This window comes from Bos indicus x Bos taurus, chromosome 18 (assembly GCF_003369695.1).
Source record: "Bos indicus x Bos taurus breed Angus x Brahman F1 hybrid chromosome 18, Bos_hybrid_MaternalHap_v2.0, whole genome shotgun sequence".
In the NCBI taxonomy this organism is placed as follows: Eukaryota; Metazoa; Chordata; class Mammalia; order Artiodactyla; family Bovidae; genus Bos; species Bos indicus x Bos taurus.
In genome coordinates this window covers 50,608,428-50,870,399 of record NC_040093.1, presented here as the reverse complement: position 1 = coordinate 50,870,399, position 261,972 = coordinate 50,608,428, and the positions used below count along the sequence as shown (strand labels likewise).

The 261,972-nt window shown below is 40.2% G+C and overlaps 4 protein-coding genes, 1 long non-coding RNA gene and 3 pseudogenes across 13 annotated transcripts in view; 3 read left to right on the top strand and 5 right to left on the bottom strand.

Annotated features, from left to right (window-relative positions):
* LOC113875390 overlaps positions 1-178 on the top strand; it is a 1,316-nt pseudogene extending 1,138 nt beyond the window's left edge. The window contains exon 1 of the transcript XR_003506235.1: positions 1-178. This exon is cut by the window's left edge and continues 1,138 nt beyond it. The product of XR_003506235.1 is annotated as a kxDL motif-containing protein 1 pseudogene (transcript).
* Positions 179-32,485: 32,307 nt separating this feature from the next.
* Positions 32,486-32,653, bottom strand: LOC113875357 (annotated as a pseudogene).
* Positions 32,654-53,738: 21,085 nt separating this feature from the next.
* Positions 53,739-81,392, bottom strand: VPS35 (VPS35, retromer complex component). The gene is made up of 17 exons (XM_027513709.1): positions 81,305-81,392; positions 71,805-71,903; positions 70,431-70,527; positions 69,586-69,709; positions 68,946-69,128; positions 67,168-67,381; positions 66,103-66,186; positions 65,548-65,657; positions 64,564-64,660; positions 64,310-64,458; positions 62,381-62,588; positions 61,818-61,973; positions 59,618-59,740; positions 57,770-57,949; positions 56,837-57,076; positions 56,237-56,380; positions 53,739-54,703 (listed from the first exon to the last, which is right to left on the bottom strand). Exons 1-17 carry the CDS (start codon positions 81,305-81,307, stop codon positions 54,524-54,526), a joined length of 2,391 nt encoding a protein of 796 aa, XP_027369510.1. The 5' UTR covers positions 81,308-81,392; the 3' UTR covers positions 53,739-54,523.
* Positions 72,447-81,182, bottom strand: LOC113875777 (annotated as a pseudogene).
* A 22-nt stretch (positions 81,393-81,414) lies between the features above and the next one.
* ORC6 (origin recognition complex subunit 6) lies at positions 81,415-90,151 on the top strand. Of its 3 annotated transcripts, none has more exons than XM_027513710.1 (7): positions 81,415-81,926; positions 83,155-83,284; positions 84,867-85,030; positions 85,249-85,338; positions 86,591-86,703; positions 87,160-87,228; positions 89,591-90,151. In XM_027513710.1, the coding sequence occupies exons 1-7, from the start codon at positions 81,862-81,864 to the stop codon at positions 89,716-89,718; spliced, it is 759 nt and encodes a 252-aa protein (XP_027369511.1). In that variant the 5' UTR covers positions 81,415-81,861; the 3' UTR covers positions 89,719-90,151. The 3 variants fall into 3 exon arrangements, with proteins under 3 accessions (XP_027369511.1, XP_027369514.1, XP_027369513.1); XM_027513713.1 differs by having other exon boundaries at positions 81,561-81,926; positions 83,014-83,284; XM_027513712.1 differs by having other exon boundaries at positions 81,561-81,926; positions 82,861-83,284.
* An 11,036-nt stretch (positions 90,152-101,187) lies between these two features.
* Positions 101,188-158,336, bottom strand: MYLK3 (myosin light chain kinase 3). 6 transcript variants are annotated; one of them, XM_027513704.1, is made up of 15 exons: positions 152,278-152,345; positions 146,178-146,987; positions 140,250-140,340; positions 139,187-139,535; positions 131,241-131,686; positions 129,763-129,868; positions 129,103-129,196; positions 128,573-128,682; positions 127,493-127,634; positions 119,271-119,327; positions 118,345-118,415; positions 108,003-108,131; positions 106,560-106,712; positions 105,499-105,631; positions 101,188-104,360 (listed from the first exon to the last, which is right to left on the bottom strand). In XM_027513704.1, exons 2-15 carry the CDS (start codon positions 146,652-146,654, stop codon positions 104,301-104,303), a joined length of 2,418 nt encoding a protein of 805 aa, XP_027369505.1. In that variant the 5' UTR covers positions 146,655-146,987; positions 152,278-152,345; the 3' UTR covers positions 101,188-104,300. The 6 variants fall into 6 exon arrangements, with proteins under 6 accessions (XP_027369505.1, XP_027369509.1, XP_027369507.1 ...); XM_027513708.1 differs by lacking the exons at positions 146,178-146,987; positions 152,278-152,345 and adding an exon at positions 157,925-158,336; XM_027513706.1 differs by lacking the exon at positions 146,178-146,987 and having other exon boundaries at positions 152,278-153,297.
* A 39,753-nt stretch (positions 158,337-198,089) lies between these two features.
* C18H16orf87 (chromosome 18 C16orf87 homolog) lies at positions 198,090-232,171 on the bottom strand. Its single transcript, XM_027513702.1, has 4 exons — positions 231,910-232,171; positions 226,891-226,987; positions 207,662-207,844; positions 198,090-199,855 (listed from the first exon to the last, which is right to left on the bottom strand). The coding sequence occupies exons 1-4, from the start codon at positions 231,973-231,975 to the stop codon at positions 199,737-199,739; spliced, it is 465 nt and encodes a 154-aa protein (XP_027369503.1). The 5' UTR covers positions 231,976-232,171; the 3' UTR covers positions 198,090-199,736.
* LOC113875385 lies at positions 232,171-261,031 on the top strand. The gene is made up of 2 exons (XR_003506234.1): positions 232,171-232,452; positions 259,071-261,031. It is a non-coding gene; the product is annotated as an uncharacterized LOC113875385 (long non-coding RNA).
* Positions 261,032-261,972: the final 941 nt, after the last annotated feature.

Sequence of the window (261,972 nt, the reverse complement as noted above, 5' to 3'; positions counted from 1 at the left end):
AAGCCTGTTTCTCTGACCAGAGGTGTAGACCTCTAGAGCCTAACAAGCCTCTCCTAGGGCCTTTGTGGAGCAAGCCGAGCAACGTTGGAGAACAGAGTTAAGTGGAATATTTTTGTACCCGATGTTTACAGATGCTGTTGGGAAGTTATCAATAAAGAGACTCTGTTACTAAAAAGGGGAAAAAAAAAAAGAAAGAAAGAAAATCCCATGGACGGAGGAGCCTGGTGGGCTGCAGTCCATGCGGTTGTGAAGAGTCAGACACGACTGAGCAACTTCACTTTCACTTTTCACTTTCATGCATTGGAGAAGGAAATGGCAACCCACTCCAGTGTTCTTGCCTGGAGAATCCCAGGGACGGGGGAGCCTGGTGGGCTTCCATCTATGGGGTCACACAGAGTCGGACACGACTGAAGCGACTTAGTATTAGCATATTTTCATTTCTCTTGAGTACATACTTAAGAGTGGAATTGCTTGATCATATTGTGATTGAGGAACTGGTAAACTGTTTTCAAGGTGACTGCACTAGTTTCCATTCCTACCAGCAGTGTATTAGGGTTTCATTTTCTACCAGTCCCCGTCAACCCATATTATCGTCCATCTTTTTATTATAGCTGCTCTGGTGAGTGTAGAGTGGTATATCTCATTGTGGTTTTGATTGGCATTTCCCTGACGGCTCCTGCTGTTGAGGATCTTTCTGTGTGCTTAGGGCTATACGTATATCTTTCTTGTAGAAGTGGTTATTCAAATCCTTTATCAATTTTTAAAATTGAGTAGTCTTTTAATTATTGAGTTGTAATAGTTCTTTATATATCCTACTACAGATACCTAATCAGATATATAATTTGTAAGGATTTCCTCCCCTTCTATGGGTTGCCTTTTTATTTTATTTTTAACTTAGATGATATCCAGATTTTATTTTTTCTTTTGTCAATTTTCCTTTTTGATGTCATAGCTAAGAAATCAAGGTCATGATGATTTACAAACTTGTTTTATTCTAAGAGTTATACATTTTTAACTCTTATGTTTGTATCTTTGATCCACTCTGAGTTAATTTTTGTATATGGTGGGACATAGTAGGGAAAATTCATTCTTTGGTAAGTAGATATTCAGACACCATTGAATTGTCTTGGACCCTTGTCAAAAATCAATTGACCGTAAATGTTGGTGTAAATGTATGGACTTCTAATTCTATTTCATTGATCTATATATCGATCTTTATGCCAGTACTATGCTGTCTTGATTATAGTAACTTGTCATAGGTTTTGAAATCGGGTGGTATAAATTTAACTTTGTTCTTCTTTTTAAGAATGTTATTGCTTATTCTGGGTCCCTTGCATTTCCATATGATTTTAAGATCAGTTTGTCAATTTCTGCAAAGAAGCAGATTTTGATAGGATTTTGATAGGGATTGCATTGAATCCACAGATCAGTTTGAAAAATATTGCCATCTTTAACAATATTAAGTTTTCTGATCTTCTGATATATGAACATGGGCTGGTTTTCCATTTATTTAGGTTACCTTTTTTTTGACAATGTTTTTTAGTTTTCAGAGTATAAGTTTTATACTTCTTTGGTTATATTCATCCTAAGTGTATCATTCTTTCTTATGCTGTTGTTGTTCAGTAGCTAAGTCATGTTCGACTCTTTGCAACCCCACGGGCTGCAGCATACCAGGCTTCCCTGTCCTTCACTATCTCCTGAAGTTTACTCAAACTCATGTCCATTGAGTCGATGATGCCATCTAACCATCTCATCCTTTGTTGCTCCCTTCTCCTCCTTTCCTTAATCTTTCCCAGCATCAAGGTCTTTTCCAGTGAGTCGGTTCTTCACATTAGGTGGCCAAATTATTGGAGCTTCAGCTTCAGTATCATTTCTTCCAATAAATATTCATGGTTGATTTCCTTTAGGATTGACTTGTTTGATCTCCTTGCAGTCCAGGGGACTCTCAAGAGTCTTCTCCAGCACCACAATTTAAAAGCATCAATTCTTCAGCACTCAGCCCTCATTATGGTCCAACTCTCACACCCATACATGACTACTGAAAAAACAAAGGTTTGACTATATTTCTTATGCTACTATAAATAAAATTGATTTCTTAATTTTATTTTCTGTTTTCTCTTTGCTACTGTATAAAAATACAATTGATTTTTTGTTTAGAGATCTTTTATCCTACAATCTTGCTAAACTCCTTTACTCTAATTGCTTTTTAATAGAGTCATTAGAACTTATGTATAAAGTCAGTGAAGTGAAATGAAATTCTCAGTTGAGTCCAGCTCTTTGCAACTCCATGAACTGTAGCCTGTCAAGCTCCTCTGTCAAGTCATCTGCAAATAGAAATAGTTTTGCTTCTTTTTCATTCTGAATGTGTTTTATTTGTTTTTCTTGCCCAATTTCCCTGGCTAGGAGAAATTCCCAAACAATGTTGAATTGACATGGCAAGTGAAGTGAAAGTGAAGTGAAAGTCTGACTCTTTGTGACCCCATGGACTATACTGTCCATGGAATTCTCCAGGCCAGAATACTGGAGTGGGTAGCCTTTCCCTTCTCCAGGGGCTCTTCCCAACCCAGGGATCAAACCTAGGTCTCCTGCATTGCAGGAGATTCTTTACCAACTGAGCCACAAGGGAAGTCCAAGAATGCTGAAGTGGGTAGCCTATCCCCACCCAGGAATCGAACCAGGGTCTCCTGCATTGAAGGCAGATTCTTTACCAACTGAGCTATAAGGGAAGCCCAGAAATGGCAAGAGCTAACATCTATGTTTTATTCCTAATCTTAGAGAGAAAGCATCCATTCTTACACCATTAGGTATAATCTTACCTGTGGATTTTTTATTGACTTTATCAGGCTGAGGAACTTCACTTCTATTCCTATGTTATTGAGTATTTATCATGAAGGGATATTGAACTTTATCAAATGCTTTTCCTCTGTCTCTTGAGATCGTGTAGCTGTTTTTCTTTATTCTATTGATATGGAGTATTACATTAATGATTTTCAAGTATTAAACCAACCTTGCATTCCTGGGATAAATCTCACTTGGCCATGATGTTATATATTGCTGGATTCAATTTGCTTGTATTTTGTGGAGAATTTTTGCATCCATATTTAAAAAACATTTTCTGTAGTTTTCTTGTGATGCCTTTGTTTGGTTTTGATATCAAAGTAATACTGACTTTATAGTCTCCTGCATTTTTCCTATATAAGATTTATCACAATTTACACTTCTCTATTATTCCTGCCTCACTTTTAAACAGTGAGCTCCATGAGGGGAAGAAACATGTTTGCTTTTTTATCAGCAATTCCTAGTGTCTTTCTCAGCATCTGGCACACAATCAGTGCTCCATAAATGTTTGTAGCATTCATCAGTAAGTAAATCAGTACATGAGTATTGTGAATAAAATTCCATATTTTATAGCAAGACAAGAAAAATTTACACATGAAAAAATTTCCCTGCCCTTTGGCCTCCTATTTCCCTCCTACTGTGCATTGTGTATCTGAATTATGCATCGGCCAAACCTCCCCCATAGCGGAAATACCTGCTCAGCCATAAGGAGCGACATTCTCCCAGTATCAACAAAACAGCTCATTTAAAGATAACATTCCTTCTTGATCTTTTAAGGGGCCACATGATGCTTAGATCTGGATTGTGTAAACTGTCAATAATACCTCACTTAATGTACAACTCTGTCTCAAAAACCTTAGATAACTGTATTTTGACTTCTAACAGGTGGAATAGTTTTTAGAGCTTTCTGAGATGCTGCTGAGATGTCCATCAACAGATGAATGGATAAAGAAGCTGTAGTACATATACACAATGGAATATTCAGTTCAATTCAGTCACTCAGTCATGTCCAACTCTTCGCAACCCCATGGACCACAGCATGCCAGGCCTCCCTGTCCATCACCAACTCCCAGAGTCTACTCAAATTCATCTCCATTGAGTCGGTGATGCCATCCAACCATCTCATCTTCTGTCATCCCCTTCTCCTTCTGCCCTCAATCTTTCCCAGCATCAGGGTCTTTTCCAATGAGTCAGCTCTTCACATCAGGTGGCCAAAGTATTGCAGTTTCAGCTTCAGCATCAGTCCTACCAATGAATATTCAGGACTGATTTCCTTTAGGATGGACTGGTTGGATCTCCTTGCAGTCCAAGGGACTCTCAAGAGTCTTCTCCAACACCACAGTTCAAAAGCATCAATTCTTCTGTGCTCAGTTTTCTTTATACTCCAACTCTCACATCCATACATGACTACTGGAAAAACCATGGCCTTGATGAGATGGACCTTTGTTGGCAAAGTAATGTCTCTGCTTTTGAATATGCTGTCTAGGTTGGTCATAACTTTCCTTTCAAGGAGTAAACATCTTTTAATTTTACTCAGTCATAAAAAGGAATGCATTTAAGTCAGTTCTAATGAGATGGATGACCCTAGAACCCATTATACAGAGTGAAGTGAGTCAGAAAGAGAAAGATAAATACTGTATTCTAATGCATATATACAGAATCTAGAAAAGTGGTACTGAAGAATTTATTTACAGGGCAGCAATGGAGAAACAGACAGAGAATAGACTTATGGACATGGGGAGAGGGGAGGACAGGGTGAGATGTATGAAAAGAGTAACATGGAAACTTACATTACCATATGTAAAATAAATAGCCAACGGGAATCTGCTGTATGGCTCAGGAATATCAAACAGAGGCTCTGTATCAACCTAGAGGGGTGGGATGGGGAGGGAGATGGGAGGGAGGTTCAAAAGGGAGGGGATATACATATACCTATGGCTGATTCATGTTGAGGTTTGACAGAAAACAGCAAAATTCTGTAAAGCAATTATCCTTCAATCAAAAATAAATTAAAATAGAAAAAAGCAGTGAGGGAATGCAGAAGCAAAGGAAAAGCAGTCAATTAACAATAGAGCAGCAATAAAGCAGGGTCCTGATTCCTCTTGGTGAGGAGAGGGGGTAGACATAACAATCTGACACATATTTCTAAGTCCTTCTGTAGGAACTAAGGACCCCAACCAGGAGAAGGATGGTAACTTCAGGCAGAGAACCAGCACACGAACCCCAGATTGGCTGGAACCAGAAGGTCGATGATTGAGATTCTGGGAACACCACTCTGTTATCTTGCAACCGATCAATGAGAGGAGAGTTACACCCCCTGCAGGCCTCCCCCCAGATTTTGCCAATAAAAATGCTTCCCCAAATACCATCTGGAGCTTGAGCTTTTTAAGCATGAATTGCCCACTCTCCTTCCACAATCTTTGCAATAAACCTTTCTCTGCTCCAGACTCCCATGTTTCAATTTTTTTGGCCTCACTGTGTGTGAGATACATGGATTTGGGTTCAACAGTAATGGGAGTAATTGGATCCAGGGAGTAGAAGCTAACAGGGGGCACTCAACAACAAAGGCAAGGTGGGAATGGTTGCCACTTATGAGCTGCAGAGTCAAAGCAGCAATCTGAATCGTCTGACTCACACAGACCTACGGTGTTGCCTATTTGATCACAACGTTCCTAGAACTGAAACAGATAGGCAGCCTGCTAAATTCTTACTTATTCTGTATAAACATAAAATTTCTTGGCCAAATGAACAAAAGTCTAAACTGAATAGTAAAGACAGAGTCATGGGCCCTCAAACAATTCCCCGACTTGAGCTAGTTTATAGGCCCGCAGCCCCTTGAATAAAGAGGAGGCTGGTTCCCCTTGAGGAAGGACCTCAGTATACTGTCAAAATTTTATGCCGTTAACCCTTCTCCCAGCTTTGGGTACTTGTGCATTGGGAAAAAGGAAATAAGCAGAACTTTAGAGGACTACTAGATGCAGGCTCTGAATGCTTTCAGCTGGCAAAACCAGCAATATACACATATTGTTCTCCTTCAGGGATACATCAGCACTCCAGCCTTACATCATGGTTTAGTCTGTAGCGTTCTTGCTCACCTTTCTCTTCCACAAGTTATCACGTTGGTTCATTATATAGATTACATTGTGCTGGTTAGACCTACTGAGCAAGAAGTAGCAACTACTCTAGACTTGTTGTTAAGATTTTTGCATGCCAGAGGGTAGAAAATAAATTTTGAAAAAAATTCAGGGAGAAATGCAGATGACCATAAAACACAGGATAAGATGTTCAACATTGCTAACCATCAGGGAAATGCAAATCAGAACCACAATGAGAAATCACCTCATATAAGTCAGAATGGTCAGGATCAAAAAGAGCCCAAATTTTTAAAAGTTGGCGAGGATGTGGAGAAAATGGAACCCTCCTACACTGTTGGTGGGAATGTAAATTGGTGCAGGCACTAAGGGAAACAGTATAGTTTCTCAAGAAATTTAAAATGGAACCACCATATGACCCAGCAATCCCACTGGATATATATCAAAACAAAACAAAACAAAACACTAATAAAAAAAAAAAAGGACATGGGTTTGGGTGGGCTCCGGGAGTTGGTGATGGACAGGGAGGCCTGGTGTGCTGCGGTTCATGGGGTCACAAAGAGTCGGACACAACTGAGTGACTGAACTGAACTGATGTACCCCTATGTTCATAGCAGCATTATTTACAATTGCCAAGATATGGAAGCTACCTAAGTGTTCATCAACAGATGAAAGGATAAATAAAATGTGGTGTGTGTGTGTGTGTGTATGTATGCAGTGGAATACCATCCAGCCATAAAAATAGAATGAAATTTGGCCATTTGCAGCAACATGAATGGACTTGGAGGATCTTATGCTAAGTGAAATGTCAGACAGAGGAAGACAAATACTATACGATATCACTTACCTGTAAAATCTAAAAAAAATACAACAAACTAGTAAATATAACAAAAAACAAGCAGACTTACTCATAGATACAGAGAACAAACTAGTGGTTGCCATGAGGAGAGGGAAGGGGGAGGAGCAATATAAGGGTGGGAGGCTAGGAGAGTCAAACTTTTATGTTTAAAATAAACTACGAGGATATACTGTACAATGTAGAGAATGCAGACAATATTGTATAAAAACTGTAAATGGAATGTGGGCTTCCCTGGTGGCTCAGAGCTAAAGAATCCACCTGCCAATGCAGGAGACATGAGTTCAATCCCTGGGTTGCAAAAATCCCCTGGAGAAGGAAATGGCAACCCACTGCAGTATTCTAGTCTGGGAAATCCCATGGAGAGAGGAGGCTGACGAGCTACAATCATGGAGTCACAAAAGAGTTGGACACAACTTAGTGACTAAACAACAGCAATGACATAAATGAAGTGTACTCTTTTTAAAAAAATATATAAATTTATTTATTTTAATTGGAGGCTAATTACTTTACAATATTGTAGTGGTTTTGCCATACATCAACATGAATCTGCCACGAGTATACACGTTTTCCCCATCTTGAACCCCCCTCCCACCTCCCTCCCCATACCATCCCTCTGGGTCATCCCTGTGCACCAGCCCCGAGCATCCTGTATCATGCATCGAGCCTGGACTGGCGATTCATTTTGCATATGACATTATACATGTTTCAATGCCATTCTCCCAAATCATCCCATCCTCGCCCTCTCCCACAGAATCCAAAGGACTGTTCTATACTGTATTGGTGTTTTTCTTTCTGGCTTACTTCACTCTGTATAATAGGCTCCAGTTTCATCCACCTCATTAGAACTGATTCAAATGTATTCTTTTTAATGGCTGAGCAATACTCCTTTGTGTATATGTACCACAGCTTTCTTATCCATTCGTCTGCTGATGGACATCTAGGTTGCTTCCACGTCCTGGCTATTGTAAACAGTGCTGCCATGAACATTGGGGTACACGTGTCTCTTTCAGTTCTGGTTTCCTCGGTGTGTATGCCCAGCAGTGGGATTACTGGGTCGTGTGGCAGTTCTATTTCCAGTTTTTTAAGGAATCTCCACACTGTTCTTGATAATGGCTGTACTAGTTTGCATTCCCACAAACAGTGTAAGAGGGTTCACTTTTCTCCAAACCCTCTCCAGCATTTATTGCTTATAGACTTTTGGATCGCAGCCATTCTGACTGGCGTGAAATGGTACCTCATAGTGGTTTTGATTTGCATTTCTCTGATAATGAGTGATGTTGAACATCTTTTCATGTGTTTGTTAGCCATCTGTATGTCTTCTTTGGAGAAATGTCTGTTTAGTTCTTTGGCCCATTTTTTGATTGGGTCGTTTATTTGTCTGGAATTGAGCTGCAGGAGTTGCTTATATATTTTTGAGATTAATTCTTTGTCAGTTGCTTCATTTGCCATTATTTTCTCCCATTCTGAAGGCTGTCTTTTCACCTTGCTTATAGTTTCCTTTGTTGTGCAGAAGCTTTTAATTTTAATTAGGTCCCACTTGTTTATTTTTGCTTTTATTTCCAATATTCTGGGAGGTGGGTCATACAGGATCCTGCTGTGATTTATGTTGGAGAGTGTTTTGCCTATGTTCTCCTCTCGGAATTTTATAGTTTCTGGTCTTACATTTAGATCTTTAATCCATTTTGAGTTTATTTTTGTGTATGGTGTTAGAAAGTGTTCTAGTTTCATTCTTTTACAAGTGGTTGACCAGTTTTCCCAGCACCACTTGTTAAAGAGATTGTCTTTTCTCCATTGTATATTCTTGCCTCCTTTGCCAAAGATAAGGTGTCCATAGGTGCGTGGATTTATCTCTGGGCTTTCTATTTTGTTCCATTGATCTATATTTCTGGCTTTGTGCCAGTACCATACTGTCGTGATGACTGTGGCTTTGTAGTAGAGCCTGAAGTCAGGCAGGTTGATTCCTCCAGTTCCATTCTTCTTTCTCAAGATTGTTTTGGCTTGTTTCGAGGATTTTTGTATTTCCATACAAATTGTGAAATTATTCATTCTAGCTCTGTGAAAAATATTGTTGGTAGCTTGATAGGGATTGCATTGAATCTATAGATTGCTTTACCTTTAAAAACTGTGAGTCACTACATTGTGTTCTTATAGTTATATAATATTGTACATAAATCATATTACAATGAAACATTTTTAGGAAACTTCTACTTAGTGAAATCTCTAGGGGTCCAATAGTATAGGGCGTAGCAAGATATTCCTTCTAAGGTAAAGGATAGGTTGTTGTCTCTGGCCACTCCCACAGCCAAAAAGAAGGCACAGTGCCTAGTGGAACTCTCTGGATTTGGGAGGCAACATATTCCTCATTTTGAGTGGTTACTTGGGCCAATTTACCAAGAGACCAGAAAAGCGGTTAGTTTTGTATGGAGCCCAGAACGGGAGACGACTATGCAATAGATACTGAATGCTTAACCATGGACCCCCCAAGTTACTATGCAACCTGAGCTGCCCGTCGTGAACTGGCTTTTATCTGACCCATCAAGCTACAGAGTTTGGCATGGACAGCAGCTCTACATCATCAAGTGGAGACAAGATATATCAGATTGGCCTTGGCAGGCCCTGAAAGTACAAATAAGTTACATGAAGAAGTGGCCCAAATACCCACAGTCCCCCTTCTGTTATGCTGCCTCCTCTCTCCTAGCCTGTATTTATGGCTTCATGGGGAGCTCCCTACTCTCAATGGAAGGGAAGACTTGGGCCTGGTTTACAGATGGTTCTGCATGATATGCAGGCATCACACAACAGCCCCTCTCTTGGGCATTCCTGAAGGATAGTGGTAAAGGGAAACCCTCACAGCAGGCAGGACTTCAAACAATGCATCTCGTGATTACATACTGTTATTACATCTTGTGATTACATCATCACTTTGTGATTACATACTGATTCAGGGCCTATGGCCGTTTGGCTGGATAGTCAGGGGCTTGGAAGAAATATGATTGGAAAATTGGTGACAAGGAAATCTGGGGAAGAGGTATGTGGCTAGGCCTCTCTGAATGGGCAAAATATGTGAAGATATTTGTGTCTCATGTGAAGTTCACCAAAGGATGATCTCAGCAGAGGATTTTAATCATCAAGTGAATAGGGTAATCCATTCTGTGATACCAGTCCATGAACCCTCAACGGGCTCATGAACAAAATGGCCACGGTGGCAGGGATGGAGGTTATGCGTGGGCTTGGCAACACGAGCTTGCACTCACGAGGCTCGCCTGGCTACAGCCACTGCTGGGTGCCCACTCTGTCAGCAGCAGAGACAACACTGACCCCCTGATATAGCGCCATTTCCTGTGGTGAGCAGCCTGCTACCTAGTGGCAGGTTGATTACTCTGGCCTACTTACATCACGAAAGGGGCAACATTTAGTTCTTACTGGAATAGACACTTACTCTGGATACAGATTTGCCTTCTCAGCATGCAACACTTCTGACAAAACCACTACCGATGGACTTACAGAATGCCTCATTCATCATCATGGCATTCCACATGACATTGCTATTTATCGAGGAACTCACTCCAAAAGAAATGCAGCAATAGGCCCATGCCATGCAATTCTTACCACATTCTCCACCACCTGCAAGCAGCTGGATTGATAGAAAATGGCCTTTTGGAGATTCAGCTACAATGCAAGATAGTGCAAGCACAATGCTTTGCAGCGCTGGGGCAGTTCTCAGAAGACTATGTATGCTCTGAATCAGCATCTGGTATATGGTCCTAGCTCTCCCGTAGCCAGGATTCACGAGTCCAGGAATCAAAGTGTAAACGTGAATGTGGCATCACTCACTATTAGCACTAGCAATCTTTGAGCAAAATTTCTGCTTTTTCCTGTTCTAGTGTTATGCTCTACTGACCTGTGCTGTGCTTAGTCGCTCAGTCGTGTTCAACTCTTTGCAACCCCATGGACTGCAGCCCACCAGGCTCCTCTGTCCATGGGGATTCTCCAGGCAGGAATATTGGAGTGGGTTGCATGCCCTCCTCCAGGGGATCTTATCAACCAAGGAATCAAACCGGGGTCTCCTGCATTGCAGGTGGATTCTCTACCAGCAGAGTCACCTGGGAAGCCCTCTACTGGCCTAGAGGTCTTAGTTCCAAAAGGAGAAATATTTCCAACAGGAGACACAAAGGTGATTCCATTGAACTGGAAGTTAAGGCTGCCACCTGGCCATTTTGGGCTCCTCAAGCTTCTGAATCAACAGGCAAAGAAGGAAATAGTGTATTGGCCAGAGTGATTGATCCTAATCACCAAAAAGTCTGGTGTTACTCTACCATCAAAGTAAGAAAGAGTATATCTATATCAATATCTATGCTCAGTCACTCAGTCATGTCCAACTCTTTGTTACCCCATGGACTGTAGCCCACCAGGCTCCTCTGTTCATGGAATTTTCCAGGTAAGAATCTGGAGCAGGTTGCCATTTCCTATTCCAGGGGATCTTCCCCCACCCAGGGATCAAACATGTGTCTCTGTAGTCTCCTGCATTGGTAGGCGGATTCTTTATAACTGCACCACCTGAAGCCTACATCTATATCTATCTGGATCACTTTCCTGAATGCTGAAAGTTAATATTGTAAATCAACTATATTTCAATTAAAAAAAAAAAGTATGTCTGGAATACAGGAGATCCCTTAGAGTGTCTCTTAGATTTACCATGCCCTGTGATTAGGGACAATGGAAAACTACAACTCAATCTGGACAGGACTATTACTGATTCAGATCCTTCAGGAATGAAGGTTTGGGTCCTCCCAGCAGGTAAAGAACTACAACCAGTTGAAGTACTTAAGGCAAAGGGAATATGACATGAAGAATGAAAGAAGGTAGTTATAAATACTAGTGACGACCAGTTATTAGAGAAATGCAAATCAAAATTACAATGAAATTACCTCATACCAACCAGAGTGGCCATCATCAAAATATCCACAAACAATAAATGCTGAAGAGGGTATGGAGAGAAGAGAACCCTCCTATACTGTTGATGGTAATGTAAATTGGTACAGCCACTATGGAGAACAGTATGGAGGTTCTTTAAAAAAACTAAAAATTAGAGCTACCATATGACCCTGAAATCTCACTTCTGGGCACATATTCAGAGAGAAACATGACCTGAAAGTATATATGCACCTCAATGTTCATTGCAGCACTATTTACAATAGCCAAGACAAAGAAGTAACCTAAATTGTCTACTAATAGAGGTATAGATCGGAGAAGGCAATGGCACCCCACTCCAGTACTCTTGCCTGGAAAATCCCATGGACCGAGGGCCTGGTGGTCTGTAGTCCATGGGGTTGCTAAGAGTCGGACACGACTGAGCGACTTCACTTTCACTTTTCACTTTCATGCATTGGAGAAGGAAATGGCAACCCACTCCAGTGTTCTTGCCTGGAGAATCCCAGGGATGGGGGAGCCTTGTGGGCTGCCATCTATGGGGTCTCACAGAGTCAGACATGACTGAAGTGACTTAGCAGCAGCAGCAGCAGAGGTACAGATAAAGAAGATGTGGTACATATATACAATGGAATACTACTCAGCCATTAAAAAGAATGAAATAATGCCATTTGCCACAACATGGATGGACCTAGAGAGTGTCACACTGAGTGAAGGAAGTCAGACAGAGAAGGAGAAATATAGTATGACATCCCTTATAGGTGGAATTTAAAAAGAAATGATACAAATGAACTTACTTACAAAACAAAAAGAAACTCATAGACTTAGAAAATATATTTAAGGTTACTGGGGGGAAGGATGTGGGGAAGGGATATCTAGGGAGCTTGAGATGGACATGTACACATTGCTATATTTAAAATAAATAACCAACCAGGACCTACTGTATAGCACATGAAACTCTGCTCAATGTTATGTGGCAGCCTGGATGGGAGGGGAGTTTGGGGGAGAATGAATACATGTATATGTTTGGCCGAGCCCCTTCACTGTTCACCTGAATCTATCACAACATTGTTAATCAGCTATACTCCAATACAAAAGAAAAAGTTTAAAATAAAAAATAAATACAAAAAATAAAATAAATACCTGCAATGACCAATGGACCAGTTACAGAAACAAGGACTGTAATTACCATGAGTACTTCCCTCTTATTTTGTTATGGCTTCTCCAGTGGCTCAGTGGTAAAGAATCCACCTGTAATGCAGGAGCCACAGGAGATGGGGGTTCGATCCCTGGGTCAGGAAGATCCCCTGGAGGAGGGCGTGGCAACCTACTCCAGTATTCTTGCCAGGAGAATCCCACAGATAGAGGAGCCTGGCAGGCTACAGTCCATAGGGTTGCAAAGAGTTGGACACGACTGAAGTGACTTAGCATGTTTGCATATAGTTACAAAGATAGATATATAGATAAAGAAATAGTTTTCTTTCCTCTCCCATTCCCTGCTGTGCAATGTAAGGTATATTGACTTTGCATCAAAGTATTTTAAATATTGTTATTATCACATCACAGGATTTAAGTTATGGGATATCAAGAAGAGTAAGCATCATTCAGTGACTCTACTTCCTCTTCTGGGTAAGGTTTAGTGTGTTATCAATTGTATATAAGATCGTTGTATCCCATTAGATGAAATTATGAACTAGTTATTGCCTTTATTTGGAGATTAAATATGGCTTAAGAAGATGTGTATGGGTTTTCCATTGAAAAATGGTGGGCATGTGATATGGTTAATTTTATTGTCAGTTTTATATGCTCAGATGTGCAGTTAAACATTATTTCCGGATGTGTTTGTGAGGATGTTTCCAGAATTAGCATTTGAATCATAAGACAGAGTAAAGAGGATTGCCTTTCCCAAAGCAGGCACCATCATTCAACTCACTGAGGACCTGAACAGAACAAAAAGGAGCAGGAAAGGAGGATTTGGATGAAGGGAGATGGAGGAAGGGAAAAGAATGTGGCAGCACTTTCTGTCTGAGTGCTGGGCTGGGATAGTGACCCTCTCCTGCCCTCAGCACTCCTGGTTCTCAGAATCTCTGGCTCTCAGATACAAGACACTATTTCACCTTCCTTTAGCTCAGCACAAGAAATCCTACTGCTCTGTCCAAGTTTGGAGCAGCACCATGTGTCATACACAATCTGATGACCCCAAAGCAAGGCAGACTCTCATGAAGCAACTGATTTGGAGACAGAAGGATTTTTAATTACTTCTTAAATGATGAAATACCTTTTCATTATTTAAGGACCTTGTAACTGAGAGGTATTGATAGTAAAATAAAGCAATTAAAATATTAATTTTATGGCCCCAATTAAAGTGACTCACATACCCCAGGTTTCTGTGTCCTGTCCTGTCCTGATGAGCTTGGAGCCACCTCCTCTATGACACTGACCCTATCTCTTCCACTCAGTATTTATGAGCCATTCTCCTTGCCTTTTGCAAAGCTTACCCATCCTTTAAGGGCAAGTCCACATCCTCCAGGGAGCCTCCTTGCCTGTTCTCCTCTGAACTTTTTGTCGTCATTAATCCTACTTCTAGATCTTATTTGATGAGTTAAAAAAATAGCGCATCTATTACTATATCATACAATTTGATAACTGCATTTCATTATAACTGGCTTCCTTTGTAATTCTACGTATTTTACTTGTGCTCATAAAAATATTATTCTGTAAAGGGGTCTGGAAGCTGCACCCAGTGGGACCATGGCACAGAAGAGATCAAGAATCTCTGCTTCTACCATGTGTAAAACATAAAGCTATAAAATATATAACACAGGGAGCTCAGCTCGGGTCTGTGATGATCTAGAAGGGTAGGATGGTGGGGGGAGGGAGGCTCAAGAGGGAGGAGAAATATGTATACTTATAGCTGATTCACATTGTTGTACAGCAAAAGCTAATGTAACATTGTAAAGCAATTATCCTCCAATTAAAAAATTTTTTTTAATTTTTAAGTAAAAAAAAAAAAAGAATCTCTGCTTATACTCTCCTACTTTTGACTCTCCTGTCAGCTCAACTGAGGAGCCTGAAGTGGCTGGAGCAGTGGCCATCAGGTGGCATGGGGGAAAGCATTTCCCCTTCCAGAAGCCACGCCCTTCTGCCTATGCACGGGAGAACACTTACAAGAAGGGCTTGTGGTTAATCAGACCAGCAAAGAGCCCTCTTTACTGCAGATGGAAGGCTCCAGTTGCTCACCAGGCAACAACACTAGGAGAAGGAGTTGTCAGATGAAAAGGAAGTCTGGGGTTCAGCCAGCTTGGACCCCCAAACAGGTCCAAAGAGATGACACCAGGGCCACAGGGACCGTCACTGCTGCATGTTGGGTTGCAAGGAGGCTGAGATTATAGACTGAATCTGAATGTCCCCTCACAATTCACATGTTGAAACCTAACCCCCAATGTGATGATAATAGGTCATGAGAAGAGAAGCCTCCTGTTCTAGGATTAGTGCCCTTTTAAAAAAAGACAGGAGAGAGGCTCATCACCCCTTCTACCAGCTGGGTCCATGGCCAGAAGACAGCCATCCATGAATGGGGAAGTGGTCCTCATCAGACACGGAGTCTGCCAGCACCCTGATCTTGGACTTCCGGCCTGCAGACTGTGAGTGATACATTTCTGTTGTCTATAAGCCACCCAGTCTTGGCATTCTGCAATAGCAGCCCAAGTAGTCTAAGACAGAGGCAGAGGTTTCTTAAATTCTCCCCTGCATTCAGAGCATACCTGGATCCAAATTCCATGTCTGCCCCTTCTTAGTTATGCAGCCATGGCAGGAGCTGACCCATCTGTGTCCTGTTTCCTCACCTGTATTATCACAGGGATAATAAGAGTAGGGATGAGAGTACCTGCATCGTGGGACTGTCAGGAGGGAGACATGAATTAAGAGGCTGGCATGTAGTAAGCAGGATCTAAGTGCCAGATTTTTTGTTGCTTCTCCTCATGTGATCAGCCACTCATTGAGTGACATGGAGCACATTGCGTCTGCTTCATGGAGGCCTGACACAGAGTGAGCATTCAGTAGTGGCCCACTGTTGTCATTTTGACCATGATTTCTAGCACCAGGCACAGTACTGACTTTAAATGAATTAGTCAAGCCCCAATTTGGGAGAAGATTCCAGTCACAGGGCCTTTGGCTCAACACTCTAGTGCAGGTGTCCTGGGATATCCATCGCCAAGAATGATGACTCTGGGTTCAGGAAACGTGGTTGGACCTGTGACACATTCAAGCTGGAAGAAGATGGAGATGAGTCTGACAAGAATAACCTGCTGATCACTCAACCTTTCCTGACTACCACTGCCTTGCCCATCGTTCCAGGCCCCGCACCACTCCCTCCAGGAAGTCCACTCTGGCTACTCCAGCCTCAGGGATCCCTCCCTGCCGTGAAGTTCTCAGCCCTAGGAATATGCACCCCTCAGCACTAGGCCTTTTGCTGCCCCCTAAATCATTCCCTGAGCACCTCAAGGACAGAACAACAGCTCCCCTGCCCTCTTTGGCTCGTTGATATCTCCCGGCAGAGGGCATGCATAAGGCACTGATTAATAGAATCAGTTTTCTGCCACCTGCAAACAAAGACATCTGTCCTGATTCATACCATACTCTTTTTTTCTAAGCTTCTTTGCAGCCCTTGCAGTCCTCACACCATCACCATAGAGTGAATGAAACATGTTTTACCAAAAGAAAACTAAGGCTCAGAGAGAGGAAGCAATTTGTCCTAACACTACAACAGTGTCATTGCCAGGGTAGACATCAGCACAACCACACTGCCTTGGGCCCCTAATTATATTTCCCATCACTCCATCACTCTGCCGAGAGCCTTGTTGTTGTGGACTGATGAAAGCAGGCAGGAACCACACTCCAAGCTGAATTCACGATGGGCACAGCTTACTCCCATTAATTTCTCCAATGCAGAGACTCTAAGTTCACAGGTACAGTTAGCACAATTCCCTCTCCTGGAATTCAGTCTCTGCTGTTAATCTTTAGGTTACTAACCTTCACTCTGATAACACATTCTTGTTTAATTTAAACAGGTCTCCTCACATTGCAATCAGAACCTTCATCTCTTTCTGAGAATGGTTGAGTGTGGAAGTGGTGCAGGGACAGGAGAGAGGTTCTGGACAGTTCTCTGGCTTCCATAAAATTTTGTTTTGGATTTTGTTTTTTATCTTTGACTGCACTGGGCGTTCATTGCTGCAAGCAGGCTACTTTTCTAGCTGTGGTAAACAGACTTCTCATTGCTTCTCTTGTTGCAGAGCAAGGGCTCTCCAGTGCATGGGTTTCAGTAGCTATGGTTCATGGACTCAGTTGCCCCACAGTATGTGGAGTCTTCCCCAACCAGGGGTCAAACCTGTGTCCCCTGGATTGGCAGGAGGATTCTTTACCACTGGACCACCAGGGATATCCCACTGAGTCTTGTCTGATCTCAAGAAAATAACCCTGCAAGCCTCAGACAAACTATTTTGATGAATTCCTTGGCTCAGTTTCCCCAAATGAAAAATAAAGAGTTTGGACTAAACTCTACCCCAAGATGTCAAAGAAAGTTCCAGGAGTGGGTATGGGGTACAGCACTCTGTTCCTCCTCAACCAGAACTGCTTTCTAAGTTTTGTTTTAATCTAATCAGAAACATATAAATACATTCCCATCATAAATATCTAACCAACAAGGTTAAAAAAACACCAAAATCACAACTAGCTTTTGAACAAACATCAACAGGAGGACACTGAAACCCACCAAAAAAAGATACCCTATGTGCAAGGACAAAGGAGAAGCTGCAATGAAATAGTAGGAGGAGCACAATCATGATAAAATCAAATCCTGTATCTGCCAGATGGGCGACCCACAAGCTGGAAACAATAATACCAAAGAAGTTCTCCCACTGTTGGAAGGTTCTAGACTTCACATTCAGCAAATGGACGGGGAATCCTCAGGGAATATGATTTTGAAGGCCCGCAGGACTTAACTATAAGAATTCCAGGACTGGGGGAAACAGAGACTCCATTATAGAGGGCACAAACAAAGTCCTGTGTGCACCAGGCCCCAGGGGAAAGGAGAAGTGACCCCACAGGAGACTGAGCCAGACCTACCTGTGAGTGTTTGAGAGTCTCCTGCAGAGGCATGGGTTGGCAATGCCTTGTCTCAGGGACAGGGGCACTGGCAGCAGCAGTCCTGGGAGAGGTGTGTTGGCATAAGTCCTCTTGGAGGTTGCCATTAGCCCTACCATAAAGCCTGTAGACCAGGGGTGAGTTGCCTCAGGCCAAACAGCTAACAGGGAGGGAATGCAGCCCTACCCATCAGCAGACAAGTGGATTAAAACTTTACTGAGCATAGCACTGCCCACCAGAGCAAGATTCAGTTTTCCCCACAGCCAGCCCCTCCCATCAGGAAGCTTGCACAAGCTTCTTATCCTTATCCACTAGGGGCAGACAGAAGAAGCAAGAACTACAATCCCACAGCCTCCAGAATGTAAACCACAATCACAGAAAGCTAACCAAAATGAAGAGAAAAAGGATTATGTCCCAAATGAAGGGACAAGATAAATCCTCAGAAAAACAACTAAACAAAGTAGAAATAGGCAACCTTACAGAAAAAGAATTAAGAATAACAATAATGAAGATCATCCAGGATCTTGGAAAAAGAATGGAGGCAAAGATTAAGAAGATGCAAGAAATATTTACCAAAGACCTAGAGGAGCTAAAGAATGAGCAGAGATGAATAATACACTAGAAGGAATCAATAGCAGAATGAATTCTGCTCAGGCAGAAGAATGGATAAGTGACCTGGAAGACAGAATGGTGAAAATCATTGCTGAAAAATAGAATATAGAAAAAAGAGTGAAAAAATTGAAGGTAGCCTAAGAGACTTCTGGGGCAACATTAAATGCACCAATATTTGCATTAAAGGGGTCCCAGAAGGAGAAGAGAGAGAGAAGGGACCCAAGAAAATATTTGAAGACATAATAGCTAAAAACTCCCCTAACATGGGAAAGGAAATATTCATCCAAGTCCGGGAAGCACTGATAAAAATTAAAAACAAGCATAAAATATTAAAAGCAACAAGGGAAAAAAAGACAAATAACATATAAGAAAACTCCCATAACATTATCAGTTGATTTCTCAACTGAAACTCTACAAGCCAGAAGGGAATGGCATGATATATTACAGGTAATGAAAAGGAAAAACCTACAACCAGGACTATCATACCCAGCAAGACTCTTGCTCAGATTTGATGGAGAAATCAAAACCTTTACAGACAAGGAAGAGTTAAGAGAATTTGGCACCACTAAGCCAGTTTTACAACAAATGGTAAAGGCAGGAAACACAAGAGAAGGAAAAGACCTACAAAAACTAAATCCAAAACAATTAAGGAAATAGTAATAAGATCATACCAGTAATTACCTTAAATGTAAATGGATTAAATGCACCAACCAAAGGACATAGACTGGCTGGGTGGATACAAAAACTAGACCCATATATATGTTGTCTACAAGAGACCCACCTCAGACCTAGGGACACTTACAGAGTGAAAGTAAGGGGGAGGAGAAGGTGTGCCACACAAATGGGATTCATAAGAAACCTGGAGTAGTGATACTCATATCAGACAAAATATACTTTATTTATTTTTATTTAATATAAATTAATTTATTTTAATTGGAGGTTAATTACTTTATAATATTGTATTGGTTTTGCCATACGTCAACATGTGGCGGATTCATGTTGATGTATGGCAAAATATACTTTAAAACAAAGACTGCTATAACAGATAAAGAAGGGCACTACATAATGATCAAGGGTTTAATCCAAGAAAAAGATATAAACAATTATTAATACATATGCACCCAACTAAACAATTATTAATACATATGCACCCAACATAGGAGCACTTCAATATGTAAGGCAAATACTAACAACTGTAAAGGGAGAAATCAACAGTAACCCAATAATAGTGGGGGACTTTAATACCCCACTTTCATCAAAAGATAGATCATCAGACAGAAAATTAATGAGAAACCCAGGCCTTAAACGACACTTTAGATAAGTTAGACTTAACTGATATTAGTAAAGCATTCCAACCAACAAGATTAAGTTCCCTTGACCACCTCTCCTAATTCTGGTTCCCCTCATCTCACACCCAGAGGTAACGTATTAGTTTGAGTTTCACAGTTTCCAGACTATTAATAGATATGTGTGTGCACGCTCTGTTGTATCCGACTCTTTGTGACCCCATGGACTTTAGCCCACCAGGCTCCTCTGTCCATGGGATTTCCCAGGCAAGAATACTGGAGTGGGTTGCCATTTCCTACTCCAATTAGTGTGTATATATATATATATACACACACACACACACACACACACATTATTATATATAATGTCCTTAGAAAATGGACAGTATTTGTTTATATGCGTGAGTTCTTTTAGTTTTTTGAAGGAAAATAACTTTGACATCTTACTCTTTAACTTGCTATTAGAGGAAGTCTTGAATATAACCAATCTAGAATATAACCCAATCTAGAATTATCTCATTCTTTTTAATTGCTACCAAGTCACTTCATTATCAAAGCTCAGAAATAAATCAATAAAACATTTCCCACTTTCCTATAGTTGTTCTCTTTTCTTTTGCAGTTTCCAAACCAGAAAATCACAGACTCACATCAAAAGGTTTAACAGATAATAAGAGGAATCATTTGTGAAAGGAAAATGTCATTGTGACATGCATTATTTGAAATAAAAATTTCATCTGACATTACAAATTGCGATGGCAGAGTAGAAGAATGTGTGCTCATCTCCTCCTGCAAGAGCATCAAAATCGCAACTAGCTGTTGAAAAACCAACAGGAGGACACTGGAACTCACCAAAAAATGAAATCCTGCATCCAAAGATGAAAGTGAAAAAGTTTCTTGATGAAAGTGAAAGACGAGAGTGAAAAAGTTGGCTTAAAACTCAACATTCAGAAAACTAAGATCATGGCATCTGGTCCCATCACTTCATGGCAATTAGCTGGGGAAATAATGGAAACCGTGAGAGACTTTATTTGGGGCTCCAAAATCACTGCAGATGGTGATGGCAGCCATGAAATTAAAAGACACTTGCTCCTTGGAAGAAAATCTATGACAAACCTATTAATATGCTAGAGAGCATATTAAAAAGGAGAGACATTACTTTGCCAACAAAGGTCCATATAGTCAAAGCTATGGTTTTTCCAGTAGTCATGTATGAATGTGAGAGTTGGATTATAGAGAAAGTTGAGCACTGAAGAACTGATGCTTTTGAATTGTGGTGTTGGAGAAGACTCTTGAGAGTCCCTTGGCCTGCAAGGAGATCAAACCAGTCAATCCTAAAGGAAATCCATCCTGAATATTCATTGGAAGGACTAATGCTGAAACTCCAATAATTTGGCCACCTGATGAGAAGATCAGACTCTTTGGAAAAGACCCTGATGCTGGGAAGGATTGAAGGCGGGAGGAGAAGGGGACGATGGAGGAGGAGATGGTTGGATGGCATCAGCGACTTGATGGACATGAGTTTGAGCAGGCTTCAGGAGTTGGTGATGGACAAGGAAGCCTGGCATGCTGCAGTCCATGGGGTCACAAAGAGACGGACATGACTGAGCAACTTAACTGAGCATCCAAAGAGCCACAAGATGGAAAGAGGGGTGCAATCATGATAAAATAAAATCCCATACTTGCTGGGTGGGTGACCACAACCTGGAGAATGATAATAACAAAGAAGTTCTCCCACTGTTGGGAGACGTATTTTTGGGCTCCCCAGCCTGAGGATCCAGCAAAAGGGCTAGGAATCCCCAGGGAATATGGCTTTGAAGGCCAGCAGGATTTGATTACAGGACTTCCACAGGACTGGGGGAGACAGAGACTCCACTTTTGGAGTGCACAAACAAAATCTTGCACAAACCAGGACCCTAGGGAAAAGAGCAGTGACGCCACAAGAGACTGAACCAGACCTATCTGGTAGTGTTGGAGGGTCTCCTGTGGAGGCGTGGGTCAGCAGTGGTGCACCACAGGGGCAGAGGCACTGGCAGCAGCAGTCCTGGGAGGTGCCCATTGGCAAGTGAGACCTCTTGGAGGTACGATTAACCTACCATAGAGCCTGGAGACTCCAAGGCTGGATCATCTCAGGCCAAACAACAAACAGGGAGGGAGTGCAGCCCCACCCACCAGCAGATAATTGGATTAAAGTTTGACTGAGCCCAACCCTGCCCACAAGAACAAGACCCAGTTTTCCCCACAGACAGTCCCTCCCATCAGCCTCTACCACCAGAGGGCAGACAGAACAAGAACTACAATCCTGCAGCCTCCAGGAGGAAAACCACAACCACAGAAAGTTAACTGAAATGAAAAGGCAGAGGATTATCTCCCAGATGAAGAAAGTGAAAATGTCAGTCCCTCAGTCTTGTCTGACTCTGCAACCCTGTGGACTCTAGCCCACCAGTTTCCTCTGTCTATGGGGTTTTCCAGGCAAGAATTCTGGCATGGATAGCCATTCCCTTCTCCAGGGGACCTTCCTGGCCTGGGGATTGAACCTGGGTTTCCTACATTGCAGGCATGTTCTTTACCATTGAGCCACCAGGGAAGCCCCAGATGACAAGATAAAATCCCAGAAATACAACTAAATGAAGTAAAGACAGTCAACCAAATCCAGGAAGCACAGAGAGTCCCAGGCAGGATAAACCCAAAGAGGAACACTGATACACATAGTAATCACACTGACAAAAATTAAAGATAAATATAAAACATTAAAAGCAACAAGGGGAAAAATGACAAATATTAATAACATACAAGGGAACTCCCATAAGGTTATCAGCTGATTTTTCAATAGAAACTCTACAAGCCAGAAGGGAATGGTACAATATATTTAAAGTGATGAAAGGGAAGAATCTAACAACCAAGAATATTCTACCCAGTAAGACTCTTGTTCAGATTTGATGGAGAAATCAAAAGCTTTACAAACAAGCAAAAGTTAAGAGAATTCAGCACCACCAAGCCAGCTTTACAACAAATGCTAAAGGAACTTCTTCAGGCAGGAAACACAAGAGAAGGAAGAGAACTACAATGAATAAACCTCAAACAATCGAAAATGGTAGTAGGATCAAACATATGGATAATTCCCTAAAATGTAAGTGGATTAAATGCACCAACCAAAAGACAGACTGGCTGGGTGATTGAAGACATGTGCTTGTGTATATACTTCCACTTACCACATTACTTAACCCCCTAAATTGTAAGTAATTATTTTATGCTGTTAGGTTAATCATGTTTCCCTTATGGCTTGCAATTATAAATATTTTTTATTTTTGTCTGGCTATTAATTGTGAAACTGATTAACATCTTTTACTATTGTGATTGTGCTGTGCTGTGCTTAGTTGCTCAGTCGTGTCCAACTCTTTGTAACCCCACGGACTGTAGCCCGCCAGACTCCTTGGTCCATGGGGATCCTTCAGGCAAGAATATTGGAGTGGGTTGCCATGCACTCCTCCAGGGGATATTCCCAACCCAGGGATCAAACCTAGGTCTCCTGCATTGCAGCCAGATTCTTCACCAATTGAACCACCAGGGAAGCCCACTATCGTGATTACAGAACTATTACTCATTTTGATATCATTGTATCATGATTGGTCAAAAGAAAATAATAGAATTCTGTATCACGAAAACCACCATTTAATAGGAAAATCTGTAACTACTTTTTCAAATCCAGGTACACGTGAGAATTATCTGGAATTTTTTGAAAAATACAAATGCCCAGGTATTGTTTTTTCTCCAGAGTTCCAGACGTGATTCTAATGAGCAGCCAGGTTTAAAAGCAACTGGACTATATGATGATCTTTAGCTTTTATCTAGTTTCACTTTTTCTATTTCATATTCAACACTCCCATTTCTCTTAGTTCATGTTTTCCAATTTCTCCATCTCTTTTTCGTTGTTCTTTCTCAAGCCTTTATCAAGCACAGTAGAAAAGTTTATATGAATATAAATATATATATAATAAGCATAATACATATATTTTAGAAAACTTATGAACTTTTGCTTAGTTAAAAAAATTATGACATTTTGGTCCTACTTGTTTGACTAAGTATGAATAGAATGCTAGATTTCTAATTTATATTCACTCAATGTTTTGATATAGTTCCATTTATTCTGGCATCTAGTATTACTGGAAATAGTGACAGACTTTATTTTCTTGGGTTCCAAAATCACTCCGGATGGTGAGTGCAGCCATGGAATTAAAAGATGCTTGTTGCTTGGAAGAAAAGCTATGACAATGTATTAAAAAATGTGGAGACATTACTCTGCTGACAAAGGTCCATATAGTCGAAGCTATGGTTTTTCCAGTAGTCATGTATGGATGTGAGAGTTGGACCATAAAGGAAGCTGAGTGCCAAAGAACTGATGCTTTTGAACTGTGGTGTTGAAGAAGACTCTTGAGAGTCCCTTGGACTACAGGGAGATCCAACCAGTCCATCCTAAAGGAGATCAGTCCTGGGTGTTCATTGGAAGGACTGATGCTGAAGCCGAAACTCCAATGCTTTGGCCACCTGATGTAAAGGACTGACTCATTGGAAAAGACCCTGATGCTGGGAAAGATTGAAGGCAGGAGAAGGGGACAACAGAGGATGAGATGGTTGGATGGCATCACCGACCCAATGGACATGAACTTGAGCAAGCTCCAGGAGACGATAAAGGACAGGGAGGCCTGGTGTGCTGCAGTTCATGGGGTCACAAAGAGTCAGACATGACTGAGCAACTGAACAACAAAGTATTACTACTAAAAATCTAGCAATCTTATTACTTTAGTGATTTAAAAAAAAATCTTGAATGAGGCTTGAAACTTTTAATTCAATTCTGAAAATATAAAGAAATACTGTGTTTAAGTAAGCCAGAAAGAAAAACACCAATACAGTATACTGACACATATATATGGAATTTAGAAAGATGATAACGATAACCCTATATGTAAGACAGCAAAAGAGACACAGATGTATAGAACAGACTTTCGGACTCTGTGGGAGAAGGTGAGGGTGGGATGATTTGAGACAATAGCATTCAAACATGTATATTATCATATGTGAAACAGATCGCCAGTCCAGGTTCAATGCATGCAGGGCGCTCAGGGCTGGTGCACTGGGATGACCCAGAGGGATGGAATGTGGAGGGAGGTGGGAGGGGGGTTCAGGATGGGGAATACCTGTACACCCATGGCTGATTCATGTCAATGTATGGCAAAACCACTACAATATTGTAAAATAATTAGCCTCCAATTAAAATAAATAAATCAAAAAATAAATAAATAAAAAGTACTTTAAAAACCAAAGTAAATAAATAAATAAAAAATCTTGACTGAGGCTTGAAACTTTTAATCCAATTATGAAAATATAAAGAAATACTGTGTTTAAAAGACAACAAGAAATTAACATGTTATGTAATATTAACTAAAGTAGAGATTTTGTTCAAATTTCACAAAATTTTATGCTGGTGTCCATTATTTGTTTTCATACCTTATTCAAGATTCCACATTGTATTTAGTTTCTTTGAGCAGCCTCAGCTGCATGCAGCAAATTCTGATAAATTATCTTTTCAAATTTGTTTTGTTACAAATATTTTCTAATTTTTCTTGTTATGGCTTCTTAGATACACCCATCATTTAAAAGTGGACACTTAATTTCCAAATACATTGCTTTTTAAAGTATCCTTGAATTTCTCATTTTGGTATTAATTTCTCATTTAAGTGCGTTCTTCTCTGTATTTTTTCCAATCTTCTAACCTTCCTGAGGCTTTCAATGACTAAGTCAAAGATCTCTCTTGGCAAATGTCACATTGTGCTTGAAAATAAGTGGGTTACTTTCAAATATATTTTTATATTGATATCTAACATAATGCCACAGTGATAAGAGACTAGTCTCTGGATGATTTCAATCCTTTTAGGCCATGAAATTTTTGCACCTTGTTTTATGTCCCTGGGTATGCTCCAGTATCTCCTTGTTTATAGTCCATAGGAACTTAAATAGAATTTGTGCCCTGCTTTGTGTGAAAATTGTATAAGTCTTAATTATGTTGAATTAAGGGCTTTTCAGGTCTAGTATATCTTTCTACTTTTCTGTCTATTCATTCTGTTAATTTTTGAGAGTTTTACATTAAAACTTCAACTAAAAAATCTTAATTTATCTACTTAAAAATAATTAATTGTAATATATAGTGGAACTACATGCAATTTTGTTCTGTATTTTCCAATCTACTATAAATCTGTTATTGTACTCTCACAATTAAAAAAAATTTTTTTTTTAAAACTTCATCTGACTTAAAAAAAAATGTGTGTGTCTCAAAAATACCAAAAAGAAAAAGTGGAGTGCTTTAATCATCCCTGGAGAGCAGTGTTGCCTTCAGTGGCTCAGACCCACTAGATTCCCAGCAGTTCCGTAGAGTTGCTCCTGGGGGACCTGAGCTCACTGGTTTCACATTTCTGAATGATGATGTAACTCCCCTACAGGTTTGCAGCTGCCTTGACAGCCTACACCTTAATCTGGCCTTGGTTCAAATTTTTCAAATTAAAAAAGTCAAGAGGAAAGAACACAGAACAAGATCACTCAGTGATTGAACAATAGGGAGCCAAAATCTCAACCTTTGCCTCAGTTTATAAACAAGGCCCATTAAGTCCAAGCTACGAGATCTAGAATGAAGCGAGGAGATGATGTTCGATTCTCCTTTGCGTGTCTGAACCAAGTTGCTGAGACCCTGTATACACAGCCACAGAGTCGGCCTCTGTTGCTACATGGTGGTGAGCAACAGAAACAGACTGGCCAAAGGAAGCAAAACTCAGCAACAAGAGAAATAAAACTTGGAAGCTTCTGGGATAGCTTATGGAATGGAATAAAAAGCAAAAGGATGAGGCTTTAGAAGGATAGGTCCCAGGGAAGATCTGGGTTTCAAGGGAGTGGTCTCTTTGAAGTGCCTTCTCCAGGATGATCTGCTTCCCAGTATCCTATCTTTATGTCATCTGCTCAAGATTCAGATTCCTACTAGACTTCACCGAGCCAAGCTCAGTCACCTCCCATCCTCTGGCTAGGGGAGGGCCAACACCTTGACTGACAGCCTTACCAGCTCCTGTTAAGAAAATTCAGGGTCCCACAGTTACCAGAAAGAGGAAAGATCTACACTGAGGAAGGAAAAACTCAGATGCCCATTCTGTTAGATGACCATTTCACAATTATTGACTGACTTCAGTGCCTGATAGACGTTGGTTAGAGAAGGAGAAAGAAGTGAGTGGAAGAAGAAGAGGACAAAGAAGGAAAGAGGGGGAGGGGAAAGAGGAGGAGGAGGAGAGGGAATCAGGAAAGGTGCTGTGAGCGCCCTGGGGACCTGAGTTGCAGGGTTCAGCCCAGGCTGTAGAGCCTTCCCTTTCTGTTCCCCTAACTAATGACCATCATTCCATCTTAAAATAGTGCTGGTAGTTAGTCCAATCTCTGATCCACCACCTTCTGAAGATCTCATTTCTGGACATTTCTCTGGCTTTGTGTGGGTTTTGTCTGGTCTGAAGAAATTAACACTGCAATAAAATATTCTGATAATACCCATACCCACAGCCTCAGATCTGCACAGAGTTAATAAACTTAAAAAAAAAAAAAAAAACACTTGACAGTATCGAATAATTTTCTTCATGTCTTTTTTGATTGCAAATTTATAAAAATAACATGGCTGAAATTATGTAATATATAAAGTTTATGACATGCTTTTCCTACTTATAAGAAACATTTTCTTATGTCCCTAAAATTCTTATAATTTCAGTGTCTATAGGATATTCTACCTTATAATGACAATATAATTCATTAATGCCAATGGTTAAGGGCACAGAGTCTCTACTAAGAAGGACCTGGGTTCAAATCCTACCATTTTCTTGTTATCACTAGCCATATTGCTTATTCCCCTCTGGTTTCAGTTTCCCCATCTGTACATGAAGATAACAATAATACCTTCCTCCTAGGTTGTCAGGAGGATTAAATAAGAGGACCCATGTAATGCTCTTGGCACAAGGATACCCATGTTACTGACCTCAGGTCTGGTTGATTGCTGCCTGAAAATCAACACTCGAAAAGCAAATGTTGGTAGAAAGAAATGTTGATTTAGTCAGAAAAGCCAGCAATCTGGGGAGAAGGTGGATTCATGTCCCCCAAACCAACTCTGAAGATTCTGCTTGGCCATTAAAGGGAAAGAAGGAAGTAATCTCTTTAATTATTGATCTCAGTTCAGTTCAGTTCAGTTCAATTGCTCAGTCGTGTCTGACTCTTTGCGACCCCATGAATCACAGCATGCCAGGCCTCCCTGTCCATCACCAACTCCCGGAGTTCACTCAGACTCACGTCCATTGAGTCAGTGATGCCATCCAGCCATCTCATCCTCTGGCGTTCCCTTCTCCTCCTGCCCCCAATCCCTCCCAGCATCACAGTCTTTTCCAATGAGTCAACTCTTCTCATGAGGTGGCCAAAGTACTGGAGTTTCAGCTTTAGCATCATTCCTTCCAAAGAAATCCCAGGGCTGATCTCCTTCAGAATGGACTGGTCGGATCTCCTTGCAGTCCAAGGGACTCTCAAGAGTCTTCTCCAACACCACAGTTCAAAAGCATCAATTCTTCGGCTCTCAGCTTTCTTCACAGTCCAACTCTCACATCCACACATGACCACTGGAAAAACCATAGCCTTGAGTAGATGGACCTTTGTTGGCAAAATAATGTCTCTGCTTTTGAATATGCTGTCTAGGTTGGTCATAACTTTCCTTCCAAGGAGTAAGCGTCTTTTAATTTCATGGCTGCAGTCACCATCTGTAGTGATTTTGGAGCCCAGAAAAATAAAGTCTGACACTGTTTCCACTGTTTCCCCATCTATTTCCCATGAAGTGGTGGGACTGGATGCCATGATCTTCGTTTTCTGAATGTTGAGCTTTAAGCCAACTTTTTCACTCTCCACTTTCACTTTCATCAAGAGGCTTTTTAGTTCCTCTTCACTTTCTGCCATAAGGGTGGTGTCATCTGCATATCTGAGGTCATTGATATTTCTCTCAGCAATCTTGATTCCAGCTTGTGTTTCTTCCAGTCCAGCGTTTCTCATAATGTACTCTGTATAGACATTAAATAAACAGGGTGACAATATACAGCCTTGACGTACTCCTTTTCCTACTTGGAACCAGTCTGTTGTTCCATGTCCAGTTCTAACTGTTGCTTCCTGACCTGCATACAGATTTCTCAAGAGGCAGGTCAGGTGGTCTGGTATTCCCATCTCTTGCAGAAGTTTCCACAGCTTATTGTGATCCACACAGTCAAAGGCTTTGGCATAGTCAATAAAGCAGAAATAGATGTTTTTCTGGAACTCTCTTGCTTTTTCGATGATCCAGCAGATGTTGGCAATTTGATCTCTGGTTCCTCTGCCTTTTCTAAAACCAGCTTGAACGTCTGGAAGTTCATGGTTCACATATTGCTGAAGCCTGGCTTGGAGAATTTTGAGCATTACTTTACTAGCATGTGAGATGAGTGCAATTGTGCGGTAGTTTGAGCATTCTTTGGCATTGCCTTTCTTTGGGATTGGAATGAAAACTGACCTTTTCCAGTCCTGTGGCCACTGCTGAGTTTTCTAAATTTGCTGGCATATTGAGTGCAGCACTTTCACAGCATCATCTTTCAGGATTTGAAATAGCTCAACTGGAATTCCATCACCTCCACTAGCTTTGTTTGTAGTGATGCTTCCTAAGGCCCACTTGACTTCACATTCCAGGAGGTCTGGCTCTAGGTCAGTGATCACACCATCGTGATTATCCAGGTCATGAAGATCTTTTTTGTACAGTTCTTCTGTGTATTCTTGCCACTTCTTCTTAATACTGTCTGCTTCTGTTAGGTCCATACCATTTCTGTGCTTTATTGAGCCGATCTTTGCATAAAATATCCCCTTGGTATCTCTAATTTTCTTGAAGACATCTCTAGTCTTTCCCATTCTGTTGTTTTCCTCTATTTCTTTGCATTGATCACTGAGGAAGGCTTTCTTATCTCTTCTTGCTATTCTTTGGAACTCTGCATTCAGATGCTTATATCTTTCCTTTTCTCCTTTGCTTTTTGCTTCTCTTCTTTTCACAGCTATTTGTAAGGCCTCCCCAGACAGCCATTTTGTTATTTTGCATTTCTTTTCCATGGGGATGGTCTTGATTCCTGTCTCCTGTACAATGTCATGAACCTCAGTCCATAGTTCATCAGGCACTCTATCTATCAGATCTAGGCCTTTAAATCTATTTCTCACTTCCACTGTATAATCATAAGGGATTTGATTTAGGTCATATCTGAATGGTCTAGTGGTTTTCCCTACTTTCTTCAATTTAAGTCTGAATTTCGTAACAAGGAGTTCATGATCTGAGCCACAGTCAGCTGCTGGTCTTGTTTTTGCTGACTGTATAGAGCTTCTCCATCTTTAGCTGCAAAGAATATAATCAATCTGATTTCGGTGTTGACCATCTGGTGATGTCCATGTGTAGAGTCTTCTCTTGTGTTGTTGGAAGAGGGTGTTTGCTATGACCAGTGCATTTTCTTGGCAAAACTCTATTAGTCTTTGCCCTGCTTCATTCGAATAATCTGTTAATCATTGAGATGTGGTGGTGGTTTAGTCACTAAGTCGTGTCCAACTCTTGCAACCCAGTGGACTGTAGCCCACCAGGCTCCTCTGCCCATGGGATTTTCCAGGCAAGAATACTGGAATGTGTTGCCATTTCCTTCTCCAGGGGATCTTCCAGACCCAGGAATTGAACCAGGGTCTCCTGCATCACAGGCAGATTCCTGCTTTGCAGGCAGATTCTTTACCAACTGAGCTACAAGGGAAGCCCCTAATCATTGAGATAGGGAATCAGATTCATCACTGTGTCCTACTGTGTGCACATTTGTTGACACCTTCTGATCTTTACATGCTATCTTGTTCACTATTTGTTCACAAGATTAGTGAAGAGGAAGCTAAGGAAGAGATCTGATCATCTGTTAATTATTCCTCATTTTTATTTCTTTGGTCTATGGAAAGAACCAACATGTTAAGCTAAGCACTGTGTGATCGAAAGATTTGAAAGTTGTGTTTGGCTTGAGATGAGTAGAAGATAAGGGCACCTCGTTTAAGATTAATTACAATGTAGCTTTGCTAAAGTTATTGTAAGACAAAAAGGAGTCTCCTGCAGATAGCACTTTCCTGTTAAAGAGCTCTTTCCTGCCAAAAGCTGCGTGTACCCAGAGTAAGTATCTATAAATTTTCATTGGTATCATAAGAGGATTTTTTCCTTCAAGTTTTTGCAAATGTAAATGGCTCTGTATTGAAAATCCCAGTAGAGAGATCCCTGAAATTAGAATTTCTGGCTATGCACTTCTTCAAGGTTCTCACTACAGTTTGTCAGTTCTGCAGTATTATTTATGATAGAGAAAAAGTCTGCCTATATGTGGACCTGCACAATTTAAATCTATGTTGTTCAAGTTACTTACTGTATTGACAATAAGGTCTCAACTTGTCTCTGTCGCCCTCTTTCACTCCCTATCCCACGATGTCATCCAGACTCCTGTTTTGACTATCCCCTATCCCCAGCCCCCAGTATGGCTCACTCATCTACAATCCTACAGGAAACCAGCATCTGGGGTCTTGTCACAGAGAGAAGTCCAAGATTCAAATATTGATTTTGCTTTGCGATTTGGAGACTGCTTTGATCAGCCTGCATTGTGTCAACATTTTACACTACCTGTTACCTCTGTGCTTTCCTCATTTATCCACCCAGATAAAGTAATTTCAGGAGCACTCGTTGCGATTCTGTGCACCATTTAATTTAGCTTTTTTTTTTTGAAAGATGTGTGCCTGCCTGGTCCCATCAGTGTCGTTTTTCAGAGCAGTGGTTTTGTTTCTATGGCAACTGAAAAGTCTATTGTAATCAAATAATTGAGCCCCATTAAATTGCAATCTTCTCAGCCCCACTACAGTTTGCTCTGACTTTTATGCTGTATTATGCTGCTTTTACTGGAGAAGGCAATGGCACCCCACTCCAGTACTCTTGCCTGGAAAATCCCATGGACAGAGGAGCCTGGTAGGCTGCAGTCCATGGGGTCGCTAAGAGTCAGACACGACTGAGCAACTTCACTTTCACTTTTCACTTTCATGCATTGGAGAAGGAAATGGCAACCCACTCCAGTGTTCTTGCCTAGAGAGTCCCAGGGGCGACGGGGGCTGGTGGGCTGCTGTCTATGGGGTTGCACAGAGTCAGACACGACTGAAGCGGCTTAGGAGCAGCAGCAACAGCATGCTGCTTTTCTTCTGTATTCTCAATCAGGCAGTTGCCATTCATTCCACTGTGATGGGCAGAGGCCACTCAAAATAACACTCTAGACGTCTAGAATAGGCATTAAAAAAGAGGATATGCCCCTCAAAAGCCAAAGTCAAAAATGTATATGTGCAATTGCCCTTTTAAAAGAGCAAAAATCAAATATTTGTCTTAACAACATTCTCGTGTCATAATTGACTTTAATTTACATATTTGACTCTAAGTTGGATTAGGCCTTTCTCATCCCACAATAATAATACTAATAAGCTACCATATATTGAATACATACTATGTGCCAGGCCACATGCTAAGTCTTCTTTAAAAGTTTTTAAATTTTCATTTTATATACAAAGAGCTAGCATTGTTTCTGCATAAGGCAGATGTCTTGAATGACCCATTTAAGGAAGTTCATTTAGCCCAACTTAATGAAGCTGGTGTCCTTCAAGGACTGCCGTGAACACTGGCTGCACATATCGAGGCTGTATTTCTGGATTAGACCGTGCTAATTTGAGACCCATCAAGAGCGAAAACCCTGGCCACATTTTCTTGCCCGGCTCTAGTAGAGCTGCTGGTGGCCCATGTTCTACTAGGCTTCAACAAGGCAAAAGTGCTAAGTGTTTTTTTAAATTTTTAGTTGTTATTCAATGAACTACAAGCTTTCAAATTTTAAGTGTGGTGCACTTTCAGGCAAGGAAGCAGAGAGGACATGAGGTCTCACAGAGAAATTGGACAGAGGGTTTTGGGCTTTCGAGGGCTATTGGTTACAGGCTATTTTCCAGGGGCAGATGCTGACACACACAGAGGGAGAGCAGGTAGTTTATTTAGGATAGATCTGGTGTTTCTTGGAAAACAGATCCTAAGAATGAAGAGACAGAGAGAAGTCTGTCCCTCTCCACTCATCTGCTCAATATCCTCTCTAAAGAAATCCCAGCTTCTTCCTTGGAAATGAGCTCTGACTGCCTGATTAAGGATGCCAAAGAAAGCAGCATAATATAGTAAAAAAAAAGTCAGAGCAAGAAAAGCAGTTAGTGAATTAATGTCCTGATTTCCTTTTGGGGAATGATCTTTCCTCCACTGTGTGGTGTCTTGGTGGGACAGTAAATCAAGGATCCTACCCCTCACTATAGAAAGCAAAGTGACCAAGACTGGCCCAGCTGGGAGAGGTTATGTGGCCTAAGTGTGGCTTGGTCAACAGGTCCAGAAGTCCCTCCACAAACGTCCTTTTGCTTAATTTAGCCAGAGTTGGTTTTTGTTGTTTGCAGCCAAAGAAACTAAGGTAAGGACCTTAGAGAAATAGAGGAGCACAGCTTAGAAGGACATAAGTCCATGAGAGAAGAGGGTTCAAAGGCAGATTTTAACCATTCGAGGTATGCCAAGGCCCACCCTGGGAATGAAGAAATAGATAGGACCACTAGCTTCTTGATTTAAATTTCTGTCTCCTAAATATTTATAAATAATTCATCTGACAAAAGACTTAAATCCAAAATATACAAGGAACAAACAACTAAATAAAAAGAATACAAAAGAGTCCAATTTTTAAATGGGCAGAAGATTTAAATATACAATTCAAGAAAGAAAATATGGCTATTAAACACATGACAAAATGCTCAATATCATTAATCCTTCAGTTCAGATCAGTTCAGTCTCTCAGTCGTGTCCGACTCTTTGTGACCCCATGAATCGCAGCATGCCAGGCCTCCCTGTCCATCACCAACTCCCGGAGTCCACCCAAACTCATATCCATCGACATGGTGATGCATCCAGCCATCTCATCCTCTGTCGTCCCCTCCTCCTCCTGCCCCCAATCCCTCCCAGCATCAGGGTCTTTTCCAATGAGTCAACTCTTCGCACGAGATGGCCAAAGTTTGGAGTTTCAGCTTCAGCATCAGTCCTTCCAATGAACACCCAGGACTGATCTCCTTTAGGATGGACTGGTTGGATCTCCTTGCAGTCCAAGGGACTCTCAAGAGTCTTCTCCAACACCACACTTCAAAAGCATCAATTATTTGGCGCTCAGCTTTCTTCACAGTCCAACTCTCACATCCATACATGACCACAGGAAAAACCATAGCCTTGACTAGATGGACCTTTGTTGGCAAAGTAATGTCTCTGCTTTTGAATATGCTACCTAGGTTGGTCATAACTTTCCTTCCAAGGAGTAAGTGTCTTTTAATTTCATGACTGTAGTCACCATCTGCAGTGATTTTGGAGCCCCCCAAAATAAAGTCTGATACCGTTTCCACTGTTTCCCCATCTATTTCCCATGAAGTGATGGGACCAGATGCCATGATCTTCGTTTTCTGAATGTTGAGCTTTAAGCCAACTTTTTCACTCTCCTCTTTCACTTTCTTCAAGAGGCATTTTAGTTCCTCTTCACTTTCTGCCATAAGGGTAGTGTCATCTGCATATCTGAGGTTATTGATATTTCTCCTGGCAATCTTGATTCCAGCTTGTGTTTCTTGCAGCCCAGCATTTCTCATGATGTACTCTTCATAGACGTTAAATAAGCAGGGTGACAATATATAGCCTTGACGTACTTCTTTTCCTATTTGGAACCAGTCTGTTGTTCCATGTCCAGGTCTAACTATTGCTTCCTGACCTGCATACAAATTTCTCAAGAGGCAGGTCAGGTGGTCTGGTATTCCCATCTCTTGCAGAAGTTTCCACAGCTTATTGTGATCCACACAGTCAAAGGCTTTGGCATAGTCAATAAAACAGAAATAGATGTTTTTCTGGAACTCTCTTGCTTTTTCCACGATCCAGCAGATGTTGGCAATTTGATCTCTGGTTCCTATGCCTTTTCTAAAACCAGCTTGAACATGAGGAAGTTCATGGTTCACATATTGCTGAAGCCTGGCTTGGAGAATTTTGAGCATTACTTTACTAGCATGTGAGATGAGTACAATTGTGCGGTAGTTTGAGCATTCTTTGGCATTGCCTTTCTTTGGGATTGGAATGAAAACTGACCTTTTCCAGTCCTGTGGCCACTGCTGAGTTTTCTAAATTTGCTGGCATATTGAGTGCAGCACTTTCACAGCATCATCTTTCAGGATTTGAAAGAGCTCAACTGGAATGCCATCACCTCCACTAGCTTTGTTTGTAGTGATGCTTTCTAAGGCCCACTTGACTTCACATTCCAGGATGTCTGGCTCTAGGTCAGTGATCACACCATCGTGATTATCTGGGTCGTGAAGATCTTTTTTGTACAGTTCTTCTGTGTATTCTTGCCACCTCTTCTTAATATCTTCTGCTTCTGTTAGGTCCATACCATTTCTGTCCTTTATTGAGCTGATTTTTGCATGAAATGTTCCCTTGGTATCTCTAATTTTCTTGAAGACATCTCTAGTCTTTTCCATTCTGTTGTTTTCCTCTATTTCTTTGCATTGATCCTTAGAGATATGCAAATAAAAACCACAACTATGTACTAATACATACCCAATAGAATGTCTACAATCAAAAAACAGATATAGTAAGTGCTGGTGAGGATGTGGAGAAAACAGAACCCTCATGCGTTAATGCTTTTGGTGCAGTCACTTTGGGAAACAGTTTGACCTTTTCTTAAAAAGTTAAACCTAAAACTTCCATATAAACCAACAATTCTACTTCTGGGTATCTACCCAAGAGAAGTGAAAACATATGCTCACACAAAGATCTGTATCCAGATGTTTACAGAAACTTTATTTGTAATAGTCAAACAAATGAAAATACTCCACACATTGATTCTGGTGAATGCTCAGTGATAAGAAAAGAAGGAAGTTATGATACATACTACAAGTCAATGATCCTCAAAACCATGATGTTAAAACGAAGACAGACACAAAGACCACATATTGTGTGATTCAATTTACATGAAATACTCAGAAAAAACAAATCTATAGACAAATATCCAGAGAAGGAAACGGCAACCCATGAAATGGCAATTCACTCCTGAAGAATTTCATGGGCAGAGGAGCCTGGTGGGCTACAGTCCATGGGGTCACAAAGAGTTGGACATGGCTGAGCAACTAACACAGACAAATAGCAGATTAATGATTGCCTTTGGCTAGGGATAGGAATAGGGAATGATTGCCAATGAACATGAAAAATCTTTTGGGGATGACGAAAACATGTTCTAAAAGTGGATTTTACAATTCTGTAAATTTGCGAAAAATCACTGAATTTTATACTTAAAAATGAGTCACTTTTATAGTATGTAAACTGTATATCAAAGGCTATTTTTTAAAACCCCATCTCTCATTTCTGGGAAGAAGGCATAGAGAAGAAGTTGCTTTCTATCCATTGTCAGTTCAGTTCAGTTTAGTCACTCAGTCATGTCCGACTCTTTGCGACCCCATGGACTGCAGCATGCCAGGCCTCCCTGTCCGTTATCAACTCCCAGTGTCTACCCAAACTCATGTCCTTTGAGTCGGTGATGCCATCCAACCATCTCATCCTCTGTCGTCCCCTTCTCCGCCTGCCCTCAATCTTTCCCAGCATCAGAGTCTTTTCAAATGAGTCAGTTCTTCTCATCAGGTGGCCAAAGTATTGGAGTTTCAGCTTCAACATCAGTGCTTCCAATGAACACCCAGGACTGATCTCCTTTAGGATGGACTGGTTGGATCTAGTCCAAGGGACTCTCAAGAGTCTTCAGCATTGTACCCACTGTAGCTTCTACTCATTGTAGCTGACATTAAATGTTATGTCTCTGGTGTGAAGAACATGTAAATTCCTAAAACAATGAAACTAGACGGGCCCTTATAGCAGTTTTAGTTGAATTCTCTTTTTTTTAAAGTGACAAAAATCCAACTTAAAATGGTTTAGTCAAAATAACAAGTGTCAATTATCTTACATAAGTGAAAATTTCAAGGGCATGTTGGTTTCAGACACATCCGCATCCAAGGGCTCAAATGATGTCACCAGTTTTTCTCATCTTCTCTCTTTCTCACTGTCTCTCAATTCAGATTTCCTCCTGTATCAGCTCTTGTATCCATGAGATGGCCCCAGAAAGTTCTTTCAATACATCAATCCTGAAGAAAAGAGATCCTTTTCCTCAATAGCTTCCACAAACCCCCCAAGTTAACTCTTACTAACCCAACAAACCACACTCTAATTTCTGATTCAATTGGCCAATCTGGTACACTGACGTAGTTTGAGAGAAGGAAAAAGTTGATTCCCAAAAGGAAAATCAAATTATAATAATCAGAAGAGGATTGGATGCTTGGCAGGCAAAAATTAGAGAAGTTCAATAGAGAAAGCATTTGGTTACACCCTGAGGCCAGTAGAAAGGTGGAGGCTTGCCTAAGGCAGCAGGGAAGCTCAGAGGAGTGTGGCCATCATGTGCTTCCCCAAGCCCACAGGACAAGCAAGTTTCGGTGTCTAGTGGGCGATGTGGGTCAGCATCATGGAGAGCACACAAGTCTTCCCTCACATCAGGATATTGCACGAGTTGTTCTCTGTGCCAGACTACTGTATCAGAGAGAATCCTGGCAGTAAACAAGTGTTACATTCAAAGAGGGTAACTATCTTAGTCCATTCAGGCTGCTATAATTGAATACCGCAAACCGTGGCTTATAGATGACAGAGATTGATTTCTCACAGTTCTAGAGGCTGCACAGTTCAAGATTAAGGTGCTAGCAGATTCCAGGTCTGGTGAGAGCCTGATTCATAGAAAGCTGCCTTTTTGCTGTGACTTCAAATGGTGGAGAGGCAAAGGATCATCTCTCCGGGATCTCCTTCCCATTCTTGGGGGCTCTGCCCTCATGAAAAAATCACCTCCCAAAGGCCCCATCTCCAAATATCATCACATTGGAGACCAGTTTTTCTTTTCTTTTTAATTTATTTTTTTATTGAAGGATAATTTCTTTAAGAATTTTGTTGTTTTCTGTCAAACCTCAGAATGAATCAGCCATGGGTATACATATATCTCATCCCTTTTGATCCTCCCTCCCATCTCCCTCCCCATCTCACCTCTCTAGGTTGATACAGAGCCCCTGTTTGAGTTTCCTGAGCCATACAGCAAATTCCTGTTGGTTATCTATTTTACATATGGTAGTGTAAGTTTACACGTTACTCTTTCCATACATCTCACCCTCTCCTCCCCTCTCCCCATGTCCATAAGTCTATTCTCTATGTCTGTTGCAGATCAGGTTTTAACACACGAGTTTTGGGGAGATATAGCCAGACATCCTGGAATGTGAAGTCAAGTGGGCCTTAGAAAGCATCACTATGAACAAAGCTAGTGGAGGTGATGGCATTCCAGTTGAGCTCTTTCAAATCCTGAAAGATGATGCTGTGAAAGTGCTGCACTCAATATGCCAGCAAATTTGGAAAACTCAGCAGTGGCCACAGGACTGGAAAAGGTCAGTTTTCATTCCAATCCCAAAGAAAGGCAATGCCAAAGAATGCTCAAACTACCACACAATTGCACTCATCTCACACGCTAATAAAGTAATGCTCAAAATTCTCCAAGCCAGGCTTCAGCAATATGTGAACCGTGAACTTCCTGATGTTCAAGCTGGTTTTAGAAAAGGCATAGGAACCAGAGATCAAATTGCCAACATCTGCTGGATCGTGGAAAAAGCAAGAGAGTTCCAGAAAAACATCTATTTCTGTTTTATTGACTATGCCAAAGCCTTTGACTGTGTGGATCACAATAAACTGTGGAAACTTCTGCAAGAGATGGGAATACCAGACCACCTGACCTGCCTCTTGAGAAATCAGTATGCGGGTCAGGAAGCAACAGTTAGACCTGGACATGGAACAACAGACTGGTTCCAAATAGGAAAAGGAGTTCGTCAAGGCTGTATATTGTCACCCTGCTTATTTAACATCTATGAAGAGTACATCATGAGAAATGCTGGGCTGGAAGAAGCACAAGCTGGAATCAAGATTGCCGGGAGAAATATCAATAACTTTAGATATGCAGATGACACCACCCTTATGGCATAAAGTGAAGAGGAACTAAAAAGCCTCTTGAAGAAAGTGAAAGAGGAGAGTGAAAAAGTTGGCTTAAAGCTCAACATTCAGAAAACGAAGATCATGGCATCTGGTCCCATCACTTCATAGGAAATATATGGGAAAACAGTGGAAACAGTGTCAGACTTTATATTTTTGGGCTCGAAAATCACTGCAGATGGTGACTGCAGCCATGAAATTAAAAGACACTTACTCCTTGTCAGGAAAGTTATGACCAACCTAGATAGCATATTCAAAAGCAGAGACATTACTTTGCCAACAAAGGTCCGTATAGTCAAGGCTATGGTTTTTCCAGTGGTCATGTATGGATGTGAGAGTTGGACTGTGAAGAAGGCTGAACGCCGAAGAATTGATGCTTTTGAAGTGTGGTGTTGGAGAAGACTCTTGAGAGTCCCTTGGACTGCAAGGAGATCCAACCAGTCCATTCTGAAAGAGATCAGCCCTGGGATTTCTTTGGAAGGACTGATGCTAAAGCTGAAACTCCAGTACTTTGGCCACCTCATGCGAAGAGTTGACTCATTGGAAAAGACCCTGATGCTGGGAGGGATTGGGGGCAGGAGGGGACGACAGAGGATGAAATGGCTGGATGGCATCACTGACTCGATGGACATGAGTCTGAGTGAACTCCGGGAGTTGGTGATGGACAGGGAGGCCTGGCGTGCTGCGATTCATGGGGTCGCAAAGCATTGGACACGACTGAGCAACTGAGCTGAACTGAAACATTCAGTCTATAGCAGTAACTTTTCTGAGTTTAATGATGGGACTTCTTGAAAAGTTGCAAACAGGCCTAAGGGAAACACCACCCAGGGAGTAACAACAGCTGAGCTGGAATCACAGCCAGGCCTCAAAGAGGCGAGGAGGGAACAGTTTCTGGGGAAGGGTGAGCTGGCAGTTGAAAATGAAGGGCCTCTCAGCAAAGGCAGGTTCTCCAAGAAACAAACGCCAAGATGAGATTAAACATGCTAGGATCTTATTAGGGAGAACGTTTAAAAGAGAAAATGGGAGGGGACTCAGAAAGTTTGGGAGGAGCATCTGACATGATGATGTAATTCTGACTCCAAGTGAAGAATAGAGGAAGAAGGATGGATTGGACTAAGAACGTTTTGACAACATTGTCAGGAGCCAAAATTGACAGAGGAATCCCAGATCTCTCAGGAATGCCTTAGTATCCCTGCTGCACAGGCTGAACATCTGGGAGCAGCCAATGCAAGACATGGCCTTGGAGCAATGCAGGGATGGACTTCAGAGCACAGCAGCCAGTGTCCTCAGTTAATTATGCTCCCTGCAGTCAGAGACGACTTGTGGTTGACACAGGCTGACACAGCTGTGGCCATCCGTAGAGGAATGCCACCTCAGACAAGGAGGGAGCAGAGGAATAAACACCACCATTCACCTGCTCCCTGCACTCACCTCTTGGGGGTGCCTCCCATTGGCCAAACCCACTCGAGAGCCTGGAGAGACAGTCCCTGGAGGCCATGCCTCTGGGGCACAGAGATGAAAAATGGAAAGTGAATCCTGAGGGGCAAACATGAGAACTCTTTCTCCCCCACTCTCTTCACCTAATCATCTACAAAACTCTTATATTACAGCTCAAATATCCTTTCTCCAGGAAATCTCACCCGGATCCACAGGGAGTGAGATCAGGGAGCACTTTTAAGCATTTTCGAAGCTTTCTGGGCCTTCTGTTGTTTATAGTTATTTATGTTTATAACTTTAATGGTCATAAAAATAAGTTTGAAAACTGGAAACTGATGCCCACAAAAACCTGGAGTAAGAGGCACTACGGAGAAAAGGAATTGTTGAGGGAACGTTCTGCCTGCTCCTCCAGCACTGGCCTGCCTAAGGCTCTCCACCCCTTATCTCCTCTTTACCCTTCCTCCCTCCCTCTCTCCTTCACCTCCTCTGTCCCCCCTTCTTTCTTCCTGTCATTCTCCTTTCTCCTTTTCCTCCTCCTTCTTCTTTCTTCTCTTCTTCTTTCTGTCTCTCCTTCCTCCCTCCCTAGGATTGTCTTTTCCACCAAATAGAAAAGCCAATGGCACCCCACTCCAGTACTCTTGCCTGGAAAATCCCATGGATGGAGGAGCCTGGTAGGCTGCAGTCCGTGGGGTCGCTAGGAGTCGGACACAACTAAGCGACTTCCCTTTCACTTTTCACTTTCAAGCATTGGAGAAGGAAATGGCAACCCACTCCAGTGTTCTTGCCTGGAGAATCCCAGGGACGGGGAAGCCTGGTGGGCTGCCATCTCTGGGGTCACACAGAGTCAGACATGACTGAAGTGACTTAGCAGCAGCAGAAAAGCCAAAAGTCTTTCATTTACAAATTAGGATTCACGAACACCACCAACCTGAATCAGTGAATGAAAAGGGGCATTCAGTCCAGTTCCATCTGTATTTCTAAGTATGGCCAAGCTTTATGTCTTCTATCCACCTCCCCAAATGAGGAGTTTGTCTTCAAGCACGCAACACCCTCATCTCTTGGTACAAAAAGAAAAGGAATTGGGTAAAAATCGGTGTTCAGGAAACGAGGCAGAGGTTGGGCTGACAGCCCCTTTCTTCCTGATTCTGAGACTAATTATAGGTCTTAAAGTTACAGGCCAAGGTCATGACAAGGGACATCAGTGAGCCAAGGCCTGACATAAGTCAACAATGAGTGGTGAAGACTATGGATCTTTCCCTCATTTTAGTGGGCATTTGTTATTTAGGTCCCCTCTTCTAATAAGAGTCAAGACAGAAAATCTGTTGGAAAATGGAGAAAAGCTGTTCTTAATGGTATTACTGGAGTCCATGGATCCAGCTCTGCTAGATATTTATGGCTATTTCAGTCATACAAATAGATACCCTCCTTTTCTGTTCCTGCTGTGCAGAAATGTAGGGGCCTGGACTGACAACCCCAGGTCCAGCACACAGTTTCACCCTCATTAATTTCTCTCACCACCAGAATGTCCCTGAAACTTCCCTATGACACCATCCTCATTTTTGGATAAACAGAACAAACTGGGGCTCAGCAACCCCCGAGGATCCAGTGCCTTCATACCAATGTCTGGATTTCTTATTTTTAATTTTTATTGGAATATAGCTGCTTTACAGTGTTATGTTAGTTTCTGCCATGCAACAAAGTGAATCAGTTACATGTATACATATATCCACTTTTTTAAAAGATGTCCCTCTCATTTAGATCACCACAGAGCACTGAATAGAGTTCTCTGAGCTATACTGTAGGTTTTCATTAGTTATCTATTTTATACATACTAGTGTATATATGTCAATTTCCCAATTTATCCCACGCCCCCTTCCCCTACTTGGTAACCATAAGTTTGTTCTTTACATCTGAGATTCTCTCTTTTGCAAATAAACTTGTCTGTACCATTTTTCCATATTCCACATATAAGCAATATTACATGATATTTGTTTTTCTCTTTCTGACTTACTTCACTCTTTATGACAGTCTCTAGGACCATTCATGTCCCTGTAAATGGCACTATTTCATCCCTTTTTATGGCTGAGTAATATTCCATTGTATACACATACACCACACCTTCTTTATCCGTTCCTCCACTGATAGACATTTAGGTTGCTTTCATGTTCTGGCTATTGTAAATAGTGAACGTCAAGGCGCATGCATGCTTTCAAATTGTGGTTTTCTCTGGATATATGCCTAGCACTGGGATTGCTGGATCATACGATAGCCCTATTCTTAGTTTTTAAAGAAACCTCCATACTGTTCTCCATAGTGGCTGCACCAATTTACATTCCCACCAACAGTGTAGGAGGTTCCCTTTTTTCCGTACCCACTCTAGCATTTATTGTTTGTAGATTTTTCTGAAGATGGCCATTCTGGCTAGTGTGAGGTGATACCTCATTGTAGTTTTGATTTGGACTTCTCTAATAATGAGTGATGTTGAGCATCTTGTCCTGTGTTTGGTGGCCATCGAATATCTTCTTTGGAGAAAGAAGTCTTTAGGTCTTCCACCCATTTTTTGTTCGGGTTGTTCGTTTTTTTGATATTGAGGTGCATGTGCTGCTTGTACATTTCGGAGATTAATCCCTTGTCCGTAGCTTCATTTGCAAATGTTTTCTCCCATTCTGAGGGATGTCTTTAAATTTTGTTTATCATTTCTGTTGCTGTGCAAAAGCTTTTAAATTTAATTAGGTCTCATTTGTTTACTTTTGTTTTTATTTTCATTACTCTGTGTAGTGGGTTGAAATCTTGCTGCAATTTATCAATGTTTTGCATATATTTTCCTCTAAATGTTTTATACTATCTGGCCTTACATTTAATTCTTTAATCCATTTTGAGTTTTTTCTTTTGTGTGTTAAAGAGTGTTCTGTTTTTATTCTTTTACATGTATCTATCCAGTTTTTCCAGCACCACTTATTAAAGAGACTGCTTTTTCTCTGTGGTATATTCTTGCCTCCTTTAGATGGATCGTCTATCCTGTTCCTTTGATGTATATTTCTGTTTTTGTGCTAGTCCTGTTTTTGATCACTGTAGCTTTGTAGTATAGTCTGAGGCTGGGGAGTCTGATTCCTCCTGCTCCATTTTTCTTTCTCAAGATTACTTTTGCTGTTTGGAGTCTTTTGTGTTTCCATACAAAATGTAAAATTTTTTGTTTTAATTCTGTGAAAAATGCCCTTGGTAATTTGACAAAGATTCATTGAATACGTAGATTGCTTTGTATAGTATAGTCATTTTCACAATATTGATTCTTTCAATCCAAGAACATGATATAACTCTCCATTTGTTTGTGTCATCTTTGATTTCTTTCAGAGCCTGAATTTCCAGGACTTCTACCTCCAAGGCCAGTGCTGTGAGTCCTCTTCTCTCCAAGAGAGGATCACTTCTCTTCCAGGGCCCCAAGTACAATCCTTTCATCAAGATAGTTTAAGTAAGTCCAATTTTCTGAAATAGATCACTTTGACCTGAAATGCGCACATTGGACAAAGTAACAATTGTGTGTGTACATAAAGGCTAATGCTGATGGGGAAAGTCAGGGGAATGTTTTTTAAAGCAGAAACTATTTGCTACTTACTTTTATTATAATGGGTTTTGGGGAATGAATTTGACAAGAATAAGACACAGGACACAGCACAATACACAAATCAGAAAGCCTTCCAGCAAAGTGGCAGAGAAACACAGCAGAGTTCATAGAGCTAGTTATCCCAAGAATAAACAAGACAGCATTTCCCAAAGTGTACTGTATGAACCATTACTCTCTAGGGATGTTAAGGCAAGGTGGTGAATGGTGTCCAATTCGTGATCTCTGAAGAAGATTTAACTTCGGGACCAGGGACCAGTCTTGATCACTCGAGAGCTTTTGTATCAGTTCAGTTCAGTTGCTCAGTCATGTCCAACTCTTCACGACCCCATGAATCACAGCACACGAGGCCTCCCTGTCCATCACCAACTCCCGGAGTTCACTCAAACTCATGTCCATCGAGTCGGTGATGCCATCCAGCCATCTCATCCTCTGTCGTCCCCTTCTCCTCCTGCCCGCAATCCCTCCCAGCATCAGAGTCTTTTCCAATGAGTCAACTCTTCGCATGAGGTGGCCAAAGTACTAGAGTTTCAGCTTCAGCATCAGTCCTTCCAATGAACACCCAGGACTGATCTCCTTTAGAATGGACTGGTTGGATCTCCTTGCAGTCCAAGGGACTCTCAAGAGTCTTCTCCAACACCACACTTCAAAAGCATCAATTCTTCGGCGCTCAGCTTTCTTCACGGTCCAACTCTCACATCCGTACATGACCACTGGAAAAACCATAGCCTTGACTAGACGAACCTTTGTTGGCAAAGTAATATCTCTGCTTTTTAATATGCTGTCTAGGTTGGTCATAACTTTCCTTTCAAGGAGTAAGCATCTTTTAATTTCATGGCTGCAATCACCATCTGTGGTGATTTTGGAGCCCCCCAAAAATAAAGTCTGACACTGTTTCCATTGTTTCCCCATGTATTTGCCATGAAGTGATGGGACCAGATGCCATGATCTTCGTTTTCTGAATGTTGAACTTTAAGCAAACTTTTTCACTCTCCACTTTCACTTTTATCAAGAGGCTTTTTAGTTCCTCTTCATTTTCTGCCATAAGGGTGGTGTCATTTGCATATCTGAGGTTATTGATATTTCTCCCGGCAATCTTGATTCCAGCTTGTGCTTCTTCCAGCCCAGCCTTTCTCATGATGTACTCTGCATATAAGTTAAATGTCATGCAAGTGTACATTCCTCGGTTCTTTGTCTTGTTACAACAAAGATTTGGAGCTACGGACATTAAAGCCCTCAGCACATCACAGCTCTCGGGTCTTGGACAAACCGTGTTATAGCTTTTAGGCAAATCAGTTGTTACAGCTCTATTTTCTTTAGAAGATAGTAGGAGAATCCATCCTCGAAGCGTGAGGGCATGCCAACCCAAAGACTCGAAGAGAAGAGAGTGGAGGAGTGTGTGGGGGAGGGGGAGAGAGAGAGTGAGAGATGGAGAGAGAGAGAAAGAGCGTAGGCATGAGGGAGAGAAAGAGAGCAAGAAAGCGCTTTGGCTCCTTTTATGTTTTTTTCCGCCACCTGGGCTGCCGTGTGCAAACTGGGCTTAGCCAGGAGTGCTATTTGTTCTACCTGAAATCTTCACTCTGGTCCTTGGACCTTCCTTTGACCTTCCTTTGTTCTATTTTCGCGGGCTTTTCCCTTCCTTGTCTTTTAGCCACCACAATTTTGGACTTCTTTTCCCTATTCGACCTACCTAACATTAAACAAGCAGGGTGACAATATACAGCCTTGACGTACTCCTTTTCCTATTTGGAACCAGTCTGTTGTTCCATGTCCAGTTCTAACTGTTGCTTCCTGACCTGCATATAAGTTTCTCAAGAGGCAGGTCAGGTGGTCTGGTATTCCCATCTCTTTCAGAATTTTCCACAGTTTATTGTGATCCACGTAGTCAAAGGCTTTGGCATAGTCAATAAAGCAGAAATAGATGTTTTTCTGGAACTCTCTTGCTTTTTCGATGATCCAGCGGACGTTGAGGGACAGAGAAAGCTTCTGATATAGACATCGGAAGGGGGGGTGGAAAGTGTCCCCCTCGCTAGTGTTAGCAAGGGAGTTATATTTATTACAATAAATCAAAAGAATGTTTCAAGGTTGTAAAGATCTTACTAGACCCACTCCCATAATTTACATTTTAAGATAACAGGATTAGCCAGAAGGTTTTCAGGAAGGAGAAACTGTCCTCAAGCAGGATACATTGTTGTTTTATAATCCTTAGTAGAGAGTTTAAACTGAGTTGTTTGTTGTGTAATCATCAGTTCTGGGCTTAAAGAAAAAACATTTTATGTGACTAAGACTAAGGAATGTAGAGAAAAAAAAGATGTTTATCCTTTCCTCCTCCTTGAGAATTCCAGACCCCTATCTCCTCCGGGACTCCACCCAATTCCAGACCCCTATCTCCTCCGGGACTCCCGGACTTCTTATCAACCTGCCTAGGAATTGACTCTCTCAATGGGAAGCGGGTATTAATGTCAAATAACAATAGGGCAGCAGCATACACTACCCGTTCTGAAGGATTCACTGACAATCCTGAAATAAATCTGTTTAACATGGGCATTTCAAAACTTATTTTAACAAGGACATCAATGTATAGAGTTATCTGACTACAATAGAGATCAACAAAGGCTAGCATGCAGAAATGGGGGAAATTGTTAGAGGGCTATAGGTTAGCTTGTAGAATTACACACTTTGTAAATATTAATTTGTGTCAGCAAGCTTTCCATGCACATACCAATATGCATATGTTCCCTTCATTCTTTCAAATTGCTCCAAGATATTTCATTGAATGAATGGGTATCAGTATTTATTACTATGAAACAAACTATCCTAAAACTTAGTGACCTAAAGAGGTCAGCTACACAGTTCTGGTCTGATTCAGTCTGATTCAGTCTGATCGATTGCTGATGAGCTTTCTCATGCATCTGTGGTCAGCAGGCAGGTCAGCTGGAGACAAGATGGTCTAGGATGGCCTAGGATTGTTGTTGTTGTTCAGTCACAAAGTCTTGTTCAGCCACAAAGTCTTGTCCAGTCACTAAATCCTGTCCAGTTGCTAAGTCCTCTTTGCAATCCCATGGATTGCAGCACACCTGTCCTTCATTATCTCCCAGAGACTGTTCATTCATATCCTTTGAGTCAGTAATGCTATGTAACCATCTCATCCTCTGCTGTCCCCTTCTCCTTTTGCCTTCAATCTTTGCCAGAATCAGGGTCTTTTCTAATGAGTCAGCTCTTCGCATCAGGTGACCAAAGTATTGGAGCTTCAGCTTCAGCATCAGTCCTTCCAATGAATATCCAGGGATGATTTCCTTTAGGATGGACTGGTTGGATCTCCTTGCTGTCCAAGGGACCCTCAAGAGTCTTCTCCAGCATCACAGTTGGAAAGTGTCAGTTCTTTGGCAGGAAGTGTCAGTTCTTCCTGGTCTAACTCTGACATCCATACATGAGTACTGGAAAAACCATACTTTGATTATCGGACCTGTGTCGGCAAAGTAATGTCACTGCTTTTTAATATGCTGCCTAGGTTTTTCATAGCTTTTCTTCAAAGAGTAAGCGTCTTTTAATTTCATGGCTGCAGTTACCATGAGCAGTGATTTTGGAGCCCAGGAAAATAAAATGTCACTGCTTCCCCTTTTTTCCCTTCTATTTGCCATGAAGTGATGGGACCAGATGCCATGATCTTGGTTTTTTTGAATGTTGAGTCTTAAGCCAGTTTTTTCACTCTCTTCTCACACCAAGAGGCTCTTATTTCCTCTTCTCTTTCTGCCATTAAAGTAGTACCATCTTCATATTTAAAGTTGTTTTTTTTTTTTTTTAACAGTTTATTTATACATTTTTTTGGCAGCAAAACTTTATTAAACAGAAAATCTGCACTATGAACACACTTCACTGCTTCTGTTGAAGAACCCCAAGCCAAATAAAAAGACCAATATTAAAAGCAGCATAACTGGTTACTGCCTTAAAGATACATCAAATGCTACAGTGTAGGAAGACAATCATCCCCATATCAGAAATCACAACTTCTTCCAAATAAAGAATATGACTGACCCATCTGCCATATTGAATTGATATTTATTTCAGGACATGCCATGTCAAAAGAAAACAAAAGAGTCAACCCTTGCCTTTAACAATAATATTGTATTATAAAAGCACTTTACAACTCCATCCCATCTTTGAGTACAAGTTACTGGGGTATGTGGGCTAATGATTATCTGAAAGCATTTCTCTATTCAGACCCATAATCCAAGTGCTCTCTGAATATTATAAGGTGATATAGTAAGTGGGAAGTGGAGGAGGAAGAGGAAAGAGAGGGGAATAAGGTTCTCCCAGTTAAGGGCTTTGTTGCAATGAGGGGATGAGGAAGTATGAAGATATTTTTGCTGTCTTTTCATCCTTATACTGTGTTAAGTAATGCTTACAACATAAATTCAGCGGGCTTTTCCTGAGCTGTAACTCAGAAATTTACTTCCTGCAAACAATGTATTTACAAATGTGTTTATTAACTTACACAGCAATCTCACAATAACTAGTAAAGATTAAAATGGTGCACTCCTAGTATATTTGTTTGCAGTGTTTTAAGGGAAATACATATTGCCATTGTGATGCTCTAAAGACTGAATAAAACATTTAAAAATTCAAAGTAGTTAAAAAAGGCAAAGAAATAAATATCAAAGAAAAAAGATTAATTGTAGCTTAAATATAAAACCAACTCACTAATTAACCAAACTATACAGATCTAATAAAAAGCAAAACCAGGTTGAGAGAACCAACATAAAAAAAAAAATGCTGAAAAATAAGGCATAAATCTGCATAATGTTAAGTTTTATTTTCACTCTCTCTTTTCCCTCTTCTATGTATGCTTGTTCAGATCTGCCTCTAAGGGCTTATGAGAAAACTTTCCATTTTCAATTTGATCTCAAATGTCCTGGGCTAAGTATTTGTTAATCTGCTGAAGAGTCGATAGTTGGTAAGCTTTAGATATCACTGTTTCCACTTGTTACAGTAGTTTTGATCAAGATGCCAAATTTAAATTCTTGCACTGGTTCTTCTTAAAGGAATTTGATTTCTACAGTGACTTGCCTGCATAGCATTTTTTAAAAAAGAAAGAAAGGAAGAAATAAAGAAACTCAAGAGTAATCTATTGCTTAAAAAAGTCTTCTTTTTCAATCAGAACTCTATTTTGACAATTTTAAAATCTTGGGAGAATTAGCTCTTAGAAGAATTAAATATTTAAAACTTGTTCTGAAGCGCTTTTACTTTTCTCAACAATCAAAGTTGTTGATATTTCTCCCAGCAATCTTGATTCCAGTCTGTGATTCATCCAGCCTGGCATTTCACATAATGTACTCTGCATATAAGTTAAATAAACAGAGTGACAATATATAGACTTGACATACTCCTTTCCCAATCTTGAGCCCGTCAGTTGTTCCATTTAAGGTTTTAACTATTGCTTCTTGACTCATATACAGGTTTCTCTGCAGACAAGTAAGGTGGTCTGGTATTCTCATCTCTTTAAGAATTTTCCACAGTTCATTGTGATCCACACAAAGCTTTGGCATAGTCAATGAAGCAGAAAAAGATGTCTTTCTGGAATTCCCTTGCTTCTCTATGATCCAATGAATGTCGGCAATTTGATCTCTGGTTCCTCTGCTTTTTCTAAATCCAGCTTGTACATCTGAAAGTTCTTGGTTCATGTACTGCTGAAGCCTAACTTGAAGGATTTTGAGCATTAACTTGCTAGCATGTGAAATGAGTGCAACTGTGCAGTAGTTTGAATATTCTTTGGCATTGCCCTTCTTTGTTTGGAATGAAAACTGACCTTTTCTAGTCCTGTGGCCACTGCTGTTTTCCAAATCTTCTGACATATTGAGTGCAGCACTTTCACAGCATCATCTTTTAGGATTTTCAATAGTTCAGCTGGAATTCCATTACCTCTACTAGCTTTGCTTGTAGTAATGCTTCCTAAGGCCCATTTGACTTCACACTCCAGGATGTCTGGTTTTAGGTGAGTGATCACACCATCATGGTTATCCAGTTGATTAAGACTTTTTTGTATAGGATGGCATCATCAACTCGATGGACATGAGTTTGAGTGAACTCCGGGAGTTGGTGATGGACAGTGAGGCCTGGCGTGCTGTGATTCTTGGGGTTGCAAAGAGTCAGACACAACTGAATAACTGAACTGAACTGAGTATTAATTGCTCAGTCATATCTGACTCTCTGCAACCCCATGGATTGCAGCCTGCTGGGCTCCTCTGCCCATGGAATTCTCCAGGTAAGAATACTGGAGTGAGTAGCATTTCCTTCAGGGATCAAACCCACATCTCCTGAATTGCAGGCAGATTCTTTACCATCTGAGCCACCAAGTAAGTCCCTTTTTTGTATAGTTCTGTGTATTCTTGCTCTTCTTAATCTTTTCTGCTTCTGTTAGGTCCTTGCATTTTCTATCCTTTATTGCGCTCATCTTTGCATGAAATGGTCCCTTGATTTCTCCAATTTTCTTGAGGGGATCGCTTCCCATTTTATTATACTCCTCTATTTCTTTGCATTGTTCACTAAGGCTTTCTTATCTCTCCTTGCTACTCTCTGGAACCCTGCATTCAGTTGGGTAAATCTTTTCCTTTCTCCCTTGCCTTTCAGTTCTCTTCTTTTTCTCAGCTATTTGTAAAGCCTCCTCAGACCACCCCTTTGCCTTCTTACATTTTTCTTTGGGGTTGTTTTGGTCACTGCCTCCTGTAAAATATTACACATCTCTGTTCATAGTTCTTCAGACATTCTGTCTACCAGATCTAATCCCTTGAATCTATTTGCTATCTCCACTGCATAACCATAAGGGATTTGATTTCGGTCTTACCTGAATTGCCTGTGGTTTTCCCTGCTTTCTTCAATTTAAGCCTGAATTTTGCAATAGGGAGCTCATGATCTGAGCCACAGTCAGCTCTAGGCTTTGTTTTTGCTGACTGTATACAGCTTCTCCATTTTCAGCTGAAAGAATATAATCAATCTGATTTCGGTATTGACCATCTGGTGATGTCCATTTGCCTTTTCATTCTATTCATAGGGTTCTTGAGGCAAGAATACTGGAGGGGGTCATGATTTTGTTCTCCAATGGACCACGTTGTCAGAACCCTCCACTATGACGTGTCCATCTTGGGTGGCCCTGTATGGCATGGCTTCACTGAGTTCCGCAAGTCCCTTCACCATGAGAAGGCTGTGATCCATGAAGGAGGATATGGTTCAGAATGGAATGCAAATCTCAAGTCCTATTAAGGTGCCTTTATCTTTCCACCCAGTGTTCTCTCTGTATAGGCTCACCCTGAGTTTCTCCAGGCCTCTGTTCAATTGTCATCCCTCCCCAGAGGCCTTCCTTGCGTCACCCATGTCACGGAACAGCCCTGGCCCTGTCCAGCCCCTCTTCCCTGCTATACTCGTGCTTAGCACCACTTGACACTGTATTCTGGATCTGTGTGTGTGTCTCCTCTTAGAAACCAAGTCCTAAGGGGGCAGAGGCCTGTCTTGTTTGATGTATTCCCAGTGTCTGATCTGGACAGCACTAGATCTATTTTCTGGTTAATGTTAACATAACCTCAGCTGGAGATAAGATTCAAATTCCAGCCCAGTGGAAATGTGATGTGGGTGCCAAGTGGTTTCTCGCCTTCCCTAGTAGGAATTCACGGCTGCCTCCCTCAGGACAGTGCTGGGCGGGAAGGGTCTCTGCTTCTGAATAAGGGATTACCTCTGCGTTTCCAGGGCTGACAGCTGCAGGACAGGGTTTTCTTGGGCAATCACTAGTGACCACTCACAGGAGTACCTTGTATGCTGGCTCAGGAGTCAGAAGACCTGGTTCCACTCTTGATTTAGCCACTCATACATTGTGTGAACACAGACCATCACAGCATCTCTGTGAGTCATCAGAAAATTGGGAGGTTGAAAGCCCTATGGACTTTGGCTGTAATAACTACTATGTCACCCTCTCGTAAGATATGTAGAAACTAAGAAATTAATCAGCAGGGTGAGACTATCTTAAATGAGACAGAGGAAAAAAATGGAAGTGAAAAGAGTAACTTTCCTTTGATTCCTTTCATCATGTTTCATCTTTTGTACAAGTAATCTATGTTCAGTTTTGATTAGAAAATAGCAAGGTTTGGCCTCTTCTCAGAAGTAGACTCTGAAGTCCACACAATGTTTTAGTTTCAGCTGCAGTCTGAAACCACTTGGGAAGCTTTTTTTAAAAAAAACAAAAAAGATTTATATTTCATTGGTGTGGAAAGTGGCCTGGGTTTTTTACATCTATTATTATGTTTTTAATGTCTTCAAGTGACTGAAGTGCAGCTAGATAAGATCCACTCCTTTTGTCACTGTTCATCCCTAGTACTGTTTCTTATATTCACAGAGTATTTAACCAAAGTCATTTCCCAAGTACCAGCATGGCCTAAAGTGGCATTTTCTAAATTTCCAGAAGCTCAGAGTATGTATTGCTTGGATCCTCCTTTGGAGATTGTTTCCTTTACCCTGAATTAAGGCTTTGTGTACATTGCAAATAGGGTGAAATCACCGAATTACCAGTATTAAACATTCTGCATTGACCATGTGAAGAGTGGGTGTTCTCTTTCGGTGATTTACTCTGAAAGGGTCTACAGAATGGCAGCCCAGCTGAGGGGAAATATCCATCTCCCAAATCTTCAGAGAACCTTTAATTCTCTAGTTATCTCTCACTATCTCAGAACTTTTTCCAAACGTCAAAGATACAAGGGCAGAAAAGATCAGTAAATTTTATTCCACGCTTTGATACAGATATTTTTATACCCAGTAATAATGATAGCCAACAATCGAGGACTTAAAGTCAGACACTGTTCTCAGAACTTTACAGGAGCTTGATGTATTAATACATAGGGTCATGCCACCTCTGTGGTACAAGTGTCCCAGTTTACACATGAAGAAACTGAGGCCACAGAGGTTAAGTTCAGCGCCTAGAACAAAAGCTAGCTAAGTGGTACTGGGTCTTGACTCCAAGCCACCTGACTCCAGACAAAGCCTCTGCTCTTAGCCACTGTGACTCAGTGCCACCTACAGGAACCACAGTGGGGACTGAATTAATAGGTCAAGGGTAAAAATACTGAATGAGCACAGTTACAGTGTGTCCTTAAAAGCCGGAAGAGGAAGTTCAGTGGAGCAGTGCTGTTGCACACATGGATGTTAAGTGACTTATCTGTATGATGTACATATGTCCTGGGAGATGTTCAAGATGTTTGCTTTCATGTATGAAAGAACACCAGTAACGGACCATTAGCTTTCTTCACAGGAGGGTAGCTCTTCACCCATTTCAAGGCGGCTACCTGGAGTGGCATAGTACAGCTGGGGAAGAGGTGACTGATGCAGGAAATGAAACGCACCTGGCACCCACTCACTGGTTAACTTAACAACAATGTACATTAAACTGCAAACGCACTCTGCTAGTTCCTTTTATGAATCAAAATAGCCAATGGGAATTTGCTGTATGTCTCAGGGAACTCAGACAGGGGCTCTGTATCAACCTAGAGGGGAGGGATGGGTAGGGAAGGGACATATGTACACCTATGGCTGATTCATGTCTATGTTTGACAGAAAACAACAAAATTCTGTAAAGCAATTCTCCTTCAGTTAAAAAATAAATAAATTTAAAATAGATAGTATGAAAGGAAAAAGGTCCAAAATTGTTAATAGCAACTTTATTGTTTCACTGGTGAAAAAAAATCATAACTGTATGATGCATTTCCCCCTAAATTTACAACAATGAAGGTTATACATAAATTATATAGATCACAAATTTTCTATTTTATACTATTTAGAACAACATTATTTTGATAAATATGTCCAGAAGACAACATAAGTTCTTAATGGATGGCTGAGTCCAAATATGCAAAATATAGCTTCTGGTTTAGACCATGGTGCTTTAAAATCCTCAAACATGCATTAATATTCTCTAATTTTAGGGAAAATATTACACATGGCCTGATCTTGCAATTTGGAAGAAGCCCAAGCTGAATTTCACATACAGTATTCCTTTCCTCTAAATTAATTTCAGAACAAAGATACTTTCAGGTTAGTACTTCCAAGGAATGAAGGAAATTATACACTCAACAGTGAAACAAAACAGAAAAAACGAAAGGGGCGCTTCATTAGTAACAGAGATAAGTGGGGGTTTTTTGGCTTTTTTGTTTGTTTGTTTCTTTTAAACAGATCACAGGAATTTTAAATAGCAGATCAATCATGCTACTTAGGATGAGCAGACAGACCTGAACACTTATGAAGTGAATAATTTTATTAAGGTCTTGCAGGTGAGTGTCCGGAGGTGCTGGGTAAAACACACCACAGGTAAGAAACGGGAAACCTACCTCAGCATTTCTGAAAGGCACAATCTATGGAAGGGAAGCCTAGTATAATAAAACCCTTACTGGATGTGCATGGAAAGGAGGATGGGAGCCTGACTCCTTTTTAAAGGATGAGACCCTCATAAATTGGCCCTTCAGATTCTGGTGATTCCCGCCTCAAACGCAAGTGCTCCAGTGTGTTATGAAAATGTTTGTTAATCTGCTCTGTTTCTTCACTGGATTCAAGATTTGGGAGGTCTTCTCGAATCTTTTGGATAAGCTGATTCAAAACCTGAATAGTGACCTATAAAAGAATACATACAATTTCACAATCGAGTAGTACCATAAAAGATAATGTCATTTAATACGAATATCTTGAAGAGCTTTTGTTACTCTTAGAAGTTACCAGAATAATTATGAAAAAAAAAAAAAAAAAGAGATGTGAGAACATGATCCCTGGCTTCAGGAAAAACTATTGGCTATTCATCTAAAATATCAACAAACAAACAAAAAATACTTAATGGAAAAAAAGAACTTCATAAACCTGTAAAAGAACAAAAGCAACATTTTATTTAACCTATAAATATTGATCAATCCCTTATTTGGGAATTACTCTATACTTGTGATAAATACTATTCAGCATTTGTAAATTCTTTATTTTTTTAAACAGAGAGTGACTGGTTCCAAATCAGGAAAGGAGTAACTCAAGGCTGTAAATTGTCACCCTGCTTATTTAACTTATATGCAGAGTACATCATGAGAAATGCTGGACTGGAAGAAGCTCAAGCTGGAATCAAGATTGCCAGGAGAGATATCAATAACCTCAGATATGCAGATGACACCACCCTTATGGAAGAAAGTGAAGAGGAACTAAAGAGCCTCTTGATGAAAGTGAAAGAGGAGAGTGAAAAGTTGGCTTAAAGCCCAACATTCAGAAAACGAAGATCATGGCATCTGGTCCCATCACTTCATGGCAAATACATGGGAAAACAGTGACAGACTTTATTTTGGGGGCTCCAAAATCACTGCAGATAGTGACTGCAGCCATGAAATTAAAAGACACTTGCTCCTTGGAAGAAAAGTTATGACCAACCTAGACAGCATATTAAAAAGCAGAGACATTACTTTGCCAACAAAGGTCTGTCTAGTCAAAGCTATGGTTTTTCCAGTAGTCATGTATGGATGTGATGGACTATAAAGAAAGCTGAGTGCCAAAGAATTGATGCTTTTGAACTGTGGTGATGAGAAGACTCTTGAGAGCCCCTTGGACTGCAAGGAGATCCAACCAGTCCACCCTAAAGGAAACTGGTCCTGAATATTCATTGGAAGGACTGATGCTGAAGCTGAAACTCCAATACTTTGGCCACCTCATGCGAAGAACTGACTCATTAGAAAAGACCCTGATGTTGGGAAAGATTGAAGGTGGGAGGAGAAGGGGACGATAGAGGATGAGATGGCTGGATGGCATCACCAACTCAATGGACATGGGTTCTGAGCAAACCCCAGGAGTTGGAGATGGACAGGGAAGCCTGGTGTGCTGCAGTCCATGGGATCGCAAAGAGTCAAACATGACTGAGTGACTGAACTATTTTTATAAAATATTCATAAGCAAAAGAGATAAGAATTTTCTTGCACATAGGGAGCTCTTTTCTTAGATGCCATCCATATAGACAGAGAACTTTAGAGAATGAAAGAGACCAACTAAGTGGACTCTCCAAACTCTGACCCTTGTAAACAAAAAAAGAAAGTATCAGAATGATAAACTTTTATATGCGTCAAACCTAAGAACAGGAAAAGAAAACATTATTTCACTAACAACAATTTACTATTCACTTACCGCATCATTTTCCTTTTCATAAAAATAGATATATCTGTTCAGGATTTCTATAAAAAGTTGCACTTGTAGAGAGGGGTCCATGCACTGATTTGCTATTTTCAGAGCTTTCTTTAGGCATTCCATTACCCTTTTGCCTCCATGCAGCTAGAAAAAAGGCAGTGACGAGTATTAAAGAATATTAAAGAGACCAATGAATTACAAATGTCCCATTTCACACAAAGAAATAAACACACTACTATGGCTCTTTCATATTTTAAAAGGACACAAATTTAAATCCTCTTCACTTTTTAAAGTACACAGCAATATTTTAAAACAAATATATTGTTTTATATATTTATATATTAAGTGTTTTATATTTGTGTATTTTTAAAAGGAAGTGGTCCAAACTTGTTACATTGCAGAATCCTCAAAGTGGAGGCTTCACCACAGGATGTAACTCTCTATACATTACTGTTCATTTTATTTAACAAAACAGATTTCCTCTCAGGTGTCTAAGCACTCTACCTATTTCGCCTCCAAGGCACACCACCACAGCAGTGTTCCCTATCAATGCTCCTCTCTCCTGTAACACTGCTGGGCAGGAACGACCTCCCATCTTACCTCCTCTCCGTTTTTGTCTGTGTTTCTGCCAGACCAGAAGAGATGTGCACAGGTGCTCACAGCTCGGCCCTGATCAGGCTTCTTCAGAAGTTTGGATGCAGCAAGAGCACACTGAGTCCTCAAGGGTTCATGGTTTTCTTCACTGAAGCACTTCATCCTCTCAAAAGTACCAATGATCAAGGTGATGGCAGCCAGTTGTGCTTTGGAATCACTGATTTCATCTTCGTACAGAGAAAACGCCTGGTGCACACAGAGCAGAATAGACCTTTAGAGACTATGTATTAGAGCATTTTCCAGTTATTTCCCATCAAAGCCTCATCCTGTGAGTAGTTCAGATTAGAATATACATGTGCCCTTGGAGAGCTGTAAGACAAAGATGCTGACAAGTTGCAACAAAGAAACTTGCTTTAACTTTTAATCTAGAGATTCCAAACTGAATTATCAAAGGGATTTTTTTTTTTCCTCATGAAAGTTTTACCATGACACACTTGAAAATCCTCAAGCTCATTGAAAGTATGAAAGGATTAGTTACTCAGTCGTGTCCAACTCTTTGTGGCCCCAAAGACTGTAGCCCACCAGTCTCCTCCGTCCATGGGATTCTTCAGGCAAGAATACTGGAGTGGGTTGCCATTTCCTTCTCCAGGGATCAAACCCAGGTCTCCCACACTGCAGGCAGACTCTACCGTGTGAGCCACCAGGGAAGCAGTGTCCAGTAATTCTGATCAATTTTTCTGCTCCAAACCAGTCAATAAAACTACAGTATTAAGAAGCACAGTGTAAGATGTTGGGAAAGGGGTGCTTAATTTTAAGAGTAAATCCATGTGTACCACCACATTAACATAAAACATAACATAACATAACTTAACATCATTAACATAACAAGTGACTGAACAAAGCAAACAGATTCATCCCAGAAAGAGAGCAGATCATCACCTGGGACATAAATTCATATGCTACTGTTTCATGATTTTCAAAACCAATTTCTCCAGCAGCCAGAGCCCCCTGAAGAAAAAGTCTTAAGGGTAATTCTGCCAGCTCTGCTTTGATCAAAGCACTAATAGTCTGGTGAGCAAATGAAAAAATCTTCTGGCATTTCTTTTCCCATTTGTCATCCTAAAAAAAAGAAAAAATAGTTTAAATTACCTTAAATTCAAGATTAACTTGCTTAAGAATATTCATTTTAAATAAAACTTTTATGGAACAAATAGGAAAAGTGGTAAAAGCTGAGTTCACAGTTTTCCTACTATCTTCCGGTCCCTTGTGGAGTCCACAAGTAGATCAAGCAGGATGCCTTCTCAAAACAACCATCTGAGGTCACTGGCTTTGCAATTTTTATATATTTGGTATTTTTTTTCCCTATCAGAAAAAGCAACATATTCCCAAATTGGACAAAATTTGGAAAATACATAAAAGAATTTTTTAAAAATTCTTTAAAACCATTCCTAAATCTACCACCCAGAAATAATCACTAATTACATTCTGATGTTAATGTCTTCCTTTCTTTTTCCTATGTAAATATTACGTAACTGGGATCCTCTGGGTATGGTTTTGTTTTCTGCTTTAAAGTACTTACTGAGAAGAGTTAAATTGGGCTCAGTGTTGCATGTAATTTGTATTCAACTTCTTTTCTTTCACTTATTTTACCATGATTTTCCTCATGATATTAAAATTATTTAAAACCATTTGAATCACTAGAAAATATTCCATAAAAAGGATACAGCATAATTTACTTTCTTTTGGAAATAAATGTAATATAACAAATCGTCTATAAACACAAAGCATTATTGAGTCCCTAATTTTTTCCTTAGTATAAATTTTTAGAAGTGGAAATATTGGGTTTATTAAGGCTGTAGTTACATACTGCCAGAGTTTTCTAGAAAGACTGCAGTAATTCACATTCTCACCATTACTAGATGAGAATGAATTCACATCACACCATTGCCATTGCCGAACATTTTTCTTTTTTCTTTACCAGTTTGATTTTTAAATAAGTTCACTATTATAATTACCAGTGAGGTTAAATATTTTATCCATGTTTGACCATACAAATTTCATGTTAAAGCAATTGATTCTTTTCATCTTTAAGAGAGGGTAACTGTCACAGACTTTTACAAGGAATAAATGCAATAATCCAAGATTATAGTCCTTGGCACAGTGTATGGCAGATAGTAATGTGCTAGTTGGTTTCTTTATCATTACATTTACAAACATGTACCCATAAAATACTGGGAAAAAAGGAATTACATGACAGGCCGGTCTTATAAAAACTGGCCAAAGGCATGCTATGTCATGATTATACCTTGTTTCTCTATTAATTATTGTTTCTCCATTATGAGAATGTTTCTCCAATATTAGATCTTACTTGTTATGTACTGTAACCTCTGAACGAGACTACTGCCTCACTTCAGAACTTGTACTTTATAAAGACTCCAAGAAAATAAAATCATTCTTCAAAAAGTAAAGCATTCTCAGTCACTCTGTGAAAAACTTACCAATGTCTCTCTCACAAGTGATCTTTAGACACAGGAAAAGCTTCAGCATCATTTAAACTGTTCGAATCTTTCATTTCTAAGTGTTTTTTTAATGTGATTCCTTCAACTAGTATGTAATCAACATCACTATTAGTAATATTTAACACAGGACTAGTAATGAATTGAGTTATTGAAACTGGGATTTTACTACACCATTTTGTATTTGTACATGTTTGAAATTTTCTAGCATAATAAAGTAAAATACACACACAGAGGAAAAAATTAGTGACATACTTAAAAGTAAACCCACCACTTTAGAATTCTCTTTGTAGCGAAAAGCCAGCTGGTAAGCTGCAAATACCAAAGGTGGCAGTGTGAAGCGAATCCGTTGATTTCCACCAGCTCCAAAATGTTTTCGTGCTGTGTTTAAAATCTGACCAAAACAAAGAGACAAAACCCATTAATCTTTTCTGTAATTATAGAAACTATAATTATTTATAAAATTAAATGAGAGCTCTAATCATGATGATTGCTACTGTTTTTTGAATACAGTTTTATGGTATACTCTTACATTTCTTTTCTTGCCAAGTCATCACCATCGCCCAAGAGACAGATGCTCGCCAGGCTCCTCTGCCCATGGAATCCTCCAGGCAAGAATACTGGATGGATAGCCATTCCCTACTCCAGGGATCGAATCCGTGTTTCCTGCATTGTAGGCAGATTCTTTACTGTCTGAGCCACCAGGGAAGCCCATCTTACAAATGGGGGAAAGCTTGAGGTTCAGAGAGGTTGTATAACTTGCCCTAACTTACAGAGCTAGTCAGGGGCAGATACAGATTTAAATATATTTTCACACACACATGTAAAAAGCATGCTGTGTTGATAAAGAGCACAGGCTCTGAAGCTGGACACATTTAAATGTACATTCTAACACTATTTGTGTGACCCTGGGAAAATTACCATTTACCTTCTTTTAACTTTAATTTTCACTCTCAGGGTTGTTGGGAAGACCAAATAACAGATGTAAAGTGTTATCAGTACTAACACATTGCATGTACTCAAAATACTGGCTACTATTATAATATAAAAAATATGCATATTGCTGGTATATCATGCCTCTTACTTCAGGAAAATATTAAGACCATTTAAGTCAAGGAATGGCAACCCACTCCAGTACTCTTGCCTGGAGAATCCCATGGATGGAGGAGCCTGGTGGGCTACAGTCCATGGGGTCACAAAGAATCGGACACGACTGAGCGACTTGCCTTTAAGTCAAGGAAAATGGTAATAAACTTTAAAAGAGCCATTAGGAAACAAACATCTGGTTGTTTCAGAAAACCACAAGAATTCATGAAATACTTTTTACTACGTGGAGACACAGTGTGTGACACATTCAAGTTTGTAAATTTCTTTGATGATGGTAGATGGGTAGGAAGAGAATGCATTCCCCCTTGAGAAAGTCAAAGGTAACGATCCTCACCTTAAAGGTGTTTCTTTACATGGTATAACCAACTGGTCACAAGTGGAAAGCACACTTTCTACTTTGGTTTGTAACGAAAAATGAAAACCCACATAGGCCAGGTATGTGCATGACACAGAAACATAAGGGAATCAGTTAAAACATTTGAACAATCAGGCCAGCCACTAGGTCAGATCACACGCAGTGCACAGACTGCTTGACACTAAGCCAAGTCGAAGACTACCGCACTACAGACAGAAATCAGCTTCTTTTTCACAATGGTTATGAAGGAGTACAAGAGTGTCAACTATGACAACGTCAACACAAGAAGTCAGGGCTCATCCTCAAATTAAGGTGTTCTTCATTACAACAGACTCACAGTCCCATGTATCCAAAATGGTTAGACAACTTTGCCCAAACAATAATTAAGCCACTATCTGTGCCACCTTTCATAAATTATCCAGTATCAGTCACCAATATCCTACTCAGGCAACATATTTTTCATTCATTTCACAAAGGTTTATTAAGGACTAATGACAAAGGGAGAATCTCATCTGATTGTTTTTTGCCAGGAAAAGGGGGTTAAGAAAAAGACAATTTTAAAGTCTTCACACATTTTTAATGTGGCCAACAAACACAACCTCTATCTGCAAACCTTGGAAACACAAACACAACTGAATATAAAGGTTGTTGCTCATACTTTAAAAGTTTATTATGAAAAACAACTGAACAATTCTAAAAGCAACAGTTCAGAAAGAAAATAAACATGGAATGATTATTGGATGGATACCCAACTAAAGGAAGATAGACTTTTCTACAATTTCTAAGAAGTCTTCAGAAGAAATTACAGCAACCAACTTGTTCTTCATAAGCTCCAGAAGTTTACAATTAATGCATTTAACCATAAAGTAAAAGTCCAGTTAATCTCTTACTCAGTTTCAATTCTTTTGAAACCTTTTAATACCACAAGCTGGATTAAAGTATTTGAGACACATCTACATATGATTTCACAAGAAGCTGTTGAAGGGGTATAAGAAGAGTTAATTCATACCAAGTACTGTTGATCAGGGTCCTCAGATCGTAGAAGATGAATGAATCTGCCCACAAGGCTCTGCTCATCAGCAAAGTCCTCTGGGTCAGGTTCTTCTACAGGTTGATCTGGCTGATCCTGAATCAGTGTAGATACCAAATTCATTATGGAATCCACCTGTAGTATGGAAGACATGGAAACCGACTAGGGTGAAACAATCAGCATGTAACGCCACTGACAAAAGTGCTTTTAGTTGTGTAAAGTTACAAAACCGTATCAACAACTTAATTCCTTTTTTCTTTAGGAAAGTGCATGCATGTTGGTACACATCTAGATAAAAGTCTAGAAAGAGACAGACCAAATGTTAATTAAGAGCAGTATTCTCTTCCTGTGGGATTATAATTATTTTATATTTTCTTCTTTATACATCTTCCATCTTATTTATATAATGAATAAGCTACTTATAATTATTTTTTAGTAGTAAATGACCTTCCCCTCCCATCTCATGTGTCTGTCTCATTGTCTAAAACCATAACTACATTGTCTCTATTTTCTAAATATATAGCATGTCAGTATTCTCTTACCTGGTCTTGAGAGACAATTTCTGTATTATAATCTAGAACATTACTAAGCACGTAACAACTCATGCTCTTTCTGGACTCATAGTCAAAATACTCAAAGAGTGGGTGGAAATGTTTTAATTTCAAGACTGTTAAAATATTGTTGTAAGTGTCAACAGGAATCTTCAAAAGTCTGGTGAGCTCCTTTGAAACTGCACTACTGGTAGCAATACTGCCAAAAGAAAAACAGCGGTCCTTTAGTGAGTAAATTAACCTCTGACATACACAAACAGCACTTGATTCATAAAAATTTGAAAATGTTCATTTACATATTAAAGGAGATGGGTGAAGTGAATCACACCATCCCAAAATACCCCAGTGACTTCCAAGAGAGGTCTATCAGATGTCCACCTAAACACACACATTTATTCATCTATTCAAGTCCTATAGATACAGTAGGTTATGCTGGTCTACAATTCATGAACAGGTTGTTCATGGAGTTAAAAAGACTGTCTAGAATGTGGTATTTCTAAGGGAAGTATTTTAAGTGGTAGTTAGGTTTCTGCTGCTGCTGCTGCTGCTAAGTCGCTTCAGTTGTGTCCGACTCTGTGCGACCCCATAGACGGCAGCCCACCAGGCCCCACCGTCGCTGGGATTCTCCAGGCAAGAACAGTGGCTGCCAAGTCGCTTCAGTTGTGTCTGACTCTGTGCGACCCCATGGACTGCAGCCTACCAGGCTTCTCCGTCCATGAGATTCTCCAGGCAAGAACACTGGAGTGGGTTGCCATTTCCTTCTCCAATGCATGAAAGTAGAAAGTGAAAGTGAAGTCACTCATCGTGTCTGACTCTTAGCGACCCCACGGACTGCAGCCGACCAGGCTCCTCCATCCATGGGATTTTCCGGGCAACAGTACTGGAGTGGGGTGCCATTGCCTTCTCTGAGTTAGGTTTCTAGGGCAGTCAATAAGTACTGTATATTCAGGACGAAAAATCCACACAAAACTAGCAAGTGAAGAACATAATACATAAGACATAAATTATTTCTTCTGCATCAGATGTTGGTGAATAAGGAAAAGCAGGATAAAATTAGGAACATTCCAGGGTGACTGAGGAATATCCAGGCATTTATAAGACCTTTAGAGGTTGGGACTTCGAATTCTTTATTCTGTCTAATTTTACTTTTAAACTCATTTAGTGGGGAAGATAAAGATACAAAATTTATTTAAGATCTGGAATGTTTTTTTGATTCACACAAAAGATGAGAGTGACAAAAAGAAAAAGAGGTAAAAGAAAAAATAAACCTTCCAGATGCAACTAAACCACTGGAAGAGAGATGGAAAACAAAAAGATTATGTGAGATGAAATGATAATATAGGGCAAGGAGGGGCCTAGCTTGACTCATGTTCAGAAGCAGTGGAGGATGGGACAGTAAAGGGACTACTGGAAAAAGATAATAAAATCACAACTGTGCAAGCGGCCCCTAGAGGATGCAACAGGTCTAGGACAGCATAGTTGAGGAAGATGCAAGTACACAAGAGAATATTCATACCATGCCTGAAATCAAAATCAAAGCTGAAAATAGAAAAAAATTTAAACCAATATAATTTTCACATCTTAAATACATACATGGATCCCTAATTTTTTCATAACTGACTCATCTGTTGGAAACTACTTATGGAAATACTAACTCACCATAAGTAGTTATACAAAGGGGTCTGAATGGAGACACGGGTCTCTAAAGATGCCTATGGTCTGTGAGTGCCACTACCTCATCACTGTACACAACCAAGCAACTGGCTGCCACTTTCTGCCCTGGTTAGTACCAAGCATGTCAATCTAACAGATGCTTAAAAAACAAGATGAACTCTAACATTTAAAAAAATAATTGCAAAAGGAAAACAAATCTGGGACAAAAAAGTTTTACAAAGGTTTTTATAAAAATGTTTGACTTACTGTTCAAGGTTGAGCTTATTAAATATCTCCACTGTTGTTTCTAGAACTTTATCAACATAGTCCACACGATCAGGATAACACTTCATAGCGAGATTAATGAGAGAGACTTGTAAAGATACAACATCCTCCGAAGGCATGTCTTGTCTAGACTGGAATGTTCAGAAAACCATGGAATTTATTTTAAACAATTACTAAAAGACTATCAGCTGAGAATTTTGAAAGTGTTTAGAACTTAGGAAGAAAGTCATACAAACCTGTATTACTGTAGCCACCTGCTGTGAAAATATGTCAAAAAGTTTAATATCTGTTGGGATTCCAGGTCCATCTTCACGGTGAGCAAATAAAGCTAATCTAAAAAAGAAAATACTCTTTATTTGAAAACATATAGGGATTGGGGTAGTGGGATCATGGATGACATTTTACCCTTTCAGCTTTTCTCTCAATTCATTTTTAATGGAACAGTTTTACCGACGATGCCTTTTTCACTGCATTCTTACTTTATACCATATGCACCAGATTTTTAACAGGTCAATTCTGTCAAATTCTTTGAAGTCTAATTAAGTAGTCATGGACAGAACTGTATTAACATGACAAAATGTATTCAACAGCTATGATTATAAAAAGTAATCTCTAAAATGTAAAAAGTACATAGATAATTTTACGACACTGCATTTTTACTACCGTAAAGTTTAAAACACAACTAATTCCAAAAGCAGTCAAGTTAACTTCTATTTACCACATCTTAAACTACTCAAAACAATGCTTGTTCCGTTATCATTACTGTTTATCCTGATTATTTGAAAACTCTTCTTTAAAAAAATGCAGGAACAGAGTGATTACTTGAACATTCTTAATTATCTATATTTATGTCTACTTGATAAAGATTCCAGATCAAATTGTTTCCCTCTGAAAGATAACTTTCATCATTGTAAAACACAAGGTTTGCTCTTTGGTGATAAATGGATTTATAAAATTTAAATGTTGGGACTGTATAATGTCTTTAAACACCAATTAAATGCATAGATTAAAAATATTATCTCCATGCCTTCTGTTCAACTAAGAGCTAAACGTCTCTCATGAATAAGCCAGACAAGTACTTAGTAGATACTCAGACTTACAGAACTAATGTTAACTAAATCAAAATCATTAATAAAGATGTAAAAAAGAATTCACAAAAATGTTTTAAATTCACTATTCAAAAGTCAGAACATCTACCCTTCAATACGGGAAACTCTTACCTATCAATTAAAGCAATGATTATGTTTTTCACATTTACATTTTGGTGTAACTCAGCACAGGCCCGAAGAAAAGGATTCAAAGTTTGAAGGTGGAATTCATCAGGGAAAACCTGAAAATCAAATGATAATCAATTATTACTAAAATCAACTAGCAAAAATCAATTAGTAAAAGCATTTTCTACTATATTCTGGACTTAATATTTAAAGCTCATATTTATGGGGGAAAAAAATTCATCTTAACATTATACAAGAAAGTGCAAATACACCACTTTCAAGCCTCTCTAAACATAACCCCAGAAAGAAATATTCTGTTAACCAAAGTACATCTACAATTAAATTAAAACTAATGATACCTAGACAACTTGGAGGTTACTCTTTGTATATTTTGGGAGGAAAAACCCATCAATACAAAGACCATGTTATTATATTAATAGGAGAAAAGGATTCATTCAGGAAAGCTTAATCTCTCTTCAATCAAGATTTTTCCCCCCAAAACAAAGAAAATTAATGAAATACAAAATGAGTTCTTCAAAAACCTGAAATGTTCTCATCTACCTGAATAATGCACTCCATGAGATATTCCTGAGCCAAAGCATCTCTGCAATTCACCACTTGCTCCAATATGCCGGTCAAAACAATCTGAAAGAAAAAAAAGATTTTAAGAATTAAAGAATTATTTTCAAAATCTTAAATCACTTCTCCAGTAACATATTTGTACTACTAACTTAAAAATCATATTTTAGGTTTTCCTGATCCATACTTAATTTCTAAACTGTAAAATTTTACAAAAGAATGTTTAAATAAAAACATTCTGGGTTTCTATTTTGTAAAAGTCAAAGTCCATTTCATTGGTATTTTTTCTTTTATGATTTGTACTTTCTGTGTCCTAAGAAAGCTTACCTAATCCAAGGTTATAAAGACTTCCTTTGTGTTTTCTTCTAAAAATTCCAGTTGCAAATTTCACACTTATGACTTTGATAAATTTTTTGAGTTCCTCTGCATAGTATGAGAATGGGTCGCAATTCAGAGGCTTGGTTTGCATACAGATGTCCAATTATTCCAGAATCACTTGCTGAAAAGGTTGCCTTTGCACCCTTATCAACAATAATTGACTATATACACGTGAGTCTATTCTGGATCATCTCTTCTAGGGGTCAGCAAATCTAGTTTAATGACCATTTTCGTATATTGTTTTCCACATTATCTTCGGCTGCTTTTGCACTACACTGGCAGAATTTAACAGCTGCAAACTATATGGCTTGTAAAACCAAAAAATAAGTACTATTTGGTCCTTTAAAGAAAAAGTTTGCTAATTCCTGATTTATTCTCCACTGATGTATTTATTTATCCCTTTCACCAATATCACATTACTTTATTGTAGCTTTAGAGTAAATCTATAGTAAAATAAATCTCAATGTAAAGAAAACTGGTATCTTGATAATGATAATACTGAGTCTTCCAATCCACAAACACAGACTCAAATATATCTTTTGGTTTATTTAAATCTTCTTTGATCAACAACTGTCAATGCAATATTATTTTTTAAATATTTTAATTAAAAAAATCAGACTTTATATATCTCATGACATAAGAAAAGATGAGAAGTAAAAAGATATAAACCTGTTTGTAACGTTCCACATTTACACCTTCCAACTGACTAAGGCGCACCAAATTTGTTCCCACTAAAATTCTCAGTTCTTGTCTTTCTCGTTCTCTTTTTTCTCTATCTCGGCTATGTCCCTGATGCTGCATTCGAACCCAGAGCTTGTTCATTTCTGCAAAGTTGAGTAGGACAAAATCCATGGAATCACTGATATCACCAGTTGTTTCTTCACTGCAAAGAAACAGTTGGAAAAATCTTTATACACAGTATTTAAATATAGGAACAATTTCCTACTATTCCTCTTCTTTGTGCATTTCCTTTTTACCTCTTTAATACACCAAACGCTTCATGAAAGACATCTTCAACTACACTGTCTTAATGCTCAATTTCAAGAGGAAGAGAGAAAAGAATATCAGGGAGGGGACGCAGTTCAAGTTTAGAGGGACAAAATGCTCCCCCACTCCTTTTGGGGCTTCCCAGGTGACACTAGTGATAAAGAACCCAAAATCTAAGAGATGTGGGTTCAATCCCTGGGTTGGGAGGATCCCCTGGAGGAGGGCACGGCAACCCATTCCAGTATTTTTGCCTGGAGAATCCCATGGACAGAGGATCCTGGCAGGCTACAGTCCATGGGGTCATGAAAAGTCTGATACAACTGAAGCAACTTAACCACTCCTTTTCCTGGGCCAACTAAACTTGTTCTTAGAATTGTATTCCATTAATTCAAAAAGCCTTAGAAAATGGACACTTGTGTCACTGTTAACTCATTTTATTATTGAGTATTTTATGTTTGCAATTGAACTGTAAACTTTGTAAGTTCTGTAAGGTAAAAGACCAAGTATTTCTTGCTTATTTTTACATTTCCTAAGATGGGGAAATTAGTAGTTTTCAAAACTTTTTGCTGATTACTAAATTAATACTCAAAAACTGAATCATATCATAACACAGCAAATAACCTCACCGTCTTCTCTACACTGTTAAATTTTTATCTTCTCTACACCATTTAAATTTTTGTCATATGCATGGTTAAAGTTTTATTATAGCTTTTCATTTAAAAAGGAAATGATGTAGATATACTAAAAACAACTAAAATATACACATAAGAAATAAATGAATATAGAAACTTTTTAAAAAGGGAAATAAGTTCCTCAATCAAGGGAATTTGTCATGTGACTAGTTCACCCAACTGGATACAGACCATCTGCCATCTTTGTGGGATAAAAGCACAACGGACTCGGATGCTAGAATACTGGTTGCATAAGACACAGCTCTCTCTGAATGGCTTCCCCGCCCCATCCCCACCCATTTTGGAGTTAATATATAATTTGTGTGCACAGATAATTAAAATCACTTATACTCTGGGGTAACTAGAAGTTGCTAAATTATAAAAACTGATTAGACATTCAAGAAACAATATGAAAACTGGCTAGCTCATAAAAAAAGTTAAACATACTTCGTTATTTTATCACAAATACAATTTTCAAAATGTAGCTCATTTAAAAAGTCTTATTTTCAAAGAGTATCTGATGGAATGGAAAAATGCTCTCAATTATGCTAAATTAAAAAAGCAGGTTCTAATAATCTACACATAATTTTTATAAGAGTACGTTTTATATCACATCACATATACTGTGTCTCAAAGGAAATCTATAAACAAAATGCTACCAGTGGCTGACTCTGGGTAGGAGAATTACTGATATTTATTTTCTTCTATATACTTTTCTATACTTTTTATATGTTTTACAACAACAACAATAAAAATACTACACCTAAATCAAGAAAGAAAACCACTTACTCTGTTGGCTCCCCTTCATCAGGTAAGATGTTTCTGGTACACTGAAGTAGATAATTTCGAAGAAACAGACCTCTCAAGGGATGTTGCACACCACGGCACATTTCTACCAAATCTTTCAAAATATCTTTCCTGGACTGAGGAAACGACTTGACGTATACAACTCCAACTGTGATCAACAGGTAACTAGAGGAATGAGGCAACATTTGATTAGAAATAAAATACTCAAGAATTTGACTATATTCAAACACAATATATACAAACATGAAATAAACAAGACAGGAAGCAGGTTTTCTCCTACACAATAAAGAAAATATCATCTAATTTAAAATGTAACTGTTTACGGACACCCTTCCATTTATTTATAATATCACCTTTAAACACATTAGGACTCATAACTGTCACGATATTAACTTTTCTAGTAGTCCGGAAATTAGAATATGTCCATTTTTTTCTATTTTCAAAGTTCTTCAATAATCTATAATAAATAGTTATTTATACTTCACAGCCTTAAAAAATCACTATCAAAATGTTAACCTCAATTCGTTAAGAAATTAAATAACCTTAAACCCACTGATTTTAAAGGATGTAACACAAAGTGGGAAATGCAGACATAAAAGCCCACAGAATCTTAATAACTTACAGCCTTGGGATAATGTTTCCGGCATACTGTACAAGTTCATAGAGATCTGCCACTTTTCTTCCTTTAGCAAATTCATCTGTCAGGTAAACTTCCAAGTAGTGCAGTTCATCAGAAATAGCCATATCTTTTAATTATCATTAAGGATTTAAAGCTAAGTCAACCTAAGAATGTTGACTCTACAACTTGTTGGACTCATTAAATTGGGCAAATTTCTTTTCTTGGTATTGCAGTTTTTTCTTTATTTATTGGGGGCAGGGGGCATGCCCCACAGCTTGTGGGATCTTAACTCCTCAACCAGGGACTGAAACTGGACCATGGCAGTGAAAGCCCAGAATTCTAACCACTCAACCACCAGGGAACTCCTATATTGGGCAAATTTCCTAAATGTTAGTCATGTAAGAAAGCATGTTTACATTAAGTAAAGACAGAACTTCTTCTGGGCTTTCCTGACTTTAAGGGTTTTTAAAGATGTCTGGTAAAGCAAAACAATAAAAATAAGATTGCCTGTGAGACTACTTAAGGGTTTTGAAATGGCAAATCATTGATGTCCTTTACATGTCAGAGACCAGCTTGACAAAATCTTAGCATTAAAAAACCATTTGCTTAATACTTTCAATATCCTTCATGAGTAGTCTGAAAACTGAAATATAACAACAAGCCACATAAAGAAGTGTAAGCACAAAAAAGGTGTTTCTGATACTCTTCTCAGCACATTTGCAGGGAGAAGTACTACTTGATTAAGACAATGAGAAATAATACAACTTCCAAAAAACCTAGGGAACAAGCAAATAAGCCTTATCAAGAAAACAGTATGATCAAAATGTTCTTCAACATTCAAAAGATACAAAGTTCATAGTAGCTCTTTGGTGATAACATAGAAGTCCGCAGTTCACCAAGCATATTAGAAGCATGTTTCAGAGCATCCATAAGCTTGTTTTTGTCCTACAGAAAAACCAAGAGCGTTGGTGAGAATGCTTAAATAAACATTTAACTTGGCTATACAAATTTTAATCAAGGATCTATTACACAGTTTTAAAAGTATACAGCACCTAAATTATTTTAATCACATAAAAATCAAGTTTTAATTTCACCTTGCCTTCACTTTACTGAAAAGAGTAAGATAACGTAATTCCTCACCAGGCTGCAAAGCTTAGCAAATCTCATTTATCTAGGACCACAAGCTTCCTGGCAATAACTCAAATCTTTAGTCCTGGCAACTATTAAACTATAGCTCCATTAATTTATCTTTTACCTGTAAGCAAGAAAACTGGCATACTGATTCTTTTGAAAGAAAGTTACTATTCTGACAATGGCTTGGTCATAGGTTAAACACTCTTCAGAGATGTCTGGAATGACTACTCTTTAAGTATGCTTTTCTCCTCACAATGTCCATATGCCCCACTTAAGACATAAACATAGACAATTCCTTTAGATACAGAAACACTGTTCATACACAGAAAGAGACAGGAGCAAGCAATAGCAAGCTCCATGCCACCCATTCTCTCCACTCCAAGAGTTTTGTTTTTACAAACTGGTTTGCAAGAAAAACAATACAATAGATACAACTGGTTAAAAGAGCATATTATTACTAAGCTTTAGAAACTCTAAGACACTTTACAAAGGCAAGATATTATCATCATCATCAACACAGAAACTTATAATTTAAGTACCAGCCTATTTGGTTCCATTTATTAAATTTTATTCCAGAGAATCTATAGTTTCTACACAGATAATCTACTCTTTCAGAATATGAATAGTTTTTAAGGTAGTTCTTGCAAAAAAATGTATCTGTTCAGGACAGAAATAAAAGCCTTCAAGATAGAGGGGAAAGGCTGAACAATTCAAATTGAAAGCATTTAAAACCAATATTTATTAAGCAACTATTATATGTCAAGTACTCCTCAGGTTTGGAGGATGAGGCCAGTAGTTCAGGTCAGATATGGAGATAATACAGTGATGCATAAATAGAAGGCAGGGTCTCCCACCCTCATGGAGCTTACATTCTGGTAGGGAAGACAGACAATTTCAAACCACAAGTATAAAGGTAAATAAATATTTCAACAGGGCTATCTACCGAAACTGCTCCACACAGCGCCTGAGGGAGCTGAGGCGGAATATTAGATTTACCAGAGCAGTAGTGCCACAGGCTTTAGAAAACACAGCCTAACATTCCCAGGAACACGCAGACTACAACTGTGCCTCTCACACTGTCATCTTACCAGGCATCTCTTCATCTGGAATGACTGGACCTTCACAGCCTGTATGGCTTCATCCAAGAGTTTTTCCTGCTCATCCTGCGGTGACTGCTGTGTTGTAGGCTAAAAAAAAATTTTTTAAATCTCCCATTAATGTGTCATTAGAACTCTCGTCAAGCAAATCTGTTATTTTTATAGGTCCAGCCATAGTTTACATTTACAAAGCTTTCATATAAGGTTCATTCCAGTTCTACATCTCAGACTCATTTATCAATTTTTGACAACTGAACAGAGAGCCATGCCGTTACTGAAGTTAATAGCATAAGACTGCTGAAGGAGAAAACTAACAGATACAGAGAATGTCTTCTCAGAAACTGACTCAACATTCCTGTAGCAGATTGTCTTCAAAGAAATAGAAGGTGGTGGTTTATGGCTGCCTATGCTCTGCTGCTGCTGCTTCTAAGTCGCTTCAGCTGTGTCCGACTCTGTGTGACCCCATAGACGGCAGCCCACCAGGCTCCCCCGTCCCTGGGATTCTCCAGGCAAGAACACTGGAGTGGGTTGCCATTTCCTTCAATGCATGAAAGTGAAAAGTGAAAGTGAAGTCACTTAGTTGTGACCGACTCCTAGCGACTCCACGGGCTGCAGCCTACCAGGCTCCTCCGTCCATGGGATTTTCCAGGCAAGAGTACTGGAGTGGGTGCCATTGCCTTCTCCTAATACACTCTAAATCCACCCAGAACATAACCAATCTGTGGTGGTTAAGTAGTCTAACCCAAATCTCTAAAAGCTTCCTTTTTTCCTAAACTACCTTTCATCTGCATCTTAGTCTATTTTTAGGAAGACCAAGGAACTAGTTTATGAGAACACATATCCTCTTAGGCAATATATAATGAGGGACTAAACAGCTTGGAAATGAAATAGCTAACTGTTGACAGTGACTTGTAGTAGAACACCACAGAGAGTACACTCCCTCAAGGATCTACCATATCATTTCAAATACAGACAGCTACAGTTATAACAGACAAAATACATCCGTACAGTCTTCTTTTTGCCATCAGAAAAATCTGCTTGCAAAATGAATTAGATCTACCTGTGAACAGAATTAACCACTCCATCCTTATGTTGAATAAACACTGTGTTTACACCTCTGCTACGGCAGGCATCACATTATAATTATAAATGATGGCTATTTGCACGTCCTTGGAACCCAACACATTGCCAGACACATAATGGATGCTTCATAAATGTTCACTGTCTGAATGAGTAAGCTGGTTTTAGATTATGTTTTTAATAAAAAGCAACTGAAGAATCAACAGGCAAATGGATAAACAAATTATGTTATATACATATAAGGAATATTACTCAATCATAAGGAGTGAAGTATTGACAGATGCTACGTGAACTACAAAAAGGTTATTTAAGTAAAAGAAATCAGACATGGAAGACCACACATTGTGTGACTCCACTGATATGAAATTAAGGCATAGCTCAGAGATATTGCACGTTCAGTTCCAGACCACAGCAGAAAAGCAATATTGCAATAAACTGAGTCACAGAAATTCTTCAGTTTCATATGTTTACACTGTACTGTAGTCTATTAATTAAGTCTGCAACAGCATTATGTCGAAGTAAATAATATATATACCTTAATTTAAAAATAATTTATTGCTAAAAACTGCTAACCATCATCTGAGCCTTCAGCAAATTTTTGCTGGTGCAGGGTCTCACTTTGATGTTGATGGCTGCTGAGTAATTAGGATGGTGGTTGCTGAAGGTCATGGAGGCTGTGGTAATTTCTTAAAATAAGACAATAATAAAGTCTGCCTCATGGACTGGCTCTCTCTTTCACGAACGATCTCTCTCTCTCTGTAGCATGTGATCGTCTGATACCATTTTACCCATGGTTCAGTTCAGTTCAGTCGCTCAGTCATGTACAACTCTTTGCGACCCCATGAATCGCAGCACGCCAGGCCTCCCTGTCCATCACCAACTCTTGGAGTTCACCTAAACCCACGTCCATTGAGTTGGTGATGCCATCCAGCCACCTCATCCTCTGTTGTCCCCTTCTCCTCCTGCCCCCAATACCTCCCAGCGTCAGACTCTTTTCCAATGAGTCAACTCTTCGCATGAGGTGGCCAAAGTACTGGAGTTTCAGCTTTAGCATCAGTCCTTCCAAAGAGAACTTCCCAAATTGGAGTCAGTTCTCTCAAACCCTGTGTGCTCAGTAGCTCAGTCATGTCCAACTCGTTGGACTGTAGCCTGTCAGGCTCCTCTGTCCATGGGATTCTCCAGGCAAGAATACTGGACTGGGTTGCCATTTCCTCCTCCAGGGGGTCTTCCTGACCCAGGGATCAAACTTGTCTCTCCTGCATCTCCTACACTGGCAGGTGGATTCTTTACCACTGTGCCACCTGGGAAGCCCCTCAAACTGCCCTGCTGTATTCACTAAGTTTACGTAATATTCTGAATCCTGCACTGCCATTTTCAACAGTCTTCACAACATCTTCACTGGAGTGGAGTTCATTTCAAGAAACCACTTTCTTTAGTCATTCATACAAAGCAACTCTTCATCTGTTAAAGTTAGATCAGGAGATTTGGCAATTCAGTCACATCTTTAGGCTCCACATCTGATTCTAGTTCTCTTGTTATTTCCACCACATTTCAAAGTGGTGGAAGACCACTTTGAAGACTTCATCCACTGAAGTCTTCAACCAAACAAGGTCATCCATGAGGACTGGAATCCACTTCTTCCAAACTCCTGTGTATGTTGATTTTTTTGATCTCTTCCCTTGAATCACAAACGTTCTTAATAGCTTCTAGAATAGTGAATCCTTTCCAGAAGGTTTTCAATTTGCCCAGATCCATCAAAGGAATTATTATCTGCGGCAGCTATAGCCTTTTGAAATCTTTTTATTTGGCTACACTGGGTTTTAGTTGCGGCCTGTGGGATCTTCAATCTCTGCTGCAGCATGCGGGATCTTTAGCTGTGGCAATGTGAACTCTTAGTTGTGGCATGTGAGATTTAGGTGAGATTTAGTTCCCTGACCAGGGATGGAACTGGGCCCCCTCATTGGGACGCCAAGTCTTAGCCACTGGACCACCAGAGAAATCCCTGAGATGTATTTCTTAAATAACAAGACTTGAAATTCAAAATAACTCCTTGATCTGTGGGCTACAGAATGGATGTTGTGTTAGCTAGCAGGAAAACAATATTCATCTCACTGTATGTCTCCATCAGAACTCTTGGGTGTTAGGTACGTAATCAATGATTATTAATATTTCGAAAGCAATCCTTTCTTTTCTGAGCAACAGGTCTCAACAGTGAGCTTAAAACATTCAGTGAACGATGTTGGAAACAGATATGCTGTCATCCGGGCTTTGTTTTTCCATTTATGGGCACAGGCCCTACTTCATAAGGACCCTAGGATTTCAGGAATAGTAAATGAATACTGGCTTCAACTTAAAGTCATCAGCTGCACTAGCCCCTAACAAGTCAGCCTGTTCCTGAAGCCAGACATTGACTTTTCTCCAGCTGTGAAAGTCCTAGATGGTATTGTCTTCCAATAGAAGGCTGTTTTGTCTACAAGGAAAATCCTTGTTTAGTGTAGCCACCGTTATTAATTACCTTATCCAGATCTGCTAGGTAACTTGTTACAGCATCTACATCAGCATTTGCAGCTTCACCTTGCATTCTTATGGTATGAAGATGGCTTCTTTACATATACCTTATGAACCAACTTCTGCTAACTTCAAACTTTTCTTATGCAGCTTTCTTACCTCTCTCAGCCTTCACGGAACTGGAGAGGGCCTTGCTCTGAATTAGGCTTTGGCTAAAGGAAATGTGATGGCTGGTTTGATCATCTATCCAGACCGCTACAACTTTCTCCATATCAACCATAAGGCAGTTTCACCTTCCTCTCATTCATGTGTTCACTGGAGTAGCACTTTTAATTTTCTTCAGTAACTTTTCCTTTACATTTACAACCTGGCTAACTGTTTGGTACAAGAGGCTAAGCTTTGGACATGTCTTCCTCACTGAGCTTAATCATTCCTAGCTTTTGATTTCACTTGAACTCTTTCAACTCTTCCTTTCATTTGAACACTTAAGAGACTATTGTAAGGCAATTAATTGGCTTAATTTCAATACTGTTGAATCTCAGGGAATTGGGAGGCTCAAGAAAAGGGAGAGTAATGGAGAAGAGCTGGTCAGGGGGCAGTGAGAATATACACGCTTATCAATTAAGTTTGCAGACTTATGTAAGTACAGTTTGTGTCACTTCAAAACAATCACAACTGATCACCATAACAAACATGATAATGAAAAAGTATGAAATACTGTGAGAATTACCAAAATGTGACACAAAAACACAAAGTGAGCAAATGCTGTTAGAAAAATGGCACCAAAAAGACTTGCTAGATGCAGGATTGCCACAAATTTTCAATTTGGAAAAAAAAAATGCAGTAAAGCAAAGCACAATAAAATGAGGTATATTTGCATCCAGAATAGGAAAATCATCCATAGAAACAGAAAGCAGACTGGTGGTTACCAGGAGGGACAGTGGATGAGTAACTGCTTAAAGAGTACAGGGTTTCCGTTTTGGGTGGTAAAAATGTTTTGAAACTGAGTTTCCCTAGGGCATACTTCTTCATAAGCATAAATAAATATAAAAGAAAAAGTTCAATATCTTTTACACTGAACACTAACTCACACAACAAAACTAATAGTGTAAAATGCTGACAAGGAGCATGTGCATTTAAGGATTCTGACTTAATGAAATTCACTATTCATCATGGGCTAGTTCTCTGAGACCAAGCAACGGTTTGGGTTTTTTGGCTCCTTATCTCTGGATGCAATAGATTTAACAATTATTAGAATCAATGGATTTCACTAGGTTCAGAAGGCCAGCTTTGAGATAAGCAGAAATTTTTATTGTGATAAAACATACACATTAGAAACGTGTATGTTAGAAAATTTTTATTGTGGTAAAACATACACAATGTAAAATTTCCGTTTTAACCATTTTTAAGAGTGCAGTTTGGCAGCATTAAGTACATTCACACTGTTGTACAGCCACTGCCACCATCCATCTCCAGAACTTTTTCACCTTTCCAAAGGGAAACTCTGTGAGCAATAAACAGTAACTTCCCACCCCACTCCCGCCCTAGGCAACTACCACTTTCTATGTCTAAGAGCCTGACTTCTCTAGGACCTCATATAAGGGGAATTTTACAACATCCATTCTTTTGTGTCTGGTTTATTGCACTTGGCATAACATCTTCAAGGTTCATCCATGTTGTAGCATATGTCAAAATGTCCTTTTTAAAAACTTTAATTCATTTATTTATGGCCGCACTTGGTCTTCACTGCTTTCAGTGGGCTTTCTCTAGTTGTGGCAAATGGGGCTACTCTCTGCTTGCGGTGCTTCTCTCTCACTGCGGATACGGGTTCTAGGGCTCTCGGCTTAGCTGCCCAGTGGCATGTGGAAGATGTGGCAATCTTCCCAGACCAGGGATCGAACCTGTGTCCCCTGAATTGGCAGGCAAATTCTTAACCACATTCTTAACCACTAGATCACCAGGGAAATCCAAAATTTCCTTCTTTTTGAGGTTAAATAATATTCCATTGTGTGTATATACCATTTTGTTTATCCATTCATCTGCTGATGGATATCTGAGTATAGTACTACCTTTTGGTAGAAAGTGAAGAGGAACTAAAAAGCCTCTTGATGAAAGTGAAAGTGGAGAGTGAAAAAGTTGGCTTAAAGCTCAACATTCAGAAAACGAAGATCATGGCATCCGGTCCCATCACTTCATGGGAAATAGATGGGGAAACAGTGGAAACAGTGTCAGACTTTATTTTTTTTGGCTCCAAGATCACTGCAGATGGTGACTGCAGCCATGAAATTAAAAAGACGCTTACTCCTTGGAAGGAAAGTTATGTCCAACCTAGATAGCATATTCAAAAGCAGAGACATTACTTTGCCAACAAAGGTCCATCTAGTCAAGGCTATGGTTTTTCCAGTGGTCATGTATGGATGTGAGAGTTGGACTGTGAAGAAGGCTGAGTGCCGAAGAATTGATGGTTTTAAACTGTGGTGTTGGAGAAGACTCTTGAGAGTCCCTTGGACTGCAAGGAGATCCAACCAGTCCATTCTGAAGGAGATCAGCCCTGGAATTTCTTTGGAAGGAATGATGCTAAAGCTGAAACTCCAGTACTTTGGCCACCTCATGCGAAGAGTTGACTCATTGGAAAAGACCCTGATGCTGGGAGGGATTGTGGGCAGGAGGAGAAGGGGACGACAGAGGATGAGATGGCTGGATGGCATCACTGACTTGATGGACGTGAGTCTGAGTGAACTCCGGGAGTTGGTGATGGACAGGGAGGCCTGGCGTGCTGAGATTCACAGGGTCGCAAAGAGTCGGACACGACTGAGCGACTGAACTGAACTGAACTGAACTACCTTTTGGCTACTGTGTATAATTATATGGCAAATAACAGTGTGGTTATAAAAAGGCTGGGTTCATGCTCAGTCTCTAAATCATGTCCAATTCTTTGCAATCCCATGGACTGTAGTCCCCCTGGCTCCTCTGTCCATGGGATTCTCCAGGCAAGAATACTGGAGTGGGTTACTATTTCCTTCTCCAGGGGATCTTCCCAACTCAGGGAGCGAACCCAAACACGGGTTCTGCATTGTGTCTCCTGCATTGGCAGGTGGATTCTTTATCCTGAGCCATCTGGGAAGGCCTATAAACAGATTTCAAACGATTCAAAAATACTTGTATAGAATTGACTACACTCAGTAATCTGTAAGCCAATTAGCAAATTTTTTCTATTTTGTACCAACTGGGTTTAAAATTAATAGAAAAGTATATATACAAAATGTAGAAAATAAAGAGATAAAGCTATAATGAATAAATGTACTTTTACATATTACTTGTAAGACAATGCAGCTGGCTATTCTAAAGGAACACCTAGATGCCCTTCCTGCCAAGTATGGAACTGAACAAGTCAGTTTAACATGAACACGATTTCACTATACACAAATTAGGTAACCAATGACCCCTCACTCATAAAAGTCATTTACAAATGACTCTGTACATAGCAGTTATATATATCAGAGAAAAATGGAAACACTAGAGTCAAGATCAAATTAACATTTGTGATTAGGCCTCTTTTACCCCACACATTCAAGCTAAATAGCCCTCACAAGTCTACAGTTAAAAGGTGCAGAGAAAACAAAGGTCACTATGAACATATCACTTATAAAACTAGTTCCAATTCAAACAATGTGCTTTCATCTCCTCTTGCAGCAAACAAGGATAACAGAAATACTTGTATCATTGTTACGAGTAATAAAGTGAAATGACACCGATAAAGCTTGAAAATTACTTAGCAGTTAGTATAAGCTATCCACCTAAGTGTTCCCATCATTATTATATTCCCCATAGATACCAGCAATTATCTACAACCATCCTAGAGACTTGTTGATCTCTCCACTCACATAGATGTTTTCAAGATAGATGTAATCAAACAATGCAATGTTAATCAACTATAAAATGAAAATAACACATCTCACAAAGATACAGAATTTCATTATGTTAATGAAAACACTATTTTTAAAATGACGGTAAGACACAAAATAGCAACTGAAGTAGGGAGAACTAAGCACGATGAAAGGATGGGAACATCCAAACATGTATTTTAACACCAGCATCTCCAATTTCATTTACCAATAAATTTCCCCAGGAATCCTATGATGGCACACACCACGACCGTTTACTTCCCCCAGCTTTATCTACTAGCAATACACATTCTTCTCCACCTAGAAAATTCCTACTCACTGTCCTCAGAATCTCAGTTCACATGTTACTTCCTGTAATCTTTCCCATACTCCCCAGAACCTTCTCTCCTTTCGTGGCCCCACAGCACTGAACTGACGGACTGTCCTCAGTACTCAAACTGTACTACATTAAGTTCCGTAAACATGTCTTCTGCTAGACTCTTAAGTTCTTTGAAAGCATGGGCTACGTTTTCAGGGTCCAGCACCGTGCATGACATAAGACACACAAGATGCATGATAAATTGAACTGAATCCTAGATTTTAGAATTGGGAAGGGCCAAAAAAAGAACATTTATTTTCAGACGCAAAAAGGAGACTCAAAGAAGAATGAGTGACTTGCCCAAGTCACAGAGACGGTGGTTGTGACAAGACTACTACTGCAGTTTTCTTTCCCAGTCAAATTCGTGAGGACAGTACAGGGTGTCTCCCTCACTGTTCCAAACTGGTTCCTCACGCACAGAACGGGGATATACAAGAGATCCTCAAGTAGCTGCTTTTCTATTACAAACACTATAAATGGAAATCCATAAATGTTGAGAAACAAACGCCAGTTTAATTTTTGCACCATTCTTATATCAATTCCCAAATAAGAATTCAGAGAAATAAGCAGAATCACCTCGTACAGCATCATATTATATGCAAGCAATATATGTCAAACATTTTGCTTTTTGGCATTAGTGCATTTAAACCGAAGCCTGTTTCCAGGCTTACAGGTTTTGACAAGCCTGTCTACACAAACTGAATAGTGAGATAACTAAAACGGATACTGTACACCAACATGCAAAAACATTATTTATACAGTACAGGCTATGTCAAACGCTAATAAAATGCAAGTGACAACTTGCCTTTGGGGAAACGAGACACAAGGATTCACACTTTGAGGAAGTTCAAGTTCACCAGCCAACAGCTACACCACGATTTGCTGCCAGCATGGAGAGGCGCTAAGGAGAATGCCTACTTCCAGTAAGTAAAAGACCTGGATTTTATCAATGGGGAAGTCAGTAAAAGAGCCAGGGCGCCCAAAGAACAAATGTTAAAGGAAACAAGCAGTCTCTTTTTTGTCTCTCAGAATTAATGGATATCAGATAGTATGAGTCCTTCCAGGAAATTCACCTAAGCCAGTCCCTAGAATTCTCTGACACACACTGCAATCTAAGAGGCCTATGAGGCTAAAAAAGGCCCGGGCACTATTAAGGACCCTCCAGAAGGTATTTCTTGCAGAAGAAAGGGACACGAAGGCACTACCAGGCACAAAGGTGGAACCGTCAGCAAGGGAGCAGCCTTTGGGCGGGTCCCAACGCCACCTCTGAGCCTCAGGCCCTCCGTACGCCCCCGTTCCAGCCAGACGCCCAGACCCAGCACTAGAGATCCCCTCAAGGCGGGGCAGAGGCCAACTCCACTCAGAGGGCTCGCAGGCCTTTACTGACTCTCAGAGCTACGGAGCGAATACACCCCCTCAAAGAGCAACGGCCATGGCCAGGCGCCGCCGCGCCCCCGATCCCGTATCGGCCCGCCTGCGGCCTTCCCCGGCCTGTCCCCCAACCCGTAGGCCAAGCATGGCTGGTATTAGCCCCGACCCAGCTGCTGGGCCCCGACTCCGCCTGCACGGTTCCAAACGGTGGGAGCAAGCAGTGGCTGGGAAAAGGGTCAGCCCGGGGCCCGCCGCCCCTCAGCACTCACCATGGCGACTCCCCTAAGCCTGCAGCGAGAAGCACCCACCCCGCGCGGAGCCTCCCGCGGTCAGGTGACTCTGCGGCCCCTCCAAGCCCCGCCCCCTCTAGCTCCGCCTTCGGACCCAGCAGACGGCTCCTCGATTGGTCCCCCAACTCCCGCGTATTTATTGGTCCCTGTCACTTCACGGTGGACTGACGGACCTAGGCGCCAGCCAATCTCTCCACAGTGTGTGAGAGGGCGGGGCAGTGCGGAGTAGCGGGGAAGCTCTCGGCGGCAGGAAGGGGCACCCGGAGAGAAAGGCAGTGTTACAGTCTCTCTAGAAGGGAGAAATGGAATGAGTGGGAACTACCCCCGCACATTCACTTTTTGCCTTGACGTGTGTACTCGCAGCGCGCACGCGCAGAAGGATGGCCAGGATTGGTTTGCGGGGCAGCCGTAACTTCTAGTCCCAACCAATCCAGATGCAGCGGTGGAGGGGGGCAGCCCAGCCGTAACTGGCGAGCGCAGCGTCTGTGCGCGGGTTTCGTTTGGTCTCAGCTGTGGGTGTCGTCCTAGTCCGCGCCATGGAGTCTGGTCTGATTAGGCGTTTAGCCCCGCGCCTGGGCATCGCCGAGCAGGAGGTGCTGAGGTGAGTCAGGCTGCGCACGCCCCAGTAGCCCTGCGCCCTCCTCAAATGGGGCCCCATGCTTTTCCCGCGCAAGGCAGGATTTAGGCTCTACATCAAGAAAATCCTACCGGCAATAGGCTCTGTGAGCGGGCCGGAGGGGCGAGGGGCCCCTGGGACCAGCTAGCACTGTGAGATGCACGGTGGTGGAAAAGGGAGAGAGGCGGAGAACTTGGGTCGTTTCCCTGAAACTTACTGAGAGTGCGTTTACGGCAGAGGCAGATGGGATACAGACCCCAAGGAGGGCAGTATCTGGTGGCCACGACAGGCGGGAAACGAAATAGGATGGGTGTGCGGAGCCGCCGCGGGTGGGGCGGAGCGTGGCCTGTGCCTGCTTTTAATTTAAACAAACAAAAAAACTTTCCAGAAAGCCTCGGAGGGGTTGCTGTTTGCGCTGACTCGATTGATAGAAGCTGCCAGCCACGGCAAGATGTGGGAAGAGGGCCCGACCTGGCGCAGCAAACTGTACAAAAGCCCGGAGATGGGAAGGGCCTTTGCAAGATCCAGGGTTAGAAATAAAGTATTTCTAAATACTTTAAACTGTGGAGTGCAGGACTTAACTCTGGAAGGCAGGGCTAGGCCGGGTGTCTGGGCTATGGATTAGTTGAGGGAAGGGAAGGAGCACTTCTTAAAAGACAGGAAGTATGGCCTTCTGCACTCTTAATCATTTGGAACAGTGGTTCTCAAAGTGTAGTCCCTGGACCAGCAGCATCAATATTTTCTTGTCACTTGGTAGAAATGCACATTCTTGGGCCCCACTCTAGACCTACCGATCAGAAACTTGGGGCTTGTTTTCACACGCTCCAAGGTGACTGTCATGTACAGTAAAGTTTGAGAACCACTGATTTAAAGGAAGGAGGAACCCTGGTCTCACCTGCCTGCCTCTGTCTTGTCGTAGTTCATGCTTGTTCCAGTAATGGAAGGCTGAAAGAAGGGTTGGCATTTTTTGGAGGATTTCAAGAAGTTATTTCTTCCTGAAAGGATTGGAGCACAGTGATGTTTGGAGTCAGGGGGTTTGTTCTGACTTGTAGAACCCTGTCCTCTCTCAAAGGATGTGAGTTCATTCCCAGCCCCAAATCAACGTGCATAAGAGTTAGGGTCAGAATGAAGTCCACCAGGCTGAATTTATTGCTTACCGAAGTACTGGGCAACCTTCTGAAAAAGAAAGAGTTTTAGTGAATGTGTTGCTCAGGAAAGCGGAGGAGTACTTGCGACTGTCCCGTGTGAAGTGTGTTGGCCTGTCTGCACGAACCACAGAAACCAGCAATGCAGTCATGTGCCTGGACCTTGCAGCTTCCTGCATGAAGTGCCCCTTGGACAGGGTAAGTAGGTCCCACTGAATGTCTGAATTATCTGGTGTGGCACTGAAGTTTAATCATATGTTTTCTTTTTTTTTTTTTTTTTAAATTTTATTTTATTTTTAAACTTTAAAATATTGTATTAGTTTTCCCTAATCATATGTTTTCATCTCTGGTTATACTAGCCCCTTTCACAACTCTGTTATAGGATTTTCATCTAGAATATGTTATTCTAGATGAAGTTTAGAACCATTTTGAAAAGTTGGAGAAAAAAACTTTTTTGCAACGATCTCTTTACTACGTACTTTCCCTGAGCACTTCTTTCCTTATACAAACCCATCTATCAAATTGCCACTAGCATCATCCTCCTAAATCACATACTTTAAAACCACTGTATTATTTTTCTTCCAATGTCACAGTGGTTGAGAGCCAAGCTATGACAAGACTCACATGTTGAGACCAGATCTCAGCACCACCAGTTACTAGTTCTATGTCTCTTGTTTCCTCATCTATCAAGTGGGATAAGAGGTATCCATTTCACTGGATAATTGTAAGGAAGAAACACAATGTACTATATGTAGCACTCTTAACACAGTGCCTATCACATAATGCTACACTGATAAAATGGTGGCATTGTAAACACCATTGGCTTCCAGTGGGTTGGCTCCCCATTACCATCAAACTCTCCAGCCTCTCTTGATCCCTGCTAACTTCAAGCTACAGTATTCACTTAACAGACCATGCACCTTAATGACTGACTTTGTAAATGCACTGCTTTTTTTTTTTTTTAAACCTGGGATGCTCTTCTTGCAGGCTCCTGTTTGTTTGTCTTACAATGACCTCACTTTGCTGTCACATTTCATTAAGCTTTTCTTCCCCAGGCAGAGTCAGTGTCCCTCAGTTGTTGTCCCTCCTGTTTCTCTCCCAGTCTCTGTCTCCTGTCCCTTTTGCACACACTCACCCTCCCCACGCCATTCCCACTACTTCCCTCCTTCGTTTTTCCGATGGATTACAAATTGGCACCTTTGTTAAAATAAGTAACCATATATACATCTTCTATGTTTTTTAATTCATGGACTTCCCACATGGCACTAGTGGTAAAGAATCCACCTGCCAATGCAGGGCACACAAGAGACACGGGTTCTCTCCCTGGGTTGGGAAGATTCCCTGGAGTAGAAAATGGTACCCTAGTCTAGTATCCTCGCCTGGAAAATTACATGGGCAGAGGAACCTGGCAGTCCATGGACCTGGTTACAGTCCATGGGACCTCAAAGAGTCAGACACAGCTGAGCGTGCACACATGCATGCATGCGCACACACACACTTTTTAGTTCACAGCTCGGCATTGGTAGCGCTATGTTGTATTTTAAATTATCTGCACACACGTGTGACATGACTGCCTTTCTGTAGGTATGAGCTTATTGCAAGCAGTAGTTAACTTGCCTGACATGCTTACTGATTTTTGAGTAAATGAAGCTAAACCTTTAGGTAGAGTGACTTGCCACAGAAATAGTTAATTTTGAAAAGTTGACTTATTAAACAAGTGTTAAAGGTATTGATATAGAGCACTTATGATTTTTATGATTCATTTCTTTTCCTTTCAAAGGCTTACTTAATTAAACTTTCTGGCTTGAACAAGAAGATGTATCAGAGTTGTCTTAAATCTTTTGAGTGTTTATTGGGCCTGAACTCAAATATTGGAATAAGAGACCTAGCAGTACAGTTTAGCTGCACAGAAGCAGTGAACTTGGCTTCAAAGATACTGCAAAGGTATGAGGCATATAATTAAAACTCAGTACTAATGCATAAAGTGAAAGTATCCAATGTCCTGGTAATTTTCAGTTTAAAAAATAATTAACATGCTGAAGTGACAGAATGTATTTCTTTTACATTTAAAGTGACACATTTATGAGCTCGTATTTGCATTTTCAGTCCCTTTGAAACAATATTTTCTAACAAATAACTCTGTGAACACTGCTTTTACTTAGCTATGAGTCCAGTCTTCCACAAACACAGCAAGTGGATCTTGACTTATCTAGGCCGCTCTTCACCACTGCTGCCCTGCTCTCAGCTTGCAAGTAAGTGTTCCTTTTACCATTCAGGAAAGTCTATAATTTATAAGTAAATTTCTCATTCCCAAAGAATACTTCTAATTAGTTGATTTCAACTCAAAGCATATTTTCCTAAATAACAATAGTGGCCAAGGGACCCGAGTCTCAGTTTATCCCACAACAGATCTGACAGCTAGGAATTAGTGTTGCCCGAAGGCTACTTGCCAATATGTATAAGCTGGGTAATCTGATTTCAGAGTCTGCCTTTTATAAATCATGAAATCTGTCATTAAAATAGCATTTAGTTGTGATTTTTCCAGTCACATTTTTGAAGTATTGATTACAACTCTTTTTCAAGTAATTTATAAAACAATTCAGTAATAAATTCTTAATTTGAATTTTGGGGTTATCTATATGTATACTGACTGTGAAATGTTACCCTGGAAATATTGGTAATTGCTATCTTCATCTAAAGTTGTCTTGTTTTATCTTGCTAGAAAACTCCTCAGAAAACAAAATTAGTTGGCTGGTAGACAATAGGTTTTTTACTGCGGAGAAGGCAGTGGCACCCCACTCCAGTACTCTTGCCTGGAGAATCCCATGGAAGGATGGGTTTGGCTCCATTAGCTACAATTAGTGATTAATTGGCCTTAATAGAAAATGCCCTTTAATTCAATAAAACTATATGGAAGGAACATAGCTATTATAGAAAACAGTATGGACAGCCTTACTTTTGAAACCAGGTTTCACTGAGCAAAAAAAGATTCAAGTAGGTCTGTTATCTGAAATAAGAAGCTTACTTTGTATTTTTCATTAGTGGTTGTTGTGAATTGTTATTAGGGAGGAAGTTTTTGGAGGTGAGAGTGATTTATATTCTTGTAGTAGCATAAACATAAGCATCTTGTGTTAAAGTGAATTAAATATTTTAACATGCTGTAATTGACACTCAGCAAATTAGTTAATATCTGAGATTTACTAGAAAGAGTTCTATGAGGCATGAAGCACTACAGTAGATGTCTTTCATGTGTCCTGTTTGTTACATAACAGATAACGTATATATTTTAATTCTCACAGTACAATGAATAACTAAATAAATAGCTTTAAAAGGTAAGTTTACATGATTTTTAGCTAATGATATGTGTGTGAAGTAAAGGGAAAATTAAACAGTTGGGAGCTCTTCATAAAGCCTGAGTGGAAAGGAAATAAGTTGATAACTGGTTGGCCAAAAAAGATAACAGTACTGATCTTAAGAACAGCAATTTATCAAATTCTTTTGTAGGATTCTAAAGCTAAAGGTGGACAGAAATAAAATGGCAGCCACATCTGGAGTAAAAAAGGCCATATTTGATCGACTCTGTAAACAGTTAGAAAAGATTGGGCAGCAGATCGACAGTGAGTTATTCATTCCATGTTTCAAGAATGTGTCACTTGAAAATGTAAACCTCTGGTAAAAGTTAAATATTTTCAAACTTGTAAACTAGCTCCTTTCTATTTACTATAGATGAGATCAATTTTTAGTAAGAAAATTACTGTTTATTTTCAGTAACAAAACTAGTTTGTTTTCAAATAAATAGCTTAATAATTAAAAACAACAATAAATGCTGTAATTCCATAAATTCATGCTTAGGGAGTAGATTCTCCCTTTTGAAGTCTGACAAGAAAAGCCAAAGAAAAGAGAAGGCAAGATAATTTCCCTTCTCCTTATCCTAGTATTTGGCCATTTGCAATATCTAATTTTTATTTCTGATCCAAAATACACCCCAAAACTGAAATTAAAAATAGGAGAAAAGTGAACTCAGATGATATATATATATATATATATATTTGTTTGTTTTTTTCCCCCTAAAGGAGAAGCTGGAGATTCAGTTACTCCACCACAGAAGAAAAAGAAGACAGTGATTGAACCTTCAGCAAAGGGTGAGGCATGTTAATACTAGATGAAAATTGAAATTTGTACAACAGGATTAGTGTACAGTGGATTTAATGCAGTGAATGGCCCTTTGCTGCTGTAGCAGCTTGCCTTAACAAGAGTCAGATTCTAATTTGCAGCAACATGGATGGACCTAGAAATATCGTACTAAACAAAATAAGCCAGAGAAAGACAAATACCAATGATATCCCGTATAGATGGAGTCTAAAATATGACACAAATGAATTTGTTTATGAAACAGACAGACTCACAGACACAGAGAACAGACTTGTGGTTGCCAAGGGGAAAGGGGTGCAGGAGAGGGTTGGATTGGGAGTTTGTGACTATCAGATGCAAACTATATATAAAGGATGGATAAACAACAAGGTCCTAATGTATAGCAGGTATAGCAGGGAACTATATTCAGTGTCCTGTGATAAACCATAATGGAAAAGAATGTGGAAAAGTGTATATATGTATGTATGTGTGTGTGTGTAACTGAATCACTTCTTTGTACACCAGAAACTGTCCCAACATTGTAAATCAACTATACTTCATTTAAAAATAAAAGAGTCAGATTTTAGCTAAATCCTGTCAGTTAATCATTGATAATACCAGTTTTCCAAGCAGTAGTTTACACAAGTACTGTGTAATTAAGACTATATCTGATGGCCAATAAACACATGAAAAGATGCTCAATGTCACTAATTATTAGAAGAAAGAAAGTGTTAGTTGCTCCGTTGTGTCCAACTCTGTTTGACCCCAGGGACTGTAGCCTACCAGTCTCCTCTGTCCATGGGATTCTCCAGGCAAGAATACTGGAGTGAGTTGCCATTTCCTCCTCCAGGGGATCTTCTCAACCCAGGGATCGAAGCCAGGTCTCCCACTTTGTAGGCAGATTCTTTACCATCTGAGCCACCAGGGAATCAAAACTTCAATGAGGTATCATCTCCTGCTAGTCAGAATGGCTATCATCGAAAAATCTACAAACAATAAATGGTAGAATGGGTGTGGAGAAAAGGGAACCCTTCTACACTGTTGGGGATGTAAACTGATACAACCATTATGGAGAATAGTATGGCGATTCCTTAAAAAGCTAGGAATAAATCTCCCACATGACCCAGCAGCCCCACTACTGGGCATATACCCTGAGAAAACCATAATTGAAAAAGGCACATGTACCCCAGTGTTCATAGCAGCGTTGTTTACCATAGCTAGGACAGGGAAGCAACTTAGATGTCCATCGACAGATGAATAAAGATGTGTTGTAAAAAAAAACAAAAAAACAAAATAAAGAAGATGTGGTGTGTGTGTATATATATATATACACACACACATATATACATACAATGGAATATTACTCAGCCATAAGAAAGAACACATCTGAGTCACTTGTGAGGTGGATGAACCTAGAGCCTGTTATACAGAGTGAAGTAAGTCAGAGAAAAACAAATATAGTATCAGTTCAGTCACTCAGTCATGTCTGACTCTTCGTGACCCCATGGACTGCAGCACGCCAGGCTTCCCTGCCCATCACCAATTCCTGGAGCTTACTCAAACTCAAGTCCATCAAGTTGGTGATGCCATTTTAAAGCATATATGCGGAATCTAGAAATATGATATTGATGAGCCTTGCAGGGAAGGATTGGAGACCCAGATGTAGAGGACACAGTCAGGGAGGGAGAGAGTAGGATGAATGGAGAAAGTAACATCAACATATATACACTATCAGGTGTAAGATGGGTAGCTGGTAAGAAGTTGTGTAGCACAGGAAGCCCGGTCTGGTGTTCTGTGATGACCTGGAGGGATGGGATGCGGGGAGGGGAGGGAGCCTAGGGAAGGGAGGGAATGTATGTATAATTATGACTGATTTGCATTGTTGTATGGCAGAAATCGACACAACACTGTAGAAAGTTTTTTCTTAATATTTAAATTTAAAAAATAGAAGAAAAAGAATACATCTGAAGACAAACTGTTTAGGTTCAAATCCTGCTTTATCACCTACTGGCTGTGCAGTTTTAGGAAAGTGACAATTTCTGTCAATGCCAATTTCCTAGTCTATAAAATATGATTAATGTTAGCACCTGTTTGATAGAATTGTGGTGAAGACTGAATGAGATAATACAATTGAAGTGCTCGGTTCAAGGCTTGATAAATGTTAACTATCATCAAGAAGTCTTGAAGTGCTTGGAGTATAAGGGAGAGTGAAAAACCGACGTGTTAACGTCTGTTTCCATTTTTCATCTTGGTATCTTATTCTCTGTTACCTTAATTAAGATAGACATTTTAAAGTAAATAAGCTCACTTCTTTCTTACTCATTTATAACATAAGGATTTTGAAACATTAAAAAAAATTTTTTTCTCTCGTAGAAATAGAGAATGTAGTAGAGACCCTACCTAAACCGCAAAAAGATGAAGATCTGACACAAGATTATGAAGAATGGAAAAGGAACATTTTGGAAAATGCTGCCAGAGCACAGAAGGCTGCAACACAGTGATTTTAGGCTTCCAGACTAACTTGTTCTGCAAACCAGCAGTGCTTCTGCCACCTCAAGGGAAATGTGAGGACTTTGGAAATTTGTGTAAACTTTTAAAACAAAGATCCTATTCTTAACGGCAAAGAAGCCAGCCTTGGGGCTGAGCAGGATGGCTCTGATAATGGGCAGCAAATTCATTAGATCCGCCACAGTGCCTGGTTGACTCAGCCTTGGCTCCTCACAGGTCTGCACTCTGCAAAATGTAATTGAAGCCATTTTCCTTTTTTGTTGTGTTTTGTTTTAAGCAAAAGACAGTCTTCTGCCCTATCCATAATATGAAATTCAGGCTGAATGGAGTCTAAAGATTTTACTTAAGTTTTTGTGTAAATCTCTTGGTTTGAATAAATCCATATATGGTACAATCTTAAGTTAATAAATATTATTTTTATATGCATTCAAAGTGTACTTATTATCAGTTTGGGAGAATTCTTGTGATGCCAAAAGCTGTCTTCTCTAATGGGAAAAAAGACCCAGGTTGCTGAACTGAACCATACTGCTCCCCAGAGCACAAACTCTTGAATCAGGCTTTCTGGGTTTAAAACCCTGCTTAGCTCTTATCACCTGGGAAACCTTGAACAAGTTAATTAGCTTCTTTATCCTTCATCCAGTTATCCCTATAGCCCAGATGGTAAAGAATCTGCCTGCAATGCAGGTTCGATCCCTGGGTCAGGAAGATCCCCTGGAGAAGGAAATGGTAATCCACTCCAGTATTCTTGCCTGGAGAATCCCACGGACAGAGGAGCCTGGCGGGAGCATTTAGTGCAGCTCCTGGTAAAAGTATTTAGTAAGTATTAAAATATAGAAATACTTGTAGAGGTCTCACATAATTATATATTAACATCATATTAAAAAATTAAGAAACAAACCAGGGTGTGACAACATGGATGGGCCTAGAGAGTGTTAAACTAAGTAAGTCAGAGAAAGAAAAATACCATATGATCTCACATGTGGAATCTAAAAACAAACAGAAACAGACTTGGATAAAGAGAACAAATCGGTGGTTGCCAGAGGGGAGGAGGGTCGAGAGAATGAGTGAAATAGATGAGGGAGATTGAAAGGTACAAACTATGTGTTATAAATAAGTCATGGGGATGTAACGTACAGCATAAGGAGTACGGTCAATAATGTAATCACTGTATGATGACGAATGGTAACTAGACTGGTGTCATTTCATAATGTATAGACATATCGTCACTATATTGTACACCTGAAACATATATATTGTAAGTCAATTATACTTTAAAAAAGAGAGACCAAGATATATTTTCTTTGCTATCTACATACTGAAAAATATAACCTTACTAAATACTACTTATTTTACAACTACGGAAAAGGACTGGGAAGATAAGTTGCTAGCAGTTCTAAGGCATTATGCCAGATGTGATTTTAACTAAAATTAAGAACACATGATCTAAGTAAATATTTCCATGAAGAATGCAATAAAGTGATTGCATCTCAATTGTTTAAAGCTATTTAGGATGGTATCAGTAATAATGGTTGTTGCTTTCTATTTGCTATAAATAAGGTATAATACCTGCTACATAGAACAGAAGTAGCTAAAGGAGTGATTTTTTCCCCAGCCCCTTTTAATTCTAAACACTTAGCAAGCTGTTGTGGTTGAAGGCCATAATCAAATGATCCCAAAACAGGTATAATATCCCACAGCCCTGTGGTAGATGGGAATGAATGTGAGCTTTGGGACCATATGCAGTTATGTTTAAATTCTGACTTTGCCACTGAGAGCCTAAGGAAATTTCACAACCTTACTGAACTTCAGTTTCCTTGTTTAAAAAATAAATATATTATCTACTTTGTGAGAATTGAAGGTAATGTTTGTAAAGTGTGTGATACTTAGAAGGCATTCACTAAATAGTACTTCTGTTATTACTTTGATCTAAAATGGGTGAGTCTTTTCCTCATTTATTTTAAGAAGGTATGCAATCTGGTTTTGGTGCCAAGATTTAAATTCTAGCTTTGCATCCAAATGAAAGCACACTCATTTTAAAATAAATTGTGGTAAAATACATACGTAGTTTACTCTCTTAACAGTTAAGTCAATATAGTCAGCAATGCTGTAGTGCTTCCCCGGTGGCTCAGTGGTGAAGGATCTGCCTGCCAATGCAGGTGATACAGTTTCGATCCCCGGGTGTGGAAGATCCCCTGGAGAAGGAAGGCAGCCCCTTCCAGTATTCTTGCCTGGGAAATCCCATGGACAGAGGAGCATGTTGGACTGCAGTCCACGGGTCACACAAGAGTCAGATGCAATTTAGTGACTAAAAAACAGTAGTGTTTAGTACATTCATGTTATGTGATCTCCAGAACTCTTCACCCCATAAAGCTGACTCTACTCATGAAACCCATTAACAACTCCCATTCCTCCCTCCCTCAGCCTCAGACAACCACCATTCTACCTCTGAATTTGACTGATCTAGCTAGATACTTCATCGAAGTGGAATTATACAGTATTTTTGTGTGTGTTTTTTTCACTGAGCATAATGTCCTTGAGGTTCCTCCATATTGTGGCATATGTCAGAATTTCTTTCCTTTTTGAGGCTGAATAATTTTCCCTTGTGTGGATATACCACACTGTGTTTATCCAATTATCTGTCAATGAACATGTAGGTTGCTTTCATCTCTTGGCTGTTGTGATAGTGCTGCTATAGACGTGTGTGTGTGTGTGTATATATAGTGTTTCTTGGAGACCCTGCTTTCTATTCTTCTGGGCATTTACCCAGAAGTGACATTGCTAGGTCGTATGATAATTCTATTTAAAAATTTTTGAGGAACCACCATACTGTTTTCCATAGCAACTGCATCATATTACATTCCCACCAACAGTGCGCAAGAGTTCCGATTTCTCCACATGCTTGCCAACACTTATTTTCTGCCTTTTTTTCTTTTTTGGTCAGTGGCCATCCTAAATTGGTATGAGTTGGTATCTCACTGTGGTTTTGATTTGCATTCCCCTGATGATTAGTGAGCACTTTTTCATGAGCTTATTGGCCACTTAGAAAAATGTCTGTTGAAATCCTTGTCTATTTTTTACTATGGATTTTTGTTGCTGTTGAGTTGTTCTTTATATAGTGTAAATATTAAGCCTCTATTTAAAAAATGATTGCAAATATTTTCTCCCGTTCCTAAGGTTGCCTTTTCGCTGTTAATTTCATGAGAGTAAATCTTAGTTCTATTTGTGACCTTTCTTATGCCTTAAAAGCAAATAATGGTAATTATTTTGATTATCTGGTAGAATAGGATAATCAAACCAAGAATAAGTTCTTGGTTATTTGTTTTGTTTTCTTTTTTTAATTCATTTTTAATTGAAGGATAATTGCTTTACAACTTTGTGTTGGTTTCTGCCATACATCAAAATGAATCACCTTTCAACTATTAGGTTGGTGCAAAAGTAATTGCGTTTTTTTAATTGTTGAAATTTTGCTGTTTGATATTGGAATACATTCTTAAATAAATGTGGTTATGTACACATTATTTTAATGCACATTTCTTGCTTTTTTTTTTTTTGCTAATGACACTACTTGCTGTTTATTTTATGTTTATTTTCAATTATGGAAATGATGTTAGACAAAAAGCAAATTTGAGCAATTTTCTTACCCGAGTTCAAAATGGGTTTTAAAGCAGTGGAGATAACCTGCAACATCAACAACGCATTTGGCCCAGGAACTGCTAAGGAACATACAGTGCAGTGGTGGTTGAAGAAATTTTGCAAAGGAGACGAGAGCCTTGAAGATGAAGAGCATAGTGGCTGGCCATTGGAAGTTGACAATCACCAGTTGACAGCCATCATTGAAGCTGATCCCCTTAGAACTACACAAGAAGTTGCTGAAGAATTCAACACCGACCATTCTATGGTCATTCAGCATTTAAAGCAAATTGGAAAGGTGAAAAAGCTCAATAGGTGGGTGCCTGATGCGCTAACCACAAATAAAAATCATTATTTTGAACTGTCATTTTCTCTTATTCTGTGCAACAATAATGAACCATTTCTCAATTGGATTGTGGCATGCCACAAAAAGTGGATTTTATATGATATCCAGTGACGATCAGCTCAGTGGTTGGACCAAGAAGGAGCTCCAAAGCCAAACTTGCACCAAAAAATGCTCATGGTCACTGATTGGTGGTCTGCTGCCAGTCTGATCCACTACAACTGTTTGAATCCCAGCAAAACCATTACATCTGAGAAGCAGGTCGATGAGATGCACCAAAAACTGCAACACTGCAGCTGACATTGGTCAACAGAAAGGACCCAATTCTTCTCCACAACAATGGCCCACTGCACATCACACGACCAACACTTCAAAAACTGAACAAGACCGAGAACAAGAGGACAGAGGAGTAGGTGGACATGGAGTACATCTCTCTCCACGGATACATCAGGAGTACACCTTCATACACAGAAGTGCATGCAGACCACCAGCTGAGAGTGGACAGGAGTACCTGACCAGTGGAAAAAAATATATAGAACCACGAAAAACTCAGTAGGATGAAGGAACTAGGGGGAAAATGGAAGTGTTAGTAGGACTGGACCTGCCCTCAGCAGGTGGGGGAACTAAAGCAGGGGTCCAATCCCCACATCAGGGCAATTGTCTGAGTCAGAAGAGAAACATTTAAGGCTGAGAGTGAAACAGTTGATCTGTGGCCGCCTAAATGGAATGAGAATCAGATAGTCCTTGCCCCAGCCATATATACCCCAGACAGGAACGCTAGTCCCCTGGAAGGTGCAGTGGCTGGGAGCTGGAGTTTACGGATTGTGGTACAATCCCAGGCTGAGGGCTGTTGTTGACTGGATAGAGGGATTGAGGGGATGTGATGGAGGAGATTATGGTGGGAAATGCCAGTGGAGGAAAGCCGGCAGCCATGGAAGCAAGGTGATACTGCTGAGTCATGTGTAGGGGGTGGATCCACCACCATAGCCTCTCTCTCCCCACATTCCAGCATTGGTAGCTGAACAATAGAGAGGCTGGCCCATCAAACGCCTGATGCACTGAACTACAGAGTAGGACCCCAGCCAGGGGGACCCCTCTATGTGCCTGACGTGCTGAACAACAGAGAAGGGCCCCAGGTAAGGGAGCTTTCTAAGTGCCTGAATGGGTAGAGCTATGGAAAAAGACTGGCAAAGAGGCCTTCTGATCACCAGCTACAAGAGGCTTGAAAAAAGACTCTGATGGCCATAACTCCTATGCTGGAGGCAGTCCACGTGCCTGCACACTTTGTGCCACCAGGGTTCCTGCAAGCCGAGCAGGCACACCACCTTCATGCTCAACTCTCACTGGGGCAGAGCTGCCAAAGGCAAAAAAAGTCTTGTGTCTATGTACACAGGGTCGCTTTGGGCATGTCCAACTCTTTGCGACCCTGTAGACTGTGGCCTGCCAGCCTTCCACAAACCACTGAACCAACCTTAGGAGGGCAGAAACCAAAAGGAAGAAAGAAAGAAAGGAAGATAGAATTTCCTCAAGGAAAGAATCCAACTTTCCTTGAAGCCTGGGAAAAGGAGACCTCCAACACAGTAAGTTTAAAAAAAAAGAAAGAAAAGGCAGAGAAATACTACACAAATAAAGGAACAAACTATAAACACAGAAGTCCAAATAAATGAAGAGGAAATAGGCAAACTACCTGAAAAAGAATTCAGAATAATAATAGTAAATAGTAAAGATGATCAAAAATCTTGAAAACAAAATGGAGAAAATGTAAGAATCAACGAACAAAGACCTGGAAGAATTAAAGAATAAACATACAGAGACAAGCAACACAATTACTGAAATTAAAAATACTCTAGAAGGAATCAATAGCAGAATATCTGAAGCAGAAGAATGAATCATTGAGCTGGAAGATTAAATGGTGGAAATAACTTCTGCAGGGCAGAATAAAGTAAAAAGAATGAAAAAAACTAAGGATAGCCTCAGAGACCTCTGGGACAATATCAAACGCACCAACATTAGAATTATAGGAGTCCCAGAGGAAGAAGAGAAAAAGAAAGGGTATGAGAAAATTTTGAAGAGATTATAGTTGAAAATTTCCCCAACATGGAAAAGAAAATAGTCGATCAAGAGGCACAAAGAGTCCCATACAGGATAAACCCATGGAGAAGCACACCAAGACACTTACTGTCAAACAAAGACCAAACACAAAGAAAGAATATTAAAAGCAGCAAGAGAGAAGCAAAAAGTAACAGACAAGGAAAATTCTATACGCTTAATAGCTAATCTCTTAGCAGAAAGAGGGAATGCAGGCCAGAAGGGAATGGCAGAATATATTTAAAATACTTAAAGGGAAAAATCTACACCCAAGATTACTGTACCTGGCAAGGATCTCATTCAAAATTGATGGAGAAATAAAAAGCTTTTCAGACAAACAAAAGTTAAGAGAATTCAAACCAAACCAGCTTTACAACAAATGTTAAAGGGACTTATATAGTCAAGAAATACAAGAGAAGAAAAAACATCTACAAAAGTACCCCATACGATTAAGAAAATGGCAACAGGAACATATATATCAATAATTACTTTAAATGTAAATGGATTAAATGTGCTAACCAAAAGACACAGGCTGGCTGAATGGATACAGAAACAAGACCCATTTATATGTGCTGTCTACAAGAAACCCACTTCAGACCTGAAGACACATATAGACTGAAAGTGAGAGGATGGAAAATATATTCCATGCAAATGGAAAGCGAAAGAAAGCTGGAGGAGCAATCTTCATATCAGACAAAATACACCTTAAAGAAGATTACAAGAGATAAGGAAGGACACTACATAATGATCAAGGGATCAATCCGAGAGGAACCCATAACAATTGTAAATATCTATGTGCACCCACCATAGGAGCACCTCAAAATATAAGACAAACACTAACAGACATAAAAGGAGAAATTGACAGTAACACAGTAAGAGTAGAAGACTTTAACACCTTATGCACACCAATGGACAGATCATCAAAACAGAAAATTAATAAGGAAACACAACTTAAATGATACATTAGATGAGCTGGATCTCCTTGATATCTTCAGGACATTCCACCCAAATGCAGAAGAGTACACATTCTTCTCAAGTGCACATGGAACATTCTCCAGGATAGACCACATCTTGGGTCACAAATCAAACCTCAGTAAATTTAAGAAAATTGAAATTGTATCAGGCATCTTCTCCAACCACAATGCTATGAGACTAGCTATCAATTACAAGAAAAAAACTGTAAGAAACACAAATACCTGGAGATTAAACAACACATTTCTAAATAACCAACAGGTTACTGAAGAAAGCAAAAGGGAAATAAAAAAAATTCTAGAAACAAATGACAATGAAAACACAACTCAAAACCTGTGGGATGCAGCAAAAGCAGTTCTAAGAGGGAAGTTTACAGCAATACAACTCTATTTCAAAAAACAAGAAAAACATTGAATAGACAACCTAACTTCACACCTCAAACAACTGGAAAAAGAACAAAAAAGCCCCAAAATTAGTAGAGGGAAAGAAATCATAAAGATCCAAGCAGAAATAGATGAAAAAGAAATGAAAGACACAATAGTAAAGATTAATAAAACTAAAAGATGGTTCTTTGAGAAGATAAACAAAATTGACAAACTTTTAGCCAGACTCATCAAGGAAAAAAAAAGAGAAGAATCAAATCAACAAAATAAGAAATGAAGAAGAGGTTACATTAGACAATGCAGAAATACAAAGGATTATAAGAGACTATTATGAACAACTATATGGCAATGAAATAGATAACCTGGAAGAAATGAACAGATTCTTAGAAAAGTTCAATCTTCCAAGACTGAACCAGGAAGAAATAGAAATTATGGGCAACACAATTACAAGCACTGAAATTGAAGCTGTGATAAAAAATCTCCCAAAAACCAAAAGCCCAGGACCAGATAACTTCACAGGAGAATTCTATCAAACATTTAGAGAAGATCTAATGTCTATCCTTCTAAAACTCTTTCAAAAAACTGCAGAGGAAGGACACTTCCAAATTCATTCTATGAGGCCATCATCACCCTGATACCAAAACCAGACAAAGACAAGACAAAAAAAGAAAACTACAGGCCAATACCACTGATGAACATAGATGTAAAAATCCTCAACGAAATTTTAGCAAACAGAATTCAGCAACACATCAAAGAGCTCATATACCATGATCAAGTTGGGTTTATTCCAGGGATGCAAGGATTCTTCAATATATATAAATCAATCAATGTGATACATCATGTTAACAAATTGAAAGACAAAAATCATATGATAATAGATGCAGAAAAAGTCTTTGACAAAACTCCCAGCACCCATTTATGATTAAAACTCTTCAGAAAAAAAGGGCATAGAAGGAACCTACTTCAACATAGTAAAGGCCATACATGATAAACCTACAGCAAACATTATTCTCAGTGGTGAAAAACTGAAAGCATTCCCCCTAAGATCAGGAACAAGACAAGGATGTCCATGTTCACCACTATTATTCAACCACTTCCACCTCTATAGTTCTGGAAGTCCTAGCTACAGCAATCAGAGAAGAAAAAGAAACAAAAGGACTCCAGATTGGGAAAGAAGTAAAGCTCTCACTGTTTGCAGATGACATGATATTATACATAGAAAACCCTAAAGATAGTATCAGAAAATTATTAGAGCTAATCAGTGAATTTAGCAAAGTTGCAGGATACAAAATCAATACACAGAAATCACTTGCATTTCTATATACTGACAATGAAAAATCAGAGAAATTAAGGAATCAATCCCATTAATCATTGCAACAAAAAGAATTAAATATCTAGGAATAAACTTACCTAAGGAGACAAAAGAACTGTACATAGAAAATTATAAGACACTAATGGAAGAAATCAAAGATGACATAAACAGATGGAGAGATATTCCATGTTCCTGGGTAGGAAGAATCAATATTGTGAAAACTATACTACCAAATGCAATCTACAGATTCAATGCTATCCCTGTCAAATTACCAATTGCATTTTTCACAGAACTAGAACAAAAATTTTCACAATCCATATGGAAACACAAAAGACCCCAAATAGCCAAAGCAGTCTTGGGAAAGAAGAATGGAGCTGGAGGAATCAATCTTCCTGACTTCAGATTATACTACAAAGCTACAGTCATCAAGACAGTATGGTACTGGCACAAAATCAGAAACATAGACCAATAGAACAAGATAGAAAGCCCAGGAATAAACTCATGCACGTATGGGTACCTTATTTTTGATGAAGGAGGCAAGAATATACAATGGGGCAAAGACAGCCTTTTCATAAATGGTGCTGGGAAAACTGGACAGCTACATGTAAAAGAATAAAATTCGAACACTTCCTAACACCATACACAAAGATAAACTCAAAATGGATTAAAGATCTAAATGTAAGACCAGAAACTATAAGACTCCTAGAGGAAAATATAGGCAGAACACTCGATGACATAAATCAAGGCAAGATCCTCTATGACCCACCTCCTAGAATAATGGAAATAAAAAGAAAAGTAAACAAGTGGGACCTGATTAAACTTAAAAGCTTTTGCACAGCAAAGAAAACTCTAAGCAAGGTGAAACGACAACCCTCAGATTGGGAGAAAATAATAGCAAATGAAACAACTGACAAAGGATTAATTTCCAAAATATACAAGCAGCTCATACAACTCAACGCCAGAAAAACAAACAACCCAATCCAAAAGTGGGAAAAAGACCTAAACAGACATTTCTCCAAAGACTTACAGATGGCTAACAAACACATGAAAAGATGCTCAACGTTGCTCATTATTAGAGAATGCAAATCAAAACCACAATGAGATATCACCTCACATGGGTAGAATGGCCATCATCAAAATGTCTACAAACATAAATTCTGGAGAAGGTGTAGAGAAAAGGGAACACTCTTTCACTGTTGGTGGGAATGTAAATTGATACAGCCACCATGGAAGATGGTATGGAGATTCCTTAAAAAAACTAGGAATACAATCACCATATAACCTAGCAATCCCACTCTTAGGCATATACCCTAAGGATACCAAGATTGAAAAAGACGCATGAACCCCATTGTTCATTACAGCACTATTTACAATAGCTAGAACATGGAAGCAACCTAGATGTCCATCAACAGATGAATGGATAAAGAAGTTGTGGTACATATACACAATGGAATATTACTCAGCCATAAAAAGGAATGCATTTGAGTCAGTTCTGATGAGTTGGATGAACCTAGAACCTATTATACAGAGTGAAGTAAATCAGAAAGAGAAAGAGAAATATCATATTCTAATTCATATTTACAGAATCTAGAAAAATGGTACTGAAGAATTTATTTACAGGGCAATAGTGGAGAAACAGACATAGAGAATAGACTTATGGCCATGGGGAGAGGGGAGGAGAGGGTGAGATGTATGAAAAGACATGGAAACTTACATTACCATATGTAAAATAGATCACCAATGGGAATTTGCTGTATGGCTCAGGAAACTCAAACAGGGGCTCTGTACCACCCTAGAGGGGTGGCATGGGCAGGGAGATGGGAGGGAGGTTCAAAAGGGAGGGAATATATGTATACCTATGGCTGATTCATGTTGAGGTCCGGCAGAAAACTACGAAATTCTGTAAAGTGATTATCCTTCAATAAAAAATAAATTAACTAAAAAAAAATTGAATGAATTGGGCTATGAAGTTTTGCCTCATCTGCCATATTTACCTGGTCTCTCGCCAACTGACTACCACTACATCAAGCATCTCAACAATTTTTTGCAGGGAAAACACTTCCACAACCATCAGGAGGCAGAAGATGCTTTCCCGTTGAATCCCGAAGCATGGACTTCTGTGCTCCAGGAATAAACAAACATTTATTTCTTGTTGGCAAAAATGTGTTGCTTGTAATGGTTCCTATTTTGATTAATAAAGATATGTTTGAGTCTAATTAAAATGATTTAAAATTCACGATCTAAGATAGCAATTACGTTTGCACCAACCTAATAGTTGTGGGGTAGGGGAATTGCCTTAACATAGTCTTGTTCAAATGCTCTCCTGGAGCTGGAATCCTTTACAATTTTTCAACACATTCTTTCCCCAGCAATGGAAGCTTTCTACTTAGTGGGTTCATATATTCCAGTGCTGTTATAAAGATTTTTGGAAGCTCATTTCTTTAACAGCTCCTCTTGGCTTATTTAACTGATTAAAAAATGCTTTATCATGAAAGTTTTCAAATGTATACAACAAATGTATGTCCCTTTACTAGAGGAAAATACACTGATAGCCCATACTGACTACCCAAACCCAACAGTTAAGATTTTGCCACACTTGCTTCACTATATCTCCCTTTTTCTTGAAGTCATTTAATCCACATTATAAACACATTACTGTTATCATACCTCACAATATTAATACAAAAAGAAGTTCTGTCATCAAATATACAATTTAGAATTAAATTTCCCTAAATGTCTCTGAAATATCTTTATTGTTTATTTGCTTAAATCAGGGTCAAGACAGGGTCCACACTTGACAAGAGGTGGCTAATTTTTAATTATAAAAGCAATACATGCTCATTGTTAAAAAAATTAGAATAATTCAGAAATAACGTGAAAAGTAGAATTCCCTCTCTCCCCATCACCCAATTTCCACGTTCCACTGTTAAGTTTCTTGCATAACCTAGAAAATTTTAACACATATATAAACATGTCTTCACAAATAGGATAATACCATATATATGTTCCATAATTTTTTCATAATAAAAATCAGTACATCAAGATCTATCTTTAACAGCTACAAGGCAACCTCCTATACGTATGTGGCAAAATTTAAACTCATACTGATAATCACATGTAGGTTGGTTCATTGGGCCATTTTGCTACAGTAAATGTCATTTTGCATACACCTCTGCCCACTGGTTCAAATATTGCTGAGAGATAAATTTTTAGAAATGGAATTGCTGGGTGAAAGTGTGGGCATGACTTTTATTTGGATTGGATACTTGATATTCATCTTGATATTCATCAAGAGTGAAAAATTCTGTTTTGCTCACACTCCCACTAAATCTGATAGATAAAATGTGGGTCATGACTACTTTTCAGATTTCCTCTGCTGGGCAGTTCTCTTTCTTTTTAAAAAATTTTATTTTATATTGGATCTCTCAGCAGTTTTTAAGGACTGTTCGTTCAAATTTAAAAGTCCCATTAGAAATAGTTAATACTAGCAAAGCGTCAGTCTAAAAAAATTTTGAGTTCAGTACATACCAGCAGAGAACTAAAAATATCCAGAAAATTTTTAATAATATATCCAGAAAATTAAAGCTTCATAAAAACTCCCTCACATTTCAAATAAGGGAGGCTAACTTCTGCAGTAACTCTCACTTGTGTGGGTCTGGCCTAAACAAATCCCTCAAAGGGACTTTGGAGAAAAGTTGTTTCTTTAGGTAGAGAATTACAGCATATATGGGAAAATTAAAATTTGATAACTATTAGATTTTCCCTGGATCTGTCCTATCATATAGAAGCCACAAACCATATGTGGCTAAATGCACTTAAAATGTGGTTAATGCAACTGTAAAACTGAATTCCTAATTCCTAATTTTTATTAAATGTAAAAATACTAGAAAATATTTAAGATGCTTTGAATAACTTGAGCATGTGAATATATTTTTCCACAGTAAATTTTATGAAATCTAAATACAAATTATGTCTGATAAAAACCTAGAATCTGAACTGACATGTATTTTAAGTATAAAATACACACCAGATTTTGGAGACTTAGTATGAAAAAGAGAATATAAAATAGCTTATCAATAATTTTTATAATGATTAGATATTTAAATGTTTGATATATTATGCTAAATAAATTATTGAAATTAATTTTAGCAGATTTTTTTTAAGAGAAGCTATCAGACATTTTAAAATTATGTATTTGACTCATATATTTCTGTTAGGCAGTGGTGTTCTAGATTAGAATAACTAACTGGGGAGACTCCATATTTCTGGGGAGAAGATTCATAGCATTCCCCCCACTGTGGAGGGGAAGAATAACCATACTATAGATAGAACTATAGATATCCTCTAGCTCTTTCTGAGGCTGCTTTCAAAACACCTTAAAGCATTTTACTAAGCCACTGTTACTGGTCCATGAAAGAGAGATTTCTAGCAGCCATCTCTTCTGATAGTCATCCACTAGCCAGTCAGCTTGCAGCAGGCCGAGCTGTGCCGGTACTGAAAATCTTAGCTTCCCAACAGGTGTTAGTGTTCCCGAGGAACATTATAACCGAAGAAATGCATCAGGAGGATTAATCTCTCCATCTTCTGCCCTTCTCCCCACACCCACGTCCTCTACTTAAAAAAAAAAAAAAGTATTATGGGACAAAAAAATGTGAAACTGTTGCATGGCTAATTACAAACTAAAAGTAAAAACTGCTGACCCAAGAAGGTCATGGGGAATATAATGAAAATCAAGTTAGCAGTGAGGAAATTAAAAGGAATATTTACTTTTGAATAATAAAGCATTCCTTGTTACTCATTTCATGAAGTTAGTTAAGTGACGGTTCTATCCCCATAAAGCAGGAGAGCAGTTTCATTTGACTTCTCACGATCCATCATTTCTGTGTTTCTCTCAGAAAGCTGAACACCATTGCACTCTCTTTTCACATATTACATATCAGTTCCCAGACTTACTAGACCATAGATTCATAACTGAGAAAGACAGGTTAGGATGGAGACTGCCAGTGTCAGGACAGGGCAGAATTAGGAGAGGCTAGAGGTCTGCATGTTTTGATTCTCGAAAGGGAGTACAAGCTAAAACAAGTTTGAGAATCTCTGCCCTAAATTTACATTGCTTGACACTAGAGCAACAAATGTCGTACAAAATGTCAGCTCAATTTTGAGCAAATCAAAATGCTAGGAATTCTTTGCACTGGAGGAGGTAACACTGACTAACATGCCCTGTGTGATAGTCCACTGGGCTCTTTAATCAAAGTAAGCTGACTTTAAAGTTGACATATGCAAAGTAGGAGCTTTCCTATGCTATGCTAAGTCACTTCAGTCATGTCCGACTCTGTGTGACCCCATAGACGGCAGCCCACCAGGCTCCCCCGTCCCTGGGATTCTCCAGGCAAGAACACTGGAGTGGGTTGCTATTTCCTTCTCCAATGCATGAAAGTGAAAAGTGAAAGTGAAGTCGCTCAGTCGTGTCCGACTCTTAGCGATCCCATGGACTGCAGCCTACCAGGCTCCTCCGTCCATGGGATTTTCCAGGCAAGAGTACTGGAGTGGGGTGTCATTGCCTTCTCTGAGGAGCTTTCCTACCTACGACTTAAAGCATGCCTATACTTATCACCAAAAGTAGGTACACTTGAAAAGTAACCACATCATTTCAACTCAGTGATCTTACAAACCAGAAAAAATTCTTAGGTCACTTTCTTACAGTCACTTTTCATCCACAAGGAAGGCAACAGTCGTAACATTTTTGAAACAAAATAAGTAGAAAGCCACATTATTAAGAATCTTCAGTCATGATTTCACCAGCAGTCCCAGTAATTTCTAGGCCCACAGGAGCAGCAGAGTTGAGGATTAGGGACAAGTTGGAAATTTCCTTAACCTGTTGGCAGCAGTCACCACGTAGAAGTGTTTCTTAAGCGGGGGAGAGAAAAAAAAAGAGGAGGGAAGCATATTTTTAGTCCAATTATTTAAAGAAGAAACAATAAAAGGACTTGCTTAAGTTTAGCCACTTGAGTGTGTTTAAAATTGATAACTAAAGGGGAAAAGAAGATTCTAGGAAAACTATAGTAAAACAGTCACATGACTTTCAGGGGCATATCTGGAGCAAGTTTGAAGTGAGAAAATATGTTCTCCTGCCCTTTTCATGTGAAAAATGGAGCACTCTAGAATGGTATTTTTTAAATTGTAATTCACAACCCACCAGTGAGTCATGAAATCAAATTCATGGAGCATGATTAGAAAATTTTTAATGAAACCAAATATCATAGAGTAGAAAATATCAGAGCTCATCATACTCTGTGGCGCAAAAGTCACAATATTTTTGTTTCACACATGTGTGAGTATACATATACTTGTATGCTGGCTTTATTGAGGGTCTAAGCCAACATCAAAATATTGGAAAGTCACTTCTCTGGGGGACAACTTTTTTTAAGATAAATTTTACATCCATGGTTCCAAAGAGTTCTCAAAATTATAAAGCTTTTAAAGCCTAATAGGTCTTCCCTGATGGCTCAAATGGTAAAGAATCTGCCTGCAATGCAGGAGACTCAAGTTCAGTACCTGGGTTGGGAAGATCCCCTGGAGAAGGGAATGGCTACCCACTCCAATATTCTTGCCTGGAGGATTCTCTGGACAGAGGACCCTGGTGGCCTACAGTCCACGAGGTCACAAATTGTCGGACAAAACTGAGTGGCTAACACTTTCACTTCTAGGCTTTCCTAGGCCCTCTTTCTGAAATGTAGAGGAATCAGCCTCAAACTACAGGCAGTTAGTTCTGATCACTTCACTGCAATGGTCATTGAGAACATATGTTCAAACTTCATGCTGTCACTTCAAGTGTTCACGTAAGTATGAATTAAATGCTACTTTTATGCCAGTTGTTTTTGTTCTGAGGCATTTTTTTAATCAAAGTAATAGGTTTTGACGTGAGGCTTTTTTCTCCCTAAATAATCTATTTAGAATCAAAATGTAAATAAAAAACTTAGTACACTTCTTTCACAGGACATTTAAAGAAGACAAATGCTGCTTTTACTAAAAGAAAAACAGATACCTTCCATTTCCTCTGAGCCATGTATTTCTGCAGCAATAGTTGGGATTTAAGATGAACTTTCGATTTTGAAGCTTTAGCAGGCAAATTATTCAGCCACTCATGTTTCAGGCACTGTGTGGCACTCATTCTGCAGCTGTGAAATCAAACAGCAGGTGAGACTTTTAGCTGGGGTTGCCTTTTCTGGCTGTCCAAAATCTGTTCAATTGGTAGGAAGCTGAGTCAGTGGAAGAGATTAATCATTTGGGCAGATTCATGCCACATAATATAAAAAGACACCCTCCTACCTAAAATTCCCATCCTTAAAAGTACAAGAATGTCATCAGCAAAATGTTCCCAGCCCTCTATGGAAGATGTATTTCCCAGTGATTAATTACCACCTCCCACAGTAGAGCTGGGGAATTGAGGCAGGACAGAAGAGGGGTCAGGTGAGCCTGGAATTGCTCTCAAGAAGTAAAAGAACTTCACAGAGAATAATGTCAACTTGTTCTAAATTAGAAATATTTTTCATCACACATAACTTTTCACAGTCAGGAAGAAACAAAACAGTCACGGCCAGGGAACGAGAGCTACCTCAGAGCCCAGATCTTGGGCCTTACCGCTTGTAGTTATCCCCGTATGTTTGAGTACTGGAAAACTCAGTGCTCCAACCCATGACCTTGATAAACCTACTGAAAAGTAAGTAGGTCTTCATCTCCAAGAAATAAGGTTTTATGTCTTTTATTCTGGGGAATAACAACTGCATATCTCAACTTTTTTCAACATTAGCCTATCAAAAGTGATAACATGGAAATAGGCCTGATTTGTAAATATGGTCCTTTCTAAAACTCTGTCTAGATTTTATGATCCTAGTCACTTGTTTCTTAATTGATTTCCTTTGTCCCTTTCCCTGCTACTTTTTTTCCCAAAGAAGTAGCAGACTAAGAAATCCTGGACAGAACTGGTCTATAGGACAGAAGGACCATTCACTTCAGCAGCCCCGCCCAGTACAGCGTGATTTCCACAGCATCCAGATGGATGGTCACCATCAGAATGGATCACGGATGATAAGCAATAAAGGGTACCTTTTCTCTTTGACCAGCAACCGAGAGACAAAGTCCTTGGCCTCCTCTGACAGCCCTTCAAAGGTATCAGCATCAAAATCCCAGTTACAGTTCACAATGAAATTCATGGTCTCTGCGTCTGTTTCTCCTAGAAATGGGGACAAACCACTGAGTCTACAGAGGAGAGAAAGGACCGTCAGTATGTGGAATCCACACCTGCCAACACACATTGACAAACAGAGAAGACTCTTACAAGGTCAAGCAAAGCTAACCAGAACCAAGAAGTTTCGAAAGAAAAGCACCCGCCGTTGCCTCTCCATAGGAGAAATCCCCAGCACTCAGTAGAGGAAGTGGAAGGACTGGGAAATTGATGGCAGGAAGGGTGTTGGAAAAAGTCCCTTATCATGCTCACTGCATTCCCTCTTGTTTAGTCGCTCAGTTGTGGCCAACTCTTTGCGACTCCATGGACTGTAGCCCACCAGGCTCCTCTATCCATGGGATTTCCCAGGCAAGAATACTGGCATGGGTTTCTATTTTCTTCTCCAACATTCCCTCTTACCCTGAGTAAACTGGGGCCCAACCCAATATGCCCATTTGTCATGTACATTTGACTGAATTTTAAAATAGCTTGGCATGTCTCTGAGACTACCCCGGCCTCAGAGGCCAAAGGAAAACTGGCTTTACTAGGCTCATCTAGAGGAGGGCAAAGAGACAGGACCACCTCACTGGCTGGCCTTGGGCCTCAATATTCCCCCACCTGGTACAGCATACGCTCAAAGTACAGGCAACAGTTAAACCGTAATAATAAGACTGGGAGCAAAGCTTGATTTTGCTGTGCCCCTGAGGAAATAGCTGAGAGAATTGGAGAGAGAGGAGAATGTTAAGTCTGTGGTTGGCTCTCCTCTCAGCCCGTCCTACCTCTACTTCCTCAGCCCAGAGAAAACGGGGAGCAGAGGGACAAGGTTAGAAGACGCGTGAGCTGAGCCCTGCTCTGTCGGCCCCTCTCCTTCCCACTTGAGTGCACTCCAGCCCCATTTGTGCTGCAGCACCTGTATTTCTTCACCAGAGGGCTCTCTCTCTAGTGGAAGCTGATTTATCAACCCGGAGGTTTCAGGGAATTCATAACTCTGGGACCAGCCCACTAGCAGCAACTGATTAGAGCCAGTGTATAAATACTCCAGCTCCCTCCCCCCTCAGCTGAACTAGCTCTGAGCGGGTCCCACAGTGGGTCCCCTGTTCCCCACAGGATTAGACTCCAGTTACCCACAGCTGCAACTGACTCCACAACACACAGCTTGCTAGTTGCCTTCCTTCCCCATTTCACTTCCCCACTTCTCGGTGTTTCTCTTGGGGACACCTCCCCAATAAACTTCTGGCACTCAGATTTTTGCTGCTTCTAAGGATACCCAAACTAAGACAAATGACCTCCATCCCCAGTGGGAAACCAGGCCCCTGGGCACTCACAGCATGTAGGTGATGACTCCCACACTCCACATGTCCGTCGGGAACGAGACAAACTCATAATTGACGACTTCTGGGGCCAGGAACTCAGGAGTACCAAAGTTCACCTTCAGCTTCTCCCGAGGCTTGTATCTGGGGAGGACGGGTGCAGAGCACAATGGGAGTGAGCGCCGAGAGAAGCTGGGGATGCCAGGCTAATTCTCGTTGGGAGCTAAATACTCCTCAACCCTTGGTGTCAGCCATGTTTTCTAGACCTCACATGCCGTGTGGTTCACTGGGAAGTCATCACACCCTCAGGCCCTAAATGCAGACTTTCCTAAGTCACTGGGGAAAATAAGAAAACCACAGTCTTCCTCCTCCAGGTATTTACAATCTGAAATGGAAGGAAGATTAATATATCTTATTTGGCCTCCGGTCACATGAATGAGGGCTTCCCTTGTGGCTCAGCTGGTAAAGAATCCACCTGCAATGCGGGAGACCTGGGTTTGATCCCCTGGAGAAGGGAAAGGCTACCCACTCCAGGATTCTAGCCTGGAGAATTTCATGGACTACAGTCCATGGGGCCGTGGAGTCAGACATGACTGACTGACTTTCAGCCACTCACTCACTCACATGAGTGAGCAAAAACTGGGTAGAAGCTGTGTGGGGAGCAGTGCTCTGTTGTGCAACATGGTTAAAGGGAAGATGGTATGAGTTATAGAAAGAGGCAAAATGCTCAGCATCACTGATTATCAAATCAAAACCACAGGGAAATACAAATCAGAACCACAATGAAATCATACCCACACCATCAGAAAAAAACAGAACATAGCAACTGCTGGCTAGGATGTGATGAAATTAGAATGCTTAATAGTGGAAATGTAAAATGATGCAGTTACTATGGAAAACAGTGTGGCAGTTCTTCAAAATCTTTTTTAAGAACTACCATATGATCCAGGAATCCTGCTTCTGGGTATATATCCAAAAAAAATTAAAAGCAGCGTCTTGAAGTCATATTTATACACCCACATTCGTGGCAGCAGTAGTTAAAACTAGCCAAAAGGTGAAAGCAACCCAAGTGTCCATCAACAGATTAATGGATAAACAAAATTTGGTATATACATACAATAGAATATCATTCAGCCTTAAAAAGAAAGAAAATTCTAACACATGCTGTAATTTGGATGAACCTCAAAGACATTACAGTAAGTGAAATAAGCCAGTCACAAAAAGAGAAATACTGTATGATTCCACTTATATGAGGTTTCCAGAGTAGTTAGTTCAGAGACAGAAGGTAGGATGACGGTTTCCAGGTGCTGGAGGCAGGAGGAAAATGAGGGGTATTTGTTTAATGGGCATAGAGTCTCAGTTTTGCAAGGTAAAAAGAGCTCTGGAAATCGGTTGCACAACAATATGAACATAGCTAAAGATGCTTGCTCCTTGGAAGAAAAGCTATGACAAACCTAGACAGCATATTAAGAAGCAGAAGACATCACTTCGTTGACAAAGTTCTGTATAGTCAAGCTATGGTTTTTCCAGTAGTCATGTATGGATGTGAGAGCTGGACCATAAAGAAGAATGAGCACCAAAGAATTGATGCTTTTGAACTGTGGTGTTGGAGACAACTCTTGAGAGTCCCTTGGACAACAAGGAGATCAAACCAGTCGATTCTAAAGGAAATCAACCTTGAATATTCATTGCACGGGCTGATGCTGAAACTGAAACTCCAATACTTTGGCCACCTGATGCAAAGAGCTAACTCACTGGAAAAGGTCCTGAAGCTGGTAAAGATTGAGGGCAGGAGGAGAAGGGGGCAAGAGTGGATGAGATGGTTGGGTTGCATCATTGACATGAGTTTGAGCAAACTCTGGGAGAGAGTGAGGGAAGCCTGGGGTGCTGCAGTCCATGGGGCCACAAAAAGTCAGATATATCTGAGTGACTGAACAACAACTGTAACTATTCTTAATAATTGCTAACATGGTAAATTTTATGTTACATGTGTTTTATAAAATTACAAAAAAAGATTAGAAAAAGTATTCTGGACATGAAGTTTAAGGGAGACTAGGAAGATAATTGATTGCTGCATGGAGAAATTTGATTTTTGCTGAATGACAAAAGTTGATTTTTAGAATCATTCTTGAAAGAGAAGAAAATCCTTAGCTAAAATTTAATGGGCAGCAACAAAAGTGTCCTTCAGTTGGTGAGTGGATAATATAAAGTATGGTACATCCAAACAATGGAATAGTATTCAACACTAAAAAAAAAAAAAAAAAAAATAGAAAAGAAACAAAGAACCATCAAGCCATGAAAAGACATGTAAGCGTGCTAGGTCACTTTAGTCGTGTTTGACTCTTTGCAACTCTATGGAATGTAGCCCAGCAGGCTCCTCTGTCCATGGAATTCTCCAGGCAAGAATACTGGAGTGGATTGCCATGCCCTTCTACAGGGGATCTTCCCCACCCAGGGATTGAACCCACATCTCCTGCATTGGCAGGTGATTTCTTTACCACTAAAGCCACCTGGGAAGCCCTGAAAAGACATGGAAGAACCTTAAAAGCATATTGCCAAATGAAAGAAGCCTGTCTGAAAAGGTTACATACTGTATGATTCCAAATATATGACATTCTGGTAAGGGCAAAACTATGGAGACAATAAAAAGATCACGATTGCCAGGGTTAGGGAGGAGGAACGATAAATAGGTGAAGCACAGAGGATTTTAAGGGCAGTGAAGATACTCTGTTGATGAATATATGCCATCATACATCATTTGTCCAAACCCATTTGTTGTTGTTCAGTTGCTAAGTTGTGTCAGTCTCTTTGTGACCCCATAGACTGCAGCACCCCAGGCTTCTCTATCCTTCACTATCTCCCAGAGTTTGTTCAGACTCATGTCAATCATGTTGATGATGCAACCCAACTATTTCATCCTCTGTTGCCCCCTTCTCCTGCCCTCAATCTTTCCCAGCATCAGGGTCTTTTCTAATGAGTCAGCTTTTGCCATCAAGTAGCCAAAGTATTGTAGCTTCAGCTTCAGCATCAGTCCTTGCAATGAATATTCAAGGTTGATTTCCTTTAGGATTGACTGGTTTGATCTCCTTGCTGTTCAAGGGACTTTCAAGAGTCTTCTCCAGCACCACAATTTGAAAGCATCAGTTCTTCAGCACTCAGACTTCTTTATGGTCCAACTCTCACATCCATACATGACTACTGGAAAAACCATAGCTTTGACTATATGGACCTTTATTGGCAGAGTGATGTCTCTGTTTTTAAATACACTGTCTAGGTTTGTGATAGCTTTCCTTCCAAAGAGCAAGTGTCTTTTAATTTAATGGCTGCAGTCACCATCTGCAGTGATTTTGGAGTTGCCCAAAATAAAATCTGTCATTGTTTCCACTTTTTTCTCTTTCTATTTGCCATGAAGTGATGAGCCCAGATGCCTTGATCTTAGTTTTTTGATGAGTTTTAAGCCAGATTTTTTTCACTCTCTGAGTCATTCACCCTCATCAAGAAGCTCTTTAGTTCCTCTTCACTTTCAGCCATTAGAGTGGTATCATCTGCCTATCTGAGGTTGTTGATATTTCTCCTGGCAATCTTTATTCCAGCTTGTGATTCATTCATCCTGTCATTTCACATGATGTACTCTTCATGGTGGTGGTGGTTTAGTCGCTAAGTTATGTCTGACTCTTGTGACCCCATGGACTGTGGCCCACCAGGCGCCGCCCCCGCCCCCAGCCACCCCATCCATGGGATTCTCCATGCAAGGATACTGGAGTGGATTGCCATTTCCTTCTCCAATGCTCTTCGTGAGAACATCACTAATCCAAACCCACAGAATGTACAATGTCAAGAGTGTACCTTAATTTAAACTATGGACTTTGGGTGATTATGATGTGTCAAAGTAGGCTTATCATTGTTGATGATGCGGGAGGCTTTGTATATGTGGGAAAGGGGATAAATGGAAAGAGGATAAAATCCCTGTTCCTTCCCCCAATTTTGATATGCACCTAAAACTCTAAAAATTAAATATTTATTTTAAAAAATCAATGAATACTTTCTATTTTGCAGATACCATGCTAAAAGTTTTCTTTATATAAACTTTCATCCCCATAACAGCACCACGAAGTAAGTCTACTGTCCCCATTTTACAGATGGGGAAATTGAGAGAGAAGAATAAAATAAATATTCTGCTGATGTGGCCCAACAGGGATATGAGTTTTCAAAATACAGTCTCCTCTCTTTCAAATTTGCCAAGAGCCGGGCAAATGCAAACCTTGAGCCAACACAGCCCACACCTATCCAGCGAAAGTGCACCAAAGGTCACCTTGGTGGCTGAGTTGTGGCAGGAAGCCAGGGAGGGGAAGAAAGTGAAAGCCTTCCTCCGGCAGCCTGTTCCTCCCCTGCACTGGCACCTGCCTGGAGCCTCAGAGCTAAGCAGCCAAACTGAGAGGAGCAGCCTTCCTCTTGGGGACAGGAAGTCCAGGCTCTCAGCCCCTGGACACCGCTTTCCTAGGATGCATTCTTATTTCTGCTGCTTCATCTGCCCCACATCCACATCTTGTATCACGTGACTTTGTAGTTCCTTCCACTAGAGATGGCATATTTTACCCCATCCCATTGACGCTGAGCTTGGCCACGTGAGTTGCTTTGGCTACTGGTATGTGGGTGGAAGTGATAGTGGGCCAATTCCAAGCTAGGCTGTAGGACTGTGCCCTCCTGCTCCTCAGCCATCACCATGGGAAGAGAATGAGAGACACCTGGAAAAGACCTGTCCTCACTGACCTGCATCCAAGCCCAGTTCAACTCAGCCTAGATCAGAAACTCCCTACCAGTGGTGTGTGGGTAAAAGTTTAACAACCAGCCATCTGATTTTTTTTAAAAAAATCCTGATTTTTAGCATCTGCCAATGGTGTAAATATTGATTTCACCATGCCTGATTTTAATGTTCTATCAGGATGTCACTGAATAGAGTTGAGAAGAGATAGGCCATAGCACACAATAATAACAATAGGCATAAATAACCTCATGAGCATAAATAATAGTGAAATGTAGTAAAATAATTAGAAATTATTAAGGTTTTAGCATGTAATATCTTGGACTTCCCTGGTGGTACAGTGGATAAGAATCTGCCTACCCATGCAGGGGACCCTGCAGTTTGATCCCTGGTCTGGGAAGATTCCACATGCCACACAGCAACTAAGCCCATATGCCACAGCTACTCAGCCCATGCTCTGGGTCCCACAAGCTGCAATCCTGAGCCCACGTGCTGCAGTTACTGAAGCTTCTGCACCCTAGAGCTGGTGCTCTGCAACAAAAGAAGCCAACACAGTGAGAAGCCCAAGCGCCACTAGACCGTGGACCCAACTCTCTGCAACTAGAGGAAGGCCGCATTCAGCCATGAAGACCCAGAACAACCAAAGATGAAAATAAATATTGTGATATCTTTGTTTCAATATAATTTCTTTAATTGTACATTTATACAACTTAATTTTTAATAATGGTCATGTTTAACAACTGGCTTACAAGATTCCTTATCATGAGCTAGTGTAAGTTGGGTCCATCAAACTAATTCCCCAGCTGACTCAAAAATGTGCGGAGGAAAATAATTGTTTTAAGTCACTGTGACTTGTTATACAGCAAGGAGTGTATATGGGTGTGACTCGTTATACAACAATACTGTGGCAATAGTTAACCAATCCATCCACCCCAAAGTTGGGTCAAAGTATCTAAGATTCCCTTTCCAAATTCCCAGAGCAAGGCCCTCTGTAATCATAAGGTCACATATGCAGTCACAGTCCATAAGGTTTGGGACAAGCACCTCCTTGCCCTGACAAAGGATCTGATTAAATGTGCTTAGATTCCAATCTGAGCCCAAGACTGGGAGTCAGGAGGCACATCCCTGCACCCAAAATTCTGGAGACCAAGCTTAAACAAGCTATTTCCCATTTGTCTCCATCCTCAACCCTTTGATATGTCCTTATTTAGACCCACTGATGACTCTTACCACCCAGCCTGCTGTTAAAACTGGTCCCTCTTGCTGGATGTCAGAGCCTCTGAAGATTTGTATGGCCTCTCTCTACTGAGGGCCATACCTCCACTCACAATCTCAGAGCCTTCTCACAGCTCCACCCAGAAATACAACTGTACTTTCTACAGTTCTTGTTGGGGGAAATTTTGTCATTTCCTCCCTCTTTACAAACATTTAAACTATTCTGGAGCATAAGGCATACTCTCTCAACACACGTAGTTCCCCCCCCGCCCGCCCCCAGAGGTCCCTCCTCTTAAAATCACACTGCCCAGTAAGCAGGCCAATTTGCCAAATAATCCTTTGGCTGAGTGACCGGTTTGCCAGACTGCTGAGGATGTTTTTGATGTTTTCCTTTCATCTCACAGCCAGAACCCATGAACCTGTGGGCCCAGCTCCCCTGAGGGCCATTTCCTGAGCACCGTGTTTTCTGACACCTACACTTCTCCAGTGCTCTGCACGTGCCCTCAGCACCCACTGGCCCACCTGCAGCTCCTGCCTTCCCCAGGTCAGCCTGCTCACAAGCACAGCACATCCTATTCTCAGCCCCCGAGTCACACCAGCCCTCTTGCCTCCCCTCCACGCAGAGTCGTGCTGGAGCCAGTTGTCACAAGTGCGTGAAGGCCAGCTGTGCACATCTCTTCTCAGCTCTGTAGTCAGTGATGTCATATTGGCAGCTTGAAATCAGCCAAAGTTAGCAAAGGTTACAGATCAGTCCCATCCCCTCTCCCGCTCCAGCTGCAGCGGGCTGTTAAACGTTTACCAGCACTATCGCCTGCAGGTAACAAAACTTGGTCCATTCCTCTCTCCTGGCTGTTCAGAAAAGCCTTCTCAGACTCCAGGGACCTCAGGTGGTTACTTCTTGCTCTGAATCCACAGTGTGTCACTGTAAATCCTCATTTGGCAATTGGTCATCTGACATTTGGGAGGTCCTGCATACACGCTAGCGTGTGCAGTCTCAGTGAAGAACATATTGTCCCGCAGTGAGGGAACAGTGGTTCTTGTGGAAAAGTGAAACTGAAATTGTTAGTCGCTCAGTTGTGTCCGACTCTTTGTGACCCCATGGACTATAGCCTGTCAGGCTCCCTTGTCATTTCACCAGGCAAAAGTGGGTTGCCATGCCCTTCTCCAGGGAATTGTCCTGACACAAGGATCGAACCTGGGTCTCCCGCATTGCAAGCAGACTATGCTGTCTGAGCCACGAGGGAACACCGGTTCTGGTGGGGGTGGGGCAAAGAAAGTCTTAGCTATTACAATGGCCTGTGGCTCTCCAAAGGGCCACAGTACATAAACAGATACACAGTACACCTGTGGCATCATGAAGATGGAACCTGGGGATTAGGAAAGAAATAGTTAAAAAGGCTCTTTGTGGAGCAGGCAGAGACATGAAAACTAGGTTGAGAAGCATGCCCCAGTGCATAAGATATGCAAGTGTACAGGATGCATCCCAATTTTATACAACATTACTTGGAAAAATATTAAGCGATTTTTTTTTTTACATTATGGGTTGAGTGTGATTTTTAAGGTTTTGGGTTGGGGGGCTTGGTATTGTTAATGAAATACAATACACTGTGTAATGAGGATCCTGAAGGTAGAGTGGGATGATAAGAACTTCCTCTGCTGTTACTCTAACAACCCCACACTTGGCCTCCCATCCGTCATGTGGAGCACTGAAAATGCACCTTTCACACCTACACAGAAATAACATCGACCACTTCAACCAGTGGAGCGGTGACCTAGGAAGACCACCACTGTGGTCTTGAATGCCACCTCTGGGAGGCAGGTGCTGGACACCAGAGGCTGAACTCAGGCAAGCAGCTCTGCCTCCATGGAGATAAGAGTCTCCTTTCTCCCCTTGTGGAGAGAGTGGAAGATGCTGCAAGGCTCATAAAGTGAGAAAACAACTTCTTTGTGGAAAATGATCATTAGAGAAAATTTCAAGATTTGATTATTCAGCTGTGGTGTGAAGACCCATCTAGAAAGTATGCGATTCTCAGAGACATGTCATTTCCTGGTAGAAACAGAATTCTGGAGGAAGCATGGAGGATGAGCACACATTTATTTCCATCTTTATAGACTGTGGAAAGTCACTCAGTCATGTCTGACTCTTTGCAACCCCAATGGACTGTAGCTCAGTCATGTCTGACTCTTTGCAACCCCAATGGACTGTAGCCCACCAGGCTCCTCTGTCCATGGGATTCTCCAGGCAAGAATACTGGAGTGGATTGCCATTCTTTTCTCCAAGGGATCTTCCTGACCCAGGGATTGAACCCAGGTTTCCTGCATTGCAGGCAGATATTTGTGTGTGTGTGTGGCGGGGGGCGGGTTTGAACTTTTCTCTTTTGCTTATTTTTAAATTGAAGGATAATTGCTTTACAAAATTTTGTTGTGCAGGCAGATTTTTTACCATCTGAGCCACCAGGGAAGCACTATAGACGGTGGATGTCCTCCCCAATGCCAAGGGTCTGCTACAGCCACCCCATTGGGTATGCATGCCATGGACAAGAGCCGTGCAGAGGCATGGTGTTTATCACACATGACACAGGACAGGATCCAACAGTAAAGCTGTCTATACTTCACTAGGCTTGCATTCTAAGGGACTTAAAGTTTTCTTTAATTATATATAATGTTCACTGTATGCACTACAACTTGGGGACCTAACCACCCTCACAGGATGGTTCTGCACTGGCGATGTAGTATCTCATTTAAACTTCATAACTGCCCAGATCAACAGTCGCTGCATTATATCACCATTTTACCAAGACTGAGCCCAGTCCTGAGCGCCCAGAACCTCTTATCCATGGCACCATCCTGCACAGTCACACACTTTCCTGTCTAACCTCACCATTTTCTGGAAGGCAGAGTTGCTAATGAATGTATCACACATCCTGGCCCCAGGAGACCTGGGGAGTGAATAGAAATGAGCTGCCCAGCACCCCATTCAGTGACCTCCTTTAACTACCACTCCCCTCTGCTCACACAAGTGGATGGAAGTATAGTTAATTCTTTTCTTAAATTTTATTTTTAGTTGGAGGATAATTACAGTGTTGTGTTGGTTTCTGCCATATAACAACGTAAATCAGCCGTAAGTATACACGTATGTCCTCTCCCTGTTGAATCTCCCTCCCACCACACTATCCCAGCCCTCTGGGTTGTCCCAGAGCACTGGGTTGAGCTCCCTGTGTTCTATAGCAACTTCCCACTAGCTATCTATTTTGTATGTGGTAATATATGTGTTTCGTGCTATTCTCAAATCGTTCCACCTTCTCCTTTCCCTGTTGTGCCCACAAGTCTGTTCTTTATGTCTGTGTCTCTATTACTGCCTTGCAAATCATCACTACCATTTTTCTATATTCCATATATTTGTGTTAATATACAATATTCATTTTTCTCTTTCTGACCTATTTCATTTTGTAGAACAGGCTATCACACTGCTCAGAATGGCCATCATCAAAAAACAATACATGCTGGACAGGATGTGAAGAAAAGGGAACCCTCTTGTACTGCTGATGGGAATGTAAATTGATACAGCCACAATGGAGAACACTATGGAAATTCCTTAAAAAAAACTGGGAATAAAACCACCATATGACCCAGCAATCCCACTACTGGGCATATACCCTGAGAAAACCACAATTCAAAAAGATTCATGTACCCCAATGTTCATTGCAGCACTATTTACACTAGCCAGGACATGGAAGTGACCTAGATGTCCATCGACAGATGAATGGATAAGGAAGCTGTGGTATGTATACACAATGGAATATTTTGTTGTTGTTCAGTTGCTAAGTAATGGAACATTACTCAATCATGCTGCTCCTACTGCTGCTAAGTCACTTCAGACGTGTCCGACTCTGTGCGACCCCATAGACGGCAGCCCACCAGGCTCCCCCGTCCCTGGGATTCTCCAGGCAAGAACACTGGAGTGGGTTGCCATTTCCTTCTCCAATGCATGAAAGTAAAAAGTGAAAGTGAAGTCACTCAGTCGTGTCTGACCATCAGTGACCCCATGGACTGCAGCCTCCCAGGCTCCTCCGTCCATGGCATTTTCCAGGCAAGAGTACTATAAAAAGTAACATTTGAGTCAGTTCTAGTGAGGTGGATGAACCTAGAACTCTATAGCCTTTTAAGGAGAAACGGAGCCTGCAGCATAAAGCTGCCCCCTGTGGTAGTAACAAGGCCTGTCTACACAGTTTTTGTGAAGGCCACCAACCTTATAAGAGAGCTTGCTCATATTAGTCTTCAAAATTCAAAAACTGGCTGAGTTGTGGGTAACCATATCCAAGAGAGCTATCAAGAGTCCCCAAGCAGTTCTGTTAAAGTACCAAAATACAACTCCCTTACCTTCTGGCCAGCCCAAAGTCAATGATCTTAATTTGGTGTCCTGTCTGATTGACACACAGTATGTTCTCAGGCTGGGAAAGAAAAAGAAGTTTGCTTAGCTTAATCAACAACTAGGAAGGTCTGAGCTCCCCCACTTATTTGTCAATAGGCCTCAGTTTCCAAGCCTCCAAGGGAAAGCCCTAGAGGGCAGCCCTTCAGGGATGGATGGATAGTGAAAATAAACGATGCGGGCTAGTGTGAGACAATAAGGAGTGCTGTGAACTATGAGACCCGGAGAACTCCTGCCGTGTATAAAAGGGCAGCCACTGATCAGCTCCAGCCACTGGCCACCACACAGAAATGTAGGTCCAGTCACTAGAGTTCCTCAGCCCTCAAGGGATCCCAGAAATTCAAGTTTAAGTAAAAACTCCATGCTTTTAAATGTTGACAACTGAATCCAATTTAAACACATACTTATCATGTGTGGGAATCAAACACAACATATCTGGGATGTAGACTGGGCCCATGGGCTGCTTGTTTGAGACCATTGACTTGGGGTGGTGGTTCCAAACCTTGGCTGCATACTAGCATCATCAGGGGAGTCCTCGAAAGTCTTAACACCCAGGCCCCAGTCCTGACCAGTTAAATCAGAATCTCAAGTGTGGGACCAAATCTGCAGTAGTCTGGTCAAGTAGATCAGAGCTGCCAAATGCCATCCTGCCATTTTGCGGTGACAGCTGTGACCCACGGAATGGAGATAATGGACTTGACATGCTTCTCTTAAGTCTTTCATATCAGCTTGGAGGCCCTGAGGAAGACTGGAATAATTCTTGCTGCTTGTGGCAGACAAATTCGAAGGTGGGGAGGGGTTGAGGGCAGATGGAAGGCTTATAGAACAAAGGACCTGGAGACCTGAGGTCAGGGCCTGCAGTCCAGGGGTCCATTACCAGGGTCTGTAGCCCTAGATGAGTACTTTCCCATTCCAGAAATCTCGGTGTCTCCATCTGTAAAATGAGAATAATAACCTCTTCCTGCCTTCCTCCTGGGAAGGTGTAAAGATCAAATGATATAATAATGCATTAAAGATTTTACAGCTTGTGAAGCAAATATATCAGGCACTATTTCTCCCAATAGAAGATTTTATTGCTACTTATGTTACAATGGGGTTGTGAAACTCCTCAGATAGGTTCAGAAAATTATGATTAAAAATCTTCAGGCCTTCTTTATAAGATTTAGAATAACACTGTCCAATAGAAATATAATGTGAGCTACATACGTAATTCAAAAAATTCTAATAGCCACATTAAAAAAGTAAAAAGAAATAGGTGAACTTAATTTTCATAAAAGCATTATTGAAATATAAATAATAAAGATATGATCATAAAATTACCATTTTAAAGTATACAATTCAGTGGTTTTTCAGTAGATAGTTTACCACTCTAGTTTTAGAACATTTTCATCACTTCAGGAAAAAAAAAACATACTCATCAGCAGTCATTCTCCATCCTCCTTACTTACAACTCCTATGTATTTTCTATCTCTGTAGATTTGCCTGTTCTAGGAATTTCATATAAATGGAATCATAAATACATATGTGACCTTTTGCATCTGACTTCTTTCACTCAGCATAATTTCTTCAGGGTTCATCCATATATCGATACTTGATTCCTTTTCATGGCTGAATAATAATCCAATTACAAGGACAATATACCTACCACATTTTGTTTACCTGTTAATCAGATAGTAAACATTGGTGTTGTTCCTACTTTTTGGCTATTTATGCATAATGCTGCTAAGGACATTTATGTACAAGTTTTTGTGTTGACTTGTGTTTTCAATTCTTGAGAATATACCTAGAAGTGAAATTGCTGGTCTTATGATAACTCCATGTTTAACATTATAGAAACTACCAAATTGTTTTCTAAAGTGGATGCATAACTTTACAATCCCACCAGCAATGTCTGAGAGTTCCAGTTTCTCTAAATCCTAGCCAACACTTGTCTGCCATTTTTACTTTTTATTTTAGTTAATCCAATGGGTCGGAAATAGTATCTCATTTTAGTTTTGATTTACATTTCTCTCTTGACTAATGATGTTAAAAATCTTTTCATATGCTTACTGGCCATTTAAAAATCCTCATTAGACAAATGTTTATTTAAATTTATCTTTCTCATTGAGTTGTAAGTGTTCTTTATACACCCTAGGTACAAGTCCTTTATCAGATAAATGATTTGAAAATATTTTCTCCCATCTGTGGGCTGTCATTTCATTTTCATGATGGTGTCCTTTGAAGCATAAAGATTTTTTAATTTTGATGAAATCTAAATTTATCAACTTTTCTATCTTGTGCTTTTTGAGTCAGATATAATTTACTCCTACACTATCTTCTAACAATTTTATAGTTTTAGCTCTGACATTTAGGTCTATGACCATGTGAGTTAACTTTTATTTATAGAATGAGGTGGGGCTTCAACTTTTATGTGGATCTCAAGCATGGTGTCCCAGTATCATTTATTGCAAAGACTACTCTTTCCCCACTGAACTGTCATGGCACTGTTCTCAAAAATCTATTGACCACAAATAAAAGGGTTTAAGTCTAGACTCTTAATTGCATCACATTGATATATCTGCCCATCCTTACATCATAACACATTTTTTATTTACGTAGCTTAGTAGTATATTTTTAAGTCAGGAAATGTGTGTCCTCCAACTTTGTTCATCTTCTTCTTTTTTTTTTTTTTTTTTGTTCCTCTTTTTCAAGATTGTTTTTGCTCTCCTGGGTCCCAAAAATTTCCATCTGAATTTTAGATTATTAATTTCTGCAAAAAAGTCAGCTATGAGTCTGACAAGACTACATTGAACATATAGATCATTTTGGAGAGTATTGTCATCTTAATAACATTAAGTTTTCTGACCTATGGGATGTCTTTCCATTTACTTATGTCATCTTTAACTTCTTTCAACAATGTTTCATAGTTTTCAGAATATAAAGTTTATACATCTTTGGTTAAATTCATTTCTAAGTACTTTATTCTTTCCAATGTTACTGTAAGTGAAATGATTTTCTTAATTTTATTTATAGAATGTTGATTGCTAATGTATGGAAATACAATTGATTTTTACATCTTAGATCCTGCAACATTGCTGAACTCATTTATTAGTTCTAATAGTTTCTCTTTACCCTCCTTAGGATTTGCGATATACAAAATCAAGTCATCTGTGAATAGAATCTTACTTCTTCCTCTCCAATCTGGATACCTTTTATTTATTTTCTTGCCCAATTGCCCTGGTTAGAACCACAAGTATAATGTTTAATAGAAATGGCAATAATAAACATCCTTGTCTAGTTCCTGATCTTAAAAGGAAAGCATTCAACCTTTTACCATTAAGTTTATTATTACCTGGGGGATTTTCATAGGTGGCCTTTATCAAGCTAAGGAAGTTCTATATTTAATTTGCTTAGTGTTTTCATCATGAAAAGGTGTTCAATTTTGTGACGTGCTTTTTCTGCAGCTACTAAAATGATCAGGTGATATCATCCTTTATTCTTTTAATATGACATATTACATTGATTGATTTTCTTATGTTAAACCAACTTTGCTTTATTGGAACAAATCCCAGTTTGTGATGTGTATAATCCTTTTTATATGTTGCTATACTCAGTTTAGTAATATTTTATTGAGAATATTTACATCTATATTCATAAGGGATATTGTACTGTAGTTTCATCATAGGAAGTGAGGTCTGCCTGGTTTGGGGATGAGGATAAGTTTGGTCCTCTAAAATGAGTGAGAAAATGTTTCTTTCTCTTCTAATTTTAAACATTTTGTGAAGGATTGGTGTTAACTCTTTAGACATTTGATAGCCATATGGGCCTAGGATTTTTTTATGGGTAGTTTTTATACTAGTTTGACTGTTTTACTTATTATAAGTCTATTCAGATTTTCTGTTCCTTTTTGAGCCAGTTTTCAGATGTTTGTGCCTTTTAGGGAATTTCCATTTTATCTATATTATCTAATCTACTGGCATATAAGTTTTCATAATATTCTCTTATAATCTTTTTTTAATTTTGGTAAGGCTGGTAGTGATGTCCCCTCTTTCATTCCATTTATTTTATTTTATTTTTTCATTTCATTCATTTTAGTAATTGAGTCTTCTCTCTTTCTCTCTAGTTCAAGATAGCTAAGGATTTGTCAACTGATTCATCTTTTCAAAGAACCAACTTCTTTTCACTGATTTTCTCTACTGTTTCTCTGTTTTCTGTTTCAATTACTTCTGCTCTAATCTTTCGTATTTCCCTCTTTCTACTTGCTTTGAGTTTAACTTGCTTTTCTTTTTCTAGCTTCTTAAGGTGGAACGTTAGATTATTAAATCTTTTGAACACATAAGGGTTTGCAGCTACAAGTTTCATTTCTAGTTTAGATGAACCCCGAAAGTTTTAGCATGTTGTGTTCTCATTTTCATTCATCTCAAAGTATTTTCTAAAACTTAATAATAATTTTATTTAGCGAAATATATCAAAATCATTTTCATAGGTTACCCAAATAAAAATATTTATGAGATATTTCCGATTATTTTTATTATATTGCCTTTGAAGTCCAGTGTGCATTTTACATTTATAGCACATCTCAATTCAGACACTAAAGTTTCATCAGAAGTACTTTAGATATATTTAGATCTCATGAATTGGCGGATTCTTTACCACTGAGCCACCTGGGAAACCTTTTATTTGTATTTAGATTGCATGAAATTGATAGTTTTTGAAAAGCAAATTAACATGTTGAAGTTGTTCTAAATATCTAAGTAAGTGAAGTCGCTCAGTTGTGTCTGACTCTTTGCGACCCTATGGACCGTAGCCCGCCAGGCTCCTCTGTCCATGGGATTCTCCAGGCAAGAATACTGGAGTGGGTTGCCATTTCCTTCTCCAGGGAATCTTCCCAACCCAGGAATTGAAGCCGGGTCTCCTGCACTGCAGGCAGATGCTTTAGCCTCTGAGCCACCAGATTCTAAATATACTTTATGGTTTTTAATAATTTAATCATATCAGCTTTTTATTTAATTAAAAACTAACAAAATTTAAACTTTAGTTCCTCGGTCACACTAGTTATGTTTCAAGTGAAATATTTAAATATTTCATATTTTAATTCAACCAACATTCCTAGGAGGTAGATATTATTAATCTCCACTTTTCAATTGATGAGCTTATGCAAGACCAATCAACAAGATCAAGGAACTTATGTAAGATCTCCTGGTCAGGAAGAGGCTGGACTAACACAAGCTCTGCTCCTGGCTGGGAAACAGACCTTGGCAATGACTGTCTCCTGCTGTAGTGTCACAGGTATTGTCCCAAAGGCTGTTCGTTGATCCTGAATCACAGAACAGAATCAGGTTCTGTTTAACTGGTTCCCTTAACTGCTCTTTCTGAGCAGTTCTCTTAACTGCTCAAGCCACAGAAAGCTGGTCCAGAAGCTCTGGAATTAGCTCCAGTGAGCAGGGAAGTTTGAGGCCGATTCCTCACGATCTCTACCATTTTTCACAGTACCACAGTGTTACAGTCTGATGTCAATCCAGAAAGATGGTCAGAAGGAGCAGTGTGCAAACATGTAGGTCCAACCAACCCACTTCCCATCTTCTGTAGAGAGCCACTGAGATTCCCGACAGAGGTTATAGAGAAAAATTCTCCTGTTGCCCCAGTGGAGTGAAAAACCACAGAAATGGCCACCATGCAAATCGAAACCACAATGAGATATCATTTTATTCCTGTTAAGATGAATGCCATCCAAAAAACAAGAGCTAACAAGTGTCACTGAGGGTGTGGAGAAAAGGCAACCTCTGTGTACTGTTGCTGGGAGTGCAAACTGGCGCAGCCACTGTGCAAAACAGTGTGGTGTTGCCTCAAAAAATTAAAAATAGGACTATCATGCAATCTAGCAATTCCACTTCTGGGTATATATCCCAAACCCAAATCACTACCTTGAAGAGATATCTGCACCCCCATATTCACTGCAGCATTATTTACAATAGTCAAGTGTCCATCAACAGATGAATAATTTTTTAATGTGTTATATATACACAACAGAATATTATTCAGCCATAAAAAAGAAAGAAATTCTGCCATTTGCAACAACATGGAATTTGACAATATTATGCAGAGTGAAATAAATCAGACATAGAAAAACACTTACTGTATGATCTCAGTTATAAGTAGAATCTATTAAAAAATCACCCAGAACTCATACGAACAAATGAGTGGTTTGTTTAGAGAACAAATTAGTGGTTGCCAGAGGTGGGGAGGGGGAGGGTTTGGGGAAACTGGTTAAGGTGGTCCAAGGGTACAAACTTCCAGCTATAAAATAAAAGTCCTGAGGATATAATGTACTGCATGCTGACTGTAGTTAACAATGCAGTATTATATATATGAAAGCTGTTAAGTGAGGAGATCTTGAGAGTTCTTATCACAAGAAAAGAAACTGTAACTATGTGAGGTGGTATAATTAACTAAACTTACTGTGGAATCATTTTGCAGTGTGTAATATATCAACAATTATGTTTATACCTTAAACAAAAACAATGTTACCTGTCAATTATATCTTGATAAAACTGGAAACAAACTTTACAGATAAGGTGACTCAGATGGTAAAGAATCTGCATGCAGGAGACCCGGGTTTGATCCCTGGGTTAGGGAGATGTCCTGGAGAAGGGAATGGCTACCCACTCCAGTATTCTTGCCTGGAGAGAGTATTCTTGTCCATGGACAGAGTAGCCAGGTGGGCTACAGTCCATGGGATTGCAAAGAGTCAGACACGACTGAGCAACTAACATTTTCATTTTTCACTTCTCAGACTCACCAAAAAAGAGAGAGAGAAAGAGGAATTTATTGCCAACAAACTGGACAACCTAGAGGAAATGAATTAATTCCTAGAATTGTAACAACTAGATAAGACCAAATCATGAAGAAATAGGAAATCTGAACAGACTAATTACTAGTAATCAAAAATATCCCAAAAAACAAAAGTCAAGAACCAAATGGCTTCACTGGTGAATTTTACCAATCACTAAAAAATTGGTATCAATCTTTCTCAAACTCTACCAAAAAATATAAGAGGAGGGAATACTTCTAAACTCATTTTATAAGTCCTACCCTGATACCAAAATCAGACAAGGATATTACAAGAAAAGGAAATTACAGGCCAATATACCTGATAAGAATAGATGTATAAATCCTCAACAAAATATTAGCAAATCAAGTTCAACAATACATAAAAAGATTATACACCACGATCAAATGATATTCATTCTAGGGATGCAAAGATGGTTTAATGTGTGCAAACCAATCAGTGTGATACAGCACATTAACAAAATGAAAAATAAAAATCATACTATCATCTCAATAGATACAGTAAAAACACCTAAAAAAATTCAATATCCATTTCATGATAAAAACTCTCAACAAACTAGGTACAGAGGGAACATACCTTAACGTAATAAAGATCATATATGACAAGTCCGTAGATAATATTCTCAATGGTAAAAAGCTGGAAGCTTTTCCTCTAAGATCAGGAACAAGACAAGGATGCTCACTCTCACTACTTTTATTCAACAGAGTATTGGAAGTCATAGACAGAGTAATGAGGTGATAAAAAGAAATAAAAAGCATCCAACTCAGAAAGAAGTAAAACTGTCACTATTTGCAGATGATATGATATTAAGTCTTCACCAAAATACTGTTAGAACTTAAAAACAAATTCAGTATATTTTCAGAATACAAAAGCAATATACAAAAAATCAGTTGCATATCTATACACTAAAAAGAAACTATTAGGAAAGAGAAATTAAGAAAACAGTCTTACCTACAGTTGATCAAAAAAATACTTAGGAATAAATTTAACAAGTTAGTGAAAGATCTATATACTAAAAACTGTAAGACGTTGATGAAAGAAATTAAAGAAGACAAATAAATGGAAAGATATCCTGCGCTCTTCGTTGGAAGGATTAATATTAAAATGTCCTTACTATTAAATGTCCTTACTACCCAAAGCAATCTACAAATTTAAGGCAATCCCTATCAAAATTCCAGTGGCAATTTTCACAGAAATATAGGGAACAATCTAAAATCTGTATGGAACTACTGCTGCTAAGTCACTTCAGTCGTGTCCAACTCTGTGTGACCCCATAGACGGCAGCCCACCAGGCTCCCCCGTCCCTGGGACTCTCCAGGCAAGAACACTGGAGTGGGTTCCCATTTCCTTCTCCAATGCATGAAAGTGAAAAGTGAAAGTGAAGTCACTCAGTCGTGTCCGACTCTTAGTGACCCCATGGACTGTAGCCTACCAGGCTCCTCCGTCCATGGGATTTTCCAGGCAAGAGGACTGGAGTGGGGTGCCATTGCCTTCTCCGACTACAAAAGACTCCAAATAGCCAAAGCAGTCAGGGAAGAAAAACAAAATTGGAGGCACCACACTTCCTGATTTCAAACTGTTACAAAGCTATACTAATCAAAATAGTGTGATATCAGCATAAAAATAAACAAACAGATGAATGGAACAGAACAGACAACTGAGAAATAAACTATGTATCAAAAAGAAAGAAAAGAATGGCCACCACATGCTTACTTTTCATCAAGTAGACAAAAGAAGCTGCAATGCATTCATTCAATGGACTATATGATGGCCCTTAAAAAGAATCAGACACGATGTCCACACTATACTTAAAAAGGCAAGTTTAAAAATGGAATGTACAGTAAGCTCCCCTTTGTGAGTGTTTTTCATGCCCATGTGCTAATACAGAATACCTCTCAGCACAGAGGCTGGGTGAGAAGAACTTTCACTGTGCATTTTAAATATTTCTATATTGTCTATATTTGTTACTACATGCATGTGTTTCTATTTTAATTTTTTTAAAACTAATTTTTGAGTTTTTTTATAGGAAAAAAAAAGTTGTTTCATTTGATCTTTAAAGAACACTTAATGAGGTAGCTATTTTCCACATCTCACAGATGGAGAAACTGAGGCTATGAGACTTGGCCTGCCCTAGACTCCAGAACTAGGCCATGGTAGAGCCAGGAAAGGAAGCCAGGACTGTGTGATGACAGAGCTCTCAAAGATGAGAGAGCTGCAGAGGCTCAGGAACACGGGCACCCACCCGCCACATGCCCAGGGCGGAGCCTGACCTTGAGGTCCAAGTGCAGGACGTAATGCTGATGGAGGTAATGGACACCCTCGCAGATCTGCTTGGTGAACAGGACCACATCCAGTTCAGTCAGGTGGTACTTCTCTTCTGTGATCCGGTCAAAGAGCTCACCGCCATCCACGCTGCCAGGGCCAAAGGGGAGGCAGACACTGACTGAGCAAGGCTCTCAGAGGACTGGTCTACTCATCACCAGGTGAGACGAGGGCACCACTCCCATCTGGGGTTTTACGGGCGGGCAGGTGGGGGAACCTTTGCTCTGGTCTATTCCCAGCTCAGAGTGTGGGTGATAAAAAGGAAGTGATGGGCCAAATGGGAGACTGGGGCTTGTCTGCAGTACTGATCACCCAGGCTCACTCTGGATACTCACTGTCAATAGTCCAGACCCAGGTTATAAACTCATTGGCCTACAGGGGCCAATTAGTGCCTACATGGCAAGAATCTAAGTGGACAAACCAGACCAGATGTGAGACAAAAGTTTTCTTGGAATACACAGCCTTTAGTCTAACTTTTGTTTTTCCATTTTTTATAGAGGCATGACATGACAAAGGTTGCCCTCTCCTCAGTTGCACCAGAAGGAAAACAGCAACACAAGCACGCTAATAAATGTCCCCTGAGCCCCTGGCCTCAGCACTACGGGTAGTTGAAACTGGTGGGGACTGTAGCAAATGGGAAATGGGTTGCCCTGTCTACAAAGGTCAGTTACCACAAGCTCCATCATACCATTTCCAACTGAGAATGCAGACCCAGCATTACTAGATCTTTTATATTTGCAAGAAAAATCAGGCACCTAGGTTTTAATGTGAACTTTCCCAGTTTCCAACTGTTAGCACTAAATCAAAATTACTAAAAATTGTGTAGGCCAAAATAATATCTGCAGGTCAAGCAAGGCTCACTGGTCACTGGTTTCTGACAAATGGCCTTGTCCTCTGTGTTTTATGTTGGAGGTCAGGTAGAGGAAGCGATGACATTCCCTGAGTGTCACAGAGAGGGCAAAGGGAGAGTTTTGCTGCAACCTTGGCTCCTAGCCCCACCCTGAGCCCTGGCCCTGCCTCCCACTCACTACTCCATGACGAGGGTAAAGCTGTTCTTGCTCTCAAAGGCGTCGTAGAGCTGGATCAGGTTCACATGGCTGAGCTGGTTCATGATGTTAATCTCATTCTTGACATCCTCCTTGTGAAGCCAACAGGGAGAGGAGTTTCCAAGAAATGGGTTAGGAAGAGCAGTCAGTTGCATCTCCCAAGACACACACACACACACACACACACACACCCTGCATCCTCATTTCCTGCAGCATCACCAGGTTTCCTCAACTCACCACCCACACCAGCTTCTTACAACAGAAGGGACCCACCCATTTCCCAGATAGGATCCCTGAGACCCCGAAAAGAACCCTGGAGATCTGGGAGGACCCTGTTCCCCAGGGTGCAAGGTGACTGCTGACTAGAGAGTAGGAGCCAAGGAAAGATGGCCAGGTTTCCTGCTCAGCGTGGAGGGGCCTGAGGCAGTGCAGGACCCAGAGGGGCCTAGAAGGAAGTGAAGGAGTCCTGAGCTTGGCCCAGGGCACCCGTTGGCCTGGGGCAGACACCTCACCCGGTCCTTGGCGCTCTTCACTTTGATGATCTTGGCCGCCAGTGAGAGGCCTGTGGCCTTCTCCGTGCATCTGTGAACCTGGCCAAACCGGCCCCTGCAGAGAGAGACACGATGACACTGCAGGCTCAGAGCCCCAGAGGCACACCCTGCATGTGAGTGGGGGCCAGCCCTATCTGGGACCCTGGTCTTTCTGGTCCGACCTCAACTCCACATACGCTACAGGGATTACCCTGCCCACCAGAGGTATCATAGTCACCACCCCACACTGCTACCTGAACCTGGAGAAGAGCTTCTTCACCCCATAGGTATGGGCCATTCTGCACCCCAGGGGAGCGCCCCACAGCCACACCACCCAGGCCGTCCTGCACCCTAGAGGTCATTCCTCTTAACCCACCTCATGTCGGCTCTCATTTCACCTGCAGGACATGGGCCCCAGGCCCACCTGTACCCTCCACTTAGCCTCACTCACACCACATGGGCCCTCCTGCTCTCTGCAGCTGTCTCCTCACCCACTCTTTATGAGCTCTCGGCTCATGCTCTCACCTCTCGGGACATCCCACTCTTGGCTGTGGCTCCATCAGTCAGTTCCTGAGAACCAGCAGCAGCGCCCGGTTGTCCAGTTGCCCTCTCCACCCCCCTCAAGGCAGAAGGCCCGCTTACCCTCCCAGGACTTCATGCTGGCACACTGTGTAGCCCGCTGAGGTCGAGGTCTCCCTGACACTCACCACCCGGTGCTCGAAAGGGGCTGGCGGGGCTGGACTGTCGTCTGTTCAGGAGACAGCAGCCCGTGAGTCTTCTTCATGCAGCCCCTACCCCTCAGCTCCCCCCAATCCCCACTGCCACCCCGACCCCCAGACCTAGCCCCTCTTGGTTCAAAAAGGCTTCTGCTGGCTTGTTGGGGGTTTATCAAGGGAGCATTCAGAGTGTTCCCGGGAAGGTTCCATGATTTCTGCAACCCTGGACCCAGAGCAGGGGAAAATACTGCTATTTTCCCTTAGTTTGTCTCACAAGCAGCTTTCTGCTCCCCAAAGTAGAAGGTTGAATGTGCTTTGAGAGCGTTTTTGTGTGTGTCTGCCAAGGTGAGCCTGTGCCCTAGACTACAAGGGGGTAACTTTTGTAGGGGGTTGTGTGGCAGAGACTCCACTTTTAGAATTCCAGTCTGAAGTCTCCTTCACTGCAAAGTAACTGCCTTCTGTTCTCAAGGTTTACACACAAGTTTCAAGAAACCAGTGGTCAGATCCTGGCTCTGTCAGCACAGACCGTGTGGCCTTACAAGTGCTTCTCAGCCTCTCTTGTGTCTCATGTGTCCTCACTCCATCCTGTGAGGGTAAACACACCCACAAACGCTTGAGGCTTGGCTCACAGAGTCCTCAGCTAACATTGGCTTGATCACCATCTCAAGTCTCACAGAAGACTAAAGTCACAGGTTGCTCTCAGCTGTGTTTCTGGAATTAAGGGAGGCCGTGTCCACATCTGGACCAGGTCATACAAGGGGAAAGGAAGCAACCAGAGACATCAGAGTAACTTCAGAGCCTGGAAGAGCCAAGGGGCACCAGGATGACCTGCACAACACTCAGCCCTTCCTCAGGGCCTCCAGAAATTCTGGGACAGGGAATTGGCAAAGGGTGGCCTTCCTGCAGCCACATGGGATGAGGGCTCCCATGAGGGTGTGGCCCTAAGGGCTGAAAGACTCAACGCCTTTTGGGTCACAGGAACACAAGGACACCTACCACCACCACTGTGACAGAAAGCAGATCAGCAGCCCCTTCCTGATCCTGGATGAGTCAGCCCACTGGCTGCAAATGGCTAATAGTAGGTTATAGACATCAGGTAATGGAGGAAGGAGTCTTCCCTATCTCAATCCAGAATGATGCCAGTTCTATTAGGCAGGCAGGTGGCTTTGAGAAATCCACCCAGTTGAGTCCCCCATGTTTCCTTTTCTCCCATGGCTACAGCCAACCTGATGCATCTCTATGCCCTGGTCCCCAGCTCTGGGATGTGCTGGCAGGCTCTTCTGAGTCCTGGTCTCCCAGACATTATCCCCACATTATCTCTACCTGGAAGCTTCAGGGAGGCCCCCCCAGAGAAGGTCTTTCAGACTCACTCACCTTGGGGCACACAGCAACGGCCTCACTTACCTAATACTAGGCTGCTCGCCTCAGCTCCTGGGGGTGTCCTGCTTCCTGCTTCGGCACTGCCCACACCCCCAGCTGTGCAGTCCTTCCCAGGGTCAGGGTTCCCTGCTCCTGGGTTCATGTCCTGCTGTGGGCCTGAGGCCCCGGAATCAGCTCCCTTGTCCCTCCTGGCCCTGCTTGGCGCCATGGTCAGCTCGGACCCAGGTCCTTGCTTCTCTTTGGCCTTTGCTCCCTCGTCGCAGCTCCGCTTCCGCACACTGGCTCCTCTGAGGATAGGTTTTCCTGACTCAGTCCCAGGGGCCTGGGGGCAGCACCTGGGCCCAGGTGGGTCCTGCTCACCTGGAGGCACAGCTGCTGGAGTCTCTGCAGGGGGTGAGGTTCTGAGGCTGCCCCCTCGTGTCACAAGCAGCTCCCCAGGGGTATCTGTCTCCTGCACATGGATGGAGATCCTGGGACAGAGAGAAATGTGGCAAGAACTCAAATCAGAGCATACCTGGGCTCAACTGCCTGCTGCTGCCACTCACTAACCGCGGTCTCTTAGCCTCAGTGTTCTCATCTGTTAAAAGTGTCCTTTGGGTTGTTATAATAGTAAGAGTTAGCTTGTGGTTGAAACCAGCAACCAACCCCTACCCCTCTCCCCAGACACAACACTGGGGAGAGTCTGGTTTCAGTGACACGCGGTGCCACCAGGATTCCACCGGGTCAGCATCTGGGGGAAACTTGAAGAACCTGTGGTGGATGGCGGGTGAGTGGGCACCGGACATCTCTGTGGCCCCTTGAAAACATGATTCTGCCCCATAAGTGTGGTGGCCTGGAGGCAGGAGACTTGGGCTGTTCCCTCCCTTCTCTGGGCCTCAGTTTCCCTTCTCTTAAGTGAAGAGAAGGGTGAACCAAGTCAAACATCACACTAGAAGCCTCAGGTTAGACATATTTTAGTAAAATCAGGGAATTGTTCATAAGACTCTGGACCTTCTGTTTCTCCTGAAGAAACAGTCCTGGCTGTGCTGGGCCTGCATGCTTACACCCCTGAGGAAATTCTCTGCCTCCCTACAAGTCCCCAGGGCCATTGGGCCCATCTCATCCATACTTGTTCCCCAGACCAAGCAGTACTGTGGTTTGGGACCCCAGCTGGAGGTTGGGAAAGTCCTCTAAGCCCCAACATTCAGAGGAAAGGACCCTGACCCTGGGAGCTTCAGACCCTGCTGCTCTGCCACCAGGTTACTAGAGAGGGCTGGGTCTGGGCAAGTCTAGCCTCAGCAATCGCTTCTGTCAAACAAGGATGATAACACCTCATGGATGTGCTGAGAGACAACTAAGAAAAGAAAACACAGAGGTTCTAATAGTGAAGACTAAAATGGTGCAGCCACTGTGGAAATCAGTATGACAGTTCCTCAGAAATGTGAAAATATATTACCATATGATCCAGCAATCCCAATTCTGGAAATAAACCCAAAATAATTAGAAGCAGAACCTCAAAGAGATATTTGTACAGCCTTGTTCATGGCAGTATTATTCTCAACAGTCAAAAGTGGAAGCAACCGAAGTGTCCATTGACAGATGAAAGAATAAATAAAATGTTGCACATACACATAATGGAATGGTATTCATTCTTATGCTAAGTGAAATAAACCAGTGACAGAAAGGCGGATTCTATATACTTGAATGAATGAGTTATATGAAGGACCCGTGCTGCTGTGCTCAGTCACTTAGTCGTGTCTGATTCTTTGCGATCCCATGGACTGTAGCCTGCCAGGCTTCTCTGTCCATGGGATTTTCCAGGCAAGAATACTGGAGTGGGTTGCCATTCCATTCTTCAGGGGATCTTCCCAACCCAGAGATCAAACCCACATCTCCTGCATTGGCAGGCAGATTCTATACCACTGAGCTACCTAGGAAGCCCATAGGAAGGACCCAGAGTAGTAAAATTCATAGAGACAGACAGTAGAATGGTAGTTACGGTAGCAGTTTCAGATTTACAAAATGAAAAAGCTCTGGAGGTCTGTGTCATAACAATATGAATATACTTAACACCACTGAACTATACATTTAAAAATGGTTACAACAATGAACATTATGACACATGTTTTTTAACCAAATTTTTTTTAAATTAGGGCTTCCCCTAGCAGCTGGAGGCCTGGGTCCCTCCTTTGCCTGCTCCTGAATGCACCTGGTTCTGCAGACTGTTCACAGCTAAAGCTTGGATAGGATGTAGCAAAATTCCCCTGACACCCCTCAAGAACAATTACAGGTTGGTGATGATAGGGCAGGATGGGAAAGATGGCATCTAAGCCCAGCTCAGGCATTGCCTTGATCAAGGAACATGGGAAACTGCAGGAAGCCAGTGTCTGGAAGAATATACAGGTAGTCTGGTGGCCGCTGTCATTTAGAGACAACATTTTCCTCAAGATATACCCATGTGCTAGATGAGGGAGGGTAGCTAGTTCTCCCCAGTTCCTAAGCCCAGTTTGATGTGTCTGAAATTCAGCTCAAGGTTGGAACTTACATAGAGACCTTTTGCTCTCACCCAGAATCTTTTCAGGGCCCCTAACAAGTTCATGGAAAGTTCATCCCCACCCTAGATTCTACATTTAGAGCCCTGGCAAGGATCCAGGGATGCTTGCCAGGAAGCCCTCCCTCCAGATGGTTAGGTCTCCTGGGGACTCACATTTCCTTGCAGAACAAAGGCAGACAAAGTATCTGGGCTTCCCTGCCAGTCACCACAGCATACACAGACACCAGCTCCCCTCCCTACAGCAGGCCTCGAGGGGCTTGGTTACAGGTCAGGACAACTGAGGACAGGTGTAGAAGGGTACCAGGCCCTTTAGAGAGAAGCCCAGGAAGCAGAGTGCCCTTTAGTGCACTGCCCTTGGAGAACACTGCTGGATAACACAGAGATCTCACAATTATCAGGTTCTAACTCGTTATTCTCTTGCACCATGTTGGCTGAGGGCAGGTCCTGAGGCTGGGTCCTGAGGGTTAGGACACAACCTCATCTCTAGGACTCCAAGCATAATCCTTTTGAAACTCCCTTGGCTTCATTCAGCCTATACCAACCTCCCACCTCTGAAGACCCATTATTCTTTCCCTACCATAGTGTTTAGGACTTAACAAATGCTGACAAGAAACAGGATGGTGCAGTGATTAGGGGCACAGATATTGGAGTCCAGAAACCTATGTCCATCCTCTTAAATTTTTTGAGACTTGTGTTATGGCCTAGCATGTGATCTAGCCTGGAGAACATTCCACGTGCACTTGAAAAGAATGTGTATTCTTATGTTAAGCCTCTCTTCCAGCCACAGTGGTATGAAGTTGGAAACCAACTGAAGAAAGAAAAATGGGAATAGAGCAAACAAGTGGAGACTAAACAGCATGCTACTAGAAAGACCAATGCGTCAATGATGAAATCAAAGAGGAAATCAGAAAATACCTTGAGACAATGTAAATGGAAACACAATGCTCCAAAACCTATGGATGCATGCATGCTAAGTTGCTACAGTCATGTCCGACTCTGTGCAACCCTATGGACTATAGCCTGCCAGACTCCTCTGGCTGTGGGATTCTCCAGGCAAGAATACTGGAGTCAAGAATACTTGACATGCCCTCCTCCAGGGTGTCTTCCTGACCCAGGGATCAAACTGTGTCTCTTACATCTTCTGCATTGGCAAGCAAGTTCTTTACCACTAGCACCACCTGGGAAACCCCCAAACCTATGGAGTTCAGTCAAAGCAGTTCTAAGAAGGAACGCGATAGTGATACAGATCTTCCTCGATAAACAAGAAAAATCTCAAGCAACCTAATCTACCACCTAAAGGAATTAGAAGATAAGAATAAGTAAAGCCCAAAGTCAGCAGTAGGAAAGGCAAAATAAAAATTAGAGAGGAAATAAGTAAAATAGAGATCAAAACACAATAGAAAAGATTGATGAAACAAAGACCCGGCTTTTTGAAAAGACAAACAAAATGATAAACCTTTAACCACTCCCATCAAGAAGAAAGGAGAGAGGTTCAAATACACAAGAAATGCAAGAGGACAAGTTTCTACTGTATTGCACAGAGAACTATATTCACTATCCTATGATAAACTACAATGGAAAAGAACATTTTAAAAAAGAATACATATATACATATATATACTTGACTCATTTTGCTATAGAGCAGAAGATAACACATTGTAAATCAACTATACTTTAATTAAAAACAAACAAAAGAAATGAAAGAGGAGAAATAACACATAGCACAGAACTACAAAAATATCAGAAGAGAATATATGAACAAATTTGATAACTCAGAACACATCAACAAATTTCCACAAACATACAGCCTGCCAAGACTGAATCAAGAGCAAACAGCCAATCTGAACAAACTGACCCCTAGCAGTAAAATTAAATTTGTAATTTTTTAAAAACCCAGCAAACAAAAGTCCAGGGTTGGACAGCTTCACAGGGTAATTCTCTTTTGTATTCTATAAAAAAAGAGCTAGGGCTTATCCTTCTCAAATTAGTCCAATAACTTGAAGAGGATGGAACATTCCCAAATGTATCCTATGAGGCCACCATTACAATGACATCAAAACCAGAAAAAGATACTCCATAAAAGCAAGTTATAGGGTAGTATCTTTGAATGAATATAGATGTAAACATCCTCAACAAAATACTAGCAAGCTAAATTCAACAATATGTAAAAAAAAAACAAAACAATACACCATGATCAAGTGGGATTTATTCAAAGGACCCAAGGATGGTTCAATATTTGCCAATCAATGTGATACATCATTATGACAAAGGGAAGGATAAAAATCACATGATCATTTCAATAGATGCCTAAAAAGCATTTGACAAAATTCAACATCCATTCATATATTCATGATAAAAACTATCATCAGAGTGGGTACAGAGAGAACACATCTCAACATAATAAAGGCCACTATGACAGTCTCATAGCTAATATCACACTCAGTGGTGAAAAGCTAAAAGCCTTTCCTCTAAATTCAGGAACAAGACAAGGATCTCACTCTTTCCATTTGTATTTAACATAGTATTGGAACTCCTAAACACAGCTATCAGACAAGAAAAGGAAATAGAAGGCATCCAAAATGAAAGAAAAGAATGTCACTATTCAACAAGAAAACTGTCACTTTTTGCAAATGACATGATACTTTAAATATAAAACTTTAAAGTTTCTACCCAACACCTATACAAATCAATAAATGAATTCAATACAGTTGCAAGATACAAGATTAATATACAGAAATCTGTTAATTTTCTATATGCTAATGGTGGACTATCAGAAAGAGAAAGTAAAAAAATCAATCCCTTTTAAAATCACATTTTAAAAATACCTAGGAAGAACTTAACCAAGGAGATAAAACACATTTATTCTGAAAACTATAAAACACTGATGAAGGAAACTGAAGATGATATAAAGGAAGGATATCCCACTTTGGGATTGGAAGAATTAATATTGTTAAAATAGGCATACTACCCAAAGCAATCTACAGAATTAATGCAGTCTCTATTGAAATATCCATGACATTTTTTACAGAATGAGAACAAATAATCCTAAAACTCATATGGAGCCACAGAAGACCTTAAGTTACCAAAACAATCTTGCTTAAAAAGAACAAAGCTGGAGGAATAACCCTCCCAGTCTTCAGGCTCTATTACAAAGCTACAATAATCAAAACAGCATAGTACTGGCACAAAAACAGAATCATAGATCAATGGCACAGAATAGAGTCCAGAAATAAACCCATGCACCCGTGGTCAATTAATCTATGACAAAGGAGGGAAGAACATACAATGGGGAAAAGACAGCCTCTGGAATAAACACTGTTGGGACAACTGGACTGCTACATGCAAGAGAATCAGACTGTTCTACTTTTTCACATTGTATACAGAAATGAATTCAAAGTGTATTAAAGATCTAAATATAAGACCCCACACATAAAACTCCTGGGAAAGAATGGTTAGTCAGAATAGTCTGATGTAAATTATAGTAACTTAAAAAAAAATCTGTATCTTAAGTCAAAAGAAATAAAAGCAAAGCAAACAAACAAACAAACGGGGCCTAATTAAAAGCTTTTGTACAGCAAAGGAAACCATTGAAAAAATGAAGACAAATTACCAAATGGGAGGAAATATTTGCAGATGATATGACCAACAAGGGGTTAATATCCAAAATATACAAACAGCCTATTTGTTTATATAGACTTAATATAAAAAACCAAACAACCCAAGGAAAAAAATGGGCAGAGGGCCTTGATAGACAATTCTCCAAATGAGACATACAGATTACCAAAAAGAACATGAAAAGATGCTTAACAATGCTAATTATTAGAGAAATACAAATCAAAACAACAAGCTATCACATCACACAGTCAGATCACCTATCATAAAAAAACTACAAATAACAGATGTCGGCAAGGATGTGAAGGAAAAGGAACACTTATACACTGTTGCTGAGAATGTAAATGGGGAGGTGATTATGAAAAACAGTATCAAGGTTCTTCAAAAGACTGAAAATAGAACTACCACATAACACAGCCCATTCCAATTTTGGATATACATCCAGAAAAAAACAAAACCATCAATTTGAAAAGATACATATGCCCCCAGTGTTCATAGCAGCACTATTTATAATAACCAAGATATGGAAGCACCCAAGTGTCCATCAAGAGATGAATGGATAAAGAAGATGTGGTAGATATGTACAATGGAATACTACTCTGCCATAAAAAAGAATGGAATTCTGCCTTTTGTAGCAATGTATATCAACTAGAGAACATTATGCTTAATAAAGTAAATCAGACAGAGAAAGAGTTATTGTATGATATAACTTATATATGGAATCTAAAAAAATTATGCAAATTAAGATATATAGCAAAACAGACTCAGAGAACAAACTACTGGTTGGTTACCAGTGAGGAGGGGGAGGGAGGAGGTGCTCATTAGTGGTAGAGGGTTAAGAGGTACAAAGTACTATGTATAAACTGGAAAAACACAAGGATATATTGTATAACACAGGGAATTATAGCCATTATGTTATAGTAACTTTTAATGGGGTGTAAACTATAAAAAATCTGATCACTATGCTGTACGCATGAATGTATGCTCAGTCGCTCAGTCATGTCTGACTCTTTGCAACCCTATGAACTGTAGCCCACTAGGCTCCTCTGTCCATGGGATTCTCCAGGTAAGATTAATGGAGTAAGTTGCCATGCCCTCTTCTAGGGAATCTTCCTGACACAGGGATTGAACCCACATCTCCTGCGGCTCCTGCATTGCAGGAGGGTTCTTTACCACTGAGCCACTGGGGAAGTCCCACATGCTGTATACCTGAAACTAATATAGTATAGTAAATCAACTATACCTCAATAATAAACTAAGAAACACCTGGATTCAGATTCCAACTCTGAACCCCTAGCTGTGTGACCCTGGGCAACCTGACCCTGAATCCTCATCAATAAATTGAGGATACCTCCTGGGGATGTTTTGAGAATAAAATGAGATGATATTTGTGAAATGCTCAGCCAATGACGGTCACCTGGGGTGTGTTCTGTGAACCCCATCTTTTAGGTGGCATTATAGCTATTACTGTTGCTGTCAGAACTGGTAATTCTCAGTCTTGTTCCACGTGGGACTCACCTGGGAAGCTTTAAAAACAAACAAACAATGTTTGAACCTCGTTCCAGACTGAATAAATCAGAATCTTTGTTCATTTGTATCTTAAAAATTCCTTCCAGTAACTCTTATGGGTGCCAGGTAAGAGCCAGTGCTCTAAGCTCCCGAAAGCAGGGCCTTGGCCTTCTCTTATCCTCCTCCTTATGAGACTAGCCAGCACTGCGCACAGTGTACATTCTGCAGGAGCAGCTGTCCCCTTGGCCACGCTCTAGCCTAGGGGCTGCAGTTAATTCCCCGCCCTCCTTTCCCAGCTTGGAGGCACATGCCTTACCTTGGAGGTGTTTCTCCACCACCGTGAGCTGCCTTGGCCTGAGCTGGAGGTGCTGGAGTCAGCCTCATGCCCTCCACCGAGGGCCGAGGGTCAGGCCTACTGGGTGATGTTCCTCGTCCTGCACTCAATGCAGCCTCCTGGCCAGTGGGAGCCTCACTGACCCTTTCAGACACCACAGACAGTTCCAGGCCAATCCCGGGGTTCTTGCTGGATGCTCTAGGAGCTTGGACTTCCACCTCTGGGCGCACCTGAGTTGGGCCAGAAATTCCGTCTCTCTGCTCTGGTGGGGCCTCTGTCTGGGTAGGGAGGTCAGATCCTGTCCCCTCTGGCAGGTCCGCCTTCTGGCTCTCTATAGGAAAATAAGCAGAATAACTCTCTCATTTGGAGGAAACTTTCCAAAGAATATGTAGCAGGCCATTCAGTGAACCACGTTTATAACTCTAGGCTGACTGGAAATAACCCGAGTGACCAGCAAGATGGAGCTATTTGACTAAACCAGGGCCACTCAGGCATAAAAAGGAAGAAAGGACTATCTCCATATGTGGCTATGGAGTGATCTCAGGTTATACAGATGGAGAAAACGAAGTGGAGAAGTGTGTGATGTGTTTCTGTTTGTCTAAAGGGAAGCTGTGTGTGTGTGTAAGCACAGACATACATGTGTATAACCACTTATAATGTGGTCTGAAGAGACTTGACCTCAAAGGAAAGATAAGACAAAAATTGTTTTAAATGGTTACAAATGTGGGGGAGAAAATGAGATGCAGGGAACATGCATAGAAGCTAGACTTAGTATAGCTTGTTTTATCAATTCAGCTTTGGCAGCATGTAAATATTATGCAAAAAGTATAAAAGAAAATTAAACTTAAAAAAATCCTTAAAAATTTAAAGCAAAGTGAAATAAACAGCAATATAGAGTGGGATAAACACGAAAAAAAAACTTCAAAAAAAGAGGAAGAAGACATTTCAGCAGTTTTTCAGTAATCACATTTGTTATGGTGGTGATATTTTTACCCTGAAACTGTTGGGTGTCCATGTGGGATAAAGCAAATGGGGCCCTACTCACCTTCCCACGGGCCCCTGAGCTCAGCTTGTACACCTCTGGTGCTCAGCGTGTGCTTTGGTTTTGCTTCTTTCTCTTCCACTTGCTCTTTGTTCTAAAAGAATGACCATAAAACCTATCACTGTCGTCACTGAGGCCACAAACATTTTGTTGAGTACCTACCTTGGGCTTGAAATAGAAACACTTAGGTTATTTCATGTAGTCTCGCAGTAATACTAGAGGGTACGAATTACTATTGTTATTTTAGAGATAAGGACACTGAGGTTTTCCCAAGGTTACCAAGTCCGTTCAAATGGGTTACTGTATTGCAGGTAAGGTGCAGACCTAGTCTCCTATCTAAGTAGACCAGACCTCAAAATACTAGATCAGGCTTGGAAAATAAATTTGAGTCAATTTAGATTAGTCGGTTATGACTATTCCAGTGTTGGCTTGGATTGGATACTGAATCCACGCTTGTAGGGGGAGTGTCACTGTCAATGAATATCTGCCTGGGAGCTAGGTAGGTGGATCCCATGGTTATCTCTTTATAGTAGAGGACCCTTGAGCTAAACTTGATGGATTTAAACCCAGTTTAACCATTTGACAAGATCCTTAACTTCTCTGCCTTTCACTTTTCTCATCTGTGAAATGGGGAGAATATCTAATCACAGAGCAGTGGGAGGATTGAGGGAGTTCATTTGTAGAATTTCTTGAGGAGTTCTCCCAACACAAGGTGATTAGTTCTGGTGATTTTATGCTGTCTGAGACAGATAGAGTGGATCGTGTAGGATGCTCAGAGCCCACACACACAGGCTCTCAGCAGTTCTTCCTTAACTGAATGGTCCACACCAGACCACACCATGCGCTGTGCTCCTGAAATCATCCAGACCGCTCAGTATTTCTGAGTGCAAATATTTCTAGGTGCCCTGACCCTTGTTGGGTCCCCCTGGTGCTTCTGAGTCTTTGACTTTATAGAATAGGACGCTTGAGCCAGACTGGTTGGGTTTAAACCCCATCTAGATTATGGCCCCTAAGATTCCTCCTGGCACTTGTCACAGACCCAGGTCTGGTCTAAGCCCAGAGACTGAAGGCCCTTTCTCCTACCTTGGCCAGAGAGGCCTCAACTGGGAGCGCAGAGTCCAAAAAGAACTAGAGTTTTATTTGGCTTGCACAGCATTTTACATCAAAATTCTAAGCTCCCTTTTGGGCTTAGAGAATTGTTCTACATTTTGATTGTGGCGGTGCTTATTAGTGTATATACATTTGTTAAACTGTGTACTTAAGATGTACATATTTAGTTGTATATATACAGTTTATTGTATGGAAATTATACATTAATAAGACTGATTAGAAAAAATTCTAGGTTTCCAGCTTCTCTTGAAAAAAAAAAAAAAAATCTGATGACCTGTCAACTCCAAGCCCAAAAGGCAAAAATCAGCTGAAGCAATTCCCTCTAACTGGGGCACCACAATCCTCACCTCTCTTGCATGTCTCCCTGACACTAAGGATGAAGGTTAGGTTTGTTACTGAATCAGGTTCAGCTGCTTGTTGCTCAAAAATCAATACTTGAGAGAGGCAAGTGTTGGTAGAAAGTTGCTTTTAATTAGAATGCCAGCAATCTGGGGAGATGGTAGACTCTGTTCCCCCAAAAACCACCTCCAAAGAATCTGCTCAGCCATGCAAGTTTTTAAAAGGGAAGAAGAAAGTAACCTCAGTTGATCTTTGAGGTAAGGAGTCAGAGTCATCCGCATCCCCGACTGTGTGCAGGCTTGTTGTGTAGGCTTGTGGAGGCTACCTTGCTCACAGCTTGTTTACACAGTTAGTTACATTGCCCGATTACTAAAGAAGAAACTAGGGAAGAGATCTGGTCATCTGTTAATTACTTACTCTTCATTTCTAGTTCTTTGATCTACAGAAAGAACCAACATGTTAGGCAAAGGATTGTGTGATTAAAAGATCTGAAAGTGGTGCTTGGGTCAGAGGTGAGTAGAGCATGGAGGTGCCTGGTTTAAGTTTGGTGACAAGATAAAAGGGCGCTCCTACAGGGAGCTCTTTCTTGCCAAATGTTGCTTACAAATCCCCACTTGTCAAAACATCATTCAATTTCTATGGAATTATGGGGGGAAATCCATCTTCTGTAACTCTTTCATGCGGACACAGGGTGCCATATTCCATTCCTATGGGATTAGGGGTCTGTCTGACTTCTGTAAATTCTTCATGCTGACATAGGACACTGTATTTTCAGAGTGAAAATGTTGACATGGATCTGTACCATCTCTTTGCTGACAATTTTAGTTTCCTGCTTACACATACGGGCAGAGCAAGCTACAATTATTCTAATACCCACAAAGTTATAGATTATTATGAACAACAGTATTAATCCCATTCTCTTGAGGCCAGTTCTTGAAATTGCCCTAGCCATAAATTCAGTACTGCTCAAGATGGAGCAGTTCATGGCATGGCTGCAGTCTGGTCAATATGCAGCTGGCCTTTTCCCTCTGGTGGCAGTTATAGTATCTGTGAAACAACTCAGGAGCGTGCATCAGACACTGGGTCTGTGACTCTAGTGTCCTAATCATTAGCTGCTTGAGTCCGCTCTTTTGTGACTCAGCGAGGCCTGGGAGACTTCAGCTTTTTTACAAACAAAAGGTAGGGAGTGCGGAGGGGCCTTTGTAGTTGGGGTGGGAGCGGAGGGCAGTACACAGGGTTCTGCTTGCTTCCAGGTTGGTTCCACTGATTTTCCTACCCTGTGACCACTTCTCTCGTCTTGTTTCCTGTTCATGTCTTTGTGATTCCAGGACAGCAAGTTTTGCCCTCTTAATGGTAACAGCATAACACATGGGAACACTTAATAAGGTTGGCTGTTGTCATCATGATTATCACCAGCATCATCGTGACCTGGATCCCCTGCTCTACAGAGATCTCTCCCTGGGTCTCTTTCTACAGACTCTGTCCTGCCAGCCCCGTAGTTGGGGAACTGGAAGCATTATCACGGCTGCCTCCTACTTCACCTACCAGTAGAGAAAGAGTCAAACAGACTGATTCAAACAGATTGTCCTTTGGCAGACCTTGTGGGGTTCAGACTATCTTCTCCCTCCCCCTGTGTTTGGTAGAGGGAGGTGCATGCACACACACACACACACGCACACACACACACACAGGCAGAGCTGGATTTTGACTTCAAAGCTCAATCTTTTGGTCCTAGCCTTGTTTTGATGTATTCAGAAGAAGGAGGATAAACCCCAAATACCTAGGCACCTTGAGGACTGATGCATTCTGGGCAGTTTGACTGCGATTCTGTACACCCTGGCTGAGCCTGACTCCATCCATGAGATAGCATATGGCTTCCAGTAATAATCTGATCCATTGCTACTACCAAATGAAGTGTCACTGGGCAATCCAGGCCTGAGGAGAAGCTTCATGAAGTCCTGGCAGCCAGCGCTGCCACAAATTGCAATGCCCATACTCTCCTAGGAAATAGAAGAGGATCTCCAGAAAGTCTCCACAATGCACTATTTTCAGCATCCACAGTGTGTTTAAAAGCTGAGGCTCAGTCTCAGCTATTTAATGGCCCCTTTTCTGACACCCTCTGTGAGAAAGCCCTGCCAGCACACAGAAGGAAGCAGAGGTTTCTCACGGGGGTAAGGTAAGGAGCTGACAGCCTAACTGGGAGACTAGATCTAGCCCTGTAGATAGCTACTGACGTGTATATTAAATACAAAGACCAGAAGAGAGATCAGTCATGTTCCAGATCAATCACAGGCAAGAACTGTGGCAAGAAAACAGAAAGTTCCGTGACTTTGCCTTATCCAGAAATGCCTAAATATCTGCAACACGTGTGACAGCTAACTTCACTTATATATGAAGAATTCTTAAAAATCGAGAAAAAGGCAAAAAAAAGAAATGGAAAAGAGGGAAAATGTATGAATTAAAAAAAAAAAGTTTGTTTTAAAAAGATATAACTGATTGCCTTATTTGGATTTTAACTCAAATAAACAAATTTTAAAAGTAAACAAATAAAACATTAGCTGATCAGGGACATTTGAACACTGGTTGGTAACATCAAATTACTGTTTACCTTTAGATATGAAGGGTATCAGGATAATGTTTTTTAAAAGACCCCTTATGTTTTAGATATATTAGCTGAGTTGCATATGGAAGAAATGATCCAATGTCTCAGATTTTCCTTAGATAATCTGGAAAGAGGGAAGTGGGTGGGAAACAGCCTCTAGTTGTGGGCTGATAAGGTTCATTATACTAATCTATTTTTATTCATTTGACATTTTTTATATTAAAAAATTTTTTTTAAAGAAACACATGCATAATAAGATGTTTTCATTTGCCAGACAATGAATGAAAAACTGGAGAATATGCTTTGTTAGCAAAAATAGGAATGCAACAAGCATTCCCGTATGTTACTTAATTAGAATAACTTCTTTGAAGGTTGGTTTGGCTTTATTTATTGTATAAATTTACCCTTTGGCTTCGCATTGTCACTTCTAGGAGTGTGTCATATAGATAAACTCACTATTCCATGGATAGTCACTGCATCATTATTTATAAAAGCTAAAAATGAGAAATAATGTACACAATGATATGGGACTGATTAACAAATTAAGACACATTCTCAAAAATAGAACTCTCTGCAACTTAAAAAACAAGAACAAGAACGCTTTCTAGATATAAATATGAAACAATGCCCAAAATAATGCCCAAAAAAGTTTTAAAATAGTCAAGCCCAGTACAATGTGAATAATATTTTAGTTAAAACAAAACAAAGAGGGTGGTGTGTATACCAATGTGCTTAGAGATTAACAGTCTCTGTCAGGAAGGTTTCACCGGAAATAGGCTCCTATGATTGTTGGGAGAGGAGGGTTGTCCTGGGGACTGGGGGATGAGTAGGAGGGAGAATGATTTTTGCCATGTGCATAAATTAGATTTCTTTTCTTTTTTAAAGCTGAGGTTGGTTATCAGAGTCAGGAGCAGAAGGTCATATCTTCCCTACAGGCTCGACTCTGAGGAGGTGCAGAAAGCAGAAAGCTGCGCGGGAGGGGCCTGCTGTGGAGAAGCTGCAGGCCAGGAGGGAAAGGGGTCTGCAAAGTGACTTCTGGCCTGGCTGGGGGTGGGGAGGAAGGCAAAGTCCTGCAGCCTTGCTCCGGAAAGCCTCAGTCACTGACACAGAGTCAAGCTCAGATTCCATGAGGGGGAGAGCTGCAAAGATCTGAAAGGGTAGCTCCAGGCCATCATCTGCGAGTTGCTAGGTGGCTGACCCTTAGCTGCTCCCAAACAGAGTGTTGCCTTTACACACCTCATACATATGCATACACAGACACCCTGCACCCCAGCCAAGCGTCCTTTAGCCAGTGGATCTGATTATGCAACCCTTGGGAACAGCCACTCCCAGAAATGCCACACCACCCCCAGGCTCTGGCCCCGGCCTGTGTCCCCCGTGGGCCACTGTCAACACTCATCTCCCCACAGGCAGCTGCATACTCCGCCCACTCAGGGACACAGCACAAGGTTGGGGACAGGAAGGGGGGTCTGTGTTTCCGAAGGAGGGACTCTGTCAGGGTAAACTGAGTGCTCCCCACCTCTCGCCCACCCCAGGTGTAAGGAGAGAAGTCCCTGGGATGTCAGATAAGTGTAACTGCCCTCCTCTCCCTGGTGGCTCATTTGTCCCCCACTTTTAGGCGCCCTGCACTGCCCAGGGCCCCACGGTCTTTGCCAGGGCACAAGGGAGAAACCCAAACGTCCTGCCCTGTCTGGAAATCCACCTATGGCCTTTAAGCTTCCATCTCTCCTTTTTCCCATCAACAAGTCATGCAGGAGACACTAGAGGAGACAACAGCACTCCCGCTCTCCGAAGACTAGCTTCCTGTCTGGGCAACCCACCAGGGCCCTGAACCTCCCTTCCAGCCAGAAGGGCACCGGGGCACAGAAGCAGGAACCAACCTCCTCAGGGACGTCGGCCAGGCTTCCCTTCCTCCAGGGGACACTCCCTTGCATGATGAAATCCACCACCTTCGAGTTCTGGAGCACGGCCCCCACCAAAGCTATGGCCTTGTCCACGGCCATCACCATCCGGAAGAGGGCTTCAAGCCTGGCGCCCTGCTGGGCGGCATCCTGCCTCCCGGCCCGCACCAGCTCCAGGACCTCCGGCCACCCAGCCTGAGCATCAGACGGTGGGGAGCGGTCGGCCCCAGCCGGGCCCAGACCGCGGGAAGCCTCCAGCCGGTGCAGGCCTTGCTCCAGGTGGCCCATGCCTCGGTACACACACTGCAGTTTCTCCGTGACGTCTTCTTGGAAATGTAACAGTTTGTCAACCTTCTCATTCAGCATGTTGAGCTTTTTGTCCATAGTGGTTAAGCAGGCCTTGCCCAGCCCCGGTAGCCCCTGGGGCCCCAAACTCTCCTTAGGGGCTCCTGACATCCTGATGAAGACTCTTCAAGAGTGCAGATTCGGAAGAGCCACAGACCTCTGGCTTTCACTTGGGCAGTGGTGTCTGGAAGTTCATTGTTCTTTAGCTAGGGACTGCCTGGGTTGTTCAGGGAGCCCAGAGGACCAGGCTTTCTACAAGCCGTTGCCTTTGCTTATCTCCCACTCTGCTGTGGCCATGAGTGACAGGCTGGGCTTGGCCCAGGCCCTTCTCCTCGGGGCCCCTTTGACATCATGGCAGCATTTAACATTCCTTTCTGAGAGGCTGCTGATGGGCAAATATTTTAAGAATCTGCCCAGGACAGGCAGGCGTTCATGTAGCTGAAACTAAAGGTTAGAAGAAAAGGAATCCTTTAGGTAACGTCCCAAAAGCTGGACTCTATAAGGAACACCAGGGCAGAGTAAGGACTTAAGAGACCCAAAGCACTGAGAAGTACATGGCTCCCACCCAAACCACATACACACCAAATTCACAATAAGAAGCAAGACCAAAACAGGAAGAAATGCGAGGCCATTCAACAGAGTTCTGATCTTTGCCATGATGAAAAAATTTGATTCTTTTGCAAATTAAAAACAAAATTTTGTTGCCCCTACTTTGCTGATACCGCAAAGGTGTTTAGGCTGCTGTAGAGGTGGGTGTGCATGTCCCTCCCCACATGGGGCCCCCAGACACTAATCACTTGTACCTAAAAATAGAAGTGAGGGGCTAGCAAGGGCCTAAGTTACTCCCCAAGCGTCATCATGCAGGCCATGTTCCTTGCAGAGCCCTCTGGGGACCATTTGCCAGCCACCCCTTTCTCCCGCAAGGATGACTACACAGGCATCAGGCATTCAGTCTGTAAACTGCAAAACTGAAACAGACACAGTAGGGCCTCAGAGAGCAAGGGGCCCGTGTTTCCAGTGGTTTCCAAATGTTTTAGCATCAGAAACCCTTGGTTCAAATGAAACTTTCACAGAAACGTCAATAATACAGTAGACAAAAGGACACGCTCAAGCTGACACTAAGGTGGGGGACAAGGGGGCACCCTAGTGCCTGAGGCTGCCAGGGAGCAGTCCACGTGCACCACTTGCCTCCAGGTCTTCATAGAGAGAAAGCAGGGCCAGAGAGGGACTCTGTCCAAGGTGGCCCCAGGCATACAACCTCCTGAGGACAGCGTATCTCTGGTGAAGGCCAGCAGCAGGGAGGTGAGCATTAGCATTCCCTTAAACCCCCTCCTTCTGAATGAAAGCAATTATGAGAATAAATTCGACCTGGAACTCTGACGTCTAAAAGCACCTTGGGATCATTTAGCTTTCTGAAGCTGCAGATGAGTGGTAAATGCAGTGGGCAGCTTGACCACAAACCCCTCGCCACCCTCCTCTGTCAGGACAACTGCCCTTAGCAGCCCATATAGAAAGCCAGACCCGTTTCTCGGAGCACAGACCAGGTGTCATTGGTGGAATGGCCCAGAGCATGCTCCAAAGAGCACTGGTCTATTACATTTATTGTGATTTAAAACACACAGATAAACTGTCCTTGGAAAAAGAAATTTGAGGCACACTGGGCACACAGCTGGGGACTCACTCTGTACCTCAGCAACAGTCATCTGCCACAGGAAGAAATCAGCATCCGACCGGGGACTCACTCCTTCCCCGCACTTCCTGCTGAACACTTCCCTGTGGAACTGCGGTTCCCTGGACCCAACCTTGGGAAATGTCCACCTAGAGAAAGCTCTGGAAGTCTAACACTCAGCACAATGTCCTTCAGTAGGTCCTGATAATCTTTGTGAAAGGAAGTCCCCACAGTCTAAAGAGACAGATGTCGTCTCTGGGAGACCGTTCCTACCAATGCTTGGCACAGGCTGCTTCACTATGACCGCTGCTCTAGAGATCTCAGAGCAGCCTGCTTCCAGGCAAGTCCTGGGTTAATAAAGTCTGGAAAGATATTTTGAAAGTCTAGATGAACACAATGGTCACAAGTAAGTGTCCCAGACATCTATTTATATCAAAAAGCTAATTATTCGAATTGCAAAAGGATTTGCCCCTGGTCTCCCTTAAGCGACAAGTAATTGCAAGTCAGCGGGTTTACTGTGAATGTGTCTGCTGTGTCATCCACTGTTCCAGAACTACTCTGAAGGCCCCTGAGCCCAGAACAGCACCCCTTTGGCTTGCCATGATCCCCAGCACACCAACATGCCTGGGATGTAGGTATTCAAGGCAACTATATAGAAGGAATGAACTAAGGAGGCGCCAATAGGAGCAGGCGGCTGGGCTGATCCCTGGGAGAAAGTGGAAGGAGGAGGCTGCAGCTGGGGTTTCCCAGAACAATCAGATGAGCAGAGGGCAAGAAGCCCTCACAATTCCCAGAAGTAAACTCTAGGAGCCTCTGGGAGAAAGCTCAGAATATGCCGACAGGACAAGTCCTTAGGCCTCCTTGATGAACACCAACTGTGAAGCCCTTTCATTTCTCAGCCTCCAGAAGAAATGAGTTTATGAGCACATCCGTTTTCTGAGGGTGGGTGCATGGCTTCTCTCCAGCTCCCTCAGTTAGAGGGCACAGCAAGAGCCATGGGCAATTCTTTTGGGGCAATGGTGCCTGCCCAGAGAACAGGGGAGGCATTCCACCCACCAAGTCAAGAGAACACAGGTCAGAGAAGAGGCAACCAAGCTGGATGGTCACAGAGTAGCAAGTTCAGTGACACCTCATCTTTCCTGGGTGATGACTGGCAGCCAGTCCACTCCCAGAAAGGCACAGACCTCTGTTTGCCAGAGGCTGTATCAGTGTGCACTGAACCCCAAGAGTCTTCCAATGTCTTTATGGTGATAGCCAGCTTTTCCTGAAGAACCTTAGAGAGGCTTGTGGACCCTGAGATCCCAGTTGGAGGAAGAGGGGAGCAGAAACTCAAGGCTGAGGAGTCCATTCAAAGCCGTGACTCTTCTCTTGCCCCCCATTCCCTGCAGATCACAGATCTGTTTCTGAAGAGATGCAGCGGTCCACAGTACAACAGTGCTATGCTCTGAGGATCATCTGATCCTCAACAGAGCCAAGCGATCAACAAGCCTCAACCCACCAGCCAGGTTTCAGTGCCTTATTCTGAAATATGCACAGAAAAAAGGGATCACCAGGTATTCAGAGAAAGCTCCCAAGATAAAAAGGGGAGCCCAAACAAATAAACAGAAATATATTGTGGCAGAAACAGGGAACAAAGAAACAAGAAAGTTTCAAAAAAGGCTCTCATTAGTAACCACAGAAAAGTGTGAAAGATTCTTCCATCCATTGAAAAAGAAGAGAGTACTGTGGAAAAAGAACAAGCATAGAATAAAAGGTCTTGGGAATTACAAATATGAATGTTAACATTTAAAAATCCAATACAGGGATAGGAAGATATTATCTTATCTGGAATAAGATAATATTCCAGAAAACAGAACTGAAAGCTGAAGATGTGTACAATAGGAGAAAAAAGAAAGAGAGACAGTGGATTAAGCTGGTCCTACATCTAATTAACTGGAGTTCAGGTGGAGAAAGGAAAGAAAGAGGAAAGGAATTTATCAAAGAAATACTACAGACATTATGAAATATAATAGAGTTAAAGACATGTAAAATGTTACGAGTATGGGGCCTAGGGTCAGATGACCAGGATTTAACTCCTGCCTCTGCCTGTTATTAGGCAGGATCGTGGGCCAGTTTATTTAACCTCTCTCAGTCTGTACTTCCTGGAGTGTAACATAATAGCAATGCACATGCTTCATGGAGTTGTCAGGAGGGTCATTTGAGAATGCTTGGGAGGCGCCTGGAACGAAGCTTGGCACACAGTGAGTGCTCAGATGTTAGCCATCAGTACAATGCCAGCCACGGGGCAAAAGGGGAACAGAAGGAATCAGAGTCTCCAAGAAAATCGGAGTCCAGGAAAGAATGAAATCAAAATACACGATTACAGGGAGACTGGCGTGGAGCTCTGTGATGACCAAGAGGGGTGGGATGGGACCAGGGGAGGGAGGCAAAAGAGGAAAGGGTTATATACATAATGACTGATTTGCGTTGTTGTACAGCAGAAATCAACACAGCATTGTAAAGCAATATCTTCCAACTAAAAAATTAAAAAAAAATTTTTAAGTACATGATTGAATTTTCAATGAATAATATTTATATAGGAGCCTGGATAGCTCAGTTGGTAGAGCATCAGACTTTTGGGTTTCCTTGGTAGTTCAGCTGGTAAGGAATCTTCCTGCAATGCAGGAGACCCTTGTTGGATTTCTGGGTCGGGAAGATCCCCTGGAGAAGAGAATGGCAATTCTCTCCAGTATTCTTGGGTTTCCCTGGTGGCTCAGATAGTAAAGAATCTGCCTGCAATGTGGGAGACCTGGGTTCAACTCCTGGCTTGGGAAGATCCCCTGGAGAGAGCATGACAACCCACTGCAGCATTCTTGCCTGGAGAATCCCCATGGACAGAAGAGCCTGGCGGGCTACAGTCCATGGCGTCACAAAGAGTCAGACAGTGGCTAAGCACAGCACACACATTATAATGTTACATTATATATGTATTATATTATGCCATAATAAAGTAAATACTGTATTAAGTTAAAGCAGTGATATATAATATTATGAGAGTTGTAAAGGGAAAATGGAGAGAGCTAAATCTTCATTTCTCTTAAAAGGAAATCCATACATAATGAACAAAATTGATGAGGAGAGAATTGGAAGCAAACACCAGAAAGAACTGCTCAAAGACTTCATTGTGTTTGCTGCTGGGGAGCAGGATGGGAAGTAGGTTTTGCGGAGCTCACAGGTACAACATCTGGGGGAGGCCAACGTGGTAGAATTTGCATGTTTGTGGACTCATAACAAGTGTGGCAGCACAAGGCAGTGAAGGGTCTTGTTCTAACAAAGTCAAATAAGACAATTTTCTGAGAGATGGAGGCCACGTATCTTGAGGCCACATATATACAAGTAGGTAAGTGCACCTAAGTGCCCGTAAGGGCCAGCTGGAACTTACTTAACCTCCCTGAACACAGTGTTCTTCATTTGTAAAAGGGGCTCATAACAGTGCAATAGCCTCAGGGCTATTTGAGTATTCAGATAAGCAAAACACTCAGCACAGCACTTGGCACACAGTAAGTACATGAAAACAGTAGAGATTGGAACTCACCACCCCTCACCATCCCAGCCCAGACGGACAGCCCACCAGCACGGCAGCCTACTCAGTCACCTCATTGTGGGGTAGGGGCAGGGGACAAGGGTGTGTCTTCCCAAACCTAAATCAGCTCCCCCAGCCACCTGACCTCCCCCAGGCCACCACCCCGCATGCACCACTCATGATGTGCAACCAGAAAGGGCAAACACGTCCTCCACGAAGCTGCACTTACTCCCGAAAGGAAACCAGGGATGAAACAGAACCTCAGAAAGTCTCGCAGGGTTCAACGTGGACAACTTTGGGGTTAGCTGCCCCTTGGCCTTGTCTGCCCACCACATCGGGAAAGGCCTGTGCTGACCACCCCCAGGCTGTACTCATCAACCAAAAGTTTCTGCTGATGGAGTTTCTTGGTCCAAGAGGACTCAGATTCACTGAGGCTCCCTTTGTCCTGTGAACCTAATAGTTGTTACTTGGGTTCCTACTTCAAAGCAGACCGGCCTGCTTACCGCAAATATCTGGGTGTAATTCGACGCCCGCTGCTGGCCTCTGGCGCTGGGACTGAGAAGTGCCGGAGTGAGGCACAGCGTCCTGTCCTGCTGCTGCGGCCGTGCCAGCCCAGTGTTTACTCTGCTTAGAGATGCCCGACTGCCCGGAGCCCAGGGAACGAGGTGGGCTGGCCAGGATGGCTTCTCTAGAACTCGGGCTGCAGCGATAAGCCTGGCATTTCCGCTTATCTCTGAGCCTGCCCCGGGCCCCAGAGGCATCCAGAGGCTTCACTTGGTTATCTGCTTTGCTAGGCGGTATCTGGCTTCCTGGGGGCCTACTTCCTGCATCACTTAGCTGAGTGTCCAGTGTGAAACAAACGCTGTGTGGTCCAACAACAGAAAAAAGAAGGGATTGAGTCCTCAGACAGAGCTGACCTGAGTTCAAAATCCAGAACCTGGGTGCAGGGGCCAGAAGAAGAGCTAAGACTCCTTGCCTTCCAGCAGCCCTCCAGGACAGAGCAAAGCCCTGGACAGCAATAGAACAGGTTGCTTTCTTCATGGGGGCTGCTCACATCCAGGCTGGGAGGGATCAGTAATTGCCTCTTTAAGTAAAACTACTCAAGAAGCAATGAAGATATCTGGAGCCTCAAAGACTGGGACATGCTGCAGTGAAGAGAAGGCCATGAGCGGTGGCTTCTGCTGAATGAGATGCCTGCTCCAACTCAGCTGTTACCCTCAGGGAGGCTCCTTGGACAGATCTACCCAGAGTGCTCTGGGGGAGGCCAAACCCTCCACATGCCCTGGCATGCATCCACAGACAGACAGACATATATGCACACATATCACTCCAGGGCCCAATTCACCTGGCCTGACTGACAGCAATCAGAGTAGGGGGTGCAGGTTTTTGATATTTAGCTTGCTTTCTTGAACCTGACCATGGGCAGATTCTGTACTAAGTACTTTAAATGCAAATGTCTTATTTAGACTTTGCTACAAACCTATAGTGTGGGTTTCCCAGGTGGTTCAGTGGTAAAGAATCTGCCTGCCAATGCAGGAGACTCGGGAGACTTGGGTCCAATCCCTGGACCTGGAAGAGCTCCTGGAGGAGGAAACCCACTCCAGTATTCTTGTCTGGAAAATCCCATGGACAGAGGAGCCTGGTAGACTACAGTCTGCAGGGTTGCAAAGAGTCAGACATGACTGAGGGACTGAGAAGGCATGTACAACCCTATAGGGTAGATTACTATTTATCACCTCATTTTACAGAGGGAGATCAATCTAAAGAACTTAAGGGGCTCCCCCAAGGCCACACAGTCAGAAAACAGTGGAGCCAGAATTCCAACCCAGGTTGATAACTCACACCACTCTGCCACTTTCAGAGACAGGAGGAACTTCAGAGACTGTAAGGGTCAACCACATCATTTTGTAGATGTACAGTCTGAGATCTGGAGAGGAGAAGGGGCTTTTTAAAGGCCACCGAGTAAGTCAAAGGCAAAGACCGGACCAAACTGTTGCCCTCAGAGTGACCATGGAAATCTCCACCCTGCTTGCTGGATTTGAGAATGGTGTGTGTGTCATGAAATTGGCCTCTGCCCACAGGCTCATCCTGGACAGTTGTCTGAGGAGATGGGGCGTGGGGGTGGGGGGACTGGGCACAGGGTTGGGGCCCCTAGATATTATAATAGTTACTTATTCTTTTGTAGAAAATCATCTACTGCTTATCTCATCTGCCTACCCAGAAAGATACCAAAAGTCCTGCCAGGATGAATCCAGGAATTGCACTTAGGAATAAAACCAGAGGCAAGTTGGGAGCTCTGAAGAAGCAGAGACGGAAACGACAGCTTCATGACAGGCCTGGGCCTCAGGGACCCTCCTCGCTAGCTCTCAGGTGGCTGGTGGGGTTGCTCCCAGATCTCACTGTCTTCTGTAGGCAGCATTTCTACCCCTGGTTGAAGCTTTTCACTTTGTAAACTCCTTTCTCACATGCCTAGTCAAAATTGTTCCCAGCCGAGCATGGTCAGATGGAATAAGCCTGAAAATATCAGAGAAGAACAAAAAGGACCCTCATAAATCAAATCCGCACTAGCAGCTATTAATTCATTCAACATGTCCAGAGCAACACTTATTTAGGAAATAAAGGACTATTATTTATCAAGCATTTCTATGTGTCAGGCACTGTGCTACATTGTCACATAAATTACTTTTGCCCCCACAACAATTCTAAGACAAAGAAACTATATCCCCATTTCACAGGTGAGTAAACTGAGGCTTGGGATGACAAAGTCACTTTCCAAAGTCTGTGTTCAGTTCAGTTCAGTTCAGTTGCTCAGTCATGTCCCACTCTTTGCGACCCTATGGACTGTAGCATGCCAAGCTTCCAAGTCCATCACCAACTCCTGGAGCTTACTCAAACTCATGTCCATCGAGTTGGTGATGCCATCCAACCATCTCATCCTCTGTTGTCCCCTTCTCCTCCTGCTTTCAATCTTTCTCAGCAACAGGGTCTTTTCAAGTAAGTCAGTTCTTTGCATCACATGGCCAAAGTATTGGAGTTTCAACTTCAGCATCAGTCCTTCCAATGAATATTCAGGACTGATTTCCTTTAGGATGGACTGGTTGGATCTCCTTGCTGTCCAAGGGACTCTCAAGAGTCTTCTCCAACACCACAGTTCAAAAGCATCAATTCTTCGGTGCTCAGCTTTCTTTATAGTCCAACTCTCCCATCCATACACGACTACTGGAAAAACCATATCTTTGACTAGACAGACTTTTATTGTAAGTGTGTCTATTGTAAGTGTGTAAGACCCTGTATATCAATGCAGGCAGCCAAACTCCCAAGCCTGCTTACAGCCGGAGGAGTCTAATTGGAACATCTTGTCTAGAACCCGATTTTCTCTAGGGGGCTGCATTTTCCAACTGCTAATTTAGAAACACAATTTTATTTGCAAGTTGGAACTAGGCCAATAAGCTTCATGCCAACATATTGTACTGCCTGTCGGCTCATACTGGTAAGGTGTCCCCACCTGCCAAGCGCTTTGATGTGTGCTCACACTTACACTCATCTAAGTTGCATGGATTATGATTCTTATTTTCCTCAAGAAGAGACTGAGGGTCCCAGGGAGAGTCAGTGCAGAGCTGGCCATGGCCCCAGGGCCTGTGTTCACTATAGTAGGTAGGGTTTCTGGCCACACACACACACACACACACACACTCACTTTGAGACCCCTAACACACCTGGCTTGACAGGAATCAGAGAAAGAGTTGCAGGCTTTTTATATTAGCCCTGAGCCTGACCATGGCAGACACTGTGCTAAGCACTTTAACAGCAATATCTTATTTAAACCCTTTGCTGTGCTGATACCTGTGAGCTCAGGGTGGAAAGTCTGGGTGGAAGCAAGGGTAACACACTGGAACAACAGAGAAGACGGGACAGCCACTAACTGCTGGGTGTGAGGGATGTGGGTGGGATAGGGCAAAATCATGTGATGTACCAGTGTTCCCAGGCCTCCCGTATCTGATAAAAAAGCAGCCCACCTTCATCTGCTCAAATTCTCAGTCCTCAATCTGTCCCTATCCTCTGAGGAGAGCTTGGTCTCAGGATTTTTCCTGTCAAATCTAAAGAATGGGTGGAATCTGAGGTCTGCAGGAGAGAATTTGGTGAGCTGGGTAGCAAAGCACCAAGAAGGGGAAGGAAAGAGGGGGCTTCAGACCGGGAGCAGGGTTTGGGGTTGGGGAGCAGCAGACCTGAGGCAGCCCCATGATGCAAGAGAACGGGTGAGAGAAGGAGGGAGGGTTTGGAAAACTGTGCTGCTGACTGTGGAGGGTCACTGGGAATAGTAAGTAGGAATGGCAGAGTGGCCTGCCTTCCATGGGCCCAAGTCTCTGCAGAAACTTGGTTACTTGATGTCAACCAATTCAGAGTGTAAGTGGGAGGTAAAGAAATTGGAAACAAATTTTAGCAAAGTGAAAGGACTTCTTGGTGGGAACCGGACTTGAGCTGAGCCTTGAAGGATGGGTGAGATTCAGGCAGGCCAGGGAAAGGTGAGGGCATGGAGTGAACAGAGCTCCAGATAGTCTGGCAGATGGGAGTGACAGTGCAGATACTAGTCTTGGGCCAGGAGGTGTCAATGGAGGCCCAAATGATCCAGCAGGCAGGACTCTTAAGAAAGTGGACCTGGAAAGTCAAGCAGAGACATTTAGACCCAAGGGGCAAGATAAAGGGACAATAATCCTGTGGAATGTTTTTAGGTGGGAAATAACATAGTAAAATTCGTGTCTAAGACTGAACAGATTGATTACCTAGAGGTAGGAGGGACTGACTCAGAGGGGACACAGAGCCACTTCTGGGATGTTGGAGATGTTTTATATGTGCATACAGGTCTGTAGTATTCAATCCAAAAGGCTATAAGATTTGTGCATTGTTCTGTATGCCTTACCAAGTTCTGTTAGTATGGAAAAAAAGGGAGGAAGGAGGAACCAGTGGATCTGATGGAATGTAAATGGATTGGGAGGGCACAGGATTGTCATCCACACAGAAACTAAAAGCAGCAAGTGTTTACCAGTTCTGGGATGTATGCTGTTGCCAAAACACATTAGCGCTAAGGAAGTGGAATGACATCTGAGAGAACAAGTCTTTGAAACTCCTTTCATAAATGCTGACTGATGCTCTGAGGCCCTCATTCCACCTCCACTTCCCCACCGCCATGCCTGCAACCAAAGCAGGACCCCTCCTCACTGTACAGGGTCAGACACTCTGAGGATCTATGGTGTTCCTCCCAGATCCAATAGGTGAAGGTTTCACCCCAAAAGCAGGTTGCAAAACAGCCAAGTACAGACATTAGAATCCCATTTTTGTTTAAAATATACATATATGCCAATATGGTTAATTCTGCATCAGAGAATTGCAGATGATCTTTCTTTTCTATATTTCATTTATATAATTATTCTAACTTTTAAGTGTATTATTTGTGGGTTTTTTTTTTTTTTTTCTGTAATAGTCATGATTCATCTGGACCCACAGGAATTATTCTAGACAACAATATGCACAAGTGAGAGGTTAATTGACCAAGAACAGACTCCCCCAGGAACCCAGCTGACAGAAAATGACATTTAGTAACCTTATAGAGAGGTCAGACCTCGATTGCTTAACCTTAAATTAACATGATTGCTTAACCTTAAATGAACACAACAAATGTATATGTAACAGATTCAGGACTCCTCAGAAACAGTAAACCCCCAGGGATAGAGAAAGGATTCCTCTTTGCACTGATTTTTAAATAGATTTTTGCCCCCTTCCGACTTGGAAACAAACATTCCAGACTACACATGCAACTCATTAAACTACAGTAGAATTAATTTGGGAATTTTTTTAGAGCAAAGTTGGCAAACATCTGCAAACAATCAACTACAGCATTCTCAAATGATTTGAGCCTTAAGTACGACTAATCACAGCAATGTTTGAAAATAAAATAGTTTTGAAGTCTGAATTACACATGTAATTCCCTGATAGCTGCACAAAACCAAAGACAAATCCATGCACTTAAGATTGTTAGTTTTTACTATTGTCTGCTTTTGGTCAGACTCTAAATGTGTTTTCTGGAGGGTCTACATGCCCTTAAGGCACCTGCTGAAAACACACACACACCACCAGTTTACCATCTGCACTTACATACCACCTTCCATCCATGGATCCCGAGCGGTCTATCAGAAATGCTGTTTTCATAAGTCCCCTGTCAGATGCGTATTGTTCCCTCCATCTTACATGCAGATAAACCTAAACATGCAGGCAGTTAAGTGGCTTGTCAACAGTCAGAACCCAAGACAAAATCCATGCAAGCCACTCTCTGGTCTCCCTTCCTCTGCTGACCGTGCCTTTGAGCCTTCTTGTTGGCCCTGGTTTAAATCATGCACGCAGACCACTGTTTCCCTGGTGATGGAGGTGGCATTCTATGTCCTGCCCTGAATCTGGCCTGGGGCCCTAGCGGCACCGCATTTAGCCACAAGTGCATCAGCCATGCGTGAGTGGGGACAGCTTGGCTCCTTGGAAACCTAAGTGGCATGTGTCAGCTGGCACCAGCCTGCAGAGAGCCACTCCAGGCCACCCTGCTAACTCCTCCATCACTAGCCCAGAGCAACCCATAATGAAGGCAATGACGTCTCTCTGGGAGCTGGATGAACAAATGGGAACAGCTCAAAGGCAAACTCTCTGGCTCGGCTCCTGTCCAGCCCTCAGAGAGAAATAATCCTTACATGCCTGGGAACCAGGCCCCCAGACCAGTCCAGCCCTCCCTCTGTTCATTTCTATGGACAAAGTGTCATGGTCACAGATTACATTCCTGATAGGCAACTGAATTTACACTTCCAGTCTCCAGTTGCAGTGTTTATTTTTACGGTCCATTTATTAACGTGTCCTGGAATGACCATTCAGAATCACCTCTAGAAAAATAAGAAAGTCACTGGGGCATCCACCAGGTAATAAGAGTTATCACCTGAAAAGAGTTTCTCTGATGATTGCAGTCACTCTTAGAAATTAGGGGTGGAGATTTTGTGTGTGTGTGTGTGTGTGTGAACTCTGTCATTTGGCAAAAAAATCAATTAAATCAATTTTAGCTCCTTCATTAACCTTACTGGATGGTCAGGTGCGTTTATGAACCAGAGGCTGGGTTAACCACCCCTCTTTCTTGTGTTCTCCCAAAGCACCACAAATGTCTTCCTATCAGATCCTAAAAGTGGTAACAGTTCTGTCAAGCATTCACCTCGTGCAAGGTAAAAGCCAGCACTGTATATTTTTTAAATTCTAAGTATTACCATTAATATTCTCATTTACATAAGGAAACTGGCCTAGAGAGCTCACAAAGTCACCTGTGATTGCCATAAAAAGTTACCACAAACTTAATGGCTTAAAACAACAGAAACTTATTCTCTCGCAGTTCTGGAGGCCAGAAGTCTGACACTAATATCACTGGGCCAAACCAAGGTGTCAGCAGGGCTATGCTTTCTCCAGAGGCTCCAGGAGAAAATCATTCCTTCCCTTCCTAGCTTCTGGTAGCAGCTGGCGTTTCTTGGTTTCTGGTCAATCACTGCACTCTGTTTCCACGATCACACTGCCTTCCTAATCCTTCTGTGCATGTGTCAGATCCCCTGCCTCCCTTGCATGATGATATATGTGACCGTATTTAGGTCTCACCTGGATAATCCAAGATAATCTTCCCATCTTGAGGTTCTTAATCACATTTTCAAAGTTCTTTTTCACCATAAAAAGTAACATTCACAGGTTCCAGAGATGAGGATGTGAATACCTTTTGGGGGGGCCATCGTCTACCCTCCCAGTGAGGTTTCTCTTCTCACGCAGTCATGAGGGCTCACTGGCTGAGTGGTGAATCTGTGGCACAGAGGCCAGAGCTCAAACTTTGGTGTTAGGCAGACCCAGGTTTGAAGCTTAGCTCTACCACGTACTGTCTGACTTTAAACAAGTACCTTAACCTCTCTAAATCTAATGTGTGGGACTATTTTGAGGATTAAATGAGATAATAAAAATGAAATGCATATAACAGTGCCTAACATAGCTTAGTGCTCAATGAATTTGTTAAAAGCAGAGTGTAAGCTGGAGTTGTGATCCAACCTTACATAGGTGAGCACAGATTTCTACAGATGAAGAAATGTGAAAGCGGGGAGTGGAGGGAGTGGGGGTGTATAGGGGTATCATTCTGCCACAGAGTCAAGGAAAGTGTGTATTTTTGTCATAGATATTCTTATACACTATTATAAAGAGGATTCATCTGAAAATTAACACTGATTTTTTTTTGAGGTTAAATTGATTCCAGTTTCAAGACCTATAACAAAAAGAATAAGGAATAAATCAAGAACTTAAAACATGGTGAATAAACCAGAAAAACAGTCAGGGAATAGCAGGAAAAGAACAGTAGGAAAAAAATAAGGATGTTTTAAGCCTGGACATTTGTTATTAGTACATTTGAGAGATGACATTCAAGCTGATTTGCCTTCTTAGCTGTGAGCAAAATAACTGTTATTTGATTTTGTTCCATTCACTACCCGAGGTAGGATAATATGAATTTTAATAAAGAAGTTTTAGTATCGTACCTCTAAATATTATTACATATTATGATCTGTTCAATTTGCTGTATTTCATCCAGCCACTTTTTTTCAGTTTAATTCACTGGGATTCTTTATAGTTATGACAAGGATTTCTCAGTTTGAGTGGAAAGCATGCTAAGGGTCAAAGAAACAGGAAAGTAATAGATTTTGTCTTTTTGGGAAAAAAAGAACAAAACTGCAGACTCCTTAAATGGCAACCAGTGGAGGAAATAATGACAGCTGTACATCTACTCGGAGAAGGCAATGGCACCCCACTCCAGTACTCTTGCCTGGAAAATCCCATGGACGGAGGAGCCTGGTAGGCTGCAGTCCATGGGGTCACTAGGAGTCAGACATGACTGAGCGACTTCACTTTCACTTTCATGTATTGGAGAAGGAAATGGCAACCCACTCCAGTGTTCTTGCCTGGAGAATCCCAGGGACGGCGGAGCCTGGTGGGCTGCCGTCTATGGGGTCGCACAGAGTCGGACTCGACTGACGCGACTTAGCAGCAGGAGCAGCAGCAGTACATCTACTATCCTGAAAAGCTAGCCAAGACATACGGCCAAGTTAAAATTCACAAAACAACATATGAAACTTGATCCTATCTAAATAAAAAGGACAAACAGCCTGAGAACCAGACACATATAGATATACAAATACATTAGCAATAGTCAAGGATACATAGCCAGTAATTAACAGCAGCTACTTCCTGGGGAAAGAGCAGAACTCTGTTGGGGAAAAATAAGGGAAAAGCCAAATTCTCTTTATAATCCACATGTTTCTGTATTTGCATTTCTATAAGAAGTATGTTTTTATATGTTACTTGTATACTTTTTTAAATTATAAAAAATTATTTGTTTATTTCAATGGACCATTACATTAATTTACAGTTCTTTTGCTAGAAATATTACTTGCAGGATAACAAATAGTAAATGTGTATTGTTTTTTATTAATGAACCAGACATGCTCTCTCTGCCTTGACTCTTTATACAAAAGGAACAAAAGTACACAAAGGAATAAACTTGTATCTAATGGAGAATGGAGTAAGGAGGTATCACTTGGGGATGAGACAGTTGGCATATATCCGGAAGCCAGAGAGTTGATGGAAGAGGCTTACAGGTAAAGGAAGCCTTAGACGGCCAGCCCAGAACAAGCTATGAGGGTTGCAGAGAATGGCTGCCAGTCAGCCCAGGGAACAGGCAAGCTCCGAAGGTGGATCAACCGTACCCACCTGCTTTTCTCCACCACCCACTTCCATCCTCCAGCCCCTCCCTCACATGTAGTAAGTACAGGCAATTGGCCTTTACCCTCAGGCAAAAGTAAACAAGCCCCAGACAGCTCTTCTCTAAACAAATTAGACAGTTCTCCACACTGGAGATCTAAGGATTTTAGTCATCAGCTTTATGTCTCACAGTAAAGTTCTCATTCTGGCCATCAGGTGACCTCAGCCTAAAAATGAACTTCCACTCAACTCTCCCATCTCATGCCCAGAGCACCCAGTCAGAATTACCAGTGGAGAGACGTCACCCTACTTATATGGACCTTCTTTCTTAAATATGAGCAGGTAAGCAAAGATCACCAAGATAATGGCAGATCTAGCAGCTAGAGAGGGAAAGATCAAGATATATAAATGTGAAAAACAAATTCTGGTGGAAACAAAATTATCAGGGAATAGAATAAAAGTTGACTCAAGAGAGTTAAGAAAGATTTTATAAAAACATAAGATTTAAAAAAGAATAATTAGAGAAGCAATTAGAGATTTAAAATGTGATAACAGAAATAAAATGTTCACAAATTATAAAAGGGAGGAAATCTCCTATAGCATAGGATGAAAAGAGAGAAATGTGAAAGAACAGATGAAATCCAAAAGCCCAAGGTTCAGTAAATGGTGTCCCAGGAAAAGAGAATAGAGAAAAGGCTGGGAGTAGGGGTGGGGGAGACCAGTGAACTCCAGCCATTTCCCTATCTTGGCATTACTTATTCCCAGGGGAGCGCTAATGGCAGTTGCTTTAAGACTGGAGGATAATATACTCTGGAAGGGGAGTCGAGGGTGGTCAGAAAATGACAAATGACTAACACTTTCTTAATGTGGCCTGAATAGCACCAAGGAAGCCAGGGCCATAGCCTCTGATCGTGTGGGCACTTGCATTCCAGTGAGAGCTCATCTGAATCACTGAGAGCAATGCCAAAATCAGGTCTGGTTGAGCAGAGCCTTCCAGCTCATCACTAATGACCTGCCTGCAGGGTAGCATCAGTGCACCCTCTTTGCATTTGGTTGTTCAAATACTTACGATTGCACCCAATTCCCCAGGATTCAGTTTATGTTTCTCCATCTTGTTTACAAGGACATCATAAAGTTTTCCTATCCCCTGGTCTACAGAGTGTAGAAGGCACCTCTTTGATGAGTACCTGGCTAGTAAACATTTTGTCTTTTCTAGGGATGCCCCTAACAGAGTCTGTATCAGTAGACTCCCAGCAGCCACGTTTGTAGAATGGGATTCTGGTCCCTACCCAACTGGTCATGACTGACTGATCCAAGAGTAGATTTACGATCAATTTGAAAAAACTAGTTTTTACATTCTAAAAAGTTGAAAATTGGTCTAGTAAGAGAGATTCTAGAAATTTCTTTCTTTAGGCTTTTACCTAAAGAAAAGGGCCACAAATTCAAAACGACAGTGTAGAAAAAAGCCAAAAACAAACAAAAGGAAAACAAAAAAGGTCACAAATGAGGAACTATAAGACAAAAGTCTCAAAAGTATGGATGTCAAGAACCAAAAACTATAATAGAGACAAAGCTATATTAACTGGAGACTTTCAAATGAGCAAACTGAATCCATTAAAGACAGGTTTAGGGAAAGGCTTTGAGTTGAAAGATGGGGGCATGGTAAGAATTAGGAAAGGAGACATTTGAAGTAGCATTTTGTTCAGAAAGAAGTAGTAAGGCCAATGAGGAGGGAATAATAGACAATACAAAAGCCAATCCAAACATAAGCAAAGTATTTTAATCCAAAATTTGAAAATGAAAAGAAAAACTGCAACACACTTAGAGAAGAAATTGGCTTTCCTCATTTTTATGAAACATTTCCAACACAGTTTAAAGAAAAAGTCTATCTACTTAAATCTCCTATTTTCTAGATGACATCCCTTTTGTCTTCAGCCAGTCACAATAATATTAAACTATTTGAAATGTATTTCTTTGTTTTTCCTCCATCCAGCTGTTGTACTTCTGTTATAGAGTCACACTGACCTGATTTTATATCCAGTCTCTGCCATTTATCAAGTATGTGACCTGAGCACTTTTCTTGAATCTTAGAGCTTCATTTTCCTGACTTGTAATCTTTAAACACAATCATACATGGGAAATACCTGGCATGGTGCCTGGGATGTAGTGAGTACTCCATATATGGTAGTTCTTTTCTATTGTTTCTGCTCTTGTTCCTGTTAATTGAACCCACATGTTAGCACTACCATACAAGACATAAAGAAATGTACTCAGATGTGTTCAATTGATTTTTTTTGTTACAAACATGTTTGACACTTTTAAATGTGCTTTATAGTTCTACGGCCTCAAAATCACACATAAAAGTTTTAACCTTGAGCTTCCGGATAAAGGTCAGAAGTTAGTTGCATTTATCAGTATCTCTAGCACCAAATTTATTTAGCTCTTGGGTTGTATCATAGCTTTTAAGTTAGAAGAGCATGTGGCAAACTTGTGTCAGAGCTGCCATTGCTGGAGCAGAAGCAGATTCTCTCAATACTGATACGTGAAATTGAATTTGGATGAATTTCAAATTAGAAAATGAATTTCAATTAGAAAATGAAACTCATTTTCAATCAGAAATGAATTTCTCATTTGTGAGTCAAAGAGTGAAGATGTTTTTGTTTACTGAAATAAAAATTTCAAACTCAAAGAAAAGTGAAGTTTTAACACTGAAGCCTTGGGAGCAACACACAAGTCACTTCAGATCAGTCTGGTCAATAATTCTTTTCTGGAAGTATGCCATACAGAAACAAGAGGAGAACACTGGAAACAGCCCAGGTACACGGGAAGCAACTTGGAATCACTGTCTGCTTCATCTATTACAAAGGAAGATCTGCCACATAAGGGACACCATTGTCATAGAAACACGAAAAAATTTCCTGCGGAGCATTTTCTAGATATGTCAGACATAAAATACCAAGTGAACATCAAAACTCCCAGAAGATCTTTGAAGAACAAATAATTTGGACATATAGGTCTCCCCCTAAACCAACAAACCAATTCAAACATGGGCAAAAGAGGACTTCCCTCGTGGTCCAGTGGCTAAGACTCTGTGCTCCCAATGCAAGGGGCCCAGATTTGAACCCTAGTCAAGGAACTAGATCCCATCTGCCACAACTAAAGATCCCACAAGCTGGAACAAAAAGATCCCCTGTGCCGCAATTAAGATCTAGTGCAGCCAAATAAATCAATTTAAAAAAATAAACAAAATAAACAGATGCACAAAGGATTTGAATAAATATACAACAGACAGTAAGCACATGAAAAAATGTTCAGTATCACTAGTCATTAGGGAAATGAAAATCAAAACCACGTTGATATACAACTTCACCCCCAATAGAATGGGTTCTATTTTTTTCAATGGAAGGAAGAAAGAGAGAAGGAAAAGAAGAAAAACAAGTATTGTGAGGATGTGGAGAAACTGGCACCTTTGTGCATTGTGGGTAGGCGTGTAAAACGGTGCAGCCACTACGTAAAACAGTTCGGTGATTTCTCAAAATTAAACATAAAATTACCATGTGATTCAGCAACTCTACTCCTAGGAACACACCCAAAAGTACTGAAAGTAGATACTTATACACTCATGTTCACAGAATACATAAATATATGAACATATATACTCAGTTCATAGCCAAAAGGTAGAAATAAATGAAGTGTCCATCAACAAATGAATAAACAAAATGTGTTATATACATACAAAGGAATATCATTCAGCCTTTTAAGAAGGAATAAAATTCTAATACACCTACAGTATGGATGAATTGAATATTATTCTAAGCGAAGCAAGCTAGGTACTAAAGGCCAAATGAGGGGCTTCCCATGCAGCACAGTGGTAAACAACCCACCTGCCAATGCCGGAGACGCAAGAGATGTGGGTTAGATCCCTGGGTCCGGAAGATTCCCTAAAGAAGGATATAAGAACCACTCCAGTATCCTTGCCTGGAAACCTCTGTGGACAGAGGAGCTTGACAGGCTATAGTTCATGAGGTTGTAGAGTTGGACGTGACTCAGCAGCTGAGCATACAAAGGACAAATATATTAATATGATTCTACTTACATGAGGTACCAGACGAGGCAAACTCATTAAGAGAGAAAGCAGAATAAAGATTACCAGGAGGTGGGTGGAGGAGAGAATGGGGAGTTATTCTGATGGGTATAGAATTTCTCTGGGGTGATGAAAAAGTTCAGAAATAGTGGTGATTTTTATACATCATTGTGAATGTATTTTATGTCACTGAATTATACACTTAAAAGGGTAAATTTTGTAAATTTCAGTTCAAGATGGCAGAATAGAAGATTGTGCTCATCTCCTCCTGTGATAGCACCAAAATCACAACCATCCACAGGAGGACGCTGGAACCCATCCAAAAAAGGTACGGTGCATCCAAAGACAAAGAAGAAGCCACAGCAAGACAGTAGGAGGGGCACAATCATGATAAAATCAAACCCATACCCGCCAGTAGGGTGACCCATAAACTGGACAACAATAATAAAAAAGAAGTTCTCCCACTGTTGTGAAGGTTCAGAATCCCACATCAGGCTCCCCAGCCTGGGGATCCGACAAAGGGACTGGGAACCCCCAGGGAATCTGACCAGGAAGACCAGTAGGATTTGATTACAAGACTTCCACAGGACTGGGGGAAACAGATTCCAGTTTTGGATGGCACAAACAAAACCTTGCATGCACCAAGACTCAGAGGAAAGGAGCAGTGACTCCACAGGAAGCTGAAGCAAAACCACCTGCTAGTGTTGGAGGGTCTCTTGTGGAGGCGTGGGTCAGCAGGCGTTCACCACAGGGATGGGGGGACTGGCAGTAGCTGTCTGGGAAGGTCCCCTTTGGCATAAAACCTCTTGGAGTTCTCCATTAACCCGACCATAGAGCCTAAAGACCCCAGGGTTGGGTTGTCTCAGGTAAAAAACTACCAGGAAGGGAGGGTAACCCCTCCCTTTAATTGGATTTAAGCTTTACTGAGCAAGTGAAGCAGAGCCCACCAGAGCAACATCCAGTTTTTCCCACCACCAGTCCTTCCCATCAGGAAGCTTACATAAGCCTCTTAGCCTCCTCCATCAGAGGGCAGACAGAAGAAGCAAGAAGAACCACAATCACACAACAAATAAAACAAAACCACATTACAGAAAGTTTATCAGCATGAAAAAGCAGAAAGTTAAGTCCCAGATGAAGGGACAGATAAAATCCCAGAAAAACAACTAAATGAAGTGGAAAGAAGCAACCTTCTAGAAAAGGAATTCAGAATAATGACAGTGAATATGATTCAGGATCTTGGAAAAAGAATGGAGGCAAAGATTGAGAAGATGCAAGAAATGTTTACCAAAGACCTACAAGAACTAAAGAACAAACAAACAGAGATGAATAATACACCAGAAGGAATCCATAGCAGAATAACTGAGGCAGAAGCACAGATAAATGACCTGGAGAACAGAATAGTGGAAATCACTGGGGCAAAACAGAATATAGGAAAAGAAAAGAAATGAAGACAGTCTAGGAGACCTGATGTGAAGAGCCTACTCATTGGAAAAGACCTTGATGCTGGGAAAGATTGAAGGCAGGAGGAGGAGGGGATGACAGAGGATAAGATGGTTGGATGGCATCACCGACTTAATGGACATAAGTTTGAGCAAACTCTGGGAGATGGCCAAGGACAGGGAAGCCTGGCATACTGCAATCCATGGGGTTGCAAAGAGTCAGATACAACTGAGCAACAGTCATGTAGTTATGTCTGAACAACAATAAAGAGATCTCTGAAAGTGAAAGTGTCAGTTGCATGGTCGCGTAGGACTCTGCAAAACCATGGACTGTATCCTGCCAGGTCCTTCTGTCCATGGAATTCTCCAGGCAAGAATACTGGAGAGGGCTGCCATTTCCTTCTCCAGGAGGGCCTTCCTGCCCAAGGATCAAACCCAGGTCTCCTTCATTGCACGCAAATTCTTTGCCTTCTGAGTCACCAGGGAAGTGTTAAAACATGAATATTTGCATTATAGGGGTCCCAGAAGGAGAAGAGAGAAAGGACTTGAAAAATATTTGAAGAGATATTAGCTGAAAACTTCCCTAATGTGGGAAAGGAAATAATCTACCAAGTCCAGGAAGCACAGAGAGTCCCAGGCAGGATGAACCCAAGGAGGAACACACTGAGACACTTGGTAATCAAACTGACAAAAATTAAAGACAAAGATAAAATATTAAAAGCAACAAGGAAAAATGACAATTAACATACAAGGCAACTCCCATCAGGCTATCGGCTGATTTCTCAACAGAAACTCTACAAGACAGAAGGGAATGGGATGATGGTGATAAAAGGGAAGAACCTACAACCAAGAATACTCTGCCCAGCAAGGCTTTCCTTCAGATTTGATGGAGAAATAAAAAGCTTTCCAGACAAGCAAAAGTTAAGATAATTCACCACCACAAAACCAGCTTCATAAGAAATGTTAAAGGAAATTCTCTAGGCAGAAAATAAGAGAAGGAAAAGACCTACTTACAGAAAATAAACCCAAAACAATTAAGAAAATGGTAATAAGATCATACACATCGATAATCACCTTCAATGTAAATGGATTAAAAGCACCAACCAAAAGACACAGACTAGCTGAGCAGATGAAAACATATGCATTATACAGTTCCACTTGCCACAAAACTCTGCTTGACCCCCCAAATTATATGTAATTATTTTATATTGCTAAGTTAATCATGTTCCCATTATGGCTTGAAATTGTAATTATATTTTTTGTCTGGCTATTGATTGTGAAAACTGATAAACATCTTTCACTATAGTGATTATGTGGGGCTTCCCTTGTGGCTCAGCTGGTAAAGAATATGCCTGTAATGTGGGAGAACTGGGTTTGATCCCTGGGTTGGAAAGATCCCCTGGAGAAGGGAAAGGCTACCCATTTTTTGTCTGGCTATTGATTGTGAAAACTGATAAACAACTTTTACTATTGTGATTATGTAACTAATACTCACTTAATCACTTGGATCACAGCCTTGTCTAACTCAATGAAACTATGAACCATGCTGTGTGGGGCCACCTAAGACGGACGGGTCATGGTGGAGAGTTCTGACAAAACGTGGTCCACTGGAGAAGGGAATGGCAAACCACTTCAGTATTCTTGCCTTGAGCAGCCCATGAACAGTATGAAAAGGCAAAAAGATGTAACAGTGAAAGATGAACTCCCCAGGTTGGTAGGTCCCAATATGCTACTGGAGACCAGTGGAGAAACAGCTCCAGCAAGAATGAAGAGGCTGAGTCAAAGTGAAAACAACTCCCAGTTGTGGATATGACTGGTGATGAAAGGAAAGTCTGATGCTTTTGGACAATATTGTGTAAGAATCTAGAATGTTAGGTCCATGAATCAAGGCAAATTGGAAGTGGTCAAACAAGAGATGGCAAGAGTGAACACTGACATTTTAGGAATCAGTGAACTAAATGGACCAGAATGGGCTAATTTAATTCAGATAATTAATTCATTATATCTACTACCGTGGGCAAGAATGGAGAAGGCAATGGCTACCCACTCCAGTACTCTTGCCTGGAAACTCCCATGGACAGAGGAGCCCGGTAGGCTGCAGTCCATGGGGTCGCAAAGAGTCGGACACGGGACACAATTGACCGACTTTACTTTCACTTTTCACTTTTCACTTTCATGCATTGGAGAAGGAAATGGCAACCCGCTCCAGTATTCTTGCCTGGAGAATCCCAGGGACAGGGGAGCCTGGTGGGCTGCTGTCTGTGGGGTCGCACAGAGTGGGACATGACTGAAACGACTTAGCAGCAGCAGCAACAGTGGGCAAGAAGCCCTTAGAAGAAATGGAGTAGCTCTCATAGTCAACAAAAGAGTCTGAAATGCAGTACTTGGGTGCAATCTCAAAAGTGACAGATGATCTCTGTTCATTTCCAAGGCAATTCATTCAATATCACAGTAATCCAAGTTTATGCCCAACCACTAATGCCAAAGAAGTTGAAGTTGAACAGTTCTATGAAGACCTACAAGACCTCCTAGAACTAACACAAAAATAGATGTTCTTTTCATCATAGGGGACTGGAATGCAAAAGTAGGAAGTCAAGAGATACCTGGAGTAACAGGCAAGTTTGGCCTTGGAGTACAAAATGAAGCAGGGCAAAGGCTAATAAAGTTTTGCCAATAGAACACACTGGTCATAGAAAACACCCTCTTCCAACAACACAAGAGACGACTCTATACATGGACATCACCAGATGATCAACACCAAAATCAAACTGATTATATTCTTTGCAACCAAAGATGGAGACGCTCTATACAGTTAGCAAGAACAAGACCAAGAGCTGACTGTGGCTCAGGTCATGAACTCCTTATTGCAAAATTCAAATTTAAATTGAAGAAAATAGGGAAAACCACTAGACCATTCAGATATGACCTAAATCAAACCCCTTACAATTATACAGTAAAGTGACAAATAGATTCAAGGGATTAGATCTGATAGACAGAGAGCCTGAAGAACTACGGACGGATGTTGGTAACATTGTACAGGACGCAGTGATCAAGACCATCCCCAAGGAAAAATGAAAAAGGCAAAATGGTTGTCTGAGGAGGCCTTACAAATAGCTGAGAAAAAAAGAGAAGCAAAAGGCAAAGGAGAAAAGGAAAGCTATGCCCATCTGAATGCAGAGTTCCAAAGAACAGCATAGAGAGATAAAGTGATCAATGCAAAGAAACAGAGGAAAAAAAATAGAATGGGAAAGACTAGAAATCTCTTCAAGAAAATTAGAGACACCAAGGGGATATTTCAAGCAAACATGGGCACAATAAAGGACAGAAATGGTATGGATTTAATAGAAGCAGAAGATATTAAGAGGAAGTGGCAAGAATACACAGAAGAACTATACAAAAAACATCTGAATAACACAGATAACCCATGATGGTGTGATCATTCACCTAGAGCCAGACATCCTGGAGTGCAAAGTCAAGTGGGCCTTAGGAAACGTCACAACGAACAAACTAGTGGAGGTGATGGAATTCCAGTTGAGCTGTTTCAAATCCTAAAAGATGATGCTGTGAAAGTGCTGCACTCAATGTGCCAGCAAATTTGGAAAACTCAGCAGTGGCCACAGGACTGAAAAAGGTCAGCTTTCATTCCAATCCCAAAGAAAGGCAATGCCAAAGAATGTTCCAACTACCCCACAATTACACTCATCTCACATGCTAGCAAAGTAATACTCAAAATTCAAGCTAGGTTTCAACAGTACATGAACTGAGAGCTTCCAGATGTGCAAAGTGGATTTAGAAAAGGCAGAGGAACCAGAAATCAAATTGCCAACATCTGTTGGATCACAGAAAAAGCAAGAGAGTTCCAGAAAAAATCTACTTCTGCTTCATTGACTACGCTAAAGCCTTTGACTGTGTGGATCACAACTAACTGTGGAAAATTCTAAAAGAGATGGGAATACCAGATCACCTTGTCTGCCACCTGAGAAATCTGTATGCAGGTCAAGAAGCAACAGTTAGAACTGGACATAGAACAATGGACTGATTCCATATTGGGAAAAGAATACATCAAAGCTGCATATTGTCACCTTGCTTATTTGACTTATATGCAGAGTACATCATGCAAAATCCTGGGCTGGATTCAACATTGCCAGGAGAAATATCAATAACCTCAGATATGTAGGTATGCAGATGACACCACCCTTATGGCAGAAAGCAAAGAGGAACTAAAGAGCCTCTTGATGAAAGTGAAAGAGGAGAGTAAAAAGCCAGCTTAAAACTCAACATTCAAAAAATGAAGATCATGGCATCCGGTCCCATCACTTCATGGCAAATAGATGGGGAAACAATGGAAACAGTGAGAGACTTTATTTTCCTGGACTCCAAAATCACTGCAGATGGTGACTGCAGCCATGAAATTCAGACGCTTGCTCCTTGGAAGAAAAGCTATGACAAACCTAGACAGCATATGAAAAAGCACAGACATTACTTTACTAACAAAGGTCCATCTAGTCAAAGCTATGGTTTTTCCAGTAGTCATGTATGAATGCGAGTGTTGGACCTTAAAGAAAGCTGAGCTCCAAAGAATTGATGTTTTCAAACTGTGGTGTTGGAGAAGACTCTTGAGAGTCTTTTGGACTGCAAGGAGATCAAACCAGTCAATCCTAAAGGAAATCAACCCTGAATATGCATTGGAAGGACTGATGCTGAAGCTGAAGCTCCAATACTTTGGCCACCTTATGCAAAGAACTGACCCATTGGAAAAGACCCTAATGCTGGGAAAGACTGAAGGCAGGAGGAGAAGGGGATGACAGAGTATGAGACGGTTGGATGGCATCACTGACTTGATGGACATGAGTTCAAGCAAGCTGTGCAAGTTAGTGACGGACAGGGAAGCCTGGTGTGCTGCAGTCTATGGGGTCACAAAGAGTCAGACACGACTGAGTGACTGAACTGACTGACCATTGTATCATGATCGGTCAACAGAAAAATTATAGAATTCTATATCACCAAAACTAGCATTTAACAGAAAAACCTGTAATCACTTTTTAAAATCCAGAGACATAACAGAATTATCTTGGAGTTTTTGAAAAATACAAATACCCAGGTATTTCTTTTTTTTGCCGGAATTTCAGGCATGTTTCTAATGAGCAGCCATGTTTAAACACTGGACTATATGAAGATCTTTTATCTAATTTGTTTCGATTTTTCTATTTCATATTCAGTGCTTCCATTTCATTTAGCTTATATTTTCCAATGTCTCCATTTTTTTATACTCTTTTTCAAACCTTTATCAAGTAGTAGAAAAACTTTTATATAAATATACATAAATAATGGGCATAATATATATATTTTAGCAAACTTATGAACTTTTGCCTAACTAAAAAATTTATCACATTTAGATTCCACTTGTTTGACTCAGTATGAATAGAATGCTAGGTTTCTAGTTAAAAAAATAGATATGCAACAAGCAACAAAGCTTTACTATATAGCACAGGGAACTATATTCAATATCCTGTAATAACCTGTAATGGAAAAGAATTTCAAAAATAACATATGTGTCTATGTATAACTAAATCACACACACAGAAAAGAATTCTACTTTTTGAAATTTAGTAATATTTATCTTTTTGTCAGATTTTCTAAATGTCCTATGGACATCTAATAACAACATATGAGATACAGAATTTTAAATATATTTGTGTAGGATATATTAATATAAATTAATTAAATATAAACCTATTATATTTAAATTATTAAGGACATCATTCAAGATGTTCCTATTCTTATTTTTTCTGCACTTGATAAAATATTCTCAAATGTTAATATGTCTCATTATGATTATATATTTTTTCTTATATTTCTCCTGATTTTGCTTTATGTATCTTTGTTTTTAAGGTGTCTAATGATTTATGATCTTCTTTGTGAATTGTACCTTTTATCATTAAAAATATTCATTCTTGTTTCATTTAAAGTAAATAATTTTTTTTAATGGTAAACTTTGTTATGTAGACTTCAACCAAAACTTAAAAAAAAAACTCATCTTAACCCACATAAAAAAGTAAAATAAGGCTTCTAAAGCCCTTGGCCCATGTATAATGCCATAAAAATGTTTTATAACTACATCTGGCAAGCAGCTGAGCCCAGGAATGTGATACTGTAATAGTATAATAAATACCAAAAGTCTCTGCAACAGATTTCTCTTACTCGTTTAAAACAACAGGATTTTTTTTTAATTAAAAAAAGAAATATTAGAGATTTTTGATGGTTATATTTTTAATAGATTCTGAACAAAGATTAGTTCAGAGACCAAAGAGATGGCATGTGCTTTATCACATATCAGGAAAACACGTACAATCAGACTCTAATGTGTTTTCTACTGATAGCAACTGGTTAAAACCAATAAGAAGCCTTTTTGTCTGTATTTAAGCCTGAGAATAATTATGAGCTAAATAACAGAGGCAGGATACTTCTACTTTCAGCCAAGATGGGGTAAAGACTGGATTTACTGTCTGAAACAACTAAAAATCTGGACAAAAAATATATGAAAGAACAGTTCTCAAGATGTTAGCCATCAAGTAGTAAAGACTGTGATGTGTGAGAGATGGGAACAAAACCAGTGAACCCAGTGATTGCTCCAGGTTCAGACAGCTAGAAAAAAAGTAGAATGTATTGAGTAGAGACATGGAAGATTGTAAAAAGTCTCAAAATGAAATTCTAGAGATTAAAACTTCAACATCTAAGATGATAAATACACTGGATGGGATTAAAGGCAGGTTAAATGTTGCAGAAGAAAAGATTAGTGAACTTGAAGACAAAGCAATGGAAACTGTGTAAAAAGAAATACCAAAAAAAAAAAAAAAAAAACCCCAAAAAATCACTTTTAAAAAAGAAAAGAAAGAAGAGAGCAATAGTGGGATATGAGACTTCAAGTGGCTTGATATAAAGCAGAGTCTCCAAAGGAGAGGGAAAGATGTAATGGTCAAAAAAATGTCCAAATTTGATGAAAACTATAAATCCACATATACAAGAAGTTCAGTGACCCCCAAAGGATTAAAAATAAAAAATCACTCCTTGTCATTCAGGTCTCAGTTGAAATGTCAGAGAAGCCTTCCCTTACTGTCAAACCTTAAAGTAGCATTATGTAATCATCTTGTCTTAAAAACTGTTTACTTTTTTTTACATATCCCTACTTTTCCCCTCAATGTAAGGGCAGGCCCTTGTCTACATGCTTCACTAGAACATACAGGCACTGTGTTCCCAGGACCTAGCAGAGCACCTGACCCTGAGAACATACCCAATACATATTTCATGGGTGACTGAGTAATTTTATCTATTCCTAACCTGTAGGCTTCCCGGGTGGTTCAGTGGTAAAGAATCTACCTCCCCGTGCAGGAGACACAGATTCGATCCCTGGGTCGGGAAGATTCCTTGGAGGAGAAAATGGCAACCCACTCCAGTGTTCTTGCTTGGAGAATTCCATGGACAGAGGAGCTCGGCAGGCTACAGTCAACAGGGTCACAAAGAGTTGGACACATCTGAGTGACTGAGCATGCAACCTTTAGTAATGAATTCCTATTTCAAAATCCCTCTCAAATGATCAAAACGATTCTTTCTGCATTCTGAACGTTTCCTTTTGCTCCAAGATTAATGTTGCCATTGAACAATATGGCATTTCCTAGTACTGTCATTGTCTAAAAGTGAAGTTACCTAACCATTTCTTGAGGGATGACCTATAAGAAAACGCTTCCAGGCCAGACTGACCCCAGGCAAGACTCTGGCAACACTACTGCCAAGCTTGACATCCAGCTTTCCACAGAACATATTCTCAGCTCTCCAGTAGAACACCATTTTCATCAAAACAGCAGTTTACTGGACAGCAATTGTAGGCAAATATTTTACACTTTATATACGTTTTCTATTTAATCTATGATGAGGTTACAGATAAGGCAACTGAGGCCTAGGAAGGTAATGTAATATACATAGTCACGTGGCTAGTAAGTGACAGAATATATATCTAAGTCTATCTGATTCCAAAATGTTGTTCTTTATACAACCCTGAGATCAAATTAAAGTGTTATGAAATTGTGGCTAAGTATCAAGCAGCAAGGACTTCTCTAGTGGCTCAGATGGTAAAGTGTCTGCTTACAATGCAGGAGACCTGGGTTCAATCCCTGGGTCAGGAAGATCCTCTGGAGAAGGAAATGGAAACCCACTCCAGTACTCTTGCCTGGAAAATCCCATGGACGGAGGAGTGTGGTAAGCTACAATCCATGGGGTCGCAAAGAGTAAGACACAACTGAGCGACTTCACTTTTTCACTTTTATCAAGCACAAACATCTCTTGAGGAAGGATATAACTTAGAGTTTGCTTTCCATTTAATAAAATGAAAAAGATCAAATCCTTAATATGTATGTTCACAGAACCTCTACGATTGAGATGAGAATCAACAACATTTGTCTCAGCCAAGGTATTTTCTCTTAAAACTAGGACGATTTAAATACCTGAAGTCTTCGATAGACCTGGAGAAGGAAATGGCAACCCACTCCAGTATTCTTGCCTGGAGAATCCCATGGACGGGGAGCCTGGCGGGCTTCAGTCCATGGGATTGCAAGAGTCGGACACAACTTAGCGACTAAACCACCACCACCACCAATAGAATACCAAGAAAATAAAGTTTCTACATTCTAGAGGACTGGCTGAAGGGAAACAGAATAGCTTTCACTAACTTTCAGATGTACTTTTTCACTCTTCACATTTTAGTATCTCTGAAATTCATGTGCATCTCACAATCAGTAGTGTTTGACCATCACCCAGGCAGCAGTTAGTGATGTGGTGATCAGTCCACATGAGTGAATTCAGCCACAGCCATTCATAGTCATTGATTCTATGTCTAAATAAGTCAAAAATAACTTTTAAAAAAAGTTAAGACATATTTTTCTTTTTTAATGGAGATATAATTGACATATAATACTATACAGTTTAAGTTGTACAATGTGTTGGTTTGACTCATTTATATATTGCCATATAATAACTACAGTAGTGCTAGCTAACAATGGCACATATTTATAATTTCTTCTTTGTAGTGAGAATACGTAAGATTTAGTCTCTTAGCAATTTTAAAATTCGTAATACAGTATTGTTGACTATAACCCCTATGTTGTGCATCAGATTTCCAGAACTTATTTATCTACTATTTGTATTTGGTACCCTTAAATAGTATGTTCTCAACATCCCCACCCCCAGTCCTTGGTGACCAACTAATCTCTATCAAAATAACTTATTTTTTAAACTTCATGCTGTTTTAACTTTACTTTTTTATATAAGAACAACATATACTTTGTGAAGAAAAAAACTACTTCAGAATATACAACAAATTGTAAAGAAGGAAACTGAGACAGCACTGTCGATAGTTAATATTTTCCACAATTTTTGCACAGGTGTATATATATGCGTAAAATATATACATATATATATATATGCATGTGTGTGGACACATAAAACTGGAAAATACATACATTCATCCTATAATATTACATCTATATCATTTAACTAATCTATACTTTTCACAACATGATCCTATCAGATGCAGGTTTGCATCATGCATTTCTAATGTGGCATCAAGTTGTGAACGTTCTCTGCATCAGTAAGCAGGTTTGCCCAGCATGGTATCTAACAAAGACAGATTCACTCAACATGTACTTCATCCCATATAAGCAGTTCCCAGTTGTTGGGCATGTATGGGTTGTTCCATTTCTCTGTCCCTGGCAATGTTGAGATGGGGCATATCTGATGATTGCATGCTGCCAAATTAAGGAAGTGGAGGAGTTGGAATCCTCCTTACCGATCTGGTCTTGTCCTCCAGGTTTGAGGTGGATAGTCATATAGGCTGATTTGCCCTTGTGGATTTACCCTGGTGGGCTTCCCTGGTAGCTCAGCTGGTAAAGAATCCACCTGCAATGTGGGAGACCTGGGTTTGATCCCTAGATTGGGAAGATCCCCTGGAGAAGGGAATGACTACCCAACTCCAGTATTCTGGCCTGGAGAATTCCATGGACTGCATAGTCTATGGGGCCGCCAAGAGTTGGACATGGCTGAGTGACTTTCACAGTAATGTCTGATCAGGGTACGGATGAGGAAAGCACAGGAGCGGATACTACCTACTACTGTCACCATGATGAGAAATACCAGCAAGGATCCTGAGATGGCGAAAACTTTGCCCAGGCACCTGGAGCTGGACTTCCTGATATCTGTATCTGCCCATCTGGTCCCAGGTCAGATTCAGGAGGGTAATTTTTTCTCTGAGGAGTTCAGAAAGGAGCCATTGTGGATCCATTGGATTCTGAACTGGAATAGGAGCTATACTCCATCTCCACTGGAACCAATCTCAGCAGTCAGTTTGCCATTTAGGTTACTAGGCTTACTCCTGATCAGCACACGGGAGGGCCCATAGGTAATTGTCCGAAAGATGACTTCATTTCTCTCAATACTGTGTGGGAGGATTTCCATCCCACACTGAAGTGGTGTGTTGCAGATGCTGACCCTTTGGATGATGAGCGTCTTGCTGTCTGGGTCATAGTTGGATACCTGTGAGTAACTCACATACCATTTGTCGTCAGTGGCACTGGAGTGGCAGATGGCAGCCACGGAATCCACGTTCTCTGCCGTGGAGCTGGTATTGACTGAGATCCCTGGGATTTCCAACTCTTGAATCTCAGGCCAGCCAGTTGCTCTCTAGGTCCTGTTGATGGCTTCTACCCACACAGCGTAGCTCCTGTGTCACTTAATTAAGACTCCCTGATCAGCAGGTCATCTGTCATGGCACACTTTCCCAGCCCTTGAACATGGGCCCATGCCACAGGACCAGTTTCCCTCAGAGGCTGCACCTGGGCCTGGAAAGGTCCATGAGTTGTACGGGTCCTCCTGGTGGAGGGGTCTCTCCAGGGACCAGGCAGCCTCTTGCGTGCTCTCACAGACCTGCATCAAAATAACTTTTAATCAAGTATAAGATAAAAAATTCTGAAGGTTAATTGGTTTACTTCTTTAGCATTACATAAAATAAGGGTGTGCCTCACACTTGATATCTTAGATTTAAGAAGATCAATATTTCATTTGGGAAGACACTTTTATTGGCCTTTTGGTTATAAACAGTTTGGCATTCCATCCCTTCAGGACCCCACCCCTGAAATGGAAGGCATGGCACAGTAAAAACATAGGAACTTTCCATTCTTCAGCATAACACTCAGGCAGCTAAAGGATTAGGGCTCCTGATAGAGAAAGATGATGACACAGAGAAAGGGCTTAGTCGTCAAAGGCTTAGTGTCAGTGAAGAAATAAGCAAGTGCAAGTTTTAAAGCTGAAACAGTCTACAGCAGTAGCAACAGCATAATCACACTACCTTTAAGCACCTAAAACCAGTCAGGCACCAAGTGCTTTACATAAACTCATTTAATCCTCTAACAATTGTATGTTCAGTTCACTTCAGTCCCTCAGTTGTGTCCGACTCTTTGCGACTCCATGAATCGCTGCACACCAGGCCTCCCTGTCCATCACCAACTCCCAGAGCTCACCTAAACCCATGTCCATTGTGGCGGTGATGCCATCCAACCATCTCATCCTCTGTCGTCCCCTTCTCCTCCAGCCCTCAATCTTTCCCAGCATCAGGGTGTTTTCAAATGAGTCAGCTCTCCGCATCAGGTGGCCAAAGTATTGGAGCTTCAGCTTCAACATCAGTCCCTCCAATGAACACCCAGGACTGATTCCTTTAGGATGGACTGGTTGGATCTCCTTGCAGTCCAAGGGACTCTCAAGAGTCTTCTCCAACACCACAGTTCAAAAGCATCAATTCTTCGATGCTCAGCTTTCTTCACAGTCCAACTCTCACATCCATACATGACTACTGGAAAAACCATAGCCTTGACTAGACAGACCTTTGTTGGTAAAGTAATGTCTCTGCTTTTCAATATTCTGTCTCAGTTGGTCATAACTTTCCTTCCAAGGAGCAAGCGTCTTTTAATTTCATGGCTGTAATCATCATCTGCAGTGATTTTGGAGCCCCAAAAAAATAATGTCAGCCACTGTTTTCACTGTTTCCCCATCTATCTGCCATGAAGTCATGGGACCGGATGCCATGATCTTAGTTTTCTGAATGTTGAGCTTTAAGCCAACTTTTTCACTCTCCTCTTTCACTTTCATCAAGAGGCTCTTTAGTTCTTCTTCACTTTCTGTCATAAGGGTGGTGTCATCTGCATATCTGAGGTTATTGATATTTCTCCCGGCAATCTTGATTCCAGCTTGTGCTTCCTCCAGCCCAGCATTTCTCATGATGTACTCTGCATATAAGTTAAATAAGCAGGGTGACAATATACAGCCTTGACGTACTCCTTCTCCTATTTGGAACCAGTCTGTTGTTCCATGTCCAGTTCTAACTGTTGCTTCTGGACCTGCATACAGGTTTCTCAAGGGGCAGGTCAGGTGGTCTGATATTCCCATCTCTTTCAGAATTTTCCAGTTTATTGTGATCCACACAGTCAAAGGCTTTGGCATAGTTAATAAAGCAGAAATAGATATTTTTCTGGAACTCTCTTGCTTTTTCAATGATCCAGCAGATGTTGGCAATTTTATCTCTGGTTCCTCTGCCTTTTCTAAAACCAGCTTGAACATCTGGAAGTTCATGGTTCACGTATTGCTGAAGCCTGGCTTGGAGAATTTTGAGCATTATTTTACTAGCGTGTGAGATGAGTACCATTGTGCGGTAGTTTGAGCATTCTTTGGCATTGCCTTTCTTTGGGATTGGAATAAAAACTGACCTTTTCCAGTCCTGTGTCCATTGCTGAGTTTTCCAAATGTGCTGGCATATTGAGTGTAGCAATTTCACAGCATCATCTTTTAGGATTTGAAATAGCTCAACTGGAATTCCATCACTTCCACCAGCTTTGTTTGTAGTGATGCTTTCTAAGGCCCACCTGACTTCATATTCCAGGATGTCCAGCTCTAGGTGAGTGTGAGTGATCACATCTTCGTGATTATCTTGGTCGTGAAGATCTTTTTTATGAATTAGGTACAATTTTTATGTCCACCTCAGAAGTTCGGAAAGGCTAAGTAACTTGTTCACGTTCACATGACTAATAAGAACAACCTTGGGCAAGTCAGTTGTCTAGTCAGTTCCTTGCAGTAGTGATGTCTAGAAAATTTACAGACCAAGTTATATATGGAGGGCATATTACAGCCAAGTGAAGGGTCTATCAGGTGAACACTCACTGTCAACTACAAAAAATGCGGAGTTGAGTTAGGGACAAACCAAGAGATTATGTCCCCAGGAGAAGATTTAGAGAAGACTCTGAAAAGTGCAGGGGCTTCCCTGGTGGCTCAGCAGTAAAGAATCCACCTGCAATGCAGGAGATGCAGTTTCAATCTCTGGGTCAGGAAGATCCCCTGGAGAAGGAAATGGTGACCCACTTCCAGTATTTTTGCCAGGGAAATCCCATGGCAGAGGAGTTGGTGGGCTACAGCTCATGGGATTGCAAGAGTCAGACACAACTTAGCAACTAAACCACCACCATCACCAGAAACATGTGGATTACATAAAGAGTACAGTCAATTGATAGAGATAATGCCCAAACATAAGTTGGTGATGGACAGGGAGGCCTGGCATGCTGCGGTTCATGGGGTCACAAAGAGCTGGACACGACTGAACTGAAAATGCCCAAACTGGATTATCACTAGGATGGAAGGCTGAATGAAAGTGAAGATATAATCAAGGACATTACCATCCATCTAAGGATATGATCAATTTTTCCCATTGGGATTCAAGTCTGTTCCAATCATCATACTGTTGTCTTAGAGAGATGAGAAAGGAAGAAAAAAGTCAATCCTCAACTACCTCCTATATCCCTGGGGCTTTAATATCAGTGCCTGAAATCTGTAGTCAAAAATTGAGTCCCTCATTTTATGAAGTTCCACCATTCTAAACATTACTGACTTGTCAAAGAACTCAGCAAGGTACAGTGCCAAAGACCTAATAGAAGATAATCCTAGTTACAACCCAAGCTTTCCTTGACCACCCCAATAAGGACAGGGGTTGGGATATTTATACATTAGATGTTCTTTTCTCTGCTTAAAAAGGAATATATCAATACCAGATATAATGAAAGCAGAATGGTAAAAAGATCAATTCCATGACTCTAAAAGCCTGTTTTTGCTCCTCTATTCTAACTTCTTTCATGTAATAATTACTAGGGTTAGTTTTGAACACCTTCCAGGTACTATGCTACATCCCTTGCTTCCCCAAATAAATTCCACTTATGGACAGCAATTTTACCCCATGCCTGAGAGTTCCAACCTGCCCTCATGATTGCCTGTCCTGTGGATTTCAGACTTGTCTAGCCAGCCCCCTCAATCATATAAGCCAATTATTTCCAATAAATCTCTTAATATACATATACTTCTGTTTCTGCTTCTCTAGTTGAACCCAGACTGATATAGATTTTGATACCAGAAGTGATTCTAGAGAAACAGAATCTTAAGGATGAGTTTTTGAAATTGATTCTGGATTTTCTGGAATTCATTCTCTAATCTTATTGATGGCACTAATGAATCTATCTTCAGTAGTAAAAAGGACACTAGTAGTTCATGACATGATGTGGCAAGAGATATGCAAAATATCATCATTCAAATACCTACAGAAAATGAGATTCTATGTGACTGTGTATTTGCTACATAAGAATATTTTACACATACTATGGAATGTGATGCATTAATCACAACTCACATTTATATAAAACCCCACGTTAAAGACCTCTTACCCTCCTGGCCCCACGTGATTAGAAAGACTGGCAAAAACACCTGCAAGCTGTGTGGCCCAGTGGTGCTCAAGCCAATAGAAGGGCAGGCAGAGCAGGTCAGTTTGAGTTAAGACAATAAAGAGCTTTACCAGCTTTACCAGAGCTGCTTCTGCCACTGTGCCTGGATAGGGAAACATTCGTAGCCCTGCTCACAGCTGAATACAGTCTCAAACATGCCTGATCTGGGAATCTGAACAGATGGGAAGCTTCATAGCCTATCCGATAGCCCTGCTTACAGTAACACTTGAACAGAGGCACAGCCTGTAGATTTCTTCATCTGCAGAGCAAAACCAGTGGCGTCATCTGACCAGAGAATTCAGTGCGGCCTCTCACCTAATTCAGGTTCCCAAACAACAAGCCACACAGGCCTGGGTCCCATCCTACAGAGAAGCTAATTCATAGCCCTGTCTACCACTGAGTATAGTACCCAGTCCTGACCATCTAGTAAGCCTGATCAGAGAATCCAGGCAACTACAGAGCCCCTCCCATAGGCTAGCTTTAGGGTAGGGAATCAAGCCAGCACTTTTACCCAACTGTTCTTATCCAGTGGCACATCCCCCCATTCCCAACCTCAGAACTCAAACAGTTATCTCTCAGAAAATGAGATCATAATAATAGGCTCCACTTGCCTAAGGACACTATCAGCAGACATGCCCAGAAACCTAAACTGAGTTGACTGGGGAAAATCTGTCTCTTCGAAAGCAAACTGATAAGACTGTAAGAGAAATCCAAGTACTCAACTGTGCAGACACAAACAAGGAATCAAGGGTCATGAAAAACTAAATATGACACCATCAGAAGAAACAACGCCAAAAATAACTGATGTAAAGAGAGATCTACAAACTGTCAAAGAATTCAGAATAATCCTCTTAAAATTCAGTAAACTACTAAAAAACACAGGCAAATACCTAAAAGACATTAGGAAAACAATGCACAAATAAAAAAGTTTGACAAAGCAACAAAAACTACCAAAGTGAATAATCACACAGAAATCCCAGAGTAGAAGACTACAATAATAGAATTGAAGAGTTCATTAGAGAGTTTCAAAAGCAGACTCAACCATGCAAGAAAGAGAATCAGTGACCTGGAAGATAGGATCCTGGAAATTATCCAGTCAAAGAAAGAAAAAGAATGAAATGGAGTGAAGAAAGTCTATAGACTTATTGTACACAATGAAAAAAAAAGAAAACAAAAAAATTCACATTATGGGAATTCCAGAAGAGAAAGAGAAAAATGATAAGAAAGTATATTTAAAGCAAAACGACTGAAAATTTCTCAAACCTAGGGAGATACATGGATGTCCAGATCCATGAGGCTAAAAGACAGGTTGAACTTGAATAGGGCCACACCAAGACATATTATAATTAAAGTTGTCAAAAGTGAAAGATAAAGAAATAATTTTTAAAACAACAAATGAAAAGAGAGAAAGCATATACAGGGAACCCACATAAGACTAAAGGCAGATTTCTCAACAGAAACATTTCAGGCCAAGAGAGAATGGGATAACACACTCCAAATACTGAAAGAAAAAACTGTTAACCAAGAACACTATACCCAGTGAAGCTGTCCTTCAGAAATAAAGGAGGGATAAAGACTTCCTTGGACAAACAAAAGTGCGAGAGTTACCACTAGACCTACCTTACAAGATATGCTAAAGGGAATTCTACGAGTGGAAGTAAGGGACACTAAATAACATCATTCAAAGGTAGTGTAAAACAAATGGCAAATGTACAAATTTAGGTTCTGTAATTTGGTTATGATGGTTCATAGTTCACTTAAAACTTAAGTTTAGAGGTTAAAAAACTAAATATATTAAAAAGAACCATAACTACAATAATTAGTTATTGGTTACACAACAGAATAATGTGTAAATTAACAGCAATAAACAAGAATGTGAAGGGGAGAAGAAGAAAAAGTGCAAAGTTTAGAAATTATATTGAAGTTATCAGTTTAAAATAGGACGTTATAATTTTAAGATATTTTATGTAAACCTCATGGTAACCACAAGGAGAAAAACCTATAGCAATTATACAAAGGAACATGATAAAGAAGTCAAAATATACTAATACAAAAGACATCAAAACATGAAAAAAGAGGGCAGGATAAAAAACAAGAACAATTCATCTTAACAATCAATTAATTAAGCAACCAGAAAACAATTTTTTAAATGTCATTTAAGGAAAGTCAATGAAGTCCTTACTTTTCAATAATTACTTTAAAAATAAATGGATTAAACTCTCCAATCAGAAGATAATATACCTAAATATCATTTTTTTCTTAAAAAAAAAAAAAAAAGCAGGGCTAATTACACTTATATCTGAAAAAATAGACTTTAGTTTTAAAAGGAGACAAAAAAGGTCATTACATAATAATGGGGTCATTCCATTAAGAATTTATAACAATTTAAAGTATTTATGCAACCAAAATTGGAGCACCTAAATATATAAAGCAAAACAATAGAGCTATGCAGCAACCAGAGAAAGCCCACATTCAGCAATGAAGACCCACCACAGTCAAAAGAATAAAAATAAATCTTTAAAAAAAAAAACTAACAGAGCTAAAAAAAAGAAGTTAAAGTATTACAATAATAGTTGGAGACTTTAATACCCCACCCTCAACAATTCTGAAAATCAGTAAGGAAACAGCAGACTTGAACAACACTATGAACAAATGGACCTAATAGACACATACAGAACATTCTATCCAACAAGAGGAAACACATTCTTCTAAAGTGCACATGGAAATTTCCTAGGAAAGACCATACGTTAGGCTGCAGAATAAGCCTTAGTAAATTCAAGAAGACTGAATTCATACCAAGCATCTTCTTTGATCACAATGGTATTCAACTAGACATCAATAACAAGAGGAAAATGGGAAAATTAATAAACACACAGAAATTACACAACACTCTCCTGAACAATCAAGGGATAAAAGAAGAAACTAAAGGTGAAATTCAAAAGTTTCTTGGGACAAATGAAAGTGAAAACTAAACATATCAGCACTTATGGGATGCAGCAAAAGCAATGGTATGAGGGAAATTCATAACAATCAATGTCTATATTAAGACTCAAGAAAGGTCCCAAATAAATCACTTGCCACTTGTGAAAACATGGATGAACCTATGGAGGTCCATCATTATGTTAAGTGAAGTAAGAGAGAAATATTGCATGATTTCACTTATATGTGAAGTCTAAACAACAAAATGAATAAATATAACAACAGAAACAGTGTTATAACTAGAGAGAACAAATAGATGGTTGCTGAGGGCTAGGGTAGAGTGAGGGGAGAAAAGAAAGAGGTGAAGGAGATAAGGGGTACAAACTCCCAGCTGCAAAATAAATGAGTCACAAGTATTAAATGTGTACTGTGGAGAAAAGTCAGTAATTATGTAATATCTTTACATCGTGACAAATCACAACCACACTTTTTTGTGGTGACCATTTTGATATATATAGAAATATCAAATCACTATGTTGTGTAACAGGAACTAACACAGTGTCATAGGTCAATAACACTTCAAAAACAAACATATTCATGGAAAAAAAGATCAGATTTGTGATTACGGGGTGGGGGGGGGCACGTGTCGACTGGATGAAGATGGTCAAAAGGTAAAAACTTCCATGTATAATATCATATAAGAAACAAATCGCCAGTCCAGGTTTGATGCAGGATACAGGATGCTTGGGGCTGGTGCACTGGGATGACCCAGAGGGATGGTATGGGGAGGGAGGTGAGAGGGGGGTTCAGGATTGGGAACACGTGTACACCCGTGGTGGATTCATGTTGATGTACGGCAAAACCAATATAATATTGTAAAGTAATTAGCCTCTAATTAAAATAAATAAATTAAAAAAAACATAAATAAGTACTAGGGATGTAATGCATGACACAATAAATACAATTAACATTGCTGTATATTATGTGAAAGTTGTTAAGAGAGTAAATCCTAAGAGTTCTCATCATAAAAATAATTTCTATTTCTTTAATTTTGTATCTATATGAGATGATGGATGTTTATTAAACTTACTGTGTAATCATTTCATGATGAATGTAAGACAAATAATTATGCTATACACCTTAAACTTATACTGTTGTGTGTCAAATTATATCTCCATAAAACTGGATGAAAAACTAAACTGAGACAAGATCAAAAAAATAAAGCCAATAGATGTCATATTAAAGCTACAAACAAGCAAAAATAAAGAAGAGGAACACTTTCAAACTCATTTTACAAGGCCAGGATTAACCTAATACCAAAAGCCAGAAAGGGACATTGCTAGAAAACTATAAACCAATATCCTGAATATAGTATAGATGTAAAAATTCTCAATAAAGTACTAACAAACTGAATTCAGCAGCAACTTAAAAGGGTCATTCACCACCATAGTCAAGTGGGATTCATCCCTACGATGCATGGAAGGTTCAATGTGTATAAATCAATCAATGTGATATATTACATTAATTGAAAGAAAAGAGTTATCATCTCCACATCCAGTCATTAAAAAAAAAAACTCTCAACAATTTAGTCAGAAGAAACGTATTTCAACATACTAAAGGCCATATATCATAATCCCACAGCTAACATTATACTCAGTGGTGAGAAGTTAGAAGCTTTTCTTCTAAAAGCAGGAAGAAGAGAACATGCCCAATCTCACCACTCCATTCAATATAGTACTGGAAGTCCTAGTTAGAAAAATCAGGTGGGAGAAAAAGAAATAAAAGGTATCAGAATTGGACTGGTGGTTTAGGTGGTTTATGCTAAGTTGTGTCCAAGTCTTGCAACCCCATGGACTGTAGCCCACCAGGCTCTTCTGTCCATGGAATTCTACAGGCAAGAATACAGGAGAGGGTTTCCATTTCCATCAGAATTAGAAAGGAAAAAGTAAAACTGTCTTTGCTTGCAGATGACATGATCATACATATGAAAAATCTTAAAAGTGAAGTCCCTCAGTCGTGTCTGACTCTTTGCGACCCCATGGATTGTAGCCTACCAGGCTCCTCAGTCCATGGAATTTTCCAAGCAAGGGTACTGGAGTGGGTTGCCATTTCTTTCTCCAGGGGATCCTCCTGACCCAGGAATTGAACCTGGGTCTCCTGCATTGCAGGCAGACACTTTACCATCTGAACCACCAGGGAAGCAAAAAATCTTAAAGATGAAACTAAAAACCATTAGATCTAATCAATGAATTCAGTAAAGATGCAGGACATAAAATTAGCATACAAAAGCAATAGCATTTCTATACACTAACAACACATTTTCTGAAAAAGGAAAAAAAGATGTCAATCTCATTTACAGTAGCACCAAAAATAATTAAATATATAGGAATAAATTTAACCAAGGAGGTGAAAGAGCTCTACTCTGAAACTATAATACTTTGATGAAAGAAATGGAAGAAAACACAGATAAATGAAAAGGTAGCCAATGTTCATGGATTTGAAGAATACTGGTAAAATGCCATCTATAGATTCAATGCAATTCCTATCAAGATTCCAATGGTATTTTTTAGAAGTTTGCATTAAGTAAAAGCAAACAAAAGCCTCCTAAAACTTACATGGAAATGCAGAAGTCCCTGAATGTCCAAATAAATGCTGAGAAAGAAGAACAAAGGTGGAAGCATCACATTTCATAATTTTTAGGTGTACTTTAAGGCTATAGTGGGCTTCTCTGGTGGCTCAGAGGTTAAAACATCTGCCTGGAATGCGGGAGACCCAGGTTCGATCCCTGTGTCCGGAAGATCCCCTGGAGAAGGAAATGGCAACCCACTCCAGTACTCTTGCCTGGAGAATCCCATGGAGGGAGGAGCCTGGTAGGCTACAGTCCATGGGGTCGCAAAAAGTCGGACACGACTGAGCGACTTCACTTTCACTTAAGGCTATAGTAATCAAAAAGTATGGTACTAGCATAAAAACAGCATGAAAAATGCCAGTGAGCCTTAGCCCTTGCTATCTGCTCTAGTCCCTTTCACTAAGAGTTTATCTGCAAGTAACCTCTGCCACTATATAGGGACATGCAGTTGGCCCCTGCAGCCAAGCTTGTGCATTTTGCTGGCTCCAACTACCACTTCCTGCCCTGCTACCAGTCTTGGAGGTGCCACTTAGCCCAAAAGATCTTGAAGCGAAGCAGAATTTCTGCAAAGCTTGTCAAAAGCCACATAGTTGTCAATACTGTGGACCCCAATGTCCTTGTGCCAAAGAGACATCATATATCATTGCACCTAGTGTCAAATGCACCTTTACACATGGTGCTCTGCATCACTAGACCAGGGCAACATTACCAGTATGGGTCCCTATCAGCAGGTAGAAGGCTTCCTGCAAAAAAATCAGTCCATAAAGCCTAGAGGAAGTGACTGCTTTTTCCAATGTGCAGATACTGATACAATACTACAGGGATCACAGAGAGTCAAGAAAAATATGTTTCCACCAAAGAAATACAGTAAACTTCCAGTATCTGGCTCCAAATAAATGAATATCCAGGAAATGCCTGACAAAGAATTCAAAATAATTATTCTGTGAATACTCAGAGAGGTACAAAACACAGATGAAAAGTTTAATGCTATCAGGAAAATAATAAAAGAACAAAATAAGAAACTCAAGAAAACATTAAAAAAAGAACCAAACAGAAAATCTGAAGCTGGAGAATACAAAGACTAAAATATAGTATTGACTAGAAAGCTTCAAGAGCAGACTTGAACAAGCAGAAGAGCAAATTCATGGTCTAAAGGACAAATTGAAATTTTACAACAGAAGAGAAAAAAGAATGAAAAAGAATGTACAAAGCCTATAGATGTTATAAACACTATCAAAAGAAATAATGTATGATGGGGAGAAAGGAGTAGAAACCTTAACAAATAATGGCTGAGAAATCCTCAGATGAGGGCAGAAGTTCATGAAGCAAATTGGTCAACTCAAAATCTCAATCCAAAATATTTTTCTCTAAGACACATAGTAATAAAATCGTCTAAAACTAAAGAGAGAATTTCAAAAGAATCAAGAGAGGACTTCCTAGCAGTCTGGTGGCTAAGCCTTCATGCATCCACTCCAGGGGGTAAAGGCTCAGTCCTGCTGGGGAACTAAGATACTGCATACCACACAGTGTGATTAAAAAAAGAAGCAGCAGCAAGAAAAAAAAATCTCTCTCATACAAGAAAATTCCCATAAAGCTATCAGCGGATGCCTCAGCACAGACCTTATAGCCCAAGAAAGAATGAGATAATATATCCAAAGTGCTGAAAGAAATAAACTACCAACCAAGAATACTTAGCCCAGAAAAACTGTCCTTCAGAATTAAAGGCAAAATTACAGCTTCCCCTAATAAACAAAAGTAGAGGGAATTCATCACCACTAAATTTGCTTTGGGCTTCCCTGGTGGTCCAGATGATAAAGAATCTGCCAGCAATGCAGGAAACCCAGGTTTGATCCCTGGGTTGGGAAGATCCCCTGGAGAAGGAAATGGCAACCTCCTCCAGTATTCTTGCCTGGAGAATTCCATGGATGGAGGAGCCTAGCAGGCTACACTCCATGGGGTCACAAAGAGTCGGATATGACTGAACGATTGACACTACACTACTACTACTAAAACTGCCTTACAAGAAATGCTAGAAGAGTCCCTTAGGCTGAAACAAAAGGATGCTTATTAGTAACATGAAAATATACAACACACTGGTAAAGGTAAGGAAATAGTCAGATTCAGAATACCCTAATACTGTAATTTGTTGATATGCTAACTACTTAACTCTAGAATAAAGGTTAAAGGACAAAAGCATTAAAAATAACTATGTCTGTAACAATTTGCTAATAGATACACAATCAAAACATGTAAATGGTGACATCAGAAACACAAAAGGGGGAGTAATTACACATGATATAAGTTTAACTGTTTTAAGCATAACATAAACTGTTAAGCCTATTACATGTGTTATGGAAACCTCATGGTAACCACAAAGCAAAAATCTACGAAATACACACAAAAGACATAGAAAAGGAAGTGAAAGCATACTACTACTACAGGAAAACATCAACTTAAAAAGAAGTCAGCTAGAGAGGAGGAAAAAAAATGAAACTAAAAAATAGCTAGAAAACAATAAGATAGTATTGCTGCTGCTGCTAAGTCACTTCAGTCGTGTCCGACTCTGTGTGATCCCACAGATGGCAGCCACCAGGCTCCCTCATCCCTGGGATTCTCCAGGCAAGAACACTGGAGTGGGTTACCATTGCCTTCTCCAATGCATGAAAGTGAAAAGTGAAAGGGAAGTCGCTCAGTTGTGTCCAACTCTTAGCGACCCCATGGACTGCAGCCTACCAGGCTCCTCTGTTCATGGGATTTTCCAGGCAAAGTACTGGAGTGGGGTGCCATATTAGCAAGTATCAATTACTCTAAATGTCAGGGGATTGAATTCTCCAATCAAAAGATATACAGAGGCTGGAAAGATTAAGAGGCAAAAGCCAACAATATGCTGCTTATAAAAGATTCATCTCAACTCTACAAATACACATAGATTCAAAGTTAAGGTATGACAAAAGGTATTCTATGCAAATAGAAAGCCAAAAGAAAAAAGGAGTAGCTATACTAATATCAGACAAAATAAGTTTTAGGTCAAAAATGGTTACAAGAGACAAAGGCGGTCATTATACGATGATAATAGGGTCAATTCATCAAGATGATACAACAATTATAAATATATATGCACTCTACATCAGAAATCTTAAATATATGTAAGCAAATACTATCAGATCTAAAGAGAGAAACACACAATACTAGGGGGACTTCAATACCTCACTTTAAATAATGGATACATCTAGACAGAAAAATCAACAAGTAAATGGACTTGATCACAGGTTAGAGCAAATAGATCTAACAAATGTAAAGCCTTCCACCCAGTACAGCAGAATACACATTATTCTCAAGCACAAATTCAACATTCTCCAGAGTAGGTCACATAATAGAACATAAAACAAAACTTAAAAATTTAAGATGACTAAAATCGTACTAAGTATCTTTTTTGACAACTGTGTAAAGCTGGAAGTCAATAACAGAGAAAAGCTAAAAATCCACAAATATGTGGAGATTAAACAACATGCTCCCAAACAATCAATGGATCAAAGAAGAAATCAAAAGGAAAATAAAGTAATATGAAAAAAAGGGAAAACTAAAGCATAACAGGGGCTTTCCAGGTGGCTCACTAGTAAAGAATCTGCCAGCCAATGCAGGAGTTGCGGGAGATACAAGTTCAATCCCTGGATCAGGAATATCCCCAGGAGGAGGAAATGGCAACCTGCCCCAGTATTCTTGTCTGGAGAATCCCATGTACAGAGGAGCCTGGCGGGCTACAGTCCACATGGTCACAAAGAGTCAGACATGACTGAGCACACACAAAAGCACAACATATCAAACCTATGAAATGCTACAGAAGCAGTTCTAAAAGGGAAGATTACAGAGATAAAAGCCTATATTAAGACACAGGGAAGATCTCAAATAAACCACCTCACTTTACACTTCAAGGAACTAGAAAAAGAACAAACTAAACACAGTTACATTTCATTTTCTTGGGCTCCAAAATCACTAGCGATGGTGACTGCAGCCACAAATTAAAAAACACTTGCTCCTTTTAATAGCTGTGACAAATGTAGATAGTTTATTAAAAAGCAGAGACATCACTTTAATAACAAAGGTCTGTATAGTCAAACCTACGGTTTTTCCAGTAGTCATGTATGGATGTGAAAGCTGGACCATAAAGAAGGCTGGCTGCTGAAGAATTGGTGCTTTCTAACTGTGGTGCTGGAAAAGACTCCTGAGAGTCCCTTGGACTGCAAGGAGATCAAACCAGTCAATCCTAAAGGAAATCAACCCTGAATATTCATTGGAAGGACTAGTGCTGAAACTGAAACTCCAATACTTTGGCCACCTGATGTGAAGAGTCAACTCACTGGAAAAGACTCTGATGCTGGGTAAGACTGAAGGCAGGAGGAGAGGGGGGCAACAGATGAGATGGTTGGATGACATCACTGACTCAATGGACATGAGTTTGAGCAAACTCCAGGAGATAAGGAAGGACAGAGAAGATTGGTGTGCTGCAGTCATGGGGTCAACAAAGAGTTGGACCCAACGTAGCAAATGAACAACAACGACAGGCGTATAGATACTACATATATCTCCAAATGTGAAAACAAGGCATATAACGGTATTAAGGGTGGGGGGGAGGGGGAACCCAGCTACACACACAAAGTTTTAATTGTAATGAGATTCATTTATTTAAAAAAATGTTCTAAAGGCTAAAAAGATAGAAAATGCTAGTGAGATTTCAAGAAAATAAGGCATCAAACCAAAACCAGAAGGTACACTAGAAATAGCAATTTTTCTTTTTTTCAGCCATGCTGCATGGCATGTGGGATCTTATTTCCTCAATCAGGTATCAAACTGGAGCCCCCTGAAGTGGAAGCTGCAGTCTTAACCACTGAACTGCCACGGAAGTACCAAAATATTATTAATAATATTAAAGGAATTTCAAAAAATAATAGACAAATCTTTTAGGGAAGAACACATTAAATTTGCAGTGTGAGTGACGATCTGTATCTTGAGCATATTTTGTATGCAGAATCAAACAAATTTGATTAATGCTTTATTATAAAGTATGTAAAGAGCTCAATTTCTTCAAATTTAAAGGAAAAAGATGCAACTTGAGAGGAAAGTAAAAGTTAAGTATATTGCTAAGACCTTTCTACATACAGAATTAGAAAAGCAAGTGTAACTACCAAAACTTAGAAAGTTACTTTTCTATTATAATTCTTATCTCAGGAACATCACTTCTAATAGTACTTTTAGCAAGAAACATAGATGTCAAGAAACACAGAAGAACTACACAAAAAAGATGTGAATGACCCAGATAACTACAATGGTGTGATCATTCACCTAGAGCCAGATATTGTGGAGTCTGGAGTTAAGGGGGCCTTAGGAAGCATCACTACAAACAAAGCTAGTGGAGGTGATGGAATCCCAGCTGAGCAATTTCAGATCCTAAACGATGATGCTGTTAAATTGCTGCACTCAATATGCCAGCAAATTTGGAAAACTCAGCAGTGGTCACAGGACTGGAAAAGGTCAGTTTTCATTCCAATCTCAAAGAAAGGCAATGCCAAAGAATATTCAAACTACTGCACAATTAAACTCATCTCACACACTAGTAAGGTAATGTTCAAAATTCTCCAAGTGAGGCTTCAACAGTACATGAACTAAGAACTTCCAGATGTTCAAGCTGGATTTAGAAAAGGCAGAGGAACCAGAGATCAAATTGCCAACATCTGCTGGATCATAGAAAAATCAAGAGAGTTCCAAAAAAAACATTTACTTCTGCTTTATTGAATATGCCAAAACCTTTGACTATGTGGATCACAACAAACTGTGGAAAACTTTAAAGAGATGGGAATACTAGGCCACCTTACCTGCCTCATGAAAAATCTGTATCACAGGTCAAGAAACAGTTAGAACCGGACATTGAACAACGGGCTGGTTCCAAATTGGGGAAGGAATACATCAAAGCTGTATATTGTCACTTTGCTTATTAAACTTACATTCAGAGTACATCCCGAAAAATCCCAGGCTGGATGAAGCACAAGCTGGAATCAGGATTTCCAGGAGAAATATCAATAACCTCAGATACGCTGATGACACCACCCTTATGGCAAAAAGCAAAGAGGAACTAAAGAGCCTCCTGATGAAAGTGAAAGAGGAGAGGGAAAAACCTGACTTAAAACTCAACATTCAAAAACTAAGATCATGGCATCTGGTCCCATAACTTCATGGCAAATAGAGGGGGAAACAATGGAAACAGTGACAGATTTTATTTTCTTGGGCTCCAAAATCAAGGCAGATGGTGACTGCAGCCATGAAATTCAAAGACGTTTGTTCCTTGGAAGAAAAGCTATGAGGAACCTAGACAGCATATTACTTTACCAACAAAGGTCCATATAGTCAAAGCTATGGTTCTTCCAGTAGTCATGTATTGATGTGAGTGTTGGACCTTAGAAAGCTGAGCACCAAAGAACTGATGCTTTCAAACTGTGGTGTTGGAGAAGACTCTTGAGAGTCCCTTGTACAGTAAGGAGATCAAACCAGTCAATCCTAAAGGAAGTTAGTCCTGAATAGTCATTGGAAGGACTGATGCTGAAGCTCCAATACCTTGGCCACCTGATGTGAAGAACTGACCCACTGGAGAAGACCCTGATGCCAGGAAAAGACTGAAGGCAGGAGAAGTGGATGACAGAGGAAGAGATGGTTGGATGGCATCACTGACTCAATGGACATGAGTTTTAGCAAGCTCTGGGAGTTAGTGATGGACAGGGAAGCTTGGCATGCTGTAGTCCATGGGTTCACAAAGAGTTGGACACGACTGAGTGACTGAACTGACCGTTGTATCATTGTATCATAACTGTCAACAAAAAACTTATAGAATTCTATACCACCAAAACTAGCATTTAATAGAAAAACCTGTAATCACTTTTTAAAATCCAGATGCATATAAGAATTATCTTGGAATCTTTTGAAAAATTCCACGACTGAGCGACTGAACTGAACAGATGTAATGGGATACCTACCGTTATTTTTTAAGTATTTCTGAAATTTAAAGACATGTGAATTTACTTTGGCTAAATTTCTAAGTCATGTGTAATTAAAATTTTTATTTCATCATGATATAAATTGTTTCAAGCTGTGTGATCATTTCCACTGATTGCCACAGAAGTCATCTGTAGTATTTTCCTTTTAGATAGTTTAAACTTGCCCATAAACATGTAAGAAATGTTCATACTTAAATAAAAACCACCACTAAGCATACAAAATCTCAAGCATTCACATGCCCCCTGAACCATTTTAGAACAGTATGGGGTTGGCTAGGAAGGTAAAGATACAAGTTTGTATAGGTTTGCCTAGCAACCCTCAAATAGTTTTATTTGATCTTGCTCACATTTAAGAAGGACCATACCTTCAACTCGGAGAAGGCAATGGCACCCCACTCCAGTCCTCTTGCCTGGAAAATCCCATGGGTGGAGGAGCCTGGTAGGCTGCAGTCCATGGGGTCGCTAAGAGTCGGACACGACTGAGCAACTTCACTTTCACTTTTCACTTTCATGCATTGGAGAAGGAAATGGCAACCCACTCCAGTGTTCTTGCCTGGAGAATCCCAGGGACGGGAGAGCCTGGTGGGCTGCTGCCTATGGGGTCACACAGAGTCGGACACGACTGAAGTGACTTAGCATAGCATAGCATAGCATACCTTCAACTGACCTAATCATGGAATCATTTTAGGGCATTTTGAATAATCATATCACTTACAAATATTAGAGCAGGACAAATTTTGCATTATATAATTAAAATTACTATAATTACGCTTTTAGGACATCTGCTGGCAAGAAAGCCTTTTTCAACATTAGTGACAAAATACTGTTTTGAGACCATTACAATGTGCCTAGACAAATTCATCTTTATGAGTTATCTTATATACATATTTATCAACAAATATGCCTTTTAGAGAAATTGGTTAAATAGGTTACATCACAAACAAGGGAAGCCTAAGATTTGCCCTTCAAAAGAACTTTTTAAATAAGCCAATGATTTAATATTTGAACATTTGAAACAATTACTTTTCTATGTGGCAAATTCCAGCCTCGTTACCCATCTCCTCCCTTCCTGTTTCCAATGACTAATTTTTGTTTTTAAAGATTTATGTTGGCTATGCAGCACAGCATGTGGGATCTTAGTTCTGCATCCAGGGACTGAACCCGCACCCCCTGGAGTGGAAACAGTGAGTCTTAACCGCTGGACCATCAGGGAAGTCCTTCCAATGAGTACTTTAACATGACTTTCCTCTAAGAGGTCTTCAGCTTTAAACATGTTGGCTCTGACATCAATAATTCTTATAGAGATACGTACTCCATAAGCTTCTTGCTTTTTCTGGGGACCTAAATGAGCACAGGCATACTTCAGTTTACTGAGCTTTGCAGATACTGCCTTTTTTTGAACACAAATCGAAGGCTTGTGGCAATCCTACATCAACCACGTCTATAGGTGCCATTTTCCCATCATTTGCTCACTTTGTGTCAATTTTGGTAATTCTCATCACATTTTGAATTTTCTCATTTTCGTATTTGTTTTGCTGACCTGCCATCAGTGATCTTTGATGTTACTACTGTAATTGTTTTGGGGTGCCATGAACTTTGACAACATAAGATGATGACCTTAATAAATATGTATTCTGATCACTCCACCAGCCGATCATTCTGTCTTCCCGCCTTTCCCCTGGCCTCCAAGACGCAATATTAAGGTTAGGTCAGTTAGTATCTCTAAAAGGATGCTAATGGTTCAAGTGAAAGGAAGTCACAGGTCTCTCATTTTATATCAAAAACTAGACATAATTAAGCCTGGTGAGGAAAACATGTCAAAAGTCAAGACAGGCTGAAAGCTAGGCCTCTTGTACCAGTCAGCAAAGTTGTGAGTGCAAAGGAAAATTTCTTGAAGAAAATTAAAAGTGCTATTCCAGTGAACACATAAATGAAAAAGGAAACTGCCTTATGGCCGACATGAAGATCTTCCATACGGACAGAAGATCAAACCAGCCATTTAGCAAAAACATAATCCAGTGCAAGGGCCTAACTCTTTTCAATTCTGTGAAGGCCAAGAAGTGAGGGAGCTGCAGAAGAAAGCTTCAAGGTAGTAGAGGTTGGTTCATGAGGCTTATGGAAAGAAGCTGTCTCTATAACATAAAAATGCAAGGTGAGGCAGCATATGCTGATGTAGAAGCTGTTAAGTTATCCAGAAGACCTAGGTTAAGATAATTAATGAAGGTGGCTACACCAAGACAATAAATTTTCAATGTAGACGAACAGCCTATATTGGAAGATGCCACCTAGGAGTTTCATGGTAAAGAGAAGTCAATGCCTGCTATCAAAGCTTCAAAGGACAGGCTGACTCTCTTATTAGGGGTTACTGCAATAGGTGACTTAAAGTTGAAACCAAAGCTCATTACCATTCTGAAAACCTTTAGGACCCTTTAAAATTGTGCTAAATTTACTCTGCCTGTGCTCTACAAATGGAAAAACAAAGCTTGGATGACAGCACATCTGTTTACAACATGATTTATTTACTATTTAAAGCTCACTATTAAGACCTACTCCTCAGAATAGGATTCCTTTCAAAATATTAATGCTCATTGACAATGCACCTTTGTCACCAAAGAGCTCTGATGGTGATGTACAAGCAAGATTAATATTGTTTTCATGTCTGCTAACATAACATCCATTCTGTAGGTCATGGATCAAAGAGTAATTTCAACTTTCAAGCCTTACCATTTAAGAAATATACTTCTTAAGGCTATAGCTGCCACAGGCAGTGAGTGCTCTGATAGGTCTGGATAAATTGAAAACCTTCTAGAAAGGATTCACCATCCTAGAAGCCATTAAGAACATCGTGAATCATGGTTAAAAGTCAAAACATCAACATACATTGGAAGGTTGGAAGTTGATTCCAACCCTCATGGATGGTTCAAGACTTCAGTGGAAGGAAGTAACCAAAGGTGTGATAGAAATACCAAGAGAACTAAAACCCTAAGTGGAGCCTAAAGATGTGACTGAATTGCTCCAACCTCATGATCTAATTTTAACAGATGAAGAGCTGCTTTGTATAAGTGAGTAAAGAAAGTGGTTTCTTGACATGAACTCTACCCCTACTGAAGATGCTGTGAAGAATGTTGAAATGGCAGCGCAGGATTCAGAATATTACATAAACTTAGTTAACAAAGCAGGGTAATAAAGGTGAGAGGACTGACTCCAATCACATGCTACAGAGAAATTGTTCATGAAAGGAAGAGGCAGTCAATGAGGCAGACTTCATTACTGTCTTATTTTAAGAAATTGCCACAACCACCTTAAGCCTTCACCCAGATCAGTCAACAGTTATCAACATCAAGCTAAGATCCTCCACCAGCAAAGACTATGACTCTCTGAAGGTTCAAATGATGGTTAGCATTTTTTAGCAATTAAGTATTTTTTAAAATTGAGGTGTACATATATATATATATATATTTAAAGACATAATACTATTATACACAATAAATTACAATATCATACAATATATACATAACATTTACATGCACTGAGAAACCAAAAAATTCATGTGACTTGCTTTATCACAGTATTTGCTTTATTGGAGGGGTCTGGATTTGTACCCACAATATCTTGGAGGTATGCCTATATAAGTTCATAAGCATTTTAAGATATTAATCATATAACTTTTCTTCTCAAAATGAAAAGCTTCTTATCATTTTATTTCATAGATAAAAGTCACATTAACATTCCTGGGAATAAACTTTATTACCAGGGTTTTAAAATGCATAAAAGATAAATGTAGTAGTACTTGCAGGTAAATATGGAGATTGAGGGAAAAGGAATTCTTAGGAAAAATCCTATATCCTACCTAGAGTACCTCTTAAGCTCCCTCTGCTGGCTACCATTTAAATAAAGAAAAAAAAAAAAAAAGTAAACCTCTTTTCCTTGGAGCAGTAATGGGAGAAACAGCCTGAAGCTGACAATGCTGTTGTTGAAATTGAAAGGAAAATTCTCCCTAAGCAAGGGCAAGTCTAACTGCTGCTACCTTTCCTAATAAGGCTTTATAATTTCCAAACAGATTTGGGGGGTAGGGGGGAGGTGGGAGAGGCCACAACCAACTTAAAATAAGGAAAGTCATTACCAAGTTTGAATGTGTTAAGCACAAAATTGATATACAAAAATGCAAAAGCATTAAGTATAAAACAAATCAACTATAAACAATTATCATTAACACTAGGAAATTAATAATTTAAATACAGTTCACAAATTTCACTATAACAAAAAGCTTATAGCATACTATTTAATCTATTCGTTTCAATATTAAGGTTTATTTTCTTTTTCCTCCAGAGTGAGGTTAAGTAACAACTTAAATAATTTTCAGGATGTATAAATGAACATCCATTCAGAACGAACATTACTGCTTAAAAGTGGCTAAGAAATATTTTGCATGTAATAAATATATTCTATGTTTAGGTTAACAGGCACCATCTCGAGAGCAAAAAAGTTTTTTTTAACCAATAAATAAATTACATTCAAGAAAACAAAGTGTTTATATCTGAAGTATGATATATCCTTAAATGTTTTTCTTCATATATAGCACCCAAACTTCCAAACTGTCTAGAAAGTAGCTTCTAAAATATAACCCATACCTTAAGTCATAAAAATAAAAGGCAAAAAAAAAATCAATTTAAGACAAAACTTACAGTTTATATTAATTCCCCATTCAATAAAATATTAATTGCCAATTTATTAAATGAACTGTAAATATGCAATGTTAGTGCTCAAATCTGAAATATATATTTTTAAAAGTCACTCTTTCTCAAAGTATTTAAAATATTGCATCTCTGGTGGCAAACCTGAAAACTATCATTTTATTTCTCTGGTTTTCAAACTTCTACTCTCAACCCTCTCCTTTAATTCTTTAACAGCCAACCAGTTTGTTTACTTTTTTTTCTTTTTTCTTTTTTGGAGTAAATACACTATATCCCAAACACAAACACTGACAATACTCCTTGGTAAACAAGGAAATCCCAAAACAGTCCAAGCCTATAGCTTCACTCCAAAAGTGTGGCACAGGCTAAATGATAAGGAAAAAAACCAATCAATGGCCCTTATTGATGCAATCAGAATGCTCCTGAGAGTCCACAACTGTTTTGAGAATTTGCTGATGTAATCCTGAAGAAAGTTTCAACACATTTTGCAGACAAATATCAGAGAATAAGTCTTTGATTAATAATTTTTCTATTTATTTCTGCCAAGGCGACTGAAAACACGAAAGCCTTTTCATCAGAGAGGTTAGCATAGATGTCAATTTCCTTTTCCTGTTTTTCTGTTAAAAGAAAAAGGGAAAGCTTTTAACATAAAGGCAGTAGATTCAGTAATTTTTTGAAGTTTTCACTATTTCTTTGACAATAAATACTACACATACTATGATGCATACTAAATGATATAAAGTATCATGTTATTAAACTGAAATATTAAAATTATACAAAGGAGTTACTAAAATGCATTAACTTAATTCTAAGACTAAATAGAGACTGGATATATATTTCTATATACACAGTCTAATATTTCTGTAAGAATCTCAAATATTTCTTTCTTCTCAGTAGCATGAGGTCCCTTGTCTCAATCAAAATGAATTTCCTCACCATAAATACAGGCCCTTCTGAACATCAATGGTGCCTTTATGAATATAATAAATTCTTCACCTTAGCCCTGCTACAGAATATAAGAATAATCAACACTTATTTCTACTTTGCCCCATCTGATTACAAATGTAATCCAAGCTCATGGTAGAATTTTTTTTTAAATACAGAAAACTAAAATAGAAAAGAAAAACCACCTATTTATCTCAAGCCAGCTAAAATCATGATTAACATCTTTGTGGATTACAAATTACTTTTTCAGGTTCTACTATCACAATAAACTGTGGAAAATTCTGAAAGAGATGGGAATACCAGACCACCTGACCTGCCTCTTGAGAAACCTGTATGCAGGTCAGGAAGCAACAGTTAGAACTGGACATGGAACAACAGACTGGTTCCAAATAGGAAAAGGAGTATGTCAAGGCTATATATTGTCACCCTGCTTATTTAACTTATATGCAGAGTACATCACGAGAAATGCTGGGCTGGAGGAAGCACAAGCTGGAATCAAGATTGCCGGGAGAAATATCAATAACCTCAGATATGCAGATGACACCACTCTTATGGCAGAAGGTGAAGAGAAACTAAAAAGCCTCTTGATGCAAGTGAAAGAGGAGAATGAAAAAGTTGGCTTAAAGCTCAACATTCAGAAAACGAAGACCATGGCATCTGGTCCCATCACTTCATGGGAAATAGATGGGGAAACAGTGGAAACAGTGTCAGACTTTACTTTTGGGGGCTCCAAAATCACTGCAGGTGGTGACTACAGCCATGAAATTAAAAGACGCTTACTCCTTGGAAGGAAAGTTATGACCAACCTAGATAGCATATTCAAAAGCAGAGACATTACTTTGCCAACAAAGGTCCATCTAGTTAAGGCTATGGTTTTTCCTGTGGTCATGTATGGATGTGAGAGTTGGACTGTGAAGAAAGCTGAGTGCTGAAGAATTGATGCTTTTGAACTGTGGTGTTGGAGAAGACTCTTGAGAGTCCTTTGGACTGCAAGGAGATCCAACCAGTCCATTGTAAAGGAGATCAGTCCCGGGTGTTCATTGGAAGGACTGATGCTAAAGCTGAAACTCCAATACTTTGGCCACCTGATGTGAAGAGTTGACTCACTGGAAAAGACCCTGATGCTGGGAGTCGGACACGACTGAGCAACTGAACTGACTGACTGACTATAATTCCACTTTTGTCTGGATTTTTTATTATGCTTTGATTTTTAATCAGTTAAACATGTATATAGTTTACTTTTGTTGTTCACTCGCTCAGTCGTGTCTGACTCTTTGCGACCCCATGGACTGAAGCATGCCAGGCTTCCCCATCCTTCATCGTCTCCCAGAGCTTGGTCAAACTTATGTCCATTGATTCGGTGAGGCCATCCAACCATCTCATTCTCTGTTGTCCCTTTCTCCTTCTGCCTTCAATCTTTCCAACCATCAGTCTTTTCTAATTAGTCAGCTCTTCATGTCAGGAAAATATTAAGAATTTCAGCTTCAGCATCAGTCCTTCCAATGAATATTCAGGGTTGATTTCCTTTAGGATTGACTGGTTTGATCTCCTTGCTGGCCAAGGAATTCACAAGAGTCTTTTCCAACAGCATAGTTCGAAAACACCAATTCTTTGGCGTTCAGTCTTCTTTATGGTCCAACTCTCATATCTGAAAATGACTACTGGAAAAACCATAGCTTTGACTATATGGACCTTTGTTGGCAAAGTAATGTCTCTGCTTTTTAATACGCTGCCTAGGTTTGTTCTAAGGAGCTTTTCTTCTAAGGAGCAAGCATCTTTTAATTTCATGGCTGCAGTCACCATCTGCAGTGATTTTGGAGCCCAAGAAAATAAACTCTGTCACCGTTTCCATTGTTTCCCCATCTATTTGCCAAGATCTTAGTTTTTGAATGTTGAGTTTTAAGCCAGATTTTCACTCTCCTCTTTCACTTTCATCAAGAGGCTCTTTAGTTCCTCTTCACTTTCTGCCATAAGGGTGCTGTCATTTGCATACCTTAGGTTATTGATATTTCTCCCGGCAGTCTTGATTCCAGCTTGTGAATCATCCAGCCTGGCATTTCATATGATGTACTCTGCATATGTTAAATAAGCAGGATGACAATATACAGCCTTGACACACTCCTTTCGTAATTTTGAACCAGTCCGTTGTTCCATGTCCAGTTCTAACTGTTGCTTCTTGACCTGCATACAGGAGGCAGGTAAGGTGGTCTGGTATTTCCATCTCTTTCAGAATTTTCCACAGTCCGCTGTGACCTACACAGTCAAAGACTTTAGTGTAGTCAATGAAGCAAAAGTAGATGTTTTTCTGGAATTCCCTTGCTTTTTCTACAAACCAGCATATCTTGGCAATTGGATCTCTGGTCCCTCTACCTTTTCTAAACCCAGCTTGAACATCTGGAAGTTCTTGGTTCACATACTACTGAAGCATAGCTTGGAGGATTTTGAGCATTATCTTGCTAGCATGTGAAATGAGTGCAATTGTGCAGTAGTTTAAACATTCTTTGGCATTGCCTTTCTTTGGGATTGGAATGAAAACTGACCTTTTCCAGTCCTGTGGCCACTGCTGAGTTTTCCAAATTTGCTGGCATATTGAGTGCAGCACTTTAACAGCATTTATCTGATGCAACATCTTGGACTTCTGGTTTCAGGCATTATAAACTGACTTTCCACCGTGAAAAATTAGGATTTATTGTTTTCTGTCTCTTGCCATCATACTCTTATCACATCTTCCCATTACAGTTATATTATCATTTTGATGAGATCAATATTGTGCTTACATTATTCATAACATAAATTATTTCACTTTTCATGTACATTGTTTTCCCTGAAAAGATTCTCTTTCTTCATTTGCTTAGTTTTCATTACTAACTGAACCCAAATTCTCTCCTAGTTGGATAAATCTTTCAGAATGTTTACATATATCAGTTTTATCTTCTTGAAGAAATTCTTCAAGAAAGTCTTCTGCTATACTCCAATCTGACATGGTTGCTTTCTAAGCCTACTGCACAATGATCATGTTGAGATCCCTCGTCAATATCATGCTGGAGATTTCTTATCTCTCTCTTGAGTTGGACCCTGTGTTCTAAGTTCAGGATACGTTCTTGGTTTATGTCTTCATTTTGATGCCATGTATCTTGCAGTAGCTTCCTGAGAAAGGGCGTATGGGTAGCAAATTTTTTGAGATCCTAAATATTAGAAAGTGTCTTGAGTCTTTCTTCACACTAGTTACTAGTGTGATTAAGTAAAGACCTGAAGATTTCCTCTTAGTATTTAAAGGCAAAATACTATATTCCAAATACTGGTGCCACTGCTAAGAAAATTCTATACCACTTTTTATAGTTATTTTTTAAGTTGTTGCTAATTTACCTAAAATGAAATATATGATCTTAAGTGTACAACTGGATGACCCACACCACAATCAAGATACGAAAATTTCTCATTCTCCTCTCCAGTCAATCCCTCTCCACCCTACCAGAAATATTAGTCCACCACCATAGATTCATTTTGCCTGTTCTTGAACATCATATAAGTGGCATTGTATAATATGTACTGTTTTGTGTCTAGCTTCTTTCATTCAACATGCTTTTGAAATTTGTTGATGTTGCTCATCACAAGCAGTTTGTTCCTTGCTGGATAGTATTTCACTGTACCATTTTGATTATTTCCTTTGAACACTTGAAGGATTTTCCTTTTAACCAAAGAGAGATAATTTATGATGATATAATTTTGCATAATATCTTGTTTTAACCATTCACTTAATTTGGTGGGGTATTTCAATACAGAAATTCAGTGTCCTTCAGGTTTGGGAAAATTACTCGAATTATTTCATTGATGGCTTCCTTCTCTTTCATCTTCTGTGTTCTTTTTCTGCAACATCAATTATTTACATATGTTGACCTCAAACTGGTCCTCTAAATTTCTTATGTTTCCTATTCTATTTTTAATCTCTTTTCCTATTGCTATACATTCTGGTACATTTCTTCAATTTTGTCTATCAGATTTCCGTTAAAGTTTGCCATTTTTGCAAATCATATAGGCATATCTATACACATATACACATATATGATTCTCATTTTAAAGTTACATTTTATATATATATATATATATATATATATATAAGATTCTCATTTTAAAGTTCATTTTCCAGGTACTTTTTTGACATCTTCAATTTCCTTTTGAGAAAAAGGAAATTCCTTTTTGTTTCATTACTACCACAACTTCTCTTACAAAGAATATTAATGGCAGTTTTCATTTTGTTTTCACCCTGGAAAAACTCATCCAAGTTACTTTTTTTTTCCTTTATGAAAGCCTGACTGGAGAACCCAATATTTACATCTCTAATTTTCACCTAACTTTCCTCATTTTAATTTGATAGCCCTGCCCTCAATGATGCCTGGTATTTCCAAGACCAGAAACTCTTTTGCCTTATCTTTTATCAAAGGATAAACAGCCCTAGCAAGATATTAAAAAAAGACTTTCAAATAAAGTTTTTTAGCCTCACCTTCACCTCTACACTTCCAGACATAACTCGTACCAAAAATTGCTGACCTTAAGGAAGATGTAAAACAAAAAAAAGTTTCTTTCTTAGCTTTTCTCAAAGGAGCTTACAATTTAGGTTTCTTGGGTCTACTAAAGAAGTTATTACTTTCCAGAATTTTGCTGTTTCTCCTATTCCCTCTCCTTGTGGAACTTTGCCCTTGAAAAACAAAAAGTCCCTTTCCTACTTTACTAGGGTTTGGGGAGAGCATAGAGCTAGATGTGTTTATTCAATCTACCATCTTTAACTTGAAGTCTACCTTAATTCTCTATGTTCATTAATAAGATATTCAAAATTGGCTAATAAATTTTAATCAGTGAAAATGTCACTCTTACTAATATCCAAAATAATCATAACCCCTAATATAAAATGAAGACTTATTTTAAACCAACCAAAAATTAAGTTTAATGACTGGCTTTTATGATGTTGTTACCTAGATGTCTAAAAAGATTTCCTTTCATTCTTCTATTTTTCTCAAAATATACAAAATAAAGTCAATTAAAAATGTGCTTTTAGACACATTGTAAGGTTTTCCTTTTTAAAATAAAGGTAAAGCTTGCTTCAAATTCTTTAAGTGTCCTATGAGCAGGGAAAAATACTGAATCTAAGTGGCTACTAAACAATACGAGGAGAAGGCAATGGCAACCCACTCTAGTACTCTTGCCTGGAAAATCCCATGGACGGATGAGCCTGGTAGGCTGCAGTCCATGGGGTCGCTAGGAGTCAGATACGACTGAGCGACTTCACTTTCACTTTCATGCATTGGAGAAGGAAATGACAACCCACTCCAGTATTCTTGCCTGGAGAATCCCAGGGATGGAGGAGCCTGGTGGGCTGCCGTCTATGGGGTCGCACAGAGTCGGACACGACTGAAGTGACTTAGCAGCAGCAGCAGCAGCAAACAATAAGAAGTATATCAAAGAAGTCTATTCTAAAATATATAGACATTTTAAATGTTCATATTTCCCACCAGTATTATATTTAGAAAACATGGTGTGCCTTCAGGGACCGTAAGTACAGCCCAAGAGCAAAATCTAGTCTGCAACCTGTTTTTATAGTCTTACTGGAACACAGCCATGCCCATTCATTTACATATTTTCTATGGCTGCTTTCCAGACACAATGACAGAGCAGAGTGGCTTTGACAGAGACTTTATAGCCCTAAAATATTATCTGGCTCTTTACATAAAAAGCTTGCTGACTGCCCCTGTTCCTGACCTACATTAAAAGATTCCATTTGATTATACAAAAATTGCTTTGAGGTCTTCCTTGTTTGTAGTAAAAGCATATCTTACTCTAGAAACAACTTTCTTAAACCTTTTCTATAACAAACTAAAAATAACTGAAAAAAATGTATAGCCAAATAAATGCTTCTGTTTTCAAGTTAACACAAAATAAAAGATTCAAACCTGCACAGTGAGTACCAGAACTACAGAGTCTTCATTTCCCCAAAGAAAAGACTGTCGTTATCTATTTTCTCATCTCCTCTGACCCACCACCAGAAGCATTCCTTTTCCATTCTTTGGATTATGTTCTCTTTACTTCAACTGTAAAGAATGTTCTGTTTTCTGGGCCAAGCAGTATTTTCCTTTTCTCTTTTTTCTCTGTTAGACTTTCCTTTACCTAGTTTCCCTATTGAAATAGTCTTTGGCATATACTTTCTGGTCACCCCATTATTAAAGAAGCACATTCAAACTGAGAAGAAAACTCAAACTCTCTGGAAGACCAGCATAATAGAAGAAAAGAGAAGAAGTAGTAAAATTAGCCAAGGAATTAAGGAGTATCTAAGCACAGTCTTCACAGAATATACTTAAAGACATTATTAACCTTAATTCTTTAGCCATATGATATTAAGAAATCTTTAACTTTGATAAAAGCTATAAAGATGAAGTTATTTACACTAACAGTAGTAATTTTATTCAAATAGAAATACACAAAACAGGGAGAAATGGTGAACAGGTAAGAAATTCTCAATGTCTATAATATATTTATGGGTGAATACCTGAATACTTAAGACTGAATGCCTGAAAAGTATAGCGTAGCTCACAAATAACATAAAAAATTATAAACGCATTTAACTGAAGATGAAATTATTCTAACAGAGGTTTTTTTGATGTCTAATAACATTGTTATTTATTTTTAATTAAAGTGCAGTTGATTTACTTGATAGAGACTTTAAAAGAATTATAGAAAGCAACTATCTTTTTCATTTAATTACTGGCTTGAAATTAGGGGCATATGGGGGTTCATTATACTATTCTTTTTAATTTGTGTAATTTAAAAAATTTTCCACAATAAAAGGTTTTTTAAAAGATAAACAAAAATCAAAGAAAAAGAAGCTGAAGTTTAAGTTGATGGTTAAAAACATCATGGTTGATGGTTATTGGTAGGCATACTAGTTATCCAAAGAAAAGAGAAAATCTATAAGGAGAATATGAATATGTTTTAGACAAAGAAGAATTCACCTTAGCTTTTGGATACTGAAGAACACTGAAAATTCATACTGAAGAACACTTTCAATAGTAAATTTTTAAAACTCACAGTATAATAGTTTGAAACAAATCTTAACAGAATTTAGATTTATCTTTTAAAAAAGTATAACCATTTTAACAGACTTATTCAGGATGTCATACACAAATTATTGTCTCTGAACTTTACTATCATCAGTTTATAGGAAAGTGAATTTACCTAACTTAAGCCTTTATTTTTCCAATAAGAATTAAATTTATGGAAAAAAAAAAAGAATTAAATTTATGGATTAAAAAAAAAAACAAAACAAGTATCTACCTGAGAGAAAAGGCTTTTACAAACTAAAATATAAGTTGGAATTTTAAATCCAGGAGTTAAATGCCTACCAAATACTTTCTTCACTACTATCTAATTAAGATCTTAGAAAACTTTAATACTTGGGGGAAAAAAAAACTGCTTGGATTTACTCATACCTCTTTCTTCCTCATGTTTTTTGGCAGATGCACTTTTAGGTCTTCCTCTTCCTCGTCTGATATGATCTGAATGGCTGTTACTTCGAGACCTCTTTCTGTTTTCTAAATCTTTATTTACTGTAGAATTTATCTTCTCTCGCCTAACTCTCTCTGTTCGCCTCCTCTTGGCCTCATGCTTGTTTTCTGTATGGATGAATAAAAGTGATATATTTTAGGGCTTAAGCAAGAACTGTTTGCCCATGTTCACAATGCTTTCTTCTTTTTCTTTCTAAATAGCGCTAGAGTTTGCTGCCTGGCATATTTTATAAAATTACATCCATAACATCTATGCCCTTCAAACCCATGCAGAAAAAAAAGAAACAACAGAATTCAGATCCATATTAACATGTAAGGTAGGAGGAATATTAGAAAACAAGTATCTCTATTTGATATTCAGCCCCTGTAAATTCACACAATTCCAAGGCAACCTTTCTGCCTTTTTCCTTTTCTCTGTTTCTAAGCTAAAAATGGTGAAGTATTAAAAAGGAAAATAAATATTCCATTCCTTTTTTCCCCCTACCCAAATCACAGATTGAAATATATAAAATACACAGAAGTAAAACTGACCTTAGCTATACTATATTAATGTTATGGAAAAAAACAAACAGAAAGTATCTAGGGAAAACATAAAAACACTAGGGAAGTAAGCAGTTTCACTTTAGTTACAGACAAAGTCATTTCTGACATTCTAAGAGCATATTTATCCCAATTAGAATCCAATAGGGGAACTTTACTCAACATGGTGATTTAATTAATGCAAGGAGCCATCCTTCTCACTCCAAACAGATTCAAAGGTTGGGTAAGACAAACAATAAATTTAATACATACCTGACTTTAAGAGAAAGAAAATTCCTCAAATGCCTAAAATAATGGTGGTAAAGGGGCAAAACAAATAAAAAAATTCATATCCCAAACACTAAAGGGAAAAAATTCAAAGGCTATATAAATTAAGTATGCTTAATAGGTACTATAAAGCAAAATAAATTTAAGTAAAATATTAATAGTTATTTCCAAATACCATATCCTTAGAAAATTAGTTAATTCCAGGTCTCAAATGAGACATACACCAGATAATGCAAGAACATTTAATTATTCCAGATTGTAAGAAAGTTCTTAGTTTAACAAATAATTTGCAAGGAATAAAAAAGAAAATAATAGAGTCAAAAGAGATATCACCCATATACAATGTGAGGACCTTATTTGGAATCTGTTTTTAAAAACCATTTATGAGAAACCTGAAAATGTCAACACCAGTTGGATACTTGGTATTACAGAATTAGTGTTATTTTTTATTGCATGTAAGTTTTTAAAAATTATTTATTTATTTGGCTGTGCCAGGTCTTAGCTGTAGCATGTGGGATCTAGATCTTTGACCAGGGATTGAACCCAGGCCCCCTCCATTGGGAACATGGAGTCCTAGCCACTGGACCATCAGGGAAGGCCCTGTGCTTCAGCTTTTAAAGGTCAACCTTTCAGAAACATATAACGAAATATTTATAATTGAAATTATATGAGATTTGCTTAAAATGATATACAAAGACAAGAAATGGATGTGGATGTGACAGTGCATGCTTAGAATTTCTCAAAAAAATAAAAAATTGATTTGATACAGTTTCATTTATTATGGCATCTAGTATTACTGCTAAAGGCAGAAAGCTTATTATTTTAGTGATTTAAAAAAAAAAAAACAATTTTAAATGAGGCTTGACACTTCTAATCCAATTCTGAAAATATAAAGAAATATGTTGTTTAAAAAAACAAGAAATTTACATGTGATTCCAGTATTATCTAAAGTATAGATTTTGTTCAAATTTCACAAAATTTTATACATGTCCACTATTGGTTTTCATACCTAATTCAAGATTTCACATTGTATTTCTTGGATTGACCAGTTTCAGCTACATGCAATGAATTCTGATAACTTCTCTTTTCATCTTTATTCTTTACAAATATTTTCTAATTTCTCTTGTTACGGCTTCTTAGATACACCCATTATTTAAAAGTAGGCATTTAATTTCCATAAATATGGGTTTTTTAAAGTATTTTTTATATTAATTTCTCATTTAAATGCTTTATTCTCCACAATCACCCTGTGTTTTTTCAGTCTTTTACTTTCTTGAGGCTTTCAATGGGTAAGACAAAGATCTCTCTTGGTTAATGTCACACTGCACTTGAAAATATGTGGACTATTTTCAAGTATCTTTTAATATTCATTTCTAACACAATTCCACAGTTATAAGAGAACAATAGACTCTGTTTGATTTCAACACTTTTAGATGATGAAATTTTTGCACCTTGTTTTATGTCCCTGGATATGTTTCAGGGTCTCCTGGTGTACAGTCTATAGGAACGTCAATAGAATTTGTACCCTGCTGTTGTGTGAAAATTGTATAAATTTTAATTATGTTGAATTGGCTCATAAGGCTAGTCTACTATATCCTTCTACTTTTCTGTCTATTCATTCTATTAATTTTTGAGAGATTTTGATGCAGAAACTCCACCTAAAAAATCTTAATTTATCTACTTAAAAAATAATTGTAATACAATGGAACTATATGTAACTTTGATCTGTATTTTCCAAGTCTCCAATAAATGTATTATCATAAAAAATTCAAGAGGACTACTCTTTTCCTTGAAATTAATTTCGTTGATTTTTCAGGTTCTCCAGGCTCCCCATCATACCAGCCATTCCTTTTTTATCTCCTTTGGAGTCTTCTCCTCCCTGTAGATTCTTTTCCATCTCTAATATTAAAGTTCTAGGACTCTGTCCTGAACTCAGATACTCCATGGACCCAAAACATTAAGTGCTGCTGTTATAATGGTTCTAAAATTCATACTTTCAGCTGTGACTTCTTCACAAAGCTCTAGATTGCCTACCTGACAGCTTCACTTGTATGACTCACAAGCATTTCAAAAGTGCCCAAAAAAATAACTCTTGATTTTCCCTCCTCCAACCTTCATTATAATAGTAAATAGCACCAACAGTTACAAAAGCCAAATAACCTAGTCATTTGTGACTCAGATTGTTTCTTCCATCATCACAAAAGTCCACAGGTACTCTGTGCAAAATATATCCACAATTTCATTTTTCCCATTTCTGTGGGCAACATCCAAACCAAATATATTCCCTAAACAGCTGTCAAAATTACCTTTAAGAAAAAACCAGACTATATAAGTTCCTTTTCTAAAATCTTTCATTAGGCTTTTCACTTTATTTAAAATAAAGTCAAATTTCCTGACAGAAGACTACAAGTCCCACTATGAGACCTGACATTCACCTCTCACCCATCTCATTTCATACCACTAGCCATTTTGTTCACTACTCTCCAGACATGTCTTCCTCTAAAACAAGTTCCTTCCTCCTCTTGAGGCTCTGCATTTGCTAATCCTTCTGCCTAGAGTTCTCTTCCCAACACTCTTCATGAGACAGGCTATATTTCCTTCAGATGTCAATTTACAGGTCACTCCAAGTCTCCAAGCCCAAGTTATTTGCTTCTTCTACTATTACTATAGTCTGGTTTTTATTTACATATATGCTCAATATGTCTCCCCCATCAAAGTATAAGCTCTACGAAAGTTGGGACACTTGTTTGTCTGTCTCATTCAAAGAAACTAGAACATTATGTACGCATGTTAAGTGGTGCTAAATAAACAAAATTAGACTGAGTACATGCATTTATCTCACTATGTTCTCAAAAATTCTACTGAAATGCAAATAAACATGGGTAAAAGGAAAAAGGAAAATAAATCAGCAGGGTTTGAAACAGGAAATAGTGGTATTAGCAATCTGAAATTACAGAATTCCAGCAAGCTGGCAAACTGACAGATTCTGATTAAGTAACCAGAAAAGAAGAAACTAAAATTCAAAATAAGACTATGAGGTGGCTCCTATAGAAGGGGTAGCTGTTCTTCCCAAAGACACTCCCAGGATAGGACAAAAAGTATAAAAGGAAGAGTAGGCCACAGAGTGATCATCAGAATAACTCTACAACTACTGTAGAACAGTTGGGCCTATGTATACAAAGCAACTGACAAAGAAATAAAGCTTTTAAGAACCAAGCAATGTTCAAGGGAACTCTGAACTTCCATATCATAGAAATATGAAAGGGGTTCCCAGGTGGCACTAGTGGTAAAGAATACAATTGCAATGCAGGAGACGCTGGAGCCTTCGGTTCAATCCCTGGGTCAGGAAGATCTCCTGGAGGAGGCAATGGCAATCCACTCCAGCATTCTTGACTGGAGAACCCCATGGACAAAGGAGCCTACGGGGCCACAGTCCACAGTGTCACAAAGAGCTGGACACGATTGAGCAGGCACACACATCAGAAATAAGAAATAAACAAAAAAAAGTAGTTCCTCATAAAAAAGAAACACTATAAAGGATTTCACATTCTGCCTCAGAATGACGCCTTTCTTATTTTGGCAATCATGGATTTCAACAGCATCTCCCAGCTTACCTAATTTACATCTAAAGTCTGTTTCTTCCAATTATACAGAACCTCAAACATTAGCTTCTTCCAAATACACACTAAAAATAAACTCCTTCCAATTATACACTAAAAAGACGATGTCAAATGGACCTTCAAAATAGTGTGAGAAGATTTTCCTGGTGGTCCAGTGGTTAGGAATCCACCTGCCAATGCACCTGCCAATCCCTGGTCCGGGAAGAGCTACATGCTATGTGCAGCAACAAAGATCCAGCGCAGTCAAAAACGAATGAATGAATAAATAAATAAATATTTTTTTAAAGTGTAGGATATGCATGCAAGTTACCTACACTGATAAACCAAGGCCTTCATTTACAAGCATCAACAGAAAATTAAGGATTACCAGCTATTTGAGGAAAATAAAGAGAGCAAGAGAGAAGGAACAAGATAAAACATGAGGAACAGGGAGTTTCCTGGTGGCCTAGTGGTTAGGATTCTGGGCTTTCACTGCTGAGGCCCAGGTTAAATCCCTGGTCAAGGCTAAAAACAGACGACAACAACAACAACAAACCCATAAGGAACAAAGGTATTCTAGGAAACAAAAACATCTTAAAATGCTTCAGATGATACCTTCAGAGAATATTATACCATTAACATTCTTTTGCAGAAACAGAAAACACCCTTCCAATCATATGGAATCTCAAAACCCCATATAGAAAGACAATCTTAGAACAGAACAAACAACCACACTTCTTGATTTCAAAACTTTTCCTAACAAAACTGCAGTAATCAAAAAATATGATACTGTGTTACCAGAGACAAACAGACCAACAGAATAAAATATCCGGAAATAAATCCACGGTCAAATGGTTTTCAGGAACGGTAGCCATGAAAAAACAGAACTTGCAATAAATGGTAATTGGGAAAACTGGATAGCCAGAGGCAAAAAAATGAAAGTGGACCCTTATACCACCTACAAGAATTAACTCAAAATGGACTGAAGACCTAATATAACAGCTAAAACCATAAAAGGCTTGGGGGAAAAAAACAAACAAATAGGAGAAAAGCTTCATGACAGTGGATTTGCCAGTGATTTCTTGGATAGGACACCAAAAATATAGGCAACAAAATAAAAACTAGACAACTTGGATTTCATTTAAAATTGAAAAACTTATGTACATCAAAAGGACACTATCAACAAAACAGAAAGGCAACTCATGAAATCGAAGAAAAAAAATATTTGCAAAAATGTATCAGGTAAGGAATTAACATCCAGAATAAAAAGAACTTCCACAATTCAACAACGAAAAAAAGGTCGAACTTCAACAAACATTTCTCCAAAAATAGACAAATGGCCAATAAACACATGAAAAAATGTTCAACATCACCAATCATAAGGGAAATGCAAATTAAAATCACAACATGACATCACTTCAATCCCACTGGATGGTTAATAGGAAAAGCACATAAAATAACAAGTGTTGCTGAGGATGTGGAGAAATAGGAAACTTTTTGCATTGCTGGTGGTAAAGAAAAACAGTGAAAACACCATGACACTTCCTCAGAAAATTAAACAATTACTATATGATCCAGCATTTCCCCACACAGGTATATGTCCAAAAGAAACGAAAGAAGGGCACTGAGCAGTGTGTACACACATGCTCACAGCAGCATTTTGCATAACACCCAGAAGGCGAAAGCAACTCAAGTGCCCATCAGTGCATTAGAGATAAACAAAATGGGGTATGTAATACAATAAAATATTATTCAAGAAGGAAATTCTGACATGTTACAACATGGATAAACTTTGAAGACATTATGCTATGCGACACAAAAGGACAAATATTGTATGATTCCATGTAAGAAGATAACTACAGCAGTCAAATTCAAATTCACAGGCACAGGAAAAACACAGGTGGTCTGGGGCATGATATGGGGATGGGAGGAAAATGAGGAGTTACTGTTTCAGGTATATGGAATTTCAGTTTGGGAAGATGAAAAGAGTTCTGGAAAAGGATAATGGTGAAGATTAAGCACATGATAATGAATGTATTTAATGCCACTAACCTATACAATTTAAAATTATTAAAATACTAAATTTTATAATAAAAGATATGAAAAAATAAGATTCAACGAAAAAGAAGAAATCAAAAAACAAAATGAACTGCTAATAACAAAGTGCAAAAGACAAGTTAAACAGGGATTTCCCTGATGGTTCAGTGGTTAAGAATCCACCTTCCAATGCAGGGGATGCAGGTTCAATCCCTTGTCAAGGAACTATAATTCCACATGCCACAGGACAACTAAGCCTGCGCATCACAAATAGAGAGCAGCTCACGTGCCACAGCTAAGACCCAATGTAGCCAAAAAGATACATTTTTTTTTAATTCTTAAAAAGACAAAATAATGGACGTGTCTGAACACAGAATTCAGGCATGTCCATTATGAGAAAAGGAAAATACTGAAATTTCCTGGAACAAAATGAAAACAGAATATATGACAATAAGGGAAGAGAAATACAGGAAAGATCTAAGAAATCTAATACTCATCTATAATATAATGTGTAATTATCTACCCAATATTCATTCTCCCCCTCTTCCTTAAGAATAGAATCCTGCTCTGGTCAAGAGGAAAATGTGCCCAGTTAAAATATACACATTCAAAGATTCTCCTACAGGTGAAGAGGCCATGAAATTTAGTTCTGACCAATGACATATAGTGGAACTGGTTAAGGTTTCCAGAAAGTTTTAAATTTTTTTTAAGGAGTATGATCCCTAGGTTGGGAAGATCCCTTGGAGGAGGGCATGGCAATGACCTCCAGTATTCTTGCCTGGAGAATCCCCATGAACAGAGAAGCCTGGTGGGCTACAGTCCATGAGATCGCAAAGAGCTGGACATGACTGAGCGACTAAGCACAGCACATGGCTGCTTTGTCCTGTCTGTGTCTGTCTCTCTTCTTTCTGCTTAGAATACTTAAGAGATGCCTGGATGTACAACAATTACTTTGTAACAATGAGCATGAACTGACTGGTTCCAAATTGGCAAAGGAGTACTCAAAGATGTATACTGTCATCCTGCTTTTTAACTTAGATGCAGAGTACATCACCTGAAATGTTGGGCGGGATGAATCATAAATTGGAATCAAGATTGCCAGAAGTAACATCAACAACCTCAGATATGTAGATGATATCACTCTAGTGGCAGAAAATGAAGAGGAAGTAAAGAACTTCTTGATGAGGGTGAAAGAGGAGAGTGAAGTTGGCTTGAAACACAACATCCCAAAAACTAAGATCATGGTTATCCAGTCCCATCACTTCATGGCAAATACAAGGGGAAACAGTGGAAGCAGTGATATTTTATTATCTTGGGCTCCAAAATCACTGTGGACAGTGACTGCAGACAGGAAATTAAAAGACGCTTGCTCCTTGAAAGGAAAGCTATGACAAATCTGCTGCTGCTGCTACTGCTAAATCGCTTCAGCTGTGTCCGACTCTGCTCGACCCCATAGATGGCAGCCCACTAGGCTCCCTCGTCCCTGGGATTCTCCAGGCAAGAACACTGGAGTGGGTTGCCATTTCCTTCTCCAATGCATTAAAGTGAAAAGTGAAAGTGAAGTCGTTCAGTCGTGTCTGACTCTTCGAAACCCCATGGACTGCAGCCTACCAGGCTCCTCCACCCATGGGATTTTCCAGGCAAGAGTACTGGAGTGGATTGCCACTGCCTTCTCTAGACAGGGTATTGAAAAGCAGAGACATCACTTTCCCAACAAAGGCCCATATAGTCAAAGTTTTTCCAGTAGTTATGGATGTGAGAGATGGACCATAAAGAAGGTTGAGAGCCAAAGAATTGATGCTTTTAGCTGTGGTGCTTGAAGAGTCCCCTGGACTACAAGCAGATCAAACCAGTTAATCCTAAAGGAAATTAACCCTGAATATTCATTGGAAGGACTGATGCTAAAGCTGAAGTTCCAATACTTAGGCCACCTGATGTAAAGAGCTGACTCACTGGAAAAGACCCTGATGCTCAGAAAGACCGAAGAAAAAAAGAGAAGGAGGCAGTAGAGGATGAGATGGTTAGATAGCATCATCAACTTAATAGACACGAATTTGAGCAAACTCTGGGAGATAGTGAAGGACAGAGGAGTCTGGTGTGCTGTATTCCATGGGATCACAGAGAGTTGGGCACGACTTAGTGACTGAACAACAATGAGCATGAAAGCCACATCTTCTCAAGAAAGGGAAGAGCTTAGGTCCTTGGGGACAACACTGAACAGTCCTGTACAGTGGTCCCTTGGTATCAATAAGGGTTTAAAAACCCCTGACAGATACCAAAATCTGTAGATGTTCAAGTATCTTATATAAATGGTATATTATTTGCACAAAACCTACACACATCTACCTGTATAGTCTGTCATTTCAAGATATAATAACTAATACAATATAAATGCTACATAAATACCAGGGCACAGCAAATTGAAGTTTTGCTTTTTGGAACTTTTCGGAATTTCTTCCCCTGAATATTTTCAAACCATGGTTGAATGAACGTGCAAACATGGAAACCCACAGATGCAGAGGACCAACTGTAATGCCAACTTTATTTTTCTTCACTAAAGGAAAAGTAAACTATTTGTCCAATCCAGTGTCAGCCAGGTTTTCCATGGATGGCGATCATGACAACAATTATCCAATAAGCATGCCAGAAAGAAAAGAGAATGGGGGAAAGAAATAGGTAAAAATTTCCCTAGCTGAAGACTGGAGCCTTCGGATGAAAAGGACTTACTGAGTAACAAGGAAGAATGACAATGACATTTAAGTGTGAGTACAAAGTAAAGGCGATCTGTGAGTACAAATCAGAAGATGATTGCTTCTTGGCAGGAAAGCAATGACAAACCTAGACAATGTGTTGAAAAGCAGAGACATTACTCAGCTGACAAAGGTCCATATAATCAAGGCTATGGTCTTCCCAGTGGTTATGTAAGTTCTCAGAGCTGGACCATAAAGAAGGCAGAATGCCAAAGAACTGATGCCTTCAAACTGTGGTGCTGGAGAAGACTCCTGGAAATCCCTTGGACAGCAAGGAGATCAAACCAGTCAATCTTAAGGAAGATCAACCCTGAATATTCACTGGAAGAAATGATGCTGAAGCTGAAGCTCCAGTATTTTGGCCATCTGACATGAACAGACAACTCATTGGAAAAGTCCCTCAAGGGAAAAATCTTTCCCTCATTGGGAAAGATTGAGGGCAGAAGGAGAAGACTGCGTCAGAGAATGAGTTGGCTGGACAGCATCACTGATGCAATGAATATGAACTTGGGCAAACTCCAGGAGATCGTGAGGGACAGGGAGGCCTGGTGTGCTGTAGTCCACGTGTGGCAAAGAGTCGGACATGACCAGGCTACTGAACAACAACAACAAAGTAAAGGTACTCTCTCCAATGGAAGACAGGAAATGTACCACCACGTATCTTTCATGAAAATTTTTTCAGGTCTAAAACAATTTTTAGAAAATTAGTTCCAGAAATAAAAACACATGGGTTTTTTTTTTTAAGTATGTAAGAAAAATTGAGATTATCCTTGTAGTACAACGGAAAGAAATTTTAGTATGACAGCTCTGCTGTGGATCTAAAATCAGGAATAAAATTGTAAGGAACGATTTTTCTGAAATAACAATACCAAATCTTCACTGTCAAGTAATTCAGAGTTAAGGATAACTTACTACTGAATTAATGTTGACTGACTTTGGATTTCTAAAAGGTATTGGTGATAATAATTTCTTCATTTTTCTCCTTAACAAAAGTGAGTACGCAATTTGTAGATTCTTGCTTACTTACCAGCCTTTGCCTATGAACTTAGAGAATAATTTAAAAATTGGGTTTAATATTTCTATCCCTTTGTTCCTTCTCCCAGTAAAAACTGGGGAGGTGGTTGCTTAACCTAAAGCTTGTGCTCACTGAGAAATTAACAGTTAAATATAAATGAGCTATCCCAATATCTTATTGTTTTAAGTCTTTTTCTTACCTTTAGAGGAAGTCTTCTATAAACTAGTATCTCATTTAGATTTTTGAGTTTATTTTTTCTTTACAGTTTTTATAACAAAAAAATGTATAAAGGAAAAAGGTATATCCATTGCTATTTAGTGCAAAATAGCATTCTTGATGCACTAAACCATCCAGGAACACCCATGTGGAAAACCAAATTTAAAGATTTGGAACAAATTGAGTTTATTCTCACCAAAAACTGCTTGTCAATATTATCTTTACAGGTATATATTATCCATTTTCATTTCTCCTATAAATTCTCTGGTAATTAAAACTGAAATGTTCTAGATCCTATTGACAACATTCATTAGAACTTGATAAAACTGGGGAGATTTTTTTAAAAATTATACTCAATTCCCTATACATAATGGACTAGCCAAGGCAATCTTACTTTTAAGAAATTTAATTGTAAAAATTAGTATTTATGTACCTATAACATATCAAGCTTTCTTGATATTCTGTTCAGTTCAGTTGCTCAGTCGTGTCCTACTCTTTGCGACCTGATGGACTACAGCACGTCAGGCCTCCCTGTCTATCACCAACTCCCGGAATTTACCCAAACTCATATCCACTGAGTTGGTGATATCATTCAATCATCTCATCCTCTGTTGTCCCCTTCTCCTCCTGCCTTCAGTCCTTCCCAGCATCATGGTCTTTTCAAATGAGTCAGTTATTCACATCAGGTGGCCAAGGTATTGGAGCTTCAGCTTCAATATCAGTCCTTCCAAAGAACACTCAGGACTGATTTCCTTTAGGATGCACTGGATGGATTTCCTTGCAGTCCAAGGGACTCTGAGTCTTCTCCAACACTACAGTTCAAAAGCATCAATTCTTCGATACTCAGCTTTCTATACAGTCCAACTCTCACATCCATACATGACTACTGGAAAAACCATAGCTTTGACTAGATAGACCTTTGGTGGCAAAGTAATGTCTCTGCTTTTTAAGGCTGTCTAGGTTGGTCATAACTTTCCTTCAAAGGAGTAAGCGTCTTTTAATTTCATGGCTGCAGTCACCATCTGCAGTGATTTTGGAGCCCAAAAAAGTAAAGTCTGACACTGTTTCCCCATCTATTTGCCATGAAGTGATGGGACAGGATGCCATGATCTTAGTTTTCTGAATGCTGAGCTTTAAGCCAACTTTTTCATTCTCCTTTTTCACTTTCATCAAGAGGCTCTTTAGTTCTTTCCTTCCTGCCATAAGGGTGGTATCATCTGCATATCTAAGGTTATTGATATTTCTCCCGGCAATCTTGATTCCAGCTTGTGCGTCCTCCAGCCCAGCATTTCTCATGATGTACTCTACATATAAGTTAAATAAACAGGGTGACAATATACAGCCTTGATGCACTCCTTTTCCTGTTCGGAACCAGTCTGTTGTTCCATGTCCTGTGTACATGGAACAACTGTTGCTAACAGTTGCTTCCTGACCTGCACACAGATTTCTCAAGAGGCAGGTCAGATAGTCTGGTATTTCCATCTCTTTCAGAATTTTCCACAGTTTATTGTGATCCACACAATCAAAGGCTTTGTCAGAGTCAATAAAGCAGAAATTGATATTTTTCTGGAACTCTCTTGCTTTGTCGATGATACAGCAGATATTGGGAATTTGATCTCTGGTTCCTCTGCCTTTTCTAAATTCAGCTTGAACATCTGGAAGTTCACAGTTCTCATACTGTTGAAGCCTGGCTTGGAGAATCTTGAGCATTACTTTACTAACATGTGAGATGAGTGCAATTGTGTGGTAGTTCTTTACATTAGACATTTTCATATGCACTTCATCTACACTTTAGTTCTCGAAGGTTGGTACTATAAATCTATGTATATACAAGTAAACAGCAGCTCCTCATGGAGGTTAATTAATCTGTTACACTTACCAAACTAGAATCTGAATCTGAAGCCAGATCTTCCATGTAACAACATATAGCTCATGTCTGTACTATACCAAACTGATTTCCAGGCTCTGAATATTGTTAGTCCTTAAGGGCTTCCCTGGTGGCTCAGTGATAAAGAATCTGCCTGTTAAATGAAGGAGATGTGGGTTTGATCCCTGGGTTGGAAAAGGTGGGTTTGATCCCTGGAGGAGGAAACGGCAACCTACTCCAAGATTCTTGCCTGTGAAATCCCATAGATAGAGGAGCCTATACAGTCCAAGGGGTCGCAAAGAGTTGGACACAACTTATAGACTAAACAACAGCCCTTCTTAAAACCCTTTCTTCCTCTGGTTCTATAGCACAGCTTGTTGTTCAGTTGCTCAGTTGTGTCCAACTCTTTGCAACCCCAAGGACTGCAGCATATCAGGTTTCCCTGTCCTTCACTATCTCCCAGAGTTTGCTCAAACTCATCTCCACTGAGTCAGTGATGCCATCCAACCATCTCATACTCTGTCCCCCCTTCTCCTCCTGCCTTCAATCTTTTCGAGCATCAGGGTTTCTTCTAATGAGCTGGCTCTGTGCATCAGGTGGTCAAAGTATTGGAGCTTCTGTATGAGTCCTTCAAATGAATATTCAGAGATCATTTCCTTTAGGATTGACTGATTTGATCTCCTTGCAGTTCAAGGGATTCTCAAGTCTTCTCCAGCACCAAAATTGGAAAGCATCTGCCTTTTCTAAATAAAGCCAGTACATCTGGAAGTCTCAGTTCACGAACTGTTGAAGCCTAGCTTGAAAGATTTTGAGCATTACCTTGCAAAATGAGTGCAACTGTATGGTAGTTTGAACATTCTTTGGCATTGCCCTTCTTTGGAACTAGAATGAAAAGTGACCTTTTCTAGTCCTGTAGCCACTGCTGTTTTCAAAATTTGCTGGCATATTGAGCGCAGCACTTTCACAGCATCATCTTTTAGGGTCTGAAATAGCTCAGCTGGAATTCCATCACTTCCACTAGCTTTGTTTATAGTAATGCTTCCTAAGGCCCACCTGACTTCACTCACACTTCAGGATGTTTGGCTCTCGGTGAGTGATCACACCATCATGGTTGTCCGGGTCATTAAGATCTTTTTTGTACAGTTCTTCTGTGTACTCTTGCCACCTCTTCTTAGTATCATCTGCTGCTGTTAGGTCCATACCATTTCTGTCCTTTATTGTGTCCTATCTTTGCATGAACTGTTCCCTTGGTATCTCTAATTTTTTTGAAGAGATCTCTAGTCATTCCCATTCTATTGTTTTCCTCTATTTCTTTACATTGTTCACTTAAGAAAGCGTTCTTATCTCTGCCTGCTGTTCTTTGCAACTCTGCATTTAGATGCAGATATCTTTCCTTTTCTCTTTTGCCTTTCACTTCTCTTCTTTTCTCAGCTATTTGTAAGGTGTCCTCAGACGACCACTTTGCCTTTTCCATTTTTTTCTTGAGGATGGTTTTGATCACCACCTCCTGTACAATGTTACAAAGCTCTGTTCATAGTTCTTCTGGCATTCTATCAGATCTAATCCCTTGAATCTATTTGTTACTTCCACTGTACAATCATAAGGGATTTAAGTCATACCTGAATGGTCTAGTGGTTTTCCCTACTTTTCTTCAATTTAAGTCTGAATTTGGCAATACGGAGTTCATCATCAAGCCACAGTCAGCTCCCAGTCCTGTTTTTGCTGACTATAGACCTTCTCCATCTGCAGCTTCAAAGAATATGATCATTGTGATTTCAGTATTGACCATCTGGTGACATCCATGTGTAGAGTCATCTCTTGTTATTGTTGGAAGAGGGTGTTTGCTATGAGCAGTGTGTTCTCTTGGCAAAACTCTGTTAGCCTTTGCCCTGCTTAATCTTATGCTCCATGGCCCAACTTGCCTGTTAGATAGCAAAGTCTATCTCTGATATTTCTCTGTCCTTTCTATTCTTTATTTATTTTGCTGGTTCTTCTTCCTCCTCCCTAGGATTCCTAGGCTTCAGCGTTTCATCTGTACTTCAAGGCCACAAGGCTACTCTAATTTATTAAACAACATTTAGGAAATGCCAAATGTAAAATAATAATGAATTGCTTCTCACTTATCACCCTGACATGTAAAAGCCACTGTTGGCTGTTCTCCTACAGCTGACATTTTTCCTCAGTTGACAGGACCTCCCTACCTACTTCTACCCATAAATACTGGAGTCTGCCAGAGTTCTCTTCCTTCCCTATAGACTGTAGAACTAGCCCATCCATTCCCATGATGTCAACAACCATGATTATTTGAAACCTTTATCTCTAGCTAAGGCTACTCCCTGAGCTACTCCCAGATTATATCTCCAACTGGGAAAAAAAATCTACATAAATGGTATTTCACAACTATATCCAAATCTAGTTTCTTCATCTTTCCCTCAAAACTTGTCTTCCCTTTTATCTTCCCTTTCTAGCCACTAATCCCAGTAAGAAATCTGGGAGTCATTCTAAAGCCTTCCCTCTCCTTCAACTGATTCTAACTTCTTAACACTTGGAGTATCTGACCCTTTCCACTGTCCTTATTAGGTCTCCACCTTACCTCACTTCTCACCTGAATAACTGGTATACAGAGGATCTCAAAGATATTTGTCCAATAAAAATAAAATAACACTAACAGCATGGACCACGTCTTACTCATTTTGGAGACTCAGAAATGAGTTGACATGCCTCCCCAGAAAATCTACAGAGTGAATCATTCCAGAGTTTCCATTCCTTGAATCAAACTCTTAGGAAGTAAGAACCAGGAATCCATTCTTAACAAGCTCTCTAGATGATTCCTATATAACCCAATCCAGCACCAGTCTTTAAGAACTAACGAATTAGTAGTAAATGCATTATCATGTTGAAAAGGAGCAAACTCAGAGGCAGAAATGGAATTAAAACAACTTTTTGAAAACAGTATGTTGATTCCTTAAAAAACTAGGAATAAAACTACCATACGACCCAGCAATTACCACTTCTAGGCATACACCCTGAGGAAACCAACACTAAAAAAAACACATGTATTTCAGTGTTCATCGTAGCACTATTTACAACAGCTAGGACACAAAAGATGTCCAACAACAGATGAATGAACAAAGCTGTGGGACATATATACAATGGAATACTTCTCAGCCATAAAAAGGAATGCATCTGAGTCAGTTCTAATGAGGTGGATGAACCTATTATACAGAGTGAAGTCAGTAGCAGAAAAACAAATATCGTATATTAATGCATATATATGGAATCCAGAAAGAAACTATTTGCAGGGCAATAATGGATACACAGACATAGAGAACAGACTTATGGACAAGGGCGGGGGAGAGGAAGGACAGGGTGAGATGAATAGAGAGAGTAGCATGGAAGCATATACACTAACATATGTAAAATAAATAGCCAATGGAAATTTGCTGTATGACTCAGGGAACTCAAACTGGGGGGTGGGAAGGAGGTTCAAGAGGGAGGGAACATATATACACCTATGGTTAATTCATCTTGCTGTATGATAGAAATCAAACCAATATTGTAAAGCAATCACTAAATCAATTAAAGATAAATATAATTATTAAAAAAATGAAAGAAGGAAATAATCTTTAAAAAAAAAAAACTTTCCACCCATCCCTCCATAGACCTCGGATAAACAGGCCTCCCACAGACATAAATATAAATAATCCTTGAATCACCTCCTACTATAACTATTCTTTGTCTAACCTGGCGCCCTTCACTTCCATCTTGTAACCCCACAAACTATTTTCTAGATAGTAGTCAGAATGATCTTTCTAAAAGGCAAATCAAAGCATGCCACCGTCCCCTAACCTCATCCCACCACCCAGGGATAATTTCTTCTCACACGGTAAGAACAAAAACCAAAATCTTACTCTAGTTTAAAAGACTTAAATAATCTGGCCCTTGCTTATCCCTCTGGCTTCATCACAAACTCTCCTGGTTTTACTGTCTACATTGCAACCATGCAGGCCCTTCTGTTCCTAAAATATATCAAACTTTTAACAACCTTAGAATTTTTGCATTTGCGATTTCTGTCAAGAATGGTCTTCTTCGTGGCTACTACCCCCCTGCCATGTTCCTATTCAGTCTCAACTTAAAATGTCACCTCTCAGAGAAGCCCTATTATTGTCACCCTGCTTATTTAACTTATATGCAGAGTACAACATGCGAAATGCTGGGCTGGATGAAGCACAAGCTGGAACCAAGATTGCCAGGAGAAATATCAATAACCTCAGATACGCAGATGACAACACCCTTACGGCAGAAAGCAAAGAAGAACTAAAGAGCCTCTTGATAAAAATGAAAATGGAGAGTGAAAAAGTTGGCTTAAAACTCAACATGCAGAAAATTAAGACCATGGCATCTGGTCCCATCACTTCCTGGCCAACAGATGGGGAAACAATGGGAACAGTGAGAAACTTTATTTTTGGGGCTCCAAAATCACTGTAGATGGTGACTGCAACCATGAAATTAAAAGATGCTTGCTCCTTGGAAGAAGAGCTATAACCAACCTAGAGAGCATATAAAAAAGCAGAGACATTACTTTACCAACAAAGGTTCATCTAGTCAAAGCTATGGTTTTTCCAGTAGTCATGTATGGATATGAGAGTTGGACTATAAAGAAAGCTGAGAACAGAAGAATTGATGCTTTTGAACTGTGGTGTTGAAAAAGACTCTTGAGAGTCCCTTGGACAGCAAGGAGATCCAACCTGTCAATCCTAAAGGAAATCAGTCCTGAATATTCATTGGAAGGACTGATGCTGAAGCTGAAACTCCAATACTTTGGCTACCTGATGCAAAGAACTGAATCATTGGAAAAGACCCCGATGCTGGGAAAGATTGAGGGCAGGAGGAGAAGGGGACGACAGAGGATGAGATGGTTGGATGGCATCACCGACGCAATGAACGTGAGTTTGAGTGGGCTCCAGGAGCTGGTGATGGACAGGGAAGCCTGGTGTGCTACAGTCCATGGGATCACAAAGAGTCAGACACGACTGAGCAACTGAACTGAACAGACAAGCCCCCAGTCACTAAGTCAAAAGCAGTCTTACAGTCACACACCACAGCACTCTATTTTAATTCCTTACAAGGCATTTATTACAAGTTGATATTCTCCCTATTTGTTCTCTATTTCCTGTCCACAGGAATGTAGTAAGATCTATGACAGCAGTGAACCTGCCTTGAGAGTAGATTGAGTCATTACTTTAGACCCAAGGCTTAGAACAGTGCCTGGCATACGGCAGGTGCTCATGTATACATCTGTAATCTCTACTCTTATTTGGGGTTCAAAAACATACAAAGTTCTTTTATTTTATCAAAGATGACAAAATTTAATTTCTAATAAATACATCCACTGAATACACCCAATCTGTCTATATTAATGGGAAGATAAAATTCAAACAAAAAAATTTTTTTAGATATTCTATATCAGAATTAATGTATCTAAAAATTATATTCACATCAAAGTCAGGCTGTATATTTTTCAGCCATCAGTTTAAAAAATACTACTTTAAAGTTGTTACAAATTTTACCAGCATTATGAGGGGAAAAACCAAATGTCTATCAAGCAGCAAACAAGTACACAAATTGTGGCATATCCACACAAAGAATACTATTAAAACTAAGCAATAAAAAGGAACGAATTCTTATTGATATATATAACAACATGGCTGAATCTTAAATTATGCTTAGTGAAAGAAACCAGGCAAATGAGTACATACTATATGATTTTATTTATATAATACAAAGTTCTAAAACAGTAACAGCAGATCAGTGGTTATCTGAGGGAAGGGGAAATAAGATGGACAGATCACAGAGAGGAACTAGAAAACTTATGGGAATGATGGACATGTTCATTATCTTGATTGTGGTGATTGTTTGATTAGTGTAAACAAAACTTATCAAAGATACACTTCAAATATGTGCAATTTATTGGATATCAATTATACCTTTATTAAACATTAAAAAAATTTTTTTCTTAAATCAGATTAGGTCACTCCCTAAGCCCTTCAATGGCTTTTCATCCTCCAAAAACAAAAAATAGAAAATCTGTCACAAGCTTTACCAGATTGGTGAATTAACATTTAAATAAAATGAATGTGGTACATATACACAATGGAGTATTACTCAGCCATTAAAAAGAATACATTTGAATCAGTTCTAATGAGGTGGATGAAACTGGAGCCTATTATACAGAGTGAAGTAAGCCAGAAGGAAAAACACCAATACAGTATACTAATGCATATATATGGAATTTAGAAAGATGGTAACAATAACCTGCTGTACGAGACAGCAAAAGAGACACTGATGTATAGAACAGTCTTATGGACTCTGTGGGAGAGGGAGAGGGTGGGAAGATTTGGGAGAATGGCATTGAAACACGTAAAATATCATGTAAGAAACGAGTTGCCAGTCCAGGTTCGATGCACAATACTGGATGCTTGGGGCTAGTGCACTGGGACGACCCAGAGGGATGGTATGGGGAGGGAGGAGGGAGGAGGGTTCAGGATGGGGAACACATGTATACCTGTGGCGGATTCATTTTGATATTTGGCAAAACTAATACAATTATGTAAAGTTTAAAAATAAAATAAAATTAGAAAAAAAATAAATAAATAAAATAAAATAAAGTAAAAAAATAAATAAATAAAATAAAATGAATGGCATATTAATGTCATAAAGCTGATTTCCAATAGCTAATAAAAACCAAACACATATTTCAATAGATTTTATTTAAATTCAAGAAAAATTGAATAGTAAATTCACAAAAACTAATTTTACATTTCTACATCGAAAAGCTAAAAATATGGTAAACTCACAATTACCTGTAGAAGATGGTGCTTTTTCTGGGTGTTTTGCATTTAAAAGTTTTCTGCTAATAAATATGTAACCACAGGGACATGATTTACATGCAACAGGAACCTATAGACAAAAAAAAAAAAAAACACACAATTTATTATTACTACTTTTCTGTTGTTAAACTTCTCAGTGTTTATTTAGTTTCCTGAGCTGAATGATAAATTACTTGAAGTAGGAATCATGGGTTTATTTAAACTCCAATTCCTTACAATAAATGATGAGATGGGTATTGGGTCCTCTACATCTTCACATTCTACTAACGCATTACAACACTAAGACTATAGCAAATACACGATAAAAGTGTGCTGATGTAAGTGAATAACAGAAAACCACAATAGGATCAGAGCCAAGGAAAATATATTGGAAAAAAGGTAGCATTTCCTAAAATATTAGTTTGATAGCAGTTGATAATAGAATAAGTTGGGGGGGCATGGTTGGGAAGTCATTAAAGTAATCCCAGCATAACATCTTGAGGGCCTCACTGGAATAATGAGATTAGAAATAGAGAAAAGGTAGATCTGTAAGACATTTCAGAGGGTAAAGAACTGAAAACAACCCAGGTTCCAACATGAGAGGGTAAGATGCCAATTACTACTGACAGGAAAACAAAATAGTTAACAACAACCAGTTTGAGAGGCCAAAGTACAGTATAAACAACAGAGAATGTAGGACAAAGCAGAAGTTGAGATCTAGGATTTTATAATCTCAGGTCCAGGAAGGAAGTTTGATAAAACACTTAAATTCTCCAGGCTTCTGTTTCAAAATCTATAAAATATTTTTACAAGAGGGTCCTTTCTCCATTTCATACAAATATTTTTTTTAAGTCAAATGTTACTGAAAATTACTGAAAAAAGTTTTAGATTTTCCTCTACAATTGTTTCATAATATTAACCTTAATGTTCCTTGGACTGGGGACACATCCACTAAGAACCAGAAATTAATCTCAACAAAAAGTACTCACAAAATAGTAATTACAATTCTGGTTTGTAAGATAAATTCCATTTGTCATAAAAGTTTAATTATGATTATAAAGCTTTCATCCATTTATGTTCAGAATGCCTCATATTACAGAATATAAACATTTGATCTAAATAAGCTAAATCATAATTTTGGGAGAATTCCTTTTCAGTAAAAAAACTAAAGAACGAACTTGTGTATTCATGAAAAATAACAATGAATCCTATTAAAATAATCAAACTCCAGTATGTCTAACAGGTTCCTTTATCAAGAATATAATGAGATTCTTTAAAAAAATGGCAGAAAATGTTACATTTCTTAATAGTGAAAAATATGCCTAAAATAGGTAAGTTTTGTCATTTTAAAATTTCACATCTTCACAGAAACCAAGCTCAAAGGTACTGACTCATTTCCTTTACACTTAAACACATCATTAAGGGCATAGCAGTAATATAAATTGTTTTAAGTTAAGGCTACCCCAAAAAACAACAGAACATGATGTTCTTATTCAACAGATCCTTTGCTACTCAACAGCCATTTTCTTTCAGCTACTGAAACTCAACAAATTGAAATTTGATTCTGTGTCTCATACACAAAAAATACATCAATCCAATCCAGAATTAACAGGGTGCTACAGTTAGATGAGAAATATAACATTTGGCTTTCAGATGACTAACGCAATCGATAGGCTGATTTACATCCCTTAATGAAAGCATCTTATGTGCAATGAACATTTAGGTGCCTGAGCTAAATCACCCTAAGGGCCTTTTGAAAATGGAAAGTTCCTTTCCCTCACACCAACCCTGGAAAAAAGCCAACTAACCACCATCACAATACAGATCCTGTAAAAAGAATTATTAAGCAGGGTGGCCAACTTCAGTAATATTAGTGTCTTTAAATTATTGTATAATTTAGATTTTTCAAAAAAAATCTAAAACTTTCTTTAAATTTCAGTTGTAATGCCAAAAACAACAGTAATGAAAGTTCTAATGCTATACTTTCAGGATTTTAAAATGGAAGAAAAAAATTTAAAGTTTTGTTTACTGATGGCTTGTGAATCAATTTATTCCTTGAAAAACAGGTATTTGGATTGTTTGCACATGCTTTACAAGTAAGACAGCTTAAAAAAAACTGCAAAAAACAAAATCCTGGCCCTATATTGTTTCACTGATTTAAAAAAGCTAAAAAAATAACCATTTTATGGAGAATACATTTATATTCTTTGTTGCTAAGGGGAAAGTTACCTATAGCAGACATATTTGCTAAAGGTCACATAAAATTTTCTAAAATTTTTTTCCAAAAAGGGGAAAAGCTGATCTAATAAAGGAGTAAACAAAAATGCAAAAACAGATACACCAAAGACACCAGAAAAATAATAAGGATCTTGACTACTACTATACTCAAAATGGCTCAGTAATTTGAATTAGTGGATGTGAAACCTATTGAAAATGAAAAGTATTGTGGTTTAGATGTTTCAAAACTATGTTTTCAATAGAGGCATGTAAAAGGGGATGTTATAAAGCAACTGAAAATCTAGGTCTTTCTTGTTTACTGATCTCTGTACCCGTTTTTAAACTTACACATACAGAACACATGTAAATCTACTCAGCTGAGGCAACTTCCTCAAACTTTAAAGATTTTTACATTTATGCTTATACACTGTATTTAAATTGTAATTTAATGTTCACCAGGCAACTTAGAATAACAGCAGTATTTTTAGTTTTTTTAAAATGGCTTTCAGGATTATGATTTTTCTCATTTATAAGAAATCTATACTTTCAAATAATTAGAAAGCTAAAATTAATCTATTATTTTCTTCGATTGAGTTACTTTTAGTAAAAGACAAACTGCTTTTAAGAATTACCAAAAGTTTGAATTAGTCATCATTTACGTTATCTTAAGTATTCAGAATAAAGGACAACACAAACTAACATTTTAAATTATGTTGTAGCTTGCTATGCAATGAATTGTGTCCCCACCCTGCCAAAAACATCCCAGCAATAAATTCATCTGTTAAAGCCCCAACTCCTCAATGTAATGGTTTTTAAAGATGAGATAATTAGGTTTAGATGAGTTCATGAGGGTGGGGCCCTCATGATGGCATTAGTGTCCTTAGAAGAGCTATCAGAAAGCTCCCTTTTCTGCCAGGATCTTGGGGCTTCCAGCCTCCAGAACTGTGACAAAATAAATGACTGCTGTTTGAGCCACCCAATCTACAGTATTTTCTTATGGGAAAGGGGTTTCTTTCTTTCCCATATTTTCTTATGGGAAAGCTGGAAGAGGGGTTGTGTGTGTGTTAACAACAAAATGAAATACGGTATTTCCAAATAAAATGCTGATCACATTTTGATGAACAGATAAAAAGACTCCTACAAGTTTACAATCCTTTCCTCTTTCTTCAACCAGGATATTCAAAACAGGTTAAGGTTACTTCATGCCAAGTACTGCAAGGTCATGATTCACACTAATTGATGCCCTTACAGACACTGGAATGCATAATCCATACCATGTAAACCTTATATTTCTGCACAATTGGAACAAATGGAAATGATTTAAATATTGAAATAATCTTCGACAAGGAGACTTAAATAAAGAAGTCCAATTTTTTCAGAATTTAACAAATTTAGTTCAATGGTAAGAATGGAAATTTAACTTTGGTTTGGAAAACATGGCTAAATTGTTTTTAAAGTGCATAGTCAATAAATTCATAAAATCAATAAACCATAATTCTCCTTGCACAGCCTTCCTCTAATCAGTATATCTACCATTGCCCATAAAAGATACTGAATAAAACATGTAACATTTTCTGTTAAAAGATTTGCTCAATCTTTAAGCTTGCTCCTTAAAGAATGCTCTAAAATCAGCTTATTAAAAGAATCTTCAGCCATTTCAAATTATTCCTCATTTTAAAAAGAAAGAAAAAGAAAGGGGGAGGAGAGAGGTAGTCATTTTGAAAAAATTCTCCCAGTGGAAAAGGAAAAAACACACCCAGATCAGCATGCTGGCGAGAAACAAGGGCCCTTACTAATGCTTTTAACTGAGAGTTTTAACTCATTAGATTATAAGGTTTTAGAGGAACGGGTGAAAAATGAGGCATTCTTAAACTAAAAGAGTAAATGAGATTTAAAACATTACAGCTATGACACCATTAATTCTGTGTGGAAAGCAGTCATTTAAAATTCATAAAACCCCATACATATTTTTTAGAAGATCTGGAAGCAGAAATCCTAAATTTTTAACAGTGGATACCGCGGCGGGTAGGGGAACGTGAGGAGCGCCCAGAAAGGAAGGGCTTCAATGGGGACGTAATTCAATTATATTCCATTTAAAACAATGTACAGAAAAGATTCGTGATTATTTACGGCAAAAATAATACGTTTTAAGAGAAAAAAAACTCCATATTTCGCCAAAACTTATAACTATTACACTGTGGGCCTTATTGTCACATTTAAGCATCCGCCCAAGTGGCGGGGGGACAGTTTGGGGGGTCCACCGTACACATCTGAAATGGGAACAAAGCAACCCTGAGTGGCAGGAGGGGGATTTGGGAGCCAGGAGCCCTGACTTGGGAGTTTGCACATCAGGCACTCTCGTCGGGGCAGGAGGGGGCTGAGGGACCGTTCTCGTCCACTTGGGCCGCTGCCCCACTCCTGCCGCTGTCACCGGAGCCGGCCAGGCGACTCGGGGAGGCTCCGGACAGGGCGCCCCGTCTGCTCAGGATAAACCCACGCCCCCTCTCACGCAGCCCAGCCACAGGGCACGACACTCGCCCGTCTGACCGCCGCCAGGTGGACACCGGCCGGGCCGCGGCTCCGGGCGCTTCCCCGGCAACCCCTCGGCTCGGCCCGGCCCGGCCGGTTCGGGGCTCCCGCGGTGGCCACAGAGCCCGAAGGCCGGCCCACTCGCTCGGTCGCCAGGACCCCGGCGAGGCGGCCTCTCCACAGCCAACGGCCACAGGCAACGGCCGCCTGCCCGCGCGCACCCGCTCCGCTGGCCCGCGTGTTCGGTGCCCGGCCCCCGACGCCCACCTGTTGGTCGCACTCGGGGCATGATTTGGTGGCCATCTTCACTTTCTTAGCTCGAGTTGCAGACATGCTTCTCTCAGGCGGCGGCGGCGGCAGCAGCAGTGGCGGCGGCGGTGGCGGCGGTTCGGACTCCGCCCCTCGTACCTCAGCAGCCCAGCCTCTGCCCGCGCGATCCCCGCTGGCCAGACCGAGGCTCTGACGGGTGCGCGCGCGCGCGCGTCCGCGAACTCAAGGAGAGCCTGCGGGCCGAGGAGGCGGGGTGCGGCGTGCGCCGGCTCCAAGAAACTGCGGAAGACGCTTCCACCCACACCGCTCCGGTCCTCCAGCGGGTCTCGATTCTCACGAGAAGACACACATGGATTTTCCGACGGGACAATGGACACGCCCTCTCTCGGCCGGATGAACGGCGTGGGGGCGTGGCTTAGCCGGATTCGGCAGTAACGGGCGTCGGGCTCCACCAACGAAAGCACAGAAAGGGCGGGTCGTGGTGCTGAGCACGCCCCCTTCCCCGGAGGAAGAAGGTGAGAGTGAAAAAGCAGGTGGGAGGTAAGACTTTTCGTACAGATACCGACATTTGATAGATTTCAATAAATGTTAGCAAGTTTAATCACTGATAAATTATAATATACAGCTGATGAGTCTGCTAGATGCCAGCCTTGAGCTCATCACCGGGAGGTGTGAAATTCGTTGAGTCAAATATGTATTGAGGGCCAAATCTGCCAGACAAATTTGAATACTGGGAGGTGCCTGTCCTCAAACACGTAGTCTAGAGGTGTAGAGGGCCTAACATTCGAATACAGGGGAAATGAGTTGTTGGGAGGAGTAATTCGGTTGACTACAATATCAAAATTTAAAATTCACCTCGCCTTTGATCTTGCAATCCCATCCCTAAGAATTTGAAAAGATATCCTCCCTAAGAATTTGAAATATATTCACCAGCTGTGCTTAAATGCATTTGTGCAAAGATGTTGCACTTCGCAGCACAGCTTGATCAGAAACAGCCCGGGTGTCCACCAACAAATTGCCTGAGCAAATTTAGGTATGCATACATCAGAATTATCATTGCAGTTTTTCAAAAGAATGATAGTTCTATATGAAGTGATATAATGATCTCCAAAATAGTATTAATTGGAAGAGCAAAGTACTCTACACCTGTTTAATATTGTGTAAAATAACATGAAAATATATTTATGGTTACATATACATTAAGAGCCGGAGAAGGCAATGGCACCCCACTCAAGTACTCTTGCCTGGAAAATCCCATGGACGGAGGAGCCTGGTAGGCTGCAGTCCATGGGGTCGCTAAGAGTCGGACACGACTGAGCGACTTCACTTTCACTTTTCACTTTCATGCATTGGAGAAGGAAATGGCAACCCACTCCAGTGTTCTTGCCTGGAGAATCCCAGGGACGGCAGAGCCAGGTGGGCTGCCGTCTCTGGGGTCGCACAGAGTCGGACACAACTGAAGTGACTTAGCAGCAGCAGCAGCAGCATACATTAAGATACTAGAAAAGAAAGTGGAGGGCAGGAAGAGGAGGGAGACATATTCCATATAGTATTGTATTAATGTGAATTGTCTACCAGGTTAACCTAATATAACATAGGACAACCCCTCACCCCCCACCCACTCCTCCACCCCCCGCAAAAGAGAAAAGGATTTGTATAGTTACTGAAGTCAGCTGACACACTGTCAAGGGAGTTTGTGTTCCTAGGCTTTCTAGTAGAGCTATCTCCAATGCTGAATCCCTAAGAAGATCCAATTGCCAACATCCACTGGATCATCGAAAAAGCAAGAGAGTTCCAGAAAAACATCTATTTCTGCTTTATTGACTATGCCAAAGCTTTTGACTGTGTGGATCACAATAAACTGGAAAATTCTGAAAGAGATAGGAATACCAAACCACCTGACCTGCCTCTTGAGAAACCTGTATGCAGGTCCGGAAGCAACAGTTAGAACTGGACATGGAACAACAGACTGGTTCCAAATAGGAAAAGGCTGTATATTGTCACCCTGCTTATTAAACTTATATGTAGAGTACATCATGAGAAATGCTGGGCTGGAGGAAGCACAAGCTGGAATCAAAATTTCCGGGAGAAATATCAATAACCTCAGATATGCAGATGACACCACCTTTATGGCAGAAAGTGAAGAGGAACTAAAAAGCCTCTTGATGAAAGTGAAAGAGGAGAGTGAAAAAGTTGGCTTAAAGCTCAACATTCAGAAAACTAAGATCATGGCATCTGGTCCCATCACTTCATGGGAAATAGATGGGGAAACAGTGGAAACAGTGTCAGACTTTACTTTTGGGGGCTCCAAAATCACTGCAGATGGTGATTGCAGCCATGGAATTAAAAGACGCTTGCTCCTTGGAAGGAAAGTTATGACCAACCTAGATAGCATATTCAAAAGCAGAGATATTAATTTGCCAACAAAGGTCCGTCTAGTCAAGGCTATGGTTTTTCCAGTGGTCATGTATGGATGTGAGAGTTGGACTGTGAAGAAAGCTGAGCGCCGAAGAATTGATGCTTTTGAACTGTGGTGTTGGAGAAGACTCTTGAGAGTCCCTTGGACAGCAAGGAGATCCAACCAGTCCATTGTAAAGGAGATCAGTCCTGGGATTTCTTTGGAAGGAATGATGCTAAAGCTGAAACTCCAGTAGTTTGGCCACCTCATGAGAAGAGTTGACTCCTTGGAAAAGTCCCTGATGCAGGGAGGGGTTGGGGGCAGGAGGAGAAGGGGACGACAGAGGATGAGATGGTTGGATGGCATCACCAACTCGATGGACGTGAGTTTGGGTAAACTCCAGGAGTTGGTGATGGACAGGGAGGCCTGGCGTGCTGCGGTTCATGGGGTCGCAGAGTTGGACATGACTGAGCTACTGAACTGAACTGAACTGAACTGAAGGAAGTCAGGTGGAGTTGCCCGATCAGAGGTGAGAAACCACCAGGCAGATGAGACAGAGTAAGCAAAGGCAGAGAAGTCAGTAGCTTGGTGTTGTGAGTGCACCAAGTGCAAGACAGAGTTAAGACTGGAGATGTGGATCATATCCAGCTGGGCAGACAGGGTCTTTGCTACCATGGGAGGGAGTTTGGGCTTCTTCCTGAGTGCAGTGGGGCAGTAGAGGTTTTAGTTTGGGGAGTTAACAGGGTTATATTTGAAGTTGGTAATGATTGGACCAGTAAAATACCTCAGATATTACGACCTGAGGCATGGGGAGAGGATGGACAATAGAGGAGAGGAATTTTAAAAATATGAAGGCCATAGTGTTAGTAAAACTTAAGGAGCTATTTTATTTTGTTGGTGGAGAGCAGCAGCCATGGATATTTCCAGGATGACTCTCAAACTTCTAATACAAAGAAATGGAGGAATAGAAGTAACAGAGGAAGATAGTACCTCAGTTTTCCTTGGAGAATAGTGTAGGCCATGAATTGGGAACCCAGGTCCTGTAATCCTGGCCTTGAGGAGTTTTCTGAAAATTGCATTTGACTAGGTCCTTTTTAGGAAACTCTCCCCAAAAGGGCACTTGGTTGGTGTGGGTAAGGAAGAGGTCTTTATCTCTTTGGGGTTTTTGGCAGAAACTGACAGTTGACTGATGCAAACTCTATCTAGGCCCCCCCTCCCTTCTCTCTAGCCATCTTCTAAGTAGGAATGGGTCATGTGTTATCGCTGGCCAATAAGATATAAACCGAAGTCCACTGAGTGGGATTTTTGGAAAGGCTCTGAGTTCCTGATAAAAATGAAGCAATTCTTGTCCAGAAAAATCTCTTAGTCCTTTGCCTTTCACACTTTTCTTACTCTCTGGAGCATGAACTTGAGGCCCTATAGGTAAAGCAGCCATCTTATGACAATGAGACAATGAGGTATTGGTTATATATTGTTACATAACAAATTACGCCCAAAATTAGTGGCTTAAAACATACCTGTTTCTGTGAGTCAGGAATACAGATGTAGTTCTGCAATCTCATCTATGAGTGCTCAACGATGGGGAGATCCACTTCTCAGTCAGTTCAGTCACTCAGTCATGTCCGACTCTACGACCCCATGAACCGTAGCATGCCAGGCCTCCCTGTCCATCACCAACTCCTGGCGTTTACCCAAACTCATATCCATTGAGTCAGTGATGCCATCCAACCATCTCATCCTCTGTCGTCCCCTTCTCCTCCTGCTCTCAATCTTTCCCAGCATCAGGGTCTTTTCCAATGAGTCAGCTCTTCACATCAGGTGACGAAAGTATTGGAGTTTCAGCTTCAGCATCAGTCCTTCCAATGAACACCCAGGACTGATCTCCTTTAGGATGGACTGGTTGGATCTCCTTGCAGTCCAAGAGATTCTCAAGAGTCTTCTCCAACACCACAGTTCAAAAGCATCAATTCTTCTGCACTCAGCTTTCTTCATAGTCCAACTCTCACATCCATCCATACATGATATACTTCTAAGCTTACTCATTTGATTGTTGGCAAGCCCCAGTCCCTCATCACATGGAGATCTGACCTATGGTAGAGTAGAGTAATCAAAGAGGACTTCCTGGAGTAATCAAAGAAGAAATGTGCATGATAGGTAGAGTTAACGAGGTAAAGAGGAATAGCAAATATTCAGCCAGAAAGAGCAGCTTGGGCAAATTAACTGAGGTAAAAGGAAGTGAAAGGAAGCTATTGTTGCTGAAGCACCAAGAGAAAGAGGAAGAGAGAATCTGACATATTGAGGATGGGTGCTGGAGAATCTACTTTCCACTGGCTTTCAATGCTACTTCTAACTTTGTTCAAGATCTTTTATATGTGCTGTTAAAGTGGCTGTAGGTGCTCTAGTCTCATAATAAGCAATTAGACCAGACAGGAACTATAATATTTTAATACAGGGATTATGTACTTGAGAAACCAAAATGGCCATTTAAATGTGGTTGTTTTTTTTTTTTTTTTTTTTTGGCTGAGCTTACTCAGCTTGTGGGATCTTAGTTTCCTGACTAGGGATCAAATCCAGGGCCTCGGTAATGAAAGTGCAGTCTTAGCCACTGGACCACCAGGGAATTCCCTCAAAGCTGTTCTTTATACCCTTTTGTATACCCAAGCTGTGGGGAGGTGGTGGGGAGGAGGGATGGTGGTAAGAAGAAGTGAGGCGTAACAGCCTCCATCTCCATTCCTTTATTTTGATACTCAAAGTTTCTACCAAGGAGCCCTTTAAAGCTTCTCTTTCTTTTCTGGGAAAGGAGAATGAAAGCACTTGGCTGCTTGGGAGGTCTTGATTTCCTTAAAATTTCTCATTTTTCTTGAAAATCTAATATAGCTCCTAAATTAAAGAGTTAAAAGTTTAAAGCTGTAGTTCCTACTTTTCCAAAGCAATGGAGAGATGATCATCACAATGATGAAAATGTAGTCATTTTGTGTTGATTCTGTTCACAACACTATACTCTGGATTTCCAAAAAGGAGCAGTCCATGATTTTAAAAAAAGAAATATCAAATAATAGACAAAGAAGATGCTATCTTTCTCCTAAAAGAGAGCTTTTCTTTTCTCCCAACGAAGCCAATAACACACTGCATCAAGGAGCACTCACTGCAGGAAAGCCACAGGCTCAAAGCAACTCAAGAGGCCAGCCCTCTTTTACAGCTGGGTACCTCTGGCCAGTTCAAGACATGTACCAGGCTTCACTGAGTACTGAACTCAGCCCACTGGCCTGCCCTGGACACAGAGGAGCCTCCAGAGGTGTTCCATGCCTTGCTTTGCCTCCTTTTTCTTTTTCTCTCACAGTATTAAATATTACTTTATTAGGCATCTACTCTGTGCCTATCCTTACATTATGTTCCTCTTCCTCCCCAAATCCTGCAGAGTATACAGTTAAATAAAGGCTCAAGGAGCATTATCAGTCAGGAATTTTTTTGTTGTTGTTTTTTGCCAAACAAAAAACCCAAATCAAAATGGCTTAAACAAAAAGGGTTACTGGCTCACGTAACCAAAAAACATGAATAGTAGTACCAGTTTCCAGAGAAGGCAATGGCACCCCACTCCAGTACTCTTGCCTGGAAAATCCCATGGATGGAGGAGCCTGGCAGGCTTCATTCCATGGGGTCGCTAAGAGTCCAACACAACTGAGCGACTTCACTTTCACTTTTCACTTTCATGCATTGGAGAAGGAAATGGCAACCCACTCCAGTGTTCTTGCCTGGAGAATCCCAGGGACGGGGGAGCCAGGTGGGCTGCCGTCTATGGGGTCGCACAGAGTCGGACACTGAAGTGACTTAGCAGCAGCAGCAGTACCAGTTTCAGGCACAACTGGATCCATGTTCCCACATAAACAACAGCATCCATTTTTGTCTTTCGGGTCTACATCCCTTCTTGGAGGTGATAGGAAAGATGGCTCAGGTAGCTCACCATCCTATATTTGCTCCTTTTCCTGTCTCATTACACTTCACTGCTTCTGTTTGGTTTTCCTACCTATACCAGAATCACTCATCTGGGCTGGACAAGGACATCCACTGATTATTTTGGACCAAAATTCAGCATCCAGCTCTGGAAATCTTACAGGGGGTCTGGGAACTGAGGGAAGGATGGGTGGGTCACGGAACAACTACCATCCAGAGTAAGTAACTTTACAACAGCACTTTCTTTCACAATGGCCAAGCCACTGCCTCTCTGCCCTGTTACCATTTAGCCTCACCCTGACCTTGATCCTGGGAAAGACTGAAGGCAGAAGGGGATGGCAGAGGATGAGATGGTTGGACATCACTCATGACTCAATGGACATGAGTTTGAGCAAACTCCGGGAGCTAGTGATGGACAGTGAAGCCTGGCATGCTGCAATCCATGGGGTTGCAAAGAGTCGGACACCACCGAGCGACTGAACTGAACTGTGCTGCCTTTGAAATAAAGTCCTTCCCACACTTTTGGTCTTAGTCCTCTTACCCCATCAGTCTGAACTAAATCAGAAGCTTCACTGTCCTGGATGTAAGCAAGAGTCCACAGAAACTGTAGATTCCTTGATAAACCCATAGATGTAGTAGTACAACGAGCATGTGACTCCCAACCAGGGCATCCAGCAAAGAGAGTAAATTAAGACTAGAAGCAGGCTATGCTCTGCTCACCAAGCCTTGTGTCATGGTGCAGGACTGCAGCTACCCCAAGGAAAGAACACTTTTTTTTTCCTTTTCTGCAACAATACGTCCCATTGTCCTTAATCCTTGGGATCATAGTCAATTTTACTTTAGGGAATTTCCATGCCCTCTCTTCTTCCATTTCTCTCCTTCCCTCCCTTTCAGTGTCTCTCTCCCTGTCCAGGTTAAGATTCATTCCAGAATGTCCTCTTACCTCTTACCTTTCAAGATTCCTTAACTCTCCTCTCTTTCATGGATTAGACATAGCAGGTTGTCAGCAGGGAAAGAGGCAGAAAGAGGACCATCCCAGTATCTTTATCACAACTTAATCCCTGGATGCGGAGAAGGCAATGGCACCCCACTCCAGTACTCTTGCCTGGAAAATCCCATGGACGGAGGAGCCTGGTGGGCTGCAGTCCATGGGGTGCTAAGAGTCCGACACGACTGAGCAACTTCACTTTCACTTTTCACTTTCATGCATTGGAGAAGGAAATGGCAACCCGCTCCAGTGTTCTTGCCTGGAAAATCCCAGGGACGGTGGAGCCTGATGGGCTGCCATCTATGGGGTCGCACAGAGTCAGACACGACTGAATCGACTTAGTAGCAGCAGTAGCAGTAATCCCTGGATGCCACAAAGAATAACTGCAATTTAGTTACAAAATCATAAAGAGGCCATTAGCTATGGCCTCTGACAGGCCACTTACATTTAAAAAAATAATAAAATCAGAATGGAAAATATATGAATGAAAGGATTGGCTCTGTGTGACAGAATGAGTATTATCATCCCAAAGCATCACTGAGCCATGTGTGCATGGCATTTAGTATTAGAAACATGCTTTCATTTCTTTAGTGAAAAAATATTTTCTGAGAGCCTCTGATGAGGCAGCTCATCTCTCTGGAACCCACTTTACTCAGACCTTTGCATGACTGACTCCTAAGCATCTTTCACATACACATACACTCTGGGCTCCACATTCCTCCAGTGAAGCAGCCCAAAACTCAGGGGCAGCTTGTAGTTTTCCAGCACCCTAGGTTCCTTTCCATATTCATGTTCTGCCAGGCTCTGGGAAGGTATCAAGTTGAACCACATGAAATTGCCTTTTTATGGGCTAAATGAAAATGTTAAATATTTTGGAGAAAAAATGCTATACTCAACCAAAATATGCACTGTTAGCATTAACTGCTTTCCCCAACCGGTAAGGTTCCCCCAGTATTAAATGGTATATACTATATTTATAAAATTCAGCATTATTAATATTTATTCAAATCCTCCAATTACTGCTTCTCAGTTGGAGAAAGTTTTGTTTCTTAGAGTTCCAAATGACAGGAAAGGTGGTAATTGGTTGAAAAAAAGTCAGGTAAATATGATGAATGTGGTAAAATTTCTTAGCTCAATTAAATTAATCAATTTAATTAATAATTAAAAAATTATGGTGGTTTGTGATTTCTGTGGTCAGATGTCATGGAAAAATATAGGTTCATGTCTGCTAACCAATACAGAGTACTTTTAGGTAAACTTTTTATATATAATTTAAACTTTTTGGCAATAAGATGCTACCATTAGTTATACCTGGGTTAAAAAGCAGTAATGAAACAGTCTTTGTAGACCACCATACCATTACCAGAACCTTTTTTTTTTATTACAGTGATGGTTTGAACACATGTTCAGGAACTTCATCAACATCTATCCATTGTCCAGATCACCTTCAATGTCATTTTTTTGTCAAAGCTTATGATCCTCTCCAAAATATGTCTCTGTTCTCTCAAATCTTAAGAGATGAGAATATCTCTAACCATCTGAGTTTATGATCATCCATTAACTGGTGTGGTACCTACCCATGCGTCCATTTTTTTTTAACCTTTCCTATTGCAGCCAGGTGTCGAGAAACTATTGTAGCAGAAGCTCCTAAAGTCTGCTGCAAGACTTCGAATTGCTGTTTTGGGGTTAGCTTCTACCATAGCTCTCAACTGATCTTCATTTAAAACAGATTTGGGTTTCCCCAAAGGCTCATTTTTCAGACCCAGAACAAAATTTTTCAAACTAACATCCAGCACTAACAGAGCCTTTCCCAAAGACAGAATTGATATTTCTACTTGCCATGGCTGCACTATGTCCTTAAACAATAAAAACTCAATCATCAAAGAAAACTGAACATATACAAAATTGTATATTTAGATTCTGTTACAAAACTTTTATTTTCTTCAAATTTTCACTCACTGATTTTACTGCCTATCAGTTCATCTTGTCTGCAACAAAAATTACTGTTTAGCTAATGCTGGTTTTCTATTTCCTGTAGTTCTTCCACAGTTATTAAACTGAAGTTCTACTATGAAGGAAGAACTGTCCCTTTCCCCTCATTTTAAAATTTATATCAGTAGGGCTCACAGATATATACTTTATTAATTCAATGATAACATTATTTCTTTTGCTCAAACTAGTCCAGCTTTGGCCATTAGGAACTCCTTTAGTTTGGCTCCTGTGTTCTTTCAGCAATATTCTCCCATTTCTTTCTTTAAAAAAAAAAACAAAACTTTTTTTTTTAATTATCTGGCACACCTAAAGATTTTCCAGCCAGCTTTATCCCATCTTAGTCCTGTAGTTGACCTCTTCTCTAAAGATCCCTGGTTCCTTTTATTGAAGAATCATACTTAAAGATTGGATGCTAAGTTTCTTCATCACTGCTGAGGTGTCATCACTTCTAGTTCCTCACACTGAACAGTTAGGAAAAATATGTGTGCATACTAACTGACACGTATAGTGATAGCTCAGATTCCAATCCAACCCAGAAGAGTTCATTTTAGCCTCGTCCTCTCCTTATGAAAAACCCAGTTCTTATCTAAAACATATTTACCGGTTTGTTCAGTTTGAGTACACACATAAAGCACAGAATTGTTCATCTATACCCCTGTGAGAAATACATTTACTGACTAGACTACAGCATTAACCCACGGTTCTTTGATGTCTTTAACATTACTGTATCTACTCAAGATAGTATTTTCCACAATTGCTTGGGTTAGTTCTTTTCTTCCCCATCCTATTCAGTGTCACTCTTTCCTCATTCCACTACCCAATTCCCATCTTTCCATTTCCCTACACCCCTATAGATTGCCAGTCACTTCATTTTGTGGTTTAACTCCACTGGCATTGATTTTGGACAAATGATCAACTACATATATGTATTGTCTTATGTCTCCTTTCTTACATAAAAGGTAGGATACTATAAATACTATTATGCTTGATTTTTTTTTTACTTAACTGTATATTCTGGAAAGAACTGCAAAGAACTGACTCATTAGAAAAGACCCTGATGCTGGGAAAGATTGAAGGCAGGAAGAGAAAGAGTTGACAGAGGATGAGATGGTTGGATGGCATCACCAACCCGATGGACGTGAGTTTGAGCAAGCTCTGGGAGTTGGTGAAGGACAGGGAAGCCTGGCATACTGCAGTCAATAAGGTTGCAAAGAGTCAAATGTGACTGAGTGACTGAACTGAACTGGTATTCTGGAAAACACTTCAGATAAATTAATAAAGATTATCCTCATTTCTAAAATATAGCTCTATTATGCTGCTGTACAGATACACCAGTTTAATTACTTTCCTATGTACAGGCATTCAGACTGTGTCCAATATTTTGCAGTTACATACAATGCTGCAGTAAATATCTACATGTGTTTTCATATTGCTGGAGATATATCTTCATGGTAGATTCTCAGAAATGGTCTTGCTGGGTCAAAAGGTAAATAAATACTAAAAAAAAATACTATGTAACTTTTTTTTTTTTTTTGCTAAGTCGCTTCCGTCGTGTCCGACTCTGTGCGACCCCATAGATGGCAGCCCACCAGGCTCCCCCATCCCTGGGATTCTCCAGGCAAGAATACTGGAGTGGGTTGTAGGTATTGCCAAATCTCCCCTCAGAAGAGTTACAGCAATTTGTATTCTCACAAGCAATGTATGACAGTGCCTGTTTCCCCACAGTTTCACCAACAAAGTGTGAAAAATTACCATTTTTATATCTGGTTGTTAGAATTTTATCTCTCAATTTTTAAGACCTCTTTATAGATTAAAAAATTAATAAGCACTGACTATAAAGTACAGGAAACTCTACCCAATACTACGTAATGACCTATATACAAAAAGAACCTAAAAAATATATAATATACACACTATGTTATATAGCAGAAACAATATTATAAATCAACTATACTCCAATAACTAAAAATTAATTTAATAAAGAATTGTAGAAGTATTCTCATCTAAAATATTATCATCTTTATGGCATAGATTGTGAATATTTTTCCCCACAAACTTTGTCTATGGGACTTTTGTCATGCAAGAATTGAATTTAGTGACATTTATAAATCTTTTCTTTTAATGCTTCTGGATTTTAAGTCACAGTAAGCCTTATTTTCTAAACCAAGATTATAGAGGAGCTAGTTTATGTTAGCAGTGGATTGAAGTGAACTTTTAAATAATATTACAAGGACAACAAAAGTAAAAATAGGTAAATTGAACTACATCAAAATTTAAAACTTCAGTGATGAGGACACAATCAACAGAGTGAAAAGGCAACCTATAGCATGGAAGAAATAATTACAAATCAGATATCTAATAAATGGTTAAATATTCAGAATATATAAAGAACTCTTAGAATTCAACAAAAAAAAATTACCTGATTTTAAAAAATGGGCAAAGGACCTGAATAAATATTTCTCCAACAAACATACACACATGGCCAACAAGCATATGAAAAAATGCTCAACATCACTAATCATTCAGTTCAGTTCAGTTCAGTCACTCAGTCGTGTCCGACTCTTTGCGACCCCATGAATTGCAGCACTCCAGGCCTCCCTGTCCATCACCAACTCCCAGAGTTCACTCAGACTCACGTCCATGGAGTTGGTGATGCCATCCAGCCATCTCATCCTCTGTCGTCCCCTTCTCCTCCTGCCCCCAATCCCTCCCAGCATCAGAGTCTTTTCCAATGAGTCAACTCTTCACATGAGGTGGCCAAAGTACTGGAGTTTCAGCTTTAGCATCATTCCTTCCAAAGAAATCCCAGAGCTGATCTCCTTCAGAATGGACTGGTTGGATCTCCTTGCAGTCCAAGGGACTCTCAAGAGTCTTCTCCAGCACCACAATTCAAAAGCATCAATTCTTTGGCGCTCAGCTTTCTTCACAGGCCAACTCTCACATCCATACATGACCACTGGAAAAACCATAGCCTTGACTAGACGGACCTTTGTTGGCAAAGTAATGTCTCTGCTTTTGAATATGCTATCTAGGTTGGTCATAACTTTCCTTCCAAGGAGTAAGCATCTTTTAATTTCATGGCTGCAGTCATCATCTGTAGTGATTTTGGAGCCCATAAAAATAAAGTCTGACACTGTTTCCACTGTCTCTCCATCTATCTGCCATGAAGTGATGGGACCAGATGCCATGATCTTCATCTTCTGAATGTTGAGTTTTAAGCCAACTTTTTCACTCTCCTCTTTTGCTTTCATCAAGAGGCTTTTTAGTTCCTCTTCACTTTCTGCCATAAGGGTGGTGTCATCTGCATATCTGAGGTTATTGATATCTCTCCCGGCAATCTTGATTCCAGCTTGTGCTTCTTCCAGCCCAGTGTTTCTCATGATGTACTCTGCATAGAAGTTAAATAAGCAGGGTGACAATATACAGCCTTGACGTACTCCTTTTCCTATTTGGAACTAGTCTGTTGTTTCATGTCCAGTTCTAACTGTTGCTTCCTGACCTGCGTAAAAATTTCTCAAGAGGCAGGTCAGGTGATATGGTATTCCCATCTCTTTCAGAATTTTCCACAGCTTATTGTGATCCACACAGTCAAAGGCTTTGGCATAGTCAATAAAGCAGAAACAGATGTTTTTCTGGAACTCTCTTGCTTTTTCGATGATCCAGCGGATGTTGGCAATTTGGTCTCTGGTTCCTCTGCCTTTTCTAAAACCAGCTTGAACAACTGGAAGTTCATGGTTCACATATTGCTGAAGCCTGCCTTGGAGAATTTTGAGCATTGCTTTCCTAGCGTGTGAGATGAGTGCAATTGTGCGGTAGTTTGAGCATTCTTTGGCATTGCCTTTCTTTGGGATTGGAATAAAAACTGACCTTTTCCAGTCCTGTGGCCACTGCTGAGTTTTCCAAATTTGCTGGCATATTGAGTGCAGCACTTTCACAGCATCATTTTTCAGGATTTGAAATAGCTCAATTGAAATTCCATCACTTCCACTAGCTTTGTTCATAGTGATGCTTTCTAGGGAAATGCAAATCAAAACCACAATAAGATATCACCTCACACCCATCAGTGAGAGGGTAACAGGCAGGAAGGCCAGGGGTCTCCAAATGGAGGAAATAGCCTGCAAGTGTCAGACATTTTTATCTCTCTTAAGCAGCAGTAGGAAACAAACTAGTGATATTTTTTTCTTCTCTATACAAATTTAATAGGAGGTTTCTCTTAAAATACTGTGTTGCCATAATGAAACCTGGTTTCACTGAAGATAACTATTCTCAAACCTTGAGTTCACCAATGCATTTTTCTTATGGAAATGTTTGTCTTAAGCTATGCTAATGTGCTATGCATTTACCGCAAATTCTGTCTTCAAGTCGGTTCCACCTAATGGGTCAGAACCTACTTGACAAACCAGTATGTTATACCCAGATATTGTTCCCTTAATCTATGTAAATGAGACTATGTGTATGGTAATCTGCCCTTCTACAAGATTCAAGTTAATCATTTTATGGCCCAGGATGAAACGTCTGGTGCCAAGATTACCCCAAAATACATCTTATGGGTGAGGGGCCTGGTGCTATTCTGAGTTTTAAGACATTCCTTTCTTTCATTAACAGACTGCTAGTGACTATATAACATCCAGCTGAAGACTAACGGGGGGGTACTCTTTCTGCCCCCTTTTGATGCCTATGTCAAGAGCTTTCTCTATCTCCTTTATACTTTAATAAAACTTTATTACACAAAAGCTCTGAGCAATCAAGCCTCGTCTCTGGCCCCAGATTGAATTCTTCTCCTCTGGAGGCCAAGAATCCTGGCATCTTTTCATTCAGCAACAACCTTTCATGAGGAAAGCTGCTAACAATAACAACAAAATAATGGAAAATAACAAGAGTTGGCAAAGATACAGAGAAATTGGAACCCTTGGGTACTGCTGGTAAGAAAATGGTGCAGCCACTATGGAAAACAGTATATTGGTTCCTTAAACAATTAAAAATAGAATTACCATATGACCCAGTAATTCCACTCTGGGAACTGAAAAGAATTGAAAGCAGTGTCTCAGATATTTGTACACCCAAATTCATGGTGGCATTATTCACAACAGCCAAAAAGTAAAAGCAACCCAAATGTCATTCAAACAATGAATGGATAAACAAAATATGGTAAATACCCAGTGGAACATTATTCAGCCTAAAAAAGGAAATAAACTAAGTCACATGCTACAAAATGGATGAACCCTGAATACATTATGCTAAGTGAAATAAACCAGTCACAAAAAGACAAATACTGTATGATTCCCCTTATGTGAGGTACATACAGTAATCATATTCACAGAGATAGAAAGTAAAATAGAGGTAGGTTACCCGAGGCTGAGGGGAGGGAAAAATGGGAAGATGTTGTTTAATGGGTATAGAGTTTCAGATTTGGTAGATAAACTAGTTATGGAGATCAGTGGCACAAAGATGTGCCACTTAATACTTCTAAACTATATATTTAAAAATGGTTAAGATGGTAAACTTTATATTTTGTATTGCAGTGAAAGTGGCTCAGTTGTGTCTGACTCTTTGGGATTCCATGGACTGTAGCCCATTAGACTCCTCTGTCCATGGAATTCTCCAGCAAAGAATACTGGAGTGGGTAGCCATTCCCTTCTCCAGTGGATCTTCCCAACCCAGGGATCAAACTCTGGTCTCCTGCATTGCAGGCAGATTCTTTACTTCTGAAGCACCTTACCACAATTAATACAAATTAACAAAAAGTAGATAAATTGGGCTTCATAAAATTTAAAAATTTTGTGTGTCAAAAGACACTATAAAAAAGGGAAAAGGACTTCCCCAGTGGTCTGGTGGTTAAGAATGCACCTTGCAATGCAGGGGACATGGGTTTGATCTCTGGTCTGGGAACCAAGATCCTACAGATCTTAGTTGGAACAACTAAGCCTGCTCAAGCCACAACTAAGAGTCCATGGGCTGTAACAAAAGATCTGCGTGATACAACGAAGATCCCATCTGTTGCAACTAAGACCCGACACAGCCAAATAGATAAAAAAGAAAAGGAAAAGACAACCTACAAAATGGGGGGAAATGTTTGCAAATCATGTATCTGACAAGAGATTAATACTCAGAATATAGGGAATTCCCCAAAACTCAACATTCTAAAAATGAAGATCATGGCATTTGGTCCCATCACTTCATAGCACATAGATGGGGAAAAAATGGAAACAATGACAAACTTTATTTTCTTGGACACCAAAATCACTGTGAATGGTGACTGCAGCCATGAAATTAAAAGATGCTCCTTAGAAGAAAAGCTATAACAAGCCTAGACAGCATATTAAAAAGCAGAGACATTACGTTGCCAATAAAGGTCTGTATAGTCAAAGGTATGGTTTTTCCAGTAGTCACATATCAATGTGAGAGTTGAACCATAAAGAAGGCTGAGCACCAAAGAATTGATGCTTTTAAACTGTGGTGTTGGGGAAGACTCTTGAAAGTTCCTTGGATTGCAAGGAGATCAAACCAGTCAATCTTAAAGGAAATTAACTGTGAATATTCACTGGAAGGACTGATGCTGAAGCTGAAGCTCCAATACTTCAGCCACCTGGTGCAAAAAGCCGACTCATTAGAAAAGACCCTGGTGCTGAGAAAGGTCAAAGGCAGGAGAAAGGGACGTCAGAGGATGAGATGATTGGATGGCATCACTGACACAATGGACATGAGTTTGAGTAAGCTCCAGGAGATGGTGAAGAACAGGGAAGCCTGGCATGCTGCAGTCCATGGGGTTGCAAAGAGTTGGACACAACTGAGTGACTGAACAAACAAAGGTATTAAATGCACAGTGTAGGGAATACAGTCAATAATAATGTATATGGCTGTATGGTGCCAGATGGTAACTAGACTTATTGTGGTGATCATTTTGTAATGTACAGAAGTACTGAATCACTATGTTGTATACTAGGAATTAACACTGTGTTATAGACCAATTACATGTCAAAAACAAACTCAAAGACTTAAGAGATCATATTTGTGTTTACCGGAGTCTTATAGAGAAGGGTGGGGGAATTGGATGAAGTACACAAATTGTACACATTTCCAATTACAAGATAAATAAGTACTAGGGATGTAATGTGCATACATTTGCTTCCTTAGTTGCTTCAGTCGTGTTGAGTCATTGATCCTATGGACTGTAGCCCACCAGGCTCCTCTGTCCATGGGATTTTCCAAGCAAAAGTACCGGAGTGGGTTGCCATGCCATGCCATCCTCCAGGAGATCTTTCCAACCCAGGGATCAAATCCTCATCTCTCTTGTCTCTTGCACTGGCAAGCTGGTTCTTTACCACTAGTGCCACCTGTGATGTAATGTACAACATGGTAAATATAATTAACACTGCTGTATGTTACATATGAAAGTTGTTAAGAGAGTAAATCCTAAAAATTCTCATCGGAAGAAAAAATTTTTCTTTCTTTTATTTAGTATCTATATGAAATGATGTGTATTCACCATGGTAGTCATATCATGATGTATGAGAGTCAAATATTTGTGCTGCATATGTTAAACTTATGCTGTATGTCAATTACATCTCAATAAAAATGGAAGAAACAAACAAGAATAAATCCTAATAGACTCTGCATTAACCTGAGAGGCTCTTTGCTTAGGGCAAGATTTAACAGTTACCTTAAAGAAGACTATTTAATCCTGGAGACAGCCAGCCAGATCACATGGAATTACTGGGAAGCCTTAAGAAAAAATGAATGGAACAAAAATTATAATAAAGTATGATTCAGTGGGTTTTAGTGTATTCTCAATGCTGTGAATCTAATTTTAGAACATTTTTTTGCTCCACCTCCATAAAAAAACTCTGTACCCATTAAAGTTATTCCACATTCTCCCTCTATCCATTTCCCAGTCCTGAACTGTAAATCTATTTTCTGTCTATAAATTTGCCTATGTAGATATTTCCTATAATTGGAATCCTACACTATGTGATCATTCATGACTACTTCTTTCACATGGTATATTTTCAAGTCACTCACATTGTAGCATATATCATTACTTCCTCTCCATTTATTGTCAAATAATATTTCATTATATGGATATACAACATTTTTGTTGTTGTTCAGTTGCACAGTTGTGTCCGACTCATTGCAGCCCCATGGACTGCAGCATGCCAGGCCTGCTTGACCCTCACCATCTCCTGGAGTTTGCGCAAACTCATGTCCACTGAGGCCATACAAACATCTCGTCCTCTGTCATCTCCTTCTCCTCCTACCTTCAATCTTTCCCAGCAGCAGGGTCTTTTCCAGGGAGTCAGCTCTTCTCATAGATGACCAAATATTGGAGCTTTGGCATCAGTCCTTCCAATGAATATTCAGGGTTGCTTTCCTTTAGGATTGACTGGTTTGATCTCCTTGTTGTCCAAGGGACTCTTAAGAGTCCTCTCCAGCACCACAGTTTGAAAGCATCAATTCTTGAGTGCTCAACCTTCTTTATAGTCCAACTCTCACATCTGTACATGACTACTGGAAAAACCATAACTTTGACTATAAGGACCTTTGTCCTTACTTTGTCCATTACTTTGTTAGCAAAGTAATGTCTTTGCTTTTTCATACGCTGTTCATTTAGTCATAGCTTTTCTTCCAAGAAGCAGGCGTCTTTTAATTTCGTGGCTGCGGTCACCGTCCACAGTGATTTTGGAGCCCAAGAAAATAAAAGTCTCTCACTGTTTTCATTGTTTCCCCATCTATTTGCCATAAAGTCACAGGACCAGATGCTATGATCTTAGTTTTCTGAATGTTGAGTTTTAAGCCAGCTTTTCACTCTCTTCTTTCACCTTCATCCAGAGGCTCTTTAGTTCTTCTTCCCTTTCTGCCATAAGGGTGGTTTCATCTGCATATCTGAGGTTATTGCTATTTCTCCCAGCTTTCTGGATTCCAGCTTGAGCTTCATCCAGCCCGGCATTTCACATGATGTACTCTGCATATAAGTTAAAGAAGCAGGCTGACAGTATACAGCTTTGATGTACTCCTTTCCCAATTTTGAACACTTCGTTGTTCTCTGTCCATTTCTAACTGTTGCTTCTTGACCTGCATACAGATTTCTTAGGAGGCATATAAGGTGATCTGGTATTCCCATATCTTTAAGAATTTTCCAATTTGTTGTGATCCACACAAAGACTTTAGCATAGTCAGTGAAGCAGAGTAGATTTTTTTCTGAAATTCTCTTGCTTTTTCTATGATCCAGTGTATGTTGGCAATTTGATCTCTGGTTCCTCTGCCTTTTCTAAATCCAGCCTATATATACGGAAGTTCTCAGTTCACAAACTGTTGAAATCTAAGTCTAGCTTGAACAATTTTGAGCATTACCTTGCTAGCATGTGAAATGAGTGGAATTGTGCAGTAGTTTGAACATTCTCTGGCATTGCCCTTCTTTGGGATTGGAATGAAAACTGGTATTTTCCAGTCCTGTGGCCACTGCTGAGATTTCCAAATTTGCTGGCATATTGAGTGCAGTACTTTCACAGCATCATCTTTTAGGGTTTGAAATAGCTCAGCTGGAATTCCATCATCGTTATGCTTTGTTTGTAGTAATGTTTTCTAAGACCCACTTGACTACACACTCCAGGATGTCTGGCTCTAGGTCAGTGATCACACCATTGTTACCAGTTACTCAGGTCATTAAGACCTTTTTTGTATAGTTTTTCTGTGTATTCTTGCCACCTCTTCTTAATATCTTCTGCTTCTGTTAGGTCTGTACCATTTCTGTCCATTATTGTGCCCATATTTGTATGAAATGTTCCCTCGGTATCTCTAATTTTTCTGAAGAGGTCTCTAGTCCTTCCCATTCTATTGTTTTCCTCTATTTCTCTGCATTGCTCACTTAAGGAGGCTTTCTTATCTCTCCTTGCTATTCTTTGGAACTCTGCATTCAGATGGGTGTATCTTTCCCTTTCTCATTTGCCTTTCACTTCTCTTCTTTTCTCAGCTATTTGAAAGGCCTCTTCAGACAACCATTTTACCTTTTTCATTTCTTTTTCTTGGAGGTGGTTTTGATCACCAGCTCCTGTACAATGTTAGGAACCTCCGTTCATATTTCTTCTGGGACTCTGTCTATCAGATCTAATCCCTTGAATCTGTCATTTTCACTTTATAATTGTAATGGATTTGATTTAGGTCATACCTGAATGGCCTAGTGGTTTTCCCTACTTTCTTCCATTTAAGTCTGAATTTGGCAATAAGGAGTTCCTTATCTGAGCCACAGTCAGCTTCAGGTCTTGTTTTTGCTGACTCCATAGAGCTTTTCCGGCTCTATCATCTTTGGCTGCAATGATCATAATCAATCTGATTTCAGTATTGACCATCTGGTTATGTCCATGTGTTGAGTCATCTCTTATTGTTGGAACAGAGTGTTTGCTATAATTCGTGTGTTCTCTTGGTAAAACTGTTAGCCTTTGCCCTGCTTCATTTTGTACTCCAAGGCCAAACTTGCCTGTTACTCCAGGAATCTCTCAACTTCCTACTTTTGCATTCCGGTCCCCAATGATGAAAAGGACTTCTTTTTTTTGGCGTTAGTCCTAGAAGGTGTAGGTCTTCATAGAACTGTTCAATTTCAGCTTCTTCGGCGTTAGTGGTTGGGGCATAGACTTGGATTACTGTGATATTGAATGGCTTGCCTTGGAAAAAAACCAAGATCATTCTGTCATTTTTGAGACTGTACACAAGTACTGCATTATATACTCTTTTGTTGACTATGAGGGCTACTCCATTTCTTCTAAGGGATTCTTGCCCACAGTAGTAGTCATGTGAATGGTCATCTGAATTAAATTCACCCATTCCCATACATTTTATTTCACGGATTCCTAAAATGTTAATGTTCACTCTTGCCATCTCCTGTTTGACCAACTTCCAATGTACCTTGATTCATGAACCTAACATTCCAGGTTCTTATGCAATATTGTTATTTACAAAATTGGACTTTACTTTCACCACCAGACACAACTGGGTGTTGCTTCCACTTTGGCTCAGCCTCTTCATTCCTTCTAGAGCTATTTCTCTGCTCTTGTCCAATAGCATATTGGGTACCTACCAACCTGGGGAGTTCAGCTTTCCATGTCAGTGTCATATCTTTTTGCCTTTTCATACTGTTCTTGTGGTTCTCAAGGCAAGAATGCTGAAGTGGTTTGCCATTCCATTCTCCAGTGGGCCACGTTTTGTCAGAACTCTTCACAATGACCTGTCCATCTTGGGTGACCCTATATGATGGCATGGCTCATAGCTTCATTGAGTTAGACAAGGTTGTGATCCATGTGGTCAGTTTGGTTAGTTTTCTGTGACTGTCATTTTCATTCTGTCTGCCCTCTGATGGATGAGGGTAAGAGGCTGTAGATAAGCTTCCTGAGAGACTGGCTTTTGGGAAAACGGGGTCTTGCTCTGGTGGGCAAGGCCATGTTCAGTAAATCTTTAATCCAATTTTCTGCTGATGGGTGGGGCTGTTTCCTCCCTGTAGTTTGGCCTGAGGCCAAACTGTAGTAGGGCTAATGGAGACCTCCTCCAACAAGCCTTATGCCAGAATGCCGTGCTTCCCAGGACTGCTGCAGTCAGTGTTCCTCACCCCACAGGAGGCTGCTGTAGATGCATGCATCCACCAGAGACTCCCGAACACACCCAGGCAAGTCTGGCTCAGTCTTTTGTGGGATCACTTCTCCTTTCTCCTGGGTCCTGTTAAGCACAAGGGTTTGTTTGTGCCCTCCAAGTGTCACTGTTTCCCCAGTCTTGTGGAGGTTCTGTAATCAAATCCACTGGCCTTCAAAGTCAAATTCCATGAGGGTTCTGAGTCCCTTTGCTGGATCCCCAGGTTGGGAAATCTGTTGCAGGGCCTAGAACTTTCATAACAGTGCAAGAACTTCTTTGGTATAATTGTTCTCCAGGTTGTGAATCGCCTGCTTGGTGGCTCTATAGTTGAGCTAATAGCGACCTCCTCAAGGAGGACTCCCTGGTGGCTCAGATGGTAAAGCATCTGCCCGTGATGCGGGAGACCCAGGTTCAATCCCTGGGTTGGGAAGATCCCCTGGAGAAGGAAATGGCAACCCACTTCAGTACTCTTGCCTAGAAAATTCCATGGATGGAGGAGCCTGGTGGGCTACAGTTGCAAAGAGTCGGACATGACTGAGCGACTTTACTCACTCACTCACTCACCCAAGGAGGACTTATGCCACATGCCATGCCTACCAGGACTGCTGCTGCCAGAGCATCTTCTTGTCTTCATTTCTAAACTCATTTGACCCCTCATTCAAAGGAGTGAGCATTCCTACTTTTAAAATACCACTTTCTATTGGTAATAATACCACATTTATTATCAAATAGACATAAGGACTGTTTTCCTTTTTTAGGTATTATGAATAAGGCTGCTAATAACAGCATATTAGTTGCTCAGCCATGTCTGACTCTTTGCAATCCCATCGACTGTAGCCTACCAGGCTCCTCTGTCCATGGAATTTTCCAGGCAAGAATACTGGAGCAGGTTGCCATTTCCTTCTCCAGGGGATCTTCCCCAACCCAGGGACTGAATCCAGGCCTCCCACATTGCAGGCAGATTCTTTACCATCTGAGCACCAGGGAAGCCCCAAAGCAGCATGTACAAGCATAATTCACATACAAGTTTTAGTGTAGACATAGGTTTTCAGTTCTGTTAAGTATATACCTAACAAACTGCTGGAGCACATAGGACTACTCTGTTTAACTCTTTGAGAAACTGGCAGGCTGTTTACAAAGTGGTTGCACCATTTTACATTTCTATTAGCAGTGTACAAGAGTTTCAGTTTTCCAATTTCTACACTAATACCTGTTATTTTCTGTCTTTTTTATTATTGCCATCAGTGTGTAAAATAGTATCTCATGATTTTGATTTGCATTTCTCCAGTGCTGAGTATCTTTTCATGTACTTATTGTCCATCTGAATATCTTCTCACATTTGCAGGTGGATTCTTTACCAGCTAAGCCATGAGGGAAGCCTCACCTGCCTCCTGAGAAATCTGTATAAACAACAGTTAGAATTGGACATGGAACAATAGACTGGTTCCAAATAGGAAAAGGAGTACTTCAAGGCTATATATTGTCACTCTGCTTATTTAACTTATATGCAGAGTACATCATGCAAAATGCCAATCTGGATGAAGCACAAGCTGGAATCAAGATTTCTGGGAAGATTATCAATAACCTCAGATATGCAGATGACACCACCCTTATGGCAGAAAGTGAAGAGGAACTAAAGAGCCTCTTGATGAAAGTGAAAGAGGAGAGTGAAAAAGTTGATTTAAAACTCAACATTCAGAAAACTAAGATCATGGCATCCAGTCCCATCACTTCATGGCAAATAGAGGGGGAAACAGTGGAAACAGTGACAGGCTTTATTTTTCTGGGCTCCAAAATCACTGCACATGATGATTGCAGCCATGAAATTAAAAGATGTTTGCTCCTTGGAAGAAAAGCTATGACCAACCTAGACAGTATATTCAAAAGCAGAGACATTACTTTGCCAACAAAGGTCTGTCTAGTCAAAGCTATGGTTTTTCCAGTAGTCATGTATGGATGTGAGAGTTGGACTGTGAAGAAAGCTGAGCATCGAAGAACTGATGCTTTTGAACTGTGGTGTTGGAGAAGACTCTTGAGAGTCCCTTGAACTGCAGGGAGATCCAACCAGTCCATCCTAAAGGAAATCAGTCCTGAATATTCATTGGAAGGACTGATGCTGAAGCTGAAACTCCAGTACTTTGGCCACCTGATGTGAAGAGTTGACTCACTGGAAAAGACTCTGATGCTGGGAAAGATTGAAGGTGGGAGGAGAAGGGGAGGACAGAGGATAAGATGGTTCGATGGCATCACCAACTCAATTGCCGAGTTTGAGTAAGCTCCAGGAGTTGGTGATGGGCAGGGAAGCCTGGTGTGCTGCAGTCTATGAGGTCACAAAGAGTCGGACACAACTGCATGACAGAACTGAACTGAACTGAATATCTTCTCTCCGTGCATGCTAAATTGCTTCAGTCATGTCTGACTCTGTGTGACTCTACTGATTGAAGCCGACTAGGCTCCTCTGTCCATGGGATTCTCCAGGTAAGAATACTGCAATGGGTTGCCATTCCCTCCTCCATAGGATCTTCCCAACCCAGGGATCAAACACTCGTCTCTTTATGTCTCCTGCACTGGCAGGCGGGTTCTTTACCACTAGTGCCACCGTATCTTCTCTAGACAAATTCTATTCAAATCTTATGCCGATTTTTAAAACTGGGTTTTTTGTTTTTTTTTTTTTACCGAGGTTCAAGATCAGTTCAGTTCAGTTCAGTCACTCAGTCGTGTCCGACTCTTTGTGACTCCATGAAATGAAGCACGCCAGGCCTCCCTGTCCATCACCAACTGCCGGAGTCTAACTAAACCCATGTCCATCGAGTCGGTGATGCCATCCAACCATCTCATCCTCTGTCGTCCCCTTCTCCTCCTGCCCTCAATCTTTCCCAGCATCAGGGTCTTTTCAAATGAGTCAGCTCTTCACATCAGGTAGCCAAAGTATTGGAGTTTCAGCTTCAACATCAGTCCTTCCAATGAACAACCAGGACTGATCTCCTTTAGAATGGACTGGTTGGATCTCCTTGCAGTCCAAGGGACTCTCAAGAGTCTTCTCCAGCACCACAGTTCAAAAGCATCAATTCTTCGGTGCTCAGCTTTCTTCACAGTCCAACTCTCACATCCATACATGACTACTGGAAAAACCAAAGCCTTGACTAGATGGACCTTTTTTGACAAAGTAATGTCTCTGCTTTTTACTATGCTGTCTGGCTTGGTCATAACTTTCCTTCCAAGGAGTAAGCATCTTTTAATTTCATGGCTGCAATCTTGGAGCCCAGAAAAATAGTCAGCCACTGTTTCCACTGTCTCCCCATCTATCTGCCATGAAGTGATGGGACCAGATGCCATGATCTTCATCTTCTGAATGTTGAGTTTTAAGCCAACTTTTTCACTCTCCTCTTTCGCTTTCATCAAAAGGCTCTTTAGTTCTTCTTCCCTTTCTGCCATAAGGGTGGTGTCATCTGCATATCTGAGGTTATTGATATTTCTCCCGGCAATCTTGATTCCAGCTTGTGCTTCTTCCAGCCCAACGTTTCTCGTGATGTACTCTGCATAGAAGTTAAATAAGCAGGGTGACAATATAAAGCCTTGACATACTCCTTTTCCTATTTGGAACCAGTCTGTTGTTCCATGTCCAGTTCTAACTGTTGCTTCCCGACCTACATACAGATTTCTCAAGAGGCAGGTCAGGTGGTCTGGTATGCCCATCTCTTTCAGAATTTTCCACAGTTTATTGTGATCCACACAGTCAAAGGCTTTGGCATAGTCAATAAAGCAGAAAGAGATGTTTTTCTGGAACTCTCTTGCTTTTTTGATGATCCAGCAGATGTTGGCAATTTGATCTCTGGTTCCTCTGCCTTTTCCAAAACCAGCTTGAATATCTGGAAGTTCACGGTTCACGTATTGCTGAAGCCTGGCTTGGAGAATTTTAAGCATTACTTTACTAGCGTGTGAGATGAGTGCAATTGTGTGGTAGTTTGAGCACTCTTTGGCATTGCCTTTCTTTGGGACTGGAATGAAAACTGACCTTTTCCAGTCCTGTGTCCATTGCTGAGTTTTCCAAATTTGCTGGCATATTGAGTGCAGCATTTTCACAGCACCATCTTTTAGGGTTTGAAATAGCTCAACTGGAATTCCATCACCTCCACTAGCTTTGTTCGTAGTGATGCTTCCTAAGGCCCACTTGACTTCAGATTCCAAGAGTTCTTTGTATATTCTGAATACAAGTCCTTCATCAGATATGTGATTTGCATATAGCTCTTCCAATTCTGTGAATTGTTTTTTCACTTTCTTCATAGCATTTGCAGCAAAAAAAAAGTTTTAAATTTATACATAGGCTAATTTATTTTTCATTTTGTCACTTGTGCTTTTGGTGTCATAGTTAAGAAACCATGGCCTAGCCTAATGTCACAAAGACTTACCGCTGTTTTCCTTGAAGGCTTTTATGGTTTGTGTTGAGTCCCACCCCAAAGCCACAGGTGCAAGGCCTTGTACCAGAGCCACAGAAGTGGAGCCCAGAACGAAGGTCACCTCCAAATCTGACTGAACCCCTTTGTAACCATTGCCAAAATCCCCCATGATCATCACCAGCAGGCTTCCTGATTGCAAATTAGGCAAAGATACACACCCCTGTAGTCACCCGATAGCGCCCTAACCAATTACCTAATGCCAACCTTCCAGCCAGAATTTTGTCTTGAGACTATAAAAACTGGCTACTAACCCACAGAAACTGTCGACTCTCCCTGGTCTGTCAGGAGGTCACAGCACCTTTGTTATCTCTGCTCCCCACTCTTAATAAACTCAGTCCCTTCTGAAACGTTCTGTCTGGAAATTCTTTTCCAACCCACACTCGGAATGCCTCAACATTTGGTGGCCCGTACATGAATTTTAGGGGGCTCCCCCCACTCTCACCTTTCTTCTTTCTTTTCGTTTTCCTCAAACCCTCCATGAACAGGCAAGTGTCTATGGAAGCAATTGAGGAACTCTGGCCAGAGCTACTCTCTGGCATGTTTCAAAGTCTCCACTGCCCGCTTTGGGCCAGTAGCTGCCACCCAAGTGGGCAAGGGCTCTCTTTTCCTCTTCCTCCTCCTCCTCCTAAGCTGAGGGCCAGGCCAATTAAAATTATGCAGACACAGCTCAGGTACCTAAAAGCCATTAGGGCACCTGCCGCTTGAAGACTCCTGTGACAGGATAAGGGGGTCATAGACCACACCAGGCCATCAGAAGTGTCTGCCCCCAGCAAAACAACTTCCATGCACCATGTCAGGCATATACTGGTTCAAGCAAAACACTAAGTCCGTTCTCCAGGCCACCACCTTCCTGGCAGGACTGCAGGGCAGATTCCTCAGCCTGTCTTCCCTGTCTTTCTTGTCCTCCCATGGTGCAGATTAATTTACAAGAGCCTAGGAGCTGCCTCTGAATCATCCCAAAGGGTGCCTTTCACATTTCAGGGAATTGCTAAAGAGTAAGTCATGGTTGGTTCTAGGAAGTTCTTTTCTGTCATTTCCTGCCCTAGCTGCCTGGTGCATTTTCACACAGTTTGTGCCTAGGCTTGTGCCTAGCCACATCACATGCTCAGGGGTTACCTCTCTGTTGGACGTGACTGTTGGGATGGCTGGCCATTTGTACCATTAGCCACACAGTGCCTTGTCGCACACAGAATGTTCATTGGGACAGTTGGGATGCCTTCTGTGGCTGGTGAGTTCTCAGTACCTCCATTAAGAATGGGCTCAGGTACATCTCAAGAACCTCCCTCAGACTCACCTCTAGGCTGTATTCTCAGGACCTGGAAAAAAAATTGATCCTGAAAATCTTAAAAAGAAAGGTTCACATTCTTTCTCAATAAAACTTGGAGCCAGTATGAATTGGGGGACCAAGAAAAATGGCTTCTTAATGATACACTAAATTAAACACAATCCTCCAACTTGATCTCTTTTATCATTCCTTATGCTCAAACCTTAATGGCACTCACTCAGAATCTGGACCCAAGGGACTCATACTGCTTATGTCTTTCTGTTGCTGCCCTATCCCCTCATCCCCCTCTGTCTCTCCTTCCATCAGATCTCCTAGCCCAAGACTCTCTCCTACAGTCAAAAGTCTGAAAAAAACAAAAAAAGACTCTCCTAACACGCTAAAGAATCCCCTTCTCCAATCTTTTGGGTGGTGGTGGATAGAGGGCGGGAACCAAGCTTCCACTCACTATTCCTGCTATTTCCCTTACTCCTTCAGATTCTTCTGATCAAACTAAGACTCCACCTCCCCAGAGGAACAACACCTGCTGGAACAACATCTTATCAGTCAGTCTGCCCCTGTCATCTGAGCCAGTTTGAACACTATTTGGTCTATATTTTAGCTATGAAACTATAACTGCAAAAAGGAAAAATGACATTTTTTGACACTGGATGTTATGATATTCTTTAGACTCCAGAGAAAACTGGTTACAATGAAATCTTTTTGAAATTACAAAACTGTTTCTTTTTGCATGTGCAATTAGAAAAACCTGGCTTATTAAATACTTTTTTTGGAGCTCTGATCCTGCCTCAGAAAACAGCAACATGCTTAGGAAAAAGCGTGAAGTTAACTCTTATGTCCTTGAGATACACAGCCCACTCTGCCTGAGACTTCAGCTTTGGGCATATCAGTAGAACTTCAAGCCAAGAAGAAAAAAAAAAGGTCAAAGAGACATTTTAAACATCAAACAGAAAATTGTGAAATCTCTGTCTGGATATATATATATGTATGTCTCAGTGTGTATCTTTGTCTTTGGATAATATTGCTGAGGTTCATTTGTAAATGAGCTCTAATTTAATTGGTCTAAAGTAAGCACTTACAAACAAACCTAAATATAAGAGAAATTAAATGAGTTTCAGGTTCATGTGAACTGGGAAATATTCAATATTAAATTTAATACCTGATATTAATGTTTATTGATCTAATCAATATAGATATATCTTAAGGTTCATCAACATTACGTGTAATAATTTCATTATGCCTACGTTTAAATAAACTAAACTCTGAATATATATATTGCAGATTTGACAACAAGAAAAATAACTTGCTATAAAGAAACTTTTAAGAAAAGAAAATGAGATAACAGCTTTGGGTAATTTATGCTTGCCAATCTACAGAATGGCAATATAAAGTACAGTTCATGGTTGCTTAAGGAAAATAGGATGCATGTTTTCAGTAAGAAAGTTATAAGGAATGGAATTACATTTTGTCAAGGGAAAAGAAAGTAAGTCTAAACTTACAGGTGGCTGTTCTTTGAATGGGCAAATAAAGTGATGAACACAGAAAGTGAAAAAAGAAAAGGTGTGTGGAAAATGGACCCACAGAAGAGAGTTTTGTGCATGGTACAAGTTTCTAAGATATTAAACTGCCTTTGAAATCTTTTATTGTTACTTTGGCTAAGTGAATAACTGTTGTTCCACAGTGAATATAAGCTGGTACCAAACTGGAATTTGGTTTTCTCTCCCTGTTAAAAGAACAAAGTTTTCTTGGAAGGCAGCTTTTGATAACAGACTATGTACATTTCTTCACCTTGAAGTGATTTATATTTGTTTTTAAAACTTACTGTTACAACTTTTGTTGTGATAAATAAGAATTTCAAATGATCTGTGAGGACTATGGCACACAGGCAAAGCTCATTCTGCTTATACAAAAATTAACCCTTCATCTACTCATAAATCAGGGAATTTAAAATGGATAAGTGAAGTGGCTCAGTCGTGTCCGACTCTTTGCAACCCCACGGACTGTAGCGTACCACGCTTCTCCATCCGTGGGATTTTCCAGGCAAGACTACTGGAGTGGGTTGCCATTTCCTCCTCCATGCTGTAAATCAGTCAGTCAGGGCCATAGGAAATCCAAGGTGGCTGCTTGGATTTTGGCTCCCTGACAAACTTCACTTTTATTTGATGGGATAAAGCCTTTTCTGGCTGCAGGGTTGATGCTCTCACAATGCAGGAAAAAATTATTAAAAGTGTGTCTTCCACTTGGGTATACGTTCTACAATCTCCAGTGATCAAGGCACCCACTTCATCGGACAAATTATATATAAATCTTAACAAAAACTTCATAAACGTCTTAAAACTATCACTGTCACTATCATCCTCAATCATCAGGCAAGGACAACAGAACAATTAATTATGTGGGATTAAATAAACTGCTAAATAAGATTACAATGTTCATGACCTTTTGTCTGATATATTACTGGCTTCTAATCTTAAGGAGAAGAGCTTCTTCCTCCTCAAGCTACTTATGGTTCAAAACAATTTGGTAATTTATACCTGTGGGTAAAATAAACATTTATCTTTCCTCTCTGCCTTGTCTCTCCAGAAACTGGAGACACTTGGGTTCTGAAGAGCCTTGTCAGGTAAATAAAAAGACTGTCTCCTGATATAAACAGGAATCTCAAAGTATACTGGGGACCTCTAGAAGAAAAAAAATCCACTTAGATAAAATCTGATGACAGGTTTATGACATCTGTAGTCAATGGACCAAACTTATTTAAAAAACAAATCAGTCTTGGCTATGTTTAATAAAAATGGGAATAATTTTAGAAAAAAGAGTTTCACTAAATATTAAATTCTGTATGCTGTACTAAGTCATTTCAGCTGTGTCTGACTCTTCGCAAACCTTTGGACTGTAGCCCACCAGACTCCTCTGTCCATGAGATTCTCCATGCAAGAGTACTGGAAAGGGTTGCCATGCCCTCCTCCCGGGGATCTTCCCGACCCCAGGGATTGAACCCGCATCTCTTATATCTCCTGCAATGGCAGCCAGGTTCCTTACGACTAGTGCCACCTGGAAAGCCCAAATATTAAATTCTAGTTTTGTTAATAAGGTCTGTATTTACCAAGACTCACTTCCCAGATAGTCCTTTGCTGTTATACTGTTATAAGATTTAACCGAGTTAATAAAGGGCACTCTAAGTTTGTTTTTGAAACCTAACTTCATAATCAATCTTTAGGTAAAGATCAGATGCACCATGATCAACAACCAGGTTAACACTGGCTATAGTCATTTAACAGATTAAGTCAGCTAACCTAGGTATATACTGGGCTACACCTAATAAAAATTCTTAAATTCTTACTTGTGAAGTTACTATTACTGCTAGCTATATGGCTATCTA

What these genes read in the sequence shown, in the direction of transcription:
- VPS35 (XM_027513709.1), bottom strand. An exon ending in ACAAAGAGAATTCTAAAGTG is followed by an intron (nt 57,950 to 59,617) that starts GTGGGTTTACTT and finishes TCTTTTTTTTAG; the next exon opens with GATGACAAATGGGAAAAGAA. An exon ending in CAGACAAAAACGGAGAGGAG is followed by an intron (nt 56,381 to 56,836) that starts GTAAGATGGGAG and finishes CCTTTTTTCTAG; the next exon opens with CTGCATGGAGGCAAAAGGGT.
- ORC6 (XM_027513710.1), top strand. Translation starts at nt 81,862, where the DNA reads ATGGAGTCTGGTCTGATTAGGCGTTTAGCCCCGCGCCTGGGCATCGCC. An exon ending in GCTTCAAAGATACTGCAAAG is followed by an intron (nt 85,031 to 85,248) that starts GTATGAGGCATA and finishes GCTTTTACTTAG; the next exon opens with CTATGAGTCCAGTCTTCCAC. An exon ending in GATTGGGCAGCAGATCGACA is followed by an intron (nt 86,704 to 87,159) that starts GTGAGTTATTCA and finishes TTCCCCCTAAAG; the next exon opens with GAGAAGCTGGAGATTCAGTT.
- MYLK3 (XM_027513704.1), bottom strand. Translation starts at nt 146,654, where the DNA reads ATGTCAGGAGCCCCTAAGGAGAGTTTGGGGCCCCAGGGGCTACCGGGG. An exon ending in GCTCAGGGGCCCGTGGGAAG is followed by an intron (nt 139,536 to 140,249) that starts GTGAGTAGGGCC and finishes ATTTTCCTATAG; the next exon opens with AGAGCCAGAAGGCGGACCTG. An exon ending in TGGCTCAGAGGAAATGGAAG is followed by an intron (nt 104,361 to 105,498) that starts GTATCTGTTTTT and finishes CCCCCGCTTAAG; the next exon opens with AAACACTTCTACGTGGTGAC.
- C18H16orf87 (XM_027513702.1), bottom strand. Translation starts at nt 231,975, where the DNA reads ATGTCTGCAACTCGAGCTAAGAAAGTGAAGATGGCCACCAAATCATGC. An exon ending in GCCCCGAGTGCGACCAACAG is followed by an intron (nt 226,988 to 231,909) that starts GTGGGCGTCGGG and finishes TTTTGTCTATAG; the next exon opens with GTTCCTGTTGCATGTAAATC. An exon ending in AAAAGCACCATCTTCTACAG is followed by an intron (nt 207,845 to 226,890) that starts GTAATTGTGAGT and finishes TCATCCATACAG; the next exon opens with AAAACAAGCATGAGGCCAAG.